At 47.9% G+C, this 277,774-nt stretch overlaps 13 protein-coding genes, 3 long non-coding RNA genes, 3 other non-coding genes and 1 pseudogene across 38 annotated transcripts; 9 read left to right on the forward strand and 11 right to left on the reverse strand.

Moving 5' to 3' along the window:
- Nucleotides 1–8,895: 8,895 nt before the first annotated feature.
- PLEKHG6 (pleckstrin homology and RhoGEF domain containing G6) lies at nt 8,896–24,103 on the forward strand. Its single transcript, XM_043564669.1, has 15 exons — nt 8,896–9,127; nt 10,417–10,572; nt 11,115–11,279; nt 11,632–11,727; nt 12,018–12,068; nt 12,427–12,576; nt 13,756–13,866; nt 14,021–14,170; nt 14,382–14,519; nt 14,818–14,937; nt 15,298–15,430; nt 15,551–15,666; nt 22,189–22,334; nt 22,980–23,675; nt 23,873–24,103. Exons 1-15 carry the CDS (start codon nt 8,990–8,992, stop codon nt 23,880–23,882), a joined length of 2,376 nt encoding a protein of 791 aa, XP_043420604.1. The 5' UTR covers nt 8,896–8,989; the 3' UTR covers nt 23,883–24,103.
- Nucleotides 24,104–24,310: 207 nt separating this feature from the next.
- TNFRSF1A (TNF receptor superfamily member 1A) lies at nt 24,311–37,214 on the reverse strand. Its single transcript, XM_043564670.1, has 10 exons — nt 36,669–37,214; nt 29,186–29,339; nt 28,808–28,936; nt 28,455–28,604; nt 28,141–28,219; nt 26,322–26,395; nt 26,085–26,195; nt 25,750–25,778; nt 25,320–25,578; nt 24,311–25,208 (listed from the first exon to the last, which is right to left on the reverse strand). Exons 1-10 carry the CDS (start codon nt 36,705–36,707, stop codon nt 24,892–24,894), a joined length of 1,341 nt encoding a protein of 446 aa, XP_043420605.1. The 5' UTR covers nt 36,708–37,214; the 3' UTR covers nt 24,311–24,891.
- LOC122473858 lies at nt 26,102–26,576 on the forward strand. The gene is made up of 2 exons (XR_006294730.1): nt 26,102–26,216; nt 26,396–26,576. It is a non-coding gene; the product is annotated as an uncharacterized LOC122473858 (long non-coding RNA).
- Nucleotides 37,215–42,027: 4,813 nt separating the features above from the next.
- SCNN1A (sodium channel epithelial 1 subunit alpha) lies at nt 42,028–68,294 on the reverse strand. 2 transcript variants are annotated; one of them, XM_043564164.1, is made up of 13 exons: nt 67,200–68,294; nt 64,743–65,102; nt 53,059–53,326; nt 52,024–52,214; nt 48,132–48,235; nt 47,582–47,745; nt 47,068–47,166; nt 46,711–46,828; nt 43,517–43,595; nt 43,359–43,416; nt 43,090–43,145; nt 42,876–42,951; nt 42,028–42,496 (listed from the first exon to the last, which is right to left on the reverse strand). In XM_043564164.1, exons 2-13 carry the CDS (start codon nt 65,096–65,098, stop codon nt 42,128–42,130), a joined length of 1,938 nt encoding a protein of 645 aa, XP_043420099.1. In that variant the 5' UTR covers nt 65,099–65,102; nt 67,200–68,294; the 3' UTR covers nt 42,028–42,127. The 2 variants fall into 2 exon arrangements, with proteins under 2 accessions (XP_043420099.1, XP_043420098.1); XM_043564163.1 differs by lacking the exon at nt 67,200–68,294 and adding an exon at nt 65,265–66,458.
- Nucleotides 68,295–72,552: 4,258 nt separating this feature from the next.
- Nucleotides 72,553–79,495, forward strand: LTBR (lymphotoxin beta receptor). The gene is made up of 10 exons (XM_043564165.1): nt 72,553–72,947; nt 73,066–73,162; nt 73,419–73,544; nt 73,628–73,780; nt 74,148–74,244; nt 74,367–74,458; nt 77,170–77,277; nt 77,593–77,618; nt 78,193–78,421; nt 78,581–79,495. Exons 1-10 carry the CDS (start codon nt 72,831–72,833, stop codon nt 78,820–78,822), a joined length of 1,287 nt encoding a protein of 428 aa, XP_043420100.1. The 5' UTR covers nt 72,553–72,830; the 3' UTR covers nt 78,823–79,495.
- A 12,936-nt stretch (nt 79,496–92,431) lies between these two features.
- LOC122473154 lies at nt 92,432–93,398 on the forward strand (annotated as a pseudogene).
- A 9,151-nt stretch (nt 93,399–102,549) lies between these two features.
- LOC122472237 lies at nt 102,550–126,301 on the reverse strand. The gene is made up of 4 exons (XR_006294389.1): nt 126,138–126,301; nt 123,598–123,684; nt 120,926–121,052; nt 102,550–102,592 (listed from the first exon to the last, which is right to left on the reverse strand). It is a non-coding gene; the product is annotated as an uncharacterized LOC122472237 (long non-coding RNA).
- A 6,634-nt stretch (nt 126,302–132,935) lies between these two features.
- On the reverse strand, nt 132,936–133,039 carry LOC122474184. The gene has a single exon (XR_006294864.1). It is a non-coding gene; the product is annotated as a small nucleolar RNA U13 (small nucleolar RNA).
- Nucleotides 133,040–140,312: 7,273 nt separating this feature from the next.
- Nucleotides 140,313–146,590, forward strand: CD27 (CD27 molecule). Of its 3 annotated transcripts, XM_043564740.1 has the most exons (6): nt 140,331–140,640; nt 140,787–140,918; nt 144,992–145,171; nt 145,377–145,466; nt 145,720–145,839; nt 146,087–146,590. In XM_043564740.1, the coding sequence occupies exons 1-6, from the start codon at nt 140,505–140,507 to the stop codon at nt 146,209–146,211; spliced, it is 783 nt and encodes a 260-aa protein (XP_043420675.1). In that variant the 5' UTR covers nt 140,331–140,504; the 3' UTR covers nt 146,212–146,590. The 3 variants fall into 3 exon arrangements, with proteins under 3 accessions (XP_043420676.1, XP_043420674.1, XP_043420675.1); XM_043564739.1 differs by lacking the exon at nt 146,087–146,590 and having other exon boundaries at nt 140,320–140,640; nt 145,720–146,079; XM_043564741.1 differs by lacking the exons at nt 140,787–140,918; nt 146,087–146,590 and having other exon boundaries at nt 140,313–140,640; nt 145,720–146,079.
- An 81-nt stretch (nt 146,591–146,671) lies between these two features.
- Nucleotides 146,672–154,275, forward strand: TAPBPL (TAP binding protein like). Of its 3 annotated transcripts, XM_043564736.1 has the most exons (8): nt 146,672–146,792; nt 146,976–147,224; nt 148,010–148,228; nt 148,375–148,629; nt 151,174–151,512; nt 152,086–152,388; nt 153,576–153,659; nt 153,844–154,275. In XM_043564736.1, the coding sequence occupies exons 1-8, from the start codon at nt 146,747–146,749 to the stop codon at nt 153,885–153,887; spliced, it is 1,539 nt and encodes a 512-aa protein (XP_043420671.1). In that variant the 5' UTR covers nt 146,672–146,746; the 3' UTR covers nt 153,888–154,275. The 3 variants fall into 3 exon arrangements, with proteins under 3 accessions (XP_043420671.1, XP_043420673.1, XP_043420672.1); XM_043564738.1 differs by lacking the exon at nt 146,976–147,224 and having other exon boundaries at nt 146,678–146,792; XM_043564737.1 differs by having other exon boundaries at nt 146,709–147,224.
- Nucleotides 154,276–154,983: 708 nt separating this feature from the next.
- On the reverse strand, nt 154,984–161,784 carry VAMP1 (vesicle associated membrane protein 1). Its single transcript, XM_043564742.1, has 5 exons — nt 161,504–161,784; nt 158,651–158,777; nt 158,293–158,451; nt 157,604–157,655; nt 154,984–157,193 (listed from the first exon to the last, which is right to left on the reverse strand). Coding segments are annotated over exons 1-5 (357 nt in total). The 5' UTR covers nt 161,506–161,784; the 3' UTR covers nt 154,984–157,176.
- A 12,864-nt stretch (nt 161,785–174,648) lies between these two features.
- Nucleotides 174,649–176,174, reverse strand: MRPL51 (mitochondrial ribosomal protein L51). Its single transcript, XM_043562142.1, has 4 exons — nt 176,063–176,174; nt 175,624–175,718; nt 175,430–175,540; nt 174,649–174,978 (listed from the first exon to the last, which is right to left on the reverse strand). The coding sequence occupies exons 2-4, from the start codon at nt 175,700–175,702 to the stop codon at nt 174,782–174,784; spliced, it is 387 nt and encodes a 128-aa protein (XP_043418077.1). The 5' UTR covers nt 175,703–175,718; nt 176,063–176,174; the 3' UTR covers nt 174,649–174,781.
- Nucleotides 175,993–207,329, forward strand: NCAPD2 (non-SMC condensin I complex subunit D2). Of its 6 annotated transcripts, none has more exons than XM_043562128.1 (32): nt 175,993–176,102; nt 177,757–177,906; nt 185,675–185,750; nt 186,016–186,074; nt 186,557–186,735; nt 187,047–187,189; nt 189,315–189,442; nt 189,515–189,638; nt 189,812–189,959; nt 190,900–191,097; nt 191,678–191,812; nt 191,910–191,997; nt 192,090–192,270; nt 197,046–197,170; nt 197,541–197,777; nt 198,088–198,262; nt 198,512–198,596; nt 200,682–200,815; nt 201,168–201,300; nt 201,390–201,474; nt 201,551–201,718; nt 202,043–202,212; nt 203,226–203,337; nt 203,413–203,536; nt 203,617–203,772; nt 204,243–204,420; nt 204,512–204,606; nt 205,044–205,124; nt 205,236–205,419; nt 206,373–206,499; nt 206,587–206,748; nt 207,000–207,329. In XM_043562128.1, exons 2-32 carry the CDS (start codon nt 177,780–177,782, stop codon nt 207,083–207,085), a joined length of 4,203 nt encoding a protein of 1,400 aa, XP_043418063.1. In that variant the 5' UTR covers nt 175,993–176,102; nt 177,757–177,779; the 3' UTR covers nt 207,086–207,329. The 6 variants fall into 6 exon arrangements, 4 of the variants coding, with proteins under 4 accessions (XP_043418063.1, XP_043418060.1, XP_043418062.1 ...); XM_043562125.1 differs by lacking the exon at nt 175,993–176,102 and adding an exon at nt 176,411–176,742; XM_043562127.1 differs by lacking the exon at nt 175,993–176,102 and adding an exon at nt 176,411–176,656.
- Nucleotides 186,152–186,480, forward strand: LOC122474188. The gene has a single exon (XR_006294868.1). It is a non-coding gene; the product is annotated as a small nucleolar RNA U85 (small nucleolar RNA).
- On the reverse strand, nt 200,447–201,467 carry LOC122472512. Its single transcript, XR_006294458.1, has 2 exons — nt 201,361–201,467; nt 200,447–200,839 (listed from the first exon to the last, which is right to left on the reverse strand). It is a non-coding gene; the product is annotated as an uncharacterized LOC122472512 (long non-coding RNA).
- A 2,500-nt stretch (nt 207,330–209,829) lies between the features above and the next one.
- GAPDH (glyceraldehyde-3-phosphate dehydrogenase) lies at nt 209,830–214,109 on the forward strand. Its single transcript, XM_043562141.1, has 11 exons — nt 209,830–209,925; nt 210,181–210,221; nt 212,022–212,121; nt 212,205–212,311; nt 212,434–212,524; nt 212,634–212,749; nt 212,845–212,926; nt 213,153–213,304; nt 213,389–213,467; nt 213,571–213,752; nt 213,840–214,109. Exons 2-11 carry the CDS (start codon nt 210,199–210,201, stop codon nt 213,907–213,909), a joined length of 1,002 nt encoding a protein of 333 aa, XP_043418076.1. The 5' UTR covers nt 209,830–209,925; nt 210,181–210,198; the 3' UTR covers nt 213,910–214,109.
- A 1,056-nt stretch (nt 214,110–215,165) lies between these two features.
- Nucleotides 215,166–228,328, reverse strand: IFFO1 (intermediate filament family orphan 1). 9 transcript variants are annotated; one of them, XM_043562136.1, is made up of 10 exons: nt 227,503–228,327; nt 223,484–223,544; nt 223,238–223,333; nt 222,407–222,547; nt 222,057–222,065; nt 221,244–221,401; nt 221,000–221,120; nt 220,640–220,735; nt 216,842–216,972; nt 215,166–216,269 (listed from the first exon to the last, which is right to left on the reverse strand). In XM_043562136.1, the coding sequence occupies exons 1-10, from the start codon at nt 228,273–228,275 to the stop codon at nt 216,170–216,172; spliced, it is 1,686 nt and encodes a 561-aa protein (XP_043418071.1). In that variant the 5' UTR covers nt 228,276–228,327; the 3' UTR covers nt 215,166–216,169. The 9 variants fall into 9 exon arrangements, with proteins under 9 accessions (XP_043418071.1, XP_043418069.1, XP_043418068.1 ...); XM_043562134.1 differs by having other exon boundaries at nt 215,166–216,273; nt 220,640–220,732; nt 222,057–222,062; nt 227,503–228,326; XM_043562133.1 differs by having other exon boundaries at nt 215,166–216,273; nt 222,057–222,062; nt 227,503–228,326.
- Nucleotides 228,329–228,807: 479 nt separating this feature from the next.
- NOP2 (NOP2 nucleolar protein) lies at nt 228,808–239,083 on the reverse strand. 2 transcript variants are annotated; one of them, XM_043562129.1, is made up of 16 exons: nt 238,956–239,083; nt 238,571–238,677; nt 236,840–236,885; nt 236,579–236,667; nt 236,158–236,402; nt 234,494–234,549; nt 234,203–234,378; nt 233,904–234,103; nt 233,659–233,748; nt 232,725–232,812; nt 232,508–232,648; nt 231,789–231,928; nt 231,553–231,642; nt 231,252–231,374; nt 230,903–231,131; nt 228,808–229,590 (listed from the first exon to the last, which is right to left on the reverse strand). In XM_043562129.1, the coding sequence occupies exons 2-16, from the start codon at nt 238,671–238,673 to the stop codon at nt 228,932–228,934; spliced, it is 2,475 nt and encodes an 824-aa protein (XP_043418064.1). In that variant the 5' UTR covers nt 238,674–238,677; nt 238,956–239,083; the 3' UTR covers nt 228,808–228,931. The 2 variants fall into 2 exon arrangements, with proteins under 2 accessions (XP_043418064.1, XP_043418065.1); XM_043562130.1 differs by having other exon boundaries at nt 238,939–239,067.
- A 959-nt stretch (nt 239,084–240,042) lies between these two features.
- On the reverse strand, nt 240,043–270,208 carry CHD4 (chromodomain helicase DNA binding protein 4). The gene is given in 41 exon segments (XM_043561815.1): nt 240,043–240,588; nt 240,748–240,911; nt 241,643–241,838; nt 245,739–245,871; nt 245,979–246,087; nt 246,317–246,400; nt 246,403–246,453; nt 246,762–246,833; nt 248,104–248,233; nt 248,343–248,440; nt 248,698–248,863; nt 248,978–249,122; nt 249,464–249,597; nt 249,704–249,792; nt 249,882–249,968; nt 250,053–250,233; nt 253,386–253,561; nt 253,725–253,962; nt 254,247–254,371; nt 256,654–256,771; nt 256,887–257,018; nt 257,104–257,245; nt 257,604–257,777; nt 257,872–257,993; nt 258,270–258,407; nt 258,573–258,773; nt 259,712–259,903; nt 260,780–260,876; nt 260,957–261,088; nt 261,463–261,668; nt 261,791–261,994; nt 262,512–262,751; nt 262,941–263,119; nt 263,272–263,407; nt 263,654–263,781; nt 264,031–264,272; nt 264,398–264,516; nt 264,731–264,925; nt 265,181–265,302; nt 268,939–269,116; nt 269,993–270,208. Coding segments are annotated over 40 exon segments (5,715 nt in total). The 5' UTR covers nt 269,039–269,116; nt 269,993–270,208; the 3' UTR covers nt 240,043–240,570.
- LOC122474176 lies at nt 248,526–248,665 on the reverse strand. Its single transcript, XR_006294857.1, has one exon.
- Nucleotides 270,209–277,774: the final 7,566 nt, after the last annotated feature.

Here is a 277,774-nt window from a genome sequence, read left to right on the forward strand (position 1 = left end):
TGAGGCCCAAGACTGGAAACCAGTACGTCGTCACTTCTGCCACTCTATTGGCCAAAGCAAATCACCAGGCCAAGCCCAGAGGGAGTGTGGCAGGGTGCTCTCAGATGACAGAGAGCCACAGAGGCATAAAAACCCACAGTGATGGAGCCACGATGCAAATTTCAGAGATCTCTTTTAACCAGTATTTCACAGCCACCTCCCTAGCAAATCTTTGACAATATCTTTTTCAAGTTCCATCACTGCGTGTGCCCAGCACGTTGCTGCACTCAACGGAGAGGCAAGGTCCTACTTTCAAGGAACTTATAGCCTAGTTTAGGAGATGATACACCACCGTGGAAAGGTTGATGACACTGAAACCAAGACAAATGGTAGGGGGATGAAAGCAACAGGAATCAAAGGTAGGAGAGGGCACTGTGGACTGGAGAGGTGGGGAAGGTCGGGTGGGGGGTTCATCTGGGTCTTGCACAACATGTAACATTGAGTCAGATGATGAGTAAGGAGAGTGGGATAATTCTATTTCCTCTCCACTCCCCCAGGTACCGAAGGAGGGGAAAGAAAAGGGATGGAATGGGGGACCTAGGAAGAAAGTCAATTTCTAAACCCCCTCTTCATTGTGTCCTCAGCCACTTAGGGTTTCCTTCCACCTCCCCTGGACATGCATTCAGTGCCCAGCATGCCAAGGACAATCCTATTCAATTTGTATATGGGTTTACTACCCCCTTTTGAGAATGGTAGGTTTTCAGAAAAATCTTTGGTTTTATTGAGCGGAAGGGTGGACCGAGCTGCACAAGGGAAGGTGACAATGGATCTGGGGTGGGGGGGCAGCGGGGGGAAGGACCAGGCACAGAGGTTGGAAGGAGACAGAAAAGAGGGTGGGAGAGGTTTGAACAGATGAGACAGGATCTTTGGGGGACAGGGAATGATGTGCAAAGACCTTTTTTTAAGGAATTGTTGCCATGCGGTCGGCTGCAAGACCCTGGGCTCCAGGTCAACAGCCTTTAGCAAAGACCAAGGTTACTTCTCAAGGCTTCGGGGGTTAGATTGCTGTTCCTTTGAATGCTGAGGTGACCTTCAGGGTTGAAACAAGACAGTCCATTTTCCTTGTTTATCTTGTCACATGGCAAGCTACATACACAGAGCAGCCCATTTATTTTCCCATAGGATAGGGGCTAAAAGTGCCAGCTTCGGTGTGAGGCAAAAACATGAGAGCAAATCCTGGCTTTTCTTCTTGCTGACTTAGTCATCTGAAGTGTGTTACGTAACCTCTCTGAGCCTGTTTCTTCATGTGTCCTAGGAGGATAATATCTAACTTATAGAGTTTTTGTAAAGATTAAATGAAGTGAAACATGTCAAGTGCTTAATTATGCCTGCTTATAGTAATTGCTTTATTAAAATGTTAGCTGTTATTATTGTAATGATCCTAAAATTTAATATTATTATCCCCATTTTACATATAAGGATGGAGACCTAGAAAAGTCAAGTCCTCTTGCCCCAGAAGCCTTTGTGAAGGGCTTGCCTTTGAACAAAGACACTGACAGGGAACAAAGACCATTAAGGTAGGTGTAGGGCTATGACCAAAGGTCATTTAGGCAGATAGAAAGGATTAATGCAAGACTAGGGTGGGGACCAATGTAAAATGGGAGTCAGGTCAGAGGAAGGTATCTGTCCTAAATGCTCACAAAGATCTGTTCGGAGGCTAGTGGTTGGACCAATTCCCAGCTCTAAAGCCTTGTTAGATGTGGGGATTGGATCCCAAGTGTTCCGTGTGCTGGCTTTGTGACCTTAGCCAAGTTACTTTACCTCCAAGACTCAACCTTGCATCTATCAAATGGGATAATACCAGTAGTTCCTGTTTCCACTGGGTTGAGTAAGAGAATGTTGATCAATCAACTACACTGGGCATCCAGCACAGTGCCTGGCACCAGACCTAGGTGCCTCAGACCTATGTGCCTGTCCACAGGAACCCAAACTGAGAATTAAGGTCTCTAAAGGATGGTCTCTAAGATGACCCAGATTGTGGCTCAATTATCCAAAAAGGGGTTCATGATACAGAGAAGGATAGTTCCCAAAGTATGAGGAAATTATCTTCAGCTTGAGCTGGAGGTATTTGGGTCAGAGATGAGAAAGAACTTCCTGAAAATCAGGTTGTCAACTTAAATTAGAACTAATGATTTAGGACTGTGGTGCTGGCCTCTACTCAAAGAGTAAAATATCTGCCCATCTTCCTGGACTGGGCAACATGTATCATAATGATATGGGATGAGACAGTCAGCCATCCTGGGCAAATAAGCCTCAAAATATACGGTCCAAGAACAAGGACTGGCTGTAACCTTGGACGAAGCAATGAGGGTCACAGAGCTAGAAACTGACTATGGCAGGGAGCCAGGCTGTTCTAACTTGGAGAGTGTTTGCAAAGACCAATGAGAGCCTTAAATTTCACAATTACAAGTACTTTTGAGTTACCCTGGGCCGAAGAGGTGGAGACCCACTGTCAGTATAGACCTGAGGAAGGAAATCAGGTGATTCCTGGGAGGAAGGGGGCTTGAAGGAAGTGAGCACACCTCCACTAATCAAAACCACTTGAACAAAGGCACAGAATCTAGAAGCAGCATTACTGGAGGTTATCAGGTAGAGACTGATAATGGGGCTATCTGTCAAGGTCATTAGCCAGTGTTCTTGCATGAGGAGGACTGTTGGATTGCAAGACTACATGGGTCCTATTCAAGTGGAAAAGGGCAGGGCTTGGGGGCCTGTCCACTCCTGGCCCCAGAAACCAAGTCAAATCTCATAGCATTTTGGGGGATGCCACTAGAGGAGACCATGGCCCCCAGGTGCAATGCAGCAAAGATAGAGGAGAAATAAAATATCTCTACATGTTGATACATTGTTGTCATTCTTGAAGCCTTAGCTGCCTAGGAGGAGAGAGGAATTGGGAACATTCCCACACATGGGGAACTCAGGGCCATTGCCTTGGGTTCACCTGCTGAGGAACCTCCTGGGCATCCCGAGCCACGAGGCCCTATTGGTCTTGCTAAGAGTCCACAGCCAGCTCTGGGGACTGATCACGTAAGAGCACAGACCCTTGACTGCTCTAGGAAACCTCAAGATGATAAACATACCTTTGGAGCCCTCAGCTCCTCTTCTGCTCCCTCTCCTCCCTTGGCTTCCACCAGAGGGAAACACTCCAGACTCTCACGGTGCCCCAGTCTTGACTTCATGTAAGAAAAGTATCTGATAAACAGAAGTCAGAGGGAGCCGTGCCTCTTCACATGGCAAATGTTGCTAAGCCGTCATAGGGCTCTTTCTTCTGAGCCCTCATCATCCACAGAATCCTTCTTGGCATAATATGCTAGGGCGACCAGTACTAACCCATCAGGAGTGATGTGCAAGGTGAAACTTACATGGTATGTTTGTCCTAATGAGACAGGAACCTTTAGAAGAAGCAGCGAGGAAATGCTGAAGCTACAGTCATGGAGCAGGAATGCCAAACTGAAGTTAGGACAGAATCCCAGTTATTTAAAAAACAAAGGTGGTTCCTTTGAGCAGAGGTAGAGAGATGACAGTAGGCGAGTCTACCCACAACTCGATTCCATCTGGATCCTCTAGAGAATCAATGCAGTTCAATTCCACAGATACTGGATGCCAGTCCTGTGCCAGGCCCTAGGCTGGGGGCCAGCTCTCAATGAGCTTGGAGTCTAGTGAGGGACATGGGCATATCCAATAGTGACAGTATTGGGCAGAATAAGAGTGGTATCTGTTAGGGGTGCCTGGGTGGCCCAGTGGGTTAAGCATCTGGTTCTTGATTTCAGCGCAGGTTATGATCTCATGGTCGTGAGTTTGAGCCCCACATCAGGCATTGCAAGCCCCATGAGCCCAATGAGCCCAATGCAGGGCTCGAACTCAGGACCATTAGTCAGGACCATGAGATCATGACCTGAGTTGAAGGAGCTTCACTGATGGAACCACCCAGGTGCTCCTCCCCCTTTCTTTTTAAACATGCTTCTACACTTCTCTGGGTCTTTGTCCACGCTGTTCCCTCCTCCAGAAATGCCCTTTCCTCCTTTCTGCGCTGCAAACTCCTACTCATCCTTAAAGTCCCAGTACAAAGCCCACCTCCTCTATGCAGCTTCCCTGGCTCCTTCATGTAGCTATTAGTCCCCCCAAAGAGCTCCCGTGGCTCTTGGCTCATTCGTTACATGTATGACGTATAGATCAGTGTTCTGTTCACCACCCATCTGTCTCTCCATTATCTGTAGCCGTCTGGAGGCCAGGGACTGTCTCTTGCACTAGGAATAGGACTAATCCTTATACTGGGAATATATTGCTCTATACACTCCCTTCTATACCTTCTTGCACAGACGAACACTGTCAGTAAGTGTGGAAGGAAGGCTGGGAGGGAGGGAGAAGGGAAGCAGGAAAGGGGAGGAGGGCATCAGTCCTGGTCTGCGGCACTGGCAGCTGTGCCCAGTGGCCTGGCCTCCTGGTTTCAGCTGCCTCACATGCCCCGGCACCTCCCAGCTCAAGCCCTTAGGTTCCCCTCCTCTCCCTGACCCTGGGCTAATGAGGATGCACCTGCTAGCACCTCATTAACCCAGACGGCTCCCGCCCTGCCCCGAGAGGTGTGGGCTGGGCAGAGCTCTAAGCTCAAGGGAGTCTCCCTGACCTTCCCACCTGTGGAGGCAGGGAGAAGGGACATGGAGCCCCACATGCCGCCCCCAAAAGATTACCCTCATGCTCTGAATCCTCAAAGCTCTGGTCTTGGACACACAGACACCTTCTCATCAGCTGTGGGGTGGGGCTGGCAGATACCCTGACAGAGGGTGTCCACACTAAGGGAGAAACTCAGGCTCAGAGGAGGGATAGGACTCAAGCTAGAGATGTGAGGAAAGTCTGGGCCTACCAGGAGGAAAGACAAACATCCAGTGCTCCTCTCTGGACCAAGGGCCAAGTGCTCCCCAGCACCCCACAGTAGAAGCCAACCCTGCAAACCCACCCCTCCCCCACCAAGTCTCTGGGCTTCATTCAGCTCCCTGAGCCCAGTTCCCCCTCAGCCTGTCTGAAGGGGGCTCTCCACAGGGGAACCTCCCACGGGGAAATAGGTGTTGTGAGGGCGAGGACCTGACAAGGCCGGAATAGAATGGCTAGATCACAGGAGTCCCGCCTCCCAGCTCACAGCTTGTGCCCAGCCACACCTCCCGCTTTTAGACTCCAGCTTTCCCTGGGAACCTCTCCTCCCAGAGAGGCTGAAGACAGGCCCCAAGGCAGTGGCGGGTGGAGATTGGATCACTGACTTGAGGGCAGTGAAAGGGTTAACTCTCCTTGTGTCCACTGGGCCATTCTAGCCAGCTCACCCCAGAGCCCTGTAAGTCCAGACCTGTCTCTGGTGTTCTCTCCATTTCCCTTTCCCTCTTACTCCTCCTTCCACCTCCTTCTGGGAGATTTTGGGAGGAGAAGCCAGGAGCCCTAGGCACCAGCTCTCTCTGGGGTGTCATTTAATACTGCCAGTAATCACCATCTCCTGGTTTATTAGCTGTCTTTCCCTCATGGCTACTCTTGTCATCCCTGAATCTCTGTCTCTTTCTGTCTCTCTGTGTCTCTCTCTCTGTTTCTGTCTCTCTCTCTCTCTCTCTCTCTCACACACACACACACACACACACACACACGCACACGGTGTGAATGGAAAAGAACGGGGCTTCTTTCCACTACAGTTCCTGCCCTACTCAGCTCCTCTCCCTAAAACTAATCTTGATCAACTGGGAGGCAGGAAACAGGAGGTAGGACGCAGGGAGCTAGAGGTACTCTTCCAAAACAACAGAGCAATCCCGTAACAGCATGCTCAGAAAAAAGAGAATATTGAAGGAGCAAATATAAGGAGGGTGGATGAAATTAGAAGCCATGGAATGAAAAAGACTTCTCTCCCAAACAAAACGGAATCATTGGAGTAAGGACTAGAACACTTCCAATTATTTATGTGTTTAATATGTCAGAAGAGGGGCGCCTGGGTGGCTCAGTTGGTTAAGCGTCCGACTTCGGCTCAGGTCATGATCTCGCGGTCCATGGGTTCAAGCCCCATGTCGGGCTCTGTGCTGACTGCTCAGAGCCTGGAACCTGTTTCGGATTCTGTGTCTCCCTCTCTCTCTCTGACCCTCCCCCGTTCATGCTCTGTCTCTCTCTGTCTCAAAAATAAATAAACGTTAAAAAAAAATATGTCAGAAGGGAGAGAAGAATGGAGACCCTTTCCCCTAGTGATGTAATGAAATTATACTTTTGAAAATGTTTCATGAATTTCAGAATGTTCTACAAATGGAAGGAGTCGTATCCATCGCTGTGTAGCTGATCTGTGGGAGGAAGACTGCCCAGCCCCCACCACTACAGGCTCTTTGGCTTCATGATTGTAAGATTATAACGACCCCGCATCCGTGGACACTTCTAATTTCCAATATCCAGCGCTTCAGCCAGGTGATGGGTCACGATTTGGGGATGTAAAAATGTGGTCCTTTCGTGTAATGTCCAGCCAGAGCCCTTGCTGGAACGGTGACCATGTCAGCAGCCACTGCAGGTGCCAGGATGGTCCTTGTGAAACTTGGGATGTGCCTGTGTGCCAGTGAAGTGTGAGGGTGTCCCCATCTGATACCCCTGTCCACCCACCCCTAGTCCTGGGTGGTGGGAGAAGTGCCGGGTCCGGCCGCAGCGGGGCACCAAGTGCCATCCCAGGAGCAAAGGCAAAGTCCAGAGACAGCTTTCGACCCGATGGCCAGGGCAGGCATGTGAGAGATAAGGGTCACACTTTGGACTCAGCCAGAGAACCCGGGCCCCTGTACCCCTTCTACTGGCAGTCCCACTCCCCTGCCCAGTTAAAGGAGGAAGACAAGGCTGGGGTAGGAGGGGATAGCCGGCCACTCGCTGCACCTGAAAGCCAGGTGGGCGCCAAAGATCACTCGGTCCTTACCCTCACCACCGCCTGCCGCGACGCCCAGCCTCGCATTTATGCCTCATTACTCTGGCGCCTCGCAGGGGTCTGGCCGGGAGAGCAGGGCCGGAGGGTGGCGCGCGGTTCCAAGTTGCGCACAGTCCGGGTAGCTGGTGAGTTCGGGTGCGAAGGAGGGAGGGGAGGGGGGGGGCTGTGCAGTGAGCTCTCCTGGCCCGGGGAGAGGTGGCTGCGTCCCTGGCACGACACCCTCCGTCCCCGGAGCCCCACGGGTGCCCTCGCGGCACAGCCGGTCCAGAGCCCGCGGTGAGGGGGCGGTGCCAGCCCGCGTCCCCGCCCCTCTCCCTCCACCTTCCCTCCCGGCCCGGCCCTGTGCTGCCCGGGTCCCGCGGGCCGCTCGGTCCCAGACCCAGGCCTGGCTGCGGGGCTGGCATTGCCGGAGCAGCCGTCTGCGACCGGGAGCCCCGCGGGCGGGGGGCTGGCGGCGCGGGCGGCGGGCGCCGGGACACCTGCGGGCACAGGTGAGCGGCTGCGAGCCGGACGGACGGGGGCGGGGGGGGGGGGGGTGCCGAGGCTGGCGGCGCGGGGGCGAGAAGGGAAGGGAAGCCCGCGTCAGAGCTCGAAAAGGTCCGGGGGTAGGAAGAGGGAGAGAGAGAGACAGGCAGCCCTTGAAGAGATGATTGTTAGGAGGGAACCTGGGGGACAGTGAACGTTTTCCTCCCTTGCTCATAAACCGGAGAAAAGTACGGAGCTGAGCAGGGGCCTCAGGCCCATCTGGAGGGGCACAAGCAGCTACTTAGAAGGCCTCTGCTCTCCAGGCCCTGCCCACTCAAAGGGTAGGTCCTCTATCCAGGTTTACGGGGAAGTGATGGACCCCCCGACCTGGCTCCGGGCTCGGCTCTCTGGAGGTGTTCCCAGAGGCTGGGGAGCACCAAACATACCCTCCTGCCCCTTGCCTCTGTCTGTAAGCCCAGCAGCCTGCTAGCTGTCTTCCCTCACCTCCCTGTCTGTGGCCAGGAGGGTCCAGTCAGGGGTAGGCAAACTTTGAATAAAGGGCCAGAGAGTAAGTATGTCAGACTTGAAGCCTATAGGAACTCTGTCACAACTAGCAATAAAGCAGTGGTAGACAGTTGGAAGGGAGTAAATGTGGCTGTGTTCCACTAAAACTTTACTTAGGGACCTTGAGATTTGAGGGGGGTTTTTTTGGTTTTTTTTTTTAATTTTTTTTAACGTTTATTTATTTTTGAGACAGAGAGAGACAGAGCATGAGCAGGGGAGGGGCAGAGAGAGAGGGAGACACAGAATCTGAAACAGGCTCCAGGCTCCGAGCTGTCAGCACAGAGCCCGATGCGGGGCTTGAACTCACAGACCGCGAGATCATGACCTGAGCCGAAGTCGGATGCTTAACTGACTGAGCCACCCAGGTGCCCCTTGAGATTTGAGTTTTGTACACTTTTCATGTGTCCTGGAATATTATTCTTCTTTTGATTTTTCTTCCCGACCATTCAAACACGTGAAAAGCATTCTTAGCTTTCGGGCTGTACAAAAACAGTAGGCAGGTGGTTCAGTGTCCAGTGCCCCCCACCCCGTGTTCTCCCTGCAGCTCTTCCCCGGGCTGGGGGTGGGTGGCTAGGTGCAAAAGAAATACCCCCACTGGAAGGGGGCATCCAGGAAGCCTGGGGACCTGCCTATGGCTCTTGCTCCCAGCTACTCAGGACTGCAAGCATCCTTTGAGGCAGACGAGGGAGCCTGTACCCCAAATGTGCATACACGTGAGGAAGGAGGCATAGCTCCAAGGGGGCTTCCACCCAGCATGTGGGGTCCTACTCAACTCCACCATGTCACAGGCAGTTATGCCCCCACAATAAGTGACAAGCTCTTGTTCCTTCCTCCCCCACTCCATCATCTTTCCTTCTTCCGTCCCTTGGTCTCCAACCTGGAGCCACCCACTGATCAAGGCTGGCCCTTCCACTTCTCTATTTTCTCTGTGCAGCCTCAGGGGACCCTTTTCTCCTGGACATTGAAGCTATGACCCTTCCGAGGTGACCCAGGAGAGAAAAGATGCAGACCTTTGCTCTTCCAGATGATGGTCCCCTCCAAGGACTTGTGGCCTCCCGTATTGAGACTTATGGGGGCCGGCATCGGGCCACCACCCAGAATCCTGCTGGCAGTCTCTATCCCCGAGGAGGGCCTGTGCTGGTGAGTCCAGGCTGCCCCCAAAATGACCTGGGTGGGGCAGAGGGAGGATACCAAGGCTGTCAGGTCTATCTTGCAGGTTTCTGGGCTGCTCTATTCCTGTCCCTCACCCCTACCTTCTTTCCTGGCTTGTGAGGGAGAGGAGGGCAGGGTTGGGCCAGACTCTCAGGACTCCACACCCATCCCAGGCAGATGCGGCAGGTGAGGCAGAGAGCCAGGAGAAGCCAGGTCCTCAGAAGAGGTGCTGTTAGACAGGTCTGAGGCATGGAGGTGAGGGGTGGGGGGTGGTGGAGAGTGGCATGTATCAACCCTTGGGGTTGGTACCTCCCAGACTCCCGCCTCTACCTGGGAGGAGCCTGTGGGCTCCCTGAGACCTGCTCCCTCTGAGTCAGCACTGAAGGAAGAGCAAAGGTTCTGGATGTCCCTACTCTGCAAGCGGGGAGGGGTGCGGAGGCCTGCCTGGGCTTCACCACTGCTCCGCCCTCCTGGCCTGCCTCAAATGCTGACCAAGAAAAGGGGTGTGGAGGCCAAGCAGTGTTTCCCTCAGCCTCCAAGCTACCCCGTCACCTTGAGAACAGTTCTGCTTCCAGCTGGGGTATCCCCTGTCTTACTGGAAGAGGATTTTGCCCTGGGAGACAAGGAGGACGGCTAGGGACTCTCCCAGGCTGAGGGCAGGAAGGGAGACTAGGAAGTACGCAGTGTTAGTCAGGCCACAGGCAGATCAAGGAATGTGACCAGGCCTGCCCCGGGGCGGGGGGAGGACGTGTGTGTGGCCGGCGTGTGGTCTCAATCTCTCATGTAGAAGGGCAGCCACTCCCAACTGGAAAGGACACAGGCTGCATGCCCCTGTGGGGGGAGGCCGCACCTGCATGCTCCCTCATCCCCACATGCAAGGAAAGCTGCGAGGGACCCAGAATGCACTGTGCAATGCAAGCCCGTGGTACAGGAAGCACGCCTGTGAGTGGGCAGATGCTGGGGGACACACACACCAGAGCCCAGGCGTGTAGGTGCCTGTGCGCCTGCTCTACAGTAGGCCCCCCACTTCTGCCCCTGGGCCCACTAGGGGAGCCAAGCTGGCATGCCCCTGCCCAGCTCCACTTGGCCTCCCTGGCAGCAGGTGCTGTGACTCAGGGCGGGAGTGGCTCACATCAAAATGGTTTGAGGGGAGAGGTGAGCCCGCCCTGCCTGCAGCGGTGAGGGACACCGTCTGGAGTCAAGCCCCCACTACCACTCTGGGACTTCTGGGAAAAGGGAGGCCCCTCTAAGAACTTACCCTACTCCTCCTCCTCCAGGATCCCAGTCGCCGACGCTTCCAAGACTACGTCCCCTTTGCCAAGGGTTCCGGCCAGGTCCGAGGCCTGTCTCCCCTGAAGTTGCGAGAGCCAGAGCATGAGAAGAGGCATGGAGGCCATTTGGGGGCTGGCCCACCACACTCCCCCAAACTCAAGGTGAGGGGCCCCTCTTCTCCCATTCCCATGCTCATAGCCAAGCCATGGGGTCCTCCGCAGATGGTCAGCTCCTCCAAGAAGCTGGATCTGGTTCTGTCTAGAGACCCTCTCAAGGATGCATCTCCAAACCATGCTGCCTCATAAAAATGTTCATTTTAGAGGCAAATGTCAAAATGTTGCCTGAGACCACGGGTTCCCTAGTCCTGTCTGGTCTCCGCCCAAAGGTCCCTCTAAAGGGTTCTGCCTCAGAAGGGCCCTACAAAGTATCTTTCTGGTCAGAGAGCCTAGGTCAGACTCCTCTGTCAGGCACCTTTCTGGAGACCAAGGTACGTCTCCATCCGTGTTTCAGTGATGCCCTTTCACCTGTAATCCCAGCCGGGGTCAACCCCTGTCCCCCAGGCCTCCGTGTCCCCACTCACAGACAGTGCTGCTTGCCACCTCCCATTCTCAGACACACACACACGCACATGCAGCCCTCCCCAGACCAGGGGTCTGGGTGCACAGGACATGGCCAGGACTGGTCCCCTTCTTGGCTCTCCCAGGAAGTCCCCAAGGCCCAACAACTGGAGATGAGGCTGCATACATTCAGCATGTTTGGGATGCCCCGCCTGCCCCCTGAGGACCGTCAGCACTGGGAGATAGGAGAGGGCACTGACAGTGGCCTGGTCATTGAGAAGTCCTGGAAGGAGCTGGTGCCTGGGCACAAGGTAGGCCTGGAACACAGTGTCGGTCCCTGTGGTGTCACAGACGCACACATATACCTCCCCTCTGCCCTGGAAGAGAGAAAGGCCTTGGGAAGTGGGATCACATGGGGAAAGCATTTGGAGACATCTCGTTCTGGGTTTAACTCCTAGTTCTGCCACTGACTAGTGAGACCTTGCTCAAGACTGTAAACCTCTCTGAGCCTCAGTTGGTTCATCTGTCAAATGGGGATAACATCATCTACACACTTGAGGATTAAAAGGTCATCTATGAAGTAGATCTAGTAGCATTGAACAGATGACAGCTGCTGTTCTTGTCATTATTCCCCCAACTGAGCCAGCACTGTCCCTACCCCAGGAGATGAGCCGGGAGCTTTGCCACCAACAGGAAGCACTGTGGGAGCTGCTGACCACCGAGCTGATCTATGTGCGGAAGCTCAAAATCATGACCGACGTGAGCTGCCCCCAGCTCTAGCCCAGGCCCCCACCTCAGCCACTTACCCATCTCCCTTGCATTGTCCCCCATTCCCCCAGGCCAAGAAGGGAGGACCATGGCAGGGGGTGGGAGGAAGGTAGGGGTGGGGGACAGGCAGCTGAGAGATCCCCCCCATTGGAGACCTCCCCGGGATCTTAGGAAGAAGGTTAGCAGTGGTAAATCTGGAGGTAGAGACACTTCAGAGGACTAGGCTGGGGTCCCAAAGGTAGAGGTCAGGTGCTGAGACCCTCATCTTTCCCTGCATCCAGCTCCTGGCTGCCGGCCTGCTGAACTTGCAGCGAGTGGGGCTCCTGACCGAGGTGAGTGGGTACTCTGGAGGACCCTCCACACCCCAAGCCCTGAGCCCGCAGAGTGGGAGTGGGCTTGCAGAGAGCCCCACGGGCTGCTGTCCAAATTCTCTGTTTTCTAGGACACCCCCTGCCCTCCCTGGTCCCCTTCCTGCTCTCGACCCCAAGCAGGCTGGCCTCTGCTCTTTTCCAGTGCTCAGCACAGCTGCGCCAATGTGCCAGAGAAATAGAAGGGAAAGCTCCAGCCCCTTCCATCTCTCAGCTCCCCTGCAAGTTTCATCCAAGCTTATGGTTCCTTGCCTGTCCACGGCCAGTGCTGCCTGACAGTGACCTGCCAAGGCTTGTGGCTAAGCTCTGCTCCCTCCTCCAGGTATCAGCTGAGACCCTGTTTGGAAATGTCCCCAGCCTGATTCGAGTCCACAAGAGATTTTGGGAGGAGGTGCTGGGGCCCACCCTGGGGGAGGCTCGAGCCTCAGGCCAGCCTCTGGACCCTGTCAGTCTACAAGACGGCTTCTTGACGGTGAGGCATGGCGAAGGGCCACGTGTGGCTGGGGCGGGCCTGGGAGAGCCCAGAGAGATCCTGTCTGCAGGATCAGCCTGTGCCACTCAAACCCTTCTGGGAGTTGGGGGAGTCTGAGGGCACGCCCCCACCCCCAGAATATCACCTCACCTCCTGCCCTTCATTCCACCGACACGACCTCTGTCCCAAAAGTTCTTTGGTCTTTTGGTGACTCTTTTGAAATGAAATGCAGCTATCTCAGAGAAGGGTTCCACTGAATCTCTTAACTATACAATCTTACTTCTTGGCCAGAAAGCCTCTGACAAACAGCTGCGAGAAGAATGGGGCCGAAGCAAGGCATCCCCTGGGCAACTGGCTGGGGGTGGGGGGTGGGGTGGGGTGGGTATAAAAGGCCACAGGGCACCCAGAGCATGGAGAAATGTAATAAGAAAGCAAGAGCCCTGGGGTGCCTGGGTGGCTCAGTCGGTTGAGTGTCCGACTTCGGCTCAGGTCATGATCTCACAGCTTGTGAGTTTGAGCCCCGTGTCGGGCTCTGTGCTGACAGCTCAGAGCCTGGAGTCTTTTTCAGATTCTGTGTTCTTCTCTTGCTGTGCCCCTCCCTCACTCATGCTCTGTCTCTCTTTCTTTCAAGAATAAATAAAACATTAAAAAAATTTAAAAAAAAGAAAGAAAGAAAGCAAGGGGCCTGGGGTCAGACTTTCTTCCATGGTGTTACCCAATCAAGAAAATGCGGGCCTTGCAGAGCCAGAATAGGGGACAGAGGTGGGGAGACAGTCTCCTGGGAGCCATTGGTACCCCCTTCCATAGGAATAGGGCTTCTGGGCAAGCCTCAGGTCACTACCCACTTCTGTGTGAAACGAGACCTGCTGTGTCCTGAAAACATTCCAGCTGAATTATTGATGACAGGAGAGTCCGTCCAGAGAAGCAGGGTACAGTAGGGGCTGTGCATGGGAGCTCAGAGAGTGGCCATGGGTCAGCCTCCTGGGATCTCAGTTTCTCCCTGGAACCCAGAGGGAGGGGCTGGCAGTCACGGGGGAGAGCGTCATGGAGGGTAGGGATTGGCACCAACTGGACTAAGGGTCGGTGGGAGGCTCTCTCCTCCGTGCTCCCTGTGTTCTGCAGCTGGAGCCTGTATTTCATGACCTTCTTCCTCCTGCCTGCCCGTATCTGTCCCCTCAGTTCAGCCAGCGGTTCCAGCCCTATGTCCAATACTGCCTGCAAGTGAAGCAGACCATGGCTTACGCCCAGGAACAGCAAGACAACAATCCTCTCTTCCATTCCTTTGTGCAGGTGGGAGAGAGGGCGCCTGGGAAGGGGGCTGGGGTGGACCTGAAACAACCAGATCATCCGGCATCTCCAGCTGGGTCCAAAGCTGAGTCCGGCGATAGAATGGGGCGGCAAGGGGCCTTCAGACTCCTGACCCCCTGCCCTCCTCTGCTGGCAGTGGTGTGAGAAGCACAAGCGCTCGGGGAGGCAGATGCTGGGCGACCTACTCATCAAGCCCCACCAGCGCATCACCAAGTACCCGCTGCTGCTCCAGGCTGTGCTTAAGAGGAGCCCTGAGGCACGTGCCCGGGAGGGCCTGAGCGCCATGGTATGTGGCGTGGCAGGGCCGTGCCTTGGGCGCTGGGGGCTGGTGTGTGGGAACTGATTTCCAGGAACTCTTAAGGCTCTTAAGGGTCTCTTTCCTCATACGTACGTGCCAGTGTGGCACCAACCAGCCGCCTGGGTTGTCATTGGTGGGGTGAGATGTACGGGGTAAGGAGGTGAGCTGTTCCTTCTTCCACACCCCGCCCGTCACCTAGATTGCCGCTGTGGAGTCATTCCTGCGATACGTCAATAAACAGGTGCGCCAAGGGGAAGAGCAGGAGAGCTTGGTGGCTGCAGCCCAACGCATTGGGCCCTACGAAGTGCTGGAGCCATCCAGTGAGGAGGTGGAGAAGGTGAGGGAGGGCAGGGGGAAGGGGGCTCAGCAAAACAAGGTCCCTGGGAAAGAAGATGAAGCAGAGGCCTGGAGGCTAAGGGGCAGAGGTGGCACAGAGGGCCCATGCCCACCATTCCTTCGCCATGAGGAGGGGCTGAGGGTCAGAGTTCTAAAGAGTGAAAAGGAATTACTGGCTGCTTCCTCTCCCTCCAAGAAGGCGAGGATGAGGGGAGAAGGTGCTGGTGATAGAACAAAGACCCATGGTGGCTGGGAGGGGGAGGGGGAGGCAGTGATCCTCTCCGCGCTGTGTCCCTCAGAACCTGCGTCCATTCTGCACCCTGGACCTGATGTCGCCCATGCTGGGGGTCGCTCCCGAGCACACCAGGCAGCTGCTGCTGGAGGGACCCGTGCGAGTGAAGGAGGGGCGAGAAGGGAAGGTGAGGGGCTACGGGGAAGACCGGAGAAGACGGCCGGTAGACTGAAGAGAAGGGAGGGGTGCCAGGACACAGGATAAGAGTCAGAAAAGCTGGAATTGGGCAAAGAGATGTTTGTGTGTCTGTGTGTGTTGAGAAGGGGACGTGCTGTGGCTCAGCTCTGATTGTCTGTACGCCCCTGAATCAGCCTGTAAGACAAGAGATGGAACCAAAGTGACACCCCTTCCAGCTCTAGTGTTCCACGGTTCTGTCCCTTGTGCACATGTGCACCCATGCACGCACACCATGCAGGAGCCCCAGTCCATGTGCCACCCTTCCCCTGCTCCAGCTGACCCTTGTCTCTCTCTGACACCTGCCTCCCAGCTGGATGTGCACCTGTTCCTCTTCTCTGATGTGCTGCTGGTGACCAAGCCCCAACGCAAGGCAGACAAAGCCAAGGTTATCCGTCCCCCACTCATGCTGGAGAAGCTTGTGTGCCGACCACTCCGAGACCCTAGTATGTCTCTCCTGAGGGGACACTTTCCTTCTCCTTTCCTCTTGGCAAGGGGAAGGAGCAGTCAGGATGGGGATCACATATGGTCTAGCCCTTGAGCAGACCTTCACCTCCTCTACCCAGACAGCTTCCTGGTGATCCATCTCACTGAATTCCAGTGCGTCTCCAGTGCCCTCGTTGTGCACTGTCCCAATGCTGCAGACCGTGCCCGGTGGCTAGAGAAGACCCAGAAGGCCCAGGTATGTGAAAGCCAGGAGTAGAGAGCGGGGAGGGGCCCTCGGAGGTCAGAAAAGGGAGCACAAGAGGGAGGGAGGAAGAGAAAGAGGCTGAGGTGGATGCAGGTTCAGTCTGGTTTGGGCCCTCAGGAGGGAGACACAGCCTTGACAAGAGCATGAGAGAAAGCCTTTGGCCAGCTACTGTGCCAGTCACTGGGAGAGCCCAAGACAGCGTCCCCTAAAGGCTTTTGTACCCTGAAACCATGATCTTCTGAACTTCATCTTCCGTTCAACATTAATGGAGCACTTGCTGGGTGCTAAGGAATCAGAAAAGAATAAAACACCACTCCCCTCCCCTCCCCCCCCCCCCCCCCGGAATATGCACTGCAGCCTAGCTGGACAAATTAGTGTACAAATAATAGAAACATAGAATGGAACTATGTTCCATTAGGGTACAAATTATATGAGTGTACAGATAATAGAAAACACAGAATGGAACTATGACCAAGAAGGGAGTAATTCATTCTGTCTGGTGTGTTGGTTGGGAAAGGGGACATTGCAGAGGGAGGTCTGCTGAGATACTTTCCCAGAGAGGCTATTGTCTGAGCCCTGTTTGGAGGGATATCTAGGAGTTCCTGAGGAGAACAAGGATGGGAAGGAAAGTTATTCCAGATGGAGAAGCAGATTGTGCAAATGTGGGAAACATGAAACTGTGTGTGTGTTGAGAAAACCACTGGCCTCATAGCTGATATTACCAGGACAGAGCAGGCATAGTGGCAGAGAGGCCAGGGGGTAGGTACTACCAGCTCATGTCTACTACTGGGTGCTATGCTAAGGAACTTGAACTTTGTCCTATCAATGACAAGGATCGAGAGAAGGTGTTTAACAGGGCAGATTCATGTGATAAAAGCTAGAGGAATTCAAAAGATCCAAATGGAGCTGTACTAGTTACCATAAACTTAATGGCTTAAAGCAACAGAAACATTGTCTCACCGTTCTGGAGGCCAGATGTTGGTCGCCTCTTCCAGCTTCTGGTAGCTTCTGGTGTTCCTTAGCTCATGACTGCCTCACTCCAGTCTCTGCCTCTGTCTTCATGTGGCCTTCCTCTCTGTCTCTGTGTACAAATCTCCCTTTCCTGTCTCTTATACAGACACCCTAAATCCAGGATAATCTCATCTTGAGATCCTTAACTGAAGATCTTTACACATCTCCAAAGACCCCTCTTCCAATAAGGTCACATTTACAGGTTCTGGGGGTGAGGACCTAGACATATCTTTCTGGAGCCTCTATTCAACCCACCATAGGAGCAGAATGGCCAAAAAGTAAAGATTTGAATTGGCCTTTTAAGGATAGGGAAGACCAGGAACAAAAGAATCAAGGGAGCAACTGGGTTGGATTATTTTGGGGACAGTAACCACATCTGTCTAAGTCTGAGCCAAGGGTTTATGTGAACAAGTGAGGAGAGGCCAGGTTTTACAGGACCCCAAAAGCTACAGAAGAGGGCAGACGGGACAAGGTTGAATTGAATTCGGTTGACAAGAGAGAGCCACCATAGATTCTTGAGCAAGGGAATGCCACGGTGAAATCAGTGTGTTCATCTTGAATTGATAGCTGGCAGCGTGATAGGTGGGCTGGAGGCAAGAGAGATTGGTGGCAGGAGATTTACTGTACTAGTTTGAGTGTGAAATATTGAGGTTTAGTGTCATATTCTTAGGGACATGTTGCAAAAAAGGGGGAAAAGTTGGAGGGGGGCAGGTTAGAGAAAGGAGCTAGAGAAGGAAGAGAAGCCTTGGGGAGACTGTGATTAAAAACCTATATTGAGGGGCACCTGGGTGGCTCAGTCGGTTAAGCATCCGACTTCAGCTCAGGTCACGATCTCGCGTTCCGTGAGTTCGAGCCCCGTGTCAGGCTCTGGGCTGATGGCTCAGAGCCTGGAGCCTGCTTCAGATTCTGTGTCTCCCTCTCTCTCTGCCCCTCCCCTGTTCATGCTCTGTCTCAAAAATAAATAAATGTTAAAAAAATTAAAAATAAAAAAATAAAAATAAATAAAAACCTATATTGAATGCAAGAAACTCCAGGTTCAGACACCAGTTCTACCTCTTCCTAGCTGGGTGACCTTAGGTGAGTTATGTGGTCTGCTGAGTTTCCATTTCTTCACCTGCAAAATGGACATAAAAAATGGCAGTCTTTGCCTCATAGAGAGGAGCCCAAAAAATCATTCTTTTTTTAAATATTTTTTTTTTACATTTTTATTTATTTTTGATAGACAATGAGAGACAGAGCACAAGCGGGGGAGGGGCAGAGAGAGAAGGAGACACAGAATCCGAAGCAGGCTCCAGGCTCGGAGCTGTCAGCACAGAGCCTGATGGCAGGGCTCAAACTCACCAACCGTGAGATCATGACCTGAGCCGAAGTTGGACACTTAACCAGTTGAGCCACCCAGGCGCCCCAAGAAGTCATTCTGATTAAGCAAGGCAGCATGCTACCAGCTCTAGGTAAATGCACCCGAATGCAGGTCACAGATTAGGGAGGACAAAGGATGATTTCCCCTTTGAAAGACAGCTTTGGCAGCCCCCTCTGTGTGAAATGAAATCAATACAAAGAGAGAAAACTGTTGGGTTGGTTGTTGCTTCCTGGGAGCGGTGGGTCTAGAGCAGTAGTAACTTTTAAACAGAAGCACTTTGAAAGTGATGTGGTGGGGGCTAGGCAAGTGGACATACCTTAGGGACTCTGGGAAGTGTAGAACACAGCCCTGGGGTTCAGGTGTGGACAAAGGATGAACTATGAAAGTTGCTAAGAGAGTAGACCTTAAAAGTTGTTAGTTAACACAAGAGGAAAAAAAATTTTTTGTGAAACGTATGGTGACAGATGTTAACTAGACTTACCAAGGTGATTATTTCATTATACAAATGTTGAATCATTACACTGCACACCTGAAGGTAGTATAACGTTATGTCAATTATACTTCAATTACCAAAAAAAAGGGCATTTTGAACAAAGCAACAAATCTTAATGTAGACTGTTTCTAAAGAATGCAACCTCATTATTTTTACAGTTAAAATCAAATTAGTGGTTCTCATAGAGCTTGCTTTAATGAATAGATAGTAATGATTTGTCCTTGGCACATTAGGTAATTAAGGCTTCTGGAACTTTTGAAAATGTGTGAAAATAGTCTTGCTCTTTAAATAATTTTAAGCATTCTTCCTGAAATCTTATCTATACTATCATATCATAATGTAGAGAGCTCATTTAAGAAAACAAAATCCAGAACTTAGTCTCTGTTTAAATAGTGTATTAAAAACCATGAATTAGGAGAATAGAAAGTAAATATGCGGATTTTGCCATTAAAAAAAAAGGCATGAAATAAGAATTAAAGACGGAACCTCAAGATCTTGTGTCTTACAACCCTGTAGGACTGCCACTTCCTTGAATACCTAAAACAAGCCACAGGGCTCCTCAAGGCACCAGGTGGGGGGCCCTCACAGGAGGCCCTTTCTTTCACCACCCCACTGTCAGAATTCTGTCTTCTTCCTTTGGTTCTCAGTCCCAAAATGACACCCCCCTCCTGCCTCCCTTTAGAACCCCCAAGGGACCACTACAAACTATTGGGATTTTATTCAAACTAATTTACCTCGGGCAGTCTCACTCCTGGCTAACAGAGGAAAGGAGGTCACTTCTGATACATAACTAAGCAGTGCACAAGCTCCCTGGCCTCCCTTAGCAAAACAAAGAACACTGAAACTGAAATTAGTTTGTCCTGCTATTGTTTCACACTGAATTCTTAAAGAAACTGCTCTCTATTGCCATCAGCCTTTGTAAACTGATAAAGGCAGTGGAATATCTATTGGTCCCCTTGATAGAGCAACCACCCAAGGGTGGGACTGTTGCTTTCTCCCCCTCACAGAAATGTAGATGTAGATTTATTCCCTGCAGCTCTAGCCAGGGCAGCTTAAACTTTTAGGGAAAAAAAAAAAATTAGCTTCTCTAGGGAAGACAGACTAAATCCTGGGAAATGCCCATGATTAGGGACTGGGAAGAGGAAAAAGGAACCAGTGACAGGAACAGAAAAAGCTGTCAGAGACAGAGGTCAAAAAATGAATGGCAGGAGGCTGAAGCAGGCTGCTCAGGTAATAGCCAGAGCCCAGCTCTCACCTGTTATCTGTGTTCTTGCAGGGGTTATGTCATCTCTCCAAGCCCAGTCCCCATCTGGGGAATTGCAGTGATAGTGGGCACAATCATGCAGGAGAGATGGGACAATTATTGTTGCTGCTTGGCATGAGGCCCAGCACTTAATGGGCGCTCCATAAATGTTTGTAATTATCATTAGAAGAAGGAGGTGGTCAGTGGCGCCTGGGCGGGGCTAGGTGCTGACTAGGGAAAGGCCTCACAGCTGCTCAGAGTTCGTGGGCACTTTGAGAGAATTGTGTTAGTCCACTTGGGGAACTTTGGGAGGAGCAGATGAATCTAGGAGCAACCCCAGAGGCAGTGGGGAGAAGAGGTGTTTCCTCTCAAAGCTTATGTCTTCCACCAGGGCAAAGAAAGAAGAATCATGCTGGGGGAGCCCTCCCTTCCTCTTCTCAGCTTTGTAGAGGAGCCACATTTTGGCTCAGGCACCGATTTCCTCTTCCCTTCCCAACTTGATTCTCCTCTTACCCAAGCTGAGAAGATCCTCCCAGGGTTGCTGGAGAAGCTGTGGGGTGTCTGGGGGGGACCTCAAACAGCCCCATTCCCTGATGCCTCAGGTCCCCTCCCTCCCTGCTTTTTCCTAGGGTTGGGCCAAGGGCAACTGCCAGAGGCACGTTTAGTGGAGATACTTGTATTAGATGTTCCTTACAAACCCCACCCCTTCCTCCCAGTTCTTTCCTTCCCCACACCATCCTATCCTGGACTTCCCAAACACTCCATTGAACTTGGGTCATGTGGAGCCAAGGGCAGGTCATCTCAGCCCAACAAGCAGGCTGCTCCACTCCACCCTGGCCCCAAGAACAACCCCACCCAGCATCCTTGCTTCTTGTTCCGTCCCACATTGGAGATGAGGGAGGAGGTCACAGGACCTGGCCCTGGTGTGCTGGTTCTCTGCACCCAGGTACCATCATCCCTTGCTTTGACCAACTGACTAGTCTTATGAGACTGCTAAGAATCTTTGCACTGCTTTGTCACTCACAGGACTGAGGGACTGGAGAACCAGAGAAAGGAAACTTGCAATATAAACCTGATGTCATTTTCCTATCCCTGTTCATCCATTTCTCCAACATGTCTATTGTCCTGACCCAGCTACCCCCGTGTTTCTGGAGAGGCTTTGGGAAGGTCCAGGTGTCCAAGAGTTGCTGGTTCAGATACCTAAGCTGGAGAGATAATCAAAATATTTAACCACCAGTATGGCATGGCCATCATCCAATTAGAGTGGAGCATCTTGGGAGCTTGGGAGTGTGCTAGAGGTCCCCTGCTGTGCCACATATTATCACTGGATCTTGAAGGATGGGGTTACCAGTCCTAGGGAAAGGAGGCAGGAGGCTTGGACAGCAGCCCTTTGTTTACCAGCATGGAAGTACTCCAATATTTTAACAATGATATGGCCATACCAGTGAGTACTGATACCAGCACTGCCCGCAGCTGCCACCAGGACCTCCCTTTGCCCAGCCTGTGCCTTCAACCTGTCTGTGGGTTCTGCTGCCTTCCCTCCCCCTCCCCAAGCAAATGTCCTTTAGCAACTCTGCCCTTTAAGGCTGCCCTTGAAAGTCAATGTAGTTCCTGAACCAGGACTCAAAGAGAAGGCCCAGTCCCAGTTCTGCTTCTCTTCTCATGGGACTTGAGCAAGTCCCTTTGTCTCTCTAAGTCTTGTTTTCTCATCTGTAAAATGGGCTAATATCCATGCTTTCCAACCTACAGGGTGATAGTGTGTATCAAATGATCACATGCATGTGGAGGTGCCCTGTAAGGTGCTTCTCAGATGTCACTATTTTGTTCTGAGGGCACCTGTGTGAAAACTTTGAGGGAAGAAGACAGAAAATACAGTGTATCCTCCTCCATTCCTCTTGGGACGGTCTTGCTTTCATCTCTGAAGGACAGCAGAGGACAAAGCCTGACCCTGCCACCCTGGCAGCAGGAGAAGGAGTAATTTGAGGGCCCACCACCATTTAGAACACTTATACCACCATCACCATATATCAGGGAGGGCTCCCTGAAGGAGGGAAGAGATTGGATAGAGGGCTTAACAAGGAGGCATAAGAAGCAGGAAGAACCGCACAAGCAGGAAAGGGGGTCTTCTGTACACCTCACCCACCCCCAGAGCCAGTTGGAGGGTTCAATTCCTGGCGCCATCCCACTCTCTTTTGCCCCATGACCTTGGCAGTTACTTATCCCGAGTCTCCATTTTTCCCTAGTAAAGTAAGAGTAACAAATAATATCTGCCTCATAGCCTTCATAATATAGTCATAATCTGTGAAGATTAAATGAAATAATATGTATGTAAAGCACTTAGCACATGGGTGACGTACAGCAAGTCTCAATAAATGAGAGCTCTTAATGAAAGTATGCCCACCCCAGATCACCCTGCAAAAGCTGAAGACAGAGGAGTATGTCCAACAGAAGAGGGAGCTCCTAGCTCTCTATCGGAACCAGGACCGGGAGGCCCCACACACCAGGCCCTCCTCACCTTCCCCGGAGGACTCTCAGAGCAGTGCAGAAGGGAGGTAAGACCCACAGGGACCACAAGTCTCTCAAAGTAGGGGGACTGCAGGCAGGGAGAGAGGGGAGAGGAACCCACACAGCAGAGAAGTGGCAACACAGCTTCTGGGGACATTGGAAATAGAGGAACCCAGGCTACGGGTTAGAGTGGAGCAGGTTGGCACTAGTCAACAGTTTCCAGGGTGACAGAAACAGACACAAGAGACGCAAGCTCCTTGAGAGGAGCAGGCTCCCCAGGCCAGGGATGGAGAGTGAGAGCCAGTATGGGATTTGCAGAATGTTGCAGCTGCAAGGATCCAGAGAGGGCGAGAGGTTCGTTCACAGGAACACATCTGTTCAGCAGCATGGTTAAGGAGAAGAAAGATCCATCACTGGGTGATTGCCTCAGGGGAGTTCAGGAACCCTTCAGCAGATAGCTGAGCACCTGCTTGGTACAAGGTCCTGAGCCAGGTGCTGTGGCTAAAATACCTTAGAGGAGCTTACAGTCTAGCCAGCAAGATGAGAAAATAATCGTGCAGTGTAAAGGTGGTACCGAAGTAAATTTGGAGGAGGGGCTGTTTCTGGATAGGAAGATCAAGGGAAAATTCCTGGACTTGAACTTGACCCCTCTGCACCCGACTCTGACCATTTACTCTTCCTATAAATTGTAGGACTCCAGAGTTCTCAACCGTCATCCCCCAGCTGGTGGTGACAGAAGACGTGGATGAAGAGCCTCTGTTGGTACCAGATGATACTTCAGACTCTGGCTATGGGACCCTGATCCCAGGCTCCCCCAAGGGGCCCCATTCTGTGAGCCGTCTACGCCCACAGGCCCTTCGGCGTGACCCTCGTCTCACCTTCTCCACCCTGGACCTCCGAGATGTTCCTTTGCGCCCTCAACCTCCCAACCCCCAAGCCCCCCAACGCCAAAGCGCCCCTGAACTGCCAGGGGAAAGTATCCGAAGAGGAAGCAGCCTTCCCAGGCGAGATCCACCAACCTGGTCTGAAGAAGAAGACGGGACCTCAGTAGATGGGAATGTGGTAGCAGAAACGCTGCATAGGGCCCGACTTCGGAGACAGCTCCCCCCATCCCCAACCCACACTGACTCTGCTGGGGAAAGCCCCTGGGAGTCCTCAGGGGATGAAGAAGAAGGGCCCCTCTTCCTGAGACCTGACTGCACCCCCTCCCCTCGCCCTCTCCGGGCTGAGGACATGCTCAGAGAGATCCGGGAAGAACTGGCCAGCCAGAGAATTGAGGGCATCCCCGAGCCTCGGAGGAACAACAGGCCTCAGAAGCTGACCCGGGTCCAACTGCGGAGAATGCGTGGGCCCCACATCATTCAGCTGGACACCCCCCTGTCCACATCGTAAGTGCTGAAGGGAAGGTGGCCTGGGAGGGGGTGGAGAAGCCAGTATGGAGTGAGAGGGGTACCAAAGATGTCAGTGGGGACAGAGTATAGAAGGAGGGCAATACCGGAGCAGGGGCCATGGCAAGGAAGGGTACTTAGCCTCACTCTTCACCCCACATCTGACTTTGCCTAACACCCACCTCCTTTCTTTTCAGAGAGGTGTGAGGAACACTCAGGACCTTTGGCATTTCTCCCGGAGGAAATCTCTCCCCACGAGTGCTGGTCACCACCCCACCCCTGGACTCTACCTCAAGGACCACACTTCCCAATAAGAAGCCTGGCCCGGCACCATGCCCTTCCTGCTCTGAGGGCTTTGGGATCAAGTGCTGTACATTTTTGTACCATAGACATACCAGAGCCCCACATAAAGTTGTACATAAAAATGACCGCCTGGTCATTACTAGATAAGGGTGGGAAGAAAGAGAACCTGATGAGGAAGGGGTCAGAGAGTGAGCACAGGCTGCTCCTTTGTCAGCTGGTATCATGGTGGTGGGGTACCTGGCCCAAGCTCAGGGCTTTTCCCAGCCCACCCCCATCAGGATCGCAGTCTCTGCCCCAGCCTCCCACACCCACCACTCAGAAGGACCACCCTGTCCAGGAGCAGAGCTTTAATTCCAGAGTTTTAGTGTATTTACAAAAGTCCACAGCTCCTGCTGGCCGCCCCATTGTTCTGTGCCTGCCCCTGCCTTCGGACAGGTCAGCTCACCCTGTGCTTGTCCAGGCAGGGGGCAGAGGCGTGCCCAGTTTCTATTAGTGTAACATAATTGATAAAAAAGATTGCTTATCTACTGTGACAAGGGCCCAGGGATCACCCAGAGGCCCCGAAGCTGCGTTGCTGGGTTTTCCAAACCCAAAGTGGGTGATGAGGCATGGCGCCCCTCATCTCTACAACCACAAGCTGGGGCTCCTGGCACACTCAGCCTCTCTCAGGATCACACGCACACATCTGTCACACACACAAGGCTGACCCTCCGGCAGTGCTCCGAAAACGGAGAAAATTCTGTGTACACTGAGGGAGTAGCACCAAGTAGGTGGCTGCCAGCTCCTGCCTGCCCCTTCGTGTCCCTTGTCCAGAAAGAGGGGATCCGGAGGGCACCTCGCACCGTCCTTCTGGGCCGCCCCGCCAGTAGGCAGCAGTCCTCAGAGCAGGCCCCTCACGGGGCGGGGCGTGGCCTCACCGGAGGAGGCGGGGCGCGGGCGACAGGGAGGCGGGGGCGCACAGCGCCTCCTCGATGTCCTCCAGGCAGCCCAGCAGGTCCATGTCGCGGAGCACGCGGCCCAGCAGCTCCAGCGTGGCTTCGCGTCGTGGCGTGCGTCGCCGCCAGGCCGCCAGCATGCTGTAGTGCGCCTCGCGCAGGCAGCGCCCGTTCTGCAGCTCCAGCCGCTCGATCTCATGCTCGCTCAGCCCCAGCCGCCGCACGAACTCCTTCCAGCGCGACGGGGGCACGCCGTCCACTACCGCGTACAGCGTCGCCGGGTCGGCGGGATCCGCTGCGAGGAAGCCGGGCGGTGAGCCTCTGGCCGCGGAGGCGGCCCCGCCCGTCCCCTCGCGCGCACGCGCCCTCCAGGAGCTCCACCCACCTGCCCCTGCAAGGAGCTCACCTTCTGGGCGTTGAGTGTGGGTGCTGTCCTCCCACTTCTGAACTGGGGTGGAGATGGGGCTGGAGGCTGGAGCCGCGGAGAGGATGGGGCCAGCCCCCTGGTAGGGTGGAGCCATCTCTCTGGAGACGGATGCAGCCCTCAAATTAGCCCAGTCGCTAGGAGTGAAGGTGGGGCTGGGAGTGAAGGTGGGGCTGGGGGTGAAGGTGGGGCTGGGGATGGGACTGAAGCCTGGACCTGTGGCCAGGGGCTGAGGCTCTCCCTGAAAGAGAGAAAGCACAGCGTTAGTGGAGGAGAGGACAAACAGCCCGAACCTTCTTTATTTCTGGAGGGGGGTTGGAATTAAGGGTGACCGAGGGTCATTTAGGTATTACAAGATTGTAATGGACAATCAGCGGGAAAGGCTGGGGGTAGGTTCCTGGTTTCATCTTACCTCTTTTGTAGGTGTTGATTTCCCACAAACTGAGAAAAAAGAAACCAAGCGTCACAAATTTCACTTCCTCTCTCAGCCCTGGCGCCCATACCGGGGCTGGCCCTGGGGACTTGTGGTGACATGCTTCAGGGCCAAAGTGGCCCCAGGGACAAGAGACCTACTGATGCATTGTGACCTCTCACCAAGCCATCAGGGCCACCTCCTGCCATCGGGGTCCTCAGCAGCAAGCTAAGGGGACACTCCCTCATTTCCCTCCATGCTGATCCCTCTCACCCACTCAACCCCCTCCCACATCCCCCAGCAGCAAGCTTTCCCCTCCCAAGGGCCCCACTCACCAATGGAGAAGAGCTTGGACTTCCGCCGCTGGTAGCGGCACATTAAACCAATGGAGAAGGATAAAACGCAAATGCCGAAGAAGATCACGAGAGGCAGCAGCACTGTGGTGCCTGGAGGCGAGGCAGATTGTGGTGAGAGGAGAAGGGAAGCAGGAAGAGCAGGGCTGGCTGGGTAGGTGGAGGGGCAAGGATTAGGAGAGGGCAGGTGAGCATGGCAAGCGGGTTATTTCTCCTCACCTGGGTCCTGAGGGTCCTTAACAGTTTCCACGATGGGTACGCACAACTTCGTACACTCTGTGTTTTTCTTACAGCTGAAAGAAGAGATCGCACAGGTACGTAGGGGCCCTCCCCCAAGAGGAAGACAGGGGAAAAAGGAAAAAGAAGAAAACTCCATACTGTTGGAAATTTCTTTGTTTTCCAAACATTTTAGCTATCTCTTGAAATAATGGAAATTAAACCTCTCCTGACTCAGAGGAATGAAACGCAAGCCAATCACAAAATCATTTCCTTTTAGAATTGGAAGTAATCTCAAGGAGGCTGTGTAGAAAGAACTAATTCAAAGCAGTAAGGGGCAGGGTGTGAATTCCAGTCCATTCGTTGGCTGGCACTGTGACTCCAAGCAAGTCATTTAACCTGTAAGCCTCAGTTTGCTCATCAGTAAAGTAAGACCCTTACCCACCTGTCAGAATTGAGAAGTGAGATCATTATGCCTGGCATATAGGAAGCACTCGATAAATGGTGGCTGTCACTGAACTGTTGTGAGAATCCCATGGCAAAGAGAGGTTGGAGAGCTTTTTCTTGAGATGACATTGCTAGTGACAATCCCTGACTTTGTGGAAAGAGGGGTCAAACATGCATGTGAAAATTTTAAAAGACTTATTTTGGGGGGCAGCCAGAGAACACTCTAGAACAAGCACATCTTCCCCCCCGCTGGAAGCTGTCACTGGGCAGCAGGAGTAATGAGAACTCCATGGGGGGCTAGAAGGAACTTGGGAAGGTCAATGCTCCGCAGGAAGAGGCGACCTCACAAACTCACAGTGAGAACCACATGGAATGAATGTAAAAGCTCTTTGAAGGAGAAAAGACACTTAGTAGAAAAAGAAAACAAATAGTTTGGTGTTACTTTATAGCTGTACAGCTTTGCCAAGTGGATGTCATTATCCTTACTTTAAAGGTAAGAAAACTAAGGTTCAGAGATGTTAAGTAACTTGCCCAAGGTCACACATAAGTGGCTAGGCTGAGATTTGAACTTGTAGAGCCCTCAGAGTTCCTTCTTTGCAAGCAAGTATGCAAGAACAGACCCTGTGGAGCCAAAAGAAGTGAGGAGGCCTGAACAGAGACTGGGGAAGAAATACCATACTGCCTCAAAGATGCCATCACTAAAAAGCACCATCTGGGGCGCCTGGGTGGCGCAGTCGGTTAAGCGTCCGACTTCAGCCAGGTCACGATCTCGTGGTCCGTGAGTTCGAGCCCCGCGTCAGGCTCTGGGCTGATGGCTCAGAGCCTGGAGCCTGTTTCCGATTCTGTGTCTCCCTCTCTCTCTGCCCCTTCCCCGTTCATGCTCTGTCTCTCTCTGTCCCAAAAATAAATAAACGTTGAAAAAAAAATTAAAAAAAAAAAAAAAGCACCATCATTTACATACTACATACACACACAGAGCTGCCAGTTAAACCATGATACATCATCAGTTGTAAGATGCAGTCTGATTTCAGAGACATGAAAATGTGCGTCCTAGAATCCATGAACTATATGTAGTAGACCCTGTCACCCCAAAATCCAAATGTCTAAGTTCAAAGAACTGCAAGTCCGTGGAGTATGAGCCTCTATTCCCAAAGACTTCTTCAGATTTTAGGAACAATTCTGGCGGGGGGTCGGGTGGGCAGGAAGGACTGTCTGGTGTTTTGACACCAAGAGTCAACCACTCAGTAAGAACCAGAGCATCCTGGGCTGTCTCCCTTGCCCTGCTGGTGGCTCTCACCTGCAGCCACCCCATTCGCTGCCCCACCCCAAGCCGCCTCACCCGATCCAGTGCCCAGCAGCCAGTGGAGATACTCACTTAACACAAGAGACGCATTCATTCCCTCTTAGAAAGAACCCCGCGTGGCAGGTGCATACAGTATTCTGTGTCTCCTTGCCTGTGGGGAGAGATACAATACAGCTAGAGGAGGGGCACCCTGCACCAAGGACCACAGGGAAAGCTAGGAGGGGCAGGGGGCAGATGGCCAGAATGGTCCCACAGACTTCGGGAGTGGGAAGGAGAGGAAGTGTGGGGTCAGGGGGCTGGGGTACAGAAAGGCAGAGGCCTTTCTCCTGAGACAGGGCCCACCCTGGGGCGGGAAGCGGGGCCGGGCTATGGAGAGCTGTGCTCACAGGAGATCTGCACCGTGCCGTTGAGGCAGAGGCTGCAGTTTAGGCACTGGAAATGGGTTTCACTCCAGTAATACCGGTACTGGTTCTTCCTGCAGCCACACACGGTGTCCCGGTACACTGTGCAAGGAGATATCTCCACCTGGTACATTTCTGGAGGGGGAAGGAGACAGGGTGTGAGCACAACCCCCCCCCCCAACTGTGTGTGTCTTTCTCTGTACACACGCCCACACCCCTGCACTCAATTATGCATGCACATTCCTGTGTTTGCCCTCACACACAGACAGGCGAGCCCACTGCTCTAACACATCCGCCTGACATTCCATTTAGAGCCCTTGCCACCTCCTGAGACTCACCTTTTCGGCATTTGGAGCAGCTAAGGCACTGTCTGAGGTAGTTCTCTGAAGCAGTAAATGTGCCATTTTCACATTCTCTGCAGTCCGTGTCCAGCCCTGGGCCCGCACAGTCATTGTACAGGTAGGTCCCTGTGATGGGGGATCAGTTAGGTTGCAGCGGGAGCTCAAGGAAGGAGCCCTATGCTAGAGAGAATAGCCAGGACCATGCCTCTGAAGTCTGTAAGAGAGGAAAGAAGGGAGAAAATCCCAGCCCAGAAGAGGCAGCAAAGTTAGGAGCCTGGAGGTCAGAGATCCCCAAGTTCTAGAATATCTGGAAAAAGCAAAGGAAGAAGGAGGACCCCGTAACTGAGGTGATTCACTGTTCCCACTTTCTCCTACCTTTGTGGCACTTCGTACAGCAAATGGAATTATCTTGAGGGTGAATATATTTTCCTTGGGGACATGGAATAGCTCTCTTCTCCCGGTCCCTGAGGTGAGGGACCAGTCCAGTAACCCTTAATGGGTATATTTCCACCAACAGAGCCAGAAGTACCTGGGGAAGAATCAGACAGAGGAGATCCTATCAGGAGAGGGAGGGTGGGAACCCTAGAGGTAGCAAGTTCAAAGCCTTCCCAGCTCAAGTCCTTTCTCAGTGGAACATTGCCCCCGGGCCATTCTTCCTCACACTGGATATCCTTCCTCTAAGCTTAGACAGCTGGCCCCATGTGATCTAGTGCTTAATTCTTCTCTAGTTGTTCTGTGTACTAATTTTTTTGTTCCTCCAAGTTAAGACTAGTAGACCCCAGGCCTGGACTGTATTTTATCCTTATTTTCCCATAGCAGTTAACAGTGCTGGACACAGGGCGGGTGTTTAAGGAATGTTTTTTTTTATTGGGAACTGGTTACCTCAATTGGGGCCCTTACTTCCAACAAGGAGCCTTAAGGATATTAAAGTGGTGTTTCTCCTTATGGGTGCTATGTTCACAGTGTGTTCACTTTGTAAACATCCACAGAGGTGAGCAGTTAGATCTGTGCACTTTCCCGGATTGCGTAACTCCAGTAGAAAGGGTATGTTTATAAAATCAGATTGGAGGGGGCACCTGGGTGGCTCAGTTGGTTAAAGCGTCCAACTAGACTCTTGGTTTCGGCTCATGATCTCACGGTTCACGCCCCATATCTGCTCTGCACTGACAGCAATGGAGCCCGCTTAGCTGGGATTCTCTCTTCCTCTCTCTCTACCCCTCCCCTATTTGCGCTCTCTCTCTCTCTTTCAAAATAAACAAATAAATAAACAAATAAATAACTAAAACTTTAAAAATAAATAAAATCAGATTGGAGTGGAAGTAAGTGACGTTTCTGTGGGCACCATTTGTAGGGAGTGGGCAAAAGGAAGAGTTTCTTTATAAATCTGTATCAAAACCTCACTCAGGATTCTGCCCTCAGACCTCATGCTGCATCCCCTTCCACCACTAAATCTGCACAAATACCCCAGGTTGGCCAGGGCAAACGGGGAGGGCAGTAAAAGGGAAAGTTTCAAGGTGGGAATGAGGTAGGAGATTGACAAAGTTTAGGTCCAGGCAGGATTGGAAAAAGGCATGTAGGTTACATACAATGTATGTATCCAGAGGCTGGTGATCGGGCTCAGGTGACCATCAAGTCAGGAGCTGAGGATGGGCCGGAGTCCTGATGCCCTTTGCACACAGGGGCGTTCTGAAAGGCACCTTTTACAGCCTCAGGGCAAGCCCTCAGCAGCTGAATCACTTGCCCAGTTCTGGCTTCAGAGCCAGGGACAGCAAAGCCAGGAGTCAGTGTTGAGCTCCAGCCTAGACTTTTTTCCTTGATCTCTTAATCAGCCTCTTTCTGGCTTTTCCTGGGTCTTGATTTTCTTTTTTTTCCCTCTGCTATAAGAGCTGCTTTATGTAAAGATAAGAGGATGTCCTCAAAGCATGTTAAAATTGGAGAAAAACAGACTAATCTGATCACAGAAACCCCAGTCCGAGACAGGACAGCACAGCAGCCCACAGCCCGGTAGGCAGGCAGGCAGGTCATGCTTGCCCTGAGTCACCCTCTGGGAGACACTGCAGCCTGGAAGCTGGAGCCTCAGCCACAATCAGAAGCCACACTGAGAAACAGAGCAGCGGCCAAGGCAGGGCTGCGCTCCCCTACTCAGAGAGCAGTCCCCTCCCTGAGCCACTCCAGCATGCCGTCTCCCCTGAACAAGACAGGGGCGTCCAGGGCCACAGGAATAATTCAGGGTGGTTATGGGAAGAACTTCCCAATCCTGAAATTGTGGTTCCTTTCCCCGAAGAGCTCTCAGGACCCAAGGTTACTGGCACTTGAAATTCCATGCAGGGCCCCCTCCTGCAGGAGCAAAGCCAACCGGCAGAGACAAAGTCAGGAAGAAAAACTGGGGGCTCCAGTTCTGCCTCCCCCCCACCCCCCACAGCATTGGTGGGGAGCCTTTCAGGGACCACAGGCCTGTGAGGAGTAAGCTTCCAAGGAAGGACGGAGGGAGGGAGGGAGAGAGGCTTTCTCAAGCCTAGCATCCCCCTGCGTCTCCAGCACTTTGGGGGTTAAGTCAGATCCGGGAAAGAGAAATCTTTTCCCAGCAACTCCGCCCAGTGACTCAGGCCAGGGAGGGAGGGCATCTAGGGGAAGGGAGATAGAACCAGCAGCTTCCCCAGCTCCTCAAGGGTCATGAGTCAGCACGAAGGCTGAAGGGACGAGCCAGCAATGAGAACCCCATCTGAGCCCTTTCTCCTGTGGGCCAGGCTCTCCTTCCAACCCCCACTCGGAGCACACTTCCTCCCCCCGCCACCCTCCCCTTCAAAAGAGTCGGCAACAGACCCCTGTCCCACTTGGCCCGCATATTTCGGGAAATGGCCCCCTCTCCCAATCCATCCCAAAGGGAAGTCTCCTCAACTCCTGGCTTCCTCCCAGCGGGTCACTACCCACCCCCACTGAGGGGCCACTCAGCTCTTTCTCCGCCCCTCAGCATCCTTCCTTTAGACCAGGCCCCACCCGGGCTCCTCCTCCCCATCCAACCAGTCCCCAACCGACCAGCCCTTTCCCTGGATTCTCACAGGAGGCCCCTGACACCCCCCAGTTCCAAAAGGAAGTAAACTAAGGCTGCCCTCCCACCCGGGGTTCACTGCATTCCCACAGCCTGACTGATTCTGGCCAGTTGGATTGGGTTTGGGGACCTCCCTGGGGTCCCCAAACAATCCTTAGGAAATAAGGCCAGTTCTGAGTCTCCATAGCCCCTCCCTGCAAGTCCACTGGCAGCACAAGAAAAACTCCAGAGCCCTGAACGCCCACTTCCAGGAGTAAGGAGGCAGGCAAGAAGGGATGTCAGACAGCCAGCACTATTTCCCAGGTCTCTCATAGTCCCCAGCAGTGCCCCAGCCAGCCTGCTCTTGACCCCTCCTAGCCAGGGCCTCAGGCCCCCACCAGTCGGCACCAGCTGGCTCTGGGGAGTGTGTCCTTCTTAGCAGCTGCACCTTGCAGCTGAATTAGGAGGTGAGCTCTGAGAGCAAAGACCCTAGCCAGCCTGCACCTGTCGCCTGGAGCAGGGGAAGGGCAGGAAGCTGGGAGGTGCCTGGGGAGAGACAGTTGAGGGGGTGGCCCAGCACCCCTCCAACTCCCCCACAACTTCCGCTTGGGGAGACTTTAAAGTGAGACTTCCTGTACCAGGGCTGCAGAGGGGGCGGAGAGGATGAGAGCAGAGCGACCCTGTGGTCTAACCCTGACCCGGCACCTCATGACCTAGCTGTGCCCTTCCCCTGCATTAATTTGTTCACGAAATTAAAATGTGTTTGTTCTTTTAATGTCAATCTTCGGGGAGCTTATGACAGCTTCTCCTCCAAGAGCTCGGTTGAGATCCCACCTCCCTCCGCTGAAGCCCTCCATTAATGCCGCTTCCTCCTCTTGAGCTCATTAGATGCCCAACCCCCTGTGAAGACCAATAACAGGAATTAACTATATCTACTTTGGGATCTTATTATAATATAATTATCCTGAGCGTGTAGATATGATCTCCCCGAAAGGACCATAAACTCTTATGAGATAAGCGATCAGAAAGAGCGTGTGTGGTCAGAGATAGTGTCTTATGGTCCTGGTATCTTCCCAGCCCCCAAAACCAAAGAAGCAGAATAATCATTGATTGGCCAATCTAACGACTCATCTGTCTTCCACTCCAGTCGAAGCCAGTGACTCCCAGAGAGGGAAATAGAAGAGTCAGGGCTCCCGTAAAGGAACATACTCATCTCCAGGGGAGAGTGGTCAAACTATGCCCACTCCTTCCCACACGCATGCACACACACGCACACTCCCTTTTGAGTATCACTGGTGAATGATCCGAAGGCAGATAAGAGTTTGAGAAGCCCTGCTCTAGTCTGTTAGGTACGCACTTGAGTTAGCTGTTCCCAGACCCTCAACATGCCCCAAACCTAGTTCATCAATCTCTTGGTCTAGACAAATGTTACACCACCAACTTCTCAGCACCCACAGTGTGAGAGCTTTGCCACCCTTCTCTCCTAAAGGTCCCCCGTCCCGATCCTGCGGCCATCCAGCCTGTCAGTTCATCTCGCCAGTCCGTCTTCCATGATCTCTCAGTCCTGTCCATAACCATGGGTTGCCTCACGCTCGCATTATTGCAACTGTCTTCCAGCTGATGGCCCAGCCACCAGCCTCTTTCCTGCTCCAATCCATCCTACGCACTTTATCTGTGTTCATGCTTCAACTTGCACCCACATGTGTGGGAATCTTCTTCTCCAGAGCCTGACCTTGAACATCAGTTCCACACAAGTCACTCCTTCCCTGTGTGAGTATTTGCAGAGGTACCTCACTGCTATTCTGAACACACTCCCAGCTGCCATGGGTCTTTCAGAGAACTGCTTCTGAATGAATGAATGAATGAATGAATGAATGAATTCCTCGAATTCCTCTACTTGGGACTACATTCAAAGTCTCTCTTCATCCCCGCCTCCACTCCCTCCAATTTTCTCATTCTCACATCTTCTTGTTCCTCAACATGGTCCTTCCATCTCCAGCCAAGGTGTTCAGCTTCCTGCCACCACCATCTCCAACACAAAATCCCACCTCTCCATTCCCCTACTCTCCCTCAAACCAGTCTCCCTTCTTTCTAGCCACGCTGCCAGTCAGTGACTTTGAATCTCAACTCCAAATCCACTTTTCTATGAGGCTTTCCCTTCCTCATTCCATCTGACCAATGCCTGTTCCTCGAGTCATTCCATAGAGTTAGGGAGCATCACATGGGCACCAGGTCCCATATAGCTGCTAGGGACCTAGTGAATTCACGCCACTCATGCTATCAAGCTCTCAGCCAGGTCAGAGACAATCCATTCATTGTAGGCTCTGCAGTCTATGCAGGAGGGGTTCCTGGGGCAGAGACACCAGAGATGAGGCCAGCTAAGCAAGAAAAAGCAGCTGGATGATGCTCATTCCCTTCCCTGGTCCTGCCTCCCATCCGTGTCCCAGGGCACCACATCAAAACGCTTTTGTGGATATTCTCCCCAGACTGTTCTGAGCTCATTTTTTTGCTGTAAGCCATCTTGGCTCCCAGACTGCAAGCTCTTTGAGAACAGCAAAATCCTAGGAGCTTTGCCACACTCTCTCCTGTATTCTTCTCCACTACCTCCCCCCCACACACCCACACGTATACTCTGGTGCGTGCGGTATTGCCCAGTGACTGGTGAGCAATTGAAAACAGCTCAGGCCTTTCATTCCTTCTCTTTCCCCTCCAGCTCCAAGCTGAACTTGGGTCCCTTCACAGCCAACCTCCCACCTGCCATCTTCCGCCCCTGCCACCAGGCACTTCCCTTTATCTCTTCAGGCCTCCTCTGTCTTCCAAGCACAGGAGCCCCCGAGTAATCCCTACTATACTAACAAAACAAATCTAACGCTTACTGAGTGCTTTCTATTTGCTAGACCTTATTCTTCTACTAGAATGTAGACTCCATAGGGGCAGAGATTTCGTTCACTGCTGTCACCCCAGCACTTAAAATAATGTCTAGCACAGACCCAGCACTTAATATTTTGAAGATCTAACACGCAGTAGACCCTTGAACAATGCAGAGATTAGGAGCGTCAGCACCCCCCCACTTAATCACAAATCCACGTATAACTTTTGACTCCCCCCAAAACTTAACTAATAGCCTACTGTTGACTGGAAGCCTTACCGATAACATCAACAATTGATGAACACATACTTTGTGTGTTATGTGTATTATATGCCGCATCCTTACAAGAAAGTAAGCCAGAGAAAAGGAAATGTTAGTAAGAAAATTAGAAAAAGAAAATATGTTTACAGGACTGTATTTAATGGGAAAGAAATCCACATATAAGTGGACGTGCACAGTTCAAACCCATGTTTGTTCAAGGGTCAACTGTGTGTCAATCTATTTAATCTTCAAAACACCATTAGGAAGTAGTGATCATTATATCCATTTTAGAGATAAAGAAACTAAGACATGAAAGGTTACGTAGCCTGCTCAAGTTCGGGCAGCTAGTCTGTGAGGGAGCCAGGATTTGAATCCAAGTGATGTACCCCCAAAGAGAGAAGACAAGGCAGTCGGATGGGGGCTGAGGGAGCCTGGGAGAAGGACAGACTTGAGAGAAGTCATGAGACAGGCTGGGGAGACAGGAGGTGAGACAGTGAGAATAAGAGTAAGAACTCAGGTTGAGAGAGAGGTGCTGCACGGGGAATCACGGTCTGGAGACGTGGACTCCCAGCAGAAAAGAGAGGGAGAGGGAGGCACCAGAGAGAAAAAGGTTCAGAAAGGAGACTTCTGGGGAAACCAACAGAAAAGGAAGAAATGGTTAGTAGAGACAGGACAAGACCCAGAGAGGACAGTGCGGAAGATGGGGGCCAGAGACAGGCAGGGACCCAGGAGAAACTGGCCAACCACAGGCCAGGAAAATCCGCCCTACTAGGTGGGGGACAGGGGCTCCCGGTATCGCACAGGCTGACTCCAGGACATGCAGGGAGATGGAGGATACATTGAAACAAGGCTGAGGCACAAGAAAGGGACATTTTCCAGTGACGAAAACAACTTTCTACTAACTTCCCCAAACTGATCTGTGGAAGAAGAAACGAAGAGATTGTTGTTTGGGTCTGTGGGGAGGGGGCTGAAGGCTGGCCACAGGGTCGGGGCCCAGGTGGAGGCGCTGGCAGCTGTCTAGAGTCAGTCCAACGGAGGGCACCCGCCTAGAAGCTGAGCCAGAAGCAGAGAGTGGGGAATGCCAGCAGGTGGGCGTCCTGGCCCTGGGGGGCTCTCCACTGCCCTGTCCCTATCCGGTTCCCACTTCACTCCCAAATACCCCCTCTCCACACAGGCACACACACACAGCATCCCAAACTTACCCACCAGCCCATCTCCATTCCCGGACTCAGTTTCCCCCTTCACTAGCATCCAACTCCTACGCCCTGCCAAGGTTTGTTCAGCCAGAGCCCACGGGCAGCCTCACCTCTCCCACCCCACACACACCGGCTGGCCAGATGACCGGAGGACACAACTCTGAATCATCTGGACTCCGAGAGGACGAAACGTCCTTCTTCCACTCCTTTCCTTACCCTTCCGAAATGCGCCCCGCCTCCGGGGATCACCTGCCCCCACATTCCTGGCCACCCCAAAGCCCAGCAAACTTCCTTGGCTGTCCTCGGGTTCCCTTTCACCCTCGGCCTTGCCTCCGACTCAGAGCAGGCCTCAGAATGGGAAACCCGAACTTCTGGCCGAATTTGAAGTTGGGCCACACCGGCCGAAGGTCGGGGCCCGGGGCGAGGGCCCACTCCGGCGGGGCGGCGCCCTCCCCCCTCCTCCCCCCCGCCCCCAGCCCACTAGGCCCTCGTCCCGGGTCTTACCAGTGGCTGCAGCAGGCCAGGCACGGTGGGGAAGCCCATGTCCGGCCAGTTGTGGCTTCTCACTCCCCCATCAGGGCTCAGGCAGTGGCGGCGGCGGCGGCGGCGGCGGCGACCGGAGTCCGGGATGCGCGGGGTCGGGAGGTCCCAAGAAGAGCCCGCACCCCGGGGAGGGAAGCTGAGCGGGATGGGGTTGGGGTGAAGGTCACCGCCTGATCCCAGGGACCTCACACCCCGAAGGCCAGAGCCGGAGCCGAGTCCGGAGAACTGGGAGAAAACTAAAGCAGAAAGGAGAGTGGAGGTAGAAGGGAAGGGAGAGTGGCAGATGGGGTGTTGCAACTTCGGGACAGGAAGAGCCTGGGGGAGGAGACAGGAGGAGGCGGGAGGAGGGGGCGAAGGTCTTTAACCCTTCGTAGCTCAGTCAGAGGCGCCAGAGTCCCGGATCCAGCAGCCTGGTGCCCGCAACCCACCAATCGGACCCCTCCCGACCCCCCCCAACCCCCCCCCCCCCACGGCGCAATAAGCCCCTCCCTCCTCACCCAGTCACCCGGCCTTCCCCACGTGAACAGCACTGGAACGATTCAGGGCTTTGGAGTCAAACTCACTGGGTTTCAGTTCAGAATCCTCTGCCTTTGAGCTGGGTGGTCTGGGACAAATAACCAACACTCTGTGGGTCTGTTTTCCAGTTTGTGAAATGGAGAGAGAGCACCTAGCTCATGGGGTTGCTGTAAGGACTGACTGAGACAGGACAGGTAAGCATATGATCCATGACAGGTACTCGGTGTTCCTTAAGAACTCTTCCCTTAGCCCCAGAGTTCTCCACCGACACCCCAAATCTCTCGCTTTCTTGGGAATTTACCCCTCCGACCCAAACTCAAACTTGGAGTAAACCCAAACCCTAGTTTTCTGCCCTCACTGGGGCCCTGATACCCCCCCCCCCCCCTCCAATCTGGTGCTCATTCACTCTCTGCCGGGCTGGGACCCCCCCAGGCGCTGATGTGGCTCTGCCAGAGGGCGGGGGGGGGGGGGGGGGGCGGGTTAGAACGCGAAATCTCCACCAAGCCTCCTTTATTGACAGTAACAATGCCTAGCCCACCTACATGGGAAAAATGCTGTCATGAGGCTTGATGAGATCATTATTCGTGAAAATCACAGATACCTGGATCAGGTATTACCAGTATATTCTCAGTGCCCCCTTTCCCAAATACTCTGATACATCAATCCAAATTGACCTTAGACATAATCTGCTACAGCACCTTGTTTTATAGATTAATCGTGTGATTCTTTTTTTTATTTAAATTTTTTTTATGTTTAATTTTGAGAGAGAGACAGAGAGCTAGTGGGGGAGAGGCAGAGAGAGGGAGACACAGAATCCGAAGCAGGCTCCAGGCTCCGAGCTGTCAGCACAGAGCCCAACACAGGGCTCAAACTCACAACCCATGAGATCATGACCTGAGGCGAAGTCTCAGAGAAAACCGAGGCCTGGGGACACACAAGGCATGTTCTCTGCACTGCCAGCTGAAACCCCCGAGCCCCAACTTCAGTCCAAGGGCCCATTTTGCTATGATAGACACATTGCCACTTTTCTATCCGTCCCCTTGAGTCAGACACCACACTCTGACTCTGGGTATTTCATGCCACCCCCATTTGTGCAGGGTCTCTCCCAGATGAATCCCACAACAAGGCTACAACGTTCACCCAAATATCCTATAGGCACAATGACCTTCACTATACCCCATCCAGGCCCAAGGTCCTCCATCTACTGAGGTTGCTAGAAATGCAGGGAGACTGGAGGGTGAGGTCCTAGGTCTTTGTGACTTGGAATCAGAGCTCCTGGTTCCCTCTCCCCTTGATCTTCCAGCTGACCCCACACCTTAGACTCCACACTCCCTGGCTCTCCCTGGCCTCCCCTTTTTGATCCCAAGAGTAGGACATCTGTAGATGACAGTGGAGCTCAGATGCCTCCCACCTCTCTCTGACTGACTTCACTCCACCCCATCCTCCAGCTTCTGAAGAAAAAAGTGCTAACCATATATGAAGCATTCAATAAGTGGTAGCAATGTTAAGAGTTGCACAATTAGTCGCGCCTGAGTAGCTCAGTCCGTCAAACACTGACTTCAGCTCAGGTCATGATTTCACGGTTTGTGAGTTCGAGCCCCATGTTGGGCTCTGTGCTGACAGCTCAGAGCCTGGAGCCTGCTTCAGATTCTGTGTCTCCCTCTCTCTCTGCCTCTCCCCTGCTAGCTCTCTGTCTCTCCCTCAAAAATAAACACAAAAAATTTTTAATAAAAAAAAAAGAGTTGCACAATTAATAGTATTCACAATTAATAACTTTAATGTCCTAATTTTTAGTGTTACAAGGAATTTTTAATAGTCTGTGTCAGTTGTCAAAGCCATTATATGTAGCCTGATGCAAAAAGAGAGTTTCTTTCATTGTTTAGGATAAATGTGTATTTACTTTAAATTTTGAAAAATATGATATTAATTTGTTCAATAAATTCTGTTTTTAAAAAAATGGTTTGGGGAACCTGGGTGGCTCAGTCGGTGCAGCAACTGACTTCGGCTCAGGTCATGATCTCATGGCTTGTGAGTTAGAGCCCCGATGGCCCTGTGTTGGCCTCTGTGCTGACAGCTCAGAGCCTGGAGCCTGCTTCAGATTCTGTCTCTTCCTCTCTCTCTCTGCCCCTCCCCTGCTCATTCTCTTTCTCTGTCTCTCAAAAATAAATAAACGTTGAAACAAATGGTGAGGGATGGATGTTTGTAAGAACATGAAGGGCTGGGGTGCCTGGCTGGCTCGGTAGGAAGAGGATGCAAATCTTGATCTCCAGGTCAGGAGTTCAAGTCCTACCTTGGGTATAGAGATTACTACAAAAATAAATAAAAACTTAAAAAAAAAAAAAAGGATTATGAAAGGCTAACTAATCTCATGGAGGAGGTGAGAATGTAGCCATAATCCTTCCAGGGCAAAAAAGAAACAATGGAGGGAGAGAATGGAGAGATGGGGAAATAGCAGAGGGGCGACTAGGGGATGATGGAATTGGCCGTTATGGCTTGTAGAGCAATGGATGAAGACAGAAGAGCAGAGACCCCTCCCCATCATATGTCACACACACCCCCACAGCAGCACAGAGTGATCGCAAAGGCACTGGATTCCAAGTCAAGGTGACGTGGGTTCTAGCCCCAGCCCTGCCATCCAACTCCATGTGTGGCACGGAGACATGGTGGGTCATAGCAGGAGACCTGGCTCCAAGCTGGGTCTGTAAGAATCATGAACTTGGGCAAGTCACTTCACCTGCTAACCTGCCCTAGATGGAAAAGGAGGCAACCTAAAGCCTTTCTTCTCTGACACCAATTCTAACTCCTAAACCATGGGGCCCACCGGTACGTACAGATAGGGCATGGAGATAAGGACACTCCAGCATGGTTAGTAGGGGTGGGTGGTGGGGGTAGAGGAACTGATTGCCGTCATCCATAATGAAGTCTGCCAGAAGAGAGGGGCTGGGCCTGGGGAGGGGCAAGGCCCAGGCTGGGCTGCAGCAGAAAGCAGACAAGAGGGCTCAGACGAGGACACCATTGGACACCAATGGTGGTTGTGACACCACCATTTCCCCCCATCAGTTTGAGTTCAGGAAAGGGAAGTCAGAAGTCCTCACGTCACTTCCTGGTCACAACCTTTCTTACCTCTCCACTCCCTTCACCATCTCCCCCTCTTTCCCCAAGGTTCCCATGGCCCCCAGGACAGGGAGATTGTAACTGAGAGGGGTAAGACCAAGGCAGCAAGGGAAGTGTCCCCAAAGATGACAAGGAATAGTAACTTCCGGATGCCAGGTCTGATGCTAGAGAAAGGAACCAGGGTTCCCAAAACTGGGGTTCAACTCACACACCCCTCAGTTTATCCTTTATTAAAAGCGGCATGGCAGGGGGGATTGCTGCTGCTGCTGCTCTCTCTGCAATGATGAGAGAATACAGCATAGCAGGCTTTGAAGTTCCAGAAGAAACTGGCCTGAGTCTCATCCTCCCACACCACCCCCACTACCGGACAGTTGATGGGGAGGTGGGCAGGTGAGGGCTTTATCTTACAGCTGCATGGAAGGTGGCACTCAGTGATCACAGAGGAGGATTACTGATGACAGTAAGTAAAGTTGGGGAGGACAAGAAAGTCCAGACAGTGGACGATGGTAAGTCATCCCAAGCACTGCCCAGTAGGTCTCCCAAGGAGAGCAGCACCGTGACTTCGCTCTTGCACCCTAACCTGGTGATGGGCACCTAGCACGTGCTCAGCAATGCCCATGGAGGAGCTGGCAGCAAAGTTTGTCTCTGCCAATGCCCCTGAAGAATGGACCCTTCCATAGTGAAGCCAAGGGGTATGGAAGTCTGGGGCCCAGGGACTTGCATCCACTCCCTACCCCCATACAGCCCTCCAGACATTCCTTATGCAACATACATTTGTTGAGCACCTGCCTACTTGCTCCAAGCGGGACACTGGGCTAGACCCTGAGGATACATAAATGAACAAGATTCATTCCCTGACCACAAGGAGCTCACAGTCTAGCTGGGGAGGCAGACACAAGTGAACAAGAAGGTATGATGCAACATCAGCACCCCAAGGGACGTTATGCTGTGCTATGGGAGGCCAGGGGAGAGGGAAGTGAGCAAATCTGGGGCAGACAAGAAAGGGCAGAAGGCTTCACATAAGTAGAGGTGTCTGAGTAGGGTTCTAAGGGATACACAGGAGTTCTCCAGATGGTGTGGAAAGCTTCCAGGCCGAGGAAATAGCTTGAGCAAATATGTAGAAGTATGAAAGACACAGAGGCATTGGGGTACGGCTCTGTGGGGGCACAGGCTAGATGAGGCTGGAAAAGGCCTGGAGCCAACTAGGAATGGCTAAGCCTTGACTACATTGGTCTGCTCCAGCCCCTGCCCTAGGAAGGGGAATTGCCCAAGAACGAACAAAGGGGGCTTTTGGGTGGGGTTCCCCACTCAAGTTCAAGAAGAGGATCAAATGTCTGTGTCACTGGAAAGCAGTGTGGCCAGGCCCGGGGTTGGCTTCAGTCATCTTTGGGTAGGAAACCTGTGCATGCCTTTGTGTGCCCTTGCTTGTGTTTTGTTTCCGGTCGCCAGTGGTTTCCTAGGAAGGTTCCTTGTCTAAGCTCCAAGTTTGGCTTGGCTGATCCCAGGGAAAAGAAGACTTGTTTGCACTTGGATAGGGAAATCAGAGTCTTCTAGAGGCAGGACCAGAGGGCACAAGACAGAAGCCAGGGCAATTATGGGCAGGTTCCCTGGCCCCCGTTTCCTGGGCAATTTCTGTAGCCCCTTATCCACCCTGCTTCCCTCCCCCACACCAAAGGCAGTTAGGCAGCTCTGAGAGGAAGTCCCAAGACATTCTTTAATCCTGCCAAGCCTGCTCCCCTCCCACCAGGGGAAGCGCCTGCCTTGGGAGGGGAGGGCACTTTCCTTCCCTCTCAAGGCTCCCCCAGAGTATAGGCAGAGGAGCTGGCCTCCACCAAGTTGGATGGAGATGGGCAGGGACCCAGAGTGGCATAGGCAGGCGGAGGGGCCATCAAGGCCGGGGAGGTAGCAGGGCCTGGTGGGGATGTGGAGTGGGGGCAGAAATGGGACGGGAGGGAGGAAGCTGGAGTGGAGGCCACTTCCTGGGCACCCCTGCCCCCTCGGCCTGGAGACCAGTATCGGCTTCGGAACCTCCGGAGCAGCATGAGGAACGTGATGACCAGGAGGTCAAAGATGAGTTCAGCCATCTCCACCACAGACAGCACCGAGGAGCCGAACCACAGGCTCCACTGGCTGCCCAGGTTGGACAGGAGAGTGGCCATCTGTGAGGGAGAAAGGCACATTGATCACTGGGGCAGAGGGCCCTGGGTGGGCTCTAGAAGAAGAGCCCCATCCCTCCCTCCCTGAGGTCCTCCCTCACCCCTTTCAGCCTCCTGGTGGTCCCCTGGACCCCTTCTGTCCTAGTCATACCCATCTGGCGCATCCTTCCCCCCCCACCACCACCACACCCAAAGCCTTCATTCCCCAGCCAAGCTCCCCTTCTTCCAACCTCTGCAACCTCACCTTCGCAACCTCACCTTCACCCCCCCTTTCCTTGGTCCCCTGCCCTCAAGGCCCAAAACTTCTGGCCCCACAGAGGCACCCCCTTGTTTTCTCTGGCAGACACCCACCAAGATCTGCAAGAGAACTGCAAGGACATACCGTGACAGAGGGAGACTCAGAATTGGTTTTGTAGTTCAGCTCCTTGAAGAAGATGTTGAGTTTGGCGACCCCATTTCTTTGGAGTCAGGGAGAAGGGAGGGAGAAATGGCAATGGGTTCACTTCTCAAACCCTTACAAACACCCTCCTCTCTTCCCAGATCAGTTTTCCCTCCCAAGGATTCGTCCCCCTCAGCTGGATCAGGGTAGGACTGACCTTTTGTTGTTGATAGTATAATTGTTCTGTCGGGATAGCATCTGGAAGATCCAGTCCTAGAAAAGAATGGGGGTGTCAATGGGGTCACCCCATACTCTTCAGGCTTACAGGGTGGGGGGTGGGATCAAACACATCCATACACACACATACACCCAGAAAAGACCACAGTGTTACACACACACACACACACACACACGCGCGCACGCACACACACACACACACACACACACATCCCCTCTCCCTCATATCCCTCCCCTTCCCCACATTACCTGGGATGTCACTGAGGGCCATCGTGAGTAACCAGCAGAGAGCTGGTAGCTGGTCACACTGGGGATGGATAAAGGAGCTCAGTGATAGGGGTGGGGTTCTCCCACCCAGCCAAGTGGCTAGCTGCCCAACCTGTGCCCCAGGGGAAGGGGACACTTACCTGCACGGCTTCCGGCACTTGGTGAAACACCCCAGGCGGTCTGAGGAAAAGGCATCCTGGAGCTTATAGTAACAGTAACCTATGGGTGCAGAGAGATGCCCATTTCCCTAGGGCACCTCAACCTTCTGCACCCTGAACCCAAGAGGTCTTCCAAGATATGTGGGTTCCCACATCACAAGTAGCATTACAGTGATGTCTCCTGAGTGGCAACACCGAAAATGTTGAAAAAATGAAGCTACGTAAGGAAAAAAAAAACCAAAAAACAAAAAACAACCCAGGACTCATCTATGTAAAGATGAGTAGGATATGGACAAAATTCTAAAATTCAAAAAGAGGGGTGCCTGGGTGGCTCAGTCACCTGAACATCTACCTCACTGATTGATGGCTCGGGGTCATGGGACTGAACCCTGTTTAGGATTCTCCCTCTCTCTCTCCCTCTGCCCCTCTCCCCTACTCATACTCTCTCCCTCACGCTCTTTCTCTCTCTCTCTCTCTTTCTCTCTCTAAAATAAAAGTCAAGGGGCGCCTGGGTGGCGCAGTCGGTTAAGCGTCCGATTTCAGCCAGGTCACGATCTCGCGGTCCGTGAGTTCGAGCCCCGCGTCGGGCTCTGGGCTGATGGCTCAGAGCCTGGAGCCTGTTTCCGATTCTGTGTCTCCCTCTCTCTCTGCCCCTCCCCCGTTCATGCTCTGTCTCTCTCTGTCCCAAAAATAAATAAACGTTGAAAAAAAAATTAAAAAAAAAATAAAATAAAATAAAAGTCAAAAGGAAAACTGGGAACAATTGTTATGGAAGAATCATGAGATTAAACCACAATGAGATGCACTTCACACCCACCAGGATGGCTATTAAAAATAAATAAGTAAGTAAGTAAGTATTGGTGAGGATGTGAAGAAACTAGAATGCTCCTCTGTTGCTCCTGGGAACATAAAATGGTGTGGCCACTTTGGAAGAGTCTGGCAGTTCCTCAAAATGTTGAGCACAGAGTTATGATATGACCCAGAAACTCCACTCCTAGGTATATACCCAAGAGAACTGAAAACATATGTTCACACACAAAATGGAAACAGGAAATAGAAACAACCCAAATGTCCATCCACTGATGAATGGATAAACACACGTGACGAATCTGTACAATGGAACATTATTCAGCCATAAAAACAAAGTACTGACAGATGCTACAAGCTGGATGAACTTTGAAAATGGTGTGCTAAAAAAAAAAAAAAAAAGAAAAGAAGAAGAAAATGCTGTGCTAAATACAAGAAGCCAGTCACAAAGGACCACAGATGATTCTATTTATATGAAATGCTCAGGACAGACAAATCTGTAGGACAGAAAGTAGATTAGTAGTTTCTGGGGGTGAGGTGGGGGACTGTGGGTGCAGAGGATGGGAAGCTCAGAGAGTGCTGATGGGTAAGAAGTTTCTTTGTGGAGTGATGGAAATGTTCTAAAGTTGACCGGCCACTACTGTACAGCTCCGTGATTATACTGAAGACTAAAACTATACTAAAAGCAAATGGGTGAATTACTTGGGATAGAAATTATCTCAATTGAGTTGCTACCTAAAAAAAAAAGGGGTGGGGAGAATGAGTCTATGGATCTCCCTTCTCCCCTATTCGCCAAGTTCTAAGTAAGTATGTTCTATTGTGTCATTCTTGCTACTTTTAGTTGCCTGGTCCAGAAGTCCTTCTCCATTTCTGACCCAAATCCCTCCATCTACGAGGGCTGGGGGTCTGGAACGGTGAAGCATGGGGAGCAGCTGGGTCCCTTCCTCTGGGGAGTAAACAGTCCTTGGGAGACTGTTCCTCTCCCCATCCCCACAGCTTCTCAGCCATCAGCATTGTTATTTTTCCTCTCACAGATCCTCAAACTCACAAGCACTTAGAAATCACTGTTTGGGGGCAGCGGGGAGCAGGGGGCAGGGAGTCCCTGCTCCGCACATCCTCCTCGTCCTCAGACATGACATCACGAATTCCCCCTGGGCCCCTGAGTGTCCCTCCAGCTCTGATATGCTCTGACATAAGGTGGGAGAGATGGGAACCAAATGCAGGGCAGGGGAGAGAGCTGTGTGGAGCAGACCCAGGGAAGGGAGGAGGCAGGAAGATCCACAGGGACAGAACCAAGAGAGGCAGACACTATAATCCCTGGGGTCTGTCCCGTCCCCTCAGAGGTGTGGAGGTTCATCTCCTCCAGCAGTGGCCACCAGCAGAGGGAGAGCTGGGCCCAAGGGAGCCAGACAGGAGGACCCTCAGGTCACAGGCGCCAGTTGAGAGCCTGTGCACCAGGATTTCTAACCCTCTACTTTCCAGTTTCTTGTTTGGGATTTCCTTTCTCTCAGCTTCCTACCACAGAGCCTCCATGGGGCATAACTCTGCTATAGTGGAAAGGAACAGGGATCTGTCTACTCTTAATCCAGGATTAAAAAGGAGATCTCAGGGGCGCCTGGGTGGCTCAGTCGGTTAAGCATCCGACTTCGGCTCAGGTCATGATCTCACAGCTTGTGAGTTCAAGCCCCGTGTCGGGCTCTGTGCTGACAGCTCAGAGCCTGGAGCCTGCTTCACATTCTGTGTCTCCCTCTCTCTCTGCCCTTTCCCTGCTCATGCTGTGTCTCTCTCTGTCTCAAAAATAAATTAACATTAAAAAAAAAAAAGGAGATCTCAGTGCTCTCCAAACTTTTTTTGATTGTGCCCACCTGTAGGTAAAAAGGTCTTAAGTAACTCCAACATATGTATTTGATTTATAAATTACAAACTTGCTACTGTAGAATTGATCCATTAAGTACATTATAAAACATATATAAAATGGAAGATGTTAGGAAATGAGATAGATACATCTAACTTCTAGTATTTTCTTCCTGCACCTGGTGAGCTGTCCTGTGCCTCGCCCGGCACCGGAAGAGTGAGACAGGGAAGCTACAGGCAGAGTGTGGAGAGAGCAAGGTTTTCTTCACGTGCTCCTCCTTCCTTCTGCTGCAGGTTATTTTTAAATGGGGCCTTTCTCTATAAACACACAGAAGCCAAAACCCAGAGAGAGAAGCCCGAGGGAGGAAGGGGATAGAGGGGAGAGATGGAGTGACAGGAAACGGAGGGGCTGGAGCACAGGACAGAGGGAGAATGAGGGTCACAGAGGGTCTGAGAGGGAAGTCTGTGAGAGTCCTGGGGCAGAGGGGCCGGCCAGGGGCTCCCTGTGGTCTCACCCCAGGAATTATGCTTCCTGTAGTCACAGAACTCCGCGTTCTTGGGCAACGGATAGAAGATGTAGGCACAGCCACACTCCTTGATCATGCTGTCCTGGAAGCAGGAGTGGATACACACCTGGGGGACACAGGAGTGACAGGAAAGGGGGTTCAGGCCTGCTCTCCCCACACACAGCCCAAAAGAGGCAGGAAAGGGGAGGACAAACAATGCTCTTCACCATACTTGTACCCCTCTCTCCACCTGTCCCGTTCGCTCACACACACACACACACACACACACACACACACCCCTCCAACTTGTACTGACCAACAGGGCAGGCCTGTGAGATGGTCGCCATAGAAACGGGCTGGTCTCACCTGCTGTGTATACTTGGTAAGATAAAGGTTCTCCACGGGGACTTCACTGCCATTCTTGGTACAGTCACCATAGTCGCCCCCAAGTCTGTCCAGGGCTTCCTGCAAACCCCCACACACAAAGAAATCAGAGGTCAGAAGTCAGAGCAAATGGCCCAGACCTCTTCCTGAATTCTCCACCTTCCCTCAGGTCCAGGCCATTTGTATCTCGCACCTACCAGCCTCTCCTGTCTGCCTCACCATTTCAAAACATGCCCCAGCAGCCCCCAACGCCCATCTGGGTGCTACTTTCAAGGACACTGGCTCCAGAGCACCCCCGGAACCCTAAGCACATCCTGAACCCTTCTGAGCACACTCACCCAAGGTTCCTCCTCAGGTCCCTACTTCTGCCAGCCCCTTGCCCCTAACTCTGCTTCTGAAGACGGCCACCTGCCTCAGGCCCACCCCACACGATCTCCCTCTATAGTCTTCTGGCTGGTGAGTCACCTCCCCTGCCATCTTCCCGGCCCTCTCTTGCCTTCCTCATACTGATGGAGGTCTCCACACCAGGCCTCAAGTTAAAGCCGCCATCGTCCATGAAGGCAGGCTCATCCTGCCCATGCACCATTACCCTGGCCCCGGTCACCGTGGACAGCAGCGGGATGAAGTCATTCTGCTCTGTGCGCAGCGTCAGGGACAGACCTAGGGGTGCAGAGGGAGTGGAGTGGGGGAGGTCCTGGAGGAGTGTTGGGGGATGGAAAGCCCCTTCCACGCGCCTAGTTTCTAATGCTCCACAGAGGGCAAGGCCAAGAAGACCTACATAGGGATTTGGCAGCCCCCGGGCTGGATTCAGGGGTGGGCAGGAAGAACTGGGACAAGATTCCTGTAACACCTGGAAAGGACTTTGTGGTACCCATGGGGGACAAAGAACAGAGAGGACTCCTTCCAGGATGCAGACGGGCACATTGTGGGGAGGCCCAGAGGCACACAGCATGTCTAGGACATGAGCACAAGGTGGGTAACTGTGGGTGGGCAGGGCCGTGAGAAGTGCTGAGGCACAGGGATTGCGGAAATGAGGGCTTGCTCACCATTTTTGATCCCAGGCATGGAAGACATCCAGAGGTTAGAGTTGTTCTTGCCATTGAAAGTGTAGCAGTTCCCATATATCGGGTGGTGAAAGTGGGAGTAATTCCTATCCGGGAGAGAGAAAAAGTAGAGTCAAAAAAGAAAGTTGGGGGGTGGGTGGGTCAGAGAGAGCGGGACTTTCAGTGACCTTTGTTTCCTGATCACCTACTATGTGCTAGAAGCTTTCCCCATGTTCCCTCAGCCACTCCAACCAACAGCCTGTGGGTGCATCACCCCCACGTCACAGAAGAGGAAGCTAGGGCTCAGAGAGGTCAAGTAGCTGTCCAAGGTCACACCGTGATGACAAACTTGAGACACAAACACAGGTCATCTACCTTCTGATGCAGTCTCTTCCCCACCAGGCCACCTGACCTCACTGGCCTTATGACCTCTCTTGTGTCACTCTGTTGCATTACGAAGACTTTGGCAGTGTCCCTAGCTTCTCGTGAATCTAAATCTTAGTTCCCCATTTGGACTGTGATCTCCTTGAGGACAAGGGTCACATCTCCTTCATCTCTGTACCGTCTCTGGGTTAACTGAATAGTTCTTGACCTACAGGCCCTACAGAAGATCATTAATAAACAGTGGTCGAATAAATCAAGTGGAGAAATGGAAGGGAACAGAGTTAGGGGAGACAGTGAGAGCAGTGGTGAACACAGAGCTGAGCGGAGGAAGGTCAGATCCCAGGACAGATATGAGAGGGAGAGGGTTCTGGTGGGATGGCCTTGAGCAAGTCATTTTTTCTAAGCTTACTCTCATCTGTAAAACGAGGAGGCTGGAACTGGATGATCTGGAATATTCCACTGGCCTTGAAGAACAAAGGCCTAGAGATATGAAATACTGGTGCACATTCTAGGGAGTGCTAGGAAGCCAGCATTTCCAGAGCTAAGGCAGGATTCAGGGAGGGAGGAAAGAAGAGGCTATGGAAGTGAACAGAGGCCAGTCCTGAAGGGCCTGTAAGCCCAGCTCAGGGGGAGAGGGGACAGCCAGGTACGATGTGATGGACACACACCATGGACGGTATGCAGCAGGTGGAATCAACCGATTAGATGCAACAACATGAATGGATCTTAAAAACAGAGCTTAGGAAAACAAGAGGGGAAACGAGACATGACCACTTATATATCCATAGGAGAATATATGAGAAGCAATATAACGTGAGGGTTAAGAGCACAGACTCCAGAACTAAACTACCCATATTTGAACCCTAGCTTTAACAAGTATTAGCTCTGGGACCAACCACGTTACTTAATCTCTCCATGCTGTAGTTTCCCCATCTGCAAAATGGGGATAAGAACAGGACTTGCCTCACAGGGGTGCTGTGAGGTTGAAATTACACTTGGAAGGTGCCTAGCACTTAGTAAGAGCTGTATACATTTGCTCTTAAGGTTACAGGCATCCGTTAAGGTGGCTAAAGTGAAAAAGACAGTAGGGGCGCCTGGGTGGCTCAGTTGGCTGAGCGTCCAACTTCGGCTCAGGTCATGATCTCGCAGTTCGTGAGTTCGAGCCCCGCGTCGGGCTCTGGTGCTGACAGCTCGGAGCCTGGAGCCTGCTTCGGATTCTGTGTCCCCCTTTCTCTCCGCCCCACCCCTGCTTGTGCTCTGTCTCTGTCTTTCAAAAATGAATAAACATGAAAAAAAAAAAAAGTAACAAGAGGAGGGTGGGCAGAATTTAGAACCCTCATATACCGCCCGGGGAATGTAAAATAGCACGGCCACTTGGAAAACCATCTGAGAGTTGCTCAAAATATAGAATTACCACATGACCTAGGAATTCCACTCCCGGGTATATACATGAGAGAAATAAAAACATACATCCCTACAAAAACTGGTACGGGAATATTCTTAACAACGTTACTCGTAATAGCCAAGAAGTGAAAACAACCCAAATGTCTATCAACTGACGAACGGATAAATCAAAGGTGGGATATCCACACAATGGAATATTATCCAACCATAAAAAGAATGAAGTTCTGGCACATGTTGCAACGTGGATGAGCGTTGAAAACATGATGCTAAGTGAAAGAAGTCGGGAACAAAGGCCACATAGTGTAGGATTCCATTTCTATGAAGCGCCCGCGATAGGCAATCCACGTAGATGGACACTAGATTCCTGGTTTCCAGGGCTGGGAGGAGGGGTGGGAATCGGGAGTGACCGCTAGGAGGTGTAGGGTTTCTTTTGGGGGTGAGGAAAATGTCCTAAAATTAGATAGGGCTTGCACAATTCTGTGAATATGCTAAAAAATCACTGAATGGTATACATGTAAAGGATGACTTTTGTGGTGTGGGAACTGTATCTCAATCAAGCTGTCGCTGGAGAAAAGATTACAGAGAGAAGGAGAATGGATGACATGGGGAGGAGAGGGATGAGAAAGCCACGATAAGGAGCTTCACCTCGGTTCTGGAGGCCACAGGAGACAGTGGAGGATTTTGAGCAGGACTAACTGGAAGAGTTGCAGAATAATGAGAGGCTTTGGCGGCAGAAAGATAATGGGAGGTGAAGAGATTATAATAACCCAAGTGAGAAATGATGAGGCTCTGAGCTAAGGAAGTGACCTAACCGTCAAGACTGAGATGAACTACGGACTTTCCGTTGATGGGGAGGTAGGAGCATGGGGCTGGCAGAGCAAGAGGACTGGTGGGAAGGTGACAATTAGAGACACCCAGTGGCAAGGTGAGATGACTGGGGCCCAGGCCCTGCTACTGTCTCATTTCCCAGCAGGCAGCTCCTGTCTTCAAACAAACAAGAAGATTGGAGACAACAACAAAATCCTATGCTGAGCAGAGTTGTGTGCACCAGGTGAGGGTGGGGCAGAAGCAGGTGACACCTGGCCCTGCTGCCATTCTGCAGCGATGGGGGCGGGAAGGGCCCCTAGAGAGTGGAGAGGCTGCCTCAGCACCCTGCCCGAAAAGGTGAAAACCAAGGAGAAGTAGGAGGGGAAGGGTGGGGTAAGAGGGGCCAGAGGCTACAGCCTCAGAGAACTGCCCAGCTGCCATGACCTCTTTGCAAGGACATTGTGACTGGATCTATAGCAGAGGGAATGCCTGGCGGGCACTGCAGTTGAGTGGGAAGGATCCTTAGCTAGCTAGGGCTGGCCTGGTGGCCTAGGGCAAGTCACATTCACCTGTTCCGTTCACGAGCAACAGAGACCCATTTTTCACTGCAATTTACAAAATGCCCTCCTGCATATCTCATGAACATGGAGACGGGTGTTATCAACATCTTCATCACTTGAGTAAAAGTGCCAGAAGGGCACGGATTATATACATTGCCCTGTTTGATGTGTCCCAAATGCCTAAAACAATGACTGGCACACAGCCCAGACAGTAAAAAGTATTTGTCTGAATACACAATGAATTAATCTCATTTTCCCCGCATTTTACAAAGAAACAGTCTCTGAAGAGTGATGTGAAATGCCCAGAGTCACCTGGCCGGAAAGTTACAGAGCCAGAGCAGTGACTCAGGTCCCCTCCTTCATTCAACCCATGCTATTTCCTCCAAACCACTGCTGTCCACCTCATCTGAGAAGATGACCTTCCGGGCACCTGTGAGTTTGGTGCTAGTGACAGAGGGGCCTTCGAAAGATGGAGAACCATGCTTCCAGCCATTGGATTCTCAAAGCCAGACCTCAACTACAGCCTTCCCAGGGCAGCACATTAGACTGCCTCACTCAGACCCAGCACTGCAGGATAATCCATGGGGCAGAAGTTTAGACCTGAGGTCAGTGCGTCCCCTCCTCCCTGCAGGCATATATTTAGCCCAAAGGCCTTTCCTGGGTGCTGCCCATCTGAGCCTCAGGCTGACTTCAGAAAGAAGACTCCGTGGAGAGCACAGAGCCAGGCAGGAGGGACTCACGCCTGATTGCAGGAGGCCTGGTTGAAGCGACAGGCAAAGATGAAGTTGTCCAGCATGTCCTCCTCTGAGGATGGAGAAGTGTCTCGCAGTCGAGAAAGAATGTTGATGTAGTGGAAACGGTACCACTCCCTCACTGCATCCACCCCTGACGAGTACGTCTGGTAAAAGCAGTCCGATTTGTTCCGGTTGCACTAAACACAGAGAGCATCAGAGGATCAGCAGCAGGGGACAGGCGGCAGGGCAGGCTAACGTCAAAGAATGAGTGGTCTGAGGTCCTGAGGACTGGGGTGGGGAGCCAAGAGTGCAGAAGAACAGAAGGCAGAAGTTGAAGCCCGGAAGAGAGTGGACCAGGAGAGCCTAGGCTTAAGGGAGCAGTTGGCCAAGGAGACCAGGAGCTGTGGTCCCAAGTGTGGGTCATTTACACAGCCTCTGCAAGACGGTGGAGCAAGGATTCATCTCCCCACTTTACTGATGGGAAGACGGAGGAATCCAGAGGCTTGCCCTAGCGACTGAGCTAGGACTGGAACTCAGGTCTCCTGGTTGCGCGGTCCACTCTCCCCAAAGGGGGCCTCTCTTCTTCCCTCTTCTCCTCTCCCGCTTCCACTTACTCTCCCTTTTATTTTTTATTAAAACAATTTTTTTAAGTCTCTCATTTTACTGATTCCTTATTCTCTATCTCAGGCAGGCAGAGCTCCAGTTCCCTGCCATACAGGAGGGTCCCAAGGGAGTCCCGACCAGTGGGGGGCTGACGATTCAGAAAGGTGCTTTTTCCGCCACAGATTTGACTTCCAGACGTTTAAACCCTCCCACAGAGGCCCCAGCGAGGAGACCCCCACAAGCTGGCGTTCAGAGAGATGTTATTTAGTTATGTATTTTGCCAGCAGGCCGACGAGGTCCCGCCTCCCGTCGCTAGGCAACAAAGGCGGGGTCCGGAAAGGGAGTGCTGTCGGGGAGTGGGCAGAACCGGAGGGTCCGGGCAACCAGGAGGGGCGGGACCCGAAGGCCGGGGGCGGGGCCCCCGGGGGCGGGGCTTACCAACTGGAAGCCGACCTTCCAGTCCTTCCTGTTCACTTGGGGGTTATTGTCCCGCACGCTGGAGGCTGCGCTGCGGACTCCGCGGGCCCCGGGGGGCGGGGCCGGGGCCCACAGGCGCTGCAGGGGGTGCGGCCAGGGCTCCCGCAAGTCGCGACGACCGCGGGGGTGGGTCCCCAGGGTGCTGGAGGAGTTGTATTTGTACAGGTCGTAGAGCGTCTGCTCTGTGATGCGGTCCAGCTCCTCCAGCTCCTCTTTAATTTGCGTGTACCTGGAAGGGGCGATGGGAAGAGGGTCGGATTTGGGGGGCGGCTTCGCGCTAGTCCCTGGCCCTTCAGGGCCTCGGTTTCCTCGCCAGAAACCGGTGAGGTCGGTCCATCCTGGAAAAGCCTGCAGGGAATAACTCTGGTGTCTCCAAGGCTCTCTAGGAGGGATGGGGACGTGAGGGTGTAGACTGGTTTTCCACGGGGTTAGTGGAGGCGACTATGAGCCCCGGCGGTGACGGCATTTATTACGGCCTGTTTATCAGAAGGGAGAGGCGGAGGCTCCTGTCGGTGAGGCCCTCTCCTCCCACTCGCCCTGGCCGCGAAGGGAACCCGGAACTCGTCTGCCCTTTTCCAAGACGGGAGAGGGTGTGGCCGCGGCCTTCGCCCACAAGCTCCCTCAGACCCAGCGAGCAGGTCAACCCACCCTGGCCTCCTCCGGCAAGGGTGGCCTTTGGCTCTGTCTGCCGCCTGGCACCTTCTAAATTAGGGGTGCTTAACTGCACTTCTAGAATTTCCCCAGGAACTTTAAAACTACAGATGCTGCACACGGCCCCTCCCCATCAAAGACTCAGTTTTAATGAGATGGGTGGGGCCCAAACACCATAAGTTAAACGCTGTCCAGTATAAATCATCACATTCCTTCTCAGCACAGGCATTGTTACCCGCTCCGTCATGAAAGTCCATAGTAGCAGCGCCGTAGGGACAGAATCTACCAAAACAAAACAAACACACCTAGAACTAATACATTCAACAAGGTTGTAGTGTACAAAACCACTGTACAAAAATTAATTGTATTTCTACATAATAACAACAAAAAAATGGAAAATTACATCACAAAAACCACCATATTAAATAGCATAAACAACATCAAATACCAGGAATGAATTTAATGAAAGAGGCAAGAGTTTTACACCGAAAATCATGCTGAGAGAACTCAAAAACCAAAACAGAGAGTTACATGAGTTCCTGGGTCTGGAACTCTGTACAGTTAAGATGTATCCCAAATTGGTCGTTTGATTCAACACAATCCCTATCAATATTTCAGCACACATTTTGAAGAAACTGATGGGCTGATTTAAGACGTATGTGGAAATGTAAAGAATGTAGAGTGGTCAAAGCAATTTTGTTTGTAAGTTTATTTTTAAGTAATCTCTACACCCAACATGGGGCTTGAACTGATGACCCTGAGATCAAGAGTCACATGTTCTTCTGACTGAGCCAGCCAGGTGCCCCTCAAAACAATTTTGGAAAAGAGCAAAATTGAAGTACTTAGTTCTACCTGACTTCAAACTCACTATAAAGCCACAGTCATCAAAACAGTGTAGTGCTTATGTAAGGACAGACAGTAGATCGATGGAACAGAATAAAGTCCAGATATATACTCACACGTATACAGTCAACTGAGTTTTGACCAAAACACCAATTCAATTCAGTGGGGAAAATCATTTTTTTAAACAGAGTATGCTCTATTGAGAAAGGAAAAAAAACAAAAACAAAAAAAAAAGAAACTCAACCTCCACCTCAGTTTCTACACAAAAATTAAGTCAGTTTGAATCACAGACCTAAACATAAAATTCAGAACCAGAAAGATTCTAGAGGAAAACATCAAAGATATCTTCATGACCTTGAGGTAGGCAGTATTTTTTGCAATAAGTATCTAAGGAAGAACTTATTGTGAAATATAAAGACTTTTTACAAATTGGCAATAAAAAGACAGGTTGTTTAGGGGCTCCTGGGTGGCTCAGTCAGGGTTGAGCGGCTGCATATTAGTTTCGGCTCAGGTCATGATCCCAGGGTCATGGGATCAAGCCCTGAGTCAGGCCCATGTGGGCCGTACCCCCAGCCCTCCCCTCTGCTTGGAGCATGGAGTCTGCTTAGGATTCTCTATTGTTCTCCCTCTGCCCCTGCTCTCTCTCTAAAATAAGGGAGCACCTGGGTGGCTCAGTCAGTTAAGCTTCGGACTTCAGCTCAGGTCATGATCTCATGGTTCGTGGGTTCGAGCCCTGTGTTGGGCTCTTGCTCAGAGCCTGGAGCCTGCTTCAGATGCTGTGTCTCCCTCTCTCTCTGCCTCTCCCTCGCTCACGCTGTCTCTCAAAAATAAATAAATGCAAAAAAAAAATTTTTTTTAAATGCACCAAAAGATAGACAGTCACTAAACACAGGAAATGTGCTCAACATAATTAGCCTTCAGAAAAATGCAAATTAAGACCATAATGATCGGGGCGCCTGGGTGGCTCAGTCGGTTAAGCGTCCGACCAGCTCAGGTCACGATCTCATGGTCTGTGAGTTCGAGCCCCACATCGGGCTCTGGGCTGACAGCTCAGAGCCTGGAGCCTGCTTCGGATTCTGTGTGTGTGTCTCTCTCTCTCTGCCCCTCCCCCATTCATGCTCTGTCTCTCTCTGTCTCAAAAATAAATAAACGTTAAAAAAAATTTTTTTTTTAAAAACCATAATGATCAATTCACTGTGGTGCATACCTGAAACTAATAGAATATTACACATCAACTCTACTTCAACAACAAAAAAATACAATTAAAAAAGGCAAACTTCTAAAAACAGGTAATGAGGCCACCATTTAACATCCGTGAGAAGGGCCAAACAAGTAAAAGACTTGGACAGTGTCAACTGGTGAGAATGGAGAGCATCTGGGGTTGCAGCTGGTGGGAGAGTCAGACAGCACAGTCGATTTGGCGGGTCATCTGGCAGCTTCTCATAAAGTTAAACATACATCTACCTTATGACCCAGCAATTTCACTTCTGGATATTTTACCCGATTCCACTCCCCGCTATTGACTCAAGCACAAGGAAAACATAAAGACTTGTACGTGAATGTTCATAAGCACTTTTATTCATAATTGCCACAAAGCTTGAAACAACCCAGATGAGCCTGGGTGGTTCAGTCAGTTAAGCGTCTGACTTTGGCTCAGGTCATGATCTCACAGTTTGTGAGGTCAAGCCCCGCATCAGGCTCTGTGCTGACAGCTCAGAGCCAGAAGCCTGCTTCAGATTCTATGTCTCCCTTTCTCTCTGCCCCTTCCCCTCTTGTGCTCTGTTTTTCTCTCTCTCTTAAAAATAATAAACATTAAAAAAAAATTTTTTTAAAGGGGGGGCTGATACAGGCAAAAAGCATGAGAGAATTTGAGAAATATTAAGTTCAGTAAATGGGTATGTTGAGCCAGACACATTAAAAAAAAAATTCATATTGTGTGATTCCCTTGATGTGAAGTCTGAGAACAAGTCAAACTAATTGATGGTGACAGGAGTCAGAGAATGGCTGTGGGAGAGAGAGAGGAATGGGCTTCAGAGGGCCATTGTGTGATGGAAATGTTCAGTACCTTGATTAGCAAACTTCAGTGAGGGCTTCAGATTTGTGTGAGGGCTTAAGATTTGTGCATTTTAGGGGGGCCTGGTTGGTTCAGTCGGTTAAGTGTCTGACTTCAGCTCAGGTCATGATCTCACGGTTTGTGAGTTTGAGCCCCACATCAGGCTCTGTGCTGATAGCTCAGAGCCTGGAGCCTGCCTCAGATTCTGTGTCTCCCTCGCTCTCTGCCTCTCCCCGCTTGCTCTCTCTCTCTCTGTCTCTCTCTCTTTCAAAAATAAACATTTAAAACAAAGATTTGTGCATTTCATCATAAGTAAATTATACCTCAACTAAAGAAAAAGTCACATGCCTGTGTTTAGGGGGGCCCTGCCAGAGATTGGTGTTTACTGGGAATGTTGGTGGGGCCCAAACAAGGTTGTTTACAAGAACCCCAGGGACCCTAAAGTGCAGCTACATTGAACAGTCTCTAGGCCATACCCTACTGTCTACTCCACTTGGCTCTGTTTCTCTTTCCTTCATAAAGTCTAGCTGGCTAGGCCGTTAGGCATCGGCTCCAGATATCCCTCATGCCCTCAGAAAATGTAGCCCAGGTCCAACCAAGGTGTGTGTTTGACATTCCAAGAGACTTGCTTGTGGTTGGTAATGAAAAGAATGGCAGTGATAGCTCGGATTTATTGAGCACTTACTATGAGGTTGGCCCTGTGGTATTCGAATGAACACTCAATCTTCAGTGTAATTCAGAAAACTATCTGCCACTGTTAGCTAATACTTTTTACAGGTGAAAAACCTGAAGCAGGTGACTTGTTCAAGATCCCATAGCCAGGAACCAGGTCAGAAAGCACTATAGCCATCACACTGTCCTTTGCTCTGTCCCTGCTAGCTCTGGCTATTTTAGCAGATGGACAAGCTGCCCCAGAAAGAGCACCAGAGCCAGAATTGACTGGATGTGGGGCCTGGCATTCCAGCCACACACTTCTAGCTGGGGAATGTTGGTGAGGAACTCAACCTTCCTGAATCCAGGCCTCAGTTTCCCCATCTGTAAAATGGGCATAACACACTAGATCTGCATACCACATGAAGCTCTTACAGGGTTAAATGAGAAAGTATTCAGTGGCACAAAATGAAGAGGCCATTGAATCTCAGGAAGACATGGATGGGGGCCCAAAGCCCAAGAAACTCAACTTGGTCACACAGGAAGAATCCAGGTCTCCCACCATGGCTGGAGTCATTTCCACCTGAGCCACCACATCTCTGGCTGAGCCTCCCTTGGCACACCCCTCTAAGCTGTCTCAAGTCGCCCTGTGCCTCCCTTCTGCCTTGTACACCTGCCTCATCCTCATCAGAGACTCAGAGCTGTCTGTCACCTTCTGTAGCCACAAGGCTCCTCCCCACAGAGCCCCAAGCTGTCCCTAAGCCAGGTCTCCCCTCAGTGGTCTCCCTCAGATTCAGCTCCTTCCTGCCTCTTCCAGAGAGGCCTCTGATGAGACTACAACCCCCACCTCCAGAAGAGGCTGGGCTCCATACAAAACACCCTCCCTCCCAAGGTCTACTTTCCGTTTGCTGGGGAGCCCTTAAGGAAGAGATATTCCCATATCACCCCTTCAGAAAAGAAATCTCTCCCTCCCTTTCAGCTGACACCTAGAACTAAGAAAACTGACCACTGAGTAAACCCCACTAATGCCATCAGATCTTATCCTGCAAGCAGGAGGGCCCTGGCAAGAGGAGACCAGGGCTGGAGAGGGGATAAAGAATACACACTTGGAGCTGCAGCAAGACAGTCTAGCCCTAACCTTGACTTCCTGCACGAGTCCCGGTCACTACCCCCACCCTCATCTGCGCTGGCTGACAGCCCGACATTGGAGCCCTGCCAATTCAATCAGGCAGGCATTACTACTCCATTTTACAGTTGAGGAAACTGAGGACCATCAACTGGGCAACTTCTCCAGGGCCACTCAGCTAGGAAGTACCAGAGTCAAGATTTGAACCCAGGCCTGTCCGACTTCATGGTCCCTGCTTTTTCTACTACTTCTGCCTCCGGGCTCAGAGGCACTTGAGAATGGGCAGCAAAATCTCCTTTCCCTGCAGCGGGCCATCACCCCGCCCCTACCCCCCCCCCCCCCCCCGCATCCCCTCTTCTCTGCCCAGGACAGACTAGCAGGAGCAGGGATACTGAGAGATTTAAGGACTGATACCCCTGCTATCTTCCTATGTGTATCTCTTCCCTCCCCCTTTCCCCTCGGTGGCCCCCTCTCACAAAAGAGCCCTTCTCACGGAGCAGCCTTGGATTTGCCCAGGCTCTCATCACCCACCCGCCCCCGCCGCCACTGCCCCGTGCCCCCAGACGACCCTAGTGGAGCGTTCTCAGCCAGCCTTCCAGAAGCACTTGGCAGAACTGGGCACTGGAAACTCACCAGCTTCTTCCCCTGCCAGGGTGCATCTGGGGACCTACCCAGCACCCTCCTTCCTCCAGGGACAACCTTGACCTCCCTTTCTTTGGCCCCTCCCTCAGCCCCATTCTCCTCCACATCTCAGCACCTCCAACTTCCTCCCTGGGGCCTCTGTGAGCTCTGGGTGCCCTCAAGCAGCCCCTCAGCCGGGAGCCCTCCTGAAGACAGAGTCAGCCTCTCTAGGATCAGTTCTGAGTCTCAGATTACATGTTCAGTTCTATCCTGGCTGCAACATTTTATTTATTTTTTATTTTTTTAACATTTATTTGTTTTTGAGACAGAGACAGAACATGAACAGGGGAGGGGCAGAGAGAGAGGGAGACACAGAATCGGAAGCAGGCTCCAGGCTCTGAGCCATCAGCCCAGAGCCTGACACGGGGCTCGAACTCCCGAACCGGACCGTGAGATCGTGACCTGAGCTGAAGTCGGACGCTCAACCGACTGAGCCACCCAGGCGCCCATGGCTGCAACATTTTAGACCAACAGATGTTCACAAACTAATGCTTGTTCCAAGGATGAACAGCCAGGGTGGTAAGAGCTCTAGAAACCATTTCATCCAAAGAAAAGTTACAGGGACTAAGTTTTCATCAGCTCTCCAGGTGTATTATCTAAGCCTTGCCCACCGTTTGGATGGTTTACCTTGGGGGGCACCTAGATGGCTCAGTAGGTTAAGCATCTGACTTTGACTCAGGTCATGATCCCACCGTTGGTAAGTTTGAGCCCCGCATCGGGTTCTGCACTGACCACTCAGAGCCTGCTTGGGATTTTCTGTCTCCCTCTCTCTCTGCCCCTCCCCCACTTGCACACACACACTCTCACTCAAAAATAAAATAAACATTTTTAAAAAACTGATGGTTTGCCTTGGAGAACTTACTTAGCCTCTGTTCCTCTGCTTCATCATCTGTAAAATGGGACTATTAATAATAGTCCTTGCCGGGGCGCCGGGCTGACTCAGCCGGAGGAGTGTGTGATTCTTGATCTTGGGGTTGCGAGTTCAAGCCCCATGCTGGGTGTAGAGATTACTTAAATAAATCTATTTCTTTTAAAGAGTCCTTGTGGCAAAGGGTTATTGTGGAGGTGAAATGATTTGATACAGGAAAAGTACTGAGAAAAATACCTGGCCGAGTAGACACTGTACAACTACTGCCATTGTCTTCGTATCAGCGCTGTTATTGGAGAAGAGCAGGCGGAGGAGACACAGGAGGACTGCCACTTAGCTGCCACGTGACTTTGTGGTCTTAAAAAAGTAGAACTTAAGACCAGATTCCAATTCGGACCCCTCCACATAACAGCTGGGTGACCTTTGCAAAGCCTGCAGGTTCTCAGAGCCTCAGTTTTCGCATCTGGCTGGGAGGGGGGAGGGGGCGGGTATCTCCTTCCTTATCTAAAAAGCTTGTTAGGAGGATCTGAATTCGGTGGTGAATTTTGCAAGCTACCTTGAAGATGCTGCTGCCATGGGCTGGTGGCCGGTGGGTGAGGAAGGAGATATCTTTAGGGTTGTGTCAAAGACACAGAACCAGGAGCAGAAGCTAGAAGTTATAACGAGGTCAGCTGCAGCTTTACCTAAGGAAGAACTTTCTCTCTCTCTTTTTTAAAGTTTTTATTTATTTATTTACTTTGAGAGAGAGACAGACAGAGCGAGGTGGGGAGGAGAAGAGAGAGAATCCCAAGCAGGATCTGCGCCATCAACATGCAGCCCAATGTGGGGCTCGAACCCGTGAACCGTGAGACCATGACCCGAGCCAAATTTGAGTCAGACACTTAACTGACTGAACCACCCAGGTGCCCTGAGGAAGAACTTTCTAACAACAGCTGCTACAGAGGTAGGGAGGGTCCCGACAGGAGAAGGAGCCCAGCACTGGGGGCCAAGAGGGGCAGTTCTGAGAGTCCTGGCTTTCTGTCCCTGCCAGGCCTGCCATCACAGAGCAAACTGCTAGCCCTACTTTGCAGAGTTAGGCTCAGGGGTGCCTGGGTGGCTCAGTAGGTTGAACGTCTGACCCTGGTTTTGGCTCAGGTCATGATCCCAGAGTCCTGGGAGAGAGACCCATGTCGGACTCCATGCTGAGCGTGGAGCCTCCTTAAGATTCTCTCTCTCTCTCTCTCTCTCTCTCTCTGCCTCTCCCCTCTGCCCCATTCACGCACTCTCTCTCTCTCTCAAATTAAAAAAAAAAAAAAAAAGCCCACAGCTTCCCTCTTTAGGGAATTGCTCCTCTCCTCTCCCCACTCCTGTGCCATGCCTCTGCTCTGCATCTTGGGAAGGGATTCCATCACCTCCTGTGATGTTTCAGGATCTTGAGTTCTTCCTTAGGCCCAGCCTCAGTCCCTCCCAGGACTAGATGAAAAATATGTTCTTGGGCTCTGTTTTCTGTGGATGTGGTTAAGACTGGCCCTCTCTCCTGGATGAATAAAGCCCTTTTTGGCCACAAAGAAAGCAACTGCAGTGGCTGACCCTTCACAGTGGATTCTTCGCGCTTTATTGCTTACTGTGGCCCCTGCAGCCTCTCTCAGAAGTTCCCAAGCAACCCAGAACCCCTCCACCTCTGCGGGCCGTGGACGTCCGGCCGTGCCCACCAGCTCTGGGCATCCCTGGTCTGACTTTGCCTCATTCCTGTTATCTCACCAGTTCGTCTATCCTGTCCACAAATTTCCACCTCCTCCCTGCTGCTTCGGTAGGAATCACTCATCTGGCCTGTCCCCTGCACCTGCCGCAAGCCAGCACCTGTGATTCACCCTCAGGTCATCACCCACCAGGCTGTGTTAACCTGTCCACCCACCCCTGCCTCTCTCCTTGAATAGGAGCCAAGAGCCCTGCATCCCTCTCTCCTCCATTCATGACAAGTACCCCTCAATTGTCTCACCCATAAGCCCCCACCAGCAGCTGGCAACCCTGTGGCACCTTCTTAAAGTGTAGAGGTGATAAAGGGCTTTGATATCAAACACACTTGGTTTGTGACTCAGCTGCTAACCAGAAATGCACTGGCTGCTTGGTGGGGTGAGTGGGTGACTTTTGAATCCCAGTTTCACCACCTGCTACCTGTGTGAACTTGGACAGGTTATTTAACCTCTCTGGGCCTCAGTCTCCTCTTCTATAAAATGGGAATAATACTCGTACCTACTTCAGAAGTCTGTTGTGAGAATTAAATAATTTCATATAAAATGTAACATATCTGGTGCACATTAGGTACTATAGAAGTGTTCTTGGGGCGCCTGGGTGGCTCAGTCAATTAAGCATCTGACTTCGGCTCAGGTCATGATCTCGAGGTTCGTGAGATCAAGCCCCCCCGTCGGGCTCTGTGCTGACAGCTCAGAGCCTGGAGCCTGTTTCAGATTCTGTGTTTCCCTCTCTCCCTGCCCCTCCCTGCTTGTGCCCTGTCTCTCTCCCTCTCTCAAAAATAAATAAACATTAAAAAAAAATTTTAAAGAAGTGTTCACTATTATTGTTGTTATTTCTTTATTATTTGCTTTGTGACCTTGCTCAAATTATTTTGCCTCCACTTCCAAATGGAAATAATAACTATGTCCACCGCCATGGACTTGTCAAGATGAAATGAGAGAGTCCTTATAAAGGACCCAGCAAAGGGTGAGCATGTAGCAGGTGTTCGACACGGTTCCCTGTGCCTTCCCTGACTCCCCTCCCTCCCCGGGGGCTCTCTCCCCTCTAAGCCCTGTGGCCGCTAGCCAGGCAGGAGGGATTTCTTTCTGTGTGGACACCTGTCTCCCAGCCTGCAGGCCTCAGGAGCAGGGGCTCTGGTTTCATCCCCTGGGGCTTTTTCGTAGACTGTCCATGACCCTGCCCTCAGCAGGCCTCAACAGATGTAGCCCTTTGCTCTCCATCTCCCACCCATGTCTTTCAAGCACAAACATTTACTGAGAGCCTACTACCCAGCCTTTAGTCCTTCCTGCCTGCCCGCCTTCCCCTCCCTGCTGACTCAGTGCCCTCCACCATGGCCCAAGGGAGTGAAGAGAAATAAGTAGGGGAAAGATCAGGGTAGCGAAGCAGCAGAGGGTCGGAAAGGAGAGGAGCCAAGCTCACGGGCACCAAGGAAGAGAAATGAGGCTGAGCTGGAAAAGGAGAGCTGGGAAATGAGATGTACACATCTGATTACACACTTCGCTGATTCCGTGTCCTACACCTTGGATATCAAGAAAAGGAGGGATTTGTGATCCGAGGGTGAACCACAGCTCCGTCACTGTCTCTGTGACCTTGTGACTTGTCTGCCTTTGCCTCAGTTTCCTCCAATGCAAAACAGGGATTACAACAGTCCCCGCCTTGTGGGGTTTCTGGGAGAATTAGGGGTGCCACAGAGTACTTAGCAGTGGCTGGTGCATGAAGCAGCTTCTTAGGAAACGCGCCCTTCGCCTGGACAGCATATGGAGGCTTATCCATGAAAACGGCCGGCAGGGTTTTCCCTGCAGCACGGGATGTCCCAACCCTTTTTAGTCCGTGATACACCTTTGGACACCATGGAACACATGGGGGGCCTTCATCCCTAATATGTGACCAATCTCCATCCTCCATAATCATACCTATACCCAATGTTTGCTCACACACACACACACACATACACACACACATGCACACTCACGCAATCACACCTGTAGGCACTCACAAATCTTACACTCCCTAAGGGCAGAGACTGACTCTCGAAGCCACACTGTCCTGCTGTTATCTGTGTCACCTGTCTCTTCCACTGTATTTTATCTTTCTGTCCCCAGAACCTAGCAAAGTGCCTGGCCTTCAGTGAAGACTGAATGAATTATTAATGAACCCATTTGCCAGGTGCCTAGCAGTGTTGGGCATATGCTCCAGGTATCCCCCACGTGTTGCATGACTGAGTAAATACAAATAAGAGGTGTGGATAAACACCTAGCTGTGCCCTCCTTTCTTCTCCATGGTTACCATCCCCTCTGGCTTCTAGAAGAAAAACTGGCAAAGGGCAACGATGAAACCCAAACCTTCAGGACACACCCGAGCACTTAAAAGTCAGGCACCTGGGCAGGTGAAGTACACAGCCCAGCAGGGGTCAACTGGGTCTTGGAGGGGGGAGAAGATGGGGGGGGGGGGGGGGAAGGGGAGGGCTGCTTTCTGTCCTGTCCTGGTTTCCCTCTGACTCTACCCCCAGCCTCAAGGCTCTCCAACCCTTTGCCACCAGCTCCCACCTTGATTTCCCCAAAACAAACTCCCCTTCTACACTGAGACCAACATACCAGGGCCCAGCCCCGCCAGCTTTCACCACCCACCCCCACAGCACCTGCCAATGGCTTCACCTGTCCATTAGATTCTTCTCTCGAGGTGGAGGAGGCCTTGTTCTTCGCCCTCCTCTTGCTCCAGGGAAGGGATGGGAATGATCTCTACCCTGCTCTTTGGAGCTATCCGCATCTCACTTCATCTGTTCACCCTCCCACTTGTGGGAGGAGGAAGGGAAGTCCAACAACCACGCTCTGGATAAGCTGTGGGCACTTGGAGGGCCCCGTTGGCAGAGCCGCTCGGATGGGCAGAGCCCATCGAGTCGGGGACTCCCTATCTTGCCCAAAGGGAGGTCTACCTAGGGACAAGAGTATCCCCTCCTACTCCCGGGTCTGCGGGTCTGCCTCTGTGCCCTCTGTCCCCCACTTCCAGGCGCCGGGGAAGTGACAGAGGGGTCGACTGACCTGTAGGGATTGAGGGTGCAGATGGTGACGGCGGGGAAGACGAGCTTGTCTGAGTTGAGGTTGATGTTGAGGCTGACGGGGTAGCTGAAGTACTCCCCGAACAGCTGGCCGAACTGCCAGTACATCATGCCGAAGGCACAGAGCCAGAGCACAGCCCAGAAGGCCGTCTTCATGCGGTTGTGCTGGGAGCACACCAGGCGGATGGCACCGTGGATGGTGGTGTTGTTGCAGAAGAACTGGAAGAGGTCTCGGTAGGAGCGGTGGAACTCGATCAGGGCCTCCTCCTCCTCTTTGGGCTGCGGGGGTGCCGCAGGGTCGGGGCCCAGCCCCTGCTCCTCATGCTGCTCTCCTTTCATGAGCCTTGGGGGGGTCATGGAGGGCCAGGGTCAGGGCTGACTTCTAGGCTCTGGTGCCTCACTCCTTGACCCAGAGCAAGGCTGCTCCTGGCCAGGCCCGCATCCAGCCCTGAGCCCCACTCTTTTCTACCCCTCCCTCCCTCCCTCCACCGTCCCAGGAGCTGACCTGCTGGAGTCCGGGCCAGGACACCTGTAGCTGGGCTTGCCTGAGAAGCACCCTTCAGAGTTCTGTCCCAGCACCTCCCTTTCTGTCTCCTCAGCTGTCAGTCTGCCCTGCTTAGTCAGTCTATCTTTAGTCTCCTTCCTCCAGGACCTCTGTGTCCCAGCTCTTCTCTTTCTCTCTCTCTTTCTCTCTCTCTCTCTCTCTCTCTCTCTCTCTCTGCTTTCTGCTTCTCTTTGGGTCTCTTTCTCAGCTCTCGTCTTCCTTGCCTGTCTCCTGTCTGTGTGCCAGGCTCTCTGGTCCTGCCTCTCTTCCTCTTCCTCCCTGCCTTGCTCCCTGTCTGTCTGAGTGGGCCCTCTCCTCCGCCTCTGGCCCTGGCCCTGGGCTGTGTCCGTCCCAGGGACTGCAGGGCTCCAGGAGGTCTGGACGGCCTCCTGCTCCCAGCTCCCAGGTTGTGGCTGGACTGGGACTGGTTCCTTTCCAGTTGAATCTGGCAGCCGAGCCTCTCCTCCCCCTCACCTGACAGGTGCAGCGGCCCAGCCAGGGAGCCCGCCCGCCAGGCTGGGATGGAAGCGACAGAAGCCTCATTAGCATCTCAATTAAAGGTGAGCAGGGCAGGGGGAGGGGCAAAGGAGGAGTCTGAGCTGAGAGTTCTCCAAAGGGAGGAGGGCTCCTGAGGGCAGGTGCCCCGGAAGTGTGGGACTGGAGGAGGTGGGTGCTCCCCCCCCACCACCTAGAAGAGTAACGGCCCTGGGGGCTGACCGGCAAGGAGATCTGAGACAAAAGGGCAGGGGGAGGGCCAGAGATCTCAGACAAGGACACAAAGCCAGGAGGGCAAAACAAAGAAAAAAGAACCAGCCAGGATGAAGGAGACTAAGGCAGGGGAGACCAGAACAGGGAAGGCAGAAAAAGGGAGATGGATGGAAGAAGACAGGATGAAGGCCTGGGAGGGAGGGCTGGAGGAGAGGCCGAGAGAGGAGTGTGAAGGGGGTAGAGCCAGGAGACTGAGGGGATGAAGCCCCAAGTGGGCTTCCAGGACCTGGGTCCCCTCTCTGGGCACTCCTTCCAAAGGCACCCACAGGTCAGCCTCACCCCCAGGTCTTATAGAAGAAGAAGGGGTATCTACTCAGTAAAGTGGGGACACCTCCTGGCCCCACTGGGCACTGGGGCACAAAGCGCCCCTCTGCCTCTCCCTCCTGGTCCATCCTTCTCCCTCCTGACTCCTCACTGCCACCCCTTACCTCGTCCAGGCCAGGGAGGGGCCCAGGTGAGGCTGGAGATTGGGCGGGGCCCTGGGACATTCTGTTCTTTTTTACACCATTGGCTGCCAGGCCAGGAATGTGTAATGTCCCCTGTTGTGGTCACGGGGTTGCAGGAATGTGGTCACCGAGAGGCAGCACAGGGGCCAGGCAGGGCACCTGGGCACAGACCTGGAGCCTGAGGAGTTCTAGGGACAGTGGGCCCTGAGCGAATAGGGAGGGATGTAGGCAGCACCGGGTGTCGGGAAGGAGGAAGGTGGGCATGGCCCAAGTGGACACCAGCCCTGGGAAGAGGGAAAGGCTTGCTGGTAGGGGCTGTGTTTTTCCTCCAATATCTCTGCTCCGAACTTAATCTAGCAAGAGGATAAAGAGTGAAGCGTAGGCAGTGAGCGCACAGAAAGGGAAGGGTCAGAGAGAGGGCCCAGAGACAGCCCAAGGAGGCACAGGAGCCCCAACCACACAAGCCAGGCCCCGCGCCTGATGGTAGGAGGTCGGCCACAGCGGACCCTCACCGGAGGCACCCGGGGGAAGCCGGCCCGGGATGTGCAGACACAGGCCCAGGCTGAGCACTGATGGAGAGTGGTGGAAGAAGGCAGTCATGTTACATAAGATAAGGACTCTAGTGGCAGAGATAAGAAGTAAGTGCTGAGGGAGCCTCGGGGTGGCAGGCAGAGGCACTCACCCTGAGGAGACTCAGGAAGGCTTCCTGGAGAAGGTCACATCTCAGCTGGGTCTTGAGGAACACCAAGGGGTGTACCAGACAAGTAAGAGGGAAGCGGGGTACTCCAAACTCAGGGTGCAGCTGGGCCCTGCAGCTTCCTCTTAGGGCAGAAGTTCTCCTGTGGCCTCTTAAAGTGAGAGCTGCTGTCAGCCAGGATTCCAAACCCGGTCCCATCACTCCCCTTGATGCCTGCTGGGAACACCCTCCTGGGAAGGGAAAGGCTGATTTTTCCTTCATTTTCGAGATGAAGAAACCGACCATCCATAAAGAGAAACCAGTCTTCTGAGGGCACAGAACGAAACAGCAGTCAAGAGAAACACAAAATCAGAATTCTTTTCCTGCAGGGATGTCTACTTAGGACGTTTGCCATTTATTTCCCATGACAAACCAGCCGCAGACTCATGGGGAACTGGAGCCCCCCTGTACCTGGTTTTGAAACCTAGGAACTTCAAACGCAGAGTTCATGGGCTCATCAGCAATCTGGGTCCTGGCTTATCTCCCCAGCTCTGTGGAAAGCTCTCTACACTGACCCCACATTCCCACAGGACCCAGACAGCCTTAGAACCCCTATTCTCCCCGGAGCCAGGTTCTTAAACAAATGGAGTACACAGCACCCTGCCTGTTTGATCTCAAAGGTTAGGAGAGTCACCTCCCTGCCTTTTCTGTTTGCTAGCTGGTGTCTGAAATCCAACCACGGGCTCAAAGCAGCACAGCAAATAGTTCTCATCTCAAGGGCTCTGTGAGAAGAATCACAAGGACGGGTCTGGGCTGAGCCGGAGCACGTGGACGTGGTGTCCCCAGAAGTGCCTGTCAGTGTACCGGGGCAGTGGGTGGGGGGCAGCCCATGCTCAGGGAAGGCGTCGTTCTAGATCTGGAATGGGCCAGAGCAAGTTTGTTGTGAGAAACACAGAAATCTGCACTTCTGTCACGGCTCCATTTTAAGTGTTATCTTTGAAAGTGCAGAAATAATGCCCAAATACATTTTTGCCACAATGCGACTTTCCAACAAGACAGAAATATACAGAACAGCAAAAGCTTCCCTTTGTCCCATTCCCTACCCACCCCTCAGGCCAACGAGTGCTGTTGTAATCGGTATATCCATCTGTATCTTTTGTGTGCTTTTATAAAATTATATGCATTTCTTTACATTTATACTTTTTTTCATAAACGGGACCATATTATAGGTATTCTGTGACTTCCATTTTTGCCTTTAAACTATGTGACTTTGGAAAAGGCACTATACCTCTCTGGGCTCCTGCGTTCTGATCTGAAAAGTGAAATGGCAGGGGGAAGGGAGAGTGAGGGTCCCAGATGGTCCCAAAAGCCCTTTCCAGTTGACTGTGCATTAACCCTTGCTTAACACAAGAAAGAACTGAGGCCCAGAGGAGTGAGGAGTTAGAAGTGGGGCCAGATGGAGAGCTGAGTTTCTCCTTTCCATATTCAGTGCTGCTCCCCTGACTTTCAGAGAAGTGGACTCTTGCTCTGTGGGGTCCCACGGCCCTGTGGTCCTTGTTTTGGAAGCTTCCCCAGCATTGGAAAATGCTCTCCCAGACTGGAGCTGTTCCTTCCCTCCTGGCACTAGCCGTGCCCTAACCCTATGTGGCCATAAATGTGCAAAGGCTACAGGGAGAGAAGTGAAATAGGGAGTCTGCGATGGGATGAGGGTCATGAGTTCAAAGGGGCTTACTGCCTCTTGCTCTCTGGGGAACAGAAGATGATGGAAATAATCACTTTCTCTTCCACACTGCCAGAGAGAGAGAGTCTTGTTGAGCATCTATGGCCGCACTTACCACTGTATATGATTACTAGCCTAGTATGTGCATGTGTGCGTATACACAGGTCATACTATGAGTTCTCTGAGAATAAGCTCTAGGCTTATTCATCTTGGTCGTCCCACTGTCTAGTGGTCACTATTTGTTGACCCAATCTACAGAAGATGGCAGAATGAGCATCTTAAGACTCAAGATTTATCTTCGGCAGAGAGTGATGTGCTATGAGAAAGCATCTCCTTTGAACATCCTAATTTCCTCTGATAACTCATTAATTTGTCATCTACTAATTTGCCTGAATTTCCTTCATTTTTTTCCATTTCTAGGGTAAAAAAATGAGTCACTCAATTAAATGCAGCTCTTTATTCTTACTACTTGGAATTAATGAGCCTTTCAACACTGGGCTGCCCACTGTGGAAAACAGTGGGCTTTCTATCTGCACTTATATGGTGGGAATGACCAGAAAACTCCTCCATACCACTCCTACTCTAGTCACCTGGCAGGAGGCTTAGAAGTTCACCATTAGAAGTTTATTCCTTTGGGTCAAGGCAGGATTTCTCCACCTCAGCACAACTGACATTTGGATAATTCTTTGGGTTTATTTAAAGGGATGGTCCCCAATGAAAATGCAAAGTCTCCGGAGAAGGATGACCCCTCACCCATGACACATCTCTCCGTATTTACCAGACCCTTTCTGAGAGCACCAGTTGGCTAAGAACTGTGTGGGAAAGAGTATCCAGAAGAATCCATTCCCACCAGGCACCCTTTTTGGATTCTTCATGGACCTCTGGGAAGGAAGATCTCTCAGTAGTCCTCTCGGAAGAAGGCCAAACATTCTGGGAATCTGTGGGGTACTCAGTCCAGCCCTGGTGCTGCCCAATGGAAATGAGCTTCAAGGAAGCTGGCAAAGAACACAAAGAAAAAGAAACCAAGACAACGCCCTGCCCACAAAGAATTCATGGATCCCCCTGTGAGTTTCCTTCACCCTCCTGGAGAAGGTTGGGTAGGCATAATAACCATTTATTGCTAAGACTTATCAATTGTGGTCCAGCTTAGAAACAGCAAACACTCTTAAGTCTTCCAAATGGAAGAAAGTTAACCCAAGAAATTGGTACACGGGTGATGAAAGAGATGAGAAGCCAACGGGGGACAGCGAGGCAACCCAGAAAACAGCAAAGCAGGAAGCAGCTACATCTCTAGGGCTGGAAGGACAGCAGGGTAATTAAGCATCATAGACCCAGAGGCCTCCTGAGTTATTTGGCAGGAATTAAATAGTGGGGGCTGCCTGACAGGAGATGGGATTATGAAAGGAGGGAAGGAAGAAACACAGGCAAACACAGGTGATATCCAATGTCCGAAAAGCAAAGAGAGACAGAGAAATAGCCTGGCTTCTTTCCTCCTCCCACCTACCTGTCCTTCACTCACCTGTCTTCCTATTGGCTGAAACTACCCAGAAGCCCGAGGAAAAAGGAGTCTGGGAAATGTAGTTCCCAGCAGTGATACAAAACAGCAAAGGAAGAGGGGAGGACAGATCTGTAAGCAAACCAGCGGTTGACTGGCAAATACAAAAAAAAAAAAAAAAAAAAAAAGAGGCCCAGAGAGGGGAAGTGTCGGGACCAGGATTAAAGTCCAGATCTGAAGGCTCTTTCTTTAGGACCCAGAGACTCCTTGAAGGCTGAACTGACAGCATGAGATTGGCAGCAGAAAGGATACAGTTCAGCCAGCTGTGGTTAAAAAAGATCTGAGATAGGGCTTACCTGTGAGGCAGGAGCCTTTTGAAGTACAGGAAATGTTCTGGGGGAGATACACAAGAACATACAAAAGTGAAAACTCATTGATCTGTATCCATCAGATCAGTGTCCTTCAAGCATTTCACTGTTTATAAGTTATATCTCAATAATAAAAGAGAGAGAGAGAGATCTCTCTTTTCGATAAAATCCTATAATATTTTCAAACGAAATGATATATGTCTGGGATTTGCTTCAAAATAATTAAGAGGAGATCAGAAGAATGGAGGAGGGCTGTGTGGAAGAAATAAGACTGGCCATGAGCTGAAGCTGGAGTTCACAGTATTATTTTCTCCTCGTGTGTGTGTGTGTGTGTGTGTGTGTGTGTGTGTGGTGTGTGAATTTCCATAATAAAAAGGAAAAGGAATCTAAGGCCACTGCATGCACATACCTGTATGCATTGAAGAGCTCAGTGGTGAGTCCAGTCTCAGCCCCCAATTCCCTGGACTTTGAAAGAGCGGCAGCCCTGAGCAGGGTGTGCTCCTCTGGTATTTCTTCCCCTTCCGGGCTGCCTGGGACCGTCCATATAAACATTTGCCTGCAGAGTACAGGTCTGAGGTCTGCACCAGGAGAGGAGAGTGAAATATCTAAACTCAGGCAGGAATGAGCTTGGGACCCAGAAATCGGGAACTCTGGAGTCTAGGCTAGTCCTGCCGCAGACTGGCTATGTGATGTGGACAAGGCATCATCGTTTATTCCATAAACATGTACTTGGTATGGGCCAGACTCGGCCAAGCACTGAGACCCAGTCCTAAAGATCCAGTCTAGGCCATTGCACAACTCACAGCCTGGTGAGGTGGGAAAGAATAAGCCCAGACCGCTGTCTGTGTGGCATCTGTGCAGCCTGGGGTGGGGGTGTATCCCAGAGCCCTTGCGAGCCTCAAGGACAGGTGGGAATTCGCCAGGAGCACAGCAACTTGAAGACCAGAGAGCCTGGCATAAGGGGGCATGGCAGGGGCTGTTGTTAACGAGTTGCCGGGAAATGGTGGGAAGAAAGCGGGCAGGGACTAGACCAAGCCCCCCGGAATCCTGGTCTCTCTCTATGTGGCACCCTCAGCCTCCATCTTCTCACGATTAAGGCAAAGCGGCTGGACTGGTGGTCTCTCAGCTTCCTCCAGTTCAGAAGGATTCAGAGGCTCCTTCCTGGGTGAGGAAACTGGGACTGAAGACTGTGGCTACCCAGCTCCGGTGCAGCCGCCCCTATTCATGGGGAATTTGGTCTACGTGGTCCTCCGTCGTCAAAGGACAGGGGAGCAGAGGCCACAGCACTCTCTGCAGTGTCTTGTAGATGACCTGTGCCCACTAATGTGTGCACTGGGGTGGATCAGGGGACGGAAGGGCTGGCTGGCTTGTTATTCCTCTGCAGCTTATCTTTAAAAGTCACACAACGGGGCAGGAACCCCCAGGAGTCCAGATGGATGCCAACTGGGACTTCTGGTTCCCAGATGCTGCAGCTGGCTGGCCGTAGGCCTCGGCGGGTGTCTGCCCTCTCCGTGTCTGCCGTTCACAGGCCCTTCCACTTTGAGATCTGGCACCCGGCTGGACCTAGCTCCGGCTCTCCCTCTGTTCGAGTCAGCTCTGCCCTGCTCTCGGAGGCCCATGTGGGCACTGTCCACTGGCTCTGTAGCCCATTCCCACCTAGCGGTCCTCCCCTCCCAGCCAGGCTTCCGAAGAAGGGAGGAGGCTCGGTTCCGGCCCTGCTGCCCTCACGTGCTTTCCCGGCCGCCCCCTCCCGCCCTGCATCGGGGCGGCCAAGCCTGTTCCTCTTCCCCGATTGCGACAGCTGCCTCAGCTCCCAGCGCTCCCTGTCCCCGCCCCGAGGCCGGCTTGCTCCACTCCCACTTCCTGAGCCCGGCTCTTGGAGCCCTGGAGGCCAGGCCAGGCCCGGGCGCTCGGCCCCAGGGGCACCTCAGCCCGAGCCTTGTCCCAGACCCTGGGCTCGGGGGGAGGTTGCTGCCACCACTGCCCGGGACGTGCAGGCCTCCCACCTACCCCCCAGGCCTCCACCCATCTGGCCGACTGGCCGACTGGCCGCCATGCGCCTGCCGTGGGCCGCCTCCCCCTGCGGCCTGGCCTGGGGGCCACTCGTCCTGGGCCTCTGCAGTCTCCTGGCAGCATCCCAGACCCCACTGATGAGGGAGGGGCCCGCACAGGTGGGTGAGGGCAGACTCGGGAGGGGAAGCGGGGTCTGGGCAGCCCTCCCTCTAGTCCCTCTGCCCTCCCCAGGTGCCCCCTGGACAATTCTCCCCCCACCTCCATCTCCCCTTGAAGGCGCCCCCATACCACACGGAGAACCAAACGTGCCAGGACCGGGAAAAGGAGTACTACGAGCCCAAGCATCGGGTCTGCTGCTCCCGCTGCCCCCCAGGTGAGACCCGAGGGCCACAGGACGCCTGGGACGGGAGGTGGGTTACAGGGCACTCCAGCCCACCTTTACCGCCTCAGAGGGGAGACAGACACCATCGCCCCGGGAAAGGAGAGGCATTTCTCCTGCATCGGGAAAGCAGCCGGCCATCCGTCGGACGTGGCCCCCAAGAGGACAGGGTCACACGGCAGGCAGGCGGCAGAGGTGAGGGTGGGAGCCCCTCTCCCCTGACACCCGGATCGCTTCGCTCACATCCTAGGCACACGTGTCTCAGTGGAATGCAGCCGCGGCCAGAACACAGTGTGTGCCATGTGCCCCGAGAATTCCTACAACGAGCACTGGAACCATCTCTCCTTCTGCCAGATGTGCCGCCCCTGTGACCAGAGTGAGTGGCCGTGTGCCCGGGGAGGCTGGGATCTCCTGGAGCGCAGCCCCTCCACCGAGCTCCCCTGTCTGTCTCCCCACCAGTGCTGGGCTTCGAGGAGACTGTGCCTTGCACCAGCAAACAGAAAACCCAGTGCCGCTGCCAGCCCGGAATGTTCTGCGTGCACTGGGATACCGAGTGTGTGCACTGCGAGCCACTCTCCAACTGCCCACCTGGCACTGAGGTGGAGCTCAAAGGTCAGAGGCCACTGTGGGCAGAAGGAGGGGAGGAGACTGGGCGCCAGTGATCTTGAATGGAGGCCGGGAGTGCGTACTTCATCTGTGGGGAGCCCCCAGGTAGTTCTCTTTGACATAAAGAGCCTCCTCTCCCTCCCTGGGCTAAAGGCCCACAGAAGGGGTCTGCAGAGAAATGGAACAGGGACAGGGGACAGATTCGGGGCCTCAGAAGGAGGCTTCTCTCAGCTCAGGGAGGCTCGGGCCAGAGGAAGATCAGGAAAGGTGCTACGGGCAGGGAGGGCCATTCAGTGGGAATAAAGGAAACTCACAGCGTGGAGAGACGCCCCTTGCCCACTCACCCTGGCTGGCCTTGCTTTTCTCTTGCCAGATGAAGTCACGGAGGCTAAGAGAAACTGTGTTCCCTGTAAGGCAGGGCACTTCCAGAATACCTCCTCCCCCAGGGCCCGCTGCCAGCCCCACACGAGGTGAGTGCACCCCCACCATCCCAGAAGTCCCAGCTGCTGACCACCCTTATGCTCGCATGCATGGGCTAGCCTCCACTTCCAGCCCTGTGCCCGTTTGAATTGGGCTTCCCTTTCCTTCACAGGTGTGAGGAACAGGGTCTGGTAGAGGCAGTTCCAGGCACTGCCCAGTCTGACACCAGCTGCAGAAATCCACTCGAGTCCTCTGAGATGCCAGGTGAGGAGTCTGGGGCCCAGGGGCACATGGGGGGAATCTGGGAAAATGCCTTCATTTCTCCCAGCTAAAAAGATGGGGGAAGGATTAATCCTTCTCTCTCAGAATTGGGGCAAGCAGAAAAGTTCCCTAAGGAAAAATTGGAGTATCCCTAGGCCAGCTTGATATACACATTCTTTTTAAGTTATGTGTTATACACATAACTTGTAAGTTACATGTACTATTATGCCAAGGAACACTCCTACCCTGAGATGTAATTGTAACTGACATTACTGTCCTCGTCTTGGACATGCCACCATCATATAACCCACTTACCAGACCAAAAATCTCTTTACTAGATTACACACTTTCATTATTAGAGAGTTCATCCCACATTTGACTCTGTTTTGTTTGTTTCTTTTCTGTGACGTTGCTGGTTTCCTAGCCTAACAGATGATTAAGGGGTATTTCTAATAACTGTAAACATGATTAGCGGGGAGAGAGTTTATTAACTTTTTAAAAATTACCAAATATTTATAATTATGGCTTTCATTTATTGAGAGCTAGGGCATCAGGCACTCTGCCAGCACTTGACAATCACTAGCTCATGTAACCTTTTAATGACCCTGTAAAGTACAGCTGACCCTTAACAACATGGGTTTCAACTGAGCGGGTCGCTTATATGTGGCTTTTTTTTTTTCAATCAATACGGAACATTACTATACATGTATTTTCTCTTCCTTATGAGTTCCTTAATTAACATTTTCTTTTGTCTAGCTCACTTTATCACGAGAACACAGTACATAATACATAACATATAAAAGATGCATAAATCAAACTGTGTTATTGGTAAGATTTCTGGTCAACAGTAGACTATTTGTAGTTAAGGTTTGGGGGGAGTCAAAAGTTAGACGTGGATTTTTGACTACACAGGGGTCAGCGCCCCCAACCCCCACATTGTTCAAGGGTCAACGGTAGTTCTATTATTATCCTCACTGAGGACAGGAGGAAACTGAGGCTGAGAGGTTATGGGACTTGGCCCAGATCACTCACTGGTATCTGATATTACAAAGACCTGTACTCAGTTCTTTCTTACTCCAGAGCGTGTACCATAATGCACGCACACCATAGAAAATTAGAAAATTCAGAGAAACAGGGGCACTGGGCTGGCTCGGTCAGTTAAGCGTCTGACTCTTCGGCTCAAGCCATGATCTCACAGTTTGTGAGTTTGAGCCCCTCATCCCTGCTTGGGATTTCTCTCTCCCTCTCTCTCTGCTCCTCCCCACTTGCACACGTGCTCTCTCTCAAAAAATAAATAAACACTAAAAATTTTTTAAAAAAAAAGAAAATTCAGAGAAGTAATACTAAAAACCACTCACAGGACCATCACTTAGCATATCCACTCTTAACATTTTTTAATATATCCTGCCAGACATTTTTCAATGGATGTCTATATATAGAATTGGTTTTCTAAAAGTGGAGTCATTTGAATATTTTGTCACTTGATTTTTCATTCAGCTATATCATCTTTTTCCTTGTCCTCTTAGTACTTTTTAACCATGTATCAAATACAACTGGCACTTTAGAGCTGGAATTTTGTTTTATTTTTTTTAAATTTCTTTAGTGTTTATTTTTGAGAGAGAGGGAGAGAGCACGAGCCAGGGAGGGGCAGAGAGAAAGGGAGACACAGAATCGGAAGCAGGCTCCAGGCTCTGAGCTGTCAGCACAGAGCCTGATGCGGGGCTTGAACTCACGGACTGAGATCATGACCTGAGCCAAAGTCAGACGCTTAACCAACTGAGCCACCCAGGCGCCCCTAGAGCTGGAATTTTAGACAGTAGGTACCAAACCCCCCTCATTGTATCTTTGAGGAAACTGATGCTCCAAGAGGTAGAATGGCTTAAAAAGTCACCCAACTGGGCCGGAACACAGACATCTCAGATGCCAGGTCCAGTTTTTTCCCACACCTCCCATTCTGTGCTCCCTCAGGCCCTAGGTTTAGGTGGATCAGAAAGGGCCAGCTCCCAGTATACAAATGTCCAAGTCTTCCTGACCTTCCCCAGGTACAACTGATGGGTGCTCTAGACTCTTCTGTGAAAGACAGAAATTATCCACTGCTACATACCAAGACCTGAGAATCCCAGCTCCCAGCCTCCCTTCCCTCCCCTCCTGGAGCCTGCCTTGAGCCAGGGGGTAGAGACTTTGCAAGCCCCACTCCCCCACCCCTGTAAACACCCCCACAGAGACAGAGGGGCAATCTCAGCTCCTATAGCAGCCTCTCTCTAAGATGGTCACGTCCACAGAAATGTGGCTCTACCCTGTGGCCTGAGTCTGCTTACAAACCCAAGTCCCACCTTCCCCGTACTGCCTTCCACCCCCACTTCCAACCCTGGAAAACCAAGTGCCCACACTCCTGTCCTCACCCACAAGACTGCCCCCGTCCTTGGTCTCTACATGGTGGCCACCATCCATGCCCTCCAGAGATCTCCACCCTCGCTTGAGTTTCCCCCGGCAGTCAGGAGGGCCTGCCCCAGTCCAACTTAGTTCCCCTTCTCTGTAACCCAAGGGAAGTTTCTCCAATTCTGCCTTTAGGAACTGCAGTGGGTCTAGAAGGGAAAAGCTGCTGTCGCCCCTTTTCTCTGAGTTGTCCAGAGGACCAGAAAGCTGTTCCTTAGCTTCCCTCCCCTCTGCCCTTCCTGGGGTCGTCACAGCTGTTCCGTCTGCTGTCCTGGCAGGAACCGTGCTGGTGCTGGCCATCCTGCTGCCGCTGGCCTCTCTCCTGTTCCTCACTACGGTCCTGGCCTGCTCCTGGAAGAGCCACCCCTCTCTCTGCAGGAAGCTGGGTAGGAAGGAGCTGGATGCTGGCAGGGACGCAGGCCTGGCCGGCTGTCCGTCCCCACCTGATGGGGAAGGGGGTTTGGAGGGAACAGTCAGCTTCCCCAGGGCTAACCCTTCTGTCCCTCCACACCCTTAAGACTCCCAGTGCCTGCCCTCAGCATGGACATCATCTCCACCCAGCACCCCCATTCTGAGGCTGGAGATAAGGGCAAAGATAGCGTGTTCCTTCTGTGACCCCAGGGTGGGGAGCAACATCGTGGTGTGGGGGAAGGGTGAAAGCCATACCGGAGGCTCCACACCCTTTTAATTTTCCATTGCAGGATCCCTGCTCAAGAGGCGTCCAGAGGTAATGGGGGAGGCTGAGAAGGCCACAAGGAGGGGTGGACGGGGATACGTGAACAGGTGGGGTAGGCAGGATAAGAGTGTGTGCAGGCTTCAGTATTCATTCGGCTAATAACTGATTGAGTATACCATGTGTCAGATACCATTCTGGGCACCACGGATATAGCAGTGGGCAAAACAAATTACCTACCCTCCTGGAGTTACATGCCAGCGGAGCAAGAATAAAGTTAGACAAACATTTACCAGGTAATGATAATTGGTAAATAAAGCATGGTGGTGGGACAGTGAATGACAGTGGCAAAGGATGGGGGTATGTTATCTTTGAGTGGACAGAGAGGGCCTCTCTGATAAACAGATACTTGAGCAGAGAGCTGAAGAAATGAGGGAGCCAGCCATCAGAATATCTGGGGGAAAGCGCCCCAGGAAGAGGGACATCAAGTGCAAAGGCCCTGTGGCAGGGAGCAAGAAGTGGAAGAGAGAACAATGAGCTGCCTAAGCATGGGGTGGGGTGTGGGAATTAAAGAACGATGGAGTCTGAGGCCCATGTCATTGGTTGGTTCTCTGCCTCTCTCCTGCAGGGAGAGGAATCAAATACTGCTGATGGAAGTTGGGAACCTCCAAGGGTCAACCCACATTTCCCTGACCTGGTAAAGCCACTTCTGCCCTTCTCTGGAGACTTGGCCCCGGCCTCGGCCAGGCTCCCAGCGACCCCAGGCTTGGAGGAAGAGGTGCTACAGCAGCAGAGTCCTCTAAGCCAGGCCAGGGAGCTGGAGGCTGAGCTCCCAGAGCAAGGCCAGGTGGCCCATGGTGAGCATGGGGCAGGCAGGAGGGAGAAGAGGGGGCATGGAAAGGTGGGGTGGGAGGGATGGTGTGCAAGAGGAGAAAGTGAGCCAGACAGAAGCAGAGCAAAACAGAGACTCCAACAGCTAGCCGTCGGCCCCTCTCACTCTGCTTCCCTTCCCACAGGTACCAACGGCATTCATGTCACCGGCGGGTCTGTGACTGTCACTGGCAACATCTACATCTACAACGGGCCAGTACTGGGGGGAGCACGGGGCCCTGGAGACCCCCCTGCTCCCCCAGAACCTCCATACCCCACCCCCGAAGAGGGTGCCCCAGGCCCCCCCGGGCTCTCTACACCCTACCAGGAGGATGGCAAAGCTTGGCACCTGGCTGAAACAGAGACACTGGGGTGCCATGCCCTCTAACAGGGCCAAGGACCCAATTTGTCCCCCATGCCTCTTGGTGTCTGGGAAAAGCCAGGAGAAGGGAGGTGCAAGAGCATCTTCTCCCTGCGGCTGCCCTACCCACACAGGACTGACAGAGGGCCTGGATAGGGCCCCTGAGAGGCAGACCCTGAGGGGCCGGGCCTGAGACGCATCTCTGAGAGCAGGGCCGGGCACTGGCCGGGTATGTGCATGCCACAAGACTCTCACCGCCTCCTGTGCAGGCCTGAGACTTCACTGCAGACCCTCCTGCCCGCCGGGGCTGCACTGCCCACGCTTCGGGCACGGACAGGGCAAACGATGCTAACTGCTGCCCGCCACGGCATTCTGCACCCTAAGCAGGGCACAGAAGGAGGACAGCCACATGGCCACTTGCAAGGACATCAGCGGGACCTCCAGCAGATTCGTGGTGCTCATCCCCAAGCTTCAGAGGCCCTATGAGAGCCCACACTTCACATGGACTGAAGTAGACCCTGTAGAAGATGGAGTTACATGGAGGACCACCCCTCCCCTCTCCTCCTAGAAAGGGAGTCACTAAAAACTGGGGGTTTGGATACAGTTACTAGGTAGAAGGGAGAGTTTTGGAGGGAGAGGAAAACGGCAAGTGTATTTATAAATTGTAACCACATGCAAATAAAGAGGAGATCGAGACCTAGATCACTCATTTTCTTGGGGTTTACATAGAAACACTATTGCATCGGGGCAATGTCAAAGGCAAAGGTCAAAACATTAAAATATAATCCTACAAAGGTATTTCAATGAGAGGCTGGTGTCTGTAATTCAGGTGATAACTGTATTAGCCGGCCATCCCTGACAAGGTGCCAGATGGCGTTCTAAATGCTTTACAATAGAGGTGCTTGAGTGGCTCAGTTGGTTAAGCGTCTGACCCTCGATGTCAGTTCAGGTCATGATCTCATGGTTCGTGAGGTCAAGTCCCACGTCTGCTGTCAGTGCAGAGCCCGCTTGGGATTCTCTCTCCCTCTCTCTGCCCCTCCCCGGACACACACGAAGGATCTCTCTCTTTCTCTCAAAATAGATAAATAAACATGAATAAGTAAATAAATGCCTTATAATATTAACGTATGTTACCCTCACAACATCTCTCTGAGATAGATAGTATTACTATTCGCATTTAACTATTGGGGAAACTGAGTCACAGACAGGGTAAATGACTTGCCTAATTCAGCTGCAAATGGCAAAGCTGGATTTGCACCCCGTTAGGCCGTAGAGACCTCTCGGGTAAAAACTTCACACACCATACCCTTACAGAGTTTCTCCAAAAAGGGGTTTAAAAATGGGCTGTTTTTCTCAAATAATCAGACCTGCTTCATGTTCTGCAGGCATATTCAATCTCAGCCAACTCTCCTACCCGCAGCCACGATGCAAAGTGAAAGAGTGTTCTTTCCACAAGGCCGGTCAAAGGGAAAGATACGCACATTAGCCCTAAAATGTGAAATATTCTTCCCATTCTGTTGGGGAAGAGATCTGGGCCAGCCTCCTTCCACTCGCAAGGCACACTCATGATTTTTCCTTGTTTATTCTCTTTTGCCTTATTTAATTTTTCTCAAATAGAACTTTAAATCTCCTCAAGCTCTATTATTAGAAAATGTCTGGGCCCAGAATTCGTCTACCTCCCTGCCTGGTAGAGACAACCTGAACTTGAACGATTGGGAGGAAAGCAGCTGCCAGCGGACAGCTCCTTCCATAAAAGGCCACCGTCTAGGTCTGATGTTGAGAACACTGTTGCTGGGGCTCATCAAGATGGTGTGGCTACAGGGGCCATCTGATCCGACTGAGTGGATGGGTTATTTAAGGTTGACCATGAAAACATTAGATCCAAATTCCTTTCTTGACAAGTAAGTCATCATGAGCTGTATCTTCACGAGTTAATGCTCCGCTCTTCCAGTATGCCAGAGCCAGACAACATGAATCCTCAATAATTGTTCAAGGTATTTAGATTAAAAAAAAAAAAAAAGTATACAGTTTTCAACAAAATAAAAGGAGGAAACGTCTTTTAAAGAAAGGGTGCTGGGGCGCCTGGGTGGTGCAGTCGGTTAAGCGTCTGACCTCAGCCAGGTCACGATCTCGCGGTCCGTGAGTTCGAGCCCCGCGTCAGGCTCTGGGCTGATGGCTCAGAGCCTGGAGCCTGTTTCCGATTCTGTGTCTCCCTCTCTCTCTGCCCCTCCCCCGTTCATGCTCTGTCTCTCTCTGTCCCAAAAATAAATAAATGTTGAAAAAAAATCAAAAAAAAAAAAAAGAAATGGTGCTGAGGCCCAGTCCTAGGTGACACCATTCAAATTTAGGACTATATCAGCCCGTGTTAATTTGTTAGGGCTGCCATAACAAAGCCCAGCAGACTGGATGGCTTAGAGAACAGGATGTTATTCTCTCAGGGTTCTGGAGGCTAAAAGTCCAAGATCAAGGTGTCAGCAGGACTGGTTGCTTCTGAGGTCTCTGTCCTTGGCTAGCGGATAGATGTCTTCTCCCTGAGTCCTCACATGGTTCTGGCTTTTGTATGTCTGTGTCCTAATCTCCTCTTCTTATAGAGACACCAACCAGTCAGATTGGATTAGGGCCCACCCTAATGACCTCACTTTAATTATCTCTCTCTCTTTCTTTTCTTTTTATTTTTTTTTAATTTGAGAGAAACAGAGAGAGAAAGAATCCCAAGCAGGCTCCTCGCTCAGTGTAGAGCCCGACACAGAGCTTGATCCTGGGATCATGACCTGAGCTGAAATCAAGAGTCAGATGCTCAACCAACTGAGCCTCCCAGGTGCCCCCAATTTAATTATGCCTTTAAAGACAATCTCCAAATACAGTCACATTTTCAGGTACTAGGGCCTAGGACTTCAACGTATGCATTTCAGAGGACATAATTCACCCATAACACTGCCCATGCTTATCTATGTTGTCCTTGGGTAATTAAGTTTTTTTTTTTTCTCCAAAAGATGGAGTGGTTCACATTGACAGCTGTGATGAATTCTTTCTGCAGCATATGCAACAGACTTCCATACCTTTCCTAGAAACAGACCCTTATTTCTGTACTAGGGCAGAGAGTCCATGATATTAGGAAGGGAGGCCCCTTCCCCAATCACAAGAGCCAGTAAGCCCATTACCTTTTGCCAGGTTTGGGATGGGCATGAGATCCATTTCTGACCAATGACATGTATAGTGAAGTCTTCCTTCCCAGGACAAAAAACATCATAAGTTTTTGGCTTCCCTTGTCCCTCCTTTCGTGTTTGGGGAATGTTTGTGTGAGAACATGATGCCTATCTTGCTATCTTGCTTGGGGCAGCCATCTTGCTGTCATGAAGGAAAGATCATGGAGTTAAAAAGCCAATCCTCTGAGGATGGAGGTGTTGGAAGAAAAGAAAAGAACATGGTTCATGAGGCATTCTTTTTTGTGTAAACCAGAGTAAGTTAAGTTTTCTTTTTCTTTTTTAATTTTAACTTCATTTCCTTTCTTGGGGTAGGTAATTTATTCACATGGCTCAAAATTCACAAAGTATCAAAAAGTAAATGGTGAAATGTCTCTTCCACTCCTGATCCTCAATCACCAACTTGCCCTCCCTGGAAGCAAACAATGTTACTGTTTCTGATGCTTTTCCAGAGGTAATTTACAAATATGTACACATATATTCCCTTCCTCCTTTTTCCACAAATGGTAGCACATTCTCTGTATATCCTTCCCCGGCCTTTTTCATGTATCAAATTAGCTTGGCCATAATTACATATCAGTATCAAAAAGCTTCCTCCTTAATTTTTATATCTGCATCTGCATAGTATCCCATTATATGGCTGCTCCATTTAACTAGACTTCTTTGAGGCTTTTTTTTTTTTTTTCAACGTTTATTTATTTTTGGGACAGAGAGAGACAGAGCATGAGTGGGGGAGGGGCAGAGAGAGAGGGAGACACAGAATCAGAAACAGGCTCCAGGCTCTGAGCCATCAGCCCAGAGCCCGACGCAGGGCTCGAACTCACGGACGGCGAGATCGTGACCTGGCTGAAGTCGGACGCTTAACCGACTGAGCCACCCAGGCGCCCCTCTTTGAGGCTTTTTAATTCACTTCCAATCTTTACTATTAAGAACAATTCTGGGTGCCTGGGTGGCGCAGTCGGTTAAGCATCCGACTTCCACTCAGGTCGTGATCTCATGGTTCCTGAGTTCCAGCCCTGCGTCAGGCTCTGTGCTGACAGCTCAGAGCCTGGAGCCTGCTTCAGATTCTGTGTCTCCTTCTCTCTCTGCCCCTCCCCCACTTGAGCTCTTTCTCTCTCTCTCTCTCAAAAATAAGTAAATGTAAAAAAAAAATGAAAAAAAAACAATTCTACAATAATAAACTATGTCATTTTGCACATGTGCGAATATTGCTTTCAAAAAATGCTAGAAATAAAATTTGGGGTCAAAAAAATTGGGGATCATAGGCAGATATATTTTATTTTGATAAATATTACCAAATTGCCGTCCATAGAGACGGAACATCAGCTATTTTTAAGAGTGTCCATTTCCATGTGCAAACACCAACTTTGGTGTCTTATCAAACATTTGAGGTCATCGAAGGTGAAAAATGTTAGCTCAGTGTAATTTTTGTTTGCATCTTTTTTTTAAGTTTATCTATTTATTTTGAGAGTGAGAGAGAGAGAGAGGAGGAGGAGGGGCAGAGAGGAGAGACAGAATCCCAGGCAGGCTCCGTGCTGCCAGCAAAGGCAGAGCCCAGCTCAGGGCTCAAACTCATGAACTGTGAGATCATGAGCTGGGCTGAGATCAAGAGTTGAGATTAAGAGTCTGATGCTGGGGTGCCTGGGTGGCTTGGTTGGTTAAGCATCTGACTTCGGGACTTCGGCTCAGGTCATGATCTCACTGTCCGTGAGTTCGAGCCCCGCGTCGGGCTCTGTGCTGACCACTCAGAGCCTGCAGCCTGTTTCAGATTCTGTGTCTCCCTCTGTCTCTGCCCCTCCCCTGTTCATGCTCTGTCTCTCTCTGTCTCAAAAATAAATAAACATTGAAAAAAAAATTTTTTTAAAGAGAGTCCGATGCTTAACCAATTGAGCCACGCAGGCACCTCTTATATGCATTTCTTATTGTGACTGACAATTTTCATTTCCTTGTGAGTGAACATTTTCATTACATTAGAGTCATTTGTAAACTACTTTCCACTGTCTGTTCATCTCTCTTACTATTTTTCTGTTGGGCAATTTTCAAATGTAATCTTGCTATCCCCCAAATCACCTATTGAACAATGATTTTTTTTTTTTTTCTTCACTAACTGGAAACACTACCATTATCGTAAACCAGGTTTGTGTAAGAACTTGAGTTTACTTCTGGATTTTCAAGTCTCCTCTTCTGATCTTTTTAATTTGCTAGTTCCACAGTCTTTCCATTTTTTAGCTCTATATTTTAATATATATTAGAGCTCCTTTTAATCTCCTTTTTTAGAATGTTCCTGATTATATTTTCTTATTTCTTTTTCCGAATGAACTTTAAGATCAGCTTATTTAGTAACCCTCCCCCAAAAAACTTCTATTGGTATTTGTATTGAGCCTTACCAAACTTCTAGATTACTCAGAACTAACATTTTCCTGGTACTAGTCTTCCTTTCAAAAACATGGTAACTTTTTTTTTTTTTTAACATTTATTTGTTTTTGAGACAGAAAGGGACAGAGTGTGAGTGGGGATGGAGCAGAGAGAGAGGGAGACACAGAATCTGAAGCAGGCTCCAGGCTCTGAGCTGTCAGCACAGAGCCTGATGTGGAGCTGGAACTCACGAACCATGAGATCATGACCTGAGCTGCAGTCGGATGCCCAACCGACTGAGCCAACTAGGCGCCCCGAACATGGTAACTTTCTGTGTATCGATTCCTTTTGTATCCCTCAGTAGTGTTTTAATGTTCAATTTTTTTTTTAAATATAGATCTTGAGTATTTCTTGTTAAGTTCATTCCTAGGTGTTTTATCTGTGTGTCATGGAAATGAGATCTTTGTTTTGTTTTTTTTTTTACCCAGCTACCTACTCAATTCTCTTCTCATGATAGTTTTTCATTTGATTCTCTTACACTATCACCTATAATAACTAATATGAAATTAATCTCTGCTGTCTAATTTTTATACTTCTAATACATTTTAATCTTGTCTAAATATATTGCCTAGTACCTTTAGAACAGTGTTAAATAGTAATGGCATTAATGAACATCATTGTCTTGATCCTGATTTTAATGAAAATGTCCCCTTTCAGCAGAAGTTACAATAGATGTGTTTATTTTATTATGCTAAGGAAGTACCCATCCGTATTTCACTGAAGTTTTAAATTAACAATGGATATTGAATTTTTACAAGAGGAAAACAAATGTCATTTAAAATTCTGCAGAGATGATTACACCACTTTTCTCCTTAAATCTATCAAGCTGATGAATTGCATAAGTCAGTTTCCTAATACTAAACTATCTTTACTTTTCTGGAATAACCCACACTTTATCTTGTTGTTTTCTTTTAATGTACCTTTGGGATCCTGTTTGCTAATATTTTATTCAGATTCTCATAAATGAGCTGGGCCTGTACTATTAGTCTATTTTATGTTCTTCATTGCTTTATAATTATATTTATATTTCTGACATAACAGTTCATCCTTAAGGAATTATACCTTAGAGTTAATTTAGTTTAATATCTAGGATGGCCAACCTTTCACCTTCCCCCACCCCAGTGTCAACACGTCCCCCATCCATGCTGCTGCTCAGCACAGAGCCGTGCCATTCATGTTAGATTTTTTTCTAGGCATCTGTTCATTTTTATGTGCTTATCATGAAAAGATTTACTTGTTACAAGTAACATACCTCTGATATCCTCAGCTTATGAACTGACCTTCAAAACACCTGTTTGAGGGGCGCCTGGGCGGCTCAGTTGGTTTGGCGTCCAACTTCGGCTCAGGTCATGATCTCATGGTTTGTGAGATCGAGCCTCACGTCCGGCTCTGTGCTCACAGCTCAGAGCCTGGAGCCTGCTTCTGATTCTGTGTCTCCTTCTCTCTCTGCCCATCCCTCGCTTGTGCTCTCTCTCTGTCTCTCAAAAATAAATGTAAAAAAAAAATTTTTTTTAAACCAAAAAACACCTGTTTGATAAAGGGGCTTGTCCAGTAAAATAGGGTGATTCACGCAGAAGCCATTCCAGAGCAATAAGACCTCAAAAAGGCAATTATTTTTACACTCAAGGCCTAAAGACTCCCTTTGGATTAGTCCATTTATAAAAGCTCTATCAGCATTGTCCAACAGAACCTTCTGTAATGATAAAAATCATTAACTGTGTTGTCCAATATGGTAGGTGCCAGTCACATCTGGCTAATGAATGCTTGACATGGGATTAGTGCAATGGAAGAACTGAATCTTAAATTTAATTTTATTGTATTTTTTAAAGATTTTTTTTTTTTACCTTTTTTTTATGTTTATTTATTTTGAAAGAGAGCCATGTGCCAGCAAGCGGGGGAGGGGCAGAGAGGGAGAGGGAGAATCTTAAGCAGGCTCCCTCCCTAGTGCAGAGCCCGACAGAGGTCTCAGTCCCATGACTGTGAGATCATGACCTGCATGATCCACCCAGGATCCTGAGCCACCCAGGTGCCTGTTATTCTTTTTTAGTTCACATTTTATTAAGTCATAAGATACATAAGGTAAAGTATATAGACTGTACTGATCTTAAGTGTATAACCTGAAGAACTATTACGTATGTACAGACTCATGTTGCCATCCCAGAAAATCCAGAACATTTTCAGCACCCTAGAAGAAGACATCACATCCCTCCCCCCTCAGTAATCCTTACTGCTTGGGTCTCAGTTACTATTCTGGGAGACATATAATACGTTTGAGATACAGGATATCTCCAGAGATATTCACTATTTAATTTAATGACTTACCCCCAGCCATTAGTCTTGCCTATGCTTGAACTACATATAAATGGAATCATGTCATATTAACCATTTTGTGTCTGACTTCTTTTAATCAATATCCTGTTTTTGAGATGTATCCTTGTTGTTGCTAGTATCAGGTGCTTGGTTTCTTTTTTAAATTGTCTCATGTAGTATTCCACTGTATAAATACACCTAAATTTATCCATTCTCTTGGTTCTTTTTGACTTGTCTTGTTTCAAATTTTCAGCAATTGTGAATAAAGTTATTACAAATATTCTTGTACACGTCTTTTTACAGACACTCATTTTTCTTCAGTATATACTTAGACATAAAATTGCTAAATCATAAGGTAGAAATATGTATAGTTTTAGTTAATACAGCTAAAACATTTCTAAAATGATGCAATTTACAATTCTCCCTGCAATGCATGAGCGTTCCGTTGCTTCACATATTTACCCAAACTTGGGATTGTCATTCACCTTTATATTAGCCACTTTAGGGCATCTGGGTGGCTCAGTCGGTTTAGCGTCTGACTTTGGCTCAGGTCATAATCTCACGGTTCGTGAATTTGAGCCCCTGTGCTGTCAGGACAGACCCCACTTCAGATCCTCTGGCCCCCTCTCTCTCTCCGCCCGTCCCCTGCTCCCACTTTTTCTCTCTCTCTCACAATAAATACATAAACTTAAAAAAGATATCAGCCATTTTAATGAGTATATTTCTCACCGTGGGGTTTCTTTTCTTATAAAATTATTTACTTTGGAATAATTATAGAACTACAGAAAAGTTGCAAAGATAGTAACTTTGCAGAGAGTTTTGTTATCCCTTCACCCAGCTTCCTTTATTTTAATATCTTACATACTCATGATTTGTTAGTTAAAACTAAGAAATTAACATTGTTAATACTAATTAAGCTATAGACTTCATTCAGATTGCACTAGGTTTTCCCTAATGTCCTTTACTGGTCCAGGATCCAATCCAAGTTACTACATTCTATTTAGCGGTCATGACCCTGTAGTCTTCTCGGAAAAACCATTTCTTTCCTTGTTTTCTTCCCTCATTTTTTCCTTGTCAGTTTTGAAGAGTACTAATCTGTTACTTTACAGGATGTCCTTCACTTTGGGTTTGTCTGATGTTTTCTCATGATTAGAAACTGTCAAACCGCCCTTCCGCGTGCCTATAGTATACCCTTTGGTATTTCTTCCTGCAGTGAGAGTTCCATTGTTCCATCCCATGGGGTGGTGGTGGTGGTGATTTTTAGCAATTCTGGAAGGTGAACACTGGTACCTCATTGTGATTCTAATTGCATTTCTCTATGACAAATGTTGACCATCTTTTCATATGCTTACTTGCCACCCATATATCTTATTTGTTGAAGAGCCTTTTTACATCTTTTGCCCATTTTTAAATTGGGTCAGTTGTTTTTCTTATCACCTTTAAGAATTCTTTATGTATTCTGGATGCAAGTCTGTTATCAGATATGCGATCCGCAAATATTTTCTCCTAGCCTGTGGTTCGCCTGTTTATTCTCTTAACATATCTGTCACAAAGTTTTTCAATTCTGATATGGTCCACTTTATCAATTTTTTTACTTTTATGGGTTGCATTTTTTAAAGTAATCTATACACCGAACATGGTGCTCAAACCTACAACCCCAAGATCAAGCTTCGCACACTCCACTGACTGAGCCAGCCAGGTGCCCCCATGGATTGCATTTTTGATGTAGTATCTGAAATCTGATCACCAAGCCCAAGGTCCACCCAGAGTTTGTCTTGTGTTTTCTTCTAGATATTTTGCCATTTCACTATTTAAATTTAAGCTTATGAGCCATTACTTTTGGTGTAATGTGTTGTGGTATGTGTGTAATTTTTTTTTTTACATACAAATGTCCACTTGCTCCCGCACCACTTGTTGAAAAGACTGTTCTTTCTGCATTAAGTTGTCTTTGTACCTTTGTCAAAAATCAGTTGATGATATTTGTGTGGATTTATTTCTGAGCTCTCTGTTGGTACCTCTGGCCTATGTGTCTACCCTTTTGCTGATACCGCACTGTCTTGATGATCGTAGTTTCCTAATAAGTCTTGAAATTGGGTAGTGTAATTTCTCCAGCTAGCATTCTTTTTTTAGTTCCTTTCAGTTCCTTTTCTTTTCTGTATAAATTTTAGAATCCACTTGCCAATTTCTAAAAAAAATAAATAAATAAATGAAAAAAGAGGCCTGCTGTGATTTTGATTGAGGATGCATTGACTCTATAAATCAAACTGGGGAGAAGTAACATCCGTACAATATTGAATTTTCCAATCCATGTACACAGTATATCTCTCCATTTATTTACATCTTTGTTGATTTATTTTATTAGTGTTCTGTAGTTTTCAGTAGACAGATCCTGCCCGTACTTTATTATATTTTTACTTAAGTACTTAAGTGTGTGTTGGGGGGGAGAACTATTATAAATCATATTTTTTTAATTTCAAAGTCTAATTGTCTATTGCTGATATATGGAAATATGATTGACTTCTGTACATTGGCCTTGTATCCTACAAACTTGCTAAACTTACTTATTCTAGGAATATTCTTATAGCTCCTTTGGGATTTTTATACAGACAACTATGTCATTGTTAAACAAAGACAGTTTTATTTCTTCCTTTCCAATCTGTAAAACGTTTATTTTCTTGGGGCGCCTGGATGGCTCATTCAGTTGAGCGACCAACTCTTGGCTTCAGCTCAGGTCATGATCTCTCAGTTGGTGTGTTTGATCCCTGCGTTGGGCTTTGAGCTAACAGCTTGGGATTCTCCGTCTCCCTCTCTCTCTTCCCCTCCCCAGCATGCGCGCACTCTTTCTCTGACTCTCTCAAAAATAAATAAACAAACATTAAAAAACAACAACAAAACTTTCTACCCAAAAATGTTGGGTCTCCCTATACTGGGGTTAAATGAGAGGCAGTCACATCTAGATGTAACTTAGTCTGACTATGCCACAAGACCTCCCACAGCCTTCCTTGTCTCAGGGTGCGGCCATTCTCCAGGGGAACTCGAACCCACCAGGTGATGCCCGTTACTTTAATCCCTTCAAGTCTCATTGTTTTTCCCTATTTTGCTTAGCTTTCTATCCACATATTTATCTATCCACAAAGCTATCCATATTTAGCTTTCTATCCACAAAAACAAGGGTGATATGTATTTGTGCATTCCGCCATTATATTGTCAGTTATAACCAGGGAACCTTTCTAAGAATTTGATCAAGATTTAGTTACACAACCATCTGCCTGAGTTACTCTCAGGATGATATGCAATGATTTGTTCATTTGATGTGATATCTCTTTGCCTACTGTTGGACACTATGGGCTATAATGTGCATCCCTTGGTCTGAAGAAATGTTACTCAGTGGCCCAAATTGGTACAATGTCTTCTGTACCAGTCCTTTAATAGCATTTTAAGTGTTTGGGTCTACTACCAAGAATGCAAAGCCCAGTCCAGCCTAAGTGTCTATTCCTCTTAGGACCCACTTATCGTCCCCCGGACCTACCAGCACTGGTCCAATGTAGTCCGCATGTCAGCTGTGTGCAGGGCCATCCTCCCGGGGGCATCTTTCCCAGCGTCATCTGCAGTCTTTCTCTCTCTTGTTAGCATTTTGTGCCTCAAAAAGTGCGAGAGGAATATGTCTAGATTCAGCCCACCTCTGTATTGCTTCAGCACCCATGTGTCCACCCATTTCATAAAACTAGGTGGCCACCTCAAGGGAATGCACCAAAAGGTCTACCTGGTGGTTTCTATCACGTTGTAAATCTGGAAGGAAGTTTGTCCAATGGGCATCAACATGCCCTGCTTTAATGTGTTCCTTAAATCCCCAGAGTGATTTCCACATGGCTTCATCCTATTCAGGCAGCCCCTTAATAGTCCAGTTTTTGCTTGCCCAGCTACCTTGACCACATGGCCAGGCTGTTGGCTACTGCCCATGAGTCCATAAAAACCCAAACACAGGGGCTTTTAACCAATGTTCAATACTTCATCACAGCTAGACAACAGCACACAGTTCAACCCATTGAGAGACAACCTTCTACCAGTCCTTCCATCTGACAGTCTTAACACAGCAGCTTTTCAAACAAGATACTGGCCATGCATTTTGGAACCACCATCAATTTCCATCCTGACTTTCAATTCCATCAATTACTGCACCTGCGTATCCGCCTACTCCAATCTTAGCTCCTGTTAAACTTCACCAACAGGTTGTGAATTCCCAGTGCACTTGGCTCCTGTGTCAAGGACATACCTCCATATGTCAAAGGTAATGTCATATTCAGCAGGTGAACATCCTGGCCATCACAAAGCCAATCCCACATGGCTTGTGTATGAAACATAGCTGCTTCATCTGGGGTGTTCCACTTGGCATTTATAGGGGACTTTGGGTAGTCCATCTTGTCAGGATACACACACCTTCCAGTGGTTTCTGTCCAGTCCACCATGCTGGCTGTTGCCTCTTGAATAATCTCTTGTGTATTCCTGGATCATGTATCTCCACCTTCTATTTTTCAAGGATGAGCTGTAAGTCCTGTATCAATCCAAACATGCTCTTCTACTCTGCAGCATTCAAAACCAAGGACACAGCCCCCAAATTAATTATTCTCACAATCCATTTCAGTAAAAGTTCTTCAGGGAACCAATGATAGCAATCTACAAAATAAGACAACTCCTTCACACTATGCTTCTGGCTTCAGTAGTGTCTTGATCTTGTCTTCCCCCCATCTTGACAACCTTCGTGGTAAGCAGAGGCCTTAGAACACAATTTTCCCCTTTGTAGGCTGCTTTGAGGCTAGAGGCTAAAGCTCAGACTTTGGGACTAGTGGCTAAAGCTCGTGATCCACCATCAAGGTCTGACCCACCACTTTCTTTTACTTTCACTTTGGCTCTTACAGATAATAGCCAGGGGACTGTACATTTAGCATGCTTCTCATTATTTTGCACTTCTTTACGTATCTAATAAGCCAACTCCTTGAGAATCAAATCCAGCACCATTTCTGGATCATAACTGATCTCAGCACAGCTGTAGTTTCAGACCATGAGGGACTAAGTGGCCGTCCAGGGATCAAAGCTTCCTTATTCCCTGCCTTTTCTTACTTTCTCTTCCCAAACCGTAAGTTTCTGTGAACCGTGGCTGTTTTAGCAAATCCCACTTGTCTGACACCAGTTAGTAGGATCTGTTTCTACTCACAACACTGGTGAAATGTATGGGTTTTCCACACCAAGAAATTCTCCAATTCTCTGCAGATACTGACTTAATGTCCTACAATTTAACTCAATTTTGACACTAACTACACAGAGCTAGTAGGTTACATACACTTCTGTCCAACTTGTCCACAAATCAGGGGCTCCCAAGACCCCCCCCCCCCCGCCCCCGCCGCTTCAACTACGATAATTTGCTATAACACCTTAATGGAACTCAAGGAAATACCTTACTAACTAGTAACAGGTTTATTACAGAGGATATTATAAAGGATACAAGTGAGCAATCAGATAAAGAGGTACCTAGGGCAAGGTCTGGAAGAGTCCAGACCTTGGGAGCTTGGGGTGCCCATGGATGCATTCACCAACCTGGAAGCTCTCTGAACCCCATAGTTTAGAGATTTTTATGGAGGCTTCACCATGTAAGCAGAATGGGTTATTAACTCTATCTCTACCCTCCCCCGCCCCGCCCTAGAGTACGGGTGGGTAAGGCTGAACGTTCCAAGCTTCTAATCGTGGCTTAATCTTTCTAGTAACCAGTTCCTACCCTGAAGCTATGAAGGAACACACCAAGAGTCACGACTTTAACACGAAACATACTTGAGAGGCACCAAGTGCAGGAGGCCGGTAGGTCGGGTGTGCGCACAGGCTTAGGGCGCTGCGACTCCTGCCGGCGGGTCTGCCTCTGGGTGAGTGCGCGCCTGGTGGCGTTTCCTGTTCTCTCCCCCGTGTGGCTGCAGCTCGCGCCTCGCCTGACACAGCTGGACCATGACTTCAGCTTTGGAAGAGCTACAGAAAGATCTAGAAGAAGTGAAGGTGCTGCTGGAAAAGGCCACCAGGAAAAGGGTACATGATGCCTTTGTAGCTGAAAAATCCATGCTTGAGACAGAAATCAAGAATAAGATGCGGCAGAAATCACAGGGAAAAACAGAATTTCTTGACAATGAAAAGCCAGCTGCTGTGGTTCCTCCCATTACAACGGGATATACAATGAAAATCAGTAATTGTAGATGGGATCAGTCAGATGAGTTTGTGAAAATCTTCATTACCTTAACTGGAGTCCAAGACCCCACTGAGAATGTGCAGGTGCATTTCCCAGAGCGATTATTTGATCTTTTGGTAAGGAATCTAAATGGGAAGAGTTACTCTATGATGGTGAACAATCTCTTGAAACCCATCTCTGCAGAAGGCAGTTCAAAAAAGTCAAGACAGATACAGTTCCTATGTAGAAAGAAAGCAGAAAACACGCGGTGGCACTACCTGATTCAGGTTGAAAGAGAATGAGAAGAGAAAGAAAAGCCCTCCCGGGACGCTGAAACAGATCCTAGCAAGGGATTGATGAATGTTCTAAAGAAAATTTATGAAAATGAAGATAATGAAATGAAGCGAACCATTAATGAAGCCCGCGTGGAATCAAGAGAGAAGCAAGCCAAAGGAGACACAGAATTTTGAGATTTTAAAATCATTGGGAAACAGTGATGTGGAAATATTGATGCTTCCAATAAGGAAATGTTGGTGAGCTGAACACATAAATTTAACAAATAATAACTTTCAAAGCCTTCCTTCTAAGAAAAGGTAATGAATTCTCCCATTTCCTACTGGAGGATTTATTTAAAGAAAATAAGTTTATTAAACACTTCCTCCAAAGATGGCTTCCGTAGTAATCTGGGCATTTTCATGAGTTTTGTTCAAGAAAGGATAACATTGCATTCATGTATGAAATGTAAAAAAAAGCAAGTCTTGCTTAATGATAATGCCACCCTGTGTGTATATTTGTTCAGCCAAGAGGTAGAAAACAAAAGTTATTGTTTTCTTATAAGTTCCTGACATCAGCTTCCACCAATGTAAAAATAAGTAAAAATAAAACCTGAATTTTTGCATGAATCTATAAATAGAAATAAAATTTAAAACCTCTCCTATCAGGAAATTACAAGGGTTTTGGGGAGCTCTGTGTCAGGAACTAAGGGCAGAAACCAAGCATATATTTCTTATTATGTCACAGGAATGGTGAGAGAGGACATCCTGTCTTGTTTCCAATCTTCACTCAATCTGTCACCGTTAGGTTTAGTGTTATCTGTATGTTATTCACAGATATTCTTCATTAGGCTAAGGAATAGCTTATTCTTTGAATCAGCCCCTCTATTCTTTGCTGAAAGCTTTTATCATGAATGAATGTTGAATTTTGTCAAATGCTTTTTCAGCATCTATTGAGGTGGTCATGTGGTTTTTCCTACCTTATCTGTTAATATGATGTGTTTCATTGATTTTTTAACATTTAATCAAACTTGCATTCTTGTAAATTTTATTTGCTCATGCTGTAGTACATTTTTTATATATTACTGGATTTGATTTGCTGATATTGTTGAGGAATTATACACTTATGTTCATGAGGAATATTGGTATTGGTAGTTTTCTTTTCCCATAACACCTTTGTCTGGTTTGGGTATTATGGCAATGGTAGTTTTATTGGGTAGGAAGTGTTCCCTCTTCTATTTTCTGGAACAGATTTCTTCCTTAACTGGTATAATTTATCAATGAGTTAATCTCAGCCTGGAGTTCTATTAATTAGAAAGTTTTTAGCTACCAATTCAATTTCTTTTGGGTTATCTATTTTCCCATGAGTGAATTTTAGAAGTTTGTGTCTTTCAAGGAATCAGTTCATTTGATCTAAGTTATCAAATTTATGGCAATAAAGCTGTTCCTGAAGCAGCCTGGAGCCTGCTTCAGATTCTGTCTCCCTCTCTCTCTGCCCCTCCCTTGCTCACGCTCTGTCTCTGTCTCTCAAAAATAAATACACATTTAAAAAAATAATAAAAAAATAAAATACTACTCTGACTACAGTAGGGAGAATGGATTCAGGGGTACCAAGAGAGGAGTGTGTGGAGAAATCAGGAGGAGCCCACAAGATGATGGTCACCTGGGCAAGCTGGCGGCAGTGGGAATAAAAGATGGATTCTAGAGATATTTGGAAAGTAGAATAATTAGACTTGCTAACTGATTGGATGTGGGAAGTAAGACAGAAAAAAAAAGAGACAAGGATGACTCCCAGGTTTCAGGCTTTAGCAACTGAATGGGTGGTAATATCTTTTATCAAACTAGAAAATTATCAAGGATTAATAAACTTGATTACATGAAAATATAAAAATTCTGTGCACTGAAAGACCATATAAACACAGGACAGACTGGGCGAAGATATGTACAATTCATATAACTGACTAAGAATTACCATCCAGAATGTTAAAAAAAAAAAATTAGTAAGAAAAAGACAAATGATCTGACAGAAAAATAGGCAAAGAATATGAACAGGCAACTCATTAATGAAGAAAACCAATGCCAAAAAAATAATTTTAAAAGATACTCAACCACAGACTCTTAACTATAGAGAACAAACTAATAGTTATTGGTGAGGAGGTGGGTGGGGGTTGGGTGAAATAGGTGATGGGGAGTAAGGAGTGCACTTGTCATGATGAGCACCAAGTGTTGTATGGAAGCGTTGAATCACTACATTGTACACCCAAAACTGATATTACACTGTATGTTAACTAAGTGGAATTTAAATTAAAACTTAAAAAAAAAGATGCTCAACCTTACTAGGTCATGAAATACGAACATATAGACTTAGCAACAATTAAGAAATCTGATGAAAGCAAGAATTGGTGACAATTTGGAGCAACCAGCGCTTTCATGCATAACTAATGGCAAAATAAATTTAAATCATTTTGAAGCAAAATTTGGTCATATCTTGCTAAACAGAAGATACATATTCTTACAGATGATGCACATTTCATATCTAGGTAACTAGCTATCTAGTCTAGAGAAACTCTTGTTCACATGCACAAGGGAACATAAACAACAAAGTTGACTCGGGTATTGTTTTCTAATAGTTGAAAAAGTGAAAACCACATCCATCAATAGAATGGATATGTACATTGGAGTTTATTTATATAATGTAATATAAATATAATACCATAGTAAAAATAGTAAATTACTCATTTTGATACATATAGCTTTAGTTCTTTCGTTCTTACTATTGTGTATATATATATACACATATACACATATATTGGAAATTTACCCATGTTGATACATGGCACATGATGTGTATGTGTGTGTGTGTGTGTGTGTGTGTATGTGTAGAGAAGTGTCAAAATAAAATCAGCTGCTAAAAAGATACATACAGTTAAATACCATTTACATGAAATTAAGAAACAAGCAAAATACCAAAGAAGATTACGAACATATTTCTATAAAAATTATTAAAATATGCAAAGAAATGATGAAATCAAATTCAGGTTATTAACTTCTTCTAGGGAAAAGGGGGAAAGGGATATACAAAGGGCCTTAATTTTACATCCAATGTTTTACTTTTTAAGCAGACCCATGGTTACATGTGTGACTATTTATATTATTATCTATACTTTTTTATATGCCAGAAATATTTCATTAAAAATAAACTTTTAGGGGCACCTGGGTGGCTCAGTTTGTTAAGCATCTGACTCTTGATTTGGGCTCAGGTCATGATCTCACGGTTCCTAACAGCACGGAGCCTGCTTGGGATTCTTTCTCTCCCTTTCTCTCTGCCCCTCCCTCCCTCTGTCTCTCAAAAATAAATATACATTTTAAAAAATAATAATTTTTGGAGCCCACATCGGGCTCTGTGCCAACAGCTCAGAGCCTGGAACCTACTTCAGATTCTGTGTCTCCCTCTCTCTCTGTCCCTTCCCTGCTCATGCTCTGTCTCTCTCTCTCTCTCAAAAATAAATAAACATTAATTTTTTTTAAATAATAATAATAATTTTTTAAAGGAAACCAGTAGAAAACTTCCAGTTTCCAGTAATAACGGACTAGCTCTTTCAGTCTAAACCTCTGGCTGAAAGCAACTAAAAATAATGGATACTTTTCATAAATCATGGAAAAAACACCAGGGAGATGGCAATCATAATGAATTACCAGAAGAGACAGTAAGAATCCAGACATAGAGATGGCAAAAGCTTAAACCCTCACTTCACCAAAAAGGAAATCCAAATGGCTAATAAACCCATAAAAAGATGCTCAGCTTCATTAGACACCAGAGAAGTACAAATAAAACCACACCCTCCAGATTGGCAAAAAATCAGAACTCTGAAAGTACATAGTGTTAAATATTGATAAGTGTGTGGAGCAACCAGAACTCCCATATAATGCCCAAGAAGTGGAAATTGGTTCAATCATTTTGGAAGTGAGTTTGGCATGGCCCAGCAAGTCCACTCTTAGGTATATACAAAGAGAGATGTATGCATATTATTTCAAGGATTCCTGCATGATAGGGTCAACAGAATCAGTGCTTATAGTTCCAGTTCCGAAAACTGGAAATAAACCCAATGTTAATCGTCATAAATAATGGTTTAGTCACACAGTGCAATGTTATACTGAAAATGGATGCACTTTGTGAAACATGACAATAAATATGAATGTCATAAATATTTTATTGAGAGTAAGAAGGAAGACAGAAAAGAAAACATACAGTGTGATTCCATTCGTAAAGTTTAAAAAACTAAACCACATTGTTCAGGGATGGATACATAAGTGGTGAAACTAATATGATCATCACCAAAGACCACGCAGCCATTGCTCTAGGAAAAAGAAAGTTTGATTATGATTGGAGAGGGGCACATAGATGCATTAATTTAGGAGCATCTGGGTGGCTCAGTCAGTTGAGCATCCAACTTCGGCTCAGGTTCTCGTGATTCAGGAGTTCGAGCCCTGCATCAGGCTCACTACTGTTCAGTGCAGAGCCCACTTTGGATCCTCTTCCCCCCCACCTCTCTCTCCCCCTCCCCCACTCATGCGTACACATGCACTCTCTCTCTCTCAAAAATAAATAAAACATTAAAAAAAAAAAAGAGCAGTACCTCTAATCTCTAAGGCCCAGCAGCCTGTCCTCAAGCACTGATTCCACCCTTTACTAACGATGTGAAGTTGGTCAAGTTACTCAAACGTTTCACACCTCAGGGTCCAAATCTATAACAGAGGACTGTTGTGAGAAGTGAATGCAATCATCTACGTAAAATGTTTAACACATAATAAGCATTCAGTTCATGTAATTATTATCTTCTGTAGTACTCAAACTTTTTTTTTAAATGTTTTTTAACGTTTATTTATTTTTAAAAAAAAATTTTTTTTTTCAACGTTTATTTATTTTTGGGACAGAGAGACAGAGCATGAACGGGGGAGGGGCAGAGAGAGAGGGAGACACAGAATCGGAAACAGGCTCCAGGCTCTGAGCCATCAGCCCAGAGCCCGACGCGGGGCTCGGACTCACAGACCGCGAGATCGTGACCTGGCTGAAGTCGGACGCTTAACCGACTGCGCCACCCAGGTGCCCCACGTTTATTTATTTTTGAGACAGGGAGAGGGTCAGAGAGAGGGAGACACAGAATCCAAAACAGGCTCCAGGCTCTGAGCTGTCGGCACAGAGCCCGACGCAGGGCTCGAACTCACGGACCGCGAGATCATGACCTGAGCCGAAGTCGGCCACCCAACCGACTGAGCCACCCAGGCACCCCATAGACAAACTCTTTTAAGAAGAGTGGCCATGATGGGAGGAGGGAAATGACCATAGCTGGAGGGGGACATGGAATTGAAGGAAGGTAGTATTTGTTTTGTTTTGCTTCCACTTCATTTAACTTTATTTCTTAAAGCTTACGTTTACAGAAAAACTGCACAGAAAGTACAAAGAGGGTCCATATATTCTTTCTGTTCCTCCACACACAGCTTCCCCTACTATCAACATCTTGCAGTAACATCTTGTAGTACATTTATTACAACTAATGAGCCAAATTGATACATCATTACTAACCAAAGTTCATAGTTTACATTAGAGTTCACTCTGTGTTGTGTGGTTCTATGGGTTTTGGCAAATGTGTAATGTTGTATATCCCTCATTATAGTATCATACAAAGTAGTTTCACTGCCCTAAAAATCCCCTATGATTCATCTATTCATCCCTCCCTCTCTCCAAGCCCCTGGCAACCCCCGATCTTTTCACTGTCTCTATAGTTTTGCATTTTCTAGAATGTCATAGCTGGAAACACACAATATGTAGCCTTCTCAAACTGGCCTCCTTCACTTAGCAATATGCATTAAGGTTATTTCATGTTTTTGCAGGGGTGAGCTCAATAGTTCATTTTTTTATTGCAGAATATTATTCCATGATCTAGATGTGCCACAGTTACTTAGAATGAGTGTCTAGAAGACACTCTAGAAGAATGTCTTGGTTACTTCTAAGTTTGGGCAATTATGAATACAACTGCTAAAACATACATGTGCAGGTTTTTGTGCAGACGTAAGATTTCAACTCATTTGGATAAATACCAAAGTATGCAATTGCCAGGTCATATGATAAGACTATGTTTAGCTTTGCAAGAAATTACCAAACTGTCTTCCAAATTGGTTATGCCATTTTGTCTTTCCATCAGCAATGAATGAAAGCTCCAGTTGTTCCGTACACTTACCAGCTATTGGTGTTTGGGATTTTAGCCATTTTAATAGATGTGAAGTAGTATCTTGTTTTAATTTGCAATTCCCTAATGACATATAATATGGAGCATCTTTCCTATGCTTATTTGCCATCTGTATATCTTCTTTGGTGAGGTATCTGTTCAGAGCTTTTTGCCATTTGGGGGGTCCATTTTAAATTGTATTGCTGGGGCGCTGGTCTGGCTCAGCTGGTGGAACATGCGACTCTTGATCTTGAGGTCATGAGTTCGAGTCCCGTGTGGGGTGTAGAGATTACTTTAAAAAAAAAATTAGTTGAGTTGCTTATTTTCATATTGTTGAGTTTAAAGAGCTCTTTGTATATTTTTAACACGAGTTCTTTATTAGACTTGCATCTTGCCAATATTTCCCCAGTCTGTGGCTTGTCTTCTCATTCTCTTAATAGTGTCTTTCACAGAACAGTTTTTCATTTTAATGGAGTCTCATTTATCAATTTTTTTCTTTCACAGATACTACTTTTGCTATTGTATTTAAAAAGTCATTGCCAAGGGGCACCTGGGTGGCTCAGTCAGTTTAGTGTCTGATTCTCCATCTCGGCTCAGGTCATGATCTCATGAGTTCATGAGCCCCCGATGTGGGGCTCCACACTAATAACGCAAAGCCTGCTTGGGATTCTCTCTCTCCTTCTCTCTGCCCCTCCCCCACTTGCTTGAGCTCTCTCTCTCTCTGTCCTCTTTCTCTCTCTTTCAAAAATAAATAAACTTTAAAAAATAAATAAATGAAAAAGTCTTTGCCAAGCTCAAGGTCTCCTAGATTTTCTGTTATATATTCTTCTAGCAGTTTTATAGTTTTGCATTTTACATCTAGGTCTATGATCCATTTTAAGTTAATTTTTGTGAAAAGTAGAAGGTCTGTTCTAGACTTTTTTTTTTTTTTTGCATGTCCATTGTTACATTTGTTGAAAAGACTATCTTTTCTCCATTGATTGCCTTTGTTCCTTTGCCAAAGATCAGTTGATTCTATTTGTGTGGGTCTACTTTTGGCTTTCTATTCTGTTCCATTTATCTTTCTGTTTATTCTTTCACCATCTCATACTGTCTTGATTACTGAAGCTTTGTAGTAAGTCTTGAAACTGGTAGTGTCAGTCTTCTGACTTTATCCTTCTCCAATCCAGAGTTGGCTCTTCTGGGTCTTTCTAAACTTTAGATTGGTTTGTCAATATACACAAAATAACTTGCTGGGATTCTGGTTGAGATGGTGTTGAGTCTACAGATCAAGCTGGGGAGTACTGATATATTAACAACACTGAGTGGGAGGTATTTTTTTAAGATGAGGAAAAATTTGGGCATATTTACAAGTTTTGGAGAAGGAGTTAGTGTGGAGAAGAGGTTGAAATATCAAGAGGGAGGGAATAATCAATATCATAAGATTTCTGACCAGGCTGCAAGAAGTGGGGTTCAGAGTGCATGTGGAGGAATTGATAGGAGGAGGGAACTTTGTCCAATGTAGAGGAGGACAGGGAATGAGGATATGTGTAAATGTGTGTGTGTTTGTAAATTTGGTGGTGTTTAGTTTTTTGGTAAAGATGGTCAGCTGTTGACAACAGGAGGATGAGATAGGGCTTGGAAGGTTGAATGGAGGGAGTGTGAGTAGCCGTTGCCTGGAGGGGAAGGGCATGTTAGTTACAAGGACGGAGCAGTATCACCAGGCAGTGTTGAGAGTACAGTTGGTGACCATAAACTTGAAGTACCAATCTATGCTGGCATGTGAGCCTGCTCACATGTACTCAGAGACACCTGGTTATATGCATACAGAAGTCCATCCAGGATTGGGGTGTATCCCACAAAGATGTGATTAAAGGTCAGAGAGAGGATTTTATAATATCAACAAAAGAGCTACAGAAATAGTGGTAGCCTGTAGGATCTCAGATGGACAGGGAAGTCAAAGTGGAAGGAGTTAATGGCTGAAAATCAAGTGGAGAGAGAGTACCCTGGGGGTCCTGAGTGCAGACCAGGCATAGTGGGAGTGATTTAGTAAGAATTGGAGGTTGTGGTCAAAGAGTTTCCATATCTGTAGGGTGGGGGAAATAACAGAGTTGTAGTGATATTAAATGTGACAGAATGTGTGCTGTGTAAACTGTTAAACACTACACCAATGTCTGTTCACTAGGCCGTAAACTTGAAGATAGGAATCAGGTGTCAGACATTTCCTCCTACTAGCATAACGCCTAATAACTAACACATGCTTTAGTGAACCTACTGAGTGTTAGAAGGATGAGTGAATGAGCTGATTTCCCTTTAAGATTTAGGCTCTGCCAGAATCTTGAACTTCCTAGCCCAGAAAACCACAGGTCCTTCAATAATCTTCTACACAGACTAGCTGAAATCTGACAACGAGATTAAAGATCAAACTGTTCTGATAATGTCAGAGAAGCTTGTATTGGAATATATATATACAGTAGTCCCTCCCTTATCCACAGTTTCAGTTTCTGTGGTTTCATTACCTGTGGTCAACCACAGTCCGAAAATAGATGATCCTTTTTTGATGTATGCTCAGAAGGTACCTAATGCTACATTGCAATGCTTATGCCATTCACGTCACTTCATCACATCCTGGAGGCATTTCATCATCTCACATCATCACAACACATTTCGTGTTGTTGGCGGGGATGGGAGAGAGCAAGAAAGAAATAAAGAGACCATGTTCACATAACTTTTATTACAGTAGATTGTTATAATTGTTCTAGTTTACTATTAGTGATTGCTATTAATCTCTTACTGTGCTTAATTTATAAACTAAACTTTATTATAGGTATGTATGTATAGGGAAAAACGTAGTATATATATATAGGTTCAGCACTATCTGTGTTCTCAGACATCCCCAACAGATAAGGGAGGACTACTGTATATGTGTTTATAACAAAATATAAAAAACAGTTGTTTCAAGACATCAGAGAGTGACCAAAAGGGTAGAAACTGAAAGAGATTTAGTGCTTAAAAAAAAGGAAAACAGGGGCACCTGGCGTCCGACTTCGGCTCAGGTCATGATCTTGCGGTCTGTGAGTTTGAGCCCCACGTCAGGCTCTGTGCTGACAGCTCAGAGCCTGGAGCCTGTTTCAGATTCTGTGTCTCCCTCTCTCTCTCTGCTCCTCTCCCACTCATGCTCTGTCTCTGTCTAAAAGATAAACATTTAAAAATTTTTTTTAAAAAGGAAAACATACTGAGTTCCATATTTATCTGACTTTGGAGGTTTTTATGATGTACATGGGGGAGGTGGGTGGATAGAGCTCAAGAGAAATTGGCACTCTTGCTAATGAGTCTGCCTTTGGCACAGTCAGTTGAGCTGGAAATTGAAGGCAATCTCAGAAAAGAAGGAAGAGGAGAGCCCCCAAATCAGCAAGCTCTTTCAAGCCACTGGGTGGCTCAGTCAGTTAAGCATCCAACTCTTGGTTTCAGCTCGGGTCATGATCTCATGGTTCATAGGTTCAAGACCCACATCGGGCTCTGCGCTGACAATGCAGGGCCTGCTTGGGATTCTCTCTCTCCCTCTCTCTCTGCCTCTCTTTCTCAAAATAAATAAAGAAACATTTAAAAAATGTTTTTAAATCCTTAGCTCACTCCTAAACTATGGCGTGATACTCCAAGGAACCAATCACATGAGAACTGTCCATCCCTCATCAAGCATAGTCTAAGACTAACCCAGGACAGACAAGGGTCCCAAAATAATTCAAATGGGAAAAAAAGTCTTTTCAACAAATGGTGCTGGGACACGTGGATATCTACATGCAGAAGAATGGAGTTTGACCCCATCTCACTCTGTGTATAAAAATTAATTCAAAGTGGGTGGGGCGTCTGGGTGGCTCAGTCAGCTGAGCCTCCAGCTTCAGCTCAGGTCATGATCTCACGGTATGTGACCTCAGCCCCGCATCGGGCAGGCTCTGACCACTCAGAGCCGTAGCCTGCTTCGGATTCTGTGTCTCCCTCTCTGCCCCTCCCCTGCTCGTGCTCTGTCTCTCTCTATCTCTCAAAAATAAATAAATGCTAAAAAATATTTTTTAAATTAATTCAAACTGGATAAAATACCTAAATGCAAGAGATAAAACTATAAAACTCTGAGAAGGAATATGGGTATAATCTATTTTAACCCTTTTGATTAGGCAATGGTTTTTTTAGACATGACAATAAAACCACAAGTAACAAAAGAAAAAAGCATAAACTGGACTTCATCAAAATTAAAAACTTTAAAAAAATAAAAACAGATTAAAAACTTTGTGCTTCAAAGGACACTATCAAGAAAGTGAAAAGACAATGCACAGAATGGGAGCATACATTTGAAAATCATACATCTGATACATCTTTATCATACATCTTTATGTATTTAGAATACATGAAATATTCCTATGACACAATTATAAAAAAAAAAGAAAACAACCCAGTTCAAAAATGGGTAAAGGAGGGGCACCTGGGTGGCTCAGTCGGTTGGGCATCCGACTTCAGCTCAGGTGATGATCTCGTGGTCTGTGAGTCTAAACCCCACGTCGGGCTCTGTGCTGACAGCTCAGAGCCTGGAGCCTGCTTCGGATTCTGTCTCCCTCTCTCTGCCCCTCCCCTGCTCAGTCTCTCTGTTTCTCAAAAATACATAAACATTAAAATCAAAAAAAAAAAAAAACCACAGTGAGATACCACCGGCTAGAATGGCTATAATTTAAAAAAGACAGGTAATGGGGTACCTGGCTGGCTCTGTCAGAAGAACGTGTGACTTTTAATCTCAGGGTTGTGGGTTCAAGCCCCATGTGGGGTGTAGAGATTATTAAATGAAACGTTTTTTTAAAAGGCAGATAATAACTAGTGTTCATGTGTACTGCTAGTGAGAATGTAAAATGCAGTCACTCTGGAAAACAGTCTAACAGCTCTTAAAAAGGTTAAACATAAAATTACCACATGACCCAATAATCCTGCTTCTAGGTCTACACCCAAGAGAAATAAAAACATATGTCCACGCACAAAAAAGTTGTACAACTGGACACGAATGTTGATAACAGCATTACTCATAACAGCCCAAAAGATGAAGCAATCTAAATGTCCATCAACTGATACATAGGTAAATAAAATGTGGTTTAGCCAGGCAATGGAATACTACTTAGCAATACGAAAGAGTGAAGTACAATATGGATAAACCAAGAAAACATGCTGCTGAGTCAAAGAGGACTACAGTTACAGGACTACATATTGTAAGATTCCATGCATATGAAATATTGAGAGTAAGCAAATCCATAGAAACAGGAAGTAGACTGGCTATGGCTTAGGGCTGGGAGGGTTTGAGGGAAAATGAGGGGAGATGGCTAAGGAGTGTGGGCATTTTTGGGGGCGCAATAATGAAAATGTTCTAAAACTGACTGCCGTGATGGTTGCATACACTGTGAATGTACTAAAACCTACTGAATTATACATGCTAAATAAGTGAATTGTATGGTATATTAATATATCTCAAAAAACTGTTTTTTTTTTAATTTTATGTGGTATAACCATACAATGGGACATTGTTTGGCAATGAAAAGGAATGGACTACTAATATACGGTATGGTACAACATGGATAAACCTCAGAAGCATTACACTATATCAAAGAAGCCAGTCACAAAGGACCACATATCATATGACTCCATTTGTATGAAATACCCACAATAGGCAAAGCCATAGAGACAGAAAGTAGATTAATGGTTGCCTAGGGCTGGGGAGATGGGGAAAATAGGGAGTGACTGCTAATGGCCACCCAGTTTCTCTGGGGGGGGGGGGTGACAAAAATGCTCTAAAATTATAGTGATGGTTGCACAACTCTGGGAATATGCTAAACACCATTGACTTGCACAGTTCAAATAGGTGAACTGTATGATAGTGAATTATATCTCAAAACTGTTAAAAAAAAAAAAAAAACTGAGCCAAAAGCACACATGTCCATATCGGCCACAGGCAAGAGAGGACCCCATAGTTCAGAGCCTGCAGAGGGGTTGGGTTGACTTTCCTTGGAGTATGGGGGGTGGGGGGTGACCTAGGGTAGGATGCCTGCCCATGCCTCTGCCCTTTTGAGCGCTATAGAATGGAAGCAGCACCATGGTAGTAATGTGAACAGAGGAGAGACTACCCACAGGCCCACACAAAGGACTCAAGCCCCAAGGGTTGGCAGTGAGCCATATTAATATCCCAGAGGCCTGAACATATCCGATTCGACAGTCACCCTAAACCAGTGTACCAGCACTGTTCTGGTGGCAGGGATCCATAAAGAACCAGGTCTAGTCTGGAGGCATCCCCGCCCCCCCCCCCCGATGGCACTGCCAGGCTCACTGGTCCAAGGCACAGGAGGGGGACTTAAAATTCGTGAGAAAGGCAATCCAAATCACAGGGCCCCCTGAGATGGGGACCCTGAACAGCCTTGCTTCTGACTAAGGGCAGTGCTGCATTAATGAAACACATGGCTAGGGGCGCCCGGGTGGCTCAGTCCATTAAGCATCCCACTTCAGCTCAGGTCATGGTCTCACAGTTCGTGGGTTCAAGCCCACATCAGGCTTTGTGCTGACAGTTCAAAGACGAGCCTGCTTCGGATTCTGTGCGTGTGTGTGTGTGTGTTTGTGTCTGTCCCTCCCCCACTCTCTTTCTCTCTCAATCAATGTTAAAAAATTAAAAAATGAAAAACACATGGCTAAAAATAAATAAAAACACATGGTTAATAAAACAGCCTGGCTAAAATTGTAAAGGCTGACAACCACAAATCCTAGCAAGTGTATAGAAGAACTGGAAAGCTCATAAATCACTAGTGCGAGTCTGAAATGTTACAACTACTTTGGCAAACTCTTTGGGAGTTTCTTAGAAGGCTAACTATACACCTACCCTATGGCCAAGCAATTCCACTCCTAAGTATTTATTTAAGAAAAATAATAACATGTGTCCCAAACACTTTGACAGGAATGTTCGCAGGAGCTTCGACACGATTAGCCAAAAACTGAAAACAACCCACATTTCCACCAACAAGTGAACGGATAAACAAATTGTCGTATACTGACGTGGTAGAATACACTTAACAAAAAGACATGGGTATAGGCAGCAACACGGGACGAATCTCAGAAACATCATGTTGGGCAAAAGAAGTTAAGACAAGGGGCGCCTGGGTGGCTCAGTCGATTAAGCGTCCGACTGGTGGTTTCAGCTCAGGTCATGAACTCACTATTCATGAGTTGGAGCCCCACATCAGGCTCTGTGCTGAGAGCGAGGAGCCTGCTTGGGATTCTTGTTCTCCCTCTCTCTCTCTGCCCCTCCCCTGCTCCCTTGCTGTCTCTCTCTCTGTCTCAAAGTAAGTTAAAAAATTAAAAAATATGTATTTAAAAAAAAGAAGTTAGACAAAAATAACAATTCCGTTTACATGAAATTCTAGAAACAGCGAAACTAATCTATGGTGATAAAAATTAGAACAATGGTTGTATTTCATGGGATGGGGGAGGCATGCTGGAAACGGGCACACAAGAACTTCCCAGAGCAATGGAAATATTCCATAACTTGATTAGAATGGTATAATATGTGTGTATGTAATTGTCAAGATTCATCAAACTGCACACTTAATAGTTATGTGTTTTATTGCAGATGCATTACACTTCAAAATAAGCGTCAACTTCTTTAAAACAAGCAAACAAAAAATCAAGCTCTTTTCAGATGCCTCTGCATCCTGCCACACTGCATGTGTTCTCAGAAAATGCTATCAAAGTGGCGCCAGGGTGGCTCCGTTGGATAAGCATCCGACTTCGGCTCAGATCATGATCTCACGATTCGTGGGTTCGAGCCCCACATGGGGCTCTGTGCTGATAGCTCAGAGCCTGCTTCTGATTCTGTGTATCCCTCTATCTCTCTCTCTGCCCCTCTCCCACTCATACTTTGTCTCTCTCTCTCCCTCTCTCTATCTCAAAAATAAACAAACATTGAAAAAAAGAAAGAAAATGCTATCAAAGACAAAGAATGCATAATCATCATCATTGGGGCATTAAGTTTTAGGGATCCTACTGCTAACAAATCAATTAAATAGCCAGAAGTGGTTGGATTTAGCTGGCATAGGCTAAGATGCTGTGGGGCAGTCTGATACTTCGTAGTGGGAGACAATTTTGGAAGAGGAACATGGTCCAGAGACCACCACCAACCGTTGCAGACTTGGGAAGCAGTGATAAGATTGGATAAGGCCTGGCTTTGGAAAGAGAACCCCTAGCTGGGTAACAGCTTGGGGGGAAGTGGTACAAAGTATCAAAGGGGATCTGTTTTGGTAGGCAAGAGCTCTACCCGGTGGACTCCCGAGAGAGCAGGATTCTCAGTTGCTGTGTGTTCAAGCAATACGGACAAAGGCAAGCATGACTGGGCCTTCATGACAATCATAGGCTCAGTGAGGCTCTCCAAGGAGCCCCCGGCCTCTGCAGCCCCTCCTCCCACACCCAGGCCTTCACCTAGCACACCTGCAGCTCCAACCCAGCACTCTGGCACTGAACTTGACATCACCAAGGCCAGGAGCTGGACTGAGAACTGAGTCTCTACTTCATTTTCTAGTCTCTGACTCTGCCTCGCATCCAAAATTTGCTACTGAAGCAAAGCCTCTTACTTGGACTGTGTCCTGAAAACCAAAATCACAGCTCCAGCCAGTCCTTTCAAGTCCTGGCCCTGAATCAGAACCAGCAGCAGTAGTTGTAATGATAGTCTTGGTGTGGGGGTAGTTCTGTTGCCATAACAGGACTAGTAATTTGAGTAGCAGTGGTAGTTAATGCTGTAGTGGTTAACATTTAATGACGCTTAACTATATGCCAAGCCCTGTGCTGAATGTTAAATGCTTTATCGTATCTAATCCTAACAGATACCCCCATCTTACCAGGGAGGAGATCGAAACTCTTTGTAAAATACTCTGTTATAACTTTATGTGTTGTTGTTGCATAAGTAAGACCTATTCATTTTAGGAAAAACTCGGAAGATTCAGGTTAGCAAAATATATATAAAATAAAAGTCACCCATCATCACATCTCTTTAAGTTAATCACTACTATGCCCTACCAGGTATAAATTCCTCAGTCTCTTTATAAAAACAGTATCATGCAGTATGTAGCTAAATCTGCTCATTTCATTCAATAAAGTACTGAGCCGTTTTCCTTATTAATATAGTTTTTAAAACATCATTTTAATAGCTATTTTATATTCTATTACTTATTATTATTAATATTTTAATTACAGAGAGAGAGCACACATGAGGAGGGGAGAAGGGGAGAAAGAGAGAATCCTAAGCAGTCTCCATGCTCAGTGTGAGCCCAGTGTGAGACTTGATCCCATGACCCTGGGATCATGACCTGAGCCGAAATCAAGAGTTGGACACTCAACCGACTGAGCCACCCAGGGGCCCTGATAGTCTATCGTTTTTAATACAATACACTTACCCAATCTCTTATTGTTGGACATTTAGATTTTGTCCTTTTGTTAATGTTTTGTTGTTACAAAAAATTTTTCACAGAACATCCTTATACCTTGAACACATCTTCATTTGTTTCCTTAGGATAGATTCCTAGCACTGGAGTTGCTGAGTTAAAGAGTGTGGGCATTTTTAAGGCTTTGAAGTCAGACAACCCTGACCTTGAATCCTCCTCAGGGCCTGGTCTGTGGCCTGAGGCAAAGCGCTTCTGGGTCCTGAGTCTGTGTCCTGTGCTCCTTCTTCTCCTGTTTGCTCCTTATCACATTTCACTGTTCCTATTCTTCAAAGATCTTGCCCTCTTCCCGGATTGCAAACCCCGCAGTCAAGGCCTGTGTGTCTTCCTCACTGTGTGCTCACCAGCACCCAGCCCAGAGCTCACAGTCTAAGCAGAGACAATTTGGTGCTGCAGAAAGGTCAATGGTCTGGAAGGAAGATGCCCAGGTCTCATTCCCAGCGGTCCTACTCCAAGCTATGGTCCTGGACAAAGCCCTCGTTACCTGTCGGGTCTCATCGCCTCTCACTCTATACTTTTACACTAGCAATGCTGAGCCAACGCTTCGCAGAACTAATCGTTCTCAAGACACGCCTGCTCTTCTACATTTCTATGCCTTCGCCTGCATCGCAGAACTGGAGGCCCATACTGTGCCTTTGTGCAAAATACAAAAAGACGCCTCTTCCTCTCAGTGGAGCACAGGCTGGATTTTAGGCCTCCCTCCTCCCTTGGCCTGGCACCATATTGCATTGACCAACCTGGATACCATTGCTGAAGCTTGCAACAAACACAGCTAGGCCACCTAGCAAACCTCCATTCATCCATCGAGTTGTAAATTCAAATGTTACCTCCTCTGTAAAGTCATCTTACTGTAGCAGATGTATTGGATTTGTTGTTGTTGTTGTTGTTGTTGTTGTTTTGGTAAACTTCCTCTGCTTTTTGAATAGCCTCCATTAAGATGATTAATCTTATTGGATTATGGCCATTTACCTATATACCTCTCTACCCCAGTAGATTATTCTCAGTGTTTTTCCTCTTTTATTCCTCATGCAAAGTCCAATTCCTGACACACAGGAAGTGATTAATAAGCCTGAATGAATGAATAAATGAATGAATGACATTTTATATCTCTGGTCCTCATATTGCTTGTCTGAGAATAAAGGGATCAGAATAACAGATGCCTGAAGTTCCTGCCAACTCTAAAATCCTCTTTTCCAGGGCACCTGGGTGGCTCAGTCGGTTAAGCATCCCCCTCTTGATGTTGGCTCAGGTCACGATCTCATGGTTCGTGAGTTCAAGTCCCAAATGGGGCTCCGTGCTGACAATGTGGAGCCTGCTTAGGATGCTCTCTCTCCCTTTCTCTCTGCCCCTCCCCTACATGGTCCCTCTCTCTCTCTCTCTGTCTCTGTCTCTGTCTCTGTCTCTCTCTCAAAATAATTAATTTTTTAATGTTTATTTCTTTTTGAGAGAGAGAGGAAGAGAGTAGGGGAAAGGCAGGGAGAGAGGGAGACACAGAATCTGAAGCGGGCTCCTGGCCCTGGGCTGTCACCACAGAGCCCGACGCAGGACTTGAACCCTGAACTGGGAGATAATGACCTGAGCCGAAGTTGGACACTTAACTGACTGAGCCACCCAGGAGCCTCTCAAAATAATTAAATAAACATTAGAAGGGAAAAAAAAAAAAAAGAATTGCCTTAGGAGACCCTTCCAGAAAGTGGTTTGCCTTTTACCTCATTATGTAAATCATCTATTTCCGTCACTTGTCTTTCTCAGACATTTTCACAAAAGGAACATCTGTTTCTCAACACAAGACAGCTTCGTATACATCTTGAAGCTAATGATGTTACTTCTCTTGTGAGAAGAAATTTTACCATGTCCTTTCTCTGTCTTCAGATGTCTCGTCCTTACGTAGACATTGTTAATCTCCGAAGGACAGCACATCATTTGAGGGCATAAAGCCTCTGAAATATTAACAGAGGCAGCCGTCTAGAGTAGAGGTTTTACAAACCGTAGGCATTCCTGGATCCCAAAGGGTTCACTGACTCCCTGAAATTCTATTCACAATATTGTATGCTTGTGCATTTTCTGAAGGAAGATCCACCTCTCTCTTCAGGTCCTCAGAGGAGCCTCCTTGACCCCAAAAGAGCTAAGAGCCACTGGTCTGCAGCCTGGGCTAAAATAGGCTGGAAAGTACAGGGGCTTTTAAGATCACATAATACTCTGGCACATTCTTTGGAATTTTATTAAAGACAGAATCCTTAACAACTACAGACTGGAGTCTTTGGAACTAAGTCCCTCCCCTCTTATCAGTTGACTTCACTTAGGGGCTTCCCCAAATCCCTAGGACTCACTGAAACCCAGCCTGCACCGCAGACACAGAAAAGCTTTGGGGGAGATGTCAAATGACTGACACCTCCGCCCTTGTGTTTTAATAGTAATGGCCTTGGGGCCAGAAGATTGGGTTCCTGTGAGAGCATGGGACCCTCTGAAGATCAGAATCACTGTTTCACCACAAGGTGGCACTCAAAGCCCAGACAGATGGGGCAACAAGCATCTTTTCTCGGCTCAGTAGGACTCAAGAGCAGTTCCCCAGGCACTGAGCCAAAACTTGAGCTCAGTTATACAGTTATACAGTATAACTTGAGTTATACAGTTGGTCCACAAAGCCCTTCTACCCACACCCAGTGTCCTGCAGGGGTCCTTGTTGTTCTTTTTAATGCAAAGTCTGTGTGTGGTTCTTGCTGACTTCAGTTCCTTCCCTAGAGGTGACCCCGATGAAGATCCTGGTCCTGGATATACATAGTGCACACACTTCTGCTCTCCATGCCCTGCCTGGAGTCACTCCTGGGGCTCCGAAGGATCTGAACCCAGTGCTTGAAGTCCTTAGTATGATTTCCAGGTTATGAACCCAGCCCTGTAGTTTATGCAGATGGGATGCCATTCAAATATCTCTATAGTAGTGACCCACTTAGACAAGAATAAGGAAAGGATCAATATTTACTTAGGCCAAAGGGAAGAGTTGCCAAGAGTAGCTGCAGCTTGAGTGGGGATCCCACACTGCCATGTACTCTAGTGAGGGTGCAGTTTGGATACAGAAGACAGGAAGCAAATCTAAGCCCATCCGAAGAGTATGAGCTTAGACAAAATAAAAAATATTACATTTATAAATGGAGTTGAAAATATTTAAGTCGAGAAGACTCACCTAGATCGTTTGCAAGCCCTAGGTCTGGCATCCTAACCTCAAGTCTCTGGCAAATAGACAACTTAGCCATCTTGAGATAGTAATCACAGATCATGGTCATACATCATCCACGGGAGATAGGAAAACTGCTGCTTTAAGTGGAGAGATGTCCTTTGAACTCCAAGAAGGTTTGGAACTAACAAGGTGGCTTTGTACTATGTCAGCTTAGCTATGATGAAGCCATATTTTTTGGATGACTCAAGGTTAGAATTGGCCACAAGACAACCGTGCGTGAGGTCGGAAAGGCAGAAAGGCAGAATTGAAGCAGCAGCCACGATGCTGTAAAGGTCAGCTTGGAGTGCTAAGACTGCTGCAGCTTATGTATCTCGTTGCTACTCTTCTGGTTCACTTTGTGGGCATGGGTAGCAGCCAGTCCCACAGGGCCCCCAGCTTCTGTCAGATCTCTTCCATCTAACTTCCTTCAGGCTCTAACTCCATGTATGCATCACCAGGTCCCTGTGCAGACATCCCAGATCATCAGGGTTGGGGTGGTGAAGGACAGATACAGATTCCACTTGGCCCTTGCCCTCCCCAACTTCACATCCAGTATTTCTTCCCCACTGACCTGTGACGATTTCAGGCCCACCACAGATGCAGAGGTAACAGACATCCATAGATCCGTCACCAGTTCCTTATTCCATGTCACCCATAGTGGTTTTTCTTCTCAGGACAAACCTTCACTGATACAAATCAAAAGTGGGGCGCCTGGGTGGCTCAGTCGGTTGGGCAGTGGACTTTGGCTCAGGTCACCATCTCACAGCTCAAGAGTTCGAACCCCACGTCGGGCTCTGTGCTGACAGCTGAGAGCCTGGAGCCTGCTTTGGATTCTGTGTCTCCCTCTCTCTCTGCCCCTCCCTAACTCATGTTCTGTCTCCCTCTCTCTCTCTCAAAAATAAATAAACATTAAAAAAATTTTTCTTAAAAATCAAAAGTGATGCAGCAAATCAAACTCATGCTAAGTTTCAAATAAGTTTGAATCATTGGGGAAAATCTATGTATATTTTGTATTTAAAGCTTTGGTAATGCTTGGGGCACCTGGGTGGCTCAGTCGGTTGAGCGCCCAACCTCGGCTCAGGTCATGATCTCACAGTCTGTGAGTTCGAGCCCCGCATCAGGCTCTGTGCTGACAGCGCAGAGCCTGGAGCCTGCTTCCGATTCTATGTCTCCCTCTTTCTCTGCCCCTCCCCTGCTCATGCTCTGTCTCTCTCTGTCTCAAAAATAAATAAAAACATTAAAAAAATTTTTTTAAGCTTTGGTAATGCTTAAAAGAATTTAACATAGTAGTGTTATAAGATTAGCCTCATTATTTTATTAAAAACGTGGAATTGATATGTAGAATCTAAAAAACAAAACTAACAGAACAAAACAAAACCCAGACTCATTGTTACAGAGAATAGATGGGTGGTGGCCAGTGGGGAGAGGGTTGGGGGGGAGAACAAAATGGGTGAAGGGGGCCAAGAAGTACAAACTTTCAGTTTTAAACTAAGTCATTGGGACATGATGTAAAACATAAGAAATATAATGAATAATATTGTATTGATTTTGTATGGCGACAGATGGTAAGGAGATTTATTGAAGTGATCATTCCATAATATATACAAAGGTTGAATCCTATGTTGTACACCTGAAATACCTAATAACGTTGTATGTCAATTGTACTTCAAAATAAATAAATAAAAAACAAACAAACAAATAAATGGAAAGAATCAGAGGAGAAAATACAATTTGTAAGTGATAATAAAAATCTGAAATTAAAAAAATGTGTACTGATTTTCGATTAGTGATTCTAAGTTCAAGCATGTAAAAGGCGTTACTATAAACAGAATTACCATGTTTGAGGGAACTTATGATTCACTATGCCTAAACATTTATTAGACTTACAAAAACCATTTAAGTATTTAGGAAGTTTTTTCTTGTTAGGGTCAATACGCTTATCCAGTCATGCATCTAAGCGCTCAAAAAGAAAACCAGATATTTGAGATTTAGATATGTAATTTAAAATATTTAAAACATTCAGTGGGCTATAGTTGTAGGTGAAATTGTTCGTGGAATTTAGACTGTTCAGTTTAAGTTAATCAAATGTTAATGTTAAAAAAGTGAAGATTATTGGAGGGATTCTAGGAAGATGGTAGCATAGGAAGCACCAGAAATCTGGCTCCTCTCCTAGACAACATCTGCACTGGCAGAATCTGTCTCATGTAGCTGTTTTGGAGTCTGTTGAAGGCCTTTAACTTCCAGGGAAAGACTTGGATGGTAAATTATGGTTAATTTTGGTCAATTTCAGCTACTATCACAGTAGCAACTATCCATTCCCTGTCTCCAGCCACATGACAGGCAGCTGTGCACATGTTTTTGGAGCAGGTTGCACACAGCTTGGGGGAGCTGGGCCAGGCAAAAAAGACACCATCTTATAAATATCAGCAATCTATGCTCTGATAGCTAACTGCTGCTTCTGGTCAGAGAGGTGCAGATAAAGAGGGAGGAGGCTCTGTTTGTGCAACTCCCCCAGTTGTTGCAAGGTGCTCCCTCTGTGGATGAAATTTTGTCAAGGGGACTTAAAAGGCTAGTGCCCTTCCTGCCTTAATTTTTCACTTTTTTCCCCTTTCAGGAGCCAGACACTAACAACTAGCACATTTAAAAACAACTGCATATTTGGGGAAAACTGGAAAGTGACAATGTATGCCCAGGGAAAGGCTCAGAAAAGATCTGAGAAAACTTTAAGTTTATATCTCAGGCTGATACTCAGTGCAGAGAAAGCTAACAATAAAAAAAAAAAAAAAAGATCCTGAGGAAGGGAGAGAATCTGATTTCCAGAGTTAACCACATTATTAGATTCATATGTCCAATGTTCAACCAAAAAAAAAAAATCACAAGACATATAAAGACACAGCAAAGTATAGCCCATTCCGAAAAAAAAATTGATCAACAGAAACTATCTCTGAAAAAGACCTAATGGAAGATAAAATGCTCAAAGAACTAATGGAAGATGTGGAGAAAGTCAAGAAAGCATAGTGTTGAATAAAATGGAAATTTCAACCAAGAGATAGAAAACTTGAAAAGAAACCATGAAGAAATTCTGGAGCTGAAAAGTACAATAACTGAAATGAAAATGTCACTAGAGGGATTCAAAGGCAGATCTGAGTAGGCAGAAAAAAGAATCAATGAACTTGAAGATAAAGCAATAGAAATTATCAGGTCTGAGGAATAGGGGGAAAAAATGATGTCTTGTAGGACAACAACAAGAGGATCAACATATGCATCAAAGGGGTCCAGAAGGCCAAGGGGGAGAGAGAAAGGGGAAGAAAGAATATTTAAGGAAATAATGGCTGGAAATTTCCCAAATTTGATGAAAGACATAAATATCAGCATCCAAGAAGCTCAGTGAACTCCAAGTAAGATAAATTCAAAGAGACCCATACCAGGACACATATAATCAAACTTTTAAAGAGCAAAAACGAAAAGAATCTTGAAAGCAGTGAGAGAGAAGCAAATCATCCCATAAAGGGGGTGCTCAATGAGATTATCAGGAAATTTCTCATCAGAAACTTTGGAGGCCAGAAGGCAATGGGCCAATACCTTCAAAGTACTAAAAGAAAAAAAAAATCAACAAAGAATACTATATCCAACAAAACTATCTTTCAAAAGTAAGAGAGAAATTAAGACATTCTTAGGTAAACAAAAGCTGAGGGGCTTCATGACCACTAGACCTGCCCTGAAAGACAGGGAGTCTGGCAAGGTGAAATGAAAGGACACTAGACAGAAACTCAAAGCTGTACAGAGAAATGAAGATCTCAATAAGGGTAAATACGTGGGCAATTATAAAAGTTAGTATTATAAGAGTGGTCTATAGCTTCACTTTTTGCTTTGATTTAAGAGATCAATACATTTGAAGAAAAAAAGCAACTATTAGTGGAAAGGCTAGTATTACTTTAACTTCTGGTTTGTGACTTTAAATATTGTTTTCTAGGGGCACCTGGGTGGCTCAGTCAGTTAAGCATCTGACTTCAGCTCAGGTCATGATCTCACAGTCCGTGAGTTTGAGCCCCGCATCAGGCTCTGTGTTGACATCTCAGAGCCTGGAGCCTGCTTCAGATTCTGTGTCTCCCTCTCTCTCTGCCCCTCCCCTGCTCATGCTCTGTCTTTGTCTCAAAAATAAATGAAAACATAAATAAATAAATAAATAAATAAATAAATAAATAAATAAACAAATATTGTTTTCTACATAATGTAAGAAACTAATGCAGTTAAAAAAATTACTAGTTTAGGGGCACCTGGGTGGCTCAGTCGGTTAAACGTCTGACTTTGGCTCAGATCATGATCTCATGGCTCATGAGTCTGAGCCCCAAAATAAATAAATAAACTTAAAATAAAGATTAGCTTATGTTTTGGGGTACACAATGTATAAAAAGTGACAACAACAACTTAAAGGGGCGGAGATGAGCTGTAAAGGAGTAGAGTTTTTGTATGCTATTTAAAATGGTATAAGTTCAAACCAAAGTGTTATAACTTTAGGATGTTAAATACAAGCTTCATTTCACCACAGTATTTCATCATTTCACTAAATATTTCACTGTATAAAAATCAACTAAGCATATGGGCGCATGGGTGGCTCAGTTGGTTAAGCATACGACTTTGGCTCAGGTCATGATCTTGTGGTTTGTGGGTTCAAGCCCTGCATCAGGCTCTTTGCTGACAGCTCAGAGCCTGGAGCCTGCTTCTGATTCTGTGTCTTCCCCTCTCTCTGCTCCTCTCCCCACTGTGCTCTGTCTCTGTCTCTCTCTCTTGGAAATAAATGAACATTTTAAAAAAATTTTTTTTAAATCAACTAAGCACAAAAAAAGAAAAATTCAGGAAATAAGGTACAAAAAAGCTATAAGGCATATAGAAAGCATATAGGGCAATGACAAAAGAAACCCCTCCTTATGAGTAATTACTTTAAAAGTAAATGAATTAAAGTCTCCAATGAAAAGACAGAGATTGGCAGAATGGCTGAAAATACATGATCCGACTCAATGTTGTCTATAACAGAATCACTTGAGATCCAAACACACAAACAGATTGAAAGTGAAAGAATGGAAAAAGATATTTCATGCAAATAAGTAACCAAAAGAGAACAAGAATGGCTATGCTAACATCAGACAAAACAGACTTTTAGCCAAAAAAAGGTTACAAAAGACAAAGGTTAATACATATTAATAAAAAGTTCAATATTTCAAGAAGATATGACAATTATAAACATTTATACACCTAATGACAGACGATCAAAATATAAGAAGCAAAACCTGACAGAACTGAAGGGAGAAGTAGACCATTCTACAATGATAGTTGGAGACTTCAAAATCCCACTCACAGTAATGGGTAGAACAACCAGAGAGTAAGGAAGCAGAGATTTACACAACACAATAAACCAACTAGAACTAACAGACATGTATAGAACACCCTACCCAATAACAATAGCATACACATTCTTCTCAAGTGTACATGGAGCATTCCCCAGGATAGACCATATATTAGGTTACACATTAAGTCTCAATAGATTTTTTAAAAATTTTTTAATGTTTATTTATTTTTGAGAGAGAGACAGAGACAGAGTGTAGGTGGGGGATGGGCAGAGAAAGAGGAATACCCAGAATCTGAAGCAGGCTCCAGGCTCTGAGCTGTCAACACAGAGCCTGACGTGGAGCTCAAACTCACAGACTGTGAGATCATGACCTGAGCTGAAGTCAGATGCTCAACGAACTGAGCCACCCAGGTGCCCCAGTCTCAATAGATTTTAAAAGGTAGATATCATACAAATTATCTTTTTTGACTATAATGAGATGAAGTTAGAAATTAATAACAAAAGGAAAACTGAAAAATTCACAAAATTATGGAAATTAAGCAATACACTATTAAACAACAAATAGATCAAAAAAGAAATCAAAAGTGCAATTAGAAAATACTTAGACACAAATGCAAATAAAAACACAACAGGGGCGGCTGGGTGGCTCAGTTGGTTAAGTGTCTGACTCTTAGTTTTGGCTCAGGTCATGATCCCATGGCTCATGACTCCACATCAGGCTTTGTGCTGACAGTGCAGAGCCTGCTTGGGATTCTCTCCCTCTCCCTCTCTCTGACCCTCCCCTGTTCATTCTCTCTCTCTCTCTCTCTCTCTCTCTCTCTCAGTAAACAAGTAAACTTCAAAAAAAAAAACACAACATACCAAAACTTTGGTTTTTGGTGTGTGTGTGTGTGTGTGTGTGTGTTGATTTAAATTTTTCTTTAGGAGAGGGAATATCACACTTCTACTCAATTAAGAGAAACATTTTTAGAGTCCAGAGTCTCTCTCTCTCTCTCTCTCTCTCTATATATATATATATATATCATACCATGAATTCATAGGTAATGGGTTCCAGCAGCTAAGTGTGCTTCTCTGGGTGGAGCAGGCTGGTACTTCAGTTGAACCCAAGAAGGTTTCTCTTTGACTTCCTTCCTTTTCTAATCATTTTCCTTCACATGCTTCAGGAAGCTATCTCAGCTCTTAGAGTGCTTAATATTTAAGCTCAACATGTAGATTAAAATTCTCATGGCAAGAATCAAACCCGTAAGCATGTTTGTTTACAACAATGCCAACAGCATGCTGGGCAACATTGTAGACTCTTTCAGTTTGCCATGGTAACATCCGTGGGGCATTCCCTTTTGAATAGTACCCGTTCCCTTGATGTCTACAATATCACCTTTCTTGTAGATTCACATGCTAGTGGCCAAAGGAACAACTCTGTTTTCTAAAAGTCCTAGAGAATGTATAGCAGGTGCCTCCTCTTTCTCTTTGTTTTGGTCATTCTGGCAAATTACCAGAAGATGGTGGTTCTAGCCAAAAGGTTCATACCAAAATTTGGGGGATGCAATGAATGTGGTACTATGGGGTAAATTTATAGCTGTAAATGCTCACATTAAAATAAGATGGGGTGCCTGAGTGGCTCAGTCAGTTGAGCTCAGGTCATGATCTTGCATTTGCAGGTTCAAGCCCCACATTGGGCTCTGTGCTGACAGCTCAGAGCTTTGAACCTGCTTCAGATTCTGTCTCCCTCTCTCTCTGCCCCTCCCTTGCTCACACTCTGTCTCTCAAAAAATAAAATAAAACATTTAAAATTTTTTAAATAAGAAAATAAGAAAAATCTGAAATCAACAACCCAACTTTACAACTTAAGTAACTAGAAAAAGGGGAACAGGGGCACCTGGATGGCTCAGTCAGTTAAGCGTCCAACTCTTGATTTCGGCTCAGATCATGATCTCATGGTTTGTGCTGACAGCGTGGAACCTGCTTGAGATTCTCTCTCTGCCCCTCCCCTGTTCTCTCTGTCTCTTTCTTTCTCTCAAAATAAGTAAATAAACTTAAAAAAAAAAAAAGAACAAACCAAACCCAAAGCTAGCAAAAGGGAGGAAATAACAAAGATTAGAGCAGAGATAAACTAAATAGGAAATAGAAAAACAATAGAGAAAATCAATGAAACCAAAACTTGGTTTTTTCAAAAAGACCGACAAAATTGTCAAACATTTAGTTAGATGGACTACAAGAAAAAGACAGAAAACTCAATTACTAAAATCAGAAATGAAAGTGGAGCATTACTACCTATTTGACAGGGGGAAAAAGGCTTATAAGAGAGTACTATGAACAATTGTACACTAACAAGTTGGATTACCTAGATGAAAGGAACAAATTCTTAGAAACACAAGACATACCCAAAACTAGAATATCTGAATAGACCTATAACTAGTAAGAAGATTGAATCTGTAGTCAAAAATCTCCCAACAGGGCACCAGGCTGGCTTAGTTGGTAGAGTGTGCAACTCTTGATCTTGGGGTTGTGAGTTCAAGCCCCACATTCGGTGTAGAGATTGCTTGAAAATAAAATCTTAAAAAAAAAATCTCCCAATAAAGAAAAGCCCTGAACCTGGTGACTTCACTGATGAATTTTACCAAACATTTAAAGAAGAATTAATACCAGTCCTTCTCAATTTTTTTTTTTAATTTAAGAGGAGGGAAGACGACTTGTTTGGTTTTTTTTTAAGATTTATTTAATTTTTTTTTTTATTTTTTTTCAACGTTTATTTATTTTGGGGACAGAGAGAGACAGAGCATGAACGGGGGAGGGGCAGAGAGAGAGGGAGACACAGAATCGGAAACAGGCTCCAGGCTCTGAGCCATCAGCCCAGAGCCTGACGCGGGGCTCAAACTGACGGACCGCGAGATCGTGACCTGGCTGAAGTCGGACGCTTAACCGACTGCGCCACCCAGGCGCCCCAAGATTTATTTTAAATCTACACCCAGTGTAGGGCTGGAACTCACAACTCCAAGATCCAGAGTCACATGCTCTACTGACTGAGCCAGCCAGATGCCCTAATGAGGAAACACTTCTTAACTCATTCTATGAGGCCAATATTACCTAGACACCAAAGCCAAAGACATTACAAGAAAAGATAACTACAGACCAATATCCCTTATGAACATTGATGCAAAAAAAAAAAATTCTCAACAAAATGCTAGCAAATAAAATTCAGCATATTAAAAGGATTATAAGGGCACCTGGGTGGCTCAGTTGGCTGAACATCCAACTCTTGATTTAGGCTCAGGTCATGATCTCACAGTTTATGAGGTCAAACCCCATGTAAGGGTCTGCACTGACAGCAGAGAGCCTGATTGGGATTCTCTCTCTCCTTCCCTCTGTCTTTCTCTTTCTTTCTCTCTCTCTCTCAAAATAAATTAATAAATAAACTTTAACAAAAAGGATTATACACCATGATATAATCTTACCATACACCGTAATCTTCTAGGTGATACACCATAAGGTGCATACACCTTAATCTTCTTAATCTTCAGAAACACCATACACCAATCTTAATCTTCAGATACACCATAATATTCTAGGTAAGATTTATTCCTAGAATGCAAAGTTGATTCAACATATGAAAATCAATCAATGTAATATGCCACACATCAACAGAATGAAGAGGGAAAAAAGACACATGATCATCTCAATTAATGCAGAAGAAACATTTGACAAAAATCAACACACTTTCATGATAAAAATACCCCCCCCCAAAAAAAAGAATAGAAAGGAACTACCTCAACGTAATAAAGTCCATATATGAAAAGCCCACAAAAATACCATACTCAATTGTGACTCAAAGCTTGTCCTCTACAATAAGAAATTACCTAAAGAATGCCCACTTTCACCACTTATATTCCACACAGTACTGGAAGTTTTAGCCAGAGCAATTAGGCAAGAAAAAGAAATAAACAGTATCCAAATTGGAAAAAAGAAGTCAAATCATCTTTGTTTGCAGATGACATGATCTTATATGTAGACAACCCTAAAAATTACATACACACAAAGTTGTTAAAACTAATGAACTCAGTAAAATAGCAGGATACAAAGTCAACACACAAAAACCACTTGCATTTCTATGCACAAATGATGACCAATCTAAAACACCAAGTTATAAAACCTATTTAATTTACAATAGCTTCAAAAAGAATAAAATACTAAGGAATCAACTTAACCAAGGAGGTAAAAGACTTGTACAATAAAAACTACAAAACGTTGCTGAAAGAAATTAAAGACATAAATAAATGAAAACACATTCCATGTTTGTGTATTGGATGACTTAATATTGTTAAAATATCAATATTACACAAGGTGATCTATAGATTCAATGGAATCCCTATCAAAATCCCAATGATATTTTTTGCAGAAATAGGAAAACCCACACTAAAATATATACGAAATCTCAAGAGACCCAAATAGCAAAAACAATCTTGAAAAAGAACAAACTGGAGAACTCACACTTGCTGATTTCAAAACTTACTACAAAGCTAAAGTAATCAAAACAGTGTGGTATTGGCATAAAGACAAACATAGACCAATGGAACAGAATAGACAGCTCAGAAATAAACCTTTGTACATATGTTTTTTTTTTCAAATGATTTTGACAAGGGTGCCAAGACCATTCAATGGGGAGAGAACAGCCTTTTCTACAAATGGTTCAGGGAAAACTGGATGTCCACATGCAAAAGAACAAAGTTAGACCCTCACCTGTTAACTCAAAATGGATCAAAGACCTACATGTAAGACCTAAAACAATAAAAATCTTTGAAGAAAACACAGGAAGAAAGCTTCACAACACTGGTTTGGCAATGATTTCTTAGATATGACATCAAAGGCATAGGTAATAAAAGAAAAATACACTGAAAGTCATATGGTCACAAAAAGACAAATACTGTATGATTCCACTTACATGAGGTACTTAGAATAGACAACATTATAAAGACAAAAAGTAGAGTGGTGGTTGCCAAGGGTTGGGAGTAAGGGAGAATGGAGACCTTTTGTTTAATGGATATAGAGTTACAGTTTTAAAAGATGAAAAAGGTTATAAAGATGATAATAGATGGTAATAGTTGCACAACAATGTAAATGTATTTAATACCACTGAACTGTATACTTAATGGTTAAGATGGTGAATTTTGTTATGTGTACTTTACCACAATAAAAACGTGCTCCCAAAAGTGAAGATCATTGTCTTTGTTTTACTATATTATAAATAATCAAACAAAATCTATAGGCTGCAATTAAAGAAAAGCAATAAGTAAGATTTTCAAATTTATTTAGATTCAAAATAGAATAATAAAAATTGTAATTCAAACTTAAAAAGCATCAGAAAATTAGATTTTGACATTGATTACTTTAATAAACTAATATTTGTTTAAAATTCTAGTAACTACGCATAGCCTATTTTTCTATGCTCTCAAATATAAAACATATAAACTTGCAACATCTTACTTCTTCCAACTGTCCTTAGCCAGCCTGTCCCATTTCTATGGCATGAAATGTAATGGGGACTTCTCAGCCCCAGAATCCTCCACATTGCCCATCCTAAAGCTCCCATTGCTAACCCTGAGCTCTAGTAAAGGAGAAATTTGTCCCATAGGCCTTCCTTATATCTCTTCCTGAAGGATTTCTCCACCGTTTCCCTTCCATTATTAGTTCTGTGACACCTCAGGAATCCTGAGCTCTCACATTGTCCCAACCCCTAGAAGGAAAAGAGTTTGATGATCAACTCCTACTCCCAGAAGTATTTACTAACACCTTCTGTGTCAAGCCCTCGGCAGGGTGTGTCCCCATATAGCAACACTTGACCGCTCACATCTACCCTGTGAGGCAAGCATCAGCATCCTCATGTTACAGTGGAAACAGACTCACAACTTGAGTCACTGGCCCAGCTAACAAGTGATCAAGAAGAGAAATGGCCTTGGACATAGCCTAGGCAGCACAGATCTACCTTGACTGGTCCTCCACTTCTCAAATTTTTACCATCTGGTTGATCCTTATACCCCCTCCCAGATTCCTCTGACCCATCCCCTCCCAACCTCCAGGACTCTGCCTGTGCCTATCACCCTCAACATTCCTCTATGGACAAGATGCTCACCAAAGGAGGAAAGATTCTGGCCCAATTTGCAGGTGAGAGAGAAGGTTGTCACAGCCCTTGCTCTTCAGGAATAACTTCAGCGGTGCCCTTAAAACCATGAAGGTGAAGAGAGTCAGGAGAAGCAGCTGTAAGAGAAGGGGAAGCCCTGGCCACCAACCCACTCTCTTCCTCTCCAAGTTGAGGAAGGCTTCAGAAGCAGAGGGAGTGTGGGGAAGATGAATCAGATATATTTCCCTTTTGCATCACAGAATCAAACTCTCCATCTGTGACTTCAGATAAGTTCCAAGTAAGCCCAAGCAATGGCCCACAGGGTGTGATAACAACACGCCTACGGCACAAGGCATCCCTTTCCAACTCTGTGGGGAAAACCACTGCCTCTCTCAAAAGCCAACATGCTTCATGAGCAATGAACAATTAGAAAATGAAACTAAGACAAAAATTTCATTTACAAAAACACGAAAAAGAATAAAATACTTAGGAATAAACTTAACGGAGAAAGTGTAAGTCTTGTACACTGAAAACTACAAAATGTTGAGAGACAGTAAAAGAGACCTAAATAAAAGAAAAGATACCTTGTGTTCATGGATTAGAAGACTTATTAGTATTAGGATGACAATACTCCCCCAAATTAATGTACAGATCCAATCCAACCCCTATAAAAATTTCAACTGCCTTGTTTTGCAGAAATAGGCACAAGCTAATCCTAAAATTCGTATGGAAATGCAAGAAACACCAAATTGCCAAAATTATCTTGAAAAAGAAGAAGTCAGAGGACTCACACTTTCTGATTTCAAAAATTACTACAAAGCTACAGTAGTTAAAACAGTGTGGTACTGACATAAAGACAGACATATAGATCAATGGAATCAATTCAAGAAGTCAACCCATGTATCTATAGCCAATTGATTTTAACAAAGATGCCAAGACTATTCAATGTGAACAGAAATGCCTTTTCAACAAATAGTGCTGGGACAATGTATATCCACAGGCAAAAGAATGAAGTCGGACCCCTACCTCAAAGTGTATACAAAAAAATAACTCAAAATCAATCAAAAAAATAAATGTAAGAGCTAAAACCATAAAAATGTTAGAAAGAAACAGATATACATCTGCTTGACCTTGGATTAGACAACAATTTCATATGACACCAAAATCAAAAGAAAAAAATGCCAACAAAATAAATTGGACTTTATCAAAGTTAAAAACTTTTATGTATCAAGGATACTCCCAAGAAAGTGAAAAAATAATCCAGTAAATGGAGAAAATATTTGCAAATCATATATCCAATAAGGGTCTAGTATCCAGAGTATATAAAGAATCTCTTACAACTCAACAAATAATCCAATTTAAACATGAACAAAGGAATAGACATTTCTCAAAGAAGATATACAAATGGTCCATAAGCACATAAAAAATGCTAAGTACCATTAGTCTTAGGGATATGCATATCAAAACTATAATGAGATACCCCTTCATTCTAACTGGGGTAGGTCTAATTTTTTAATGGAAATTAACATGTGTTGGTAAGCATGTAGAGAAACTAAAATCTTCATGTACCATCGATAAGAATGCAGAATGGTTCAGTTGCTATGGAAAACAGTTAGTTTGTCAGTTCCTTAAGAAGTTAAACATAGAGTTACTATATGACCCAGCAATTCCAATCATAGGTTATACCCAACATATGTTCACACAAAACTTGTACATGTTGTACTTGTATCAACATGAATGTTGATAGCAGCATTACTCATAATAGTCAAAAAAGTGGAAACAACCCAAATGTCCATCAACTGATAAATGGATAGACAAAATGTGGTATATCCATCAATGGAATATTATTCAGCGATAAAAAGGAATGAGTACTGATGTTACATGCTACAACATAGGTAAAATTTGAAGATATGATGCTAAAGTGAAAGAAGCCACATAAAAATGACCCCATATTATATGACTCCATTTACATGAAATGGTGAGAATAGGCAAATCTACAGACACAGAAAATGGTTTGGGGGGGGTGGAGGAGGGCAGAGAGGGGAGGGAACAAGTGGGACTAACTGTCAATGAGTATGGGGTTTCTTTTAGGAGAGATGGGAATGTTCTCGAATTAGATAGTGGTGCTATTTGCCCAACTTTGTGAAAATCCTAAACACAACTGAATTGCACATATAAAATAGTTGAACTTTTTTTTTTTTTTTTTTTTTTTTTTGAGACAGAGAGAGAGATAGAATCTTAAGCAGGCTTCACACCCAGCACGGAGCCTAACACCAGGCTCAACCCCACAACCGTGAGATCATGACCTGAAACAAAAATCAAGAGTTGGACACTTAATCGACTGAGTCATCCAGGCACCCCTGTTATAAAATGATTAAAATGTTTAATTTTATCTCAACTTAAAAAGAGTCAATATGCACCAAGGTGTCCTTCAGTCTGGGCTCGAGGTCAGTATAGATCTTAGGAAGGCATCTGGTGCTGAAACAGAGGAGTCTAAATAAAGGTCAGCCAAGTCCCAACATCCAGCTCCCAAATGAGCTAAGAAATACCACCTTTGAGCAGATCTGAAGTGTCCTGAGGCTTGTTAAGGTGGGGGGACAAGAATGACTTCCCCTGCCACCAGGTGGCTTCTCTCAGCTCCTAGGGAGATGGTGAACATCTGAAGGGATCCACGGGATTGGCAGAGGCCCTGAAGGTTGGGTCACAAAGCAGAGGATTTTGTAGAGAAGAGCCAAGAGTGGACTTTAGAACACTGGTGGCGTCACAAGGATAAAGACATCACAAAAGAGGAGATACAAGCGGCCAATAATTGTGGAAGACATTTGACCTCACTGGCAATCAAAAGAACATACACGGAGACAACAATAAGACAGCATTTTCCCCCAATTAGATTGTCAGAAATGGTTTGCTAATATGAAATTTGGCAGGATGTGAGGAAATATGTGTTCTCATTCCACTGCTGGTGGGTGTGTGAGTTGGTAGAGCCACTTTGGAGGGCAACTTGCCAGTATCTATTAAAGTGAAAAATATTCATACCCTATGACTCAGCGATTCCAATGCCCAGTATTTATTCTGAAGACACACTCCCACATGCACAGGGAGGTATGAAATGTTTATATGACACCATTTGTCATAATGAAATGTTTGGGGCAGGGGAGTGTTCATGAACAGGAGAATGGCTAAAAAACCCTATGTACATCCATTGTCTATTTAACAAAATGAGTAGCTCTATATCATAAAATGATCTCCAAGCTATGTTATTGGATTTAAAAAGCAAATTCTAGAATGATATATATCACTTATGAGAAAACAAAACCCAAAACACCAGTGTGTGGAAGCCCTTGGAGATTTCTGAGGGGCAGGCTGAGATGCTAGGCCAAGAATCCTTTACCCAGGCGCCTGCATGGCTCAATCGGTTAAGTGCCCAATTCTTGATTTCAGCTCAGGTCTTGATCTCACAGTCATGAGATTGAGCCCCTCATTGGGCTCCGCTCAGTGCGTAGCATAAATAAATAAGTAAATAAACATAAAAAAAAAAAAAGAATCTTTTCTTCATCTGGACAAAGATGAGCTTTAAAAGCAACACATGAAGAGCATAAAATCGCCAGGCTTGGGACTGTTTCACTTCCAAGAGATAATTTTTTTGTTGTTTGTTTTGTTTTTTGTTTTGGGGATTTTTTTTAGCCTCTTTTTTTTAAGTTTTACGTATTAAGTAATCTCTACACCCAGTGTGGAGCTCGAACTCACAGCCCCGAGATCAAGAGTCACGCACACTCTTCCAACTGAGCCAGCCAGGCGTCCCCCATGAGATAATTTTCTAATAAGTGGCGAAAACCAATGGATGATTTGTTCCTCAGGCTTTATATCTTATTCTGTATTCGGAGAATTGCTGCTGGTTTGTGTAATATTTACTTTAGAGAAAAGAGGTAAACTGCCATGCCCCAAATAAGAAAGGAAAAGTTAAAATCAGGTGTCCTCACCGTCAATTATCTCAGGTATGAAAGAGGGGCGTAAGACCTTGCTAGGGAGAAGTAATGACCACCTGCTACATGTGAGGCTTTTCACCCACCTCCTGGGAGACAAGGGATCTTCCCTGCTCTGACAAATTCAAGGAGAGGGTCCTCAGTAGGAGAGGGATTGGGATCAGAGTAAGAAATCTTTGATTATCACTTAATAATATTTAAATAGAAAATAAAGGGTACTAGGGGCACCTGGGTGGCTCAGTCGGTTGAGCGTCCAACTTTGGCTTGGGTCATGATCTCATAGTTCGTGAGTTGGAGCCCCACATCGGGATCCATGATGACAGTTCAGAGCCTGGAACCTGCTTCGGATTCTGTGTCTCCTCTCTCTCTGCCCCTCCCCTGCTTGCTCTCTCTCTCTCTCTCTCTCTCAAAAGTAAATACACATTAAAATAAATTTTAAGAAAAGAGACTAAAAAATTAGAAAAGAAAAGAAAAAAACAAAAGACTTTGCTAGAAAGATCCACCTGATTTTTTGCTGACAGATGTCTGTCTGCAGAGGTTGTGCTCTCCCATTCTCTGCTGTATAAAAAGAGCCACCTGGGTGGCTCAGTCCGTTAAGCGTCTCACTTCGACTCTGGCCATGATCTTATGGTTTCATGAGTTTGAGCCCCACATCTGGCTTGCTGCTATCAGCACAGAGCAGGATTCGGCTCCTCTGTCCCCTTCTCTCTCTGACCATCCCCTGCTCGTGTGCACACTATTTCAAAAATAAATGAACATTTAAACGTTAAAAAAAAATTTTTTTTTAAGGGGGGGCATCTGGGTCACTCAGTTAAGTGACCAACTTGGGCTTAGGTCATGATCTCACAGTTCCCGGGGTTCCAGCCCCACGTCAGGCTCTGTGCTGACAGCTCTGAGCCTGGAGCCTACTTTGGATTCTGTGTCTCCTTCTCTCTCTGCCCTCCCCTGTTAGTGCTCTCTCTCTGCCTCTCAAAAAATAAGCAAACGTTTAAAAAATTTTTAATAAAAAAATAACGAATAACATTTAAAAATTAAAATTAAAAAAAGAACCTGTTTATTACCATACACAGTAACAAGAGAAAGGGATCTTCCCTCATTTTTGGTCATGAACATTCCTAAAATAATAAAACATATACACATATAATTTATTTGTTTGTTTAGAAAAAGTTCTGGAAGAATAGTTGCTAATTTGAAACAGTGATACCTCTGAGGAGGCAGAGAGAGAACGAAGGCTGGAGGAGAAAACTGATCAAAGGGATTTTGAGGCTTATCTAGAATTGTTTCTTTGTTTTTTCCATTTTCACTTCTAATATTTTAAATACAAAAGGAGATAAAGTTGCGGAAAACAAATATAATGTTATTTTCACTTATTTACAACATAAAAGATCTTTTTGCTCCCACTAAAATAGTAATATATAACAAAATTTTATACAACATAAGTATATTCAGAAATATTTAGTAAGAACACTGTGTTTTAGTGTGTCTGTCTCATTTTTACAAACTCTTGCTTCAATACTTTATATATACTGATTGGTAGATCTGAATCTAAATTCAAATATTTGGTTGTTTTGAGGTATTTTTAATATTTTTGGGGGGGGAGAGCACAAGCAGGGGAGGGGAAGAGAGAGGGGGACAGAGGATCTGAAGCAGGCTCTGCGCTGACAGGCTGACAGCAGTGAGCCCGATGTGGGGCTCAAACCCACAAACCTGAGATCATGACCTGAGCTGAAGACAGATGCTCAACTGACTGAGCCTCCCAGGTTGGCCCCGAATATTTGGTTTTAATGATTGAGTTAGACGAAGGTCAAACTGCTTCAGGTGTGTTTTCTTTGAATCATGAGTCCATTTTCCACAAGGCTTTTTCTGTTGGAACACTTGGTGGACTAGGTTGAGGGCATGTCCCCTTAAAGTAGCTTTGCAGTTTATTTTGTCAGACATTTTATTTATACATTTATATAAATACCTTTATATAATTTATATTCTTAACTCTTTTCATTGTGAACTATATCCAATATACAAGATACTATCCAGTTTTAACAATATTGAAAACCTATGCTAAGATTGTAATATTAGCGGAACCTCAGAAGCTTCCTGATCATACCCTTCCTTCCCCAACAGGCGGGACCAGCTCTGGGCTGTGTCCATCACTCCCTTAACTTCTCTTTCCAGTTCTACCATCTATGTGTGTATCCCTGAACAGCAAACTGTTTAGTTTTGCCTGTTTGTGTACTTTATATATATGGAATATTACTCATGTACTTTTCTGTGGCCTGCCTTCTTCCCTCAATATTGCTCAATAGTATGGTGTTATTTGCTTGCTTATATATTTTTTATTGTGGTAAAATTGCATAACACAAATTTTACGATTTTAGCTGGGTTTTAGGCACACAATTCAGTGACATTAAGTACATTCACATGGTTATGTGATATTGTGTCTTTGAGACTCATCCGCATTAGTGATATTTTCATTTTTCCTAAGTGTTCCACTCGGTGAATATTCCACTGGGTGAACATACTACACTTTATTGTTCAATCTACCATTTATGGACCTATGGGTTCTCTTTTTCTTTTTCTTTTTGTTTGCTGTTACAGATAGTAGTGTTTGAACCTTCTTGCACCTGTGTCCTGGGGCACATGTGTGAGAATTGTTAGTGCATATAACTACTGGTAGAATGAATGGGTTTTACTTGCTTAATTTTCTAGAAAGAGACATAGGAAGGTATTCCTTGTGTAATGAAATTTCCACTTAGAAAAAGAAAAGCAAAGAGAAGTTGGGATGGCTTCATAAAGCGGAAGAGCAGGGAACAATCTCTGTGAGATAGGAAGCAGAAAGGAACAGGAAGAGCAACCCCGACATGTCTGCAGGCTGAGTCCAGAAGGTATTGTCAAGCATTCATTCAATCCAGCACATGCACCGTGCACCAAATATGTGTCTGTCTCTGTAAGTGCTAGAGTTAGCAGTGGACTGGAACTCAAGAGACCTAGGCTCTCTCTCAACTTTGCCACAAAGAGCAAATTATTTCACCTCGTTGGCCAGTGGTTCTGACATCCGTAAGATGAGTAGATATACCGGGAGGATCAAAAACCTTCCATCCAGCTCTGCTGGTTTGGGATCCCAAGCTGGTTGAAGTAGGAAGATAAAGGCTTGCCAGGAGTAGTTCTAATCTAGGGTCCAGACAGGAAATAACTCTGGATTCAAAAACAAAAAGGACCAAAGACAATTACTGGGCCCGGCTCTAGTGAGCCAGCAGAAATGATGGGATGGTAAATGATTAGCAGCTGACTCTCTGGGACAGAGAGTCCTTGGCTTGTAGTGGCATTTACTCATTTACACAGTTGTAAATACTCCCATAAGGGCCAAATTGGAAAAGACACACTCCCACATAAAGCTAGAAACCTTTAAGAAAAATCTAGAAAGACCCACTCTACAACACAGAGCCTCCACAAGGAAGCTTGCCTGCCTCTGTCTGTCTTCCTTTTGGGTGGAGAAAAAATTAACTTGAAAATTTGCAACTATAAGCCTGTGATCACCTAGGTCGAGGGTTCAAATTTATACGATCATGATTGAGAAACCCCCTCTGCCTCTGAGAAAATAACATATAAATTGGTCTCAGGTGAGTACTATTCCCTAGAATGTCTGATAAAATCACCTGCAAAACCAGCTTGAAGGGACATGCCCTCAACCTGGGCCACCAAGTAACCTAACAGAAAAAGTGTTGCTGAAGATAGGTCCGTGATTCAAAATTAGAAAGCACACCCAACTGGGGCACCTGGGTGGCTCAGTCGGTTGAGCATCTGACTTCAGCTCAGGTCAAGATCTCACAGTTCATGAGTTCAAGCCCCGAATCAGGCTCTCTGCTGTCAGCACAAGAGCCCACTTTGGATCCTCTGTCTCCCTCTCTCTCTGCCCCTTCCCCACTTATGCTCTCTCTCTCTCTCTTAAAACAAAATAAACATTAAAAGAAACACCCAACCTAGAGCGCCTTTTTCATCTAAATCAGTCATTAAAGCCAAATATTTGAACTTAGACCCAGATCCACTGGTCGCTATATATAAAGTGTTGAAGCAATATTTTGTGAAAATAATAAAGCATATTAAATCATATTGCTTTTACTAAATATATTATTACTAGTATCTTGTTATACTGTATAAAATGTCATTATATATTATGTTAGTGAAAGCAAAAGGATCCTTCATGTTGTAAATAGGTAAATATATTATCTTTAAATATTGTTATCCCCAACTTTACCTCATCATTTTTGTATTTTTATATGTGACTTATGCCATTTTGTCCCATCTTTTTTAATGTCCATATACTTACATAGAATTTGTATTTGAATAATGATCATAATTTGCTTAAAAATATTGTATACATTTGGGGATACATGATCAAAATCATTTGATCAATGAAGTACAAAATCAAAAAAGTTTGGAGACCACTGAATTAGAAATATACTTTTTTTTTTCCTAGTGCATATGGGGACATTTATAGCTACATCCTAGACCACAGACTAAATCCCAAACCAGAGGATCTATATGTATTAGTTTTCTATGGCTGCCCTAACAAATTACCACAAACTGGATTAGCTGAAAAGAATCCAAATTTACTATCAGAGCTCTGTAGGTCAGAAGTTGGAAATGAATCAAAGTGTCAACAGGCTGCATCGCTCCCCGATTCTCCCTGGGGGGCTCCAGAGAGAATCAGTTTCCTTGGTCTTTCTAGTTTCTGGAGACCTTCCACATTCCATAGCCCATGACCCTCTTCTTCCATCTTCAAACTCAGCAATAACAGGCTGACTCCTTCTCCTGGTGCCACCCCTCTGATTCTCTCTTCTGCCTCCCTCTTCCACTTATAAGGACCCTTGCTGTTGTAATGGGTCCACCTGGATAGTGCAAGATAATCTTCCCATCTCAGGGACAACTGATCAGCCATCTTGATTCTGTCTGCAACTTTGATTCCCCTTTGCCATACAACATACTCAGTTCCAATGATGTACACATCCTCGGAGGGCCAATATTCTGCCTACCATATTACACATACAGCTGACATTCTCTAACCACAATGAAATAAAACCAACATTGATAAAAAGGAAACATTTTAAACCTCATTGATCTGGAAATTTTTTAATTTTTTTAAATGTTTGTTTATTTTTGAGACACACAGAGAGAGAGAGAGCAAAAGAGAGCAGGGGAGAGACAGAGAGAGGGAGATAGAGGATCTGAAGCAGGCTCCGAGCTGTGAGCATAGAGCCCAAAGCAGGGCTCAAACTTATGACCATGAGACCATGACCTGAGCTGAAATCAAGAGTGGTCAGACGCTTACCCACTGAGCCACCCAGGCTCCCCTGAATTTTTTTTTTTTTTTAATTTCAGACGGGTAACGTGCCGACGTCGTAACAGGGTTTAAGGGTGGCACATGTCACACAAAAGCATGCACACCCAATCATCATGCTTATGAACTACAAAAGGATCTGAAAATTTTTTTAACTCTATATATTATGCAATGTTCACCACCATAAATATAGTTATCACCCATTAGGTGTTATTGCAATATTATTGACTATACTCTGTATGCTTCACTTTTAGTCTCTTGTAAGTTATATTTTTTAGTTATATTGCAACTGGAAATTTGTACCTTTTAATCCCCTTCACCTATTTCACTCATCCCTCCACCCCCATCCCCTCTGGCAACAACCAGTTTGTTTTCCATATTTATAAGTCTGTTTCTGTTTGCTGTTTGTTTTTTGTGGTTTTTATCCTTCTCTGCCTGACTTATTTCGTTTAGCATAATCCCTGTAGGTCTCTTCATGTTGCAAATGGCAAGATATCATTCTTTTTATGGATGAGTAATATTCCATTGTATATATATCACATATTCTTTATTAATTCATCTATTGCTGGACACTTGAGCTGCTTCCATATCTTAGCTATTGCAAATAATGCTGCTATTAAACATAGGAGTGAATATAAGTTTTCAAATTACTGTTTTCTTTTCTTCGAGTAAACACTCAAAAGTGGAATTACTGGATCATATGGTACTTGCATTTTTAATTTTCTGAGGAACCTCCATACTACTTTCCAGAGTGGTTGCACCAGTTTATCTTCCTAAAGGAAGGTAGCACAAGAGCATTCTCTTCTCCACATCCTCACCAACACTTGTTATTTCTTGTCTTTTTGATACTAGCCATTTTGACAGGTGTGAGGTGATATTTCATCATGGTTTTGATTTGCATTTCCCTGATGATTGGTGATGTTGAGCATCTTTTCATGTGCCTGGTGGCCTTCTTTGGAAACATGTGTAATCAGGTCCTCTTCCCATTTTAAAATCAGATTATTTGGATTTTTTGGTGTTGAGTTCTATAAGTTCTTTATATATTTTGGATATCAACCCCTGATTGGAAATCTTGCAAATATCTTCTCCCATTCAATAGCTGCCTTTTCATTTTGCTGATGGTTTCTTTTACTGTGCAAGTTTTTTTTTTCCCAGTAGTTTGTTTCTTTGTTGGTTTTGCAAGAGAGAGAGAGAGAGGGAGAGAGAGAGAGAGAGAGAGGAAGAGGAGCAAAGGGAGAGAAAGAGAGAATCTTAAGCAGGCTCCACACTCAGCTCAGAGCCCAACACAGGGCTCAATCCCATGACCCTGGGATCATGACCTGAGCTGAAATCAAGAGTCAGATGCTCAACAGACTGAGCCACCCAGGCATCCCTCGTTAGCTTATTTTTGCTCTTGTCCCCCGCCCCCATGGAGACATAGCCGAAATATGTTGCTAAGGTTGATCTCCAAGAGATTATTGCCTAGGCTTTCTTTTAAGAGTTTTATGGTTTCAGGTCTCACATTTAGGTCTTTAATCCATTTCAAGTTTATTTTTGTGTATGATGTAAGAAATGATGTGGAAATTTTAACACTTTTTTTTTTAAGTTTATCTGTTTTGAGAGAGCAAGAGAGTGAGAGAGAGCGATTGGGGGAGGGGCAGAGAGAGAGGGAGAATCTCAAGCAAGCTCTGTGCTGTCAGCACAGAGCCTAACGTGGGGCTCAAATCATAAAACCATGAGATCATGACCTGAGCCAAAATCAAGAGTCAGGCATTTAACCAACCAGGCACCCCAATGATGTGGAAATTTTAAAATGTACTTATAAATAATATGTAGTTCAAAAATAAATAACAATGGGAAAAAATAATAAGCTGACATAATTAAAACACAATATAGCAAACTTATGATTTAATATGTTTTATTATTTTCACAAAATCTTGCTTCAACATAGCCAAAATATTTCCTAGAGGGAAATTGATAGCCTTAAATGCAAACATTATAAAAGAAAAATTTTAATTAATGAACTGAGCATCCAATCCAAGAAGTTAGAAAAAGAATGGCAGAGTAAACCCAAATAAAGTAAAAGGAAAGAAATAATTTTTTTTATGTTTATTTATTTCTGAGACAGAGAGAGACAGAGCATGAGTGGGGGAGGGGCAGAGAGACAGGGAGACATAGAATCTGAGGCAGGCTCCAGGCTCTGAGCCGTCAGCACAGAGCTTGACACGGGGCTCGAACTCACACACCGTGAGATCATGACCTGAGCCAAAGTCCGTCGCTCAACCGACTGAGCCACCCAGGCGCCCCAGGAAAGAAATAATTTAAAAGCAACACGAGGGATGCCTAGGTGGCTCAGTCAGTTAAGTGTCCAACTCTTGATTTCAGCTCAGGTCATGATCTCATGTTCGTGAGACCGAGCCCCACGTCAGGATCTCTGCAGACAGCACAGAGCCTGTTTGGGACTCTCTCTCTCTCCCTCTCTCTCTGCCCCTCCCCTGTTTACATGTGTGTTCACTGTCTCTCAAAATAAATAAACATTTAAAATAAAATTAAAAATTAAAAAATTAAAAGAAAAAAATACACCAGAGAGTTAAGTGTAACAAAGAAAACAAAGAAATAATGGAAAAACACAATGAAATCAAAATGAATTGGTTCTTTGAAGCAATTAATAATTAGATATATTTCTTGCAACTATATCAAGAAAAAAATGAGGAAATTATAAGTAAACAATAATAGAAATGAAAATAACTGTAGACCTAGTGGTGATTTTAAATATTTCCACCCATAAATCTAAAAGAGATTAAATAGATAATCTCCCAGAAAAATATAAAACAACAAACTGACTTAGAAGAAATTGAAAACCTGAATTAAATCAGCAGTGAAAAACTCACACTCAAAATACACACACGTATACACACGCACATTCTACCAAGACTTCGAGGACCAGATCATCCCTATTTTATATCACCTGTATATAAGAAAAACTATTATGGCTTAAGAAGAGAAGTGGCCAAAGAAAAAAATAGGGTGGTGTCTAGAAACCTAAACCAAAGGAAGAAACAGTTCTCAGGAAGGTGGAGAGCTGGCAGACCCCACATACTTCCTGGCTGAAGCATTCCTCACCCCGTAAGGGACACGCATCTGTTTGCTCCCTATCTCTCCCCTTCATGGTGCTGCAGTAATGGCCTTTACTAAAAATTTTAAGGGTACCTGGGTGGCTCAGTCAGTTAAGCGGCCGACTTTGGCTCAAGTCATGATTTCACAGTCCGTGAGTTCAAGCCCCATGTCGGGCTCTGTGCTGACAGCTCAGAGCCTGGAGCCTGTTTCAGATTCTGTCTCCCTCTCTTTGACCCTCCCCCGTTCATGCTCTGTCTCTGTCTCAAAGATAAATAAATGTTAAAAATAAAATAAAAATTTTACATTTGTCGTTGAGATTATTTGGTCAATTTCTGATTCTGTCACTGCTGTGTCAATTACATGAGGGCAGAAACCACATGTTTGTTTGTTTGTTTGTTTGTTTCATCTTTGTGATCCATTACCTGGCATAGAATGTATGTGCAAAAAATTCTTGTTGAGAGAAGAGTGGAATTTGGGGGGTCAATGTGCCCTCAGGCCCCCTGAAATTTCAAACTTATAATTGTGGATAGAACTGTCAAGGAATATAGCTGAGGATAGACCATCTAATACTCAGCAAGTAATACTCACTTAAGTGCCAGGAGATGCTAGGAGCTGGAGATGAGAAACTGAAAAGTGGTCAGAGGTTGGAAGAAATGCCCACAAATGCTTGGTCCCCTTTGACTGAGGAGTCCCAAGAATGCAAATTATAGAAGTGGGAAGTGAGTGCACCCCACTGTGATGCCCACTTGGCTACGTGGTCTCTCAAAGAGTGGCTGGGAAGGAGGACCTAAAGTGGTGGGTCGCGGGGAAAGGAGGGGGTGGCATCATCAAAGAAAGGCAGGAGTGGAGGACAAAGGAATGGACTGGGGGACAAAGAAGGCTAGAAAAACTAAGGCATTTGGATACTAAAGATCAGGAACAGTGATTTCTGATGCCTATGTAACGTAACAGAACTTCCTTCTAATGAAAGATCTTGGAGAGAATTTGTTCCTGTGAGTACTTTGACTGATAGATTTATAAAGGGCCGAGACTGATTTGGAGATTAGGAGCTGAAGACAGATGAGGTATGCTGCCAGACAGAACATTTCTGAAAGGCAGACTGTGACAGAAAGGGCAGGGTGGGGTGGGGGCGGTGTCAGCAAGATAGTGCCTTTACCGCCTTGTAAGGTAGCAAGATCACTGATTAATCTCTGGGGCGGGAAGGACCATTGAGAACAAGAATATCCAAAATACAATTTTAGGTTGTATCTTTATGATATATAAACCTTCAGGGGTGCCTAGGTGGCTTACTCGGTTAAGTGTCCAACTTTGGCTCAGGTGATGATCTCACAGTTCATGAGTTCAAGCCCCACATTGGGCTCTTTGCTGTCAGCACAGAGCCCACTTCAGATCCTCTGTCCCCATCTCCCTCTGCCCCTCTCCCATTTGCTCTCCTGCTCTCTCTCTCTCTCAAAAATAAACATAAAAAAAAAAAACCTTCTGGGGCGCCTGGGTGGCTCAGTCGGTTGAGCGTCCGACTTCGTCTCAGGTCATGATCTCGCAGACCGTGAGTTCGAGCCCCGCGTCGGGCTCTGTGCTGACAGCTGGGAGCCTGGAGCCTGACTCAGATTCTGTGTCTCCCTCTCTCTCTGCCCCTGCCCCGCTCACACTCTGTGTCTCTATCTCTCAATAATAAACAAATATTTTAAAATTTAAAAAAAAAAAAACAAAAAAACCTTCAGTAAAAGTTTTGCCACACCTAACAAGCTTCTGTTTATAGCTGGTTTGGAAAATTCAAGAAAGTCCTGTGTCTCAAATTTGGAACCTGTGCTAGCAGAGGTAAGGGAACAGCCAGGCGCACAGAAGCAGGAACAGGACTTTAGCTGAAAGAGGAGTCGGAACGAGAGGTGACCGTAACAGCTGACCGACTGAAATTTATCCAGTAGACAGTCCTGTCTCCTCCCCACTCTGCCCAGGACCTGCCCTGCTTGGAAGCTGAGCAGTGTCTTACCTAGATGTCGAGGAGGAGAGTGGCCCCAGCTGACATCCAGGCTATGGTCACTGCTCCAGATCGAGAGTTTAGTCAGGCCCTCAAAAGTAATGAAAATCAGGGGTGCCTGGCTGCCTTGGTCGATAGAGCATGTGACTCTTGATCTCAGGGTTATGAGTTCAGGCCCCACACTGGGCATGGAGCCTACTTTAAAAAAAAAAAACAGTAACAAATATCACCAAAAGAAAAGTCTTCTGTGGGCCTGTCTCTGGAGATGCAAGAGAAGGAAGGAGATGTTGAGAAGAGAATATGTATCTCTGTGCCAGCAGGTGTGGAGAGAAGCTGTACCCCAAAAGAGAATGTGGTAGTAGAAGATTCTGAAGGAGAGGTCAGCAGGTTGCACTCACAGGGTCTGTGGACAAAAGGAAGGAACTGTCCAGGGAGCCAGTCCAGGAAAGGCCAAGACTCGCCAGAAATTGATGCAAACAGCACAGCACGCAGGAGATGAGGTCATTCCATTTGCCCAGAGGAAAGTGAGGTCGAGAAAGCTGGCTTTCCTCCTCCTGGCCAGGGTACTCCAGGACAGCCAGGCAGACCCTGCTCCTGCCCTTGCCCCCACGGAGAGGGGACGATGGGCCCTAGCTCAGAGCACGGAATCCTCCCTCGCATGGCTGAGCAGCTCATGACTAGTCAGTCCTCCCAGGGCCCCCAAATCCCTTTTGGGTAAGTTCTCTGTAAAGGTCCCAACTGCCCATTGTTCCTGCATGGGGTCATCCATCCCCACAGTCCCCCACCTCCCCATGCCCACCAAGGTTTAAGATTCACAGTGAAGACGGTGACCATAATCCAGGGAGCGGCAGGACTGGTAGTGACGGCACAAGCCTCAGATCCCACGGTTCACACTCTGAGGTGGGAATTCAGGCACCCTGCCCAGATAGTGGAAAGGATGGTTGGGTACAAGTCATTCTTCAGATCACACTCAAACGTGGCTTCCCACTTGGGAGGACCCTCTTGAAGAGAAGAGGGGGCTGGGGAAAGGCGGGAGGATGGAAAATATGAAGAGAAAGGAAACCAGGGCGAGAGAGAGAACAGACCTAACAAGTGAGATCACAGAAGTGTGACATTTTATGGGCAGAGCGGAAAACAACTGCGAGGCCCCTGAATGAAACGTGGCCTGGAGAAATAAGCCATGTGTTCCCAGGACTCAAAGAGGGAAAAGCCCAGCTAGCTCTAACATCCCCAGATCAGCTTTTCCAGGAGGACAGAGCAAGGAGGCGTCTAAGACCCAGAGGAGTCTAACCCCACATGACTAAGCTGGGAAGGGAAATGCCCCAGGTGCTCCAGGACACCAGGGATGGGCACAGCTGGAGGTGGGGGTGGGAAGGGAGGGTAAAGATGGTAGTAAGGTGAGGAAGGAGGGCCAATGGACAGGCGTGATCCCCATCCCACAGGTTGGCAGAAAGATTAGATGAGATCACATGTCGTTTCCTTGCAGAGTCCGGCAGAGAGGGAACCGGTTTAAATCCCTGGTTTGCAGTTCTGAACAATTCTGTAGCAGTCTTTTGGCCATAAAACCAGACCTCGGTTGATGCAAGGGTTAGTTACAGTCCCATCCATCCCCACTTAATTTTGTTGTTGTTGTTTTTATTTTTTAGAGGGAGAGAAAGAAAGTGGGGGAGAGGGGCAGAGGAAGAAAGAGACAAAGAATCTTGGGCAGGCTCCATGCCCCAGCACAGAGCCTGACACAGGGCTCGATCCCACAACCGTGAGATCATGACTCTGGGATCATGACCCAAGCCAAAATCAAGAGTCAGCCGCTCAACCACTCAACTGAGCCTCCCAGGTGCCCCAACCCCCACTTAGTTTAAATATTCAATAGCTTTGCTACAGAAATGTTGTGCTTGAGTGTGAGTGCTACCCCGGCCCCATGAGGCATCTTGTGGTGCTAGCTTCTCCCCCAAGTCTGAAAAATTCTGAGTTCAGAAACTTATCTGACCCCAACTGTTTCAGATAAAGGTTTGTGGGCCTGTACTCAGTTCAGGCTCCCCTTCCTCCTCTAAACCATCAAGAGTTTGTAAGCTGTGAACAGGGGGTGATGTGGGCATAACGTGTATAAGTGCGTGAATAGGAGAGGTCAGTGCCCCACGCATCCAACGTTGGGTAAAAGAGGACGGCACGAATGGGTTAAGTTCTTAGCGAGCACAGAGGCCAGCGTGTTGGAGGTGGTGGATGCCTTTGAAGAGCAGCAAGTCTTCTGACAGAGCGTGCCCTTTAATGCTCTCCCCACACCCAGCACCCAGTACATGGAAAAGGGGGAGGGGGTGGAAGTCACTGCTTTGAGAAAAAAAACAGCCACCAGAGAGCTTCAGCTGCCATCAAAGGTTGGCTTGCCACCTGAAACCAGCAACTCGAAGAGCACCTACAGCTGCTGCCCAGGAGGTGCAGAGAGCAGGCGCCCGCACCCAGCTGGGGGCAGCAGGTCCGCAGAGCCCAGAGGTCAGTGGCTGGAGTGCAGAAAGAGCTCCCCTGGGCAACAGCCATGGCCCGGCCACCCCTCTGCTGGCTGTGGATTCTGGGGACCCTGGCAGGGCTCTCGGCTACCCTGGCCCCCCAGTGCTGTCCAGAGAAGCATTACTGGGCCCAGGGACAACTGTGCTGCCAGATGTGTAAGCCAGGTAAGAGAGGAGCCCTTGCCAGGGGTTTGGGGTGAAGGGCAGTGAGGAGCGCATCTGAGTTCCAGCAAGGAGAGGAATCCGGTGCCACCCTGAAGAGGGCAGAGAAGCGGCCTTCCTTGGGCCTTGACCCGGACCTCCGCTCACAGGGACTTTCCTGGTGAAGGACTGTGACAGACACGGAGAGGCTGCTCAGTGTGATCCATGCATACCGGGGGCCTCCTTCTCACCAGACCACCACATCCGGCGCCACTGTGAGAGTTGTCGGCATTGTAACTCTGGTGAGATGGGCAAACCTCTGGGGGATCCAGGTGGCAGAGCCGGGGATGGAGAAGCAAAGAGGAGGGAGGTCAGAGCTTGTCACTTCAAGGCTACTGCAAGTGGAGCCAATGCTGGGAAATGGGGTGCCCTGGGCAGGGCACATATTGATGTGGAGAGAACTCTAGCGTTACAGGGAATGGGGTAAGCAGAATTTGGGGAGCTGCGGAGAATGGGTGCACAACTCAGATCATGACAATATAAAGGGGAAGTGAAAAAAAAGGGAGGTGGTCCTAGGTCCCAGATTTCAGGTGAGCAAACCCCCACTGATGAATTGGCTGCGTCTGAAGTGCACATTCATTTGGAACTTGGAGTACATCCTTCTTTTCTTTCTTTCTTTCTTTCTTTCTTTCTTTCTTTCTTTCTTTCTTTCTGTATTTATTTGAGAGAGAGAGAGAGAGAACAGAGGAGAGGCAGAGAGAGGGAGAGAGAGAATCCCAAGCAGGCTCCACAGTCAGCACAGAGCCCAATGTGGGGCTTGAACTCACGAACTGTGAGATCATGACCTGAGCCAAAATCAAGAGTCAAACCCTTAACCAACTGAGTCACCCAAGCGCCCCCTTTCTTTTTTTTTTTTTTTATATTTATTTTTATTTATTTTGAGAGAGAGAGGGAGAGTGCAGGGGAGGGGCAGAGAGAGAGAGAGGGAAAGAGAGAATCCCAAGCAAGCTCCAAGCTGTCAGTACGGAGCCCAACTCAGGGCTCAATCTCACAAACCATGAGATCATGGTCTGAGCCAAAATCAAGAGCTGAAGGCTCAACTGACTGAGCCACCCAGGTGCCCCTAAGGAAATAACAATACCAGCCAGTCGAGTAACATCCTTTCTTTTTTTTTTTTTTTTTTTCCGCACAACAGCCAATTTAGGAAAATGAATATGTATGTGGCCTATATTTCTTGTTTATTTTGTAATTTTATCTTTAAAAAATTTTTTTTAATGTTTATTTATTTTTGGGAGACAGAGAGACAGAGTGCAAGCAGGGGAGGGGCAGAGAGAGAGAGAGAGGGAGACACAGAATCTGAAGCAGGCTCCAGGCTCTAAGCTCCATCCGAGCTGTCAGCACAGAGCCTGACGTGGGACTCAGACCCACGAAGGGCAGGATCATGACCTGGGCTGAAGTCGGATGCTTAACTGACTGAGCCACCCAGGCACCCCAGTAATTTTATCTTTTTTAAATGAAGAAGTAACATATGCAGCTGATGTGAATTCTTTTATTATTTCTGCATCTTAGCTAGAATTTCAGAATCTGTGTGCCAGCCCCAGATAGAGCAGCAGACTTTAAAGTGGTCCCTTGGGGCACCTGGGTGGCTCAGTCAGTTGCACATCCAACTTCGGCTCAGGGCATGATCTCACAGTTCGTGGGTTCTAGCCCCACATCGGGCTTTGCACTGACAGCACAGAGTCTGCTTGGGATTCTCTCTCCCTCTCTCTTTCTCTGGTCTTCCCCCTCTCTTTTTTTCTCTCTCTCAAAATAAATAAATATTAAAAAATAAAAATAAAAACAAACGAAAAAAGGTTTGCCATTGCAAATAAGTCAAAAAAAACCCAACATCTCAAATACACAAGAAGTATTCCTCAGTCCACTCAACTTAAAAATATATTAATGGATGCTTTTCTCTTCTTGTCAGCAACCCCAGCAGGGTTGGAATTATTTATTTATTTTTGATGTTTATTTATTTTGAGAGAGAGAGAGAGAGTGAACACGAGCAGGGCAGGGGCAGAGAGAGTGGGAGAGAGAGAATCCCAACCAGGCTCCATGCTCAGCATGGAGCCCTACTCAGGGCTTGATCTCAGGAACTGTGAGATCATGACTGGAGCCAACACCAAGAGTAGGATGCCCAACCGACTTAACCACACAGGCACCCCTGGAATTATTTTAGTCAAAGTCCACCCACTCATTCTGCAGGCCCCGCCAAAAGGCCTTTTCCCAATACTGAACCAGCCTGAACTCCCTTTGCTGTGTTCCAGACCAGGCGGTTCAGACTCAGCCCATAGGCCCCCAAAACTCTCAGGCAGCAATTGGCTGAGGGACTCCAGGTGACGGTGGCCAGGGGTGAGGCTGAATGAGTTTGGCCCCCTCTGGACCTCAGTATTCCCATGGGTAAGATGGAAAAGTGCTTAAAATTCGCCTGGAATTTGGGGCACAGGTTATACAAGGTGAAAAGAACTCCCAGGTCTCTGGATACTCCTCACTAAAAACAATGGCATGCCTTCCATTGTAACCAAGCCCAGCCCCCTCCTTAACCCTTCTCTTGCCTTTGGGCAGATACCCTCCTGCCCACCCCCTCCTGGGTCTGAGGTGATCTTCCTCACCTTTGCCTACCTCTTCTCCTCTCCCCTATCACTGTTCTCTTCTTGCAGATCCTTGTCCAGGCTGGCTCACAATTCCTGGTAAGCCACAAGGAAACCAAATTCTAGTAGCAACTACGAGTCAAAATTCAGAAAGAAGCAGCCCTAGGGGCCTAAGGATGGGAAGAAGGAATTTGTGTCCCTCTCCCTTTCCTCACAATAAGCACATGCTAAAGGAATATTAGAGTACTAGTAGGAATCTTCGACATCTTCCAGCCTTCCTTTCTGCACCCCTCCTTGCCTGTGGGGGCTCTTCTCCCTGGTTCCCCATGAGTGCACTGTCCTAAGGTCCCACCAGTCCATGGGCAAACCTGGCCCACGTCCGGGTGCCGATGCCTTCCCCAGAATCACCCTCCTCTTCTTAACCCCAACCACCTGTGAGTCCAACCCAGACTAGAACCCCTCACATCCTCCTCCTCTAGTATAATTTATTGGCAGTCATTCAGCACCCGACCTCTACACTTGAATAACATTTCTATTTAAAAGGCAAAGTAGGGGCACCTGGGTGGCTCAGTCGGTTGAGTGTCCGACTTCAGCTCAGGTCATGATCTCACGGATTGTGGGTTTGAGCCCTGCATCGGGCTCTGTGCTGACAGCTCAGAGCCTGGAGCCAGCTTCAGATTTTGTGTCTCCCTCTCTCTCTGCCCTCCTCTGTTTGCACTGTGTCTGTGTCTCTGTCTCTCAAAAATAAATAAACATTTTTAAAAAAAATTTTAAAAAGGCAAAGTGTGTTAGTAATGAAGTAAATCTCTAGTAAAGTTAAAAACCTATCAGGGGGCCACCTGGGTGGCTCAGTTGCTTAAGTGTCCAACTCTTGATTTCAGCTCAGGTCATGATCTCACGGTTTGTGGGTTTGAGCCCGCGTCGGGCTCTGCACTGCCAGCTCAGAGCCTGCTTGAGATTCTCTCTCTCCCTCTCTTTTTGCCCCTCCCCCCTCTCAAAAATGAACATTTAAAAACAAATTAAAAAATAAAAACCTATCAGGGACCATAGCAGCACTATTCCTGATTGCTTAAAAACTGGACACTACCCACGTGCCATTTGCAGTAGAATAGATAACTGAATCATGGGAAATTCATACAGTGGAATACTATACAGCAGGAGAAGGAATAGCCTATGGTTACAATGTGGATGAATTTCACAAAGATTGAATAAGAGTGCCTGATACAAGTAAGTACACACGCATGACTACACAAAGGTAGTGCAAAAAGAAGCAAAATGAACTCACAGTGTTAGGAAGTCAGGCTAGATAGTGGTTATGTGTGGGTGGGAGGAGGTAGTGACTAGAAAGGAACTCTGCTTCTCTTGTCTATGGGTCCAATTTGTAGCAATTCTCAAGCTTGACGCTTCTGATCTGTGTACCTCACTGTAAGTAAATTACACTTCAAGAAGTTATAAAAGTATCAGTGAATAAGAGAGAATATCATGCAAGCTGTTTCTACTTTTTCCAGTTTGCATTTCCGAAGCATGAATTTTCTAAAAGGTCTACATTGTTCCTTTCATGGCAGTAGTAATAAAGGCAGAGGCACTGGGTGACAGCGAGGGAGGGGCAGGCCCTTGTGTAGATGGGGCAGGAGTTCCGGGAGCCGGGTCTGGGACGGCAGCTCAAGATAGGATTTAGCGAGCGCACCTTGCAGGTCTCTGAGGCCTGAGCTTCTCGTGTTCCTCCTGCCCTCCTCTGTCCCCAGGTCTCCTCATTCGAAACTGCACCCTCACCGCCAATGCAGAGTGTGCCTGTCCCAAGGGCTGGCAGTGCAGGGACAAGGAGTGTACCGAGTGTGATCCTCCTTCAAACCCCTCACTGACACCTCGTCCATCTCAGGCCCCAGGCCCACACCCACAACCCACCCACTTACCTTACGCCAAAAGTAAGTTCCAGGCAATACTTTGTCCAGTCACAGGGATAAGGGTCACACCCCCCCCTCCCAACCAGCACCCTCCCCACATAAGTTGCCTGGCCAGCTGGTCAGCCTTCCCATCTCACCCAGCGCCTCTTAGGCCTCAGGCCTTCATTCAGCCCAGGCTTGTGCCCTGGGAGGTGCCCTGCTGCTGCTCACCCTGTCTCTTTTCCAGAGATGCCAGAGGCCGGGACAGTCCGGCAGGTGCAAACTCTAGCTGATTTCAGGTGGCTGCCTGCCCCAGCTCTCTCTACCCACGGACCACGTGAGTTTCCTCCCCATTCTCCACCCCCAGAGAGAATGCATACAAGAGAGGGAAGTCAGCCAGAAAGCTCCTGGAGTAGGAGTAAGAAGTAGGAGAAGCAGAATCTAAGGATTAGGAAAGGACTTAGTCCAATGGTAGCAGTGGGGATCGGGGTGAGAGAGAGATGGCAGATGGGTAACAGGAGGCCTGGGCTGAGGAGAGTCCAGACCTAGGCCCTCCCCCAAAACACTTGTGTGGCCCCTGTCTACCACAGCCCAAAGGTCCCTGTGCAGCACAGACTGCATCCGCATCTTTGTGGTCCTCTCTGGAATGTTTCTTGCTTTCACCATGGTCGGAGCCCTGTGCCTCCATCAACAAAGAAAAAATGGACTAAGTAAGAGACAAAATGCAGGTCTCCAGTCCTGTCCCTGCACCCCACCCTACTTCCTTAGCCCCGCCACCCATGCCTGGAACCTCTCGGAAGCCTCCCTCGCACCATCTTTACCAACCCTTGCTCCCACCTTCTCTCTCGCCTCTTCGTCGGCACCCCCTGCCAGCCTCCCCCAAACTAGCCCTCCTTTGCTCATGTCCACGCTCTTCACCACCCCCCACCTTTACTGCCTCTGATTCTCCTCCTGCAGACAAAGAAGAAAGTCCAGTGATGCCTGCAGAGCCTTGTCCTTACAGCTGCCCCAGAGAGGAAGAGGGCGGCGCCATCCCCATTCAGGAAGACTACCGAAAACCAGAACCTGCTTCCTACCCCTGAGCGTGCTCGCCTTGGGGGGTGGGGAGGTCATCACTACAATAAAATCCCAGCCTCAGTCCCACCCCATCGGCCACCCAGGCCGATGAGCCGAATGAGACCTGGCACCCCCGGTTTCAGTACCATCCTCTTATCAGGACCCTATCCTGTGTGCAGACTTGAGAACGTGCCTTTTGGAGACTGGCAGTGACAAGGACACGAGGGGATGCGGTGGAGGGTGGGTCACAGGAGCCCGAGTGTGCCCTGGCTCAGCCGGCTTCGCCCCTGCGCTGCACTGGAGGGCTGAGGCCCTAGCTGGAAAACACACTTCTGCCTACGAACCCCCACGTGCTGTATCACTGACGTAGAAATTCGGCAAAATAAAGTGACGGCCAGCCACACACCGATGCTCTCCGCGCGCGCTCTGAAATTCAACCTCTGGGCGCCAGCCACTCCCAGATCCGGGATCTGAAGGAGGAGCTCTCTCGGGCGGACTGGTGCTAGGGGCCCGCCCCAGTCGCCGAAGGAGGACCGCCAGGGGGTGTGGCACCAACCGAAAATGAAGAAAGGTTCCCAGGCTCCTGGGGATCCTGCTTCTGGCTTCGGTCTCTGCCTCCCCCCACCCCCTCCCTTACTTCTGCTCCGCTCTCTTGGGTGGGGGGTCCAAGGGTGCATGCCGTTGAAGTCAGGTCTTGACAGAACGAGAGGATTTGCGGGAGGCGGGGGAAGAAAGGAGAACCGTGATCACGACGCTGGCACGCGCGCCTAGTTAGTGGTTTCACTCCCAGGCAGAAGCAGCCGCGGTGACACTCGAAGTGAAAGCGAAAGAGGAGGAGGCCAAGGGCTGGAGAGAAAGCTACAGGCCAGAAAGGGTGGTTCGGAGAGCCCCTCTTCTCCAGCCGGGACGCGCCCGCCGGAGCAGTGGGGAAGGGCGGCGGGGCGGGGCGGGAGGGGTGGCAGCGCAGCCCCCATGGGCGCGGGGCAGGGCTGGTGCCTGCTGCTCTGCCTGGCCCTGTCCCGCGTGGCGGCAGACCCAGGTGAGCGGGGAGCGCCGGCCGGAGTGGGGGGAGGGGGAGGGAAGAGGAGGGTGGGGGTGTTGGGCCCAGGGCGCACCAGGGACCCACCCACCCCGAGATTCCAGAAGGGGAAGGGGGTGGGGGGAGGGGGCCGGCTTCCAGCAGCCTCCTAAGCCCAACAGGAGAAAGGCTGGCAAAATAAGGAACCAATGGTGTTGGGGAGGAGGCCGCAGCCTGTGGAAAAGGGGCAAAGGAAGAGAGGCCTCCTGGGGGATGCGGTGGGGGGCCTAGTGGAGAGGGCACTGCCTGGGAGCAGACACCTTCCCAAGCGGAAAGCTGGGAAATCCCCGGGAGGTGTGCCCTGGAGGTGGGGGAGGGGAAGGCCACCTGTAACCGCAGAAAGCTGAGTAGACCCAGTGGGCTGGCTGGGAAATTGTGCCAACTCCCTTCGCCACACGGGCGGCCTGTCTCCTCTCCCAGTGGCAATTTTGCTCATTTATGTGCTTTTGCCGAGAATTCCTTTGACTGAAGAGAGAGTTTTTTGGCTGGCAGTTATAATGAGAATAAAAACATAAACTCTCCTGACCAATGTAAATCAGGACTTTAATTCATACCAGGTATGTGCCTGGACTAGCAGGTGCTTCCCAGAAAGCTGGTTTGGGGGTGACGAGAGGGACACAGAGACAGCTAGGACCCTGGATGACAACTTCTACACCTTCCTTGATGACTCCACAGTTGGAGTGCGAGGCGAGTACTGAAGCAACTCTCTGGGCAAGAGGGTGCTCACTCCTGTCTTTAACCTGCAGAAGAAAGGCAGTGGCGGAAGGTGGATGTGGTCCTAGACTGCTTCCTGGTGGAGGAAGACAAGCACCCTGGAAGTCTTGCCGGCAGTAGGACCATGGTGGAGGCCTTGCTCGTGCTGAGGCAGGTACCAGTGTTGGATGACGACTCCCTGGAAGCCATCACTGATTTCCAAGGGGGCACACTGGCCAAAGACAACCCACCTGTTACCTTCGAGGCCTCAGGTAAGAGCCCTCCACCCTATGTCTCAATCTTTCTGGGCTCCCTCCGCTGGGACGGCGCAGTTCCTGGGGACACCCACCGCACCTGTTTCCCATGGACCCAGGTGTTCTCAATCCAACTAGACCTCTGTGCTGCCCTTCTCCCCCAGTGAACTTGGTACAGATTCCTCAAGCCGAGGCCTTACTCCATGCTGACTGCAACGGGAAGGAGCTGTCCTGTGAGATCTCCCACTATTTTCTCCAGGCCACTAAGAAAGCTTCGTTCATCGCCAATGTGCAGGTACCCGGAGGGGGACCTAGTGTCTCCATGGTGATGAAGGTTCTCAGGGATGCTGAGAATGGGGCTGTCTTGCACCCCACACTGAAGCTGCCCCTGAGCCCCCAGGGGATGGTGCAGACTGCAGGTGAGAAAATTAAAAGTAGCAGAAATAAAGTTGTACGTTTTTTCAAGTGGGCAGCTCATGGGGGACTAGAAGAAGGAAGGGAATAAGTACACTTCCATCCACATCAGTCATCTCAGGGTGTCCCCTAGCCTCAGTCCTTTCTCCTAAAGACCCAAAGGATTGGATTGGGATCATTTTCACCTCCCTTGTGTGAGGAAATGACATGCGAGGCTCTGTTCACGTACACTGTCCATAGCAGTCTTATTAAACCAAGCACCAGTTGTATCGCGGTGAAAGCCAGCCTGTTCTGGTGCTTCAAGATGATTAGAGTGATGCACATGCAGGATTTGTTCATTAACTCTTATTAGCAAAACCTGGTTCTTGCCCTTTCCAACCTGGTACATCCCAGAGGACACAGGAAATTGAGAACATGATGATAGGCTTCTCCAGAGTTCCTCAAATCCAGTATTTTGCCTCCAAAAAGAGGACAACCAGATCCAGAGATTAGGGGGCTAGCCTCTTATCCTTAGAAAGCCCCAGAAGACTCAACCTAACTTTACCCTGCCACAGCAGAAAAGAGGGGTTCTCATGTCTGTCCAGTGTCAGCCATAGTCCTAGCATGGCTTAGGTATTCCCCCTAAGCCATGCTAGGGTATTCCCCCTTTGGGGGAGGTATTCCCCCCGTCTTTCTACCTTTTGTAGGGATATTTCAAACCTACAAAAAGGTAAAAGAATAATGTAATGAGCACCTGTATACCATTCACCCGATTATTTTTTAATGTTTATTTATTTTTGAAGGAAAGAGAGATAGAGCACGAGCAGGGGAGGGGCAGACAGAGAGGGAGACAGAATCCGAAGCAGGCTCCAGGCTCCGAGGTGTCAGCACAGAGCCTGACATAGGGCTCGAACTCACCTGCCATGAGATCATGACCTGAGCCGAAGTTGGTAGCTTAACCTACTGAGCCACCCAGATGCCCCTGTATCAACCAATTATTAATGTCTTGCCGCATTCTCTGTCTTGATAGATGAAAGGATAGGTATCCCTCCCTGAACTGAAAGTACATTGCAGACACTCCAACACTTCACCCCAAATGTTTCCATGTATGTCATGTATTGGCTCATAACACAAAGGATATTCTCTTTCATAATCACAAAACCATCACCTTGGCAGCAAATCAAGGTGGGGAGCAGTCTAGGGTGGTGCAGGCAATAAGGGAGTACAGTGTGTAAAGACTTTAAGAACATATTCTCACCATTACATCACCACCATATTGACAATCTTGAACACTATCACTGATAAAACACTCCTCCCTGCCAAGGCAGTCCATTCCTACCATTACTTGGTACACCACTGAGCATTAGACTTAAGAAATGTTCTTTAATGTTCATTTATTTTGAGAGAGAGGGAGAATGGGCGTATGTGCACACATACAAGTGGGAAGGGGTAGAGAGAGAATCCCAAGCAGGCTCCATACCGTCAGTGCACAGTTGGACGTGGCGCTTGAACTCATGAACCGTGAGATCATGACCTGAGCCGAAGTCAAGACACTTAACCAACTGAGACACCCAGGTGCCGCCAGACTTAAGAAATTTTTAAATTGATGCAATAGTACTGTCAATATAGAGTCCAAGTTCAAATTTCTCCAGTGGTCCCACTAATGTTCTAGTTTGTTTTTGTTTTAAGTCCAGGATTCAAACAAGGGTCATGCATTCAGTTGTCCTGTGCCTTTAGCCTCCTTTACTCCAGAACAGTCTTTTCCTAGCATTGACATTTTGAAGAGTCCAGGCCTGCTGTCTTGTAGAGTATTCTACCATTTGGATGTGTCTGATTGTTTTCGTCATTGGATTCAGCTTCAGCATGTTTGGCACAAATACTACCACTGGGTGCTTTTTAAATCTTATTCCTATTTAGTCTTTGCAGCAGCTTCGCCTTAAGCAGATGACCTTGGCAACCCTTACTGCCTTGCCCAAGGTCACAGAGCTAGTAAGTGGAAGAAGCAGGGTTCCAAAGCTTTTGCTGCTATTCCAGTGGTCTTACCTGAGGGTTAATGGTAACACACAATTTTGCATGTGTAATTTTCTGGTGAGACGTCCATAGCTTTCGTCAGATTATCCAGAGGTAAGTGACTCCAAAATAGTTAGGATTACCATGTGTGCCATGCTGCTTTTCCACAGCACCATTTCTTTGTGGTTCCATCTTTTTTTTTTTTTAATTTATTTATTTTGAGAGAGAGAGAGAGAGAGAGAGAGAGAGAGAGAGAGAGCGCGCACAAGCAGGGGAGGGGCAGAGAGAAGGACAGACAGAATCCTGAGCAGGCTCCACACCATCAGTGCAGAACCCAACGTGGGGCTTGAACTCATGAACTGTGAGATCATGACCTGAGCCATGATCCAGGGTCAGATGCCTAACTGTGCCACCCACGCGCCCCATTTTGTGGTTGCACCTGATGGGAAATGTCCAGGAAGGAGGCAGGGGCAGGCATACGCCCACAACATGCCCACAGCTTAGCGATCAGGTGGACTCGAGGAAGTAGCCCACAGTCACCCTTCTTTTTCTCACTATAGTGGAGCTCCAAGTGACAACACAGACCCCATTGCTGTATTTCCTGCTGGGGTCCTCAGCCTCCCTGCACTGTGGCTTCTCCGTGGCCCCGGGCTTAGACCTGACTGGCGTGGAGTGGCGGCTGCAACATAAGGGCCACGGCCAGCTGGTGTACAGCTGGACCACGGGGCAGCAGCAGGCCAAGCGGGAGGGTGCCTCCCTGGAGTCAGAGCAGCTACTCCTGGCCGGGGATGCCTCCCTCACCCTGCCTAGCCTCACCCTGAAGGACGAGGGGACCTACATTTGCCAGATCACCACCTCTCTGTACCAAGCCCAACAGATCGTCCAGCTCCACGTCCAAGGTGAGGTCATTTTCGGTTCTCCAAGGAGAGGGGAAGGGATATGCCTATGGAGGTGTTTTCCAGGACAGCATCCAACACAAGGGCAATTTTCTGAGAAGCAGGCTGAATGGCCACAACCTAACTGCCATCTCCATCCTAGAAGTGCAGACTGTTCTCTGTCAGACTCCAGGGTAATTCCAGTACGCAATTTCCCAGCCCAGGAGCCTGCTGCCCTGCCCTGGCTGGCTGTCTCCAAGTACCTCCGTCCTCTGGAGCACATCCTAAGGAGCAGCAGCAAACCATGGAGGGGCTGTCTGACTGGCAGGAGTATTTCATCACTGACGTCCTTTAAAATCGCCAGCTTATAGTGATGATAAGAAGCCAACCTTTCGTTGGTTTTCCTATTGCTTTTCAATTACCTGTGGAAGGCGCACCCCTTCTGGCCTGCATCTAGAGTGGACCCATTACAGCCCCCTTGGCACTCCACTGAGCTCCCACAACCCGCTCTCACTCCCAGCAGGAAGAGAATGCTTTGGGCAACTCTGTTGTCCGGCTGGATATCTCTGGAATCTGATTCCTCGTTCTTTCTTCTAGCTTCCCCCAAAGTACAACTAAGCTTGACAAACAAAGCACTGCCACCCACCCTCATCTGCAACATCGCTGGCTATTATCCTCTGGACGTGACTGTGACGTGGATCCGAGAAGAGCCAGGTGGAACCCCAGTCCCCGTCTCTGGGGCCTCCTTCTCCAGCCTCCGACAAAGCACAGCGGGCACCTACAGCGTCTCCTCCTTCTTGAAGGCAGAACCTGGCCCTGAAGGCACCACTTACACCTGCCAGGTCTCCCACATCTCCCTGGAGGAGCCCCTTAGGTCCACCGCCTGGGTTGCCCCACCAGGTACTAGGAGTGCCCTCTTTTCCCCACCTCCATACTTGGGCTCATGGCTCGCCTGCCCCCAGCTCATCTTTGGCCTTGTTCTGTTTCCCTCAGCACTTTGTTCAGCCTTGGCTCCTTTCCCAAGGTGGCAGCCTCCATAGCTGCCACCACATGCCGAGATGCATCATTACACCCCAGGTTCCAGGGTACTAGGCGATGTACTGACAGTGGGAGATCAAGGGTGAATTGTTCCTGCCCTCAAGGTGCTTAGTCAGGTTGGAGGGACTGACTAGGCAGTCAGAGGACAGCCTGGAGGAGACATTCAAGCCAAGCTAGCTAGCTCAGTGGGAAGGGAACAGCTAAGATGGGAAAAAGGGCGCATCTGATGGCCAAATTATAAGTCTAAGGAAAATGTGGGAACTGCACAGCTAGAGCCAAGGGTGTGTGGGAAAAGAGAGAAGTGGCTCTAAAGCTTGAAAGTAACTACATTTATTGAGCATTTACATGAATCAAGCACTCAGCTGTACGGTCACATATATTATCACAACTCCCATTTTACTGTTGAGCAAACTGGCACTTACAGATGTTAAGAAATTTGCCCAAAGTCACCTACCTCATAAATGGTAAAAAAGAAAATATGAAAAATGGGCTCCCCTACAGCCTTCAACCCTCTCTGGCTATTAGTGGGTAGATCACAATGGGCCTTAGAGCTGGAATTTCATGCTGAAGTCACAGAATGTCATTGAAAGGTTTTCAACAAGAGATGCAAACATCCAGGAACACTGGGCATCATTTGGTGGCTCGCCAGACTGCCAAGTTTCCCCAAAACTGGGAGTTTTGCCTCAGCTTACACCATTCCCCAGCTAGTTGCAAAATTCCAGTTTACCCGTCAACAATTAATCTAATCTAAATCGCTCTCGTGAAGCAATTAAAAATGTCCCAGCGTGGAAGAGGTAGGAAATCCCGTGTGGAGGAACACACGGACACCCAACAATCTTGAACAAGTATGAATACTACAGTGCGCCCAGTTCCTGGGCAAAAGCAGAACACTTGCTATGAGCTCCTTCACCAGTGATAGGGTGTCTGTCTGTCTCTCCCTCTCCTTCCCTCCCTCCCCCCCTCCTTTGTTCCTCTCGCTGGGGATCTGGCTTGGGCTCAGAAAGGATTCCTGCCTACTAATTCCTGCCTATGCTGCTTTCAACCTACAGAGCAGAAAACGGCCTTTGGAGTCCTCTTGGCCAGCAGCCTCTTCGTTCTTACACTGTTGTTCCTGGGGCTCCAGAGATGGCCAGGTAAGTTCCTGCTGGTCCTTAGCCCTGCCCCAGCCCCTCTTCACCTGAAGATTAGCCAGCTGTAGCCCCCTCCCCACCCAGACCAAGGATGAAACCCAAGTGTCCCGAGTCCCGGCCCATCCCCCCACCATTTATGGGGTTACCCCAACTGAAACCAACCTCCTACCCCCTTGTTTTCCCCTAGCTCCCTCACCGAGGTCTGCCAAGACGCTGAGGCCCTCTCGGTAACCACTCTCCTGCCTCAGTAAGAAGAAAGAGTAGTCACATTCTCCCAGAAGGACCCTAGCCAAGTGTCAGAAATCAAAAAGGCCTGAAGAAAAGCATGAGGAAGGCACAGGTCACAGGGGCTCGGGCTCTGGCTCTGTGCACGTCTCTGCCTTCCTTCATTGTGTCCCTGGGCTGAACACCAAGGGAGAAAACGTGAAGAGGTGAGAGGGTGGTAGGAAGGCAGAATGTCTGTGTGGAGGTTAAAAATAAGCCTGTGGTAGGAAAAGAAAATGGGAAGACATTTAGAAAGGAGCAAGTGAGGGGCCGGGGGGCAAAAGGGTGGGGGTTGGGCTATCACATGCAAACATTTGAACTCTGTCCAAATAAAAGCCCCTTGTGTCCTCAGAAACAAAGCTTTCCCACGTTGCCATCTTTCCCCACACTGGACCCAAATGAGCCCTGTCCCCAAGCCTAGCCATGCCGCCGACTCACAGAGTGTTCAAGGTGTCAAACGAAGGCCCTCAGAGGCAGCCTTGGGGCGCCACGCCAGTTGCTCTATGTACCCTTGAGCTGCAATTAAGGTTGTGCCCCTTTAGACAGCTACCCAGCATTTCAGGAGACCTACAAACTCCTCAGTCCCTCAACTGCAGGGGAAGATGTCTCTTTTCATCCATTTCTAAATTGTGTCTGGTCAGCACAGTGGAACTCGGCATAAGGAAACTGTACGTGAGGCTGCTGGGGAACGGGCGTGTTTGCTGAGGACTCATCTCGGCACACCCCCGGGACAGGCCGTGCAGCCTGGGGACCTAGGAAGGAGGTGGACAGGAGGTGTCTGAGAAAACCTGCAGTTGTTTGTGAGGTGATGTTCGAGATGCCCACTCAGCTTCCTGCCATCACTTCCTCTCGCTAGCACCTGGAAGAGTTGGGCTGCTCCAGGTACGAACAAGAGCAGAGACCACTTCCTCTGCCAACACACACATCTTTCATCTCGAGAAGACCACACGGCACACATAAGCCAGCCTTCCGGCCTCACACAACATCAGACTAGAGAAGGAAAACAACCCCCCACCCTGGCCCCTCCTCAGTGACTCCAACCCAAACAACAACCAAGTCAGCATAGTGGTAGGAATTTATATTTTTTGCCTTTGTTCAGAATACATGAGATTGGTAAATATGCCACATGCCTTTGGTGGAAGTACAACTGTTATTATTCTATACAAGTGTGGGGTTGGGGGTAGGAAAAAAGACAGAGGTGATGACAGACAAACAGTGGAAACCCCACATCGCCTCATGGCAAACCAAAGAAGAAGGGGATGTGGGAAGCTTGGCTTCATTTGACTGCAAAGTCCCAGGGTTTGGTTGCATATTTGCTCATGCACATGGGTGGTTGAGGGGGTGGGGGGGCGGACAGCAAAGACACAGAAGAGGGTACAGGGTGGGGTGAGAAAGAAAGTAGAAGGGCAAACATCCCCAAAAGAACAAAGCCAACTACATCTGGTGAGCCTCAGAGGGACAGAAACCCAGGAAAGAATTCCTGTGACAGGGCTAGGTGGGCCAAGAGGGCGAATTGGCTCCAGGCTCGGGACACATCGAGGACACTGGTGGTTCTTCTCCAGCGGTGACCCCCTGCATTAGGCAAGGAGGAGCCCAGAGGAGAGTGGAGACCTTCGAGGGGGGCCGTTGGGAGGGTACACTGACTGCTTTCTTCCAGCTCTTCAGTCCTGCCCTGGGGCAGGACGAAGGGAATGTGGGAAAAGGGGGCAAAAGGAAAGGAAGGATGGTTTTGCGCAATGAAATGCTGCTGCGTGGAAAATGGCATCCAGACCCAGCCCAGCCTGGCCTCAGCCTCTTCCTGCACATGGGCCAGATGATGGGAAGAATAAAGGGTCATGGGTGCTCCCCCTCCTGTTCCCAGCCTGCCCTCCTCCCCTCACACCTGGGTCTGTTCCATTCAACACCCTATCCTGAAGTCCACCAGTGGCCGCCTCAGCTTCCACTGTCTGTCCCCACAAACCACGCAGAGGAAAGGAAAGGAGGCAAAGTGGCATTCAGATGGGTACAGGTGGTTTAGAAGGGGAATACAGTGCAGGAAGAACAGACAGGTGGCTCTCGATGAGAGGGCCCCATGACAGCACAGCAGTCCACAAGCACACTTGTCTACAGACCGTCCCGCCTCCCACCTGAGACTGGGCTGGCAAGTATATTGGACTTCTCTGAACACTCAGAATCGGCTACCCTCAGGAAGGACCTCCTGCCTCGTCCTTGCCTTTGGCAAGTAGCTGGGAATAGTGTAGAGAAAAGGAGCCCCTGAGAGTCCAAGGACCCTCATTCCTAACACTTCACACTTTATCAATGGGAAGGGAGGAACAGGACCCTCCTCAAAAAGCAGGCAAGAGGTAGCTTCTTCCAATCTTGTTATTTTCAGATTGGGTCCTTGACTCATTGTCTCTCTGGAATTAACACATACTCTCTCTTTATCTATGCCAACAATTAAAATGGAGAGTCCCAAGCTTTGGCTCTATATTTGGTATTCTCAGGAACAACACAGAATGCTGCAGAAAATGTGGATGAGAGACAGCCCCTTGTAGTCATGAGCTTATGGGGCTGCATCTAGGATAGGAATGAAGCTGGTACTTTAGCAATTAATGTGTGTGCTCTAGGTCTCCAGAAAACAAAGCAAAAGGTTGTAATATCCCTGACAACATAGAAAATCTTGGACTAACAGATTAGAAATTACTGCAAAAATAAGCTTGACTTTCTAAAAGGGTATCGCACCAGAACCAAGTTGGTCTCTGGGCCCACCCCAGGATCCTCTGCAGGCCTGGCCTAGGAGAAGAGCCCCATGTGACCAGGGCAGTCTTGAGTGAGCTGCCATTCTTCTAGCTGTTCACAGCCTCCTCCTGCCAGTGGCCTGGCCTTTCCTGGTGGCACCACGGGCACCAGATACCCTTCTCCTCCCCCTGGTCTTGGCACCTTCTTGGGCATATCACCCCAGCTACACCTCTTCCTCTTCTCTTGGCCTCCCACTCTTTTTGGCTTTGGGGGAACTTGAGTGGGTACATAAGAAGGGGGTAGGGGGAAGGTGCCAGCTGTTGCTCTTCAGGTGGTTACTTCAGGACGGTGCCACGAGCAGCATTTCTAGTGTTGAGGGACACAGTGCAAATGAAAGCAACAGAAAAGAAGGAGTGGGAGACGGAGAAGCCTGGACGGGGTGGAGGGAGGTAGATGGGGACGTTTGTTGAGAGAGTAAACAGAGGGAAGGGGACATGAGTTGGATGGCAATGGAGAACAGGGAAGGGGTGGCACATTCTCAAGTAAAAAAGTAGACTGGACACAGGAATCAGGAAGTCCCAGATGGAAAAGAGAAAGAGACAGGAGAAAACAAGAGGGCAAATTACATCAAGTTACTAGACAGTCGGGGCTTACAGTTGCAGGTGTCCCATCCCCATGGTCTCCCCTAAGCCCAGCCAGTGACAAACAGCATAGCCCCAATTCCTCAGAATAGGAGGGACCATCTTCCCACAATATCTTGCAGAGGGAAGGCTTGCCCATCTAGGAAGTCCTTCGTCCTTGACCTTCCTCCCTCCCAAACCGGGTGATGACCCCACAGCAGTGATCTCCATACCTCAGTCAGAGCAGCCCCACTCCCCAGGCAGGCAGGCAGGCAGGCAGGGCTGGGAGAAGACTCCAGGACCTTCCCACCTCTTCACCCCACCAGCAACCTCAGCGATACTTACTTACAATAACTACCACGATGATGGCACAGATAGCTCCCAGCATGATCATCATCTGAGGAAACATTGACCAAAAATGGGCCCTTGGATTTAGGGAAGGAGGAAAGACCTATAACCCTAACCCTAACCCTAACCCTAACCCTAACCCTAACCCTAACCCTAACCCTGCACCACATCTGAAGCTTCCCAGAAACATTATAGCATCTGCAGCCTGCTCTGTTTCGCTTAGTGCCTGTTGCCCGAAGGCCTTGAAAGGAACTCGAGTGGAGGTGTAGACTTGGGATCTTTAGCCAGCTAGTTCATTTTTCATCATGAAGTGTTCAGCTCATTCCTAAAAGCTGCAGGTATTTAAATATATATCTAGCCTATCCATCATGCTGAGGTTAGTTGTGTGTGGGGAATGTCCAGAGGAAATTTTTCCAGGGATCTTTTGGGGAAAAACAGCTTGACTGACCATTTCCAAACTCCTCAGGGTATCACTGTCCCCCAGTTAGTGGTTCTGAATACTCTAGCCTACCCTGGTGGCCAATTCAGGGTAATGCATCTCAAGGAGGCTTTCAGGTTTTCTCCCGAGTTCTGCAGGGCAGAGATCCTGTGCCACTAGAGGTAAGGAAGGTATGCGCCCAAAGGTTTTCTTGCCTTCTAAGAGGTGAGGCCCAGGAAGTAAAGGCAGAGAGAAAAAGAAAACTCACCTTGCAGTTTTTCCACCAATACTTCCTCTTTAGCTTGGCAGCACTACTCTCAAATTGTGATGCTCCCACCTGCAAGGCGTCAGCTCGGTCATCCAGCTGTGACAGTATCTCATCCCTCTTCAGGACCTTGTCCACATTCACACGCATGATGTCCACCACCTGAGAGAGGTTGCAGAAACAAAGCCAGTAAGCTTCCTTGCTAGCGACAGAGGTAAGAACAAGGGAATCACAAGTCTGGCCCCATGTAACTCAAGAATGCCTTGCCCTTCTATTAAAAAAAAAAAAAAGAAAAAAGAAAAAAAGAAGTTTCTAAACTTCTGGCAGCTGGAAACTCTCAGAGACAAAGCTCTCCACTTACTTCCTCCACTTGTGCCTGGGTTTGCTGTAGTCGTCTGTTACTGGTCGTATTAGGAGGAGGGCCAGGGGGGCCCCCACCTGGGGCAGCCCCTTCTGCCCCTTCAGTGGGCGGCTGAGCCGGAGCAGACCTGTGGAGAGAAGTGGGCCAAGTACACAACGTAACCGAGACAGAAAGGAATCCCATGTATTCTCACCCCCATCACCAACGCCAAGGTGATGAGGTTATATGCAACTAGAAGGGATTCTAACTTCTTGACAACACCAAGTAAGAAGATGCAGCATACAGGAAGAACCAAAAGACGAAAAATCCTGTAACAACACTTAGATGGGGCTCAGGGACATCCAGGATGGCATCAAGAGATCCTGCTTGGGGCTATCCTTTGACCCAAACTCAAATATCCTCTGGCACAATGGCTACGGGGACAAATGTGCCAGTCTTAGACTAGATGGTACTTTCCTGTCAGAAGCCTTTCACATGAAGTCAAAGTGGAAAATTCCTATCCAGGTTAGGAGAAATTCACACAAAAGACTAAACCCTCAGGACAAGCTTGTGGACTGAGCAGCTCTTTTACACAAAGCCTGAAGAAAGGGCAAGCCGACAGACCCTGCTTAAGAGGATCTGGTTAACAGTTGTTTCACACAATCATTAGTATGTTGGGACTGCCATAAGGGCAACTTGGGAAAATCACCAAAGGCAAGTCTTCTGTAGGTAGAGTTGAGTCAGGACTGTTAGCTTGCTTTGTTTGGGGCAGAGAAGATGGGGGTTTTACTTAGGTAGAACTGGGGCCCAAAGCAATTGTGCTAGTTCTGAAACTGTTCCAAGAACATAGACAGGAAGCAAAAATATGGGTAATGGTCCCCAATGTACATGCATCACAAACATCATGTCCCTTCCTTTTCTAGATTTGGCATCAAGTCTCAGGAGGCTCCCCTAGTTCTTTATGTCCCAAAGAGAAATCCTGGTTTATACTACTATACACAGAGATTGTTCTTACTTTCCCTTAGCCTTAGAAAGGGTCTTCAACATAAGCTCCTTTCCATGTCCCAACAATGGAGGCTAAATTCATCTCCTAAAGAATTTCTAGAAGTCTAACCTCGGGCATGAGATTTTTCTCTCCCAAGGAAGACTCCACTGGCAGAGGGAGATTCTCAAACTTGATGGAGAATAGATGTTATAGTAAGAACTCCTCAAACAGAAGCAGAATCTCAAAAACATACCTCCCAGGCCCAGTCCAAGAGCAAAAGCATTAGGAATTAAACCATCACAAGTCACCAAAAGGAAATGCCTTGACTACTCACAATAGAATACCCAGAAGTTCTTCCTCCCTAAGTGAATTTCTTTTGGTCTTAAAAAAATAGAGAATAACTTCAGAAAGGCTTTACCAGCTGATTATACCCGACTCATCCCCATTCAAGAAATCACTTTCTCATTTCCCTCTAAAGCACAAAAGAAGCAAAGAAAAGAAATACACAAAGCCATGGAAGCCAAAAGACTCTTGTGTTACTACTGAGCTAAGCAATCTAGTTCTCTGAAGGTGGAAAATTCAGTATGTAGCAGCCAGTATTTGATCTTGGAAGCAGTCCAGTATGGTGGCACCAATGACAAGATTAAGGTCAGAGATCTCGTGATGCCCTGCTAGTCACCATGCTCTCTCCATCTCCTTCAGTTCATCCCACATGCCTGCTACTGGGAACCAGTCCACTGAGAAGGATCCCCCCTCCTCCCCAAAGCAGGAGGAAAAAAAAAACAAAAAACGGAATCTTAGGGCTTGGCCAAAATGCATAGAATATCACATACATTTAAAACTGTAGAAATCAAATAAAGAAAAATGAAATGGTTACAAAGCATCTGAAGGGACCATTTCACTTACTATTTGTTGGAAGTTGGGAACACTCAGCAATAAAATATCCAGGGGTAGTCATAACCCATATGAAACCTTAATGAAATCTTTTCCCTTTTTTGTCACTAGGAGAAGCAACACAAATATATCTAGGACCAAGCCAGGACTCCAGACAGTAATAAGAAAGAAAAATCTTTTAATTCATTGTGGTCCTGACAGGGAAATACTTGATTCGTCTAGCCACAGTTCTCCCCCAGGATCTTGGGAACGGGGCTGATGTTGAAGACGGTCAGAGACTAAATTGATTTGTTGGGGGAAGGCAGGGATCCTTGGTTCTATTTCTCTTCCAAATACTTGGCTAAGAGTCAACGACAGGAAAACACCTCCTATACAGGTGGCCTTGAGATGAATGGCTGCTTGGAATCACATGCCACTGCCCCTTGAGTCTTTCTGAGCTGCTCGCCTGGCGCCAAAGAACTGTCAGATAAGTTTCGGGACCTGTGCGTACTGCCAAGAGGGGCGTGGGAGAGGTGGGTAACGCGTCACAGTTGGGATGAGGGGCATACATAAATCCAGACATTGTAGGGCAACCCAAGTTACTAACTGGCAGGTGCACTACTCATTACTGTTTCCAGAGGCCGCAAGTACAATTAGACAACAAGAAAGGGTCTTGAACCCCCTCCCCAGTGTCTCCATGCCCCACCTTCGCCCGGTCCCGGGCTTCACTATTACAGAGACCTGAATGAGGCGCCCCGCAGGCGAGAGAAGACAGTGCAATGAAGGTGGGACCCCCGCGCCCCTACCCCGCCCGTGGGGTGCTGGCTGTGGCTGCTACAGGAATGGGGTACTGCCTTCTCTCCCCAGGGGTGGCCAGGTCTGGGGGCGGCGCGCGGTGGTGCTTCCCCGTGTCGCTGCAGCTGCTGCAATGCGCCATTTTCCGTCCCGCAGAGTCTGGCGCTGAGGGTGGGAGTTGGCGAGGAAGTGTGGAGCCCCCCACACCAGAGTCAACTCACATTTCTGTGGCGGCGGAGGGCTCCGTCTTTTCTCCCGTGGCTGCGGCGAGACTACAGACCGGGGGACCGCTGCGGGTGAAGTCGACGGAAGTGCCGCGCTTCGCCTCCACCTGACCACCCGGGGCTCTAGCTGCGGTGGAACATACCGCAGCTGCCGCGCGGGCCTCACTCTTTATTAGTGTCGGCCACGCCTCCCAGTAACGTAGACAATCCCGCAGCCCAATCCGAGCCCAGGACAGGCGCCAGTCCAGAAGCCAAGCCCGAATAAAGCCAAGCCCGCCCCGTCCCTACAAATTGGCCAATCCCAGCTCTCCCCTCTCATTCCCGACTCCGGAAAAGAGCCGTTGCTTAGGGGATCGGTTCTCTGACCACTTCAACTGTCGTTTGCTTACTAGTCTAACTAAGAGACGGGACTAGATGGAAAAACGCGCCAGCTCTCTGGAAGGGAGGCGCCAACAGTTTGATTTAGGCCTTTTGGGTACCTAGCAGCCAATCGCTGAGCAGTTTCTGCAGCCCGGGCCCGCCCACGACCCCAGGCGCTCGCAGCACCAGCCAATCACAGCCGCGGGCGGGCCCAGCTCGCAGTGACCTAGACACCAGCGTGCTGGGTGTAGAGGCAGTTCCGCTCACAGAGGTTCAGCTCACAGGCGAGCAGACCTGGTCGGCGCTCCGCCTTACCTACCCACCTCTCACAAACAACTCTGATGTACAGAATCCATAAAGGCTGAGCCCCAAGTCCTCAAGACCCAGTACCAGACGCGGGGTTCTGTCCCTCCAGAGCAATTAGAAAGGCTTTATTCATCCTTTTCCTTCAACATAGCCAGCAAGCTCCTCGTGCAATGAATTATCCTAAATCGAACTCCCCCTGTAATCCCTCCCAGGTAGGCTACCACACTGACTCAGTTGCCCAAACCAGAAACCTAGAAACCACCCTAGATTTCCTTCCCCGTTCATCTGTACCCCTCCTCTGATAACTCACCAAGCTGAGTGGATCTTTCCTTCTTAGTTTTTCAAGGATTCGTTGCCCTCGTATCACTGTCCTACTCTCACTTTAGACTATTATCCCTTGCCTGGACACTATCTGTTGTAAAACTTACCATTATTTTAGCTTCCGCTAAGAAAAAAAAAACTGACACAATGCTTTCTTATCACTTAGAATTTTTATTTTGTATTTATTGAAAGTGTAGATTTATATAGATACAGATTTTTATAATAGTTCACTCTTGTGCATACATAAAAAGGAAATTTTAAAAGAGCAACATGGTAACAGTATTCCCAAAACTTCACATTCAGAGCCTGACTCTTATGATTATTATTTTTTTTTTTTTTTTTTACTTACTCTTAGATGTCCATGATTTTTCACACAGTGTAGTACTCTGTGCATGCCATCAAGGGCTTCGGTGATGCGGCATTTCTTAGAGTGTTTCTCTTCTGTCTCCAGAATTTTCTTCCAAGCCTTAGACACCCATTTGGCAAGTTTTGATTCTTCTGAGTAGGTATGACAAATACAGTATGACTACCATCTGGCTAATAGTTACAGTGAAACATCCCAATTTAGATATTTTTTACCATCTTTTTTTTTTTTTTTAAGTTTATTTCTTTTTGAGAGGCGGGGAGGGGCAGAGAGAGGGAGACACAGAATCCCAACCAAGCAAGCTCCAGGCTCTGAGCTGTCAGCACAGAGCCGGAGGCAGGATTCAAACTCACCAACTAGGAGATCATGACCTGAGCTGAAGTTGGATGCTCAACCAACTGAGCCACCCAGGCACCCCCTAATTTAGATCTTAAAATGAAAAGAAAAAAATGCCTCCTAGAATCAGTGAACTATATCTTTCTGCTTCTAGTCTTGCCCTCCCTCATATCCATCCTCTAAGAAACTACCAGGATGATCTATCCAAATGTTACAATCCTGCTTAAACCCTCAAAACCCCACCAAATCTCCCCTGGGAAAAAAAACCTTAAAATCACCGAGTTTTTAAAAAATTAAGGTCACTGGGAAAAAAACTTAAAAGCACTGAATTTTTTAAAATTAATATGTTTTGGGGTGCCTGGGTGGCTCAGTCAGTTGAGTGTTCAACTTTGGCTCAGGTCATGATCTCACGGTTCATGGGTTTGAGCCCCAGTCAGGCTCTGAGCTGTCAGAGCCTGCTTGGGATTCTGTGTCTCCCTCTCTCTCTGCTCCTCCCCACTCATGCTCTGCCTCTCTTTCTCTCTCTCTGTCTCTGTCTCTCTCTCTCTCTCAAAAATAAACATTAAAGGGCACCTGGGTGGCTCAGTCGGTTAAGCAGCCCATTTCGGCTCAGGTCATGATCTCGCGGTCCGTGAGTTCGAGCCCCGCGTCAGGCTCTGTGCTGACAGCTCAGAGCCTGGAGCCTGTTTCGGAGTCTGTGTCTCCCTCTCTCTGACCCTCCCCCGTTTGTGCTCCATCTCTCTCTGTCTCAAAAATAAATAAACTTTAAAAAAAATTTTAAAATTAAAAAAAAACATTAAAAATAAATTTAAAAAATAACAATTACTATGTTTTTAAACTTGCTAAAAAAATATAGATTCACATGAGGTGGCCCTCAAAAAAGTACGGATAGGTTCCCCATCTCCCTTCACTTAGCTCCCCCAGTGATAAGCAGTACCCTATTAAAACCAGGATATTGACATTGGTACAATCCATGGAGTTTATTCATATTTCATCAGTTTTACATGCATTCACATGTGCATGTAGCTTTAAATGTAGATTCCTGTAACCACCACCACACTCATGATACAGAACTGTTACATTACTACAAGACTCCCCTGTACTATCTTTTCATAGCCACACCTACCAATCCTTGTCAGACACTAATTTGTTCTCCATCTCTCTAATTTTATTTCAAGAATATTACAGAAATGGAATCATACAAATGAAACCTTTTAAGATTGGCTTTTTTCCCCATTTTTGCCTATGGATGTCCCATTGCTCAAGGACCATTTGCTGAAAAAGCAGTCCTTCCTCCATGATATCCTTGAGATCCATCCAATTTGTGTGTATCAATAATTTTCATTGTTGAGTAGTATTCTGTGGAATGGATATGTCATAATTTGTTTAACCATCTACCTGATAAAAAGACATTTGGGCTGGGGCGCCTGGGTGGCTCAGTCAGTTGAGTGTCCGACTTCAGCTCAGGTCAAGATCTCACAGCTTGTGAGTTCAAGCCCCACATCAGGCTCTGTGCTGTGCTGATAGCTCAGAGCCTGGAGCCCACTTCTGATTCTGTCCCCCTATCTCTCTGCTCCTCCCCTGTTCACTCTCTCTCTCTCTCAAAAAATTAATAAACATTAAAAAATTTTAAAAAAAAGACATTTGGGCTGATTTCAGTTTGAGATTACAAATAAGACTGCTATGAACAGCCATGTACAGGTTTGCATGAACATAATTTTCTCTGGGACAAGAGAGCAATTACTGGGTTGGAAGGTAATTGCATGTTTAGTTTCAGAAAAAACTGCCAAACTGGTTTCCAGAATTGCTTTACCATTTAAATTACCACAAGCAGTGTAAGTGGGATCCAGTTTCTCCACATCTTCACCACTACTTGGTGTTGTCACTGTTTCTTTTTTATTCTAGCCATTCCAATAGGTATGTAGTCATATATCATTGTAGTTTTTTTTTTTTTTAAGTAGTCTCCATGCTTAGTATGAAGTCCAATGCCAGGCTTGAACTCATGACCCTGAGTTCAAGACCTGAGCTGAGATCAAGAGTCAGACGCCAACCCACTGAGTCACCCAGGCACCCGGGATCATTGTAGTTTTAACTCTCATTTCTATGATGGCTGATTATGTTGAACATGTTTTAATGTGATTTTTGCCTCCTATATATATATATCCTCTTTGATGAAAGGTCTGCTCATATCTTTTGCCCATTTTCTTTTTTTTTTAATTTTTAAAAAATGTTTATTGATATTGAGAGAGAGAGAAAGAGAGAGAGTGCACGTGAGCAAGGGAGGGGCAGAGAGAGAGAGAGGAAGAGAGAGAATCCCAAGCAGGCTCCGTGCTGTCAGCACAGAGCCCAACATGGGGCTTGATCTCACAAATCTTGACATCATGACCTGAGCCGAGATCAAGAGTCGAATGGTTCACTGACTGAGCCACCCAGGTGCCCTGACCATTTTCTAATTGGGTTGTTCATTTTTTTATTCTTGAGTTTTGGGAATTCTTTAAATATTCCAGATAAAGTATTTTGTCTGATAGGTGCTTTCTCCTGGTCTGTCATTTGCCTTTTCATCCTCTCAAAGGGATCTCACACAGAGCGAAGGTTTTCAATTCTGTTTAGATCCAATTTATCAACTTGTCCTCCTATGGATTATACTTTTGGTGTGAAGTCTAAGAAGCTTTGCCTAGCCCTACATCCTGATGATTATTTTCTTATTTTATTTTCTAAAAGTTGTACATTTTTGTGTTTCACATATAAGTCTGTGATCCATTTTGAGTTCATTGTCGTATAAGGTGTAAAGTTTAGATCAGAGTTCATTTTATTGTTTATGGATGTCCATTGCTCCAGACCATTTGTTGAAAAAAGCAAACCTTCCTCTGTTGAATTGCTTTTGCACCTTTGTCAAAAATCAGTTTGGCATATTTCGGCAGATCTATTTCTGGGTTCTCTTCAGTTCCACTGATCTATGTGTCTTTCCTTCTGCCAATAACACACTGTCTTAATTACTGTAGCTATAAATAGTAAGTCTTAACATCAGGTAGAACTATTTCTCCTACTTTATTATTGTTGTTGTTTTCAAAATTGTTTTAGCTATTCTAGATTCTTTGCCTCAAAGGTTATCTTAAAAATGAATTTACAGGGCACCTGGGTGGCTCAGTTGGTTCGGCAGCTGACTTCGGCTCAGGTCATGATCTCAGGGCTCGTGAGCACACACACACACACACCCCACCCACCCCCGCCCCTCCAGTCAGTCTCTGTGCTGACATCTCAGAACCTGGAGCCTGCTTCAGATTCTGTGTCTCCCTCACTCTCTACCCCTCCCCCACTCACACTCTGTCTCTGTCTGTCTCAAAGGTAAATAAACATTAAAAAAAATTTTTAATGCATTTATGAGCTGATAAGAAAATAGACTGTAGACCAAAATAAAGACTATAGACCAAAAACTAAGTCAAAGTCAAAGCTGCTACCCAGAGAGGTAAGCTGAGCACTGAAGTCTGTTTTGCCTTGCGGCATTTGCTAAAAAGTTGAATTTAGGCATGGTGATGGACTCACCAGGTGCCACTGTGTCATGGGAGACAGAGCTCAGGGCTTTTCTGGGGTTGGAAATCTAACAGAAGATCCCCACCATTAAGTCAGAACCTCTATGTCCTCGTTTAAGAGTGGATTCAAAATATTCTAACACCCATGCTGTCCCTAGGGGACTTCATAGGAAACTGCTTGTCTGGAACCTGGGTGCCTAGTGGAGATCTTTTTATTTTATTTTTTCTTGTAAACACTAGTAAAGAATTTATGACCACAAGCTGTGGCTTTACTGTCTGAATTTTTTGTTGATCCTAAGAACAAAATGGCAAGAATTTAAAGTGATTCTAGGTTGACAGTCCCACCAAGCACCTGGCAAAAGTGATGCAATTCTCTCTGGATGAGCTCATCTTTGATCTAGGCCCTGGGGAATTTCCACAGATACAGTTCCAAAAATATAAATTGTGGTCAAAAATTGCAAACAAATAAGGAACAAAGGTCCAAGAGCAAGAGCCAACAGAGGTAGGGATAGGAAGTAAGAAAGAAAGTTAGAAAATCAAGCCAAATAGTCCAATATCTGACTAACAGGAATTCTAAAAGAGAAAACAGGATATAAGACAGAGATTTAAAAGAAATAAAAGAAAATTTTCCTGAATTGAACAAGTCTCTCTGGATTAAACAGTGTGCTATGTGCCCAACACAACGAAAGAAAAAAGAAGCATATCAAGACAAATTTTTATAAAATTGGAATATTTTGGAAAAAAGAGAAGAAGCTAAAAAATTCAAAAAGAGGGGGGGAAAGAACAGGAATCAGAATAGCATCTCAATACAGTATTAGAAGATAGAAGAAATGTGGCAGTGTCTTTAAAATTCTAAAGAAATATCATTAACCTAGAATTTCATACCAATCTAACTACCAATATAAGATCAATTTTTTTAAAAGATCAATGTATATCAAAAGAAGAATATAGACTCCTTTCATTATCAAAATTCTTACCTCTCTATTTAAGTAGGCTACTACAAGATGCACTCTGGCAAACAGGAAAGAGAAAGGCAATAGATATAAGGAATGGAATGCTGGATCCACACACAAAACTGCTTAAAGAAAATCCTGGGTATGGAAGCTGTGCCATGTGTCCTGACTGAAGCAAGAGGATGGAAAAAAACTGCAGGAAAGTCTCCAGAGAAAAAAAACTGATAAAGTATCTGCCATGTTTAAATATTTGAAAAGTAAGGGGTGCCTGGGTAGCTCAGTAGGTTAAGCATCTGACTCTTGATCTCGGCTTTCATGGGATCCAGCCCTGGTCAAGTTCTGTGCTTACAGCACGGAGCCTTTTTGGGATTCTCTCTCTCCCTCTCCCTCCGCCCTTCCGCAACTCATGCACACGTGCATAAACACTCTCTTTCTCTCAAAATAAATAAATAAAAACTTTAAAAAATAAATAAATAAGGGGCACCTGGGTGGCTCAGTCAGTTAAGCGTTGGACTCATGATTTCAGCCCAGGTCATGGTTTCACATTTCGTGGGTTCGAGCCCTGAGTCAGGCTCTGAACTGGCAGTGTGGAGCCTGCTTGGGATTCTCTCTCCCTCTCTCTGCCCCTCCCCCCTCAAGCTGTCTCTCTCTCTCTCTCTCTCTCTCTCTCTCTCTCTCAAAATAAATAAATAAATAATAAAACTTTAAAAAAATTATAAACATAAATAAATACATAATAAATAATTGAAAAATAATATGAACAAGTATTTAACAGTTCCGATGGGATGTATGGAAAAAAATTAGAGCTAGATACATAGAAAATTACACAAAATAAAAAGAGGCAATTAACTTGAGAAAAAACAAAAAGTTAAATAAGAAATAGAAGTTACTTTACATTTATGTCAATTGATTTTCAACAAGAGTGCCAAGACCATTTAATGGGGGAAAGAATAGTCTCTTCAACAAATGCTGCTCGACAACTGGATGTGAACATGCAAAAGAATGAATTTGGATGGCTACCTCCCACCATACACAAACATTAAATCAAAATGTATCAAAAAATTAAATGTAAGAGCTGAAACTATAAAAGTCTTAAAAGAAAACATAGCTATATGTCTTCATGACCTTGGATTAAGCAATGATTTCCTAGATATGATAACAAAAGCACAAACCGCAAAAGGAAAAATAAACAGGGCATCAGCAAATTATGAAACTTTTGTGCTTCAAAGAACGTGATCAAGACAATGAAAAGAATTCACAGAATCAAAGAAAATATTTGCAAATCAGATATCTGATATGGTAATTGTATCTAGGATATATAAAGGACTCTTCCAACTCAATTATAATTTTAAAAATTTGAAAATGGACAGAGGATCTAAATAAACATTTCTCAAAAATAAGATATGCAAATGGCCAATAAAGCACAAGAAAAATGCTCTATATCATTAGCCATCAGGGAAATACAGATCAAAGCCACAGTGAGACACTACTTTATGCCTACTAGGATGGCTATAATGAAAAACAAACAAAGAATACCAAATGGTGACAAGCCTGTAGAGAAATTAAACCTTCATACACCACAGGTAGAGATACAAAATAATGCAGCCAATTTGTAAAAGAGTTGGCAGTTCCTCAAATAGTTAAACATAAAGTTACCATAGAGTGACCCAGCAACTCCACTCCTTGGTTTATACCCAAGAGAAATGAAAATGTCTACACAAAACCTTGTTACACAAATGTCCATGGCAGCATTTTTCAGAGTAACCACAGGGCACCTGGATGGCTCAGTTGGTTAAGCATCTGGCTCTAGACTTCGGCTCAGGTCATGATCTCATAGTTCATGAGTTCAAGCCCCACATCAGGATCCACACTGACAGTGTGGAGCCTGCTTGGGACTCTCTCCCTCTCTCTCTTCCCCTCCCTATTTGTGCTCTCTTTCTCTCACAAAATAAACTTTTAAAAAAACAAAAAAAAAAGAATAACCAAAAAGTAAAAACAACCTAGATGTCCACCCACTGATGAATGGATAAATATGAGGTGGTATATCCATACAATGGAATATTATTCAGTAATAAAAAGGAATGAAGTACTAATATATGTTACAACATGGATGAACCTTGAAAGCACTATGCTAAATTTAAAAAGCCAGTCACAAAGGAGGAAATCTGGTATGATTCCATTTAAGATGAAACATCCAGAATAGGCAAGAATGTATAGGGGCAGAAAGTGGGTTTGTGGTTGTCTAGAACCGGGAGGGAGGGGGAATTGAGGGTGACAGTTAAGGGGCATAGGATTTCGTTTTGGAGTAGTGATGAAAATGTTCCAAAATGATGATGGATGTACAACTCTGTGAATATACTAAAATCCATTGGATTGGTTGAATTGTATCTCGATAAAGATATAGAGGTTTTATTGTTTAAATGTTTTTATTTTTTAAATGATTATTTATTTTTGAATGAGAAATTGGGGGAGGGACAGAGAGAGAGGGAAACGGAGGATCTAATGTGGGCTCTGAAGTGCTCACAGCAGAGAGCCCCATGTGGGGCTCAAACTCATGAACCACGAGATCATGACCTGAGCCACTCAGATACCTAAACGACGGAGCCACCCAAGCGCCCCAAGATACAGAATTTTTTTTTTCAACGTTTTATTTATTTTTGGGACAGAGAGAGACAGAGCATGAACGGGGGAGGGGCAGAGAGAGAGGGAGACACAGAATCGGAAACAGGCTCCAGGCTCTGAGCCATCAGCCCAGAGCCCGACGCGGGGCTCGAACTCCCAGACCGCGAGATCGTGACCTGGCTGAAGTCGGACGCTTAACCGACTGCGCCACCCAGGCGCCCCAAGATACAGAATTTTTAAATAAGAAACACTAGTTATCCCCCAGTACACCAAGTAGTAAACAATATTTACATAGTCCTAATAATGTAAATACTGTCTACTGATTTAAGCCAAAATGCTGATAAAACTATGATGAAGAGGAATGAGGAAAGGGCTACAAGAAAGGAGAGGATTGCAGAGTGTAAATCCAGTTTCCTGACAAGATAACTAATAGAGGCCACTGGCTTCCTCTTCCAAAATCAAACCTGGAGAATCTATAGAAGCTATAAGGAATCATGAATTTCAAGAACTAACAACAGAAGCACAAGAATGTCTTGGGGACACCAAAGACTATTGTTATGGGTTGAATTGTGTTCTTCAAAAATTTTTATATTGAAGTCCCAAGGCACCTGGCTGACTTGGTTTGTAGAGCATGTGAATCTTGATCTCAGGGTTATGAGTTCAAGCCCACACTGAGTAGAGATTATTTAAAAATAAAATGTTTAGGGGAGCCTGGGTGGCTCAGTCAGTTAAGCACCCCAACTTCAACTCACGTCATGATCTCACACTCCGTGAGTTCAAGCTCTACGTTGGGCTCTGTACTGACACTGTGGAGCCTGCTTGGGATTCGCTCTCTCTTCTTCTCTCTCTGCCCCTCCCCTGCTCATGCTCTCTCTCCCTCAAAATACATAAATCAACATTAAATATGTTTTTAAAAGATTCCTGTTTTAGACAATGAAAATCATATAATTTGTAAACGATCACAATTTGATAAATATTAAAAAAAGATCATAATTTGATCTCTATTCTTTCAACCCTCATATCCACTCTTTTTTTCTTTCTTTCCCTTTCTTTCTTTCTTTCTTCCTTTCTTTCTTGACATTGACTAGGACTTTCAATACTAAGTTAAAGTGCAACAGGAATGGTACGCATCCTTGTCTTGTTACTAATCTTTTTTTTCTTTTTAAAAAATTTATTTATTTAAATTCAACTTTGTTAACATACAGTATAGTATTTGTTTCAGGAGTAGAACCCAGTAATTCATCACTTACATATAACACCCAGTGCTCATCCCAACAAGTGCCCTCCTTAATGCCCATTACACATTTAGCCCATCCTCCCACCTGTCTCCCCTTCAGCAATCCTCAGTTTGTTCTCTGTATTTAACAGTTCTGTATTTATGTTTTGCCTCCCTCTCTGTTTTTACCTTATTTTTCCTTCCCTGTCCCTATGTTCATCTGTTGTTTCTTAAATTCCACATACAAATTAAATCATACATTTGTAAAAAAAAAAATCATATATTTGTCTTTTTCTGACTTATTTAGCTTATTATCTCTTATTACAGATCTTAAAGGGAATGCATGTCTATTAAATATTTGTGGTTGATCTCTGCTATGTAATCTTTACCAAGTTAAAGAAATTTCCTCCTGTTCCTAGCTTAACAGGTTTTTTATTTTAAATCATTGGGCTAAACCTTCATCTTTCATAACAGGAAGCTAATAAAGTCTAAAGCTGATAAATCATAAAGAGCAGTAGGGCATATTGTTTCAAATTATGATAATAAATACCAAAATATTTCAAAGAAGTGAGAGCCTTTCATTCTAGGAAGCTAGTTTGGAGGGTAGACAGGTGAAGCAGGGGACTTTTTGTCACACGACTTTCCCTTCTTTTTAATTAACTATATGCATGCATTACTTTGATTTTCTAAAAATAAAGCTTAATTTAGAAATAAATCAAGTCTCCTACACCATTTTAAAAATTGAGATATAATTCATATACCATATGATTATATAGTATACAATTGTTTTTTAGTGTATTCACAAGGTCGTGCAACCATCACTGCTAATTCCAGAACATTTTTACCATCCCTAGAAGAGCCTTGTATCTGTTAGCAGTCATCTCTCATTCCCTATCCCTTATCCCATTCCCTGGCAATAACTAATCTACTTTCTGTCTCTGTAGGTTTGCCTGTTCTGGACATTTCATATGAATACAATACAAGCCTTTTATGACTGCCTTCTTTGGTTTATTAAAGTGTTTTCATGGTTCATTCATGTTGTTAGATGTATCAGTACCTCATTCTTTTTTATGGCTGAATAATATTCCATTGCATGAATATACCACATTTTCTGTATCAGTTGATAGACATTTGCTTTGTTTCTTCTTTTTTGCTATTAGGAATAACAATGCTATGAACATTTATGTACCACTTTTTGTATGAACATGTTTTCATTTCTGGTGGGTATATACTTAGGAGTGGATTTGCTGGGTCATATGCACCACTGATCACTCTTCTCTTCCCCAATTGAAATGTTCTACCACTTATTTCTTTGCTGAAATCCAGCCTCTTCTAGGAAGCCTCTCCTGATTAGACCAAATACAATCTCTTATTTAGATCATTTATCACCAGTGGTTTCTAAACATGGTTAATGAAAATCACCTGAGGGATTTTACAATCAGAATTATCTAAAATTAGGAGTCATGCTTTGAAAAAGTAAAAGGCTGGAAACAATCTAAATATCTATCAAAATGGAACTAGTTAAATCATTATGGTATAGAATGTGAGGATATAAAACAATCCAGGTTGTATTAAGTGAATAAGCAAGGTATAGAACGGTGTATATAGAATCCTCTTTTCATTAAAAATAAAAACTAAAAATAAATAGAATCCTCTTTTCAAAAGGAGATATACAGTTAATACATGATTATACATGTACAGTTTATGTCCAAAGGACTAAAAAAAAAAAAAAAAAATAGTGGTTGCCTCTGCAAAGCACAAAAAAAACAGGCCGTGAGAAAACTCTTTACCTGATTACCCTTCAGTAATTTAAAAAATTTCCATTGTATGTATTTTTTTTTAATGTATTTTTTAAAAAGTAGATGTGCAAGACTCAGCTCAGCTCTACAGATCACAAATCTTTGGGGGCAGGGACCCAGCTTTTGAAATCGTGAAACTACCAACGTGATTCTGATGATCAGTCAGGCTTAGTATGCAAACCATTCATATGGTACTTAATACCTCATATTAAAGTGTACATGTGAGGGGCGCCTGGGTGGCGCAGTCGGTTAAGCGTCCGACTTCAGCCAGGTCACCATCTCGCGGTCCGGGAGTTTGAGCCCCGCGTCAGGCTCTGGGCTGATGGCTCAGAGCCTGGAGCCTGTTTCCGATTCTGTGTCTCCCACTCTCTCTGCCCCTCCCCCGTTCATGCTCTGTCTCTCTCTGTCCCAAAAATAAAGAAAAAACGTTGAAAAATAAAAATTAAAAAAAAAAATAAAGTGTACATGTGAGGATATATCTTTATCCCCTAACTAGGAAACCATGTTATCTATTACATTTTTTCTTGCATTTCTCAACTTAGAAAGAGTACCCAATATTTTTGATGAAAATAATGAACAAGCATAATTTTATTTGTTACATTTCATTCCAGTGTGAAAATGTTTTCAAACATACATTTAAGATAACAGCATTATGAAGCAATAAGAAATTACCACTTTCAATACACGAAAAGCTAAATGTCAAAAAGTGCCAACAATTTCCTTTTTCTTTTTTTTTTTTTTAAGTTTATTTATTTTGAGAGCAGGGGAGTGGCCAAGAGAATCTCTAGCAGGCTCCACGACGTCAGCGCAGAGCCCCATTAGGGGCTCAATCTCATGAACTGTGAGATCAGGACCTGAGCAGAAATCAAGAATCCAAGGCTCAACCAATTGAGCCACCCAGGTGCCCCGTTTCTTTTTTTTTTTTTTTTTTTTTTTAATGTTTATTTATTTTTGAGAGAGAGAGACAGAGAGAGACAGAGAAAGACAGAGCATGAGTAGAGGAGGGGCAGAGAGAAAGGGAGACACAGAATCCAAAGCAGGTTCCAGGCTCCAACCTGTCAGCACAGAGCTGGATGCGGGGCTGGAACCCACGAACCGCAAGATCAATGACCTGAGCTGAAGTCAGACACTTAACTGACTGAGCCACCCAGGCGCCCCCACCCCCTTTTCTTTTTTAAAGGCTAAAAATATAGCTAGTCTGCAATGGGCAAGTGGTGAAGTCCAAACCTAAGACTTATGGATGGATGACCCAGAGTTCATAGTCTACTTGAATGAATAAAAGTAGCATCTAGAGTAAAATAAAATGTAAGAGTAAAATAAAGAGCAGATAACAGATTCCAAAGAAGCCCTATTTTATTAGAGAGCATACAAATCCCAAAGGGAAAAGTACTGTTTCCCCCCCCCCCCCCCCCCCCCCCCCCGCCCCCGGTGACAGATGTGTCTCTTCCACAGTTCCCAGCTTTCTCTTCTACCGGTACTTTCCATGTCTGTTAAAGTGTTTGTAGAGGTAGCTGATGCGTTTGTTAAGGTTGTGCAGGTCATCAAGGAACATTCGATTTCCAACCATTTTCTTCTTTCGGATACAACGTTGCAATTCATTCCCCTTCCAGCCTCTAAGCCATCTGGGGCCCCTGATCAGTTCTTTGGGGTGCATTTCAAAGTCTCCTGTGGTAATGTGAGAGAACACGTTAGTTCCCAGACAAGAGGCAACGAACACAGCCTCCACCAGCTAAGCCTTCAGCATGCACTTGCATTTTCCTGAGCTGCGCCTACAGACAAGCAGCACCTACACGATCAAGAGCACAGACCCTGGAGCCAGACTGCTTGTGGTTCAAATTCTGGCACTGTCATTTACTAGCATTGGAAAAAAATCACTTAACCCCTCTGTGCTTCAGTTTCCTTACCTGTAAACTGAAAAAACAAAAAACAACCCTTACTGTACGGATTAATACATGTAGTGCACTCAGAACAGCGTCAAAAACAACCAGAATACTCACGTTAAGTGTCGGCTCTTATTACTGAGCATGGTACCATTCGTACACTGGTGGGGGGGAAAAAAAGATAATCTTACGTAAAAAATTACTCTGAAATTCTGTACCACGGAATCGAATCTTACCCAGGATCCCGATGTTGTCATACACCCCGAACATAGCCCTCTTCTCGTTCCAACGATCAACTACTTTGGGAGGCGGGAGGGTGAGCCTTACGTGGAACATTCCGGGAACACCTAGGGACGGGGAAGAAAGGGAATGAGTCTGAGCCGCCTACTGACAAGCAGTTCTCAGGGCAATTTCTACATCAGCCACTTACCCAGAGAGAAGCTTCTGCAAGATAGGGGCACCCGGCCCCAAAGGACCTTGCCTGCCCCCAAAGAGAGGCTCCCTGCCATTGCTCTCGTCTCTTCCCTACAACAGCAACCACACAAGCATAAGAGTAGGGTCACACGTGACCTTCGAGGAGCTGACAGGGACCTTCCGCGCCAGCCTCACAGGACACTAGACGGAAGGAGCCATCTTGGGTCTCATCGAGGTACCTCCCGCAGCCAGACCCGTCTTGGCTCCTCCTTCCCCAGCCACAAACCCCACCCTCCAAGTTCCGGTGTACAGAGGCCTTGAAACCCCTCCCTCCCTTCCCACCCCGCCCAGGTGCTTCCGGTTCGCCCGCCGAAGTCTTGGAGAGTCGGAAGAGCAGAGGGATTCATTTCGTCGTTGCCCAGGACGCCCCAAAACTGAATTTCGAGGAAACTCACCCTTTCCTGGGGGCGTCCCTCAACTGTGAGGGAGATGAAGGTGCAAACTCCGGAACCCAAAACCTCTTTTTCTGTGCCTCACAGCAGTATTGTGTTGTAGCTGTTTTTATTATCCCTTTTCTACTGGGGAGGAAGTCTGAGGCGCAGAGAGTGAAGTGACCTGCTGGACGTCACATAGAGGAGATGGCGGAACATGGATTAGAGCCTAAACCTTTTAACTCCCGGCTTGGACTTGCCTCCTGCCCCGGGGGTGGGGGGGCGGGGCGGTGACTGAGTGGGTCACTAGCCCAAGGGCGCTATCACCGCCTAGCTAGAAAGGGCGGCAGAATGAGGCAGCCGCGAGACGAGGGGAGGCGGGCAGGGGATCTAGACCCTGCCCCGCCCCTGGCGGCGCGTCTGGCTTCCAGGCTCCTGAGATGTGATTGGCGGGTCTCTGCAGAGAGTGACGCGATTGGCCTCCTAACGGCGGTTGAGATTTGAACTCCACCTTTGTGGCTTTGCCCGCGCGGCGCCTGGCTCAGAGGCGGGTTTTTGCCTCCGCCTGCCGGGGATTGGCCGGTTTCTCTGCCCGCTTGAGTGCTGCGGTGCTGATTGGTGCGTATTGTGCAGTCCGTGTTTTTTCCTTCATTTCGGCCCCACGTCCTGAGTCGGAGGAGCGGCGGGTGAAGTTCTTTTCTGAGGTGTGGTGTTAATGGGCAGTGGGGAATGAAAGACTGGGAAGGTTGTGGATGGGGCAGTATGACGCGATATTAGGCGTAATTCTGGCGGTAAGATGTAGTAGAAACAGTTTTAACAGACCCGTGCGGAATATGGGCAAATCTCTTAACCTTTTTTTTTTTTTTAGCTTCAGTTTCCTCATCTGTAAAAAGGGTTGTGTTATCATGCATTCCATGAGATTGGCATTCGAAGAACTAGATCAGATATGATATATTCAAATAGCCTAATAAGAATGTGACACAGAGTAAACAGATGTTAAATGTTAATACTCTCCCATTCTGGAGCCAGGACACGCACTAGTCCATGCTGGCCCACTGCCCTAGCCTTGAGTGAGGCCTTCTCTCAGTGCATAAAAATGGAAATGTCCGTTAAAATGGAAATGCTAACTTGATGCATTGATATGCCACTTTGTATTTTTTTTTAATTTTTTTAAATGTTTATTTATTTTTGAAGGAGAGAGAGACAGAATGTGACGGGGGGGGGGTGGCGGGTGGGCAGAGAGAGAGGGAGACATAGAATCTGATGCAGGCTCCAGGCTCTGAGCTGTCAGCACAGAGCCCGATGCGGGGCTCGAACCCACAAACCACCAGATCATGACCTGAGCCGAAGTCGACGCTCAACCGACTGAGCCACCCAGGTGCCCTGCCACTTTGTATTTCTTTAAACATTCTCATGTGTTTTGACTCATTTGATCCTCAGAGCAACTTTGCAAAATAATCAGATTAGTAACTCTGTTGTGCAGATGAGGTTCAGGGGGGTAAGTGACAACCAAATAGCAGAGTCACAATTAGAATTAGATTCTGGACTAGAATCCTGGACTAGTCCAGGGTTGCCTCACATCCTCTTAAGATAACGTTACCGCCGTGGTATAAGTTTGATATAAGCGTCATATATCTGAGGGTGGAGGAATAATAGAACCAGATTAAAAAGACAGTCCTTAGATATAGATCTTGATCTGTTTGCTGTTTGGTTTCCAGCCCTGTGAGCCAGTGGGAGAAAGATGTGTCCCCAGCTGTATGAGTTCCATCTGCCTTTAGCCCCAGAGGAGTTGTTGAAAAGTGGAGGAGTGAATCAGTATGTAGTGCAAGAGGTACTGTCCATCCGACATCTTCCATCACAGCTTAGAGGTAAGACTTCGTAGCGGCTACTGTGCCTGGCCCTTCAAAACAGCCATCCCCCATGTAATTATATTATTGGCCTTTTGCACTACACTGCTAAGCTCCATGAGGGCAAAGAACCCATCTTTCCTATTCATGGTTTTCTTCCTAGCATTGCTTGGGATGTATTACATGAAGAGTATCCACATTGACCTCCTTTTCTCAATCATTCAAAAAACAGTCTTGGTGTATGCAGCTACTCTTTGGAGAAAAACTTATTTTAGATCTTTACCTCTTACCATGTGCCAAAACTAAGTTCTGATGGATTTAAAAGTTACAGGAAAAGGTAGCTTTCTCAGAATGTATGGGACTTGACCTGACCTGTTTCAGGTAGTACTTTTTTAGAGTCTAGATCTCTTGTTTCCAGGGGTGTGCAATAATAAAAAAATATGTACACCTACAACACTGAACAGTATATGCACAATACAGTTATCCGTTGAAACCTACAGATGAACAAGGCAATTTATACATTATCACTAAGACCTTGTAATGTCACTATACTTCTTGGAAGTGGTCTTTCAGGTTGTTTTAGAGAGGTACATAGAGTAGAGATTAAGATTCTGGAGCCAAGCTATCTGAATTTGAATCCTGGCTCTACCACTCTCACCTTAGACAAGTTACTTATTCTGTCTGTACCTGTTTCCTCATCTGTTAAGATAGGGATAATAGCCTACTTCATTTATTATCTTCTATAACAAGAAGGGTTGGTTAATGCAGCAGCTTGATAATTTAACTCCAGCTTGTCTCCTCTTGGCCATGATGGTTGCTAGATGCCAGCTCCTTGCTCTTATGTACAGAAGTAGTAAAGAAGTAGTATACTTCTTTCTTTTTTTAAAACTTTACCAGAAGCCTCCCAACAGACCTAGCCAGAATTGGGTTTTGCCTATTTCCCTGAACTAATTACTGATAAGGGATACAGATTTACCCAGATTGTCTAAATTGATAAAGATTATTATCTGGGAGCCTCCCTAAACCCAGACATACCACCATTTGGTAAGCAAAGAACGCCGAGTGTGGAAGTCAACCAGTAGCTGGCAAGTCAACAGAATCCACTATGGTGGAGATAGACTATTCTCTCCATATAGTGTTGATATATGCGTCACCAATTGCACAGGCTGCACAGTGCAGTAAATTGTTCTTCAGTTATTATAATGCATCATTTTTTAAATGAATAATTACTCACTTTAAGAGTTCTTTTTATAATAATTGCATTGCTTTTGGTGTTTAGAACCCTAACTATAAGTTCTATAAGATCAAATCATTTCCTTTTTCAATAAGTATTTACTGACGATACACTGTCAGACACTGTTCTGGGTCCTGGGGACACAACAGTAAACAAAACAGACAAGTTGACAAAGTTCTTTCTCTTGAGGTTCTCAACAAGAAATAAATAAATAAGGACTATGTCAGATGGCTATAAGTGCCAGGGATAAAAGTAAGCAGGATAAACAAAATATGGTGTGGCAGGGTAGGAACTGCATTTTATGTTGGATGATCAGTGAAGGCTTGCTGATCAGTGACATTTGAGCAGAGGCCTTAAAAGTGAAGAAGTAAACTATGCAGATAGTTCTCATAGGCCTTCTAAGCAGAGAGAAAAGCCAGTGCCAAGGCTCGGAGGTGGGAAAATGCCAATATGGTTGGAGTGGAGTAAGCTAGGGAAAGATGTCAGATGAGAAGTGGTGCAGGTTATTCTAGAGTCTTGCTCCTTACACTGTGGCCTTCAGACCAGCAAATTAGAATCATGATTTAGGAATTTATCAGAAATCCAAAAAAAAAAAAAAAAAAAAATGAAATCCAAGATAAAGACCCATCCCAGAACTACTGAATCAGAAAATCCGTTTTTTAAGAATATCCTTAGGTAAATTAAGAGATGTTTCAAAAAGAAGTGGAGAGCTCAACTGCAAATTAATTACTGGACTTCACAATGTGGTGATTGGGGAAAGCGGTTTCAGAGGAGTAGTGGGGGCAAAAGGCTAATTGAAATAGGTGGGTTTATGAGAAAATGGGAAGACAGAGTTTAGATAACTTTCTGATTGTTTTGCTTTCATGAGTAACAGAGAAATGAGGTGATGATGGAGGAGGAGGTAGAGTTGAGGGAGGATTTTTTGTTTATTTTTTTATTTTGAGAGAGAGAGGAAGAGCAGGGGAAGGGCAGAGAGAAGGAGAGAGAGATAATCCCAAGCAGGCTCCATGCTGTCAGCACAGAGTCCATCGTGGGAGTGGATTCCACAAACTGAGATCATGGCCTGAGCCAAAATCAAGAGTCAGAGACTTAACTGACTGAGCCACCCAGGCTCCCCGGAAGGATTTTTTATAAGATGGGTGGCATTACATGTGTATATGCTGAATGGAAGCTATCAGAGAAGGTTAGGTTGATAATGCAAGAGGGAGAGGGGACAGATTGTTGGAGCAGTATCTTTAGTAGGTAAGAGAGTGTGTAATCTGGTGCACAGAGGGAGGAGATGGTTTTACTAGAGGGTGGGACAGTTCATCTGCAGTAGCAAAAGAAAAGACAGAGTAGCTGGGCACAGATGCAGGTAGTGAGGGGAAATACAGATCTTGGGGCAGCTGGAAGTTCTCTTCTATGTGCTTCTTAATGTTTATTTTTGAGAGAGAGAGAGAGAGAGAGAGTAGGGGAGGGGCAGAGAGAGGGAGAAACAGAATCTGAAGCCAGCTCCAGGTTCCGAGCTGTTAACACAGAGCTCGACATGGGGCTTGAACCCACAGACTGCATGCTCATGACCTGAGCCAAAGTTGGCTGTTTAACCAACTGAGCCACCCAGGTGCCCCTCTTCTGTGTGATTCTATTTTCTCAGTGAGATAGGAAGTGAAGCCTTTAACTGAGAAGGAATTGGGGAAGAAGGCCTTGATCTTATGAGCAGAGGAAAGGTGTGAAATAATTGCCTAGAAGAAGGTGAGGAGGCCTGGGAATTTGTAACAGGCTTACCAAGAAATACTAAGGGCCCACTTGAGATTAATGGTCATAAGTTTAAAGTAAGAATAGTTAGCATGATTGTATATTTTTGTCAAGCCATTTTTATTTGTATGATTACATGAATGAAGTAAGCAGGCAGTTGAATTTAATCCAGATTTGCCAAGGGAGTAAATGTGAATTTTAGTGGAAAAAATTAGAAATATCATATTGTCTAACAATAGGGGCACCTGGCTGACTCAGTAGAGAATGCTACTCTTGATCTCAGGGTCCTGAGTTCAAGCCCCACATTGGACACGAAGCCTACATTATAAAGAAGAGAGGGACACCTGGGTGGCTCAGTCAATTAAGCGTCCGACTTCAGCTCAGGTCATGATCTCAATGCTCATGAGTTTGAGCCCCATGTCGGGCTCTGTGCTGACAGCTTAGAGCCTGGAACCTGCTTTGATTCTGTGCCTCCCTCTTTCTCTACCCTCCCCAGCTCACACTCTGTCTCTCTCTGTCTCAAAAAATAAACATTAGAAAAATAAATTTAAAAAAAAAGATATAATGTCTAATGATAGAGGAATAGTAAGTTAATTAAGATATATATATGTATATATATATGTGTGTGTATATATATATATATGTATATATATATGATGGACTACTATGTGACCATTAAAATTATTTACAAAGGTTTTATAATATGGTTATTGTAAAATTAAGTTTTATTTATTTATTTGGAGAGAGAGTGGGGGACAAGCAGAGAGAGAGAGAATCCCAAGCAGGCTCCACGCTCAGCATAAGAGCCCAATACAGGGCTCAATCCCACAACCCTGGGATCATGACCTGAACCAAATCAAGAGTCGGATGCTCAACTGCCTGAGCCACCCAGGCACCCCATAATATTAAGTTTTAAAAAGCAGAACAAAGAAGTGAGTATATGATATGACCTCAACAGCAGAAATACTAAGCATAGGAAAGAGATGGAAAAAAGTTAGCCAGATGTTAATTGCTGTGTATTTCTCTTTTCCATTTTTCTATATTTTCCAGATTACAGAAGGAAGTTTGTAAGAGTGATAAATAGCTGGAGTGCCTGGGTGGCTCATTCGGTTAAAGCGTCTGACTCTTGATTTTGGCTCAGGTCACGATCTCACAGTTCATGGGATTGAGCCCTGCATCAGGCTCTGCGCTGGTAGTGCAGAGCCTGCTTGGGATTCTCTCTCTCCTTCTGTGTCTCCCTCTCTCTCTGCCTCTTCCCTGCTTGCTCTCTCTCTCTCTCTCTCTCTCTCAAAAAATAAACTTTAAAAAAAGAGAGTGACAAATAAATTACATATACTGAGTTACACTGTGTGCTAAGTATTATTCTGACTGCTTCACAGGATTATTTTTACTTAACCTTTACCAAAAAATTCTGAAAAGCCCTATGATGTGCAATCTTGTATTATTCCTCACTTAGAGAAGAGGAAACAGACTTAGTAAGCTAAGTAGCTTGGCCTGGTAAATGTTCAAGCCGAATATAAACCTAAATTAGCAGTCTGACTCTAGACTAGATCAGTAGGTAATGCTTCAAAGAATTAAACAGATATATGGACCAAGAAAATCATTAGTTGTAATAAAAAAAAAATAGGTAGTTGGTAATATTTGAGAGAATAGTTGTTAGGTTGATAAATCCCACAAACAGATCAGGAAATTGAAAGAGGAGACACAATTTAAAAGGGATATCCACGTGCCCCTAGGTAGCTCAGTCATCCGACTTCAGCTCAGGTCATGATCTCATGCTTCGTGAGTTCAAGCTCTGAGTCAGGCTCTGTGCTGACAGCTTGGAGCCTAGAGCCTGCTTCTGATTCTGTGCCTCCCCCTCTGTCTGCCCCTCCGCCACTTGCGACTCTGTCTTTCTCTCTCAAAAATAAATAAATCTTAAAAGGGATATGACAGCAAAGTCAAATGAAAGGCATTGAGTGTTTTTGTTTTGTTTTAAAGAAGGGAGTCCTGGGGCACCTGTGTGGTTCAGTCAGTTGAGTGTTTGACTTGATTTTGGCTCAGGTTGTGATCTCAGGGTTTGGTTGGTGGGTTGGAGCCCTGTGTCAGGCTCTACAGTGGCGGTGCAGAGCCTGCTTGGGATTCCCTGTCTCCCTCTTTCTCTGCCCCTCCCCCATTCGTGCTCTCTTTCTCTCAAAATAAATTAAACTTTAAAACATAAAAATATAAAGGAACTCCTCAGTGGCTCAGTCAGGTTAAGCGTCTGACTTCGGCTCAGGTCATGATCTCATGGTTTGTGAGTTCAGGCCCTATGTTGGGCTCTGCACTGACAGTTCAGAGCCTGGAGCCTGCTTCAGGTTCTGTGTGTGTGTGTGTGTGTGTGTGTGTGTGTGTGTGTGTCTCAAAAGTAAATAAACATTTTTAAAAAGTTTTTAATAAATATATAAAGAAGGGAGGCCTGAGCATGCTGGCAGAATAAGAGCAGTTCCTGGACAGGATAAAACCAAAGGTGAAAAAGAGGAGATACATCTTTGGGACAGTGGGACGGGTTAGCTTTTCTCTTGAGACTCCAGCAAAAACTGGGAAGATGTTGGCAGAGAGGTTTGTTGATAGGGAAGAAGGATTACAAAAGAGCTTGTGCTTTGTGTCTCATTCTTTTTTTTTAAATTATACTTTGAATGTTTATTTTTTATTGAATCTTAAAATTGTCTCTCTCTGCCTTTCTTCCCCACTTGGGCTCGCTTACTGTCTCTCAAATTAAAAAAAAAAAAATGTAATTGTGTATATACTCTAGAAGAAAGAACTTTACACAATTATTGTAAGCTGAGTTAGTAAAATATTTTTTATAGGAATATGGGTTAGCAATTCTGAAACTGCTTTATGTGTATACTAGGGTTAAGTAAAATATGTAAATTAACTCATATTTTTAATATATAAACAGATCAAAACAGATATGACAGGTATGTATGTATATACACGTACATGTCCTGCTATTCTCTACTGAGAGGACCTAAAAACAATGATACAGTGCAATAGCAGTAAGCCTAACTAGTGCCTAGAACTTGGTTTCTACATGCCATACTTCCACAAAAGAAATGAGGACTCTGTTGAGAATGGTTGATTGCAGAACTGGGCCAGGGAAAGTGCAAGATGAGCCTGGAACATCTTATACCAGAAAGTAAGAGAGCAAAAGTGAAGGGACCACGTTGAAAGGACTGCAGGCAGGCCAAGTTGAAGGACCTCCCAGTGGTCAAGCATGGGATCATTTAAGCAACAAAATAAATAGTAGTAGGAATGCATTAAAACAGAATAAAGGTGGGGCGCCTGGGTGGCGCAGTCGGTTGAGCGTCCGACTTCAGCCAGGTCACGATCTCGCGGTCCGGGAGTTCGAGCCCCGCGTCGGGCTCTGGGCTGATGGCTCAGAGCCTAGAGCCTGTTTCCGATTCTGTGTCTCCCTCTCTCTCTGCCCCTCCCCCGTTCATGCTCTGTCTCTCTCTGTCCCAAAAATAATAAATAAACGTTTAAAAAAAAAAAAAAAAAAAAACAGAATAAAGGAAATAACCGTGAGTCTATTCCAATTTGAATAAATAACCAGAGGGAAGGGAAGCTCATCCTTAGAGTGGCATTCCCATTAGTAAGTGTGGAAGGAATGATGGAGATAGAAAAATCACCATATAGGGGCACCTGGCTGGCTCAGTCGGCAGGGCATACAACTCTTGATCTCGGTTGTAAATTTGAGCCCCATGTTGGGTATAGAGATTACTTTAAAATCTTCTTAAAAAGAAAGAAAGAAGAAAGAAAAGTCAAAGTGTTTATTAATACCTCAGTAATAACTGTGGCAGGCAAGAATCATGGACAGATTCGTGGGCAAAATGTGAGGAGAAACAAGATATTTGTACAATTTCAAAGTATCTCCCTAATAAGATACTTATTTGCTGCAAAAGAGGAAAATAGTAACTTTACAGAGGAGACGGCTGGCGAACACTAGCAGGTAATCAAGGTTAACATAGTAATAAGACATTGATACCATGTACTTCTTGGTGTGATGCTTTGAAAGGAGGCTCCCTTCTGTGGTCATTCTGCCAAAAATACATAACCTCAATCTAATCATGAGAAAATAGCAAACAAACCCAGACTGAGGGACATTGTACAGAATAACTGAATAGTATACTTCAAAAGTGTCAAGATTGTGAAAGACAAAGATGGGAGGAGACTAAGGAGACATGACAACTGAATGCATTGTGGGATCCTGGATTGGATCCTGGACCAGAAAAAGGACATAAATAGAAGAACTAACAATTCAGATAATGTCTGTAGATTCATTAATAGCATTGAGTTCATGTTGATTTCTTATAGACTCTTGTACTGTGGTTATAGAAGATGTTAACATCATCAGAGTGAAAAGCACAAGAACTCTGTATTGTTTTTTGCCACTTTTTGTCATTTCACAATTTAAAAAAACCATAATAGGGGCGCCTGGGTGGCGCAGTCGGTTAAGCATTCGACTTCAGCCAGGTCACGATCTCGCGGTCCGGGAGTTCGAGCCCCGCGTCGGGCTCTGGGCTGATGGCTCGGAGCCTGGAGCCTGTTTCCGATTCTGTGTCTCCCTCTCTCTCTGCCCCTCCCCCGTTCATGCTCTGTCTCTCTCTGTCCCAAAATAAATAAAAAACGTTGAAAAAAAAAAATCTTTGTTTAAAAAAACCATAATAGGTTACATTGAAATGAACTGTCTCTTTTTGGTATTCAAGCAGTAAAAGTCATTAACTGGATTTTCTGCCATGAATGGAATTTACCAACAAGGCATCTCCCCTCTGTGTTGACTCGTTTCTTTCATCTTTGTAGCATTTCAGGCTGCCTTCCGAGCTCAGGGGCCCCTGGCGATGCTGGAGCACTTTGATACTGTCTACAGCATTCTACAGTAAGTAGAACGCATCTGGCTGGTGCCGTAAGAACTAGTGGCTGTTTACCTTAACGTTGCATGTTAGTCCTGAAATTCCAAATTATAGGTTCACTGATAAAGGTTCGGGGTGCAGATAATTCTACTAATGAGCATTGACCCCAACTTCACACCAGTTGAGCAATTTCACAGATGTGTTTAAGTCTTAGATTCTTCAGGTTTGATCTGATCTAGAATGGGCTCTGCAGTTTCCTATCTCACCCCCCACACTTTCTTTCCCTCATAGTCACTTTCGAAGTATAGATCCTGGCCTCAAGGAAGATACTCTGGAATTCCTGATGAAAGGTGTTTATGGGTCAGGGGGTAGGGGATGGAAGGTGTTTGTTGTTGTTTGTTTGTTTACTGTTTCCTACATTTTATCAGCCACGTGATGATATCAAGGCTGTGGTGATTCAGTTGGTTTGGCTAAGCCCGGGGACCTTTGACCTATTAAGGTCTGTAATCTTGGTGGACAATACAGAGTTGTGTGTGTTCGCTGTAAGGGCAGACCAACAAGAAATATTTCCTACTTTTGAACTGCCTCTCTTTAATAGAGGTAGTTCTTCCAGTTGCCAAGGAGAAACTGGGGTAGCTGGCCTGAGAGAGTGGGGACAGGGCGTGTTCAGCCTATTGGGGTCAGGGGTCCCAAAGGACTTGGCTTGTGTTGTGGCCACTGAGAGATGAAACACAGATCTTTGGTAATCTGATGGCTGCTGATGCTGGGTGTTTGGAAGCCAGAGCAGATGAGGAAAGTGAACAAAGCCGACTCCAGACTTTGCCCCTTGCAGTGGTATCCCGTCATTCCCAGGAACTTCCCACTGTCCTGGATGATGCAGCTCTGAGTGTGTCAGATAGGAGCGCCCACCTAAATGCCCTCAAAATGAACTGCTATGCTCTGATACGCCTCGTGGAATCCTTTGAGACCATGAGCAGCCAGACAAGCCTCATGGACCTGGACCTTGGGAAGGTAATTGGAGTTCCTGGCTCACTCAACATGGGGCCTGGGGAGATCAGGGGGTCAGTGGGAAAGAAGAGAATCCAACAATTCTGGGAATCCTGTCTGTCCTTTTTTAGGATTTATGAGGAAGTACTCAAAAATATCGCAGCATATCCTGCCCTGACAAGGAGCTCTTTTATATTTTACAATTTGTAATACATCTGCTGTGTTAGTTTCTACCTTATCTCAATACTGGACAGTTTGGGCACTCAGACTAGCAGATTTTGACCTGATTTGTCTTCCTTATTTTTCCCTAAATGTATGCATGATCCTTTTTTTAGGGGAAGAAAACCCGGGCCAAGGCCGCCCACGGCTTTGACTGGGAAGAAGAGAGGCAACCAATTCTTCAGCTTCTAACGCAGCTGCTCCAGCTGGACATTCGTCACCTGTGGAACCACTCAATAATTGAAGAGGAATTTGTCAGGTCGGTGGTTAAGATGGTCATAGTGAACTGTGAGGAACGAGGGCTCTGTTGCTAGATATGTCTTCTTTCTGAATACTTCATTTCATGCCTCACTTCTGTATGTAAGACATAGAAGTATACTCATAACATAGAATTGTTAGTAAGTAGATAACAAATGTTAGAAACTGCCATGAGTTTCTTATCTTTAATGCCCATTTGCTCATTCATGGCATAGTATTTATTGAGAATCTCTTGGCTGCATGGCTGGTATTATTGCAGGCACTAGAAACAAGTTTCTGCCCTCTTAGCGTTTATATTATAGAGCAGAAGATGATTTTTAAAGTAAGTAAAATACATGGTTTGTTTTATACTTTATGATTGTGGAGAACAATAGAGGAGGGGATGGGGAGTTTGACGGAAGAGAGTTGTGATTTCTTTGAGAAAGAAACAGAGCATGCGGGGGAGGGACAGAGAGAGAGAGAGGGAGAGACAGAATCTGAAGCAGGCTCCAGGCTCAACTGTCAGCACAGAGCTCAATGTAGGGCTCGAACTCACAAGCCATGAGATCATGACCTGAGCTGAAGTTGGGTGCTCAACTGAGCCACCCAGACGCCCCGAGAGTTGTGATCTTAAATCAGCTGTTCTAGCAAGGCCTTTTTGAGGTGGTGACATTTGAGCAAAAACCCAGAGAAGGCCGTATGAGGCACGAGAATATGGAGGAATAAACAAGGGTGAGGAACGGAACAGCAGGTACAAAAACCCTGAGGAAGGCATATATCTGGCATGTACAGGTGGTAGCAGTGAGGCGAGAGACATGGCAGCTGAGCAGGTGAAAGGGATAGGCTGTGAAATCCCAGAAGCAGTGGGGAGCCAACTGTGCAGATCCTTGGCCATCATGGTGACTTTGCATTTTCTCAAAGTGAGATGGGGCCACTCAAGGGTTCTGAGCAGGGCAGTGACGTGGTCTGACTAGGGCTTTAACAGGATCATCCTGGCTGTTGTGTTGAAACAGACTATGAAAGGAAAGGAAGAAAGCAGGAGACCAGTTAGGAGGCTGTTGCAGTAACTTGGGCAAGAGATGATGGTAGCTTAGACCCAAGAGTGGCAGTGGATATGGGGAGAAGTGGATGGACTCTGTACTTTTTTCCCTAAGGTAGAGCTTACAGGATAATCTGACAGAGGTGTATGAAGTTTGAGGGAGAGTTCAGTCAAGGATGACTCACTCAGGGTTTTGACCTGAGCTTTCAGAATAAACATAAAAAGAGGCAGGGGTGGATGCTTGGTTGGCTCAGGGAGCTAAGCAGCTGACTCTTGATTTCGGCTCAGATCATGACCTCACGGTTCGTGAGTCCAAGCTCCACATTGGGCTCTGCATTGACAGCATGGAGCTTGCTTGCAATTCTCTCTCTCTCTCTCTCTCTCTCTCTCTCTCTCTCTCTGCCCTTTCCCTGCTTCTTTCTCTTTCTTCTCTCAAATAAATAAACTTTTTTAAAATGCTTAAAAAAAGAGAGAATTCAAAGTTTGAATACAAAGAGAGGATACAAAGATTGAGGTCCTTATCAGACATCCAAGCAATGTTGTCTGATTCCGATGTTGAATGTGCAAGTCTGGAGCACGAGAGGGAGGTCTGAGATAGGGTACCCATTTGGGCAGTCAGTGTATTTATATAAATGTTATTTATGTCCCAAGTCTGAGATTACCAAATCAGTAAGCATAGCTAGAGGAGAGCAGAAATCCTTACTGTACTCTGGGGAAGGGAGTCTGGCATCTGGGAAGCCACATGAAGTGTGTTTCCAGGAGAAATGTGGTCAGCTGCATCCAGTGCAGCTAAAAGGTCAACCAAGATAAGAACTGAATTAACCATGATGTTTAACCATGGGAAGTCATTGGTCACTTTCTCCTACCCTTTATCATCTATTTGGGTTCTGTATAAGTATAACTGGTTGAAGGTTGGTAATCTTGAAGGACAGAGCACCTATCTAGAGTCGGCAAAGCAAAGCACCTTGGTGTAGACGGTGATCAAAAGAATGAAGAAAGCTAGAAGACCCTGACTTTGGGGCAGGAGAAGGAGAATGAAAGCGGCAGGGCCCCAGTATAGATGAATCCACACAGCTGACTTCATCATCTCCCTCCCTCCTTTTCTCAGTTTGGTTACTGGCTGCTGCTACCGCCTCCTGGAGAACCCCACCATTAGTCACCAGAAGAACCGCCCCACCCGGGAAGCTATAACACGCCTGCTTGGTGTCGCCTTGACACGTTATAATCATATGCTCAGTAAGTTAGCCCTCTGCCTTGCCCCACGGTTTCCATTTTGCCCGTAATTTCTCACGTGTAGTATTTCCACAGGTGCCACTGTGAAGATCATCCAGATGCTGCAGCACTTTGAACACCTGGCACCGGTACTGGTGGCGGCTGTGAGTCTGTGGGCAACTGATTATGGAATGAAGAGCATCGTGGGAGAGATTGTAAGGTGACTCTTGTCTAAGTTTCTGATTCTCATCTCCCTCAGGGGGAAGATAAAAGAAAGATTAGAAATGCGTTCTCTGTACATACTAGGTTTCTTTAGATTTTAGATACCTGACTTCCCTTCCCTTACTGGGAACTGAATTATCTTGCTGTGGCTGTGCTTTCTTTCCTGCACAGAGAGATTGGACAGAAGTGTCCCCAGGAGCTGAGTCGGGACCCCTCAGGGGCAAAGGGCTTTGCAGCTTTTCTGACAGAACTAGCAGAACACATCCCAGCCATCCTGATGTCCAGCATGTGCATTTTGCTGGATCATCTGGATGGAGAGGTAAGTGGTCCCCTGGGAATCTCAGGTTCTTCTGGGAATTTTAAGGCTGTTTTTTATAACAAGAAGATGGCTTTCCCGTGAAGTCAAGGTGTCTAAGCATAACTTGGTGGCAGTTTCTTCCTACAGAGAAGCAGATAGAGTTTATTGACTAAAGAGCCATTTGTTAATCTCCATTTCAGTATCAACCGGTTTTATCCACGCCTGGTAAGGGGATGGCAATTCCATGCCTTAGGTCTAGTGAGAGTCACTCGGCCATCGTTCTGAGTCCCTTCCATTCATCAGGATGAAGCTCCTTCCATTCTTCCTACCATAGAGCTTGCCTGCACTCTCTGAACAGTGCCACTCTCAATTCTTTCTGCCTGGCTGCCTCCCGCACTGATGCAGGGCATCCCGGGTCAATGTCAAGGACAAAGATAGTCTCGTAGGTCATCTAGTGTATTATAACTTCTTGTGCAAGACTCCATTCTCTGGCTCTTGGCCTGGTAAAAACCCCAACCCCTGTTCCTCACATTCTGCAGTGGACTTGCATGGCACCCTAGGGCTGACTTGTGCTTCTCTGTGTTTCATTCTTTTGTCAGTAAAATGCAAGAAGGAGTGGGAGGGAAGGGGGTGTTTTATTAGGATGGATCAAAGGCTTTGAAGCTTCAGATGAAAGGTAGAAATTAATGCTTTTTAAACGTGTACAGATGTGATGAGCCTTATGGGGAAAAAATGGGGGTTCTTGTTTATTTTGTCCCTATATTCTCAAGCAGACAAGGCCCCTTCCATTGATCTCAGGAGTGGATACCTAGGCAACTGACCAGAAAAAGTCAGAGTGAAGCAAGCTTACCCTTAACTTAAGGCCTCACCTCGTCTTTGTGCCTGGACAGGCCCAAGAGTTTGGGGAAGGGAGAGTTAGCATTGGAGTGAGGCGCCTCAGACCAGACCACTTCTCCCGTAGAGTTACATGATGCGCAATGCTGTGCTGGCAGCTATGGCGGAGATGGTCCTGCAGGTTCTGAATGGTGATCAGCTGGAGGAAGCAGCCCGAGACACCAGAGACCAGTTCTTGGACACCTTGCAAGCCCATGGCCACGACGTCAACTCCTTTGTGCGGAGCCGTGTTTTGCAGCTCTTTACCCGAATCGTCCAGCAGAAGGTGAATAGCCTTCTGCATGATAAAGACATAACAGTATTCTGTAGACAGGCTGGAGAAAAGAGGAATCCCGTGTCCCACAGAAGAGTCTAGAATTCACATTCTTACTACCAGTAATAAAGGTCTTCCTCTACCAAGGACAAGGATGCCTGGCTCCATTTAAGGACTATACTGTGTCTTAACCACGACAAAGAGTAACTATTTTATATCCCATAGAAAAGTTTCTTTAGAGGGGCGCCTGGGTGGCGCAGTCAGTTAAGCGTCTGACTTCAGCCAGGTCACGATCTCGCGGTCCGTGAGTTCGAGCCCCGCGTCAGGCTCTGGGCTGATGGCTCGGAGCCTGGAGCCTGTTTCCGATTCTGTGTCTCCCTCTCTCTCTGCCCCTCCCCCGTTCATGCTCTGTCTCTCTCTGTCCCAAAAATAAAGAAAAAACGTTGAAAAAAAAAAATTAAAAAAAAAAGAAAAGTTTCTTTAGAGTGAGTAGGTAGCTCACATACAGTGTACTTCAAGAACATTTTGAGTATGATGAACAGAATGGATGATGTGGTACGTGAGCTCATTCTTCTCTTCCTACCCCACATAGGCTCTCCCCTTGACACGTTTCCAAGCAGTGGTGGCCCTAGCAGTGGGACGTCTGGCAGACAAGTCAGTGCTAGTATGTAAAAATGCCATTCAGCTGCTGGCCAGTTTTCTTGCCAATAATCCCTTTTCCTGCAAGGTAAGTAGGCTTGATCTACCCAAAAGAGAAAGAATAAATGGAAACAGGAATGAAATTATGTGACTTAATGACCCTGATACTCATTTTACCTTGGTAGCTTAGTGACACTGACCTTGCTGGACCACTGCAGAAGGAAACCCAGAAATTACAAGAGATGAGGGCCCAGAGGCGAACTGCAGCTGCTTGTAAGTAGTTACTGTGTAGGAATCCTCACCCTAGACATCCTGTTCCCTGCCATCAGAAACTCCAAGAGTCTAAGTGAGACTTTCTCATTTAGCTGCAGTGCTGGACCCAGAGGAGGAGTGGGAAGCCATGCTGCCAGAGTTGAGGTCTACCCTGCAGCAGCTGCTAAAGCTTCCCCAGGAAGAAGAGGAGATTCCTGTGGTGATTGCTAGTACAGAGACCACCGAAGACGTGAAAGAACGCATCCATCAGTTGCTTGCCAAGGCTAGTTACAAGTATGTGAAAGAGTGAGGTTTTCTCTAATGATCTTTTTAGGTTTAGAGTTAACTTATTTATGTGTGTATGTATGTATGTATTTATTTTTATTAAGTTTATTTACTTATTTTGAGAGACAGCGTGGGCCGGGAAGGGGGAAAGAATAAGGGAGGGAGGGAGAGAGAACCCCAAGCAGGCTCCGCACTGTCAGCACAGAACCCGACGTGGGGCTCCATTTCACAGTGAGATCATGACCTGAGCCAAAACTGAGTCGGATGCTTAACTGACTGAGCTACCCAGGCACCCCCATTGGTTTTTTTGTTTTGTTTTGCTTTTTTTAATGTTTTACCTATATTTGAGGGAGAGGGAGACATAGAACCTGAAGCCGGCTCCAGTCTCTGTGTCGTCAGCACAGACCCCTGTGCAGAGCCCAGACTTGCAAACTGTGAGATCATGACCTAAGCCAAAATCGGATGCCCAACGGACTGGGCCACCCAGGTGCCCCTAGAGTTAGTTAACTTCTTTTGTGTGTGTTTATTTATTTATTTTGAGAGAGTGTGTGTGTGAGCACAAGGGAGGAGCAGAGAGAGGGAGAGAGAGAATCCCAACCAGGCTCTGCACTGTCAGCGCAGAGCCCAACATGGAGCTCGAACTCAAAACGTGAGATCATGACCAAGCTGAAACCAAGAATTGGACGCTTAACTGACTGAGCCACCTGGCGCCTCTAGAGTTAACTTTTGAGGAACAGTATTTCTTTAAAAGGAACTGCACTTGGGACAGCTGGGTGGCTCAGTCAGTTAAGCGTCTGATTGTCAATTTTAGCTCACATCATGATCTTAAAGTTTGTGAGATGAAGCCCCACATTGAGGTCTGTTTTGACAGCATGGGATTCTCTCTCTCTCACTCTCTGCCCCTCTCACCCTCTCACTTGTGTGCGCATGCGCTCGCTCTCTCTCATAAAGAGAGAGAGAGAGAGAGAGAGAGAGAGAGAAAGAAAGAAAGAAAGAAAGAAAAAAAAAAAGAAAAAAAGAAATCTTTTAAAAAGTCTTTAAAAAAACATCAGGGCACCTGGGTGGCTCAGTTGGTTAAGCGTCCAACTTCTGCTCAGGTCATGATCTTGTGGTTCATGAGTTCAAGCCCCACATCCAGCTCTCTGCTGTCAGCTCAGGGCCTGCTTCGGATCCTCTGTCCCTCCCCTGCTCACCTTCTCTCTTTCTCTCTCTCTCTCAAAAATAATAAAAGTCTTTAAAAAGTAAATAGGAGCACCTGGGTGGGACAGTCAGTTAAACATCTGACTCTTGATCTAGCTTAGGTCATGATCTCACAGTTTATGAGTTCGAGCCCAGTGTCAGGCTCTGCGCTGATGCTGTGGAGCCTGCTTTGGATCAGTCCTTCTCTCTGGACCTCCCTTGCTTGTATGCTTGCTCTCGCTCTCTCTCTGTCTCTCTCTCTCAAAATAAATAAAAAAATTTTTTGTTTAAATAAATGAAATGAACTGTACTTGGGGTATGCTGCCACCAAGTGATGGTAGGTGTTTTCATTATAATAATGGCCTGAACACCAGATTTATGCCAAAGGCACAGTCCACAATTAAGCATGCTTTTCTACTTTTACAAATGTTTAAAGAAACCATGAAAACAGCTAAATGTAAATAATATTATAATTAAATATGCAAAAGTTCTCCATTTGAAGAAGAAAGCCTGTAAGTATAATTCTAGTTGTATAATCTTAAATAAGTTGCTTAAATTTCGTTGGCCTCAGTTTCATTATTTGTAAAATAAGAAATTGATTAGGGGCGCCCAGCTGGTTCATTCAGTAGAGCATGCAACTCTTGATCTCAGGGTCGTGAGTTCAAGCCCCACATTGGGCGTAGAGCTTACTTTATTTTTTTTTAATTTTTAAAAAAATTTTTTTTTTCAACGTTTTTATTTATTTTTGGGACAGAGAGAGACAGAGCATGAACGGGGGAGGGGCAGAGAGAGAGGGAGGGAGACACAGAATCGGAAACAGGCTCCAGGCTCTGAGCCATCAGCCCAGAGCCCGACGCGGGGCTCGAACTCGCGGACCGCGAGATCGTGACCTGGCTGAAGTTGGACGCTTAACCGACCGCGCCACCCAGGCGCCCCATTGTTTGTTTCTTTTTAAAGTAAGCTCTAGGGGCGTCCGACTTCAGCCAGGTCACGATCTCGCGGTCCGCGAGTTCGAGCCCCGCGTCGGGCTCTGGGCTGATGGCTCAGAGCCTGGAGCCTGTTTCCGATTCTGTGTCTCCCTCCCTCTCTCTCTGCCCCTCCCCCGTTCATGCTCTGTCTCTCTCTGTCCCAAAAATAAATAAAAACGTTGAAAAAAAAATTTTTTTTTAAAGAAACAAACAAACAAACCTTAAAAAAAATAAAAGCCTTTAAAAAAAGCAATTGAGGGGCGCCTGGGTGGCGCAGTCGGTTAAGCGTCCGACTTCAGCCAGGTCACGATCTCGCGGTCCGCGAGTTCGAGCCCCGCGTCAGGCTCTGGGCTGATGGCTCAGAGTCTGGAGCCTGTTTCCGATTCTGTGTCTCCCTCTCTCTCGGCCCCTCCCCCGTTCATGCTCTGTCTCTCTCTGTCCCAAAAATAAATAAAAACGTTGAAAAAAAAATTTTTTTTTAAAGAAACAAACAACCTTAAAAAAAATAAAAGCCTTTAAAAAAAGCAATTGAGGGGCGCCTGGGTGGCGCAGTCGGTTAAGCGTCCGACTTCAGCCAGGTCACGATCTCGCGGTCCGCGAGTTCGAGCCCCGCGTCAGGCTCTGGGCTGATGGCTCAGAGCCTGGAGCCTGTTTCCGATTCTGTGTCTCCCTCTCTCTCGGCCCCTCCCCCGTTCATGCTCTGTCTCTCTCTGTCCCAAAAATAAATAAACGTTGATAAAAAAAGCAATTGATTAGATCATGTGGTCTCTAATTTCTTTCTACTAAATCCTGTGAGCTAATAAATAATATTAAACTCCGTTAATCCTACTTTAATCTTGAAATCAGCCTCATTGTTAATCCTGACCTTGGAGAACAGATTTCTCCCAGTGTTTTTGTGACTCTAGAACTTCAGGGCAGCTAGCAACAAAAGCCCTTCTAGCTATCAGCAGGTCTCCTTAAACCTCAGCCACAAGTTACTGATTTATTTCCTACCTAATTAGGCTGTTCAGAAAAGACTGAATGGAAGGTGGCTAGTTTGCTCTCCCTTATGTCTCTCTGGTGTCTTTATTTACTTTGCTAAGGTGTAAAGAGGTACTGTAATTTTATAACTGCTTCTTCTGCCTCCAACCATGTTAGTATTTTCTCCTGTCAGTTAAAATAAAGATTTCTTCTCATGTTAAAGATGTCCCCTCCTCCTTCAGAAAACCTCAGCAGTCAGTGCTGGGTTATGGTCTTAATAACTGAGGTATTTGATGCCAGTTAAATGTGTGTTAGAACAAAACTTCTTTTAAAAACTTTTTAACAGTTTAATAATAGTATTTTTTAGAACAGAAAATTACATTAAAAAATGAGCCTGGCTGGCTCAGTCAGTATTGCATGCGACTCTTAAACCCAGGGTTGTGAGTTCAAGCCCTGCATTGGGTGTAGAAATTACTTAAAAATCTTTTTTTTTTTTTAATTAGTACATTCACACGGTACAAAATTTTAAATTATTAACAAGGACATGCATTGTAAAGTCCCTTCCAAACCTATTTCCTAGCTACTTAGATTTATTTCCTACAAGGAAGCAACATTCCGAGTTTATCGCACACCCTTCTAGAGATAACAAAGACGTATAGTGTAACATACGTTCTTTTCCTTCCCTTCTTACACAAATGGTAGAATTTTTTTTTTTTTTAATTTTTTTTTTCAATGTTTATTTATTTTGGGGACAGAGAGAGACAGAGCATGAACGGGGGAGGGGCAGAGAGAGAGGGAGACACAGAATCGGAAGCTGGCTCCAGGCTCTGAGCCATCACCCCAGAGCCCGACGCGGGGCTCGAACTCACGAACTGCGAGATCGTGACCTGGCTGAAGTCGGACGCTCAACCGACTGCGCCACCCAGGTGCCCCTTTTTTTTCTTTTTCTTTTTTTTTTTCTTTTTTCAAATGGTAGAATTTTCTACCCACTGATCTACCACCTTGCTTTTTTTCACTTAACAACATACTGCAATGTTTTTAATATTTATACATGAATAGCTGCCTCATTCTTTTTTATGCTAACATTGACTCCCATTGTATGGATGTCCCATAAATTAATCAGTTATTGAACACTTACTTTTTCTAAACTTTGACTTAGCAAAGTTTTTAAGTAAATGTTTGGAGTAGGTTTGTGACCTTTAAATTTGAAAAGTCTTATTTGAGTTTCTTTGAAGACTGTAGTAAAGCCTTGTCACTTCAAAAATGGGAAAGTGTTTTGAGCTCCACCCTTGTAGGTGCTTCTCAACTTTTTTTTTTTTTTTTAATGTTTTTATTTTTAAGAGAGAGGGTGAGACAGAGTACTAGCAGGGGAGGGGCAGAGAGAGAGGGAGACACAGAATCCAAAGCAGGCTCCAGGTTCTGAGCTCTCACCACAGAGCCTGACTTGGGGCTCAAACCCATGAACCGTGAGATCATGACCTGAGCTGAAGTCAGATGCTTAACCAACTGAGCCACCCAGGCGCCCCACTTCTCAACTTTTTAAGCATGAGAAGTGTTCCTTTTCTTTGGGGTAGTAAGTCTAGGTTCTCGATGTAATCATGAGGTAGGCTGCATTACAGAAGGCTGCAGTGACACTCCCGTGGGTGCCAAGTTGGTGACCGGTGGACGTTCTTCCAGGCAGGCCATCATTCTCACTCGAGAAGCCATAGGCCACTTCCAGGAGTCTGAGCCTTTCAGTCATGTGGACCCAGAGGAGTCAGAGGAGACCAGGTTCCTGAATCTCTTGGGGACTATCTTCAAAGGTATTTCTTTTCCTTCTTCAGTTAGCAAACAAAACATTTCAATTAGTATCGATGGGCTATTTACTTTATGCCAGACACTGGCCTGGGAGTGCCAGGAGGCACTGTGCCACAGCAGTCCAGAGGAGATTTGGCAGTGCCCTGGAATGGATACAGCCCATGGACCTAAGATTGATAGTCATATGGCGTGAAATGGTATTTCCAAACCATAGAGGATGTTCAGAATTTTTTGAGAAATGAACCAAGACATTTTAGAGTAGGTTCTAAGTGTATACCCTCCCATTGTGGAAAGAACTATCCGGGGATGTTGTAGCCAATAGATTTCCCCATACACCTTTGAGCAATAACCATCCTAGAATTCTCTAACTCCTAGGCCCAGCAGCTTCCACACAGGAGAATGCCCAGGGTTCTGCAGGGAACATGGGCCCAGGACAGACAGACAGTAAAGACAAGCCCAGTGTGTCAGAGCCCGTGAAATCCAGGGAAAGCACTGAGCTGGTGAAGCAGGAGATGCTGGTGCAGTATCTGCAGGACGCCTACAGCTTCTCTCTGAAGATTACAGAGGCCATTAGCATCATCAGCAAGATGATGTATGAAAACACAACTACAGGTGTGCCAGCATCCCTCTCTGTAAGGACTGTGTCTTGGGGTTGGAAAAACCAGTCTTGCCTGTATTTTATTGATAACGGTCTGCTCCTTCAAAAGGCAAGGATTCTTTATTTCCGTTTGCTCTGTCTAGCTCTGTGGAGCAGACGTGGTATGCATAGGGTATTTCACGACAGGGCCATCTAGGATGATATTCTTGGGGGAAATGGAAGAAGCTTCCACTTGCATGTTGCTACAGTAGGAAAGGTTCTATCTCTTAAGTATTGGGGGAATTTTGCCAAGCAGATGGGTGACATTTCTGTCTCTCCCCTCAGTGGTGCAGGAGGTGATTGAATTCTTTGTGATGGTGTTCCAATTTGGGGTACCTCAGGCCCTGTTCGGGGTGCGCCGCATGCTCCCTCTCATCTGGTCTAAGGAGCCTGGCATCCGGGAGGCTGTGCTTAATGCCTACCGCCAGCTTTACCTCAGCCCCAGAGGGGACTCTGCCAGGTATATGTGGTACCTTTGCCTCTGTCAGCTTTAACAGGGTCAGCTTCTCAGGGGACGTTTGCAGTCTCCTACAGGAATGGCAGGGGGCGGGGGCATCCTTCTTGAGGAGTCCTGAATCTAATGGGGTTCAGGGCGGGGCTGGACTTCCAGTAAAGTCATCTGACACTGTGGTGGGACAGTCCTAATCACCTGTTTGCCAGGTTTAACTTGCCAGTTTTTAATGACCTCTGCTCTCTGCTATTCCCACAGAGCCAAAGCCCAGACTTTGATTCAGAATCTCTCTTTGCTACTAGTGGATGCCTCAGTTGGGACTATCCAGTGTCTTGAGGAAATTGTAAGTCTTTCTTTCCTTTCCTTACTTTCCTTCCTTCATTCCTTTCTTCCTTCCCTTCTTTTCTTTTCCTTTTCTTTCCTTTCTTTCTTTCTCTTTCTTTCTTCTCTTTCTTTCTTTCTTATTTGTTTGTTTGTTTGTTTGTTTATGTAATCTCTGCAGCCAATGTGGGACTCAAACTCATGACCCTGAGATCAAAAATCACATGCTCTTCTGACCAAGCCAGCCAGGCGCCCCCTTACTTCTATTTTCTTTATTCATTCAACAAGTATTAGTGATTACTATGTACGTGTTCAGCAGTTTACTCAGCCCCACAAAGTATAAGATTGTTTTCAAGTTCCCAACTTAAAAGGAACCAACAGTATAGTGGGTAGCCAAAAAACATAAAACAGTTATAGAATGATGTGGCACATAGGTAATTCAGTGCCAAAAAAATGTGGCACAGGTAATGGTTGTAGCAGCAATGGTGATAGGGTAACACTAATGACATGCCAGGGACTGTTCTTAGCAGTTTGCTCATATGAACTTGTGTAACCCTCACAACAACCCAGTGAGGTAATACTGTTAGTGTACATTTTACAGTGAGAAGCTTAAGACACTGAGAGGTTAAGGAACTTGGCTAATCACGGCTGGTTGGTGGCAGAGACTCAGGCAATAAGAGCTCCAGAAAACATACTCATACCTTGTACGTTACCCTGACGAGTCCTGAGTGGCAAGAGAGCAGTATGAGGTAGAACAGTCAAGGAAAGCTTCCTGGAGGTGGTAGGACTTAAACAGGGTCTTGATGAGTAGGATGTAGAGAGAGAAAGGAGGGAGCATGTAGATGGAAAGCCAATTAAGAGCACAGAAAGTTGTGGCATGAAAAAGATCACGTTCTGGCTGCAAACTGTTATCTGCAAAAGATAATAAAGTGGGAGTGTAGGTTGGAACTGAATTGTAAAGGTCCCTGAATGCCTTTCACAAGTCCAGGACTTTCACCTTGTTGGCCAACATTGTAGTGAGGTGGACCTGCTTTTGAAGTACAAGTATTTGGGTTGTGGAGACAGGTGGAGGTGGTGCTGAACACCAGCTTCCACCAGGTGGAGCACTACCGCCAGCCACATTTTTCTCTTGGGGAGAAAAGGAGCCTGGTGGCAGCCGCTGGGCTGAAATGTCAGGCTAGCTCTCCTGGTCCAGAGCCCCTACTATAGGCAAAGGAGAGTTTTGTTTCTTTTTTTTTTTTTTTTTTATGTTTATTTATTTTTGAGAGAGAGACAGAGCGTGAGTGGGGGAGGGGCAGAGAGAGAGGGAGACACAGAATCTATCTGAAGCAGACTCCAGGCTCTGAGCTGTCAGCACACAGCCTGATGCAGGTCTTGAACTCACGAACTGCAGGATCATGACCTGAGCTAGAATCGGACACTTATCGGACTAAGCCACCCAAGTGCTCCAAAGGAGAGCTATTTCTAAATGATGAGCAGAGGTGTGGCGTGATGAAGAAGATGTTTGGGAGACTGGTCCAACAGGAGCATACAGGTTGGTTGGAGAGGACGCTAGAGACGAGGTCTGCGGACCTTCTGTAAGTGTGCAGCATCAAAGGACTAGACTCGGGCTGGGAGGAAAAGCTGTGGAGTTGCACTTAATGGAAGATAGATTATAAAGGAAAAATGGGTAGGATTAAGTGGGGAAGAAATTAGCTGACTGTGAAGTGTTAAGCATATGTGATTGAGAATGTTGATACCCTGGGCAGAATGAAAAGGCAAGGAAGGATGGAGTCTTCTGTTTTAGACATGTTGAGTTGTGGTCACAGCAACAACAGCTACTAGAAATCCCCGGAATGTAGTCAGAGCCATGGACTCACACAGACTTCAATATGTCATCTTAATAAATGTAGTTTTGAAGGCATGAAGGTAGAAAAGTGACAGAGGTGCAAGTACCTCCCCAAACCCCAACTTTACATTTCGAGCCTCCTTCTTCCTTTTCCATCCCTAAGTATTGCTTTTACCCACTTCGGGCTCTCAACGTTCTCTTCAGAGAAGCGGACCAAGGATTTGGGGGGGGGGGGGGGTTGTTATTTTTTGGCCTGAGCCCTTTCTCTTTTCTCTTCAGCTCTGTGAGTTTGTGCAGAAGGATGAATTGAAACCGGCAGTGACCCAGCTGCTGTGGGAGCGGGCGACCAAGAAGGTCCCCTGCTCTCCTCTGGAGCGCTGTTCCTCTGTCATGCTTCTTGGGATGATGGCACGGTGAGGCTCAGATCCAGACAGACGCTAGGAATAAGAGGGAAAGGGAAGGTTCTGAGAAAGCTCCCTTTCCTTCAATAACAGCAGTCAGGCCCAGCCAAGCTGTGTGCGTGAGTCGGCTACCTAAGTGAAAAATAAAATAGTACCAGCGCCCTCCTCTGCACCCCGTGCAGCAGAAATAACGGGATTTGGTACAGCAAGAGGGATTCTGAGGGGCCAGCCCCATGTCAGAGCCTCTGCTGTCTGCTCCAGGGCTCTAGCCTTGCACTGAGTGCTGTTACCTACCCCGCTTGGCATTTTCCCCCTCAGAGTCCTGTCCTTGACTAGCTTTGACTGTGTGGTTTCCTTCCTCTAGAGGAAAACCAGAAATCGTGGGAAGCAACTTAGACACACTGGTGAGCATAGGACTGGATGAGAAGTTTCCACAGGACTACAGGTTGGCCCAGCAGGTGTGCCATGCCATTGCCAACATCTCTGACAGGAGAAAGGTACATGGGGTCTCCAGACCAGGGAGAGTGGCCATCCTCTTACACACTCTCAACACATACCCACCTTTTGTCTTTCCTGTTCTCGACAGCCTTCTCTGAGCAAACGTCACCCTCCCTTCCGGCTGCCTCAGCAACATAGGTTGTTTGAGCGACTGCAAGAGGTGGTCACAAAAGGTGAGCTATCGTGAAGGCCTCGGGTAGAATGGAGTCCTTTGTCTGCAGTGGGTGACTTCTCCCTTCTCCTCTACAGGCTTTGTCCACCCAGACCCACTCTGGATCCCATTCAAAGAGGTGGCAGTGACCCTCATTTACCAGCTGGCAGAGGGCCCCGAGGTGATCTGTGCCCAGATATTGCAGGGCTGTGCGAAGCAGGCCCTGGAGAAGCTGGGGGAGAAGAGCGCCACCCAGGAGGTCCCGAGTAAGTAGGCAAGAGGGTCCCCCGTGGGCAGCAGCCAGACTCTACTGCTTTCCTTGTCGAGCCAGTAGCCACTGCCAGCACTGCTTCCTACAGCAGCCCCTGACCCTCCGCAGACCACACTGTCTCACTTCTGTCACTCAGACTGGGCCAGTCACCGCCACCATCCCCGTCCCTCCCCGCCCACCCTCCCCCGTCTCCATCTCTCTCTTCTGCGCCAGCTTGTGTATGGCACATGAGCAAGAGGTAGAGCCATCAACACAGAATGCAGGGTCCTGTGAGATTTAATTTTGTCTCTTTCTCCCTGCTTTCCCTCCCCTCCTCCAGAGGACACCCCCATGCTCCCCACTTTGCTGTTGATGAACCTGCTGTCCCTGGCTGGAGATGTGGCTCTGCAGCAGCTGGTGCACTTGGAACAGGCAGTGAGCGGGGAGCTCTGTCGGCGCCGGGTTCTTCGGGAAGAGCAGGAGCAGAAGACTAAGGATCCAAAGGAGAAGGTGAATGAAGTGCCTGCGTGTTTGGGTTTGTGTCCCAAGGATTTCCCGGATTTATTTCCTGACTGTGGGTCACTCACGTTTCCTTCTGGGAACCTCTGCTTTTCTACTGTTAAATGAGGAAGACACCCTGCCTCCTTGCTGCTGTTACTGGGAAAGGTTAGTGAGAACAAAGATGGAGCAGTCTGTTGGTGACCACCCAGGAAGGAAAGTTTTAGGGAAACAGAGCGTTGAGTTAGGGACCTCAGCATGAAATCTAGGCTCCCCCTCAGGCACTGCTTGTTAGAATAAGCACACACGCACCCCCTTTCCCATCAGCCGTGGTTGCTGGGCCTGCCACCTTATGGGGACCTTGTGTTCTTTCCACTAGAGGCAGTGGTGTCTCGCAGACAAATAAGACACAGAGTATCTTGCAGCAGTGGAATTAGGTCTGACCTCTGTGACCTTGAACCATTGTTGCCATGATCCGTTTATTGATTGTATGCAGGAAATGACGTGCTTCTGTGAGGATGAGTTCAGAGATGTAGGAATATGCTTTAGCAACTTGAAAATAACGCTGCTTGTTCCACTTTGAATTTGCCAGTTCACATTTGGCAACTTAGAAGTAAAACTACAGAGTCCTAGTTCTTTTCCTGTTTAATTAAGGTGTGCTTCCTCTTTATAGACACATTTGACCACTGTAGGAATGGTTTTACAGAACTTGCCTTTCCCCAGACACATTCCTGCAAAATGAAAGACAGGCTGGAGTTAAAAATGCTGTCTTGGGGGCATCTGGGTGGCTCAGTCAGTTAAGCATCCTATGTCAGCTTAGGTCATGATCTCACGGTTCATGGGTTTGAGCCCTGAATCAGGCTGTGTGCTGACAGCTCAGAGCCTGGAGCCTGCTTCAGATTCTGTGTCTCCCTTGCTTTCTGCCCCTCCCCTGCTCATGCTGTCTCTCTTAAAAATAAAATATTAAAAATTTTTTTAAAATGCTGTCTTGGATGAGCCATGATCCCTGGTTTCTTCCCCATTAGAACACAAGCTCTGACACCACCATAGAGGAGGAGATGGGGCTGGCGGGCGCTGCCGCTGATGATCCAGAGGCAGAACTCATCCGCAGCATCTGTGAGAAGGAGCTGTTAGATGGTAAGAAGAATTGCTGAGGGACCTGCTCCCCGGCCGAGATAACCTGTCCCAGACCTAGAGCCGTTCTTCCGACAGGCAAACAGATCCTGGCTGCCTTTGTTCCACTTCTGCTTAAAGTCTGCAACAACCCGGGCCTCTACAGCAACCCAGAGCTCTCTGCAGCCGCTTCACTTGCCCTTGGCAAGTTCTGCATGATCAGGTAGGCCCTGGGGCCAGTACTGCCCTCTCAGAGAGGATGGGGATGGTGCCTCTCCCTGATGATCCTTTCCTTGCCCCTAGTGCCACTTTCTGCGACTCCCAGCTTCGCCTGCTTTTCACCATGCTGGAAAAGTCCTCGCTCCCCATTGTCCGGTCTAACCTCATGGTTGCTGCTGGGGATCTGGCCATCCGCTTCCCTAACCTGGTGGACCCCTGGACACCTCATCTGTATGCTCGGTGAGAGATCCCTCATGACACTGTAGCAGGCCTTGCTAGCCCTGGGAGGCTGTAGTTCAGTCAGGATGAAAATCACTAAAACTGTTTCTCTGGTCTTTAGCATTACCTTGATATCTGCTTGATACTTGACCTGTACAGACCCTTGCTAAGTATAGCCCCAAAGGAATTGGCACCTCTGTCCAAAGCGTTGGCTCCAAGCTTGGCCTCTTACCCCAATCCCAGCTTTCTAACTGCTTCTAGAATGTCACATTGAGAAGGGGTGATAGAGGAGCACCTGGGTGGCTTAGTCAATAGAGCATGCAACTCTTAATCTTGGGTTCATGAGTTAGGGCCCCACGCTGAGGGTAGAGTTTACTTTAAAAAAAAAAAGAAGAAGAAGAAGGGGCAACAGATTCCTGCTAAGGGTCTTTCCCACCAGTGTCCCAATATAACTCACCATTAGTGCCAGTGACTTGAGATTTCACTCCTAGGCTCCGGGACCCAGCTCAGCAGGTGCGGAGAACAGCAGGGCTGGTGATGACCCACCTGATTCTAAAGGACATGGTGAAGGTGAAGGGGCAGGTGAGCGAGATGGCTGTGCTGCTCATCGACCCCGCACCTCAGATCGCTGCCCTGGCCAAGAACTTCTTCAATGAGCTTTCCCACAAGGTGAGAGGCAGCGGGAGACCACTGTCGAGGGAACAGGCGCGCACACACAGACACACACCCTGTGTCGATAACATGACTCTCTCTCTCACAGGGCAATGCGATCTATAATCTCCTTCCAGATATCATCAGCCGCCTGTCAGACCCCGAGGGAGGGGTGGAGGAAGAGCCTTTCCACACCATCATGAAGTATGGTTCCCTGAGCCTTGGGGCACAGTTTTCATGTAGCACATGCTTAAGAATCACACAAACCTGTATTTGAATTCTAGCTCTGCTACTTTGTAGCTGTATAACCTTCAGTAGTAACTTAGCCTCTCTGTGCCTGTTCCTCCTCTGTACAGTGAGGCCTCTGACATTTGCCCCTTAGTTCTTGAGGGGCTTCAGTACCATAGAGTTTCTAGTGCGGCGGTAGGCGCATAGGAGTCCTCACGACATGGCAGCAGTTTTTGTTACAAATTCCCATTCTCGGTGAGAATTTTGCAGAGGGGGTGGGGTGGATTTTTTCTGAGGGTCTAGGAAGAAGGCAGGACGATGACAGAAGGCGGGTGCTAGGGGAAGACAGGACTGTCCCGACAGGGACGGAGCTGCCCCTGGGAGGCCACACAACCACATCTCCCCTTCCTCAGGCAGCTCCTCTCCTACATCACCAAGGACAAGCAGACGGAGAGCCTGGTGGAGAAGTTGTGTCAGCGCTTCCGCACTGCCCGGTATGCCGGCTTCCCAAGGGGTGTCCCTGAGGCCTGTGGGGTACCGACGGGGAAGGACGGGCCTTCGCTCCTCCATCTCGCTGCTCCTCACGACGCCTTTCTCATCTGCAGGACCGAGCGGCAGTATCGGGACCTGGCCTACTGTGTGTCACAGCTGCCCCTCACAGAGCGAGGCCTCCGCAGGATGCTGGACAATTTTGACTGCTTTGGGGACAAACTGTCGGATGAGTCCATCTTTAGTGCTTTTTTGTCAGTTGTGGGCAAACTGCGACGCGGAGCCAAGCCCGAGGGCAAGGTGAGCGCAGCGGCCATCCCGGTGCTATGAGTTCATCTGCATTGCACTGCCCGGACCTGCCTCGCCTACCCCGCCCATTCCCCTCCCTCGGCTCAACTGCAGCGAAGTAACCAGCACCACCTGAGACCAGATCTTTCTGTCTCCAATTCCTGTGTCTTTCTTTTTCTCTTTTTTAAAATGGACTTTATCTTTTACAGCAGTTTTAGGTTCAAAAGTAAATACTGTGTCGAAGAGTTCTTCCACATGTGCCCAGCCGCCACCCATGCAAAGCACCCCCCCCCCCCCCCCCCCCGCTCTCAGTCTCCCCCACCAGAGTGGCACGTTTGTTACAATCGATGAACCTATGTTGACACATCATTATCACCCAAAGTCCATAGTTGACCTTAGGGGTCACTCACTCATTATGTGGGTTTGGACAAAGTGTGTTGTGGCCTGTGTCCATCATTATAGTATTACATAGTGCAGTTCCACTGCCCAAGAAGTCTTCTGTGCTCCCCCATCGCCCTCTGTCCCCCGACCCTTGGCAACCAGTGATCTTTTTACTGTTGTCACAGTTTTGTCTTTCCCAGAATGTCATATACTTGTAGTCCTGCAGTGTGTACCCTCCCTGGGTTGGGTTCTCTCAGTGATATGCGTGATGTTTTCACCATGTCTTTCTTTCCATAGCCTTGTTTCTTTTTCATCTTAGAAATAAGTTTCCAGGCCTGCTCTTTTTTTTTTTTAATGGTCATTTTTGAGAGAGAGATACAGAGCATCGGTGGGGGAGGGGCAGAGAGAGACCAAGACACAGAATCCAAAGCAGGTTCCAGGCTCTGAGCTGTCAGCATAGAACCCAGTGCGGGGCTCAAACTCGAGCCTTGAGATTACGACCTGAGCCAAAGTCTGACGATTAACTGACCAAGCCACCCAGGTGCCCCTTCCAGGCCTGCTCTTACTCTCTTCCCCCCCTCCAGGCTGTAATAGATGAATTTGAGCAGAAGCTTCGGGTCTGCCACACCAGAGGGCTGGATGCGGTGAAAGACCTTGAGGTTGGCCAGGAGGGTAGCCAGAGAGCCCCATCAGCCAAGAAACCATCCACTGGTACGTGAGGCAGCCCCACAAGTGGAGAGATCGGGCCCTTCTCTCAGAGTATCCTTTTTTGGGGACTCATGCGTTGGCCTTTTCTAGTCTCCAAGCGGCACCAGCGTCTGGCTTCTGCAGCCTCATCAGACGGTGACTTTGTCACTCCTGAGCCCCACCGCACTGCCCGTCGGCATCCAAACACCCAACAGCGAGTTTCGAAAAAGAAACCCAGAATTGTCTTCTCGAGTGATGAGTCCAGCGAGGAAGGTAGGATGCTCCCTCCCAGATGTGGCTCGCAGGAAGCATAGCTTGGGGAGGGGTGGGGGGAGGCGGTTTTGATGGGGTCCTGCCCATGTAGATTCTCTCCGCCCCCGCCCTCCCCCCAGGTGTGTTTCTCTGGGCACAGTATGGGTTTTGTTTCTGGGCCTAGTCTGGGGCTGTCCCACTTGTTCTCTGAGATCTACTTTTCACCATCTTTGTGACTCAGCTTTTTCTTCCTCCTCCAATCCTCTGAATAGAGCTTTCAGCAGAGATGACGGAAGACGAGACACCCAAGAAAACAACCCCCATCCGCCGAGCACCTCCTCGAAGGCACAGGCCCTAGGAAGTCATCTTGCCTGTTCCTGTCCCTGCTGTGCGGGGTATCTTATGAAGTGAACTTGAATTCCGCTCCCTTGTAAAATACCGTTTTTGCCTGTCCTCTTGTCTTTTTAATATAGAATGGTCTTTATGACGTAAAGCATTTCTCTTAAACTGGCCTTACTGAACTGAATTGAGCTGCTTTCATTGGACTCTCTGTCTGCCAGTCTCCTTGTTTCCTAATGAATAAATGTTTTTATATACTTTTAGACATTTTTCCTAAGCTTGTCTGTTTCAGCTTACATGAGCCCAGATGCAGGCAGCAGGGAGAGGAGCCCCGAAGTCCTGGGGCCTGTCTGAAGATCTGATAAGCTCCATGCTCCCCCAGTGCCTCATCTTCCCCTCCTCCACCTCCCCATGCCGCACGAAGGACAGGACACCTCCCCACGCCGCATGAGGGACAGGATTGCTGCACGGCAGAGAAGCGTGCAGCGGCCAGTCTCCAGACCGGTGTGGCGCTACTCGGGGGCCTTCTGGCAATGCCTAGAGATAGTTTTTGTCATCACAACCTAGGTGGGAGGGATGCTATCAGCATCTAGTGGGCAGAGGCCAAGGATGTTGCTAAATATCCTACAATGCAGAAAACAGACCCCCAAAACAGAATTATTTGGCCCAAAATGCCAATCAGTGGTGCCGAGGTGGAGAAACCCTTCTCTAGACCAAGGGCTGATCTGCGTCCTCCCCTCCCCCGGCGTGCTCCCTGAGCCCATCTCTGAGGCAGTGACTGACCTAGCCGGCTGAGCAGATGGAAGGTCAGGTCCTGATCCCCTCCAGCTCTAGATAATATCTGTGGAGTCGGTCTGTCTACCTAGAGATTCCTTAACTGTTCCAGGGTCTGTGGCAAGTCGGCTCTCAGCGCAGGCACTGCTTCAGCCTGCCCACCCCTCAGCTCCCCAAGTCTGCTCTGCTGAGTCACCTGGACCAGAGGCAGTGAGCGTGTTCTCATGACAACACTGGTGTCTTTGCTGTCATGACAACAGCAGGCTGCATCAGTAATGCTCCCGTGGGCACTGAGCTCCCTCTGGCAGAAGACACTAATGAAAGATGACACACGCACTTTGGGTAGTGCTGGGGCTCGGAGGGGCCCCTGAGGCCCTTTCCAGGGAAAGGGTTAATGGTCCTGGTTGAGCATGAGCAGGAATGGAACAGGGACAGCTGGGTCCCAGTGCCAGGCCCCAGCAGACCGCCAGTGGCACTTGCCACCTCCTGTCACCATTAGGTGCCCTCTGGCCCTACTCTTGGGGTTCATGAAAAGCCTGGAAACCAACCATGCACGAGGCCGCCAGACAGATACAGACTTGGCTCTGGGGCCCCAAGGAGGGAGGGCAGTCCCAGAAAGGGCAGGGGCCAGGGTTGGAGTCGGGGTGCGGGAGAGCGTGCCCTCTGCCTTTTAAGCAAAGGTTATCACCAGGCAGGCTAAACTTAGCCACAGGCTCTTCAGCTAGAAAAGGGGGCTGGTCTCAGGTTACGCTGGGCCAGCAAAGAGGCCCCTGGATCCCCGGCCCCCAGCACCTGCTGATGGGCCATGTCCATTCCACCCCACCCCCTTCCAAACCCTCTGTCCTCTCAAGCGTTCAAATGTAGCCCTTCTTCCATCCTCAGCTCGCAAAACTGGCGCAGCCTGGGCTCCAGACTGTTGGAGTGGCGTGGATCCCTTCCTCCACCTCGTGTGGGTCTGGGGGCCTGTTCCCACCATGTGCCCAAAGCCTCCCAATTTTTTCTCTCTTCTGAACTCCTCACCCTGCCCCCAACATCCCCTGGGCGCGGGCAGGGAAGAGGAGTCCCTGGCTCTGGGGCCGACCGGCACGTCCCAGGATGGGGAGGGACTTCCGCCCTCACGTCCCGATAGCGGCCCCGGGCTGGAGGAGATGAAGGGGGCACTGTGTCCCAGCCCTGGCGGCACAGCACTATGGTCTCCCGGGAGCGACTTTGTGGGAGGCCTAGCCCGGCCTGGGGGAGAGCAGCTGGTGCACACAGGGCCTGGTTTGTCCGCCCCAATTATTACCTCTCTGGGCTGCCCGAGCTGCAGGACAGCGTGACCTTCAGTGCAGAAACCTCCCCCTCAAGCCGCCCGCCAAGCCTCCTTCCTCTCCAGGCCCCCACTGCCCAGAGCCAGCCCAGGCCCCCGGCCCAGAGAGGCCGGGAGCCAGGGCCTGGGGAGGGGGAAGTGGGGGCTGGGCAGGGCCTGGCCTGAGACTGGCTGACCTCTCCCGGGCCTTTTTCCTCTGCGGTTCCCCCGCTACTACCGAAGAGCCTTGAGAATAAGTTCCCCAGCCTTCCCGCCTCTCAGCCTCTGAAAGAAAGGGGACGGGGGGATGGCAGCGTGCGGCCGCGAGCAACCCGTCTCTGGCCCCAACTCCCCATCCCACAAGCTCCCAAAGTCCTCCCGTTTCATATGTGCAGCGGTCCTGGCTCCCGGAGGTCTTCCGTTGTCACCGGGAGGCCAGCTTGCTGCATGCCCACAGGGCTGCCCTAGGTGCCATCAGCGATCCCTGGCTCCACTGGGCCCGTCTCGGTCCCCTCCCCCCCACTCTGTTCCTAGCCCACATGCTAGGTGCGTGCACACTTGACCAAAAAAAAAAAAAAAAAAAAAAATCGGGCCCTGCTACTCACGGTTTTACGGGCGCACGTAGCTCAGGCCTCTGCGCCCTTGGGCCGTGACTGGGCGAGCCAGCGGGAGGCGGGGCCCGCACCCCCTCTTTTCCCCGCCACGCCCCGCCGCTATAAATTGAGACTGCAGCCTCCGCCGGTGCTCTCTGCTCCTCCCCGTTCGACAGACAGCCGCATCTTCTGGTGCAGTGCCAGGTAGAACCAGGCAAAGCCAGGCAAAGCTAGGCTGAGGGGAGCCACGGGAGGCTCGGGCACGGCTCGGAAGGGGGCCGGGAGCGCTCGCGGGCAGGGGGTGGGCCGCGCGGCCGGGCCTCCGCATTGCAGGGGCGGGAAGACGGACGTGCCCGAGCGCGGGTTGGGAATGGAGGCCTGGGGGGAGGGGAGGGCAGCGGCCGGGTTGCAGCCGCCACCCGCCCCCGCGCTCTAATGGTCGCTTTTTTCTGCCCGCAGCCGCGTCCCCGAGACACGATGGTGAAGGTCGGAGTCAACGGGTGAGTTAGGGGGTGGGGTAGGGTGGGGCATCGAGTCCCGCGGCCCCGGGCGAACCGCTACTGCGGGCATTGCCCTGCTTAGTCTTCGCAAGCGCGTGAGGGACGTGGGTGCGGTGGTCCTACCCCCCCCACCCCCACCCCCAAGGAGAACTCAAGGTCGGCATTCTGACCTGGCCGAGGCTCCCGCCTTAAAGAGCCGCGTGGGCCACCCTCCCCCAAGCTGTGGCTCCTCATGCAATGCCGCCCCCGCGGGCGCGAGCCGCCCGCAGCCCTCCGCCCCACCTGCCTCCGATAGACGAGAGCGCCCCCCTCCCGGCATTGGACCTATCCCTTTAATCCCCAGCTGGGGCTTCTTTCTTTGCTTTCGCGCCCTGCGGGGTCACGTGCCGGGAAGGAGCCCCTCCCCCACCGGCCGGCGGCCTCCCCACCTACCGGGGTGCCCGGGGCTGAGCTGGGTGCAGAGCCCGCTGGGAGGGCCCGTTTGCGGGAACCCGACCGCCATGTTGCAACAGGGAAGGAAGTGAATGAACCACCGTTAGGCAACCTTCCTTAGCTCTTCACTGTTCCTCCTTCCTCGCCTATGACTAACCCTCCTGATCCTGCCTGGGTGGGGTGGAGTCGCCTTTATCCCGTAAACCAGGTTGAGGCAAGGCTTCCCTCGGTCTTGCTCTTAAAAGAGCTGGACTTCAGAAATCTGACCGGAGACCATCCCTTAAGCTGCCAATCAAATTTCCCCTCAGGGATGCTTCTTCTGGACGATTCTCTGATGAATCAAACATGGGTTTAGGGGAGTCCTCTTGTGTCCTTTTTTTTCCTCCCCCCTTTTCCGGAGAGGTGTGGTAGCTGCAGCTTAGTGCCATGTTGGGGGAGCTGAGTCATGGGCAGAAATTTTCCACTACAAAATGGCTTCTGTAGCAGCAGCCCCTTTCATCACACTGGCTCTCCTGGAGGCTGCTTTCTTCCGTCCATACCTAGAGCTGACCCAACCCTAAAGGCCAGGCTATAAAGGTCACTGGGAGGATTAGGTGTCTGTGAGCCTTGGGAATCCTGCCCTTCTCCCCGTTGCATCTTCCAGAAATCAGATCCCCTCTCCACTCTAATCTGGGGTTAAATATAGCTGCCTGACCTTTCTGCAGCTTGGGGCCTGGGCTACTACTCTTTTTGCCCCCACCCACCCCACACACACATCTGTCGCTCCCACTCCTGATTTTTGGAAGAGGGCTTGCAGGGACAAGTGGCTTAGCAAACTAGAGCCCTCAGATCAGGGGGTTGAGAAGCATTCCTTTTTCCCCTTCTCTTCGTTTTGGAGGAAGAGATGGGCTTTCCCCTTCCAGTTAACTTCTGACCTTTACTCTTGCCCTTTGAACTTGGTGATGCTAAGTATGCAACTCTTTGCTCCCTGGAGGGTGTATCCTGATGCTGGGCCAGACAGGGAACAAGCATTCCCAGGGAGGGCACAGATAGTGGGGGAGATAAATGCCATGTGCCAGGCATGTGTCCAGACTGCGGGGGTGGCCAGAGCAGAGCCCTGCATGGCCATTGCTCCTTTGCAGGACTTGTAATGACTAGGGAGTTGGGCCAGTCTCTGAACCTAATCACTTCTTGGGCAGGCTTCACTTTCTGGCCAGGCTGTCCTGGCAGGGTTGCTCAAGAAAGATAAAATTAGACCTCTTGGACTTTTCTGGAGGGAAGTGCCATCTTCTAACCTCTGGAAGAGGATGGGTTGGTCTAGGGCTGTTTCCATGCCTGGGAGAATTCTCTACCCTTTTTTCATTCCTTCTCACCTCTTGTCTTTACCAGATTTGGCCGTATTGGGCGCCTGGTCACCAGGGCTGCTTTTAACTCTGGCAAAGTGGACATTGTCGCCATCAATGACCCCTTCATTGACCTCAACTACATGGTGAGTGCTGCCCCCACAGCTGGCGTAGGGAGCAGAGCCTGGCTGAAGCGCAGCCGCTTGATGGCCCTCACTTGTCCCTCCAGGTCTACATGTTCCAGTATGATTCCACCCACGGCAAATTCCACGGCACAGTCAAGGCTGAGAACGGGAAACTTGTCATCAATGGAAAGCCCATCACCATCTTCCAGGAGTAAGTGTAGAAGACGGAACAGGGTGGAATTTGCTTTGAGGGAGTTACTAGGATGGGCTGACAACCTTGGGTGGTACATGGTACCCCATGTCCCTGAGCTTTCGATTTGTCTCCCTTTATAGGCGAGATCCCGCCAACATCAAATGGGGTGATGCTGGTGCTGAGTATGTTGTGGAGTCTACTGGGGTCTTCACCACCATGGAGAAGGCTGGGGTGAGTGGCAGGGAGAGTAAAGATGGGGGGTGGAGTTTGGTATAGCGGGAATGATGGGGAACCCTTAAGGAGAGGGAGAGTGTGGATTATGATGATTACTCTACCACAGGCTCACTTGAAGGGTGGGGCCAAGAGGGTCATCATCTCTGCCCCTTCTGCTGATGCCCCCATGTTTGTGATGGGCGTGAACCACGAGAAGTATGACAACTCTCTCAAGATTGTCAGGTGAGCACAGCAGAGGGGAGTGGGGAGGTGGTCAGATGGTACTGTGTGTTGCCAGGTAGACGTGTTCTTGCCTTGACCTGCCTCCCTCTTTTCAGCAATGCCTCCTGCACCACCAACTGCCTGGCCCCTCTGGCCAAGGTCATCCATGACCACTTCGGCATCGTGGAGGGACTCATGGTACGGGTGATGGGGAAAGTGCCCAGTGTGTTTATTTCTCACCCAGGGCTAGATCCATTTCCCTTCTTCGAATGTGGCCCTGGGCTGTGGGGACCATGGGGCATTGAGGGTTCCGAGGGACGGGCTCAGGTCACTGTCTCAAGTCTTCCCGGGGGAGGAGGGGGTCAAGGGGTAGATGACTTTAGGGGTGCTGTGCGGGCCTTCACTCCCTCCTCCATGTTTGCAGACCACAGTCCATGCCATCACCGCCACCCAGAAGACCGTGGACGGCCCCTCTGGGAAACTGTGGCGTGATGGCCGAGGGGCTGCCCAGAACATCATCCCTGCTTCTACTGGCGCTGCCAAGGCTGTGGGCAAGGTCATCCCTGAGCTGAATGGGTGAGGTTCCTTGCTGTTCTCTGCCCTGGGGGTCTGTGGAACCGGGAGGAGCAGTACTGACCCTGCTTTGCCTGCTGTCTGCAGGAAGCTCACTGGCATGGCCTTCCGTGTCCCCACCCCCAATGTGTCCGTCGTGGATCTGACCTGCCGCCTGGAGAAAGCTGTAAGTAGGAGTTGGAAAAGGATTCGTGGGCTCAGGGTTTGTGTCTTGGGTAAAAAACAGCAAGATTGGAACTTGAATAACCATCTCGTTTTTACCTTTTTAGGCCAAATACGATGACATCAAGAAGGTGGTGAAGCAGGCATCAGAGGGCCCCCTCAAGGGCATCCTGGGCTACACTGAGGACCAGGTTGTCTCCTGCGACTTTAACAGTGACACCCACTCTTCCACCTTCGACGCTGGGGCTGGCATTGCGCTCAATGACCACTTTGTCAAGCTCATTTCCTGGTATGCTGCTGGGGTGTGGTTGGGGGGTGTGGCGCCCTCTGGTGGCCGGTTCACGAAAATAGACCTGAACTCGTGACCCTCTTTCAGGTATGACAATGAATTTGGCTACAGCAACCGGGTGGTGGACCTTATGGTCCACATGGCCTCCAAGGAGTAAGAACCCCCTGGACCACCAGCCCCAGCAAGAGGAAGAAAAGAGAGGCCCTCAGCTGCTGGGGAGTCCTTGCCCCCGTTTGCCACCCAACACACTTGAGAATCTCCTGACCTCCAGTTTCCATCCCAGACCCCCTGAAGAAGGGGAGGGGCTTGGGGAGCCCTACCTTATCATGTACCATCAATAAAGTATACTGTATCCAACCAACTCTTGTGGGCTTTTTTTGTTTTTTAGCTTTTTCCAGGGTCTGGGATAAATGGGAGGGGAGCTAGGCTGGTGCCAAAGAGAAATAGACTTGCTGCGAGTACCCAAGAAGGGCCCAGCATACCCCAACCAGACCTGAAACTCCACTGTAGGTCCTGGGCCCAAGTGAAAGGCCTTACAAAAGCACATGTGCATGGGCACTCACTAATTTGAAGACCAGTCTGTCTTCGCTTTGGCTTAGTTTCCCTCCAAGGCTTTTAGGTGCTATGTGATGGGGCATGTCCACTTCAGAGGACAAGGCTGTTTTGTCACTGGGTCACCTGGCTTCCTCTCTCTGAAAGCTGTTCTGTCTGCTGCCCCCTGGAGGAGGAAAACTGGCACAGGGAGTCAGGGCTTAGGAATTGGGCTACCAAGTCCTCGCGGCCTTGACTGGTTACCTGGTCACTCGGAAGCAGAGCGCTAGCAACGTGGAATACAGTCGAAACCCCAGGGTGCAAATTCCACCCTGCCTCACAGGTGTGAGGTCTTGAGTAAATTATTTACTTTTGTGTGCCCTAGTTACTCATCTGCAAAGTGATCCACTACACCCAGCCCCTAAAGGTTTTCCAGAAGGATTATGTTCAGTCGGCTACATAAGTGCACAGCACTGTGCAGCAAATGATCAGGAAAAGGGGTAATGCCCACCGCGGTTTAAGAGGATTACTGCCGTCATCTGTGGGTGAGGACTCTGTGGGCAGAGACACAGGCTGGCACCAGCCACGTGGGCAGAGGCCCTGGTTCTGGGCCCAGAACCAGACTTGGCCCCAGCTTGTGTCTCTCTAGTATTTTTTGTGACTTTTTAAAACTTTTGTTGAGGTATAACTTACAGAGGGTTAAATGCACAAACTGTGGTCCAGGGCCTCTGCCACTTGTTCAACTTGGGCAAGTTACCTACCACTTCCAGGTGCCTTCCTTTGCACCTGTTTGTATGTCGAGTGAGGAAAACCGGTGTGTGCCTCACAGAGGGGATAATGTAGCTACTACCAGAAAGTGCTTGAAACAGTGACACAGAAGTGTTCAATAAATACTCGCCAGTTTCATTATTATTAAAGACTCCATTCAAATGTCCGCTCAGCACAGCTTCCCTCAGGCAGTTATGCTGACGTGTCCACATTCACGGCTCCCCAGTTTCTCCCAAGCTTTTCCAAGTCCAGGACATCTCAGCCTGCTGCTCTCAGTGTATGACAGGCACGGAGGAGGCACATCTTCAACTGATACTTGAAGAAACTGAGACCCTGAGCACACATGTACACACACACACACACACACCCCACACATGCACACACACATACAAGTAGCTTCACCTTTTTCTCTGCCACTCAGCATTGGGAAACTTCCATCTCCCTCCACGGTACTGCACCCAGTCGGATCCAGAAGCCGCCTAGACCGGAGGCCCCTTCAATGCATGGCACTTCCATAAAGGACGGGTCACAGCCCCATCACTGCCATCCACGGGTGGATGACAACGCAAGGGGGGACAGAGCGCCCTGCCCGGTCCCGCCTCCCTCCACCTGCACCTTGGAGGGAAGCCCTCTCCCACTGCATGTGTGTTGCACAAGCCCTGGAAGGACCAGCCTAATCCACTTCATACCAGTGCCTGGGCCAGTTAGCACCAGTACAGAATCAAAGACAGTAAGCTGGCTCGAGGCCTCAAGAGATGGAAGGAAGATCTGACAATCACATTCCTTACTCAATGGAGAAAGTAAGGGGCCATGATCGCTCTGGCAGCATTTTAAAGATGAGAAGTAGCAGACGCCCACGCGTGAAGGCAGGAGAGCCCCAGCTGTGGTGGGAGTCACCTGGGAAGGGCAGGCTGAGCCTCGCTCCAGACACCTCAGAACCCTGAAGGCCAAGGACTAAGGCAGGAAGCCCGAGGGAGGAGCGCCCCAGTCCCCAGGGGCGAGGCTTGGTGCGGCGGGACGGATGGCGTTCCCCTTCTGTGAACCCCCCACCCCTCTGCCTCTGTGAGTTCCCGGCAGGGTGGGGCCCCAGGCCACCAGGCTGGAGGTAGGTCCCTATCTCATGGAGCTATCAGATGAGACATCGCGATCGGAGTCCTCAGTCTCGCTTGGCGGCGGCGGCGGCGGGTCGCTAAGCGGGACCGCAGTGAAAGCAGGAGACTTTCTAGAAAAAAACACCAGTTGTCACCTTGGGGCAGGGAGGAATCCTGATGACACTGGCATTCCTCTCCCGTGGCCTTACTCTCTGGCAGGCCAGTGAATGCCATCTCAGGCAAGGGCAGGAGGGCCACAGGGGTGAGGGTGGATGCAGGGTGAGGGCAGTGGGGAAGGGAGAGGGAAATCCCTCCCGCCCCACCCTGATGGGGGATATGGTCCCTGTCTTTATCCTGGGGACTCTGGGAGGCTCAGAGTTCAGAAATATCTCAAATCGCAGTATGAGAGATGTTGTCTGAGCCCGAGTGCAGACTTGATGGCCCCAGCTTTGTGTCTCTCTGTAGTATTTTTGTGACTTTTTAGAACTTACTTTTTTGTTGGGGTTTAACTCACAGAGAGATGCACGAACTGTGGGCCTGGCTTTCAATAAAAAACTGCCCCCATGCCCCTTCTGTTCCTTGCTGGTTTTTAGCTACAGGGTTCTCAGGGCTTGCCCACCAACGGCCTCTGGTGCATGCACCCTTGGAGGAGGACACAGAAGGCGGGCTGCACCCCACACTCCAGGGGGAGGTCCTCACCGGTCTCCAGACTGGGTGATTAGCCGACGGCAGGTCTCCATCTGCACGTCCAAGCCCCGCTTCATGCTGCACATCTCCATGTACTCGTGCAAGTGCCGGTTCATGTCATTCTTGGCCGTGGCCAGCTCCAGCTGTGGTAGGCGCAGGACGAGACCATCCAGGTCAGTAGTGCCCCTGCCCCTAACCCCCAGGGGCTAACACACCAAGAGCACCAGGCATGGGGCCCAGGTGGCCACGGGTGAAGGCTCAGATTTCAAAATAAGTCAGATGCTGGCGCCTGGGTGGCTCAGTCGGCAAAGTGGCTGACTCTTGACTTTGGCTCAGGTCATGATCTCATGGTTCGTGAGCTCAAGCCCAGCACTGGGCTCTATGCTCACAGCAAGGAGCCTGCTTCATACCCTCTGCCTCCCTCTTTCTGCCCTTCCCCTGCTCCATGTCTCTCTCTCTCTCAAAAATAAACATTTTCTTTTTAAATAAAAAAGTCCGATCAAGCCAGAAGGCACCAATATACCATCATTCCTTTTAGTTTTCCGGGGGATCTTTGCCTACAGACGAAGGCAGAGGTCTCTGCTACAGGCCTGCATTCTTGCAACAGACCTTCACTGACAAGAGGAACCTAAGTGTGGGCAGGACAGAGAGCCCAGGGTGGCTATCTGTGCACGGCCTTGCTCCCTCCCTGGGCTTCCTGCAGGCCCAATACAATGCGGCACCCAGTCTGTCTCCCTCACTAATTTGGGTGCTCCTGGAAGGTGGCCACAGGCCTTTTTAAAATTTTTTAATTTTATTTTTCATAGAGACAGAGCACAAGTGAAGGAAGGGCAAGAGAGAAGGAGACACAGAATCTGAAGCAGGCTCCAGGCTCTGAGCTGTCAGCACAGAGCCCGACACAGGGCTCGAACCCACAAACCACAAGATCATGACCTGAGCCGAAATTAGAAGCTCAACCAACTGAGCCACCCAGGCGCCTCCATTTTTTTTTTTAATGTTTATTTTTCAGAGAGAGAGAGCACAAGTGGGGGAGGGGGCAGAGAGAAAGGGGGACAGAGGATCTGAAGTGGGTTCCGTGCTGACAGCAGTGAGCCCCATGAGGGGCTTGAACTCACAAACCTCGAGATCACAACCTGAGTCGAAGTCAGAAGCTCAATCAACTGAACCACCCAGGCGCCCCCGCTCCCAGCCCCAGGTCTTACTCATCTCTGCATGTGCCCAGCCCCAAGATGGGAAATTACTTAGTGAGCCTTTTTGAAGTAGCCACAAGCCTCATGGCACAAAGGAGGGGACCTGCCCCGCACTGTTGAAAGAGGCTCAATCCTCCTCTTACCACTCTCGTCTCCTGAGTGGGCAGTTCTCAGAGTCCAACAGAAAGATTTCTGCCACACCCAATGTCCTACTGCGTATAAGATGTATCCCGGTTCAAGAAATGTTACATGTGGGAAAAGGTGGGCTCAGAATCAAGGAAATACGAACTCCCTCTGAGCCAGATTCTGCCACAGGCTTTGAGGTAGAGCTGAGAGGAGGGGTGATGTGGAAAAGATCTGGGCCAGAGACAATCTGCTGCCTCTCTTTGTTTGGGGTACAAAGGACAGGGGCCAAACAGAGAGGCAGAATAAAACGGCTTGGAAGTAACCTGCTTGACTGCCTGAGAGCAAAGAGAAAGGGTAGGAAACTACCCGTGAATAATCTGAATTGGATAGAGGAAACCACCCAGAACTAATCCAAACTGGACAGGGAGAGGATGGGAACTGGGAGGAAGAAGTAAATGGGTCACAGGGCCGGAGAGAAGAGATGGTGGCCTGGGTGGGTCAGAAGCCTAGTGAGTACAGCTCGGATGGCGGCCCTGGTTCCAGAGCAGCAGGGCGTGCTCAGTGCAGGAAGGCATGATGTCACCAGCTCTTGCCCAGATTGGCTGCCACCTACACCCCAATTTCTCCAGCTAAGGACAGCAGCAGGGGAAGGGGCTAGCTTCTGGAGCCCAGCACTCACCAGGACAGGAAAGAAAGAAATGAAGCAATTATATTCTATCCAAAGACAAGGCTAGGACCACCAGCTGTCTGTACATATCTGTACATATGCCCTTACTTCATGCATTTAAAGCAGGGGTGAGGAGGGGCGCCTGGATGGCTCAGTCGGTTGGGCGTCTGACTTCCTCTCAGGTCATGATCTCACAGTTCATGAGTCCTAGCCCTGTGTCGGGCTCTGTGCTGACAGTTTAGAGCCTGGAGCCTGCTTTGGACCCTGTGTCTCCCTCTGTCTCTGCCTTCCCCTGCTCACGCGCTGTTTCTCAAAAATGAATAAACATTAAAAAATTTTTTTTTTTTTTATTTTAAAGCAGGGGTGAGGAGAGGCAGCACCACAGTTGGGAGGCATCTAACAGCCTCCACTGAAAACTGCAGACTCACTGTGTGGCCAGAGACAGGGTAGGGCTGGGACTAGATGGAGAGGAAGGATGAACTCCCTCCCAACCTCCACCTGGGCCTTGGCTTTACCACCGACAATGGGAAATGCTCCTTGCATCTATGCCAGTGACCCCAGGATGGGTCACCAGAGTCAGCACTGTACCCAAAGCCCCCTGTCAGCTCTCCCAACACCTCTCCTAACACCAATCTGCTGCGAGAAAAGAGGAAGACTGTGACATGGGTGTCAAGGAGCGAGCAGAGAGCGACTCTCCCTTCCCCTCTACTCAACAGAGAACAGAAACCTAGCTGCGCCTTTAAAACTTAGCATCTGTCTGCCTGGGCAAGCAACAAAAACAGTCTGGCTTAAAGGAGCAGGACCACTTGATGTGTGTTGGGAGGATGAGCATGTAGGAGAATCATCTGTCAACTTCCATCTCAAAATGTGGGCGGCGTGAGACAAGCAAGGGTATAAATGTGCTACATGGGCTTGAAGAGAGGCTGAGAGTTATAGAGGCCCACATGCGTCTTCCCCAAGCCGGAGCGCTCAGGGCCAGGGAGGGGTCCTCTCCACGAGCAGGAGGGCACCCAGGATCCGCAGCCAGTCCCATCCCCTCAGCCCCGCCACCCAGGGTGCCACAAACCGCCACAGCCCTGCAGACCTAGCATCTAAGTTAGAGCACCCGCTTCCCTTGCCATCTCGAGAAGGATCTTCCAGGCTGGGGAATGACAACGGAGGTTCCTCCATCAGCTGAAAGGCTGAACTGAAGAATCACCCAAGTTCAAGTTCACTTCTTAGAGGACTCCACTATCACACCACCAGGAGTGATAATACTAATAAAGCCGCCATGCAGTATGCTTACTAGGAGACAGACACTGCCCTCAGCTCTACGTGTGCATCATTTCATTTGATCTTCAAACAACGATCAAGATCCCGCTTGAGGGGCACCTGGGTGGCTCAGTCAGTTAAGCATCTGACTCTTGATTTCCGTTTGGGTCATGATCTCACGGTTTGTGAGTTCAAGCCCTGAACTGGGCTCTGTGCTAGCAGTGAGGAGCCTGATTGGGATTCTGTATCTCCCTCTCTCTCTCTGCCCCTCCCCACTCACTCTGTCTCTCTCTCAAAATAACTAAGCTTAAAAAAAAAAAAAAAAAAAAAGGTCCCGCGTGACAACTAAAACAGGCTGAGAGACCATAAGCAGCCTGTTAGAAGTTGGAGTGGTAGAAAGTAGGTGACAGGGCTGAGATCGGAGCCCACATCTGTCCTCCTCCCTGGAGAACCTGAGGTCTTTCTTAAGGTTCCACCCCCACAAAAGAAAGGGGGAAGGCCTGGTGTCTGGGGTCCCGCCGCCCCGCTCACAACCCACGGGCCACCCGTGGGCCTCAGCTTCAACGCCAGTCTTACCTCTATTTGGTCAATGGTTTCCTGATATTCTTTTTCCCGGGTTTTGAACAGGGACTCGGTATCTTTGATCACCTTCTCCAAACTGTCTTCCTGCTGCTGAAGCGGAAAGGGAAGCAAGGGAGAGGCCAATGGGGAGGGTGGTGGGGGCATTCCACAGGGGCGAGGCAGGGGAGAGAGAGAGAGTCCGGTTAAAGGAAGCTGCTGAAAGCCGAGAGAAGGAAGAAGGAAGATGGGAGAGGCAGGTACAGGATGGAGGCCACAGAGGGAAAGCAGCAAGGAGTGCAGGGAGGGGAGGGGGGGACGGGGCATCCAGCTTGGGGGCAGGACTGGCGGGGCCCTGAGGCCGGGAGGGGCCGTTACCTCTCCCTGCGCCTCTGCGGCTGCCATGGCATAGCCTGAGAAATCCTCCCAAAGCAGCAGGGTCTCCTCAGTCTCCTCCCAAGTCAGGCTGTCACAGTCGTCCTCAAAATCATACTCCCTCCTAGAGACAGGGAACCCGCTGTCAAGAGGGGGGTGGGGCCTTCCTGCGGGCGGAGGGCCACTGTCGGGGAGCTCCGGCCTCTGGGGGGCTGCTGAGGGTGGGCCTGGAGGACTCGGGACTCACAGCTGGTTGAGCATGCGCTGCATCTCCTCGTTGATGCTGAGGGCTGTGCTCTCCTCCTCATCCCCATCGGGCTGGCGGGGCCCATCACTCTCCGACAGGGAGGTGTCCTCCTCGATGGCAGCCTTGCGCTCCCGCTTCCGCCCCCCCATGGATGGGACCTTAATGGGAGACAAGTGCAGAGACTACAGAGACGAGGCCGGGTGCATGAGGAGAAGGGCGGGTGGGCGCCGGCAGGGGTGGGGCGGGTGGGAGGGGAGAAGCGTGAACCAGCGGGAGGGCGGGGTGGACAGAGAGAGAAGACACAGTTACAACGACAGGAACAGACACCAGAGTTACCGAGAGACAGGCAGACAGACACAGATGGGAACAGGGCTGCAGACTGAGAAGGAAGAAAAAGAAGAAACAGAAAATAGGGCGGTAAGATCAGGGGAGAAATGGCCTGTTGTGACCACGCTATGATGTGCATAATGGCTACAGAGGATTTGTTTTCTAAAAAAAAAAAAAAAAAAAAAAAAGTCTTTCTTATGAAATGACCAAACTAAAAGGAAAGTTTTTGGCTGCAAGGAAGAGGAGGACGCGGTGTAGACAAAGGAGAACCTGAATCATATATCCAGATCTGGAAAGCCGCAGAAGGGATAGAAATGAAGCAAAGAGGGCACGAGGTAGAGTAAAGGGGGGAAGGGCAAGGAAAACAGAGACAGGAAAAGAAATCTGTGCCGAAAAGCCCAGCGGGTCAAAACTGACGGCCGAGGCCTGGGTGGTTTAGAAACTGGGACTGGGACATTAAAAAGCTTGCATGAGAGCAAAACTAACCAGCTTCTTCTGTGGAGAAAGCAAGAAAAGATGAAAGAAAGAGAGGAGAGGAGGTGGACAGAGGAGAGAGAGAGGGAGGGGAGAGACGGTGTTAGAGACGCTTCCAAACCTTCTCTTTCAGAGGCTGTTCCTTGCCCCCCAAGCCTCGTCCCACCAAGGGCCCCAGGGGGCCGAGGTAAGGTCCTCCAAGAAGGAGGGCAGGGCCCGGCTCCCAGCCAGCAATGAAGCAAGGTTCACGGCCTGCCCCCACCCTCTCCTGAGGAGCTCAGGCACCAGGGAGGTGTGGGCAGGGTGTCTGGGGCCAAGGCCTGCCCTCGTCCCGGGGCCTGCGGGCAGTCCAGTGCCCTCACCTGGAACATCTTGATCATGTCCTCACAGTTGCGCTGCTGAGCCACGTCACATAGTTTGGCGGTGATGTCGATGCGGCGACAGATGTCCATATCTACCTTCATGGCCTTTTCCTGGATCTTTGTGTCCAGCTCAGACAGGTTCTGTCCGGGGAACGCAGGGAGCGGTGAGGAGGCAGCCAGCACTCCGGACAAGGACCAGTAAGGGCCCTGGCAAGACCCTCACCCTTCCAGTCACATATCACCACTGACCCCTCCTCCTGGACGCCCTCCCCTGGCACTCGTGGGCTGCTCATGCAGCTGGCGCGCTGTTAGCACGGGCGGGGGGAGCCCTGGACACGGTGGCCCGGGGCGTGCAGGGGCTCCCTCCCAGAACTTACGCTGCCAGAGAGAGAGGCCAGTGGCAGTTACAAGAGTGGAGAAAGTATTACAAGAAGAACGGCAGACACTTCAGCATTACGTCTGTGCCAGCATGGTGCTAAGTAGAGTATGTCTTCACGGGCACGTGCCTTGCCTCGCCCATTCCACAGAGGACACAGGCAGAGCGGTGGGGGGACTCACCAGGGCCACACTGCTAGCAGCTTGCAGAGCCAGGATCCGGCCTCTTAACTAACTGCTTAACCACCTCTAGAAATGAGGGAGGCCACACTGCCTCTCAGACACGACACTGGGACTTCCGTTCCTTCTCTCCCTCTTGAATGAGGGTGGGGTGGGGGGCAGGCAGAGGGAGAGGCACGGCACACCAGGCGGCGGCAGTGACCAGGAAGTCAACCGGCCCAAACTCGAGGGGCCCGCCTGCTCTGGCCGGTTTCGGGGTGCGGCGGCTGCACTCACATTGCTCATGAGCCCCTTGAAGACCACTAGCTCCGCTTTCAACTGCTCCACCTTCATCGCTAGCTCCTCCTGGCAGGCGTCAGCCTCTTGGGCTTCCTGCAGTCAGGGAGAAAGCCCCACCGTTAGCGGCTAGCGGCGCTGCCGAGGTAGGAGGCAGATGAAGACAAGGAAGGGCGGTGGGGGGGGGGGGGGCCTGTGGGCAGCAGGGGGCTGAGGGTGCTGGGGTGGGGGGCAGGCGGCCCTCACCTCCTGCAGTTCGTTCACTCGCTCCTGCAGCTGTATCCGCACAGTGTACTCCTCTTCCCACCTGGCAGACACAGGGGGCAGGGAGGGAACGTGGGTGCAGAGTCCCACCCCGCCCCGGCAGCTCCCTGCTCCCCACCCCTCTGGCTCAGGCCTCTCCCTGACTCTAGGTCTGGTGCCCTAGATGCACCGGGGCTGTGGGCAGCCACGTCTGGCCGACCAGCGGGTGGCCAGCCGCAGCTGTCCGGTGGCTCCACACTTCCTGGCAAGTGCGAGTCGGCCAGCTGCCTTCCCGGAACCTCTGGGCCGCGCCCCAGGAACTGTATTTAAGAGCAACTGCTGCCACTGTGCTCCCTCATGGTGCCCGTCCCCTCAGGCCCCAGCCCCACCAGCTGCCTGGCTGGCCTCCTCCCCTGTCCTGCCCGCACCAGACCACCAGGCCCACCAGCCCGGTCCCCCACCTTCAGTGGCACAGATCCGGTCTCCCGCCTCCTGCCTGCACCAGACCAGGGCTCCTCTAGCCCGCTGCCCTGCCTCTTGTGGTGCCATTTAACCCTGGAGAAGCAGCTGCAGGACACACACCACATCAACAGAGTTGGTCAAGAGCCTGGTAGGAGATGCTCAAAGTCCATCCCCCACAAGCTCCAGAAACCGCCCACCCAGGACCCGTGGAAGCGAGCCGTAGAGAGGAGACCGGGCCGGCCCTGAAGCAAGAAACCTGTGGGAAGCAGGAGCCTGGAGTTCCCAGGCACCCAAACCTGGAGGGACAGGGAGATCAGAGTATGAAAAAGTGCCTCGCTCTACAGTGGCTGGGAACCAGAAGCAGCATGTCCTAGGCTCTAGAATTCCGAGACTAGAACCCCAAGTGGCTAAAAGACACCCTTGGCCGCAGGCAGGGTTGGCTGCCTGGGGCTAGGTTTTTCATTCAATGTGAGTCCACGGTGAGCGGGCGCACAGGCCCTGGCATCGCCAAGGTGAAAGGGCAGTGGAGGCGGCCATGGCCCTGCTTAGGGTTTTGGGACCCTGCGAGGGTGGCCGGGATGGCGGAACTTCTCAGACCCCGTTCACACAGACTCTCAGTGCCTGCCGCTTCTTCCAGTGTGAGAAAGGAGGGGATGATACCACGAGAGAAACCGCAGTATCAGAAACATGGCTAAAGTCTCAAAGAGGACGGCAAGAAAAATGAAAGCCCAAGCGAGTGGGTTCTGCAGACATGGGACTCAATCCTCCCTTCCCCACCTCCATCCTCCCCCCCAACCCTCCTTCCTCCTCTCCTCCCCGGGTTCGCCTGCAGCCTCTTCCCTGTTCCTCCCCCGCATCTGCACTGCAGTGTTCCTAATAATAACTCCTCTACATCACCCGCTGCCCCTCCCGCATGGGCAGGGAAGAGGCGGCCAGCCTGGCCACCACCCTGCTGGCCCATCACACAGCCCAGCCCCAGGCCCTCTTGGCTCTCTGTCCACCCTTCTCTGCTGCCCCCATGTCCTTCCCACTTTTGCACTGGCATTCTCAGACAGTCGGGGCCAGTGAGGGGCCCTCGCAGCATCAAGTTATACAGTTTCATAGATAAGACTTTATCTTTTTGGGGCCTGTGGTTTCTCCATCTACAACCTGAAGACATGGAATGCAGTACCCTCATACTCCTGAGCCTGTGAGTCCCTGGAGAAAGAAAGCAAGACTCACAAGGTGACGATGGCCCTGGGCAAGATGCATGGGAAAGGGTAGCAAGCGACAAATTCAGGTAGAAATTTAAGTAAGGAAATTAGGGAAGGATTGAGATGAACACAGTCTTAGAACACACACAAAAAATCTGAAAATAAGTCATCTAGAAGTTACTAGAATTCTTTAAAATTTATTAATTTTTTTTTAGTATAATCTCTACACCCAACATGGGGCTCAAACTCAGGACCCCGAGATCAAGAGTCGCATAGTCTCCCTGGATGCTTACTAGAATCCTATTTGCTCTCCATCCAGACTTTCCCACAAATAGGTTCCTTCCGACCTCCATTCAAATCTCATCTCACTTACAAGGTCCCCTAGACATGAGTAGAATTTGAACAATTTCCGTGTATTCTGTGTTTACTAAAGACCTCTCTCCCAAATAAATTATATCCTGGAGCAAAGTGAGGAAGCCGGGGCCATTCCTACACTAGAAAAACTGAGGCCAGGAAAGAGAGATCCACCCAAGGCTGCACACAGCAGGGGTGCTGAAAATAGAACCCAGGAGGCTTCAGCTCCTTCCCAGTTTAGTGCTCAAGCTATACCCATGACTTCCGGGCTACTGACAGGAGCTACAGTGTTGCTTTAAAGAGAACAGAACGAGGGCACAGGATCTGGGGTGGAAGAATGAGTAACTGCCAGTGTCACGTACCATACAACTCTAGCTGCGGGGCCCTCTGCACAGCAGCATGCTGCAGAGCGATGAGCTCATCAGTCCCCAAGGAATAACTCTCTGCTGCCCTGGACAGCTGGACCAAGGACAAACACTCTTTCAGTTAAGAAAAAAAAAAAAAAAATACCGGAGAACAGCAGTTGTTTCTGTGGTTATGGATGCATTCCAGAACTGCCCCCGTTCTGCTGCTGACAGTGTTAATTAACTCATGCAGGGGCAGGGGCGGGGGCAGGGGCAGGGGCAGGCTGGTTTTGGGTGGCATCTTCGTGATGGCTTTAGGAGGTCTGAGAGTCCCAAAGGTACTTATAACATGGACTACAACGAAGGAAGCCAGCATGAGGACAGGACTCAACCTCAGAAAGCCTGCTGATGTGCGATCTGCTAGACTCTAGCAGGTTACAGACCTCTGAAGGTTGCCCCCAGACTCAGGGGTAATTTCTCATAGCATTCAGCCAAGCCCCAGCCCACACCAAGCTGCAACACAGGACTGCAAAGGTAGTTCCCAGGCCTGTCCACAAGGGGTCAGAGTAGCTGATTAAGAGGTTAAACCTGATGGCGCCCAAACTAAAGCCTCCTTCTGACCTGTCATCCTCCTCCTCCACCATGGCATCCCTCAAAGTCTACAAAGAGCTGGCTGTGCTCGTGCTCCTTACTAATGGCCTGGTTATCAACCCTCTAAGGGATCCACTTGTACAGCCAGCGCTAGCATCACATCCCTTCTCCTGGCCCCTTGTGCTACCCTGCCAGTCCCCCGCAGAAAGCCAAATCCTCATCCTCAGGGAGCACTGGGCCTGCCCTCCAGATGCCTTGTACTCGCAGGGTGTGTCCATATTCTCAACTTTTCCCCACTCACTTCCTCTGCTGGCTCTACTCACATTTCGTCATCCTTTGGCTCTTTGTGCTTTTACAGATTCCCCCAGCCTCCATGGCCCTAGGACAACTACCAGTCCCTTCCCCCTTTCCCTAGGGAACTCCTTTTCCCCTTTTTTTCTTTTCTTTTCTTTTTTCTTTCCTTTATTTACTCCACACAATATGAGCCTTTCATATGGAACTGAGTAGGTAGGTACCCAGTTTCCACCGACACTGCTTTGGGAAACCCAGAGCAGGGGTAGGATCGCCCACTGTGAGATGCAGCCCCTCCCTCACCACCCCCTCCTAATTTCAGTAGACTCCCAAATGAAAGCAATTATCCTTTTGATCAGTACTTGGAGCTTCTATCACAAAAGTGCCCTGGGGGCTGAGACTGGTATTACCCCAGATGTGACCTCTCAAATGCGAGACCCTTTCACATCTCATACAACCCCACAGAACAGGGGCAGCCAAACACTGCGGTCTAGATGGGACAGAAAGAAAAGCCACAAGAAAAATATATATTCCCCACAGCACTCCGCTCGGAGTCTCCTTCTTCCTGTCACCAGTGCGACTTCTGCATTCCCTGTGGATTCCCGTCTTCCTGTATCCAATGCCGTGTAAATACTTCCAAGCTCCTCCTTACAGCAGGAACTTTACTCTCATTTTATTCCTCCCTGATTCTTGGGCCGCAACGCTCTCCTCTCCTGGACCCACACCTAGTCCAGGCCCCATGTGTGGCATGACACTGAGCCCGGTCCCCACCTGCCCGGTCCCCTACCTCCGCTTGTACTCGTCCCGCTCGCGCTTCACTTTAGCCAGGACGTTGTAGAGCGCACGGATCTCGGGGGTGATGGTGTCGATCTGGACGCCCACCCCGTCGGGGTGCACCCACGACAGGCCAGGCCCTTGCACCAGAGTGGGCTCCAGTCCCGGCCCGAGCCGGCGGGCGTGAGAGAAGGACCAGATGGTGCCGGGCATGAAGCGGGCTGACGAGGAGTAGGAGGTGGAGGTGGAGGTGGAAGGCGACGAGTGGCTGGCAGCGGAGGGCACGAGGGGCCCGGCTGGCGAGCGCGCGGGCGAGCCCAGCACCCGCGCCGACTGGGTGCAGACGGCGGCCGGCCGGGCGCCGAGGGGCAGCCCCAGGGGCCGGATGGGGCTGACGAAGCCGGTCTGCACGGCCTGGTCGCGGCGAGCCAGGCCCCGCCGGCCCTGCTTACCCTCCTCCAGCGCCTGCTGCAGCTGCTTCTCCAGCAGCCGGTTGCGGCGCTCCAGCTCGTGCACCTTGGCCAGAAAGCAGCGGAACCGGAGGTTCAGGGTCTTGAGCACGTTGATGTTGGAGCCCAGGTCGTTGCGGAGTGCCATGGCGGCGGGGGGCGCCGGGCCCGGCCCGGGCGGCGAGTAGGCAGCCGGGCCGGCCGGGGCGAGCGGCGCCGGGGACACGTCCCCTCCCCCGGCCAAGTGGTCGCCTCCCAGGGGTTCCCCTAGCGGTCCGGCCAGCCCCTGCTGCTCCTGTTGTAGGAGGAAGAGGTTGGGGCCGAATAACGGATTCATGGCTGCGTCTTCTGCTGGGAGACCGAGACCGCTACAGGAGCAGGGATGGAGGGCAAGGGAGAAGAGCCAATGAGGCGCCAGGCGGACGCGGAACAACCAATCAGACAGCTCGGCGGGAGGGGCAGAGGTCAGGGGGGCGGGGAAGGACAGGGAAGAAGCCAATGAAAGGCTCATTTGGAGGCTGGCACCTGGACCTTTCCGGGTCTGAGGCTGAGCGGACCCCAGTCCACGCCTGCAATCCAGCCAGGGTGGCAGAAAGACATAAAATCCAGGCCCTTCAGTACTCCTTGGGTTCTGGTGGCAGGATGTCCATCCTCCCTACATCCCTATTGCCCTCCTCTCCCCGGAGTCCAACTACCCTAAGCTCTGACTCCATGACTCTTCCTCCCTGAGACCACGGAAACCCAGGAGCCTGAAACTGATTTCTCAGTATACCAGTTTCCTCTCTTCAGAGGGTCCCTGTCCCACCTTCCCAGCCCTACCCTTAAGCAGCAAAGCCAGGACCCAGTCCCCTCAAAAAACACACAGTGGCCAGAGAGTATAAAATGTGTATTAGATTTCATATGCACAGTGGGGACACCAACCTCACAGAGGCCATAGTTCCAAACCAGTGATTAACAGTAATGAACCACCCCTGCCTACTTTCAACCATTCGTCTAAGACGACAGATGGCTGCTGCCTCTGGACTGAGATTTTCTCCTCTTCGCTGGTGGGGGCCGGCTGGAACTGAGAAGGGACACAGTGGAAGTCTCAGGCCCCTTGGGGGTGCCATTCTGCTTCCGGAAGGCAGCTTTCTTGAAAGGCTGTTCTGGCAATTGCTGCTTTACCTTCTCAGCCCTTTTGTTGTTTCCAAGGGGCTGATCAGAGTCCTCAGGCTTGAGAGTGGCCTGGGTCTTGGAGAGGGATAGCACTGGCACTTCCGTGTCCGTGCCCCTGGAAGCATTCTGCTTTCGGAAGGCAACTTTCTTGGAGGCCTGTGGCATAGCTGACTGTTGCTTTAGTTTCCTAGGCACCTTTGGTCCCCTCATCACTTCAGCTTTTTGAGCTGGCTGGCTGCTATCTTGGAGCTTAGAAGAAGCTTGGGACTTTGTGTCACAAGATACAGTAGGCGAACTTGAGTCTGTCCCTTTGGAGATGCCATTCTGCTTCTGGAAGGAGGCCTTCTTGGGATGTTGCCGTTTCTGCAACTGCTGCTTTGCTTTCACAGCCACTCTGGCTTTCTTGGCAGGATGGCTGCTGCCCTTAGGCTTGGGGGTCATCTGATCTTTCACCTCAGGCAAGTCTAGGTTTGTAGGGGTGGAAGCTGCAGAATTTCCTGGTTTAAAATTAAGCATATGGTTTGAGAAAATGGGCCTCATCACTGGATCCTCATCATTAGTGGAGCAGGTAAATGGTATTAAGGTAAGAAAACTGTCTGGGTACTGTTGGCCAAGTGTTCCACACAGCTGGGATAGTGCCTAAGAGCACACTACCTAAATTCGTATTACTTAACATCACCTGGCCTTTACTCAAGTCATATTTGAACCTCGTATTAAGGAAAAAAGGATCAAAAAATAAATTACGAGAAAGGGATCATTCCCCACCCATAGGCAAAAAGGTTTCAAACGAAGCTCTGTCCCCTTGAGGGCAGGAGGTAACAAGGCACTCTGAGGAGGAGGGAAATCCTGAATACACCTGAAGCACTGGGCTTTTTAAATCAAAGACCATTTTTTTTTTCATGTGGATTTTGATGAGATACAAGAAAATAAGTCACACATAGCAACCAGAAACAAGCCAGTAAGACATAAGTGAGAAATGACATTAAATAGGTACTTTTCAAGTTACAGTGAAAAAAAAAGTTACAGCAAATTTCTCTAGTTCTAGTTCTTAAGGTTTCTGTTAACATTCAGATGTGACTTTTGTGAGGGACATTATTTATAAAGAAAAAAAAAAAAATCAGGGCACCTGGCTGGCTCAGTCAGTAGAGCACATGATTCTTGATCTCAGGGTAATGATTTCAAGCCCCATGCTGGGCTTGAACTTAAGAAGTTACTTAAATAAGTAAATAAAAAAATCAACTCAATAAGTCACAGTTTATAGTCCAAGAAACCTGCCTCTCCCTCTTCTAACTAAACCTGGGTTATATCCCAGCATGCAGCACCATCAAGCCTGTTCCAGAAACCCCACCCTTCTCTCTGAGATCCAGGCCAGACTCAAGATGACTGAGAAAAAGAGCTGCAATTAACGTGATGGACTCAGAGAACTGCTGATAGTTCTGAGGAGACTTGTGCCAACCCGGTGCTGACAGTGCTGGGCCAGCAGAGGTCTATTACCAGGAAGGCACCCCTTGGCCAAGAAGGAAAAGAAACCACAACTGCACTGGGAGTGCATCTAGTGCCGAAAGACTGCAGCGACTTGGCAGAATCAAGGGAAAAGTCCCCATCTGTACGTGTGCTTTAACATACACTCAAATGGGGTCCAGGCTCCGGAACAATTCTAATTGAAATGAAAGAGGCTTCTCATCCAAGCACGCAAAGGCTGGTGTAAGGGAGGCAGAAGTACCTCCCTTCCCTGCGTCACACGCCTCTTTCAAGGCAGAGAGAGCAAAGGTGGTGGGTGATGAAGGGGAGAAAGAGCAGACTGCTTACCTGTTTGGGATTGAGGGACAGAATTAGAGAATTTCTTGAACTTGGCAATAAAGAAACCATCCATATTGTGGGTGTGAGGATAGAAGCGGCGGGTAGAACGCAGAGTGGGGTGGAAGCGCCTTTCTCGAAAGCGAGTAAAACCTTCCTGGCCAAAGTCTAGACCTGTGGGCACCAACCGCACATTCCTCTTTTTCAGGGCATAGTCTACCACCCACTCATTCTCTTCCACCTGGATATGTGGGGGAGACAAAAATGGACGGAAAAGCAGAGCTGGAGTTGAAGAGAGCTCTAAGGGGCAAAGAGACCCCTAGCCCTGTCCCCTCTTGCTCTGCCACAACAAAGGCCTCACCATGATGGAACAAGTGCAGTAGACAAGGTAGCCACCTGTCTTGGAGGTGGCATTGACAGAGTCAATAGCACTCAGGAGCAACTCCTTCTGAAGGTGAGCACAACGCAGGATGTCCTTCTCATCCTGTCCCAAGGAGAGACCGATACGAGGGTGTCAAAACTTCAAAAGGCAGCCTCAGAAGAGGCGAGCTACTAACTGCTCAAGGTGCCCCTCTACCTCCCATTCCACCTCTGCAAGGCCCAGCCAAGCCCTATCAGCTGGCCCCCACTCCCACCCTTAGCCCCACCCCCCAACTCCTCACCTTGTTAGTCTTCACAGCTGGGTCTTTGGAGATGACCCCGGTGCCACTGCAGGGTGCATCCAAAAGTACTCGGTCAAAGCCCCCCACCACCTGGGGAGAAGAGGTAGGTTAGTTAGATGTTTTGGCAACCTGTACCGCACCATTATTTCCTAGGAGCAAGTCTAAATACCGTGAGGTCAGGAAGGGGACAGGTGAACTGGAAGACCTCAAGAGAGACACACATAGGGGAACCCCACCTTGGGGAACTGACGCCCATCGTAGTGGCTGATGATGGTGTTAGTGACTCCCAACCGGTGCAGATTACCCACGACGCTCTTGAGCCGCTCAGCATTGGCATCATTGGCAAGAATCACACCTGTGTTCTTCATCAGCTGGGCTGAGGGGAGAGAGGGCACAGTGCTCACCAGCCAGCTCCTCTGCCTCCACACCCGCTGGCCACCCTCCTGCCCAAGAACCCGTAAGTGAAGTCTCACTGCTTCAAGGCAACTTCACTCCCAATAAGCCTCCTCCCCACAGTCTACTGTACGGGTCTACCCAATCTGCACTGTGAGATGAACAAGACTGCTGGTGTGATTTCTTTCGCTGTTACCGAACATCTTTTTGGTGCTAACAGCTAAATGAAATGGTTATGACTACTTATGTGCTGAACACTTGACCAAGGACTTCTAACAGTGTTATCTTAATCCTAACAACCCAAGCATAATATAACCCCCAAGCCAAGGACACTTAGCACCCCATTTTACAGATAACGAGAGAAGACCAGGGGCTCGCCTGAGGTCATATGGGTAGTTAGTGGCACACATGGGGCTGGACCAGGCTGGCTCCAGAGCCTACACTCCTCACTACTCTGCTAGTTGCTTGTGTATGGTTTTCTTGCACACTAGTAAGTTAGCAACCCCATCTACTCCAAAAGCAGAAAGCCAAATGGCTCCTACGCCACCTTCCCTTTTCATACCTATGTAGCTAGTCTTTCCTCCAGGAGCACAACACATGTCCAGGATCCGCTCGTGTTCCTGGGGTGCCAAGGCCATGACTGGCAACATACTCGAGGCTCCTTGAAGCATATAGTGCCCAGCCAGGTACTCGGGGGTAGCACCTGTGGAAGGACACCCATCTGTGACATGCTGGGATGAGGGCAGGGACAGAAGGGCTTCCAGGCAGGGAACACTTACCAATGGGCACCGAAGAATCATATACCACCAGTCCAGTCTTTGACCACTTGCCCAGGGGATCCAGGTTAACGCCACGGTTAATTAGCGCCTGAAGATAAAATGAAGATTTTAAGACCTTGTAGGTTCCTACACCCAGAAAACAGGTGGAAATATGAAAACGTGGTTCTACTGAGGCCTGTGGCACCACCACTTCCAGAGCTTGTAGTCACGATACAATCACCACAGACTCATTGGCTGTGGCCTCTCCCATACCATCCTATGATGTCCTTTCCCTTAGCCTGAGGCTCCAACTCAAGGTCTGAATTCCAGCCCAATGGAGCAGACTGTCAGCTCCTGTCCTTTTGTTTCCTGGAACTGAACTCTGATTTTCCAAAAGCCTCAGGCACCCCTGCCATCCAAAAATGTAACATCACAACACACTAAAGATAAAGATCAAGTAGGTTACCTTCGCACCAGGAGAAAGACTACATACAACACCACACCACTAACCGTAGAACAGTGGTCTTTACCATGGGGTCCCTGAACCCTTGGAAACGAGGAGTTTAAAATACTGTTTGTTCATGTGTGTCATGTCTTTTTCTGGGGGCAGGAACCACAGTTTTACCAACTCTTCAATGATCTAAAAGGCAGACAACTCCCATTTTGTTCTGAGGCAGCACTTTTTCCCTGATGCCAGCGTCTTAACCCTGTCACAAGGAACAGAGGCTGAAGGGATGAGTCTCCCACTCCACAGAGGTCCTGGGCCCTGAGTCAGTCAGATAAATCCAGCATGACACTAAGCCTGCCTGGGTTTGCCTCCTGGGATCATGCCTGTACAAGAAATGCTTACGTACTAAGACCCCAGCCCCCCAACCCCCTTCAGAGTGAGAAAGAGGAGTCTCTGGGGTTAGAAGTCAACACTTCCCTGAGATAAATCTCAAAATCCAGCCCTCACCTGAGCAAGGTCTCGGCGCCGGGTTTTCAAGGTATTGGTCCTGAGTGTGATGGGCCGAGGTACCTCATTAGCTTCTAAGAACTCCACCAACTGAGGAAGCAAAATGGCAGGGAGTAAGTCAGGCTGGCCAAGGAGCTCAGCCAGAAGAGAAAAGAGCAAGGAGACGGACTGCCTTCCTCATTCAGGGTAAAACAGAGAAGATAAGAAAAGAAAAGCAGAAGGGGCCTTAGATTAGAATTCATTACCTCAGACAGAGGGAAGAGGTCCATGAGCTTGCCAAGCAGGAAGTCTCCGTAGGAGTAGTAAGTGGCCAGATCCTTCTGAAGCCGGTGCAGATATTCAGAACGAGATCTACCTTCCTCCCGCTGCGTCCCAAAGTCACGCAGCACTGCCACTATATCTTGGATGCGCTTGTGAATTCGTTGCAAGTCTGGAGCCTGGGCATGTGGACGTGTTAAGGAACTGTTTGGTGATGTCCCAGGGCCTGGAAATCCCCTCTCTCAAGCACCTTCTCCCTACCCCTCACCCTGCATTGGAAGGATATCCTGCTCCATCTCCCCAGCAGAGGGCAGCACAAAGGGCTCCTCCTCATCCACATTGATCTGCAGGCCCCCATCTGTCTCATCATTCTTTTGAGGGCCTGACTCAGGGGATTCTTCCTCGGCTTCCTCCTTCTCCTCCTCCTCCTCCTCCTCAGTCTCCTCCTCACTCCATTGGCTCCTACAAACAGGTCCAGAAACAGTGATTCAGAGATGAAAACAGACACCTCCTCCTTCCTCAATTCCTTCATCCCAGCTGTTGCCTGGGCTCCATCCTAAGAGTTTCCAAAACTCACCCAGCAACAGCTTCCTGGGCCTTTTGCTTCCGGGCAGCCCTCTCAATGGGCAGCAGCTGAAAAAAGAGGCAGGGGCTAGTAATGCAAAGCCTGCTCTGTCACCCTCCCAAGTAGTATCCCATTTCTGTACTTTGTTTCCTAAACGCAAATGTAACTCTCAGAAGGAAGGAGGAAAGCTAAAGAAGTGAATAGAAGTGAATATGTCAACCATTGTTGAAACTAAGTAACATCATAGAGTTTCATCACACTATTCTACTTTTGTGTGTAACTCACTTCCCATTAAAAGTTCTGAATGTTAATACACCCCCATATGTATACAGAAGAGACAAAAATTGTCCTTGGATATCCATTTTGCCACATTTCTTCCAGACATACTATTTTTCATAGTTGAAATCGTGATGCATTTTCACATGTGTTTCCTGCCTTTTTTCATTCATTCACAGATCACCAGCATTTGCATAGACATAACGGCCAAATGTTAATTTAGTATATAAATGAACCATAATTTACTGAAGCATATTGGTTATTTTGGCAGTTTTCAGAGTTTTGGGCATTAAGGTCCACAAGGTGTCTGCAAATCTCCTAACAGTAACTCTGTAGAGAAAAGGCAGACTGTGAGAAACAGTGCAAATGGGAACTTTCTTTTCATCCTATACAACCCTGTATCACCTGAGTTTTCCTAACATATACTAATTGTGTAATACATAGATAATTTTTTTTTAGATTTTTTAAAAATTTTATTTTTTTAACATTTATTTATTTTTGAGAAAAGAGCATGAGCATGGGAGGAGAGAGAAAGAGGGAGACACAGAATCTGAAACAGGCTCCAGGCTCTGAGCCGTCAGCACAGAGCCTGACGTGGGGCTCAAACTCACGGACCATGAGATCATGACCTGAGCCGAAGTCGGACGCCCAACTGACTGAGCCACCCAGGCGCCCCAGATTTTTTTTTTTTTTAAGTAATCTCTACACCCAACATGGGGCTCAAACTAACAACCCTGAAATCAACAGTTGCATGTTCTACCAACTGAGCCAGCCAGGAACCCCTACATAAATGTGAATAAATCTTTGTCCACATTCTGGATCATCTTCTTAAACGGAATTACTAGGTCAAAAGGAAGAAACTCCTAAGGTTCTCAGATACCAAATGCTTTATAAAAAATGTGTATGCATTTCTATTCCCCTCACATTGGGCATTCAAAGATTCCCCTGACCATATCCTCACCACCACTGAACAGTCTCCTATTTCAAAATGCTCTATCCTACAGCTTATCTATACTTGTATGTGCACTGAACAAAAACACAGATGACAGGAAAACAGTGGTGGAATGCTAAAACCCCTTTTCTCTACTCCACGTATCCTCATCACTGACGGATATTCTCAACTGCCTGGGTGACTCAGTCAGTTAAGCGTCTGACTTCAGCTCAGGTCATGATCTAGCGGTTCATGAGTTTGAGCCCCATGTTAGGCTCTGTGCTGACAGCTCAGAACCTGGAGCCTACTCCAGATTCTATGTCTCCCTCTCTCTGCCCCTCCCCTACTCTCACTTTGTCTCACTCTGTCTCTCAAAAATAAACAAATGTAAAAAAAAAAAAAAAAAAAGGATCTGGAAAAACTAAAAGGCAAGGATCCCTTCCTGAACACCCACAGAGAGAAACCTCACCTCTTCACCTTCATCGTTGTCATCTGAAGTGGAGTCAGCACCATAGTCATCTATCATATCAGCGTCACTGTCCTCAGAGTCCCAGAGGCCCCCCTGGTTCACCACATCATCCTCTTCGGAGTCGTCTTCCTCCTCTTCCTCCTCACTGCTGTGGGTTGGTGCTGGACGCTTCTTGCCTTGAGAAGCACGGAGTAAGGACTGGGCTCCCTTCTTACCAGGTGTCTGGACAGCTCCTCCAGAGACTCCTAAGGGTTTGAATAATCCTAGACTGATGGCAGGCACACACTGATGAACCCTGTACTTTCTACCCCTAAAAATGTCCTCTGGCTGTTCCTTTCACTCCAGAAATGCTCAACAAGTCCTTCCCTACCCAGGACGTAGAGGACTTCTCATGTAGCACACAGCTCCTATGTTCACTGACCTTTTGGTAACTTTCCAGGGAATGGTTTGGCCCCAGGAAACTTAGGCATCTCAAGGGCTTCAGCAGAACCCAACCTTCTCTTGGCTGCCCTGAAACGATATGTGGAGGAAACAGAACACACCTTTAGACTCTGCCATAGAAATGCATAGCAATGCAACAGTCCCCAAACAACCCTTTCCATCAGTATGATCACATGTAATCATGTGACTAAAGATGAACAGTACCAATTTCGTCTATGGAAGTCTGGACACCCACACTCACCTTTTTCGAGCACGACTAGACAGCCTCTTAGAACTTTCATCACCCGCTGTATTTAAAAAAGAGAGAGAGGCAAAACAGTAGGTCACAGGGGAAATGAAAAAAGAACATTAGAAAATAAAAGTGAAGAAAAAATTAATTCACTAATTAAAGGGAGTAGGTTGTAACTTGCTTCATAGCCCTCCAGGAAGAGTTGGATGAGAGATGTAAAGATGATCTCCATCTGGTTGTGCATCACCCAATCCAAACTGGGCCTCCCTCCAGGCTTCTGATTTCAATCAATAGCATTACTACCATCTTGGAAACAAAAGATTCAAAATTCATCTTTTCTCTCTGGCCTTGGACCTAGTGTACAGAGACATGGCTAAACGCACCAAAGGTCTGAGCTGGTAATGGGTTGGTAAATATGGGACCCGTTATGATTCCTCCTTCAGGAAAATGGTGAAAACAATCTGAAATAAGCCAGCATGGCACATACACTTGCTCCTTCTGTGGCAAAACCAAGATGCAAAGACTAAGCTGCGCAGATCTGGCACTGTGGTCCCTACACTACCACTTCTGCCATCGCCGTTAAGTCTGCCAACAGAAGACCGAAGGAGTTGAAAGACCTGTAGAAGCTCCACCACTTCAAACACTGCTAAGTCTGTAAGAAATGGACGAAGTTTTGTAACAAACAAAACTGTCTTGTCTTCTCCTTTCCTTTCCTCTCAATTTACTCAGTAACCAACCGCAGATTTTACCTTTGTAGGTGATTTTTTCTTATGTTCTCCAAGAAATAGAAAGTTTAAATCTCAGCCCTGTCATTTACACGACCAAGTTACTTAATCTCTCAGCTTTCATCTCCTTAACAATGCCTCTCTCACAGGGCGCTAAGAGAACGAGATGAATGAGGCAAGATAATGTATCCAAAAGCTTCAGTATAGTGCCTAGCACTTTCTAATACCTCAATAATCTGCACTGTTTTCTCTAAATGCCCAACACAAAGTACCTGTCCATTCTTCTCTCCCACCCCAGCCTTCCATGCAGCAGACATGTGGGAATCAGATCTGTGCCTTGCCATAGTCATGCCCTCCACAACACAACTAGTTGATGGTGACCACTTTCTTCTCAACTTCCACTTACTAACATGTCAACCATCTTCCCAAACCCAGCTTACGATCTTTTTTTTTTTTTTAACATTTATTTATTTATTTTGAGTGAGCACAAGCAGGGCAGGTGCAGACAGAGAAAGAGAGGCATAGAGAAGAGAGAGAAAGAATCCCAAGCAGGCTCTGCGCTGTACAGAGCCCTACAAGGGGCTCGATTCCTCAAACTGTGAGATCGTGACCTGAGATCAAGACCTAGGCTGAGATCAAGAGCCGGACTCTTAACTGAGTCATCCAGGTGTCCCCCAGCTTAAAATCCTTTTAAACTCTAACTGTGTAGGTCGTCTAAATTCCTTCAATGTTAAACTGGACCTCCCCTTGCATGGGTGCTTCAGTCCCTGCTACGTCTTCTGTAAGTGCTAAGGACAGTGTTTGATTCATACTTACTTTCTAATAACTCACATAATATACTCTGGTTTCTCTAGAAACTGTCTAAATTCGGTAACTCGGCTCAAAGAAAAGTCTACTTGAACAGTGACTACAGAGACTAAAAACGGAAGGGGATATGATACAGATGAAAAACTGGAGCAAAACCTAAAGAACTGGAGAAGGGAGGAGGTGAGGGGAGGAGGCCAGGCCTAACCCTTACCTGCAGGCAAGAATCTGGCTAGTTCGGTCTCAGCACCCTTCTGTTTCCGGGCCTTACGGCCTGGCCCGCGCTTCTCCTTTGCAGGGTCCAACTTGCGCCCCATAGTACTGGGGAAAAGAAAAATGGGAGAAGGTAGAGTCGCGCGTATTGGAAAGGGAAACGGAGACCGCATACTTAGCATTATTAGACTGGGAAAGGGAATCGCCTCGAATCTCGACTCAGCAGTCCCAACAGCCCCTAATGGCATAAAACCTCCATTTTATGCTGGACCCGGCCCTTGGGTCCCACACCATTTGTACTACGTCCCCCTCCCGACGCCCCAGTCTGAGTCAGTGCAGTCACCCTTCCCCAACTTCCTCCACACCCACCCGAAGCCTCGGCTCACTTGAAATAGGGTCCAGGCCCGAGAGGCCCCTGGATAAGCGGCTCGGCACTCCACGTGCACTCTGAGACTAGGGTCGGACACCACACGCTACGGAAATGTTTCACGCAGGCGCACAGAGCGCTCCCGCCTCGTAGCCCCGCCTCTTCCGGTCGGCCGCAGAACCCAGAACGTAGGCTCCCCCTGGGAACGCGCGCGAGGCTGGCGGCAGCACCACCGGAGGAAATTCGCCGGTGGACCGCCTCCACTCAGTCCCCGGGAGCGGAGAAAGCAATGCGGACGGAACGCTTTTCAACACCCCCTCCACCCCACACACCCCACCCCCGTCCGCAAAGGGTTGGTCTCTTGCCTCATTGCAGGTATCAGTGGGAAAAACTGGTACCTCCACGCCGCCGCTCCTCCAACCGGGGCGTGAGACTTCAGCCCTCCTCCGCCCTACCATCGTCTCAAGACCAAGGAATCGCATGCTTCTCACCTCCCAGCCCTTTGATTAGGAGACCCGCTTCTTCGGCCCCCAAAACCCCCGCTCAGCCCGTTAAGTAAGGTTCGTCTCTGCCTGGGTTCACATCTCTAGAGGCTAGAGCAAGACTTCTTGTGTCCTAATTTCACATTAGTTAAGGAAAAATTACAGCCTTCCTCCAAATAAACACTAAGGCGGTGCTTAGCTGTTAAAAACATTTCCAAGCACTTTACTATTTTTATCTTCACAAACTCTATGAAGAATATATCTTTATTTTATAGGAGAAATCTACAGCCCAGGTAAGTTAACTCCCTCAGGTCACAAAGCCATGAATCAGTAGTACAGGGTATGAACCCAAGTATGGTTTTGGAGCCTCGCATTTTCCAGGTGGCAGTCATCCTTGATCCCCACCACATAAGGCACATGCACGCAGAACATGGCTCTTCTGAAGAATATCAGAATACAAGGTGACCCCCTTAGGTTTCAAATACACATTTCCCAGAGTTCCTGTCATACACACTCATCCACCTGCACCTACACCCACACTGAACCAGAGCACTAAAATACAAGGAAACTTTTATTTTCAATTTTCATCAAGAAATTTGCTGTGGTTTTTTATGCTTTTGGTTCTTTTTTTTTTTTTTTTTTCCACTTTATTTCATTCTAGCTGCTCAGTGGCTGGAGCCGCTGGGTTCCTGGTATTAAAAAGATGCCAACAGAGGTAGCTGTGTCTCGCCCAGGGGCCCGGCCCACTCTGAATACCCCCAAAAAAGGAGAAAAGAAAACACAAAATAAACCAACAAAATAAAACCAAAAGGAGGAAGAAATTCAGATCGTTTTCTTCAAGCCTGGCGGGAACCCACAAGAGTTTGTGTGTAACAGGCGTTACGGTGGGGAGAAGCCAGGGCCCAGAAGGCCAGCCCGCCAGCTCCCTGCAGATGGCGCCGGCGCTACTGCTGCATGTCTCTCCAGCAGGAAGGGCACCACCGCCCCTCACTCCCTCCCCTTCCCCAGTGCACTGGGGGCTGTTCCTTTACAATGTGGAAGATGGGGCAGAAGGAAGGAGAGGGTCTCTCAGGCCCCAGGGGAGAAGCTGGGCAAGGGAAAGTGAGGAAGGTCACTGCTCAGCGGTGGAGGTGGTATCATCGATCCAGATCTTCACTGCTGCTGGGCTACCTACAGGAAAGAGAGCCAAGGGAGTCAGAATTCCAACCATAGGAATCTACCTGATCCCAAGGGAACTCACCGGTAAGCCCCTGCACCCCCCAACCAGGAGAGCAATATTACAAGTTCCAGACTGGCTCTGCTGGAACAGCTAGCCAGAAAACACTCTACCTGCTGTGGAGTAGGTTCAGGTGCTCGGTTTGCCAGGCGGCTGAGAATGTTACGCTCTGACATCTGTAGCCTCACAGCAACTGGGGGAATTCGGGCTATAGTAGCTGGGAGTCGAGTCACATCGGCTTTCATGTCACTCAGCAGTTCTTCTAGCTGTTTCAGAACTGCATGGGGTAGGGGTGCAGGGGGAAACAGATGGTGAGCTGTGGTAGTCAAGACTGAGATCCTTCTTAGCACGGTGAACCAGGCCCCTCTGTTACTTCTCAGTGATCTAAGTGAGTGATGTGCTGGAGTATGGTCTGTCAGTCAGAGTCACCTGACTGGCCTCCACCATGCCCAAGTTACTACTTCTTATATTCCACTTCCAACTGTCCATGATGCTATGCTTTTTTATGCCACTTAGCCCTCAATGCACTTTGCTCCCTATTGTCTCGTCTGTATTCTCCCTCCATGAGAGAAGCTTATTCCTGTTGTTTCCTTTTTTCATCATCTTCCCTCTCCAGCTTTTGGAGCTATCTCCTCCTTCCTTTGTAACAGCCTTTTCCTCATTTCACCCTCCACCCCACCCCCCATGTTTGAACTTTAGTTAGAAACAAAATGTTGAAAGGGATCTAGAATCTAACTGGATCTTAAATCACCTGAAGTCACCTCTAAATTATCTCAGATGATACTCTATTATTCTGCTTTGCTTTCCACCTCCAAGAACTTGAATATATGGAGTTAAAAGAGGCAAAGAACCACTGTCCTTGATTGCCTCTAAGATACTAGCTTTTCAAGGAAGAAGGCAAAGATCCCAGCCAGAGGGACTCTGAAAGTTTTGGAAACAAGGAGTAACTATGTATTCAGGAGGAGGAAGGAGACCGAGTCAGCAGGAGGCAGGGGAGCCACTGGCTACCTTTGTGCAGGACTGCATTGGCTGGCTTGTTTCCTGCCATTGACTCCTTAGACAGGTGCTGATGACTCTCCGCCAAACACTCCACCTCAGCAAAGCGGGTGTTTAGGGCCATGGAAGGGTGAGAAGGGTCCTCGGACATGTTCAGGTAAGCTGCCCGGCGCAGCTGTTCCTCAATCACCAGGGCTTGTTCTAAGAGCTAGAGAAGGATAAAGAGGAGATGGGGGTTGGACTGATACTTACTCTGATTTTTGACAGGCTTCTCAGAACCTATAAAGAACCTTACAGACAGCTCCCCCACACACAAGCAGCTCAACATCACATTGCTTTTGCTTTTTTTAATCCCCATTTGGAAGTCCATGTTTTTAAAACTCCTTGCCCTTTATTGATTTGCTTATACAAAAATGATAGTTTCAATTTAGAAAGTAGTCGTATAAAAAATTAAGATTGTAAGTAATTGCACCTCCTAAAGATACTGTTAACATGTTCTGGTTTTTCTTTGCATATATGTATTTTTATGTACCAGAGATCACTCTCTCTCTATAGATCTACATCATGGCTTCACTCAAAATTCCATAGTAAAAACCTTCCTTTATTATTAACTGCTCTTGACAAAAAATGTTTTTTTTTTTTTAATTTTTTTTAACATTTACTTATTTTTTGAGAGACAGAGAAAGACAGAGCAGGAGCAGGGGAGGGGCAGAGAGGGAGACACAGAATCCGAAACAGGCTCCAGGCTCTGAGCCATCAGCACAGAGCCCGATGTGGGCCTTGAACTCACTAACCATGAGATCATGACCTGAGCTGAAGTCGGATGCTTAACCAACTGAGCCACCCAGGCGCCCCTGACAAAAGATGCTTTTTAGTGGTTGCATGATAGTCCCTTCTATGGATATACCTACCATATCATATCACTTAAGTTGTTTTACTTTTTAAAATTATTTTATTTTCTTTTATCTCCATATCTCATTTCAATTCCCTTTCCTTCCTCCATAGGCAACACTTATACTTACTGCGTGGTTTTTGGTGTTTTTGAAGATTGAATATTGGTTCATGTGCATATTTCTAATTTAACAAAATGTTGTTCTGTACACATAAAAAGCTTTTCTTCCTTTCCCCACTTCAGATCTTTTTAATTTGTTCAATTTATGTTGTTCTATTACATATATTTTGTTTCTTCTGTTGCTTAGAACGCTTCATGATGTGAACCCACATTTTGCCTATGCACACTCCCAGTGTCCCAGCTGAACATCTAGGTTGCCTACAGGCCCCACCACCAAAAATTATGCTGCAATGAACACTTACACGTCACCTGATGGAGCTACGTAAAAGGTTCTTTGCAATATATTCCGAGGGACAGAATGCTGTTTCAGAAGTTATAAGACTTAATTTGCTCAAGTATCCATCCACTGGTTCTTAAAAACAATAAAGCCATTAGGGGTCAGGAAATAGGACAGTATGAGAATAATGGGCTGTTGTTTCTTCCACAGGACATGCTTCATCAAGCAGAATAATCTATCCCCAGACAGACCAAGCATCTACTTTCAATCTACAGATCCTGTCTCCTTCACCAACTGCCTCTTCCTGTCCCATACTATGAGCTTTCTCCAGGGCCAGCCCTTGGCTTGCTATTCTTTTAACGCACTCCCTCAAGTGATTTCTCCTTTCCCAGTTCAGCCAGCACCTCTGTGCAAATGATGCTTTTTGAACCTTCATTTCAAAGCACTGAGCGTTCTGATCCCACTCATGTGGTTGATCACTCTGATCCCACTTGTTTATGGTGATGGGGGTAGTGGGAGAACACTAGGACTTTTTCTTAAGTTTAACTCTACAAACTGCTCCCTCTTCATACTTCTCTGAACTGCCAATGATCATTTTTCTTGGTGACTCAGGCTCAAAACTTTAGTTTGTATCTCAAATCCAATCAGTCAGGAGTCAGAAAACTATGGCCTATGGCCAAAATCTGGCACATTGGCTGTTTTTGTATGGCTCAAGAGCTAAGAATGGTTTTTTTACATTTTTAAAAAAATATCTTGTTTTTCTACGTAATCTCCACACCCATCATAGGGCTCGAACTTGTAACCTCAAGGTCAAGAGTTGCACACTCTACCGACTGAGCCAGCCAGGTACCCCAGTTTTTTACATTTTTAAATGGCTAGAAAAAAATCAACAGTTTGTGACACTTTATAAAAATTATATGAAGGTCAAATTTTGGCATCAATAAATACAGTTTTATGGGAACACATTCATACTTACTCGTTTATCACCTGTGGCTACTTGCACACTACGAGAGTATTTGCAACATGTACGTCCCACAAAGCCTGAAATAGTTACTATCGAGCCCTTTAATAGAAAAGGTTTGCTGACCCTACAATAAATCAGTAAATCCTATCAATTATTTGGTATTTTGTTTCCTTTATCTTATCCTTTTCATTTTCTACAACCAGCACCACAGCCCAGCCTTCGCTACCTCATGACTATACAGCAGTTCTATAATCTCATGAATGCTGTTTCCATTTCCCTTGGTCATATCAAAACTCTTCACAATCCTTCAATGCCTGCCCATTAACTAACTATAGGGTCAAGTCCAAACTCTCATCTGGTGCCAAAAACGCACCTACTGACCTCTAACCCTTACCTATCTCTCCAACTACCTCCCACCATCACCCAAACAAGTGTTCTCTACAGCCCGACTGGACTACTTGCTGTTTGCAAACACCATAAGCTCTGCTGCCTCTAGGTCTCTGCCCTACCTAATCCCGTTGGTTCAAACAGCCTTCTGTTTCTATCCAGTTATCTCTATTACATTAATCAAAACTTAATTCCAATACCAGCTTCTCCACAAAGCCATTTGGGAGCTCTCTTCTGGCTCCCTAATTTTCCCTGGAGAACTTCCATATGAATCCCTCCCAATACACAGAGTGGCATTCATTTTATCACACATTTGCCTCTACCTTAAACCAAAAGTTCCTTGAGAATAGGCACCATGCCTTATTTTTGTATCCCTGTGCCACTCGTTGCTTGGCACATGTTTGAAGATTTATTAGTGTACATTTCTTACCCCCCAGTTACAGTCAGCTTAAAATCCCCATATCTTGTCTTCATGGTATCCCATTTTAATGGTCTGCACAAAGGTGCCCTCAATGTACGTTTGCCGAATTCTAGACTGAGACTCTCTTCAGCCCTGGGTTTACTAACTCTAGTGATTCTGAGAATGAAGCTCTACCTTTGCATCTCCTCTTTGCATCCACCCCACCCCTTATCCACACAGGTGCTCTCAGATGCAGATAAAAGTACCACTAGCCCACTGACAGCCCTCCCTCTTCAAAGATCCAATTCAGTCCCATCTCTGTATCTTTCCTGCACACTCCAACCTATAGTGTTCCCCCAACATATCCACTGCATGTCTGTGTCATTTATTGGTATGTATGTATTTAACTAGGCTCCATGCCCAACGTGGGGCTTGAACTCATGACCCTGAGATCAAGAGTTGCATGCCCTACTGAGTTAGCTAGGTGCCATTCTGTCTGTGTCATTTATTAGGCACAGTCATCTTGAGCCCTTGAAGAGCTGGTTAACTTTCGAGTCTCTAGGTATTAGTTTTTTTGCTTTTTTTTTTTTAACTTTTTATTTAAGTTATCTCTGTATTTGTAGGGCTTGAACTCACAACCCCAAAATCAAGAGTGGCATGCTTTTCTGACTGAGTCACCCAGGTGCCCCCATATTTCTAATATTTCAGATACTTGGGAACAAAGCCTTTCACAATATAAAAAGTTAAGTAACATACACAGGAAAACACAATAAACAGCATGGCTGCATGAATAGACTACCTCCTTTGTAGTCCCTTCTGCACTGTAAAGGCTGTCATTTCAGGGCGCCTGGCTGGTTCAGTTGGTTAAGCAATCAACTCTTGATTTCAGCTCAGGTCATGATCTCAGTTTGTGAGATCAAGCCCCACGTCTGGTCTCTGAGAGTGCAGAGCCTATTTGGGATTCTCTCTCCCTCTCTTTGCCCCTCCTCCTCTCCCCAAAATAAATAAATAATAAAATAAAAATAAAAGCTGTCACTTCAACATTTCATTCCTCCCCATCCTGCTCACCTTGAACCTTCGGGCTAGAAACTTATTCTTGATCTCTAAGAAATTGCCACGATTCATTTCACCCTTGAAAGGTTCATTGAGGATGGCATAGCGTGGGTCATTCTGGATGTCCTGCCACCGGGCATAGCCATGGCTATTGGAAAATTGGCTCAGGAAAAACAAAACAAGGAAAGAACCTCAAACATGGGATCTTCAGAAACCTTCACTAAGAACCTCAGCCCAGACTCAGGCAAAGGATACTTTATGATGCCAGCCAGCAGCCAGTAGTCATGTCGTCGATGCCAGATCTCATAAGTCTTCTTGGTGACTGTGGCTGCCCGCTCCTCATTCTGCCAAAGGGAGTGCAACTCTGAAGAGAATTTGGGGAAGGTTGGGGAGAAAAAGAGACACAAATGTCTTTAAGAATTCAAAAAACTCTTTATCTCTGCCCCCACAGATGCCATCTTAGTAGTATGCCATGCCTATGGCTTTCTAACACAGAATCAGCTTGACAGTCCCTCATCTAACGAAGTCTTTGTACAGGAACCCTAATTTCACTTTAGATGCTTCTAACCCCAGATGGTCCCTCATTGTCATACCAGTAAAACCACCATCTGCGATGTTGAACATAAATCGCTGTTTAATATTTTTTTTCTGCTTCTCGTCATTCAGGTCCTTGGGGTCTCTCCATTCTGAAGCATCACCTCTTTTTTCTCTTCTTCTTCTTTCTTCTCTTCTACAGGATATGCAGAAGAAAAATATCAGCGCCATACAAAAGCATAGCACCTTGGCCTTTACCCACAGCATTATATGCTTCAAGTATCCAGCCACCTCCACCCTTTCTCCACACTGTTTCTCAAACCCAGAAAAAGATGCCACCGGCCCATGACAATCATATGTAGGGACAGATGGAGTCTTTTAGCTTGGAATAAAATAGCTATATGGGTGTGGATGGGAAGAGGCCAGGGGCTATCCCAGAGATAAAATCCTTGCATCTAGTTTTAGAGTCCTTTTTAATCATAACCAGCTTCTCCAAACACCCACCTTTGTCCTCTACCACAATGGGAGTCAGATCTACTGCTGACTTCTCCTCTACCTTCTCCACGTCAGCAACACCTGGAGAGAACAGATGGCATTGAGAGTGTATAAAGAAGAATATTTTGGGGTGCTTGGCTGGCTCAGTCACAGACATGCAACTCTTGATCTCGAGCTTGTGAATTCAAGCCCCATGTTGGATGTACAGATTACTCAAAAATAAAATCTTTTGGAGCACCTGAGTGACTCAGGGATTAAGCATCAAACTCTGGATTTTGGCCCAGGTCATTCATGATCTCACAATTTGTGGGACTGAGCCCTGAATCTGGCTCTGCACTGATAGCACAGAGCCTGCTTGGGATTCTCTCTGCCCTTCTCCCATTTGCGTGCACTCTCTCTCCCAAAATAAATAAACGTTAAAAAATAAATAAAGGGGCACGTGGGTGACTCAGTCGGCTGAGCATCCAACTTCAGTTCAGGTCATGATCGAGCAGCTCGTGGGTTTGAGCCCCACTCAGGCTCTGTGCTGACAGCTCAGAGCCTAGAGCCTGCTTCGGATGTCTCCCTCTCTCTCTCTCTGCCCGTCCCCCACTTGCACTCACTCTCAAAAAAAATAAAACATAAAATTTTTTAAAATAAACATTAAACAAATTTTTTTGTAACAAAACAAAAATAAATAAATAATAATTAATTAATTGACTTAAAAAAGAAGGGGGCTCCTGGGTAGCTCAGTCAGTTGAGCATCTGACTCTTGGTTTCAGCTCAGGTCATGATCTCACAAGATCTAGCCCCAAGTGGGGCTCTGCACCGACAGCACAGAGCCTGCTTGGGATTCTCTCTGCCCCTACCCTGCTCATGCTTGCTTTAAATTTACATATTAACTTAAAAAACAAAATAAATAAAAATGTTCTCTGTTCCTCACCATAACCAAATGGAAGTCTTTTTTTTTTTCTTCTTAAGTTTATTTATCTACTTTGAGAAAGAGACAGGGGAGTGAGAGCACATGCAAATGGGGAAGGGGCAAAGAGAGAGAATCCCAAGCAGGCTCTGCACTGTCAGCAAGGAGCCTGACTTGGGGCTTGAACTCACAAACCCTGAGATCATGACCTGAGCTGAAGTCTGACGCTTAACTAATCTAATCGAGCCACCCACATGCCCTGGAACAGTCTTAATCCTAAATCTCCATGATTAACATCATAAAAGACATCTTAAGGGGGAAAAAACCCTCAATTTAAATTCAAGGGTGCAGGATTCTTCAGGGTTTCACTTCTTCCTGACACCCCATAGCCCAGTTAAAAGTCAAAGAGCTTCACAGGGATCTGCACAATGTAGTACTTGAAAATGTGGATACCTTTGGGCTCTGTCTCCATCGGTTCCTCTGTTCTCTCCTTCACCTCTGCCTTTTCCACTTTCTCCTCTCCCTCGGGAGGTTCAACAAGGACTTTTTCATCCTCTGAGGCAGGGGCAGGGGGTTGTGTACACTTCAAAGGAAAAAGACGTAAGTTGAAGCAAACAGGCCAACGATCGAAAAGGATGAACGGGCTTATCCATTTACCTTTGGTATGGCATCCAGTCACCCCCATCTCTTACCTCGACAGTGGCCTCTGGGGCTGCAGATTTAACCTCCTTTTCTCCTTCTGCACTCTCTTCTTCTTTGAGGCTATTCTCTTCTATTTTTATCCCATCCTCTGCAGACCAACAGAAGACAATTAATTAGGAGGAAGGTCCTAGACCAGCGAGAAGGTCACACCCGCTCAGTTTGTCTCATCTTAAGTTGTCCTCTCGTGCCTTTAAGAGCCAGCCCTATTCTTAGGACGGCTCTCCTAAACTGAGAGGGAGATTGCTCTGTGTCCTGCCAGACTCCCCTGTTAGAGCTGAGCACAAGGGAGCAGACAAAGCATAGGCAAGGACAAAAGACAGAAAAAGAGAGTACAAGCACACTTACCAGCAGGTGGGGCAGGTGCAGGGGTATTGGGTTGTGTGTCCCCTGGAGTGGAGGGTGTGGGAGTCTTTGGGGAAGGTGACCCTGGCTGGGACATTTTCTTGTTCTCCTCTACTTCAGCAAGTTCAGGCATGCTCCAGCGCCCATTGACATGTTCAAACTCCTGAACCTGGAGCAATAAGACAAGATAGTGAAGACTCAATTCCAGCTCTAGGCTCCTTTCCTATTGGCCCTCCAGTTTTCCCTACAAACTCTGAACAATGAAAAGAGGCTCAGGGCTCACCTTCTTTCGAATCAAGGACATGACACCAATTCTAGTAAGGACATGCTGGCGAGACAGGCCTTCTCGGGGGACACCATCAGCAAAGGTCTCAGCCCCATCTGCCCCCGGCTCACATAAATGTCGCATAAAAAGAGACACATAAGCCCTGTAGTAAGGAAGTGAAAAATGAGTTAAACAGCTATCAGGCCAACTCCTAGATGAGATCTTTCCAACCACTTAGGCATTAACTTAGGCAACAACCACTCTGGCTCCATCTTGAGATAAAGCCCACAATCGCATTGAAGGATGGTTCTCCAGATCCCACACCACGCCCCAGGTTCTCTTCTAGGGAAGCTAGAAACACAAAGAGCCCTATTACTAACAGCTTCACCCATCAACTTCAACAGAGAACACGGACAATTTCCCTGCACAGCCTGGACGAGTAGTGTGGAATGACCAGAGATTAAAAACTCTTGCTCTGTACAGTCACTCCAGCTCTCAACTTACTTGAACTCTTTCTCTGATTTGCCTCGCAGATCTCTCACAAGCCACTGGGTGGTAAAAGCATCCTGAGGTGGCATCCCATATCGCATAATTGCATTAAGAAAGGCTTTTCGCTGACGAGCATTAAAGCCAAGTACCTAGAAGAAGAAGGAGCCTACGTGAGAGGGAGCAGGTCTTACTCCATCAAAGACCAAATATCAAGCACTCACCCATCACCCCTCCTTAGAATCAAACAGCACTTACTTCAATATTCCCACCAACACGGGCCAACAGAGGAGGCAATGGCTTATCTTTATCATTCCGCAGGCCCTTGCGACTGGGCCTGCGGGGAGCTGCAAAAAGAAAAGGAGGCATAAGCGACACTGACAGAGGTATTAAACAAAGTAACATTTAAAAGTCAGCAGAAAGGCATAGCCCTCACCTTCTGAGCGTTCATCAAAGTCTTCATCACCTTCCTCTGAGGCCACTGAATAATCGGACTGGTTGTCGGACTGGTCGTCCTGCCAATCTGGAGGGAGAGAGGGCAGATGAGCGGGGCCCACTGCTCTAGTGGAACGGCCCATGGGTGGGGGGCGGGGCCGGCCACACACACCTCGGTCCTCCTGGGAGCCATCATTGTAGTTGACCTGTTTACGGATTCTTTTTCCTTTGCCCAGATTTCGGGCTAGATCTTCTTGCTGCTGCTCATAATGGTGCCGCAGCAATTTCTCCCAGTAGTCAGGATCCACACTTTCTTCCTGTTTTATGATTTCTCGTTCTACCTCCTCTTCCTCCTGGGACAGAGGGAGGGCCAGGACTCAGGGGTGCTGAAGTCAGCACCACCAGCTACCCCTGGTCCTCACAGTTCCCACTGTGCTAGCTCCTTTTCAGGACTGGATTCTAAAATACTTAGTGTGCCTGGTTGGACCTAAGAACTTAAGAGAAATTTAATTGACAGGACATGGCTCCTCATACTTACATAGAGATTAGCAGTCAACATAACTAAAGAAAAACGTGAGATGACGTTATCACAAGAGAAGCATGAAGAGACAGTATGCTTTCTTCTAACACTTTTTACTGAGACCTACACAGTTGGGAGACGGCAAAATATACGAAAAAGAGATTAGATAGGAAGGGAGAATAGAAGGGCTTCTGGGGGCGCCTGGGTGGCTCAGTCGGTTAAGTGGCTGACTTCGGCTCAGGTCATGATCTCGCAGACCATGAGTTCAAGCCCTGCGTCGGGCTCTGTGCTGACAGCTCAGAGCCTGGAGCCTGTTTCAGATTCTGTGTCTCCCTCTTTCTGACCCTCCCTCGTTCATGCTCTGTCTCTCTCTGCCTTAAAAATAAATAAACGTTAAAAAAAAATTTTTTTTTTAAAAGGGCTTCTGAAATACTACAAAAAATCTTCATAAGAGATAAAGTAGAAGGACCATAAGCTCTTCTGTTCTTCATAATTTCATAAAAATTTGCCAACTGTGTGCAAAAAACAAAACCAAATTATACATACATACTCTCTTATGTTCTAGTAATGTTTACGTTCCTCCAAAAATCTTTTTTTCAGACACTTCAAGACCAGTAACTGATTCCAAATCCCTTACATTAGAACTAAACCACTACTAACAGCATATTAGAAACACCCTAAATGTCTATCATTATGGAACTAACTGAACCAATTCCTGGGGGTGGGGAGTGAGCAAAATGGATGAAGAGGGTCAAAAGGTACGAACCTCCGGTTATAAAATAAACAAGTCCTGTGAATATAACACACAGCATGGTGATTACAGTTAATAATCACCGTATTGCATATTTGAAAGTTGCTGAGAATAGATCTTAAAAGTTCTCATCACAAGAAAAAAAAAATGCACAACTATGCATGGTAACAGATGTTAACTAGACTTACCAGGTGATCGTTTCACAAAATACATAAATATCAGATCAATTTGTTGTACAACAGAAACTAAACATACATGCTGTCAACTTTACCTCAATGTTAAAAAATAAATCATGGGGGCGCCTGAGTGGCTTAGTGGATTAAGTGTCCAATTCTCGATTTCAGCTCTGGTCATGATCTTATGGTTAATGGGATCCAGCCCCACGTCAGGCTCTGATGCTAAGAGCATAGAGCCTGCTTGGGATTCTCTCTCACTCTCTCTCTGTCTCTCTCTGCCCCTCCCCCGCTTGCTTGTTCATGCTCTCTCTAAATAAATAAATAAATATTTAAATAAATAAATAACGGTACTTACAAACAAAGATATATTATGCAGCAAAAAAAAGGGGAGAAGGGGAGGCCTGGTTGGCTCAACTGGTACGGCACATGACTCTTGATCTCAGGGTTATAAAGTATGAGCCCCACACTAGGTATAGAGATTAGTTAAAAAATATATAATCTTAAAAACAATTTTTTTTAAAGGAGGAGGAGCTCTTTATGTAATTTATTTGGGCTAAATCTCCAAGATTAATCAAATGGACAAAAAGCAAGGTACAGAACATCATATATGACTACTTTTGTGTTTAAAATGAAAAGGGAAAAAAGTGTTTATATGTGTGTATGTATGTATATATAGGCACATGCATGTATACATATGTATGAATGTAATTTGTATGCACATAAAATACCTTTAGGAAAATATACAAAAAACTGAAAACTTCAGTTATCCCCAGGGAGGGAACTAGATGGGAAAGAGATACCTTGGTATCTTCTGAATTTTGAATGTGCATTACTATTTATTCAAAAAATACAATTTAAAAAATCTTGTAAGGTAGATGGCAGCCACAGCTGCTAATGAGAGGGCCATTTGTATACCTGAGTAGTCAACAGCAGAGGTTATCAATGGGAGGACCACCCTCCCTTCCCAACCATTCAGCATGTGCTGCCCCAAGCCAATCACCCCTCCGTGCAGTCACTGCCCCAACAGAAACACAAAGCACCTTACAGGAGGGCGGTTTTGACTGAATACTACAGCCCATACACCTAGGTCAGACTTCTCAGTCACAGTTCCAACAGAGTCTAGTAGCATCATCTCCAGAAGAAAACAAAGAGAACAGGTATATATCAGAAAAACACAGCAATAAGGGGGGGATGGTTTTGAGTTGGAAAGCTGGGAAAAGATGGCAAAGACTGCCAGAAAGCTATGCCAATTCAAAGAACTCTGAGTTGAATGGTCTAAAGAGGACCAGAAGAAAAAGTCAATTTGTTTTTTTCATTTTATTCTCTACTTTTGGGGGAGAAAATTATTAAAGAAGCCACACATTCATCAGTTTTAGGGTTTTTTTTGTTTTGTTTTTGGTAAAAAAGGAAAGGAAGAAAAGAAAAAGGGAAAACAGTTCTATTGCTATAAAAAGTACAGGGAAATAGGGGCACCTGGGAGGCTCAGTTAGTTAAGCAACTGACTTCGGCTCAGGTCATGATCTCACAGTTTGTAAGCTGGAGCCCCGTATCAGGATCTCTGCTGTCAGCACAGAACCCGATTTAGATCCTCTGTCCCCTTCTCTCTCTTTGCTCTTCCTCCACTCACTCATTGCACACACGTGCGAGTGCCTGCTCTCCAAAATAAAAATACTAAAAAAAAAGAAGTACAGAGAAATAGGCTGCCCAGATATGTATCTCATCTCCTGCCTTTTCTCCCAAGAGATTTGAGATAGAAATCAAAAGTTTATTTGTAGGATCAATAAACTACAAAAGATAAAAAGAGATTCTGATAAGGAAGAGCTAATATATATATAAATGTTTTGAGTGTGAAATTTGGCTATGAGTTTCCTGATAGCCACGGCAAAAATGAGAATGTGACTGCCCATGTGTGATAATATTTACTTTCAAAGAGGTATATCAATTCAATGTACTGATTTACCTACAGATGTTTTCCTCTTGTCTCAAATACCATCCTGGTCGCAATAACAAATTCCAGACCAGTCATCAAGCACAGCATTGCCTTGGACTCATACTCACCCCCATCTCTTCTTCCCGCACCACGTACTGGGCCACTTTGAATGAGCTCAAATATTCATTCATGCCCTGCAATTCTGTGTCTTCTGTCTCATCCTGGTTACGGTCCAGAAGTCGCTCAATGGCCTTATCATCATAGTGGATAACACTGCTATCTTCTCCCTCTTTGTTGTCTCCTCCTACAAAGAATCAGGGGTCCATACCCTCAAAGTCAGATTCAGCAGCTGCAGTGAAAAAGCAAGTCCCACAGGACCCTAGGTCCAAGTCTCAGGACCCTAAGTATCAAATATACCCTCTAGAGAGGCCAAGCCCCACACCAAAACAAGTTCCTGACTAGCTCACCTCCATCTGTGGCTTCATCCTTAAATAGTTCTTCAGTGCCAAACTTGAGGATGTCATCAAGCTCCTGTTTGGACATGGATCCAGTCTTGGAGCCCAGCCCAGGCCGAACCACTAGATGCGTCAGCATCATCTTCTTCTTTGCCACCTGCGTGATGCGCTCCTCCACTGACGCACGGGTCACAAACCGATATATCATCACCTTCTTATTCTGCCCAATACGGTGAGCTCTACTAAAAGCCTGAAGGTGGGCACGATGCAAAGTCAGAAACTGAAGTAATCCTATTTTCCTGCTTCTGTGTTTGCCTTCACACAAACTTCCCCCCCCCAGACCCCACCTTCTCTCATGTTACCCCCAATTAAGACCTTGGCTAACCCAAACTCTCTGGTTCACAATAAGGTAAAAGACACAAAAAGAATCTACTGTTTTCCCCTGAAACAACTAATTCCAGATGGTGGAGCCCTCACAGAGAACACTGCATTACCAATAAGTTACTGTATATGAAGGCCACTACCTCTGCTCACCTGGATGTCATTATGGGGGTTCCAGTCAGAGTCATAGATAATAACTGTGTCAGCAGTGGCCAGATTGATTCCAAGGCCCCCAGCTCGAGTAGAAAGCAAGAAGCAGAACTGTTGAGCACCCGGTGCTAAGGAAGGAACAAAAATCATTAGAAGGGTCTCCTGAGGGGCACCTGGCTGGCTTAGTCAGTAGAGCATTTGACTCTTGATCTCAGGGTTGGGAGTTCGATCCCAAAGCTGGGTGTAGAGATCACTTAAAAATAATAAAAAAATCTTAAAAAAAAAAAGTGTCTCCTGAATTCTTATTAATAAATGTAGAAAGAATGTCAGAAATACAAAACCTCATCAGGCAAACATCAGAGTAGTAAAAGTTTGAGGAGAAACAGTGCATGACCATACTCTCAAATACCTCCTTCATCCAGTTATGTAACAGATAAATCGTGGGGGTGAAAGGCACAGCATAGAGAATATGGTCAGTGATACTGTAATAGTGTTGTATGACAGATGGTAACTACACTTGTGGTGAGCAGAGTGTAACTTTTAGAGTTACACTCTAAGTTCACTACCTTGCACACCTGACACTAATGTTAACACTGTGTCAGATATACTTCAACTAAAAAAAAAAGATATTTATCAATTACAATGTGAAAAAGAGTAGCTTTACAGTGGAGAAACTAAGCAGGTATCACCTGAACTGAAGGATCAAGGTTAACATTACCAGTAATGAGAAATTATCAACATCATGTCCTCCCCCTGACATGATACACCAAAAATAACACTGTGGGGCACCGGAGTGGCTCAGTCGGTTAAGCCACCAACACTTGGTTGCAGCTCAGGTCATGGTCTCATGATTCGTGAGTTCAAGCCCCACATCCAACTCTGCATTGATGGTGCAGAGCCTGCTTGGGATCCTCTCTCACCCTCTCTCTCACTGCCCCTCCCCCACTCATTTTCTCTTCCTCTCCTCTCACTCTCAACATAAATAAATTTAAAAAACATGGAGGGGCACCTGGGTGGTTCAGTTAAGCGTCCAACTTTTGATTTCAGCTCAGGTCATGATCTCATAGTCTGTGAGACCGAGCCCTGCAAAAGGCTCTGCACTGGCAGCACAGAGCCTGCTTGGGATTCTCTCCTCTCTCTCTCTCTGCACCTCCCCTCCATGTGCGTGTGCAAGCGTGCACACTCTCAAAATAAATGAACATTTTTTAAAAAGTTCTTTAAAATAAATGGGGGGGGGGGGAAGAACACGGCATTGCTTCTATGGTATTCTTGTCCAAAAAGTCTAAAAACCTCAATCTACTCATGAGAAAACATCAGACAAACCCAAACTCACAGACATTCTACACAATAAATAACCAGCAATCATAAAAAGTATCAACAATAGGGGTGCCTGGGTGGCTCAGTGGGTTAAGCAGCCAACTTCACTCAGGTCATGATCTCCTGGTTTGTGAGTTCGAGCTCCATGTCAGACCCTTTGCTGACAGCTCAGAGCATGAAGCCTGCTTTGGATTCAGTGTCTCCCTCTCTCTCTGCCCTTCCCCGTCTCACACTCTTGTCCCTGTCTCGCAAAAATGAATAAACGTTAAAAAAAAAATTTTTTTTTTAAGTATCAATGGCACGACAACAAAGGAAAGAATGAAGAAATATGTCAGACAGAAAAAGACACAACAACCAAATGCAATGTGGGATCTAATACTGGATCCTGAAACAGGAAAAGGACATTAGGAGGAAAACTGGTGACATTCAATTAAGGTCTACAACTTAGTTAGTAGTATGACATCACTCATAATTTCCTGCTTTTGACAGTTGTACTGTGGTTATATAAGTTGTTATCGTTAAGAGAAGTTGAGCGAAGATATATGTGAACTCTGTATTATTTTCTTCCAACTTTTAAGTCCAAAATTATTTTAAAATAAAAAATGAGGGGGCGCCTGGCTGGCTCAATCAGGAAGAGCATACAACTCTTGATCTCGTGGTCATGAGTTTGATCCCCATGGTGGGTGTAGAGATTACTAAAATAAATAACCTTTTAAAAAAATAAACAATATAAAAAAAATGAGGAGGGGGGAGGGGTGGCTACGGAGACAAGTCTGCCACGAAATTGCTAATTGAGCTTGGGTTAAGTCCTGCTCCCTCTGTGGGCCTCAAGATACAATGAAAAAGGTGAATTAAATACAACGCTCTTCTTCCAGCAGAAAGAACGAAGACTCCAACAAAAGAAAAAAAATCTGCTAGGAATAGTTCAACACATTCTTCCAATCAAAGGCATTCAAAAGCTTTAATTCTTCCATATCAATTGACAAAAACTCAAAAGAACCACACAGAAAAGCAGATACACAAGAACAAGTAATCCATCCAAAGACATGAGTCAATGAGAATTCCTGGATTGAAGGTACTCCTTTCCTCTTACCATTGAAGCGGTCAATGGCCTCTTGTCGCATGTTCCCAGTTATCCCACCATCAATACGTTCATACTTATAACCTTCATGTTCCAAGAAATCCTCCAACAAGTCCAGCATCTTAGTCATCTGGAAAAGGAGCAGAGTTTAATTAAAGGGGAGTCAGATGGTAATTGCTTTCCTCACGTCACTGAGGGTTGTCTACTGCTCCCTCTCAAAGCTCCCAGCTCCTCCCACACAATACCTGAGAGAAGATGAGTACACGGTGCCCACCCTCCTTAAGGTTCTTAAGCATCTTCTGTAGCAGCAATAATTTTCCAGATGCTCGGATTAGAGCACTGCCATCATACATGCCATTGGGCATTTTAGGGGCTTCCTGAAGAAAGAAGCAAAAAGAAAAGAACACTGAACAAAATGGAGCAATTCCAACCCAGCAAAGAACGAGAGGAGGCACAACATACCATCGCAGCCACAGGGAAAAGATATGGGTGGTTGCAGCACTTCTTAAGATCCATCACCACATTCAGCAGAGAGACCTGGTTGCCACCCCCTCGAGCATTGAGTGCTTCAAAATTTCGAGTGAGGATGTACTTGTAGTATTTCCTACATGGGCAAGACAGAAAGAGAAGTCAGATTCAAGAGCCTTCATAGGACTTACAACCTTTATACAACTCCCAAGACAGTCCCAAGGTCTGAGATCTTCCTTCCAACATATCTTGCTTCAGGACTAAGGAAACCTAACAAGCACCACCAACACCAACAGCACAAACACCATCATGTTAAATAAAGTACTTAACTAAGTAAGAACTATGACTAGAAACAATTAGGTTTCTGTAGACTTTGCTTGTTCCTGCCACCAGATGCCTTGAAGCAGAATGCAGGGAGGAGTAAGAAACACTTGGCAAACTAGTAGATGTCTATCCACAAAATGGAGTCAGTGCTTCTGTCCCTTCTGACTTACTTCTGCATGGGGCTCAGCTCCACACGCACAATCAGTTCTGTCTTGGATGGCATATTTTTGAACACGTCAGCTTTGAGCCGCCGCAACATGTGAGGGCCCAGCATATCGTGCAGTTTTTTAATCTGGTCTTCCTTGGCAATGTCTGCAAACTCCTCCAAAAAGCCTTCCAAATTGCTTCATAAAAAGAAAAGACAGTCATATAGGAAATGGGCAACAGGAAGAATTAGAAGCAGAATTATCAGCTGATTACAGATAAACACACACTTACTGGAACCTCTCTGGGGTGAGAAAGTTGAGGAGATGAAACAACTCTTCTAGATTGTTTTGTAATGGAGTCCCGGTCAGCAACAGTTTGTGTTGAAGTGAGTAACCATTTAAGACCCGGAAGAACTGGAGAAGCAGATGGAGAAGATAAAATTCAGTGAAAAGAGGGCTCCAGTATACCTTTGCAAACTAAGCTATTTTGCTGCCCAATGGTTAAGCTGCCATCTCCCCTCCATTTCCATCTCCCTTTTAAGGTCTGACCACCAAGGAGTATCACAAGTAAGGAAGGAGTGCAGAAGCCATTTGACCAGTTCCTCTCCTCCTAACACTCCCCTTAATGAGTAGGTGGCACTAAAAAACTAAAACTGGAGGCCATAACCTCCCTCCCCCCTTCCTTCTCACCTTTGACTGATTGTTCTTGAGCCGATGCGCTTCATCCACAATGAGGCATGCCCAATCAATGGAACCCAAGATAGCCATGTCAATGGTGATCAACTCATAAGACGTCAGCAGCACATGGAATTTCACAGATGCCTCTTTCTGCACAAGGAGGTGACCCGGTCACTAATGTTCAACTCCTCCAGTGCAGGCAAACCCAAGGGACTTTCCCTCCCCCCAACTGTTATCCTTCGGCCTCACCCCACTCTAAGCAGACTAAGCCCACATCAACAACTCTCTAAGGTGGTCTCCCTCCCAGTGAGATACCTTCATGCGAGAGGCTTTCTTGCCACCACGAATGGCGTTGTCTTCAAAAGAGAACTCATTCTCTCGGATGATGGCACGGCTGTCTTTGTCACCCACATACGTCACCACATACATATCTGGAGCCCACATTTCAAACTCCCGCTCCCAGTTGATGATGGTAGAAAGAGGGGCACTCACTAGGAAGGGGCCTTTGGAATGACCCTTGGAGAAAGAAGAGAAGTGGCAGAATAAGGACTGAGGGCCCCAACACAAAGCTGGCCCAGCGCCCACCTCTACACTAGGACCAGCTGAGGGCTGGCACGTGTGCTGCTGCTCCTATACTCACCTTTTCAACGCCCTGCCTACTCCTTCCCACAAAGTCACACTCGCCTTTACGGGGAGTTTAAAACCCAATTTCTTCCTAGAAGTCTTTCCATGCTAATTCCACCCACAACTCTGCTCATCTCAACAGGTATTCTCCCCCCAAGGACTGAGGCTCTATGCATCCACCACTGATTCTACCCAAGGTTCCATCCACTCAGTCTGTCTCTATGTACACATGTCTGTCTTAAAGGCACTTGGGTGGCTCAGTTGGCTAAGCATCTGACTCTTGGTTTCAGCTCAGGTCATGATCTCCGTTTTGTGAATTCAAGCCCGACATCAGGCTCTGAGCTACAGTGTGGAACCGACTTGAGATTCTCTCTCTCTCCCTCTCTGTCCCTCCCCACTCGTGCTGTCTCTGTCTCTTAAATAAACAAACTTAAAAAAAAAAAAAAGTGTCAGGGGCGCCTGGGTGGCGCAGTCGGTTGAGCGTCCGACTTCAGCCAGGTCACAATCTCGCGGTCTGTGAGTTCGAGCCCCACGTCAGGCTCTGGGCTGATGGCTCAGAGCTTGGAGCCTGTTTCCGATTCTGTGTCTCCCTCTCTCTCTGCCCCTCCCCTGTTCATGCTGTCTCTCTCTGTCCCCAAAATAAATAAACGTTGAAAAAAAAAAATTAAACAAAACAAAACAAAAAAGTGTCTATCTTCATGTCATTCCACAGTGTTCTTCAAGGTCTGGGACCAATTATTTTCTTCCTTTTTTATTTCTCCTCATTGTGTGAAAAGACCACGAACACAAAATACCCATACACAAAAACCTCACAGCCCCAACTTTCGTACCTCCTTGTAGAGAGAATAGAGGAAGACTGCTGTTTGGACAGTCTTCCCAAGGCCCATCTCATCAGCCAAGATGGTGTCAGTGCCCTGAGCCCAGGAGAAGCGCAACCAGTTCAAGCCCTCCATCTGATAGGGGTGCAGGGTTCCACCTGTAGCATCCAGGTACTCTGGCTGTCGCTCATACTTCACTGTTGGCTGAAGAATGAAAGGAAGAAGTGAAGAGCTGGCCAGGAACTCCCTTCCTTCCGTAAGACAGAAGCTGCCTCCTCTTCACACATCCTCACTAGATCCTCAAGAGCCACAAAGAATTGTGGGGAGGGGCACGTGGGTGGTTCAGTGGGTTGAGCATCCAGCTTCAGCTTGGGTCATGATCACAGTTTGCGAGTTCGAGCCCCACATCAGGCTCTCGGCTATCAGCACAGAGCCCACTTTGGATCCTCGGTCTCCCCCGCTCTGCCCTTCCCTGCCCCCTTCTCTCAAAATAAATAAACACTAAAAAAAAAAAAAAAAAAAAAAAAGAAAAAAAGAGAAAAGAAATGTAGGGGGAAAATATCCTTAATAGCTATTGTAATTTTGTGTTTTATTTAGTATCCTCCAGGAAGCAAGGCAACTAACCTATCAGGCGATCAGAGATCTTGGTCTTACAATCTCACGAAAGACACATCATAGCCTCCCTAGCAATACAATAATTCTACTACACAAGAGCCACCAGGTAAATAATCATATGTTCCCCCTGGAGTCATCTTTTTCACCTTAACAGTCCTCATATTATATTACACAAATAAAACCCACAGGAACTGAACCCTGAATTAAGGGTCAGAAGACCCAGGTTCTGATAAGTTTCTTAACACTTTCTCAATCGTAGAAAGCATATGTCCTATGTTTTTATTTTTCTGATGATGCAAAGAGAAAATGATCCTAGTATTTCCCTCGTTCACAGAGATGTGGAGAAGTGGGGAAGCATTCTAGCTCTGAAGTTCCTACCGGCAGAGTGCCATCGATAGACTGGAGCACACAAGATTTATCGTCCAACCCAACAAATTGTGCCCTCCCTCTTCTGCCCCAACTCACATCAACTGTTGGAGTTTCAGGAGGCCTCTCCAACTTCCTCAGCTTCACCTTCTTGAGCTTCTTGCCTGGTCGTCCTTCCTCACCCCTCATTAACTCCCTAAAGAAGACAGACAACACAAGGCTGCCTAAGGTCCTTCTCAGTAAGAACCAACTCCACACCTCACCAAAGTCACCCACCTGTGGTTCCAATAGCTCTGCTTGAACAGGTCGTAGTCCTGTATCTCCACATCCTCACTCTCCCAGGATGCCTGATCATAGGGTAAGTCCCGCCACTTGATCAAGTAATGGACATGGCCCTTCTTATCCACACTGCAAGGTCAAGGAGAAAAAAAGTCCTCAGAACCAGAAGGCCATGCTCCTCTTCTCCTAAGTAAGCCTCGCTTTCAAATACTGCCAGTAATGTATGTTCCAAACAGACTTCTAGGAAGGCCAAATGCCACATATATGGAGTCTCTACCATACCAGTCTCTGGACCTAAAATTACATCTACTCTAGTCTTCTATGGTTCAAATACCAGGATTCAGTCAGTTAATAGTAACGTATGGAGCATACATCTCTTCCAAGTTTAAGTTACTGGTGACATCTGTTTCCTCAATTTCTTTGGCAGCAATCTCCCAGTGGACATGCTGCCTATTTCCAGCATGCCCAACACAGCCACCAGTCTGGCCCAGCTCCTCTGGTACCTGTGGTTAAGAATTCGGTGGATCATCATCCACTCAGGTTTTATCCCATAGCGATAGAAACGTTCCTCCATCTCTGCAAATTTAGGGTCTTTGTTCTTGCGCTTTCGGCTCTTCTCTTCATCACCACCAAAGTCCCCAGATGGTGGTTCATCCATATCGTTCTTCCGCTGGTAGTTTCGAAACATCACTTGACAGTGCAGCTCCAACTGCAAACAGAAAGGGGTTGATTCAGTCACTGAGGAGTGGCATTCACTCCTTCCATCCACAAGGCTGTTTTTCATGACCCTCTCCATTGTGGCCCCCAGATCTCTAGCCTTCCCAGGTTTACCTGCAGTTCAGACACCCAGGAGCAGTGCCAATAAGACATGCCTTGCCATTTCACAAAGAACTGCCGCTCTGGCCGCCCCTCCAGGGGCTTAGGGGAGGGAGTATTGGGATCAGCATCTGGAGGCCGAGGCACTGGTGTGGGAGATGGTGGCTGACCCCACTTCCAGATTAGAATCTTCTGAACTTTGCCCTTAAGAGCTGGACACTGAGAGAAAAAGATGATTCAACACCAAATCATTACCAAGGGGAGGAAATGATACAGCCCACAGCCTCAACATTATCAAAGAATTATTAAAATAACACTTCTCATTTTAAAAAGAACCATTCTAGTAAAGAATAATAGAACTCCCTCTCTCCACTTCTGGAGCCTAGAACTCCTCTCTATGAAGTAACTGAAAAGCAATTAAGTGACCCTATTAAACCATTCTAAACCACCAAGACCTAATGGATGCTCTAGGATGGAAGAACACTGCTCTACTCTCCTTAAGAGAGCTGGCAGAGCATCAACTCCTCTGTTCAAAGTTAGTCTTACATTTTCCCAGACAAAAGTATCCCCAGACTGCATGAGAAAGGAAAATACCTATCTCAGGGCTAAAAGATACAGTTCTCCAATGACCTCTCCTGCACCTCAGCCTCCTGATGCCTACATATAGAAGAGATAAACCCTTCTGCTAGATTACACTATCCACACATCCCACCCTGGCTGGGGTCGGTTAACTCACCGTACAACGGGGACAGAGCCATTCACCATTAGGGATCTCTGGAAGTGGGGGGTTCAGACAGTGGATGTGGTAGGATGAAGGACAAGTGTCACAGCAGAGCAGCTCCCCACCGTCTTTACAGACACGACAGAATTCCATATGGTGGTCATCCTCCTCTTCAGGGTCTCCTCCAACCTCTTCCAGGATCTCCTCACCCTCCGAATTGTCCTCTTTAGCCTCCCACTGGATGCCTTCCTTCTCCTGCAGTAAAAGTCCAGAGTCAGATTATTACCACCCCCCACCCACCCACCCAAGTCTGAACCACACTCATCATTTTTTTGAATGTTTCCCAAAGTCCACACCAGCAACACCACCCAAGCCCAAAAGATCTTTGATCACCCCACCCTTCCTCTTGAGGGTTCCAAAAAGCCACAATGGCCAGGTACTCACGCAGTGTGGGCAGCTCCACTTGCCCTCAGGAGCCTTCTCCATATCCGGATCCAGGCAGACCATGTGGTAAGCTCGGGGACAGGTATCACACAGGATGATCTCACCGCCTTGCTGGCACACCTCGCAATAGTCCTGGTGGTCTGTCTCATAACCATCCACAGCAGTCACCTCCTCCTCGCCTGGGCAAGGAAGAGGGAAAGCCCAGTTATTAGAAAAAAACTACCTCCCCCCACCCCCTCTAAAATAAACCAACTCCTATCTCCTTAGGGAGATTCTTCCCCAGTCATCCCCACCCCATCCCATCCCACACAGATACAAAAAAGAAACACACCTTTCTTCTTCTTTTTAGTGGTTCGGAGTTTCTTGCGGCTGCGGCTACTACGGCTGGTAGAACCATCAGAAACAGAATAGCTATTGATACTGGCATCATCGAAGTCAGATTCCACATCTAAGTCATCATCTTCACTCTGACAGAATAAAAAAGGAGAAGGTTAGAGGTTGAAGCCAAGGGAAGGGGAGTGCTAGAGAAGGGATTCCTCTTTTACTAGGGATGCTAGAATCCCAGCAAGGACTATCATATAAGGAGCCTAGTCACCTTGTTCTAGGGCCAACTCTCCCCATGCTTACATGCCTACTGTGAAGGCTAGATCCCGACATAGGTAACATCCTATCAGATACGGCACCCTCACCAACGGGATAGGCTGGGCTCTCACCGAGGATCTCTTCCGCTTAGAACCAAAACCTCCCAGCTTGATTTTCAGGGGAGCTACTTTCTTGGGTTTAGGCTTCTTGGCATCAGGTACACGAGGGCTGCCCTTGGGCTTCCTCCGAGCATTAGGACCTAAAACCAGAAGAGTGCAAGTAAGATCATACAATCCAAATGCACAGCAAAGGGCAGAAAGAGGGGAAGACAGTAAAGTGTTCTCTACCTGAGCTGGTTTCCCCGTGTCCAGCTTCCCAAATGTCCCTCCTAAATCCAAGATTCATTCCTCCCTCCCACTTCTATCTTTAGGCTGACAGAAGAACATCTCCATGTTTTCTCTGTCCTCATATCCCAAGCCCACATCAGTCCCATTGGGTCCCATTTCACCTTTGCCCTCCTTGGTCTTGGCCTTGCGGATAGGCACCTCCACAGGGGGAGGAGGTGGTGCAACTTCAGTGGCCGTCACCATGCTCTCCACGACAGCCACCGCTGCTGCCGCTGCTGCCGCCACTGATGCCCCAGAACTGCCTTTGAAGGGGTTGTTGGTGCTAAACTCACGCCACTTTGCACCCAAAACCATCATCATCTTGGAGACAGCAATCTTGGGGTTTTTGGCAGCAATGAGGGGTCTGGTGGAGAGATGGACAAGAACAGCAAAGAAGGAAAAGTTTAAGAATAAAAGAGAGAGAGAAAGAGAAGTGAAAAGAAATTACAGAAGCACTCTCCTCCCCTAGCCCCAAAACCCTCTTGTTACCGGACAAACTGGCTAAAGGCCTTGTAGTTGGTGAGGGTGCGATAATCCTCCTCTGAGAACACATGGTCAATGTCTTCCATGCCCCAGTCTTCCAGGAGCTGAGCGGACGATTTAGGTTCCTACAGAGAGAGCAAGGTCAAACACCTGACATCTAGTGCCCACCCCTGCTCAGGGAATGAGTTGAAACAAAAGATTGCAAGACCAGGGGAGGAGAATGGAGAGAAAATCATTATAAACAGGAAGAGAAAACATTCTAAGGGGCAGTGGAGTATCTGGGAGACAAAAGACAGAAGTTGACAGCAAGCACAGGGAAGAGGACAGAGATCCAGGCACCTTTGAATCATCATCATCGTCATCCTCCTCCTCCTCTTCCTTCCTCTTGGATTTGCTCTTCTTTTCTTTCTTAGGTCCAAGCTTCTTCTTCTTCTTCTTGCCAGGGGTATAGTCGCTGCCCTCACTGTCTGAGCGCAGAGCCACCTCTTCCTCCTCCTCCACAAACTCCGGCCCCTCCCCAGAGCTGTCCCCCAGCTGCCGGCATAAGAGCATACGCTGGAGCAGGGAAGGGGAAGAGGGAGAGGGAGACAGACACACACATGCTACACACATGCTGACCTCAGGACAGCCCTGAGGCTCATCCCCAGGACCTGGCCCACCACTCCAGAAGAAACAAATGCCACGCCACCGCCCCCCCCCCCCCCCCCCCCCCCCCCCCCGCGCCTCAACCTTTCACAGAGCTCCTCTGTTCTTCCTCTTATTCCCCAAAACATCCAGTCACCCACTCACCTCCTTTTTTTGGCGCTTGCTCTTAGGGATTTTAGGGTCCCGAGGCTTCTTAGGCTTTTTCTTCTTCTTGAGCTTTGGAGTCTCTGCTTCTGACAAATCCTCTTCTGGGTCCTCTTCATTTTCTACACATAGTTGGCAGAGAAAGGTAGGTAGAGAATAGATCAATAGCAAAAGGTTAGAGCCTAATCCAGAGGCTTTAGACTTTATTCCCCCACCTCTTGTCCCAGATTCCACTGAAGAGAACTGCTATACTCTCCACAGAAGGAAGCTGATACTCAGGACAAAAACAGACAAAGAGAGAGCTGTATATACCCGAAATAGGCCTGCCAGGCCAGAGCAGGCCCACCTCAGGCAGCTGTCCAGACCCCTGCCTCCTTTCCCTCATACCTAATAGAGGAGTCCTCTGTATGTTCACCAGTGCAGCTGAATCAAGCTGCTGAGAGTTAACCAAATAAAAGAAATAGGTCTAGCTCTCCTGTAACTGGCCACCAAGTATTCTATAAACCAGGGAGTGAGAATGAAAGGTCCTACCCAGAAGGCCGAAACAACGAATACACCTTCACGACATTCCCAGAATGGTATCAGTTCAGGGGTCCCATAAACCACACCCTTCACTCCCCACTTTGGGTCATCACTGCTCAAAACCACCAACCCCACCCCACCCCCCACCAAGCCCCAGGTTCAGTTGCCAGCCCAATATCACACCCACTCTCAAACATAATTTCCTTTCCCCATCTCCAGCTCCACTGTTCCTCCCAGCTTCTCCTGGGTCAGTAGCCTCTTCTCCCCAGGGGCCCAAATCAGCCCAGCTGTCACCATCCCCTCCACACACACACACACACACACACACACACACACACACACACCGCCCCCCCCCCCCATCCTCCTCCCATCTGGCTCCACCTCCTCCCCTGGCTGGGAGCACACACAAAGCCTGGGGTAATACTGAGAGCTCCTGGGCAGGGATAGGTGGGAAGGGGCACAGAGGGGGAGGAGAAGGCCAGGAGGCAGCTTCCTTTGTAACTAACACATATTCACACCAGCTCCCTCCTCCCTCCTCTCTCTCCTTCTTCCTAAGCCACCCCCGCCCTGGGAGGGGGGGGAGTGGAGAAGGGAGTGGAGAGAAGGAGGGAGTGCCTCACCCACTGAAGAGAGGGAAAATGGCTCCTGACCGCAGAAGCCAGCCCAGGGCACCCAGCTGCCAACATAGGACAGACAGGAAGTAGCAGGGGAGGGGGGTGGGGTTGATAGAGGTAGCCGGGGAAAGACTACCCTCACAAAGACTTCCCAAATTACTACCTGGCCCCAAGTCCACATGCCACTTCTCCTAACACCTATTCTGGGATGACACAGTTCTCAAGAGGCCACTCTAATGTCCTACGCAAAGAAACCCAAGACAGACATGAAGGTAATACTACAAGAGGGACGAGATTACTCCCTCAATCATAATTGTTTCAATCATCAGTACTAAGATTTAACAAAGGCTCAGTAGAGCTGCGGTCAGAACATAAAACCTCAAATTTCTGATATCCAAAAGATTTACGTTGAGGAATGGGAACCCACCAGAAGTCTCTGAAACTCAGTTTCCTCCTCACCACCTACCTTCCCCAAGAGTCCAAGCAATAGATCCTAAACCACCTCTCACGGATTAGAAGGAGCCACCTATCCAACATATGGGAGTGATGTCTACACCAAGAAAAAAGGAGCAGCACCTGGACAGTGCTGGACAATAATATGCTTCCTTCAATCCTACACATGCTCTTCGCTCTTGACCCCCAGAACTAGCCCTAATATGCTTCTGACTCCGCCCTTCTTGAGCAAGGCAGATACTAGGGAACATGAGACATTAAGCTTGACAAAGCACCATCAGCCTCCCCCCACTCAGCCCAGGATCAGGCCAGGCACAAGAAAGCCCCTCCCATTCCCTTGGGAAAGGAACACCAGCCTGGATCTTACCAGAAAGAACCATTTTCTTAAGGCTGCTCCCCAGCAATCCCCATGTCGTCCCCCTCACTAATCAGTGACATCTTTCGGTTCCTCGTCCTCCTCCCCTCCATAAAAGCTGGAGCTGGGCACAAGGACAAACCCAAGCAAGTGAAGGGGACACCCATCCACATAAGACCCCCAAACTTCTCAGGCAGATAATGTGCTGACATGACAAGCGGCAAAGTGGCTGAGACATAAAAGAAGATTTGGGAAAGGGGCAGGAATGGGGTGTGGCAAGTGGAAAAACTGGGTCATGCTACAGCTTGGGGCAGAGTTCACCCTGGGAGCCTGCACAGCTCCCAATCAACATGGGGGGGCAGCCCCAGACCAAGGGCCCAATGGGAAGCCAAGATGTGGAACCAATATTGGCTAGATAGCACTAGTCTACTTCTCTCGCCCCTCACAGAAAGGATCAGATCAGGTTACTAATACCACCACCCCACCCCCACCTCGGGCAACAGCACAGAAATTTGCCACCTTGCCCTACACAAGGATGATGAGATTCAAGCCTAAGTTTCTCATCCCAACAGCTGAAGACTTCAGTAACACGACTGCCCCTCTCCAAAGAGACCCCAGTTTCAAATGAAGACTTTCCACTTAGAAATGCCCAATGTAGAAACATCTTTCTCAGACCACCTCAACTTGCTGCTGGAGCTAAGAAGAAGGCAGAAGTGAAAAATGATGGGAAACAAAAACAGAACCAGCAAGCTCTGGAACTTAAAAAAAATAAGTAAATATAAACAGAGAGAATAAAGAGATGGCATGTCAAAAAAAACCAAAAAAACAAACACCTGGAAAAAAAAAAGGTCAAGGAAACAAATAGGTGACTTAGCTAAGGGCTCTGAAAAAGGAAAGACAGGCGAGAGAGAGACATCCACTTAGATGCATGACATCAATCACCATTTGAGAACAGACAAGGGCTACTCCAATCAGGCAGGATGGTTATAACCATACGAGTTTGGCCAGTCCAAGGAGCCACCCCCAAACACAGACAGAACAACCCCCAACACACCTACACAAACACTTCAGGCCACCAGCCCAAACCCCAGGCTACCTGCGCAGAGGTAGAAGCCTCTAAGAAAAAAAAAGTCTGGATTATTTCCACTTGCCAGAGAAAGGGGGTGCTCCCTAGTATAACCTTCAGGCTGTGACATCCTACCCCTAGCCCCCATCATTTCCCCACTCGAAACATTCCAGCAATCTGCAGGCTAAAAGCGCTCTACAACCCAGCTGAGGAGCGCAATTCAAACTTCACACAGTTGAGACAGCACAGAAAACCGGTAACTGATCAGAAGCTAAAAATAATCAGATAGAGAGTAACCAGCACTCCCTCTCTCCTTTCCACAGCAGCAACCACAAGATCCTGCTAACACAGATGCCCGGCTGGTTTCCAGCAAGCAATCCTCAACACCCACCCCCACCCACCCCACCCCCAGCCCCCCGCGGTCCCAGCCACCTGCATTTCTCCAAGGACCCACACAAGGTAAGGTCTGCCAGCCCAGAGAGCTCCCTCAACGGGGACCTGCATAGCATTCCTGAAGACCAGACAGTGCAGCAAGCTTGCATCTTGGTCCCAGAGCCCAGGAGGCACATGGCTTCCACCCCCTCCCACAAGAGCTCCGCAGAAGGGAACCACTCCCTTCGGATGCCCTCCACCTCAGACTCTGCACAGAGAGAGAGAGAGAGAGAGAAACTCAACCCTGCCTCACCAGAGTCGCTAGGGAGGGCCCAAATGCCTCCTTCCTGCCCTGGGCCCTTGGGGAAGATGTTACCTGGGTGGGGTGGGGGCAGGCTGTTGTTCAAAAGTGCATCCATATCCTCCTCCTCGCTGCCCGCCGAGCAGGGGGACGGGGAGCCCAGGCCCGACGCCATCCCCTTCCGCTCCCGGCCAGGGAATTGGCCCAGCTGCTCCTGCCTGCGGCCTGGGGCCCTCTACACTGGCCCGAGTCACTGTGCGGGGGAGGGGGGGAAGAAAGAGAGAACAGTCAGTGACGCGCACTGTCCCCCTCCCCCACACCCACCCGCTCTTTCCGCCCACCACCACCAGCGGCCCCCCCACCCCAGCCACCCTAGCAGGGCACCCGAACCACTCAGGCTGAACTTAGTTCCACACTCCTCGAGGGCAGCCCGGAAGCCGGCTCCCCAAATGGAGCCCCCCCAGATGAGCGGGAGCGACGCCCCCGAGGGCAGGCTGGTGCAGGCTTGGGGAGGGGAGAAACCGGGCTGGACCGAGCAGGGTGTGACGGGGGGAGGGGGTGTCCGAGTGGCCGCGGCGCGGGGGGGGCCGGGGGAGGCGGCAGGCAGCGAGGCGCTCGGGGACACAAGGTCACTTGGGGGTGGGGGGGCGCCTCCCTGCGCCTGGGGAGGGGCCAGTCCCCAGACAGGGCAGCTCTCCAAAGGCTGTCCTCTGGGACAAACTCAGGTTCTCCAGAGGAGCCGCGGGGCCGAGGGGGCGTGGAGGCTCAGGGCTCCAGGGGGCTGGAGGTAGGGACGTGGGGGCCGAGGGAGCGCCCACCAGGCAGGGGGCCGGGCCACGTGTCCCGGGGGGCAAGTGAGCAAAGGGCGAGGGGGCGGGCGCCGGGCATTGTGGGAGACCAAGCCCGAGGTGGGAGTCGAGGGGAGCAAGACTCCGGCCGGCTTAGGGCGGGGGGGGGGGGGGGGGGGGGCAGGGCGCCCTGCAGGCCAAGGAAAGGAAGGGTCAGCTCCTCCAAGCAGGGGGCGGTCCGCGAGTCCCGGACGTCTGAGGAAGGGGTGGGTGGAGGGATGAGCCTGGGGGCTGGTCGGGCTGAGAGGGGCGTCTCTTTGGGAACCCCGCGCTCTCCTCACCCCGGAGCCGCCGCAGGTCGCGCTGGGTCCGGCCCGGTGTCACTCCCGCTCCGGCTCCTCCTCGCCGCGGCCGAAGGGGGGAAAATGGCTCCGGCTCCGGCGTCGCCTCTTAAAGGGCCCGAAACACCGGCCGGGAAATCCCACCGCACAGGCCCCGCCCCCCCACGGACAGCCCATAATAACCTCAACCAACTCTAACCCCCCCTCCACTACCGCCACCCTCCTCCTTAGGTCTCCCGGGCAACCCCCGCCCCCTCGTCGCTCAGGCAACCACTGGCCACGCCCCCTTCGAGCGCGCGCGCGCGTGTCACCCGGGCAACCACCCACCTCCTGGCCATCCCATAATACACACGGACACCCCCCCACACACACACACACACACCACCCCCCCACACACGCACTCCATACACCTATATGCCAAGGCTGTTGACATCTCATAATATTGCAGACCTTTTGCAACTAACCCTTTCCCCACCTCAGACATCCCATAATAGCCACCCTTTGCCAACTTCTTCACTCTTGGCCCTAATGCTGACATCCCATAATAATTCGTCACCTCTCCTTTTCATGGCCATCCCATAATAAGCACCCCTCCCAGCACTTCAGCCTCACATCCCATAATATTCATCCCCATCCCCCACAGACATCCCATAATAACCACTCTTCATCCACCCCCAGTTTGATATCCCATAATAGTCAGAAACGCACCCCCCCACCACATTACAACAACGGACACTTCGGCCTCCTCCCACACACATCCCGTAATAATCAGTTTCCTACTTTCTATACTGGCATCCCATAATAACCAACCCCCTAGCCTGCAGGGGCTGAGGGCAGCTCAGGCTAGGGTCTAGATCCTCACACCAGCACCCTCAACCTTCACACATTTCATTCTAACTCCACAGCTCATGATAACCACTTCTCCCTGTCAAAGACATATCCCATAACGATCAGCACCCTACAGAGATGGTCATCTAATCTCCTTTCCTCTAACACTGGAAAGATATCCCATAATTTTACTCCCCTACCCCACACCCTGATATCCCATAATAATGTCAAGGAGCCTGTGGTCCACCAGACATACTATAATACTCCTAGCACAACCCAGCCTCACATCCCATAATGCTTCATCTCCAGCCACCACCCCTATACCTTTCCAGCCAGGCATCCCATAATATTCATAGTCATACCTCCCCCACCTCCACTGGCTGTCAGTCTATTCTAACAACCAGAGCCACAAGGGTGAAGCAGGCTACCCACACTGCCCTGTGCCCGCCCCAACTTGTACACACCTTCATCCCTTTCTGGGCCAAAGCAGTATCCTGGCATAAAGCCTCTTGCTGTCTAGGACAAACCCTACCTTTCCTCATCTCACCATTTCCAGACACTCAGGAACTGAGAGTCAACCCAGGGTCCCATGCAATCCAACCAAAATCCAGTTATTCTCCAGATACTTACCTCCAGCTCTTAGTTTTGAGTAAGACCAATCAAATACCATGCTGGCCAAATAAGCCATTTAGATAAAGTTTAATTTACCCACAGCATCCCATAATAATTATAAACTCCTATTTTAGAAAGGAGTCTTTAGACTATTTCTCAACATTCCAGCAGTCCTCCTCCCACCTCACCCTGCCTCCCCCAGGTCAGGTGGTCCATTCATCAACACACGTGGGTCACTCCTATGGATGGACATTCCACCATAATGTGAAATGAGGATCCTTCTATATAGATACCAAGAGTCTAGACCTGCTTTCCCTCTACTCACTCACTGCTACTACTCATGTTCATCCAACAGACGTCGACAACTGTGTACCTAGTAAGGCACCAAGCTGGACACCATGGGGAATGCAAGGACCCCAGATGCCTCCCTCCAAGAAGTATAAATAATCCATCAAACTATGAAAGAAGATAGAATATCCGGTGTCCAGGAAGAACTACTGAGTGCTATTTCCCATTTCCTGTTACAGAGAATAAAACAAATCCCAACTGATCTCAGGAAAGATCAGATTCCAGGGTGGCTCAGTCAGTTTAGCATCCAGCTCTTCATTTCGGCTCAGGTAGTGATTTCATGGTTCGTGAGTTCAAGCCCCGAGTCAGGCTCTGGGCTGGCAGTGCAGAGCCTACTTGGGATTCTCTCTGTGTGCCTCTCTCCTGCTCTATCTCTCAAAATAAATAAATAAACTAAAAGAGAGAGAGAGAGAGAGAGAGAAGAGATCCCATTAGAGGTTCTTAATAGTCCTTCTAGAGGGTGGAAGGTATTCCAAAAGGATTTACAATATAGATGGGTAATCAAGATATCTCCCATCTGTTCCCTACCAAACTAAGGGATTTTCATTGGAAAGCAATGTTCAACTATCCAGTGTTTCTAATACTGAAATCCTATAATATCATCTGCCCTCCTTTTTTTTAAAGTTTATTTTTATTTATTTTGAGAAAGATACAGAGAGCAAGCAGGGGAAGGGCAGAGAGAGAGGGAGAGAGAATCCCAAGCAGGCTCCACACTCAGCACGGAGCTGGATGCAAGGCTGGAACTCATGAACCATGAGATCATGACCTCATCTTGTTGCAGCCTCATTCTCCATCCAAAAAAAAAAATCCCTTTGATGTGTAATATTCACCATCTTCCCTCCTCCCATGTACAAGTCAGCATTCCAGGATGCCTTCTTCATTCAATTTTGTCACAAGGTAGCCTTTCAACATATACCCTCCCCTTCCCTAATTGGGCCTGCAGGTACCTTGGGGACCCAGCCCTAGAAAGTCCAAGAGCCCAATCTTAAAACCCTTTAGCTGTCAGAGAACCTGAACCCATAAACCTGTCACTTTGCCCTCTTTCTGATCCCCAGAGAACCAGGATCCAAGTGAAAATGAGTGTCCCATCACCACTGCCTGGCTGCTCTGACCCCCCAAGCCCGAGAGCATGTCTGTCTTTGCTTTCATATGCCTTTTTCACACAAATCCAAGACCTGTGGCAGTGGGACAGGTTGAAGAGAAACTTGAACTTCCTCCTAGGAGGGGCCTTCCTGATCAGACGTGAGTAGGATCAACCTTACACCATCTCTGTGTTGCCCTCCTAATCTCAACTTTCCTAGAGAAAGGGCCTGGCCACAGGACTCTGCCCTCCTCCTGGAACCCAGGGCTGGAGATCTGGCAAGGACAAATAAATTCAGGAGAGACAAGAGCTTGCTTTAGGAAGTCAACATCCCTTTGTTTCTAAGCAGAGCACAAGTGATGCTGATACATCTTTCCACCAACTCCTGCCTGACTTAACTCCCTGGACAATCCTTTTGCCACATCCATGTGGTATGCAGACCCTTACCCCCATTCTGCAAAGCTGCCACAGTCTTCCTCATTCAATTCTCATGACACCAAGATTGGGCCCCATTCATTTGTGCAAATCCTCCCCCATGATTGTTCCGAGTACTAAAGATGAACCTTGTACTCCTTTAGGGGAGAGGAGGGAGCTCTTTTAAGATACCATAATGTGGGTATACCTTCTTTTAACTCCTTTGTATACAGAGCTGCAAGTATCTACTGTGCCCTCCTCTCTCCCCTTTTCTCTAGGGGATCCAGCCTGCCTCTCAGCCTCAAATTCCCTTCTGTAATATCTCCATCTGCCCCACAGACTTTTCATCATATATATACCACATTACTACAATGATTCGTAATGTAAACCAGGAAGACAGTTTTATAACTGGGTAGTCACAGCTTTGTGCGTGATATAAACACTGATAGCTTTTGTCCCCCACAGCCCTCCCTGCCCCTATCCCTGCAAGTTCTACCCACTTATCCCCTTGTCATCTTACTCCCCACCTCTCCCTGCTACCGCCACAAGAATGTTAGAATCCCTTTCTCTCTTCTTGAATTCCAGAGAAGGCTGGGATGTGTGTGTTTATGTATTGCTTTTGTGGTCTTTATGCTTCTATGCTCCCCCACTCCCTACCCTGGCCCCATGCTACCCTTCCAGATAAATTATAAATAAACCACTAGCATGATTGGCCCACAGAGACTAAGGGTGGGATAATCTCCTGATTAACGCACCCAGGGGGACAGCCTCTCTAGCCGGTTACCTTAGAGTTCTGTTTCCATCCCGTGGTACAGAAGAACCTAGAATAACACTCAGAGTGGGTTGTCCATGGAGTTTTCAGCACATGCTCTCTCTGCATCTCCGTTCTGTGTAAGCCCCAGAAACTCTGCACATAAGAGGTCTAAGAGACCAGTGTTCTGCTTTATCAGAAAAGGAGTTTGGAAAGACAACATAGGGGAAAAAAAAGCCACAGTGACAGTGCATTCTGATGGCTAGACAGGATGCAGGTCGCGCAGGGCTTGGGGGGGGGGGCGGAGAGCTGTAGTGACAGGCTAGGCATTTGCCCCTCAGAAACCAACAGAGTCTCTGTTTCCTGGGTATGACTGCAAGGTTGCAAAGCCCCCCTGGCCCAACCTTGCCACCCGAGCTATGGTCCCAAGGCTCAAAATCCAGGAAGGCCAAGGGGGAGGAGAGTACTTGGGTACTGTGTTCACCCAGGAGCACCACTCCCACTGATGTGCCACACAGCCAGAACACCAGAACGCAGGCGTTCTCACCGCCAGCCCAGCTCTGCTGGCCCTGGACTCAGCGACCATGCAGCTCACAAGCTGCAAAAGGACCCAGGTGTCCAGGGTTCAAATTTGACCAGCTCCAGCTGCCCCAGGGGCCCCTTCAAACATCTGTCATAGAAGAACCTCTCCAGCCAGTTACTCTTGCCAGGCCTCAGGTCTGGCTCCAGGGCTCACCCCACCCTCCACAGCTCCTTTCCCTCCCTCTTCCTTCCTTTCCTTCCCCACCCCCCACCCCTCCCCAGAGCTTCACCTACCCAGGACAGCCCCACCCAGCTGTGCAGGGCACATCCCATAATAATCCTTCTCCTTGCTAGCCCCCACCCCCCCCAAAAAAGAGAGGCGGCCATCCCATAATAGCCACCCACAAGAGACATTCCGCGGTGACCGCCCCCTCCCTGCAGAGCTGCCGGGAGCAGCCATCCCATAATAGCTGGCCGCCTGTTTTACTGGTTACGGCTGTGGAGGGAGCTGGAGAGGAAATGGAGGGGAGGGGGGAGGGGAAGAGGATCAAGGGCCCCCACTTTGTGGAGGAAGAAGAGGGAGGAGAGTGGCCCAAGGGGATAGGAAGCCAAGGGGACACCGTGCAGGTGGGAGGTGTGGTCCACTGGCCACCACAGCCCTGCTTTGGGGCTTGCTCCCCATTCTCCAGGGGCTGCCTTTCCCCCTGAGCACCCTGGAGGTGTCTGCTAGTCAGGGGAGATGCCTAGGATGGGTTGAGGTGCTCAAAGTGTGTGCGTGTGTAGTGGGGGTGCATTTCAGGTGTTCCCCTTGGACCGTTTGAGAGAGAAGGCAGACCTTAGAGTGGATGGAAAGAGAGTAAGGGGTGGGGGGGCTGGAGAAGAGCTCCTCAGGCCCTCCCCATTCTGCACCACCATCCCATAATAATCCCCCCAGCCCCACTCCCCCTCCCACACACGACATCCCATAATATCTTCTGGAGAAGCAGTCCCCGCAGTAGGTACAAAGAGCTATCCCATAATATGCTCCCCCACCCCCACTCGCCACCCCCCCAACTTGGCCCCCCCCCTCAGTCACATGCAGCCGGTGCCATCCCCCGCTGCTCCCCCCTCTGGCCACCGAAGGCCTTGCCAGCCCATAATACTCTTGCCTCTGGTCGCAGGAGGCCTCCAGCCCATAATATTCCCTTCCACCACCACCCCCCCTTCCCGCCCCGCACCCCTTCCTCCCGCCTCCAGTTGGATCCGGGCCTCACCAGCCCATAATATTCCCCAGTCTCCTAAGGCTGTTCCAGCCCATAATACTCTCCCTGTCTCCTAAGGCCTCTCCATCCCATAATACTGCCAGACGCCTGACCTGTGGGCCAAACCCCAGCCCGTTCCACACATCGAGGCTGTGTCAGCGCCGCTGGTCTCCCTCCCTGTCCCTCCCTCCTCCCTCCTCGGCGCTTTCCCTCCCGGGCTCTCTCCCGCCCTCCTGCCCTAGGCCCCTCTCCGGGCCCCACCCTGTGCCTGCCTGGGCCCTTACTTCCCCTCCAGCCTCCTCTCTTGCCCTTTCTCCTTTGCTTGGTTCTTCATCCCATGCCCCCTCTCCTCTCCCTTTCAGGCACTTTTCTACCCGAGACTCCTCTGTCTGTGGGATGGACATTATTAGGCCTAGTGGGGAGAGAGTGCCCCCAGAGGGCAACAGGCTAGTGCCTGCCCCTGGAAACTGTCTACTTGACCTAGCACCATGGAAACTTGCCCAGCCTGCCTTGCCCACCCATCCCCTGGCCCTAGTTCTGATTGCTGGCAGAGCTCTGTCTGGGTGAGGATTCACCTTGGAGCCCTTGCTGCCTTCCAGAAACACTCCCCTTGGGCATCACAAACAGACTTTACCAATAGCATCTCCTCCCCACACTCCTGTTGAAAAGAGAGCTCCCCCTTATGGGATTTCTCTCAGGTGCCCTTCAAAGGTGATCTCATGGATCTCTCAACAACCCAACAAGTAGATACTATGGTCCCCATTTCACAGAGGAGAAAACAGAGGTTCAGAGAGTTTAAGTGTCTTGCTAAAGTCACATTGTCAAGAAGTGACAGAGCTGAAATTAGTACCGCCTAGGTTGGTTCAATTCTGAAGTTCTGAGAGCCTTTGTGTTCCCCAAGGCCTGTGTGAGAAACTGCACTTTTCAGTGCTATCTCCTCTGGAAAGGATATGGCACGGTGACCACCCAGCCTCTCTCTGTCTCAGGGTCTCCTAAGAGTGAAGAAGAAAGTCCATGTTGTGAGATTAAACACCCCCCCCCCCCCATTTCCTCCATGGGACCCCAGGTGGCAACCCAGTAGGAATTTTCCTCAAGATCTTTCAGGGCTGAGAGAGAAGCCTCTCTGCCCCTTTGGTACCCCTTACCTTGGCTGTGATTCTCCTGAATTTGTTTTATTTCAAGACCAATGATTGTGTGTCTACTCCCACCTACTCTCACTCTGTGGAGGGACCATCCAACAGAGGAGGCCGACTTTGAGGAGAACCAGGGGGAGGTCCCCTCTTCAGCTTAGTTGGCAGGCAATCAAGAGTGCTGCCTTGGAGATGTTGGGTACCTCCTGGCTGGGGGAGGGGAGTCACGGCCATCCTGCCTGGGTGTTCCACCAACTTGCTACTCCCTTCTGAAGCCTCGATGGGACGTATCTCAGGGCTCAGCACAACTGGAACCCTGAACGAGTCCAGTTCTCTGCACTGACACAGCCGTGTTGTGTTCTGCACCGGAATCTGAGGCAAGGGGAGGGGGAGGGGGAGGGGGAGGGGGAAGGTGTGCTGGAGGGTGAGTGGGTTAGGAGCAGGGAGGAAGTAGCGGGAAGAGGGAGCAGAGATGATACAGCAGATTCAGGGGGAGAGAAGTCATCAAGAGAGGTGGCCTGCATGAGGAGGGAAGGAGGAGTAAGGAACCCAGGGAGGGTGGATGTGACAGAGCCATGAGAAGGTGGGAAGCCCGAGAAAGGGGAGAGACAGTGGATGTACTGCAAAGAGTAGGAGTTTGGGAGCCAAATGGATACTGTGCCTCTTCCTGGGTGTGTGACCTTCAGACTGAAGCTTCTTTAGGACGTTTTGTTTGTGAAATGGGGATAATAATCGTCCCTAACTCACAGGGTTATTGTAATTCTCAATCACTAAATAATAATATAATAATAAGCACTACACTGGGATCCTCGCAAGTATTTTTAAAACTTGTTAATGCTCCTCTCTCTCCACCTA

The sequence above is a fragment of the Prionailurus bengalensis genome, chromosome B4 (genome assembly GCF_016509475.1).
Source record: "Prionailurus bengalensis isolate Pbe53 chromosome B4, Fcat_Pben_1.1_paternal_pri, whole genome shotgun sequence".
NCBI lineage: Eukaryota > Metazoa > Chordata > Mammalia > Carnivora > Felidae > Prionailurus > Prionailurus bengalensis.

Excerpts from the sequence above, each read along its gene's own strand:
- NOP2 (XM_043562129.1), bottom strand. The coding sequence starts at position 238,673 with ATGGGGCGCAAGTTGGACCCTGCAAAGGAGAAGCGCGGGCCAGGCCGT. Across the intron at positions 234,550-236,157 it reads ACAACGATGAAGGTGAAGAG|CTGCTGCCCATTGAGAGGGC; the intron begins GTGAGGTTTCTC and ends CTCTTTTTTCAG. Across the intron at positions 233,749-233,903 it reads ACCTCTTCCCTCTGTCTGAG|TTGGTGGAGTTCTTAGAAGC; the intron begins GTAATGAATTCT and ends TTGCTTCCTCAG.
- MRPL51 (XM_043562142.1), bottom strand. The coding sequence starts at position 175,702 with ATGGCAGGGAGCCTCTCTTTGGGGGCAGGCAAGGTCCTTTGGGGCCGG. Across the intron at positions 175,541-175,623 it reads TTGCAGAAGCTTCTCTCTGG|GTGTTCCCGGAATGTTCCAC; the intron begins GTAAGTGGCTGA and ends CCCCGTCCCTAG. Across the intron at positions 174,979-175,429 it reads TGACAACATCGGGATCCTGG|GAGACTTTGAAATGCACCCC; the intron begins GTAAGATTCGAT and ends ACATTACCACAG.
- TAPBPL (XM_043564736.1), top strand. The coding sequence starts at position 146,747 with ATGAAGAAAGGTTCCCAGGCTCCTGGGGATCCTGCTTCTGGCTTCG. Across the intron at positions 147,225-148,009 it reads CCGCGTGGCGGCAGACCCAG|AAGAAAGGCAGTGGCGGAAG; the intron begins GTGAGCGGGGAG and ends TTTAACCTGCAG. Across the intron at positions 148,229-148,374 it reads TGTTACCTTCGAGGCCTCAG|TGAACTTGGTACAGATTCCT; the intron begins GTAAGAGCCCTC and ends CTTCTCCCCCAG.
- TNFRSF1A (XM_043564670.1), bottom strand. The coding sequence starts at position 36,707 with ATGGGCTTCCCCACCGTGCCTGGCCTGCTGCAGCCACTG. Across the intron at positions 29,340-36,668 it reads CTGGCCTGCTGCAGCCACTG|GTACTTCTGGCTCTGTTGGT; the intron begins GTAAGACCCGGG and ends ATTCTTCCCCAG. Across the intron at positions 25,209-25,319 it reads CCACACTCAACGCCCAGAAG|CGGATCCCGCCGACCCGGCG; the intron begins GTGAGCTCCTTG and ends GCTTCCTCGCAG.
- PLEKHG6 (XM_043564669.1), top strand. The coding sequence starts at position 8,990 with ATGCAGACCTTTGCTCTTCCAGATGATGGTCCCCTCCAAGGACTTGTG. Across the intron at positions 9,128-10,416 it reads CCCGAGGAGGGCCTGTGCTG|GATCCCAGTCGCCGACGCTT; the intron begins GTGAGTCCAGGC and ends CTCCTCCTCCAG. Across the intron at positions 15,667-22,188 it reads AGAAGACCCAGAAGGCCCAG|ATCACCCTGCAAAAGCTGAA; the intron begins GTATGTGAAAGC and ends TGCCCACCCCAG.
- NCAPD2 (XM_043562128.1), top strand. The coding sequence starts at position 177,780 with ATGTGTCCCCAGCTGTATGAGTTCCATCTGCCTTTAGCCCCAGAGGAG. Across the intron at positions 192,271-197,045 it reads CTTGCCAAGGCTAGTTACAA|GCAGGCCATCATTCTCACTC; the intron begins GTATGTGAAAGA and ends ACGTTCTTCCAG. Across the intron at positions 197,171-197,540 it reads CTTGGGGACTATCTTCAAAG|GCCCAGCAGCTTCCACACAG; the intron begins GTATTTCTTTTC and ends TCTAACTCCTAG.
- LTBR (XM_043564165.1), top strand. The coding sequence starts at position 72,831 with ATGCGCCTGCCGTGGGCCGCCTCCCCCTGCGGCCTGGCCTGGGGGCCA. Across the intron at positions 77,278-77,592 it reads CTCTCTCTGCAGGAAGCTGG|GATCCCTGCTCAAGAGGCGT; the intron begins GTAGGAAGGAGC and ends TTTCCATTGCAG. Across the intron at positions 77,619-78,192 it reads TGCTCAAGAGGCGTCCAGAG|GGAGAGGAATCAAATACTGC; the intron begins GTAATGGGGGAG and ends TCTCTCCTGCAG.
- IFFO1 (XM_043562131.1), bottom strand. The coding sequence starts at position 228,275 with ATGAATCCGTTATTCGGCCCCAACCTCTTCCTCCTACAACAGGAGCAG. Across the intron at positions 223,545-227,502 it reads CGGGACGAGTACAAGCGGAG|GTGGGAAGAGGAGTACACTG; the intron begins GTAGGGGACCGG and ends TGTGTCTGCCAG. Across the intron at positions 220,736-220,999 it reads CCGCAGAGGCGCAGGGAGAG|CAGCAGGAAGACAGTTTGGA; the intron begins GTAACGGCCCCT and ends TTTCCGCTTCAG.
- SCNN1A (XM_043564164.1), bottom strand. The coding sequence starts at position 65,098 with ATGAAAGGAGAGCAGCATGAGGAGCAGGGGCTGGGCCCCGACCCTGCG. Across the intron at positions 53,327-64,742 it reads TGCACCCTCAATCCCTACAG|GTACACGCAAATTAAAGAGG; the intron begins GTCAGTCGACCC and ends CGCCCCTTCCAG. Across the intron at positions 43,146-43,358 it reads GGCCCTCAGTGACATCCCAG|GACTGGATCTTCCAGATGCT; the intron begins GTAATGTGGGGA and ends ATTCTTTTCTAG.
- GAPDH (XM_043562141.1), top strand. The coding sequence starts at position 210,199 with ATGGTGAAGGTCGGAGTCAACGG. Across the intron at positions 212,927-213,152 it reads GCATCGTGGAGGGACTCATG|ACCACAGTCCATGCCATCAC; the intron begins GTACGGGTGATG and ends CCATGTTTGCAG. Across the intron at positions 213,305-213,388 it reads GTCATCCCTGAGCTGAATGG|GAAGCTCACTGGCATGGCCT; the intron begins GTGAGGTTCCTT and ends TGCTGTCTGCAG.
- VAMP1 (XM_043564742.1), bottom strand. Across the intron at positions 158,452-158,650 it reads CCCAGGCACAAGTGGAGGAA|GTGGTGGACATCATGCGTGT; the intron begins GTAAGTGGAGAG and ends AACCTCTCTCAG. Across the intron at positions 157,656-158,292 it reads ATTGGTGGAAAAACTGCAAG|ATGATGATCATGCTGGGAGC; the intron begins GTGAGTTTTCTT and ends ATGTTTCCTCAG.
- CD27 (XM_043564739.1), top strand. The coding sequence starts at position 140,505 with ATGGCCCGGCCACCCCTCTGCTGGCTGTGGATTCTGGGGACCCTGGCA. Across the intron at positions 140,919-144,991 it reads TTGTCGGCATTGTAACTCTG|GTCTCCTCATTCGAAACTGC; the intron begins GTGAGATGGGCA and ends CTCTGTCCCCAG. Across the intron at positions 145,467-145,719 it reads TCTCTCTACCCACGGACCAC|CCCAAAGGTCCCTGTGCAGC; the intron begins GTGAGTTTCCTC and ends TGTCTACCACAG.